Source organism: Vulpes lagopus, chromosome 11 (assembly GCF_018345385.1).
Source record: "Vulpes lagopus strain Blue_001 chromosome 11, ASM1834538v1, whole genome shotgun sequence".
Classification (NCBI taxonomy): Eukaryota; Metazoa; Chordata; class Mammalia; order Carnivora; family Canidae; genus Vulpes; species Vulpes lagopus.
The window spans coordinates 78,238,955-78,501,238 of NC_054834.1; the positions used below are offsets into that span (position 1 = coordinate 78,238,955).

Here is a 262,284-nt window from a genome sequence, read left to right on the forward strand (position 1 = left end):
TGACGCGGGCGCGCCCCCCCCCCCCCGCCCGCCGGACTCGGCCCCGCGGCGGCCCCGCACGGTCCGCGCCCTCCACGTGGGCGCAGTCCTGCAGCCTCCCGGGAGAGCCCCCGGCCCCGGATTCGTCCGGGCTGCGACCCCGTCCTCAGACCCTCCCAGGAAAGAACTGGGGGACCCCTGCTCTGCCGCTCTGCGCGAGGCCCCGCCGCGGGGGGGAGCGCGGGGGGCGCGTGCTGGCCCCTACTCGGGCGGCGCACAGGGCAGCGAGTCCCTGGACGGGAGCGCCCCAGAGACTCCAGGAAAGAAAAGACGGAGGAGTCCAAAGGGAGGCGGGAGACGCAGGCCCCCGGACTCGAGCGGATGCAGATTGCTTAGGGTCGGTGCCCTGGGACCTGGATCCCGGAGTGGACTGAGGATAGATGGGATGTAAGGATGAACAGAAGGAAGTGGGGGGTGAGGACAGCCTTGGGAACCAGGAGTTCATCAGCCGCCCTCACATTTCCATGGGGTGATTTCTAGGTTCCTGGTTGCTGGCACACTCCCCTCGTTAGCTTCTCAGCCAACCCGGTGAGGTGACCGTGTAGCAGGACTAGCTCCATCTTGAAGCCAGTTCGCCTCGAACACTTCTCCCTCCCCTGTTACTCCACCGTAGACCTGTTTGCACGCTGTAAGCCCGCTGGGGAACTAGCTAACCTTTAGGTTCTCATAGGAACACTGAATTAAGACAGAACACCCGGCACAAAATAAACTAACGGGCGTATTCTTGCAGATCACCCCATAAGCACGTGATAAGCTTATATGATTCTGTTTAAAGTTTCCTAGGGAGCTTGAACCTGATGCGTGTTCACTGAAGACCTCTGATGGATTGCTCAAGCCCCTGTGGCACCTTAGCCAGTTTTTGTTTCCTGTTTCCCTCCCCCTTTCAAAGCCCCTCTTTGTGCCCGTAGGAAGATGGTTTCTTGGGACATCAGTCGATCATCTTTTTTGTTAGATGGCTTTCTGGAATAAAGTTGCTTTCATTGCTGCAACACCTGTGTCTTAACTTACTGGCCTGTGTTTGGTGGCAAACCGGACCCACATTGTTATATCAAACTACAACGTGGAGACACTGAAGTTTAAGAAAGATGAAATAGGCAGGTGCTTGCCGCTAGCAACTAGCACTGCCAGGCAGTCTCCAGACATCACCCTGCCTCTCCCCTAATGAGGTCAGTGGAAAGGATTCATTGTAGAAACTTGGCTGGGGAGCAACCTGATGCCGGGCGGGTAGGAAGATCATGCTAGCCAACTGGTGGGGGGCAGGGCAGGGGAGGCCCCACAGGGTCCCCTTCATGCCATGGCCACAGTGGTCAGCCTCCCGCATGTCACGCTGGTATCAGTCCCGAGCAGGCTTCATTCATGTCTCAAACTTTGACAGGAGGAGAAACAAGGCCTCTCTCTGGCTTTAAAGAGTAGCAATAGGCATTTGAACCAAAGCCCTTGCTCACAGGATGAGAAAGGATGAAGCAAGCTCCCCAGGAGGATACACTGATTTTTATGCGTGTTAAAGGTATACTGAAACAGTAAGCAAAACTGATTTTTTTTTTTCGGAAGGGGGATTATCACAAATACATAAATTAATGAAAAAATTCAAAAGGCCAGGAGCTCAGGAAAAGTGATAGTCTAAAAGGGGGAACCAGGACTCTGTCATGGAGGAGTCCCGTGGGCTCAGAACAGCACCAGAAGGCACCAAGGTGTAAAAGGTAGAGAGTGCAGCTGAGGATGGGCACATAGTGGAAACCCACCAGGGTGTGGGGTGCCCAACAGGTCCCAGCTTACTGCCACCCAGAGTAGTCTCAGAAAGACGGTTGCTGAAGATGTGAATGAGTGTGTGAAGAATGCAAAAGAACAGAGAGGAATGGCTCCAGGGACAGTGCTGGTAAGACCTGCCACAGCCAGGGTTCAAATGGGGAAAGCCTCGAGAGCTTTGCCAAGGATGGAGGACTTTATTCTGGAGGAGGTGAGGAGATTCTTAAAGTGGGAGTGTTGGCTATGACCAGATCCACAAGAGACCTTGGGAGGGATCCAGGGCTGGGACTGGATGTGGAACGCAGGCGGTACCCTGCAGCGCTCCAGAAGAGAATGGAGAAGGGCTGAAGTGGGAGGGAACTTCAGAAGGCTGGAGCCCAGGGCAGCAGACACTGCCTTGCCCCCATCTGCCCTGCTCCTGCTCCATTATTTATTGTTGTCACTACTCGGAGGGGCTGATAAGACTGTTCTCTTAGAGAAAACCCCACAGCACCCAGATGACCCCAGAGTTGCTTAGGAAAAGGGGTGATCTCAGAGAGGGTCGAGGTTCCCATGGTTTCCCCCTGGCCCACAGAATCCCTCCTCCCAAGAACAGCAGCTTCCTGGGGATCTTGCCAGGACCTCACAAGTGTGATCACTGCACTTTATCAGGAACAAAAGAAAAGAGCCTGGGTGGCATGGTGCCCAGGTCCTCCCAGCCAGCCAAGTGAGTGAAAGGCTGGGCAGAGTGGGGGAGTGCCCGTGCAGCCAGGCCCCACAGAATGGCTGAGGGGGGCCTTTGGGTCTGTGCTCACAGAAGGGGTCTCTCAGGTATGCTGGTGGATGGGGCAAGGTCACACGAGTGAAGAGACAGGTTAATCAGAGGGAGGGTGAATGTGGAAAACACCTTTGGGAAACAGCAGGGGTTTGGGGTAGGGAATGCGGGGGAACACAGTTCTGACACAGAGCCCCTCAGAGGCAGAGGGCCAGTAGCTGAAGCAGCATGCTCCTCCTGGCTCCTTCTGGCTCTTCCTTTCATTGGTTGATAAAGATGGCCAAGACACCACTAATCTGTAAGAGACTGTCACTGGTGACTTTCTGTCAAGCCATGGCTCCTGGCTTTCACAGTTCATGCGTTGTCAGGTTTTGTGAATGAACAGTTAACCGTCTCTGGGTATCCTTCCTGTCTCCCATTCATTCCTCTGATCGTTACCAGCTTCTCCAATTTTAATAATGGTGATAATGATCCCTCGTGTTGACCTATTGCATTAGGGTATCCAAAGGACTCTCAGAGGGTAGACAAAAGCTTTTGGCACAATGCCCAGGACAAAGGAGGCATCAAAGTGGCTCTTGTCCTTCCTCCTCTGGATCTCATTTCTCACAGCAAGGCTGAGAATAGGTACTCTTACTCTGTCTTTGCAGATGTGAACATGAACACTCAGTGTAACGACAGGTCTGGCCCCTCAACCAGCAGATAGTAGACTGAGTCCTAGAATGCAAACCCTAGATTCCATCAAATCTTCTAGAATCCTCTCTGAAAGGTCATCAGCAAATCTGACTGCCTTTCTCAGACCTCTCAGAGACTTCTGGCAGGCTGACATCCTTTCCTCTTGCCATGTGATCCTCTCTTGGTTCCTTGGCAATCCACGATCCCAATTCTACCACTGAACCACCCCCTTTGTGGTCTCCATTTGCTTGTCTTCCTCCTCCTTCCCTCTAAATGTTCTTGGCTCTTGGCTCACCCAGTATTTCCTTCTTCAGGGGCCACATCTGGGATGTGACCGCCTCAGAGATGACTCTGGATCTCAAATCTACATCCACTTCCTACACAGGCAAAGCTGGATGTCCCACTAGCACTGCAGACTCAACATAACCTCCCAGAGTCAAGAATTAGGTCTCAGCAGATGTATCCTTTGGACCTAGTCAGGTCTCACCTTCACTGTTTTTGATGCAAAGAATGAATTTGATGCTTCCCTTCCAGAAGACAGCCCTTCCTTTTAACTTCCTCATTTCTATTAATGACACCACTTTGCTTCCTGTCACTTGGGTTCAGAATCTCAGAATGCCTTTTACTTCTCTTCTCTTGCCTCTGACCTTTGTAAAGAAAAGTCGTTGTGCTCAACAGATTCTACCTCTCCCAGTGGTTCCCATATGCCCCTTTTATTCCGTTGCCACTGCCACTGTTAGGGCAGAGGGTGTCTGACACTCAGCCATCGCTGCACACACTATGGCAGTGTCATTCTGTTGAGTAGGACTCCTGCCCATGGGTTCTCGCTGCCTAGGGAGTTAAGCAGGGGTGAGGTAAGGAAGGAATGCGTGTAAATACTAATAATGTTCCCTGAAGGCATTGGCTTTGTCTGCAGTTCCAACCCAAATGGCTAAAAAAGTATAGGAGAGAAAGGAGGATGGGGTAAGTGGGTGATGGGCATTAAGGAGGGCATGTGATGTCATGAGCACTGGGTGTTATGTAAGACTGATGAGTTACTGACTTCTACCTCTGAAATCAATAAGACATTATATGTTGATTAATTGAATTTAAATATTTTTTTTTAAGTATAGGAGAGGATGCTAGGAGAATGTTACCTTATTTTTGTACAAAATCATAGTAGGAATGCTCCGCATCGTTCTGATCATGAAGCCAACCAATGACTAAGGAGATGGATGTTGTAAGTGCAAAAGGACGCTCCCCTGTTAGTCTGCAGATTGAACGAAGTGAGAAAGGATAAACTGGGGGAAATCAGACTTGTTCACTAAGTCCTAGAATACCAGAATAAGAGGTGCCTCCTTGAGATCTGAGAAGAGCTAACACAATGATGCATCTCACAAGAAGGCTTACTTTATATAGTTGGAAACCAGGGTAAGAATGAACGGGTAGGTAATGCCTGCTGTGGAATACTTGAGTAACCCAGGCTGGGTGCAGTGTGTCTACTCTGTGATTCTCACCACAGATAAGATCATCATGCACTTTTATGGCGTGTCTCTCTTTGTCCCTGTCAGGGAAGGAGAGTAGCCTGATGGACCATGAGCCAGATCCTGGAGAATCCAGGTATTAGAAGGGCCTGGGAAAAAAAAAAAAAAAAGAAGGGCCTGGATTCAGGGCACCCAGCCAGCTCAGTTGGTGGAGCGTAAGACTCTTGATCTTGGGATCATGAGTTCAAGCCCCATGTCGGGCATAAAGATGACTTTAGAAAAAAAAGAAGAAAAAAAAAAAAAAAAAGAGGGAGGCTTGGATTCTAGTCCAAGCTCTGGCCCCTACTGGCTATGTGACCTTCCTTGACCAAGTTACTATTTCTCTGAGCCTCAGTCTCCTCATCTGTCAAATGAAATTAATACCTACCTCACAGGATGATAAAGATGAAAATCAGGCAAATATAATAAAAACTAAAAACACTTGACGGGTTATGAAGTGACATACCTGATATAAGGGATTTATTCTTATTATTTTATCAGAAGTGGCAGGTTTTTGGTATCACTGTCCGTATCTGTTTCTCTGGCTACCAATACTGATAATTAACATTTCTTGAGCATTTGCTATGCACTAAGCACTATGTTAAATCCCTTAAATCCTTATCTATTTTAATTCTCATAGCAATCCTGCAAGCACCACCAAAGACATGCAGGCTCAGAGAGGTTAAGTAACTTGCCCAAGGTCCCACAGCTTATAAGCAGAGATGGAATTTGTCTTATTTTGTGGCTCTTGCTCTTTGCACCAAAGTGCACTACCTTGATGAGAGTAGTGTCCAAATGGTAAATGGTAAAACACAAAACCATTGATTCCTTCATGCAACAGCTATTTTTTGAGTGCCCCCTCCTGCTGGGCTCAGAGTAAGCAAGCAAATAGTGTCAGCGAGCCAAACAGTCCTCCTCCAGGAGGAAAAGTGGCACCTGAGCCCTTAGGTTCTGCTTTCAAGTTAGTAAGTTCAAGTGCATTTGTTCATTTTGTAACCTCATAGTCTTTAGAGCTACAAGGACCTCATTACACCCATAAAATGGCTAAGGCCTAGAAAGGATGAGGGGCTTGGCCAAGGCCACGTAGCAAATTAGTGGCTGAACAAGGACTGGAAATTCAGATTTTCTAGGGCACCTGGGTGGCTTAGTGGTTGAGTGTCTGCCTTTGGCTCAGGTGGTGATCCCGGAGTCTTGGGACCAAGTTCCCCATCAGGCTCCCTGCAGGGAGCCTGTCTCCCTCTGCCTATGTCTGTCTCTGCCTCTCTCCGTGTCTCTCATGAATAAATAAACAAAATCTTAAAAAAAGAAAAATGAAATTCAGGTTTTCTAACTCAACAGTCAGTGTCTTTCATATATGATCTTATTGTCAGCACTACCCATGACAAATTCGTACAGTGAGACGTGATATGCCGCCACAAATCATGCACACACATTTGAGCATGATGCTCATGGAATCCAGGAGCTCCGAAGTGTCCGAGCCTGGACCCTGAGGGTTCCTCCTGCCCATTGCTGAATCTGGTCTCTATCCCCTCACCCTGCAGAGACCCAGGGTTGGAGGCGCCAATGTGCTTGGTGCTAGGGCTTGTGGAGCCTCAGCAGACTAGCGCCCAGGCCCCATCCCCAGCTTCCAGCTTGCCCCACAGCTGGCTCTTACTGCCGGCTCACAAACATGAGGTGACTTCAAAGAGGGAACACTCAGAGAGTGGGTGTGACCTTACTGTCCCTATCTTATGGTTGAAGAAATCGATAATCAGTGAAGTTTAGTAACTGGCAAAACTAGGATTTGATTTTTAGGTTTAATTCCAAAGTACAAACTCTTTGCAAACTAGTATCACTTCACGCAACTCGTTTAACTGCCGTTGTGACAGTTGCTCAATATAATGGATAGAAAAGTACTTCGAAATTGTTTTAAATAGCGGTTAAATAATGCAGGTGCACATCTATATATAGGTATAACATTTACATACATCTATGTAACGTTGGAGCTGGAGGCAACTTAGCATCTAAGCTAGTCATGTGATGTCACCATGGGTGGTTGCAGAGCCCTGGGACTGGAGTTTTTGTCTTTGGGTTTCTATTTCAGGGCTCTTGTACCAGGGGCTGTCAGGAGTCAATAGAGCTGGACAGAAACGTTGTCACTGTGTTTCGGTGGCTTTCCACCCACATTCATTGTCAGGCAGGTCAGAGTTTGGCCCGTGTATGAGTGGCAGAGGAAGCGGTGTCAGGAGAAAGGGCAGAGGGGGAGGCCCAGGAGCTGAAACTCTGGAGGAGCGCAGTCACAGGGGGCTCAGGCAGAGTGTCACCAGGGTACACAGCTCGAGACGTAGGCCAAGATGGGACAGGGTGGCAGGAATGCCGTAACTTGGGGTGGAGAGGAACCTTGCAATGATCCGTTCTCACCTTTGAGACAGAGGCACGGAGGCCCAGAGATTGGCTTATCCAAAATCATCTGGAAGTTAGGAAATCTGAGGGGTTCCCATTTCTAATATGAGTTGTTTAGGCACCTGGATCCACCCTCAAGGACGTGCAACAAAAATCTTGGATCAAATGCAGTAGCCAATGATTGCCCTCTGCCCTACAAAGGCTTGTCAGTCCTTGGGGGACCTGTCCCTGTGCTGACAGAGCAGCATCCCTCACGCTGAGGCCAGGCTCCAGGAAAATGACATCCTGCTCTGGCATCACCTTTTAAGGTCCTCAGCATCTCTATCGGGAGGCCAAACGAGGCAGTGGACCACCAGATTGGTAGATGTGCTATACAGGTGTGCTGTACAGATGTGCTGTAGTGAGAACACCAAATGGGGGCACAACAGACCCATGTTCATGGCCCTTACTCAGCACCTCTTGGCTCTCTCCTTTCTCATAAAGGAAATAGTTCCTTAAGTCACAGAACTTGTGATTCAATTTTTCTCCAAGAGCAGTAGGTGGCTTCAAAGTCAAAGCCCCACATTCCCTCATTTTAAGGTGGAATTGGGACAGTACGAGCAGGGGCCAGCCCATCCCTGGAGCTGGCTTATGGGAGGAATGGTCTTGCCAGGTTTCTGAGTCATCTGTGGGCCTTGTCTAGACTGGTTCTGGTAGACTAGGAAGTGTTCTTTAAAAAAAAAAAAAGATTTTACTTATTTATTCATGAGAGATGCTGGCTCAGAGCTGAACCCTGGGCACAGGGCACATACTGGGTGTGTTCATGGTGCATTTGTACCAGCTCCAGGTAGAGCTTCGAGGAGAGACGTCTGAGCAGTGCAGTGGGGTGTTCTGCCCTGTGGCCCCATCACAGAGCTAAGCAGCCAGGACCTCTCCACAAGTAACTGTAGCACGGTGGAAAGTCGTGCTTTGTGCTAGAAGGCCACCATTCACATTCCAGCTTCACATCTCAGTTGCTTTCTCTGTGCCCTTGGGCAATCACTTCAACCTTTCATTAAGCATTTATAGGCATGGTGGTGGCTGAACTGCATTTCTCGGAATTCCCTTCTTTCTAGGGTCCTGGCCATATTGGCATTGGCCACAGGAGAAATGTGCGCAAGCACAGCTGTGGTGTTACGCTCTGAAAGTGATGTGGACCAGTCCCACCAGCACGGGAGCTCTGACCCCTTATTCTCTATGGCTTACAGAGCTTCTGCTTCTCTGATCAGACCTTGCCAGATACTCTGTGGCAGGCATCCTTCCGAGGCATGGGAGACAGAAAAATAAACAAATTATCCTTCTTCTGGTCTTGGATTCCCCACCTATATGACGGGGAGGAGGGACGATAAAATGAAATAAGATTCCCAATGGCTCTGTCAAATGTCTGACTGGACGAGCCCCCAGTGAAAGGCACATGGAACCACCCATTGCAAAGCCTGCAGGTTTAGGGAGGCATTCCCGTGGAATGGGCTCTGTGAGACCAGGAGCCCCCAGGGGCCAGGCTTCTGTGACCCTGAGATGTGTCTGCTCAGGGCTGAAAGAGGGACCTTTGGGCTCAGTCCACCAGTTAGTCCAGACAAACAGCCATATGTTACTTCTCTTTCTATAATCCTGAGGTCAAAGACCTTCCACGCTGTGTGTGGGAGGCAGGAGGCACACAGCCTCTACACCGTGCTTGTGCTTCTCCAACTATTGGTGGTGAAGGACCAGCTTTAAAAAAAAAAAAAAAAATCCCACCCATTACAGATGGACACTTTTGTAAAATCCGATAAAAATAAATCATTAGAAAAAAATGAAAGAAAAAAAAAAAAAAAAAAAAAAAAAAAAAAAAAGAAAAAAATGAAAGAACAAAACAGATTATGCAATATCCAAGGCTAGACTTCTTTTTATTAGCAGAGTTAGTAGGTATAAAACCTCTCCGCAGAAGTACTATAAACATCTCCAAAAGCTTATTCTCAGTTTCTGTACTTACTTCAGCACCACTGGATAATGATTTGCAGGCAGGTGCTGACATGGGAAGAGCACTTTGGGGAGGTCTGTGGCCCTCGAGAGACCAGAGGCGCAGCACCAGTGCCCTGATGCGTCTGCCATGCTGCTGAGGCTCCTTGCTCTTCTGATGTAGAACGAAGAAAACAGGCCTTGGAGCCACTCACTCTGTGACCTTGCTTCTAGCCTTATCCTCTCTAGATGCTGGTTTCTCATCCGTAAAACGGGGTGCTGTCGGAACGATACAGTGACGCCTGTGAGGGCACAGTAGAAACTCTCCAGTGTGTGGGGAAGACGGCGGCTGCTGATCAGCAGGTGGGGAAAGGGCTCTAGAAGGAGCATGCTTCGGGAGTCCTGGGGCAGACACGGAGATGCTGAGAGTGGTGCCTCCACTGAAGGATTGTCTTCTTTTTCTTTTTTAAGATTTATTTATTTATTTGAGAGAGAGGGATGGAGAGCACAGAGGAAGAGGGAGAAGCAGGCTCCCCACTGAGCAGGAAGTCCCACGCAGGGCTCGATCCCAGAACCCTGAGATCATGACCTGAGCCAAAGGCAGATACCTAACTGACTGAGCCACCCAGGAGCCCCTGAAGGATTGTTTTCATGAGCTCTCTCTGAAACTAAGGGTCCATGGGCCGCCAGGCCCAGAAACACAGCAGGGTATGGATAGAAGGTCACATACCATCTTTCTGAGACACCAGCAGAGTGTGTGATGGTGAAGTCTGCAGGGAACCCTGTGGGTTTAGCCCTTAAGGCTTCTTAAGAGCTTCTCTTCCCAGAGAGTCTGGGAAGGTGATCCTGGGAAGCACAAGGTTTCCTGCAGTACTTGTTTAGCTGGGGCAGCGGCAGATTCTTCGAGGAAGAAAAAGTGGACACATGTGGGTAAGTCGCATGAAACACCCTATGTGGACCCTGTAAGAACTGGAAGAGATTGATTTATGGCTCACTTTCTCAATGAGGCAGGATCACACCCAGGGGGGGAAATGCTTCTTGGAGGGCAAAAAAAAATCTCGCTCTTCTTATATATAAGCACAAATGTACATACAGTAGGTACACAGCTACCTGTGGCATTCCACTTTTAAGAGGGGTTATGATTAGGGTGGGGGGATGTCTAAACTGGCTCATAAGGGGTACAGTGATGAAGAAAGGATTTGAGTCCAACATCCTGCTCTTATGTAGAAAGATGCAATAAGACCATGAAATTCACTCACCGAGGTTGTGTTATTGGAAACAACAAACCCCAAAGTCCTGAGCACCCTGCAGAAGGGACATCACAGACCCATGCAGCCCTTCTAATGCTCGCCATGCTTCAGCATCAGGCTACTCTCTTCCAAAGCCCTGATCTGTCCACATGTCACCCCCAGCTGTCTCTTGCCAGCTTCAGAGGTCTGGTGCAGGCTGGTTAGCGCTAACAACCCAAGTGCCTGCTTCTATACGAGTTTCTGAAATGGTGCACAAGCCCGTGGCTGCTCCGGATGCATTAGCTAAATGGTGATCTCTTCCCTCTTCATCCCGTGTCCCGCCCCACACAGAGCTCATCTGCATGGCATCATTTCCAAACTGCCTCTCCCTCCTGGCACAGAGCCTCCTGACTCTCCTGACCCATTCTGACTGAGCAATCTTAAAATATTCATTGAATCTTGGCACTCCCCTGCTTACAACCTTTCCCATGGTACTTAGAATAGCCTGAATGCCTCACTGCTTTCTGGTTTTACAAAGTCAAGTTCTTTCTCATGTCATGGCCTTGGTCCACAGTGATGGACCAAGGAAAATTGGCCTTCCCTAAAAATGTTCCTCCTCTCCCCCTGCCCTTGTCTGGCTCAAAGGTCATCCCTCAGAGAAATTTTCCATGACCACCCATGTCCTCCTTGTTCTCTAGCACTTGGTTTTCTTTTCTTCAGATCTGTTGTCACACTTTGTTGACTGGTTTATTGTCTTTCTTCCCATTAGACTGGAAACTTCCTGATGGCAGGGACCAGGGGTCCATTTGCCCACTGCTGGATGCTCAAGCCCTAGCAGAGTGTCCGGCACACAGCAGACTTCTGTGATTGCTTATTGAGGGTGAGGATGCATGTGTGAGCAAACACCCTGCTGTTAAAGGAGCCAGCTGGTATGAATGCATATGGAAATGACAGGGACCTGGACAATTGTTTCCCAGTGGGCCTCCTACCCCACACTCAAGCCTCAGCAGTGCTATTAAGGATTCACTGGGGCAAGTGACAAGAAGGGGCTGAGGCCAGAAAGATTGCTGCCCAATATTGCCCAGGGCATAAGCCCTGAATGACCCTAGAAGATGTCTCATTCTTGATCATCCCCAGAGTCTATTGGTAATTAACTCAGCAGATAAGTTTCAGTCTTACCTCCTCCCTGGGATGCCCGCTTAGTGAGCTGGTAGGAAGGGTAATTGCTTTTTGACCTGCTGTAGTGACTCTGTCCCCAAGGTTGGACAGGAAGGAAAAGGAGGCTTGGTCACCACTCCTACACAAACTCACATTTGTTTATGATTTATGGTGATGGAAAATTTCTTCCCAGTTAAATGGCATTTTATAATACTATGTGTGTAGTGTTTTACGGTGTTAAAAATACTCCCATACCATCTTCCATTTGATCCCATCAGAAAGAAAGTGTACTTCAGCCAGTACTCTGGCTGCAATAAACCATGTTTATGAAGTGTCCCAGTGCCCGCACGTGCAGTGTTTCTGTGGAATGTTAAGGGTATGCACTTGTACTTTATGTAAAGTGGTCCTTGTTCTCCATAAATGTGACATGAAATAATTGTGCTGTTACTGCACACCGGGAGTTAACGGGTGGGGAAGAGATGAGTTTGGCTCCTGTGAGGTCCCACTAGTGGTATTACAAGTGGTTATAACTGAGCTGTTGGTGCCCACTTAACAGTATGTAAACTTGGTTTGTAATTAAAATTTTTTTCCTTTTCAAAAAAAAATGTACTTCAGTACATTAGCAACACCCATGCCTGCAAGCACGCTCTTTCCTTTTCAAGGCACTGTCATGACTTCTACCCCATTTCCAAGAAAAGCATCCCTCCCCCCATTGCCACCCACCAACACGATCCAGCCATGCTAATTCATTGTGCTGTTAGTTACACCAGGGAGTTTCCATTTTTAAGGAATTTTCAGGTCTTTGATCTCTCTGATCCAGCCAACTAACTGCTGTGATTAGCCAACCTGGTCATCTATGCCACGCTCTGGAGAAGGGACGAGAGCAGCAGATATCTGGCATATACTAGAACCATGCTTGGTGCTTGCCATCCATTATCTCACAGAGAAGTCACTACCTGAGAGGGAGCTTGTATCATACCCACTTTACAGAAGGGGAAATGTAAACTAAAGGACAACAAACCGTGTATCCAGAAACACCGAGGTTATCATCAACCGAAAAGCCATTAAAAAAGTTGTCTTCAGCAGAACAGGTTTTAAAGTCCCAGGGAACTGTGATAAAAGATTGATGCTTGGCTTATATTTAGACACCCAGTAGATGATCCTTGACCAGGCAAGTGTTCATTCGACAGGATTTGATATGACTAAAGGGAAGTAGCATCTATTTCTCAGCCAGCATACGTGCATTGTGGGGGTCCTGGCTGGGGTGAAGTGAGATTAGGGAGGTTTCAGTGGCATGGAATCAAAACCTTGCTGGACCAAATCCTGGCTCCAGTCTCATTTTGCACACACCATGCACCTGTAAGCCGGTCCCTTCACCTTTCTGGGCGTCAGTGAAACCGAGAGGGAGAACTGTATGTCACCTACCGAGCCCATTCTAGCTCCGATATCCTGTAAGTGAATCACTCATTGTGTCTAAGACTCACCTTGCCTTCCTGGATACACCAGCTCCTTTCCTGAATTATTTCTTGGCAGGTGTTACCCTATTTTCTCGCTCCAAGTCACAAAAGTTCAAGATCCCCATTGCCTTCTCTATCTCCCTCACCCCAATATTCTTTTTCTCGTGTCATTCAGATTTCACTGATTCTTGTCCCTGCCACCCCCATCCTGCTGCAGGTTATGGTGGCTTTCCACCTGCTACCTTTCTCAGCCCCCATCTCTCTGGTCCAGCTCCCAGATGCTACCTCGTGGGTCTCAAGAGGCCACAACTCTGGTCTCAACCCTTCAGTGACACCCCCAAAGCTTTGGCCCTGACTTCCAAGCCCTCCAAGGCTTAGTCCCAGCCTCTTTTTTTTTTTTTTAAATTTTATTTATTCATTCATGAGAGGCATAGAGAGAGAGGCAGAGACATAAGCAGAAGAACAGGCTCCCTGCGGGGAGCCCGATGTGGGACTTGATCCCAGGACCCTGGGATCACAACCTGAGCCAAAAACCCTCAACCACTGAGCCACCCACGTCCCCAGACTTTTTGCCTCTTAATGAATCCCGTGGGCACATCCCTTCTTGTGGCCTCTCTCCTCATCTATAAAATGCAGAGATTGGGTAAGGTCCCACTCAGAGCCCTTTTCAGATCAAAAATACCCTCACTCCTCTAGAGCCAGACTGCTGTATTTGCTGCCTTCTGGGTTCTCCCGGCCCCGGGCTGCCCACTCTTATTCTGTCCAGATGCCTCAGGAGTCCCTGAAAGTCTGACTGGTGGAGGGAAGGGGAGGCTGCAGCATGTTGTTTCACTCTCTGAGCCCGTTCAGCTGCACAATCAGAAAAGTCATTCTGTTCCTGCCTCCCTTATAGCTTTTTTTTTTTTGAGAATATCAAGTAAAGATATGACTCTGGAAACAACCCTTCCTCCCTCCCTCCCTCAAATAATAATCCTACAGGCCATACACTTACCTAGGCATTGGGTACATTGTGGTAAACCAGATGGATTTGGTCCTTCCACAGGGGAGATCGCACAGGGTAGATAAGCACTGTCTAATGGCACCATCTGGATTGATGGAACTTTGGTAGCCACTAAACATGTGTAGCTACTGACTACTTGAAACATAGCTAGTGTGACCAAAGATCTCAGTCTTGAACTTTATTTAATATTAACCAATTTTTAAAAATTCTTTAAAAAGATTTTATTTATTATTCATGAGAGACACAGAGAGATAGAGAGAGAGGCAGAGACACAGGCAGAGGGAGAAGCAGGCTCCATGCAGAGAGCCTGACGTGGGACTCGATCCCTGGTCTCTAGGATCCCACCCTGGGCTGAAGGCGGCACCAAACCACTGAGCCACCTGGGCTGCCCAAGATTAACCAATTTAAATTTAAACAACCACACATAGGACCCGTGGCTACTGTTGGACGGCACAGCTATCGACAGCTAGGGGTAAGGGGAAAGAAGACATCAAAAACAAATCAACAGTTCCTCAGGAAATTAACCATAGACCACAGATAACCGTAGATCATAACATGATCCGGCAATTCACTCCTGGGTATATGCCCAAAAGAATTGAAAATAAGTATTCAAACAAATAGTTGCACATGAATGTTCATAGCAGTGAAAGGTGGAAGCAACCCAAATGTTTGTGAATGGATGACAGAACACAGTATGTCCACACAATGGGATATTATCCAGTCAGAAAGGAAAATTCACAGAGGCAGAAAGTAGAGTCCTGGTTGCCTGAGGCTAAAGAGAAGCAGGGGTAGCAGGGATGGGGGGTGACTACTTATTTGGGGACAGGGTTTCCTTTTGGGAAGATGAAAATGTTTTGGAAATAGAGAGATAATGATAGCACAATATTGTAAATGTACTAAATGACACGAAATTGTACACTTTACAGTGGTTAGTAGCATGTCTTGTGAATGAGACCTGACGGTGAGGAAGGGCCTCCATGGGAGGAACAGGGAGCAAGGTACTCTAGAGAAAGGCACCAGCTAAACAAGCCAGTCCGGAGTGGGGGGCACAGCCCACTGCACGTGGCACTGGCCAGGCAAGGTATAACCTGCAGGGATATGCAGTCTGAGGGAGAACGTGGCTAATGCCCCTGGGCCTATAAGTGCCCTGGAGAAAGGTGTGTTGGCCATTTCTCTACCAGTTCCAGATATTGGCCCTTTGCTCTCCCCAAACCAAATCCTGAAGGTTTTAGCAGGTCTTGCTGTAGGTTGAAGTTGGATGAGGGGCTGTGCCTCCCATCTGCTCTCCTTTGTTCCTTAGTCTCTAGACTTCAGAGCATGTCCTGGGACCTCCACCCCCTCCTCTTCTTTCTCTCCCTTCCCCAAACAAGTCTCTGTCCCCCACCACCCAAATACTCCCATTGGGTGGCCCTGTCCACTTCCTCTCCAAGCTCCAAGCTTTGACCTGAGATATCCCTAAAGAGCACTGAAGTCCCAGTCACTAGGATTTGTTCTCCTGAGAGGGCGGTGGGGGGTGTCCTCTGGAAATCAGTGACTCTGCTCAGCTCACTTCCAGCATGCCCAGTGCAGGGAAAAGTAAGCCATGGCTTCACAATCTACTAGCATGAATGTCCAGGTTGCTGGTTCCTGTGGCTGCCTTGATGGGAGACTCCATTCCTCGGTGGAGAAGACTAGAGCAACAGAATTAGGAGGAATGCATGAGCTCAGTTTTGACATATTAGAGTTGAGAGCCCCATACCCCTGTCTTATTTTCTCAGTGTTGTCCAGTGCTCCATGCAGAGGGTCAACAGGAGCTAAGGCCTGGGAGGCCTGGCAGAGGTGCCAGGGCAGGGAGGGGTAGACTATGATTGGCAGAAGCCAGAAATGAGGGCAGAGGGGTTTCCTGCCATGAGAAGAGTGCTTCACATCTTATAACACATTTGCACTGAGTTCACACCACCTGTGGGTTAGCCAGGCCAGCTGGCTTCCTCCTTGTTTTATAGGATGAGCCCGAGACTGACTTGTTTCAAGGTCATCTAGTGAGGGTTGAGACCCAGGTCTCTGGACTCCCTAGTTTCAAGATCTTTCTCTGTTCTCCAATGCCTCCTGGTTACCCCCTAACGAGAAAGGCCCTTCTCTTTCAGAGTGTTTTCCATGAGTGCTAGGGTGGTGGTGGACAGGCAGGAGGAATGACCATCTTCAGTTCTGGGAGTTTCCTACATGAACAAGACTATCCTTGGCCTTGGAAGGACAAGATGTCAAAGTCCTCTGGGCACAGATGCATCCTAAACTGTTCTTTCTGAGTCATCAGCCAGGCAGTGACCAGGCCTGCCTCATGGCCCCCAGCTAACACAGTCCTGTCACCAACGTGCCCACCAAGGATCTTGACAAGGCCAGAGATGCTTGATTCTGCTGAAAGGTCTAGGGGCTGCTGCAGAGACCCAAACTATCCACTGTCACTCCTACTGTAGAGCTGCAGACAGAGCAAGCAAGGGGTTCTGCTAAGGTCACTGGGGTCCCAGGAGGCAGTGCAGAGGGCAGCAAAATGGTGCCCTGGAAACAAACACAGTCTTTGACCTGAGATACCCCAGGCTTAGCCAGGACCCCTTGGAGCAAACCCAAAGCTGGGCCTTCCTCCCTGGCCTTACCTGGCACAGAAAATGCCAATCTGGAAAGAGTGTCACCCATCCCCACTGTTTGCCTGTCTGAATGTTCATTAAATTTACCTTGTGGAGCGAAAGGGATCAGAGATGAAAAGTCATGGCTTCATTTGGTGAGAGGGTACAAAGCCCTCAAATATTGGGTCCATTTCCCCGCTGCTGTGGGGCCTCCAAGGGAAAATGTTCACCTCTCCCAAGCCCTAACTTGTCTGACCCTCAGCCAGACTTGAGTTCACTGTGGAGGTGGTTTCCTGCAACCAGGCTCTGACATTAATTTGCCATATGGCCTCCAGCAAGCCTTTCCTTCTGAGAACCTCCAGGTCCTATCTGAGTAATGAGGCCCCTAAAACCCTCCTCACCGCTAGAATCCTGCAGCTCAGTGTTTCAGGAAGAGTCAGCATCAGGCCATCTGCCAGGCTTACAGGCCTGGGAAGTATGTCAGCATCCTGCACCCTGAAGGAATGTTGTGCCTATGCCTGGGCATTCATACTGCTGCCTTTTTCTAGGCAGGACCACCATGGTAGGGAGTAGACATGTTACTGGCCAGGTCTTGGTCCCAGATGCCCATGCCCTCTCCAATGACATTGGCACAGTCCACCTGGTTTGGGCCACCAAGCCACTCTTACCCCACCATGCCCCCTATGAATCATAAATACATGCAGATCTCCCCTGAAGCTTCATTATTAGCGCAGGCAAGGGCTCTCTAGCTCCTGGGTCCAACTACCAGGGCAAGTAGGGCCAATAAATCCTTCCACCTACATGATCCCATTTAATCCCTCCATCAAAGCAGTTGGAGGAGGTGTTACAGTCTTAATTTGAACAAGTAAAGACCTCCTGGTGATATATAGGCAGGTTTGGGAAAAGACTGCTCTACTCCTCCAGCCTGTGTCTTGTGGCATAGCTCCGATTGCCATTTATCTGCCCCCTCCAATGTGTCTTCATTGGAGACACATTGCCCCAGCCCCCTCTGTATCCCAATTCCTGAAGCCTGGGACCTTTCTGGGGGTGGACAGCTTCATTTCCTCTGTTTTCCCATATGTCTAGTTGCACAGCACAATCCTTCAGGCTGATGGCCCTGGCCTCCCCTGTCCCCAGCAGGAAGAAGGAGGCCGTGCTGGGTCAAAAAGCCTCTCTCAAGTGGGGGAATTAATCCTAGTATTAGCTCACTCCTTGAAGCTCCACTGACAGGTCTCTTCCCCTCACCTCCCAGATCTGCTTAGTCATCCTTCCCAAGAGCCTGAGTGCTGGCAGGAGCAGCTGGATGCAGCCACCACACTCATCTGGAACCCCCAGGGTGTGGCTGAGAAGGGGCTCCTGGAGGGCTATGGCCCCGTCCAAGAGAACAAAGAGAGAAGACCCAGGGAGATAAGAGTTAGGGTCAGAGGACCCAGGGAGATAAGCGTTAGGGTGATCCTGCTGCTACTGGCTCTAGGCCTGGGCTCTGTGAGGCTACATCCTGGGACGCTGTGCAGCCAGAAGGGAAGCAGAATATCTTGAAATCCCTTGGACACAATGCTTCCTTTGTATTGGATCCCACTGACCTCACCTCCTCCTGTCTGCAAACAGCCAGCAGGTGCACTTGGGGGATCAGCGATGAGGAAGAGGTGACTGTGCTCCTCAGGATCCACAGTCTAGTGGAAAAGATAAAGTGCTTTCGATTTTGGTAAGTGAGAGAGTGCCCCAAAGCCTCAGGGGCTCAGGAGAAGCCCAGGTCCCAGACGAGGGTGAGAGAGGCGTCAGAGGAGATGGCATTGGAGTTGGCTTTCTGAGAAGGATTTGTCAGCTAGACAGGTGGAAGAAAAGAGTGCATTCCAGATAGTGGGCATGTCATGAGTGAGGTGCAGAAAACATCGTGGGGCCCCAAAGCTGCCCATGTACAGGAGCCTGATGGAAGGAAAACATGAAATCCATCTGAAATTATTTTGCTCATCCAAGAATCATATCCTGAGCTTCTCTGCATGGACAGCTGTACAGTGGGTTCTGGGGGCAAAAAAGAACAAATTAGTCTCCACCCTAAAGGACATCCAGTCTGGCAGGGAAACAAGGAAAATAAAATAATTGAGGATTATAGAATTTCAGCTGTTGGTGGTAACTTCCAGAGGACCCCGTACCCATTTCCTTTTCCTAAAGATGCAGGAAGAATATGAGGCTTGACTCACCCAGGACAAAAAGCCAGCTGGAGAGAAAGCCTGGATCAGACTCGGATCCTTAGATTCCATTCCATGTTTTTTTCCCTGCACCAGGCAAGACACACACCACTGCAGGAAGCTTTGGATGGGCCAGGGAACCAGGAGGAGAGTGTGAGGACTTCTGGCTGGGATGGGGTGCTGGTGAGGTGCCCCAGGTGAGCCTTAATAGCCAGGATGGCACAGAGTGTGTGCTTAGGAAACAGGAGCATCCAGAGGTCCTGACACAGTGGGGACAGACGGGGCTCCCCAGAGCCAAGGCTGGGAAGGAAGGGTGGATCAGACCTTGCACTGACCTAAGAAGTCTATACTTTATTTCTGAGCATGAGGAAATGAAAAGGCAATGAAAGTGCTGTGATATCTGGGCTGAGAGGGTGCCAGATGATGGAGAGAGGGCAGAGGCCAGAAGGAGGGAGCCTACTCTGGCCACTCCCTGCTGCAGCTCTAAGGTATTCCCAGCCATGCCCAGCATGGTCTTTCGGGCATTTCTAAATTGTTTACTTCCCCCACACACAGAGGGTAAGCTCCCAGAAACCAGGGATTATTCAAGATGACAAGTGTGCTGGTCACTGAAGGGGATACAGAAATGATTGTCTCTGCCCAGAGGATGTGACTATCTCGCCCTGAGGACACAAGTGACTCGGGAGGCAAAGCACCAGGGGTAGGGGAAGCATGTGGTAGGCCCATACACCTAGGAGATTAGGATGACTATTACTATCAAAAAAACCCAATCCCACCCCAAAACCCCCAAAATAAACCAAAACAGAAAATCACAAATGTTGGCAAGGATGTGGAGAAATGGAAACACTTGGTGGGAACGTAAAATGGTGTCATTACTGTAGAAGATAATAGAGCAGTTTCTCAAAAAACTAAAAATAGGGAACTTTCTAGAACGCTCAGTGAGACATGGAGGAGCGGCGGCTCCCGGAGCTGCGCCCAGCAATGCAGTCCTTCCCCCTCCCCCGCACCGGCCTTGGCCCTCTCACCAGCTGTAGAAAATGGTGAAAGAAACCACTTACTATGATGTTTTGGGGGTCAAACCCAATGCCACCCAGGAGGAATTGAAAAAGGCTTACAGGAAACTGGCCTTGAAGTACCACCCTGATAAGAATCCAAATGAAGGAGGGAAGTTTAAACAGATTTCTCAAGCTCATGAAGTACTCTCTGATGCTAAGAAAAGGGAATTATATGACAAAGGAGGAGAACAGGCAATTAAAGAAGGTGGAGCTGGTGGTGGTTTTGGCTCCTCCAACTGATATGGTTTTTGGAGGAGGAGGCAGGATGCAGAGAGAACGGAGAGGTAAAAATGTTGTACATCAGCTCTCAGTAACCTTAGGAGATTTATATAATGGCGCAACAAGAAAACAAGCTCTGCAAAAGAATGTGATTTGCGATAAATGTGAAGGCCGAGGTGGTAAGAAAGGAGCAGTCGAATGTTGTCCCAATTGCCAAGGTACTGGAATGCAAATAAGAATTCATCAGATAGGGATCCCTGGGTGGCGCAGCGGTTTGGCGCCTGCCTTTGGCCCAAGGCCCGATCCTGGAATCCCACGTCGGGCTCCCGGTGCATGGAGCCTGCTTCTCCCTCTGCCTATGTCTCTGCCTCTCTCTCTCTCTGTGACTATCATAAAAAAAAAAAAAAAAAAAAAAAAAAAGAATTCATCAGATAGGACCTGGAATTGTTCAGCAAATTCAATCTGTGTGCATGGAGTGCCAGGGCCATGGGGAACGGATTAGTCCTAAAGATAGATGTAAAAGCTGCAACAGAAGGAAGATAGTTCGAGAGAAGTAGATTCTAGAAGTGCATATTGACAAAGGCATGAAAGATGGCCAGAAGATAACATTCCATGGTGAGGGAGACCAGGACTGGAACCAGGAGATATTATCATTGTTTTAGATGAGAAGGACCATGCTGTTTTTACTCGACGAGGAGAAGATCTTTTCATGTGTATGGATATACAGCTGGTTGAAGCCCCGTGTGGCTTTCAAAAGCCAATATCTACTCTTGACAACCGAACCATCGTCATCACCTCTCATCCAGGTCAGATTGTCAAGCATGGGGATATCAAGCGTGTGCTAAATGAAGGCATGCCAATTTATCGTAGACCATATGAGAAGGGTCGCCTAATCATCAAATCTGAGGTAAACTTCCCCGAGAATGGCTCTCTCTCTCCTGATAAACCTTCTTTGCTGGAAAAACTCCTATCTGAGAGGAAGGAAATAGAAGAGACAGATGAAATAGACCAGGTAGAACTGGTAGACTTTGATCCCAATTAGGAAAGCTGGTGCCATTACAGTGGGGAAGCATATGAGGATGATGAACATCATCCTAGGGGTGGTGTTCAGTGTCAGACCTCTTAACGGGGCCGGTGAATAACACTGCTGCTGGCATTTTACATGCAGTAGTGGATGAGTGAAGGACTATAATCATAGCTCACTACGTGCTATTGTTTTTGTTTTAATATTCAACTATAGTAGTGTTTTAAAAGTTAAATGAAGAATAAACTCAAATATAAAAGCTCTGACTTTGCCCTGTATGTATGATGACTTCAGTGTGCAAGATAAGTTTAATACTGTAAAAACTACTTTTAAAAAATCTCCCCTAAAAAAAAAAAAAATCTCCCCTAGCGTTTGTTAGGCCATACCTTGTAATTGTTTGCAGCTCTATGTATATGGAACAGTTCAGACTGAAATGCTACTAGGTGTATGTATTGACTTCAGTGTATGACCCTCAATTGTTAAACTATGAAGTTAAAACTTGTATTTAATTGGCAATCAGACAGAGAATTTATTAATTTGTAGAGAAGTGTTGGTCTGTAGTTACGTTAAGTGGGATTCATTGTGATGCCTCTGCATTTTATTGTCTCAACTGTTACTTGAAGATGGCATGCTATGTAATTTGGCCTGTGGTATCAGTGATAGAAAGGATACCTCTCTAAAGAAGGGGTTTATCATATGCTGCTGCTTGAGGGCTTGCACTTGTAGAAATGCATTCCCTTCTGCTGTGCCATCTTTAAAAAAAAAAAAAATATATATATATATATATATATATATATATATATATCAGTCCTGGTTACACTTTTTTTCCTTCTCTTTGGACCATGATAAACTTCAGAGTAGTGACTTCGGGAGCAGGCTAACTTAGAGTGAAGAGACATTTACATGGAGAAGTTAATTTGCATGTATGAGACAGGAAGGTGTCTTCTAGGTATGTGACAGGCTTACTTTAAACCTTTTAACTTATGCTCCGAAGTAACTGTAATTTCATGTTGGTAGTATAGCAAATTATGATGAATAGCTTTAATTGTATGTTTAAAAAGCATGTTCACAAGCTTAAATCTGGAATCAGAATTGAGCAATAGAAATGTATGAATGTCTCCTTAATATACTGATTACAAAGCATTTCCAATGTGTCACTACAGGCTCCCCACCACCCCCGTAGGTTAAAAGCACTGGTTTTTCACTAAGGTTAAAAAATAAAACAAAACACTAAACTAAAAATAGAATACCATATGATCCAGCAAATGCACTTCTGGGTTAACGCAAAAGAACTGAAAGCAGGATCTCAAAAATATATTTTATAGCCATGTTTATAGCGGCATTATTCATGATGCTAAAACATGGAAACTACGCAAGCATCCACTGATAGATGAATAGAAAACAAACTGTAGTCTGTCCACGCAATGGAATATTATTCAACCTTTTACAGGGACACCTGGGTGACTAATGGTTAAGCATCCACCTTCGGCTCAGGGTGTGATCCCGGAGTTCCGAAATTGAATCCTGCATCGGGCTCCCTGCATGGAACCTGTTTCTCCCTCTGCCTGTGTCTCTGCCTCTCTGTGTGTGTTTCTCATGAATAGATAAATAAAATCTTTTAAAAAAAAAAGAATATTATTCAGCCGTACAAAGGGAGGAAAACCTGACACACTTTATATTGAGGACATTATGCTAAGAGCAATAAGCTAGTCACAGGCTCAGTTGGTTAAGCGTCTGCCTTTGGCTCAGGTCATGATCCTGGGGTCCTGGAATTGAGCCCCACTTTGGGCTTCCCTCTCAGTGAGCAGCCTGCTTCTTTCTCTCCCTCTGCCTTTCCTCCTGCTTGTGCGTGCTCGCTCTCTCTCTCAAATAAATAAATAGAATCTTAAGAAAAAATACCATAGAACCGTACAATTAGAAATGGTTAAGATGATAAATGTTATATCATGTTCATTTTACCACAATAAAAAAAAATTTGAAAAAGAAAAACATCCAATGAGAGATTAGAGGTCAGCAAACTTTTCCTGTAAAGGGTCAGGCATTAAATATTTTCAACTTTGCAGGTCATACAATTTTTGTCACAAAAGTGCTCAACTCTGCCGGTTTGGTGCAGAAGCCACCATAGATAATGAATACACAACTGAGCATGGTGGGTTCCATGAAAACTTTACCAGGTTTGGCCCTACGATTATAGCTGGGAGACTCCTGATCTCAAGATGCACACGTGTATCTGACTTTCTGTTGAGAATCGATGGAAGGCCTAGAATCTAGGTCTGTGAAGTTTCGTGTTGACTTGTCTAGCCTCTTGTCAGGCAGAGTGCAAATGATTTCCCTCAGGGAGAAAAGATAATTCCAAAGGTTAAGGATTTCTGCCCTGGAGGGCAATACCGGGTTTGTATCTGAACCACCAAACCTATTCTAACAATGCCTGTAAGTATCTTGTTCTTCAAATTCTCCTGGGAGCTATCTTGGCTGTCCTGCTGGTTCCCCTCACGAATGAGTTAAATAAATCTCTGACGCATGTTCTTTCCTTACACACAACACAAAACAAAAACTGTAAGAGATCAAAAAAGGAGCGATTCAAATTGCTGGGGAGATCAGGGAAGGCTTCTTGGAGGTGGCAGCATTTGAGAAGATCCTAGAAGGTTGGGAAGGCTGGTTGGTTTGGGGAATTGGTACCAATCTGTGGAAGGCTAGGGAAGCGTCACGGGGTGGGAAGGGTGGAGCCAGCACGCTGGCTGAGAAGGTCTTTCAGTGGGTGATGGCTCAGGGATCACAGACCAGTTCCCTAGGCTCCATATGGCCTCCTGCCTGAGTCAGTCTGTATCAGGGTCGGGATCGGGATCGGGATCGGGATCAGGATCAGGATCAGGATTGTGATCGATTCTGCTCAGGAGACACCCTGGAAAGGGGTACTTAGAGTGGAAGCCTGGCTCCCACACTGCTAAAGACCATGCAATCCTGATTTCATTTCTTAACCTCTAGCCATCAGTTTTTTCATCTACAAACAAAGATAATAATAATTATGGGTGCGGTAACCCTCTGACTCAAGGCCCTGGCGGGGACATGGCCTCCTGTCTGGCTCCTCACAACTCTGATCACATCTGTCCTCAGGGTCACTCCCTCCTCCCATGGGCTCGGGCTGTGCCATCTACTCTAGGCCTGGGATGGGGGAGGTGACAATGAGGCCCAAGGCAGGGACCTGTCCTGGCTGGGCCACCCTCAGCAGATGCCACTTCAATGATCATTCCCTCATTACGACCATAAACAATGACTGATATCATAGTTTATATTTATAGAGCGAGATCTAGTCCTTCTGATGAATAACAATGATTAGGTGATTCTCAAAACAACTCTAGGTGTACACAAGAACCAGTACTGTTAGCCCATCGTACCCCTGACCAAACTGTGGTCCCAGAGGGAAGTTGCTGGTTGGCCTGGGGCTTAGGCTCCGTGCTCTGGCTGATGGTGATTCTGGGCCCGCTGCCAGAACACCAGGGTTTGTATGAACACCAGGGGCTGCATAGCAGGCCCAGAGGCTGCCCTGGGTGCTCTCAGACTGACGCCTCTAAGTAAAATGGTCTCTTAAACCCATCTCCAGGCAGACTCCAATGACACTAGGGTGAGTCTGGTTGTATAAAGTACGTGCTAGGGGACAGGTTCAGCTGGAAGCCTGCAGTGTCCCAGACTGAGCCGGGCCAACTGGGAGGTGCTAGGCATGCAAGGCTATCTTCATCTGCTTTCTCTGGAGATCACTGCCTCGTTTGCTTTCAGACTCTGATTTGCTGGCCCTAGTGGTACCACAAGCTGAACTGAGCAGGAGCTCTGGTCATGCTGTGACTGGGTCTGTTGATTTGTTCTCTGGCCTCCTGCTGATCAGGGCTAATTCCTGAAAACTCAAAGTCCCTCTACAGGCAGGAACAGACCCTGGCCTGAACCAAGCAAGTCTGTCTGCAGCTCTGAGAATGTGAACTTAACCCCCCACCCCAAATACTCATTGAGCTTACAAGGTGGAGTCACAAGGCACAGATAAACAGCCAGGGAAGTCAGTGAATCTCTGGCCTTGGAATGGGCCACTCAGCCTCACTCCTGGTGGTGGGGATTGGGCAAGATGACCCCTCTGGGTCCTGGCCCTCTTAGGTCAACCTCCAGCTGCTGCCCCTTCCAGAGGGGGATGACCTTGTCAGGCACATTTCTCCCCCTTCCACAGTCTTCCTGCAGCTCCTTCTGGGGCCTCAGCATTCATGGCCAGGGCAAATCCGTCTGAGCATTTCCTTAAGGAACAAATCATGAGGGAGGAATTCCACTCCTAGGTAGATCCACCACAGAAACGAGCATGTGGGCCCATCAGAACACACATACAAGAACAAGCAGGGCAGCTTTATGCATCACAGCCCCCAACTGAAATACAACAAATGTCTGTCAGTAGTAGGAAGTATAAGCAAACTGTGACATAGGCCCACAGCAATAAGAAGAATAGGCACTGCTATATCAATGACTTAGACGAATTTCACAGACATAATCATGATCAAAAGAAGGAAGACATAAAATACTACATGCTGTGAGAGTCCATTTAGATGGAATCCAAGAACAGCCAACATGAATAGAGATGGTGATACAAGTCAGAATAGTGGTTACCTTGGGATGGAGGGACTGCCTGCTAACGGGCCTAGCGAAATTCCAGGGCATTAGAAATGTTCTTTGTCTGGGTGGTACTTGCTTAGGAGTGTGTGTGTGTGTGTGTGTGTGTGTGTGTGTGTGTGCGCACGCATACGTGCACGCACACGAGTCCATGTGTGTAAAAATCTTTAGGTTGTATGCTTAAGATTTGTGTATTTTACTATTTGTACTTTGTACCTCAATTATAACAATTAAATGACCAAATGCATTCAAAATTTGTCCTTATGGTCTGCATTCTGGCTCTTTCCCCACCAATGGAAGCATCACAGCCACACTTGCTCTCTTTGTCAGCTGGGTGTTGGGTTGGCCAGCCCCAGAAATGGCTCTTCAGAGGTTTCCTGCTCTGAAGCGTGTGATGCTTGGATTTCTGCCTCCATGACCAGCCCACAGAAGCAACTGCTTCTCTTTGTCTCCTGTCCCCTTAGCCTCTGTCTTCCCATATAAAGTGCCAAGGGGGGGAAATAGCAGGACATTATGGGGCCTGGTACATCGGAAGGCTGCCAAAAGGGATGAAAATTTGAGCAGGGCTGTGGCAGAAAAGAAGTCTGGGAGGATGTATGCTACCCAGGTAATTGTGGTTAACTCTGCAGAGAGAATGGCACAGGGAACATTCGCATTTTACTTCACGTATTTCTGTAATGGTCAAATATTTTAAAAGAACATGAATTACTTCTATATTTTAAGATTTTAATTATTTAGTGAAAGGGAATATAAAGGAAGGGAGAAGAAATGTGTGGGAAATATCAGGAAGGGAGACAGAACATAAAGACTCCTAACTCTGGGAAACGAACTAGGGGTGGTGGAAGGGGAGGAGGGCGGGGGGTGGGGGGGAATGGGTGACGGGCACTGAGGGGGACACTTGACGGGATGAGCACTGGGTGTTTTTCTGTATGTTGGTAAATTGAACACCAATAAAAATTAATTTATTAAAAAAAAGATTTTATTTTTTTTATTTATTTTTTTTTTAAAAAAAAGATTTTAATTATTTATTTGAGAGAGAGAGAGAGAGCATGAGCAGGAGGAGGGGCAGAGAGAGAAGCAAACACCCCTCTGAGCAGGGAGCCCTAGGTGGGGCTCGATCCTAGGACTCCAGGATCATGACCTGAGTCAAAGGCGGATACTTAACCGACGGAGCCATCCATCTGCCCTAATTCTATATTTTAAAATACTAATAGCACCACGTATTCACAGAAGTCATATAGTCCAACTTCTCAGTTTGAGCAGGAGTGAAGGTAGGGGCAGAGGTGGCAGTGTTTTGCCCAAGGCTACATGACTACCTTATGGTAGGCCACGGCTGGCCATCGGTCCCTCTGGTTACCTGTGTCTTGCTCTTTGGAACTTGGGTGTCTTGCTTGCAGATGGGACTGCCCTTCTTGCTGTGTCTTCCATGGTAATTCCTGGGTGCAAAGAGAGAGAGAGAGAGGGAGTTCAAGCTTTCTGGTGTCTCTTCTTAGCAGACCAGGTACCCACCCTCATGATCTGATTACCTCCCAAGAACCTCATTACAAATACTGTAACAGGGACGTCTGGGGAGCTCAGTGGTTGAGCATCTCTATCTTTGTCTCAGGGTGTGATCCTGGAGTTCCGAGATCGAGTCCCACGTTGGGCTTCCTGCAGGGAGCCTGCTTCTCCCTCTGTCTGTGTCTCTGCCTCTCTCTGTGTCTCTTGTGAATAAATAAATAAAATATTTTTAAAAAGAGCAAATACTGTAACATTGGGGTTAGGGCTTCAACATATGAATGCAGGGGGACACAAATATTAAATCTATCATACATAATAATTCCTCCTACATGACATGATTTTTAAAAAGATTTTATTTATTTATTTCAGAAAGAGAGAGGGTGCAAGCAGGGAGAGGGCAGAGGGAGAGGCAGGAGCAAACTCCTCACTGAGCGGGGAGCCTGATGCAGGGCTGAATCCTAGGACCCCAGGATCATCACTTGAGCAGAGGGCAGACACTAAACCGATTGAGTCACACAGGAGCCCCTACATGACATGATTTGAATCCCTCTTCCATCTCTGTTTTTTTTCCTGAATTTTATTTTATCAGCAAATATTTATTGAGCACTTATTGTGTTCTAAGCTCTTAGGATGCATCAGTGAAAAAAGGACAAAGATCTCTGCTTTCATGGGTTCTTTTTTAATGTTGGTGGGCCCCAGGGCTTAGTCCTTGGTTCCCCTTATCTTGTTTTAATCTACTTTCACTTTCTTGGTGATTCATGCAGTTTCACAGCTGGCTGTAGACAACATCTGTATGACAGGCTCCCACCTTTCTATTTCCAACTCTAGCTATCTCTCCTAACTCCACCTGCCTATTCAACATCCCCACTTGGTTAACTAATATCTGTAGTGGATGCTGTGGGATGCTATCTGGATTTTTTCCCCCTCCGGGTCCAACGCATTCATTCCCCCAGCTGTAGGGAATGTTGTATGCTCATAGCTGAATCCTTCCCAAGGAACCGCCCTCAGCTGCAGGGAGCTGCCTCACCCAATCAAGTCACTGGTAGCAAGATAAAGGATCGTCCTCTTGCTTCAATTCAAGTCAACTCTGGGGAGTCTTTCCCATTCAGGCACATGGTATATGGTCATTGATATGACAGAGAAGTTCTTTTATGTCCTATCTGGAAGGAAGACAGGAAGCTGTTCACATTTACGAGGGATGAACAACAGCATCCATTATGGTCTTGCCCCAGGGCTGTGTTCTTTCTTTTGTCATGAAATAGACTAAAAGGATTTGGAAAATCTGGACATCCTGCAGAATATCTTATTGATCCACTGTGTCAATGAACAAAAGTGGAAAGTACATTCCACTTTTGACATTTGACTCTTGACAAGATATATTTGTTTCAAAGGATGAAAGATAAATCCTATGAAGAATCAAAGTCCCAGTCGAAGACTTATGTCTACACACACACACACACACACACACACACACATACATACAAACCAGGCACACAGATGTTTATAGCAACTTATTTCGTAATTGCCCAAGCTTGGAAGCAACAGGATATTTTTCAGCAGGTGAATGGATAAATAAACATCCAGACAATGAAATACTCTTCACTGCTAAAAAGAAATGAGCTATAAGCCATGAAAAGACATGGAGGAATCTTAAATGCATATTACTGAGTAAAAGAAGCCAATCTGAAAATGTGGCCTTTTGTGTGACTCCAACTATATGACAGTTCGAAAAGGCAAAACTATGGGGATGGTAAAAAAAATCAGTAGTTGCCAGATCTTGGTAGGAAGGGAGGGATGTATAGGTGCAGCACAGAGGGTTTTTAGAGCAGGGAAACTACTCTGTATGATACTACAATGGTGAATGCCTGTCATTATACATTTGTTCAAACCCATCAAATGTATAACACCAAGAGTGGACCTTAATGTAAACTATGGACTTTGGATGATTATCGTGTGTCAATATGGGTTCCTCAACTGTAATAAATGTCCCACTCTGGTGGGGGATGTTGATAACGGGAGAGGGTGTGCATATGTGAGGCCAGGGGTACATGGGAAATTTCTGTACCTTCTGCTCAATTTTGCTGTGAACCTAAAACTTCTCTGAAAAATAAGATCTATTTCTTAAAAAGAGAATTAAAGGCACACTATATCAGTAAAATTTTCAGGGATCTTGGAGCATTTGAGGACATCCTTTTCCAAGTAAAGAACAAAGGAAAGGATAAATTGCATCCCTCATCAAACAGGAAGCATAATGCCTGGTAGGACTCTTCAGGTTCTGGAAGCTGCACATTCTACACCTGAGAATACTACTCTGACACATTTGCAGTGTGGCATAGAAGGCAGACTAGTTTTAAGTGGGGTTCAGTAGAAGGAAAGGCTTCTACAATAGGTCCAGGCTGAAGTACAGGAAGCCATGCTGCTTGGGCTAAAAACTGGCAGATCTCTACCATAATATTAGTGTTATCTGTGCTCTGAAAAGAGATGTCGAGTTTATGTCAAATCCCAAAAGGAGAATCCCATCATAAACCTTAGACCTCTGAAATAAAGCTTTGCTGTCTGCAACAAAGAATTTGAAAACCAGCTCCTGGCATGCTCTGGCTCATGGTAGAAATGGAGTGACAGACCATGGGACATCAAATAATTATGTGGCCAGATTGCCCATCATGAGCTGGCTCTTGTCAGAGCCACTGGGACACAAGGTCAAATGAGTCCAGCAGCAATGCACTGTAAGACAAACCAGAGGACAAGTAAGCTGGAATCAGCCAAATGCCCAGGTTCCTGTGTCATCTGGGATTATTATATCAGTATCTCTCCTTAGCTTGCATGTATGGCTACATGCTCAGTGCATTATGACCAGCTGATGGAGAAGAAAAATGGCCTACTTAGTGCACATATTGGTCAGCTTGATATGTGGGTACAAAGCGAAAATGGACTTCTGATGTATAGCTGCTCCAGACAGTGGTAAGGGGAAGTCCTCCCAATGGGCATAATGTCGTGTTGTGTGGAAAGGGAAGTGGCCTTGGTTAAGAATTATGTAAGCTCATAGACAGTGGTGATGACTTGGCTGGTTGGTCATGGGGTCTGGAGGGTAGAAATACTGGCAGATCAGGGGCAAAGACGAATGTGAGAAAGCCTGTGGTATTAAGTACAAAGTGTGAATATCTTTGTATCACATGTTATCTCCTAGCAGAGAGCATCCACTATGGAAGAGGCACCAGATGCTCACGTGGTCAGAGCAATCCAGCCAGTTCATGGCAGTCAGCCTCTGTCAGACATTCCAGTGCTGAGACCGTTGTACATGAACAGAGTGGCCATGGTGGCCACGACGGAGGTTACATATGAGTTCAACAGTGTGGGCTCTCCTCTTACCCTCTACTGTCACTGTTAAATATCCAACCTGGTTTGGGAGAGTCAACTGTTTACTTTTCAGGAATTTTGGGAATCAGTGACACCATGTTGAAATTGGCTGTGGTTGGAGTACTTACAACACAGAAATCAGCAGATTCTACGAATCAGCCCCCACCTTGCCCCTGCTCAGATTAGAGGTTGTTAAATGTTAACCCAGCATACTACTCAACAGAGACCAAAGCTGAGCCCCTGTTATGGTACTATCCCTTCAACTGCCCCTTGGTGGCAAGTTGATTACATTGGACTTCTTCCAACTTGAAACAGTTAGCGATTTATCTTGACTGTAATTGATACACGTATCAAGGCCCTTTCTGCCAACAGAGTCTCACCCAGCAATATTATCCGAGGGCTTACAGGTTCAATTCACGACCACAAGACCTCATATTATCTGGTATGGGACTAAGGAACATATGTTAGAGCAAAGGAGGTATGGCAGGGGCACATGATTATGGAATCCAGTGGCTCCATCACATAGGACAACCCCTAGAACCTGGTAGCCTGACAGAATGATGAAACAGCATTTTGAAGGCACAGCTGAATTATCACCTTGTAGACAACAACTTACAAAGATGGGGTACCATTCTCCAAGCAGCAATATATACCCTAAACTGATAACCTTTATAAAATGCTATGTTCCCAATAGATAGAATACATGAGTCCAAGAATCAAGAGGTAGAAGTATGAGAGGCCTTGTTTACCACCAGTCCTTGTGACCCAACTTGGGGTATTTGCGGGTCCAAATCCTGGAACTCTAAGCAACATCGTGAGTTTAGAGGTCCTGGTTCGTGGAAGTAAAACACCACATTCAGCACGAGTCCCATTAAACTGCAAGCTATGGTTTGTTCCTGATCACTTTGGGATCCTCATGCCAATAGACAAGCAAGAAAATAAGTCATCATCTTGACAGGGCTAACTGCCCTCATTCATCACAAAGAGACAGAACTTTGTTTATTTGGGAGAGAGAATGAGAGAGAGAGAGAGAGAGAGAGAGCAAGCAGGGGGAGCTGCCAGGAGAGGCAGAGGGAGAAGGAGAAGCAGGCTCCCCACTGAGCAGGGTGCCCCATGCAGGGCTCCATCCCAGGACCCCAGGATCATGCCCCAAGCTGAAGGCAGACGCTTAACCAACTGAACCACCCAGGTGTCCCTAAAGGTCACTATTTTTAAGTGGACAGTTTTATGTTTTGACAAATACATATAGTAATGTAACCACTGGCATAATCATACTATGAAACATTTCCACAACTTCCCAAAAAGTTTCCCCATATCCCTTTGCAGTCAAATCTCTCGTCCTACCCCTTGGCCTCTGGCAACAACCATGTGCTTTCTATCACCATTGTTCTGTCTTTCCTAAAATTTCCTATAAACGCAAACATACAGGATGTAGTTTTTTGCGTGTGACTTCTTTCATTTAGTGTAACACTTTTGAGATTCACCCAACCGTACTGTCGTCCAGTAGTAGTAGTTGGTTCCTTTTTGTTGCTGAGCAGTATTACTCTGTGCGGCTAGCTCACACTTAGTTTCTCCACTCACCAGGAGCTAGACATTTGGACTGTTTCCAGTTTGGGGCTTTCGTCAATAACAGTTCTATGAACATTCTATACAAGCCTTATATGGACAAATACTTTCTTTTCTCTTGGGCAAATGCCTAAGAGTGCAATTGCTGGGTCATATAGTAAATCTACGCTCAACTTGATAAGAACCTCCTAAACTGTTTTCTGAAGTGGCTGGGTCATTTTGCATTTGCACTGGCCGTGCATAAGAGTTCAGGTTGCTCCACATCCTGCCAGCACTTGGTACTTTTAGTCTTCAATTTTAGTCATCTCATTGTGGTTTTATTTTTTTTTTTTCATTGTGGTTTTAATTTGTATTTTTCCCAATAACTGAGGATGCTATTTGTCACGTATCTATAACCTTTGGTGAAGTGTCTTACGTGCCACCCATCTATATTATTTGATCAAGTGTCTGTTGGAATACTTGGCCAACTTTTTAAAAAAGATTTTATTTATTTATTTGACAGAGGGAGGTCAGCAGGGCGGAGAGGGAGAAATAGGCTCCTCGTTGAGCAGGGAGCCCGATGTGGGGCTCCATCCCAGGACCCGGGGATCACGACCTGAGCTGAAGGTGGACACTTCACTAACTGAGCCACCCGGGTGCCCCTATTCTGCCAACTTTTTATTGGGGTTTTGTCTTCCTATAATTGAGTTGTAAGAGTTCTTTGCATATTATATGTATGGATAGATGTTATACAAACATGTTCCTTGGTCTGTGACTCCACATCTCATTTTATGATCTATGTATGTCATTTGAAGAGTAAACATTTTTTAAAAGATTCATTTATTTATTTGAGAGAGAGAGCATGAATGGGGAGAGGGGCAGAGGGAGAGAAAGAATCACAAGCAGACTTCCTGTTAAGTGCAGAGCCTGACATGGGGCTCCTGACCTGGAGATCACAACCTGAGCCAAAAACCTAAGAGTCAGATGCTCGACCCTCTGAGGCACCCAGGTGCCTCTGAAGAGAAAACATTTTTAATGTTAATGAAGTCCAATTTGTTAATTGTTTTCTTTTAGAGTTCATGGCATCTTGTGCAATCAAGATATATTTTAACTCAGTCACCAGGATTTTCTCCCGTGTTTGTTCTAGATTTTTATCATTTCAACTCTTACATTTAGGTTCCTGATTCTTTTACAGTTCTTTTTTTTTTTTTTTTTCCCCATGGGAAGCTTTTCCTAATCTTCTATTTTCTGGAAGATTTTGTGTAGAATTGACAGTTTTGTTTTGTTTTTTCCTAGATGTTAGGTAGAATTTACTGGTGAAGTCATTTAGGCTTAGAGTTTTGTTTTGGTTTTGGTTTGTTTTTTGTTTTGTGGGAAAGCTTTAAAACAAACAAAACAAAAGAAAGCAACAACAAAAAATTAATCTAAACTGAAATCCATACTTTATTCAGAGCTCCTAGTTTTAACCAAATGCCCTTTTTCTGTTCAATAATCTTGTCCAGGTGACCGCATTATATTTAGTCATCGTGTCTCCTTAGGCTCTTGGCATTGACAATTTCTCAGACTTTCCTTGTTTTTTGATGACTTTGATAGTTTTGAGAAATATATATATATATTTTAATTAAGTTGGCTCTTGGCTGTGACAATTTCTCAGACTTTCCTTGTTTTTGATGACCTTGACAGTTTTAAGAAAAAAAATATACATACACATATATATATGTGTGTGTGTGTGTGTGTGTGTGTATGTATATATATATTTTTAATTAAGTAGGTTCCATGCTGAGCATGGAACCCAACCTGGGGCTTGAACTCACAATCCTAAGATGGAAACCTCAGCCAAGACCAAGAATCAGGCCCAAGTGAGCCACCCAGGCAACCCCTAGTCAGGTATTTTATAGAATGTCCCTCAATTGTGATTTATCTGATGTTTTTCTTATGACCAGATTGGGGTTATGGATTTTTGAGGAGGTAGACCACATATAAATCAGCTATGGCAATAATTATCCATGATTTAAGTTCCTCTTATAAAAATACAAAGATTCAAAATATGAAAAAAAAAAATGGGAGTCAAACTATAGGTTGCTCACAGGAGACTCACCTAAAATGAAATTATCTCAAAAGGTTAAAAATCAACAAGATGGCAAATGCAAATTAAAAATGAAAAAGGCAGTATTAATATCACACAAAGCAGAAACCCTCATTCAATGTCAAAGCCACTATCCTTTAGGTGTACTGAAAACTCACCTCTCAGCATCTCTGAGGCCAGAGCTTTTGGGGGAGGGAAGGATCTCGGGAGAGCCTGGTAGAAAGGCATCAGGCAGGATTGCCAGGGACCCAGGTCACCAGAGTGGCTAGGATAGATCTCACCTTTCCTATTTCCCAAGCCACAGATGATTAGATTGGCATCTTACCAACTTTGAGGAAAGTGAACACTGAGGAGATCTTCCCCCATTCTCTGACTTCAATTCACCTCTCTTGGCCCAGAGAGAGCCAGCTGGGTCAGAGGCTGGAGAGACTCAGTGGGGAGGCCCTGTCAGGCAAGCTCACCATGCTCTTCAGCGAAGTCACTTCTCTCTAGACCTCAGTCTTCTTAACTAAAAAAGGAGTTTGGATTTTCTGACTGCCAAGCTTCACGTTAGCACTAAATGTCAAGGTTCTTCCTCTCTTTTTTCTTTCCCTTCTTTTGTTATTGTTGTTTTTAAAATTTGTGGTGTTACTGGTTGTGTACTGAATCTACCAGGCATGGAAGGTGTGAGCAACCTAAGTCTGAGTCCCTGTCCTGGGGACACTGTGAGCCCATCTGGTCAGCAGAAGGCACTGCAGGTGATGTCCTAGAGGACTACCCCTACCCTTCCCATTCTCCCCAGGGTGGCACTAAGTGGGGAGAGCTGGGGTGCCTTTTTCCATGCTGGCCTACCCCACCCTCAACAGGAGATCCCCTTCCAACTCTAGCTCTACCTGAACTTCCTAGAGCCATGAACAAGGGGCTCAACCACTTCAGTCCTCAGTTTCTATATCTGAAAAATAACCCTTACTTTTCCCTACCTTAGTTCTATAGATAAAGAAAATGTCAGATAAAGTTATTTTGAGAGTTGAAGACATAAAACAACTTTTTAAAAATTTTTATTTATTTATGATAGTCACAGAGAGAGAGAGAGAGGCAGAGACACAGGCAGAGGGAGAAGCAGGCTCCATGCACCGGGAGCCCGACGTGGGACTCGATCCCGGGTCTCCAGGATCGCGCCCTGGGCCAAAGGCAGGCGCCAAGTCGCTGCGCCACCCAGGGACCCCAACATAAAGCAACTTAAAAAAATTTTTTTTTGCAAAGAAAATCCTTTTGTAAATATGACCCATGTTATTAATTTGAAGCAAATGCTCCTCTTTCTTTTCTTTTTTTTTTTTTTTTTTTTTTTTTTTTTTTTTTTTTTTTTTTTTAAATGCTCCTCTTTCTATGTGTAAGTAACTGTTGAGGTTTGGGAAAGTTAACTGTCTTACCTGAGATCCCGCACAGCAAATTAGAATTAAAAAAAAAAAAAAACACCTTATCCTATGTTCCATCCACTTGAACACTGCCATATCTTACTGATAATGTTTATTTAGGTGTGCAATAATGGTCTTTTTTTTTATGTGTAAGAGATACATAATGAAATATTTACATATGATGACATTTTATAATGTCTGAGATTTGCTTCAGATGGACCTCTAAGGGTTCATTATCTTATTGTGTCTACTACTGTAGAGGCTTGACAATAAGGTAAACTATCCTTTCCCTCCTCTTCCACATGCTAATCTCCTACACCTTTTCCCTTCAACACATTTGATCACGTTTTCTGATAACATCTAATCTTAATCTGTAATCCAAACACTGAGGTCATGAAAAGACTGGGGGAAGGACAGAGACAGGAAAGCACTTGAGAATTGCAAAGAGACACTCATCACCTCCTGAGTCCTGGGAGAAAGAAAACAATGAACCCAATGGTTCCTTATGTTCTTTTTCTCATGCAGTGTAGGAGGCAGGACCCAAGGTGGCAGGGACTTCCCAGGGCCTGTTGAGCACAGGTTGGGGGTTCATCTATACTTAGGAACTTTGCTCCTGGGACCTTGCCCTGATGACCCAATCGCACAAGTTTTGGTCAGTCTACCACAAAGAACTTGTCTGGCCAAGTCCAAGGAAAGCAAACTCACAGTGCCTGCTTGCCCCAGAAAAGGTTCAAAGACTTCCGAAGGAAATAGCACAAAAAATGAGATGGCTTTCTTCCCATCTGAAAAATCTGTGGACCCCAGTGAGGCTTAGGGAAGAAGACAAGTATAGGTCAAGAGAAGAAGAGAAAAAAACAATGAAATGTGATGAAACTCTTGCCAGCCAGAAGGAGAGGTTGCCAAGACACTGTCAGGGCTGACAAGAGCAGCAGGTTCTAGACCAGGGTAAGAGAACAAAAGAACTGCCCACAAAATGATTTACAACTTTGGTATAGAAAAGTATAAGATGAGTTAACTGACCTACAACAAATTTACAGGTAAAAATATGTTACAACTGGGGCAACTGGGTGGCTCAGTGGTTGAACGTCTGCCTTTGGCTCAGGTCGTGGTCCTGGGATCTTGGGATCAAGTCCCTCATCAGGCTTCCCAAAAGGAGCCTGCTTCTCCCTATGTCTTCTTGCCTATGTCTCTGCCTCTCTGTGTGTCTCTCATGAATAAATAAACAAAATCTTTTAAAAATGACAATATCTTTAGTAGAGAGTTCTTACAAATGAATGAGAAAAAAGACTGTAGTCTTGATAGAAAAATGGACGATGGACATGAACAGGTTATTTCGGAAATAAAAAATCATCAGTAACATAGGAAAAAATGCTCAACCTCATTAGTAACCAAAGAAATGCAATATAAAATAGCAACAAGAAATTTTTTGATCAATCATAATGGCAAAGATCTTAAAAATAGATAATATTCAAAGTTTGTGAGGATGTCATTACCGATAAATAGTTGTCTAAATCAGTTCAGTTTGTAGACGGCAATTTGATAATATATAATGAAATTTAAAACATGGGGTGCTTGGGTGGCTTAGTCGATAAAGCATCTGCCTTCAGCTCAGGCCATGATCCTGGGGTCCTGGGATAGAGCCTTGCATTGGCCTCAGGGCTCAGTGGGGAGCCTGCTTCTCCTTCTCCTCCCCACTCATGTTCATGTCTCACTATCAGAGCTATCTCTGTCACTATCTCTGCCTCTCTCTCTCAAATAAATTTTTAAAAAATCTTTTAAAAAATGTACATAGGTTTTGGCCCAATTGTTACCGTTCTAGGATTTTATTCAACTGGACAAAGGCACAAGAATGTGCATATAAGGCTGTCTGTCCTGTTACCAGAGCACTACTGGAAACACTCAAATGTCCTCAATGGGGAATGGTCCATCTCCTGCTCTCTCTTTGGTCCTTTCCATAAACATACAAATGTGCTGAATTCTCTCAAGTCTGTAACCTCACCCCTCAAATCCATGCCCCCAAAAGAAGCCCTGTTGCTTTCACTTCGCAGACCAACTTTCTAAAGGCCCTCTGTGCTTTTCTCCACTCCTTACCTTCCAGCTTACTACATCTGCATCCATCTGTGCCATGCTGCTGCTCTCACTAAGATTATCCCATATTGCAAAAGGTAATGGACTGTTCACAGCCTCTCGGAAGGTTCTAGTACTGTTGCCGTCTTTCTCCTTTTGGAAATATGCTGTTGCCCTGGCTGCCATGACCCCAGGCTCTCCTGCTTTTCCTCCTTCCTTCCTGGCTGCCCCTTCTCAGCTTCCTCTGCTGCCTCCCCTTCCTCAGCCCAGCATCTTGCTCGTAGGCCTGCCTCAAGGCTCCATCCCAGGATCTCCCATTCACTTGCCACAGGCTCCCTGGGGCAGCTTAGCTGCTCCTTGGCATCCCTTACCACCTATGTCTCTAACAGGACCTCTCTCTCCAACTGCTGACAGGACAGCCTTGCCTGGGTATCAGAATATCCAAACGTAAACTCATTTTAGCCCCTCAGCCTGTTCCTGCACCCCTATCTTCCTTCTGCTAGCCAATGGCACCACTGTTTTCCCAAAGCAAAAAGTCACTATTGGTTTCTCTCTGCCTGGCCAAGGTCATCAACATTAAGGAGTGCCCATCCATTCTGTTCCACTCCACCACCATCACCCCATTCAGACTGCTGGCCATTCTCACACTGCAGCCCAGAGTGGGTCTGGTCCTCCATGGCAAGTTAAGAAAAAAGTACAAATTTCTGGCCATGGCTTACCGACCATTACTGATCTGTATGACTAACTTCTTTCTTATCACTCCCATCTTGCCTCCAGCTGTTTTTACTGAACTTCCTGTCCCAGAGTGGGCAGGCTTCCTTTCTAGGTTCTTAGTGATCCTCCCCTTCTCCCACCCACATGGTACTGTGTGCCTTCCTTCACTGCCTCCTTGCTTCTGTTCCTCTCGGAAGATGGGTCTCATTACACAAAGCTTCAGGGGAAACTACCAGAACAAATGTCAAGGCTGACCTATCCCTAGATGAATAAAAATGCTGCACATTTCTCCAAAAGTCCATTGACAGGGGGAAAGAAGAAGAAGAAGAAGAAGAAGAAGAAGAATCAGCAGCCCATGTGCTGGCTTTCTACTCCTTCCTGGCCATCATAATGTTCCAGGGGAAGAGTCTCAGAGGCAGAGAACTCTGAAAGGGTAGTGGTGCTTGCTAATCATAAAAGGAGGGCAGAAGGAGAGGGAGAGAAAGAGAATCTTAAGCAGGCTCCATGCTCAGCACAAAGCCCAACACAGGGCTCAATCTCACAACACTGAGTCCATGACTTGAGCCAAAATCTAGATTTAGGTGCTTAACTGACTGAGCTACTCAGGCATCCCAGGAAAAAATACTCTTAATGTCAGCCCTGGCACTTAGAAATCCTGTGCAAGGGGTGCCTAGGTGCATCAGTCAGTTAAGTGTCTGTTTTTGGCTCAAGTCGTGATCTCAGGGTACTGGGCTATAACCCGATGTCAGGCTCCCTGCTCAGCTGGGACCCGGCTTCTCCCTCTGCCTCTCCCTCTGTTTGCTGTTCCCTTGGCTTGTGTTCTGTCTGTCAAACAAATAATAAAATAAAATAAAATAAAATAAAATAAAATAAAATAAAATAAAAAGAAATCCTGTGCAAAATAGGGTTTATCTCAAGGGCTTGGGATAGGATGGGGGATGGCAAGTGGCTGCTTCATAGGTAGGTAGGCAATTTCCTTCTGGGATGATGAAGACAGTTTGTAATTAGAGATGGTAGTTGCACAACCTTAGGAATGTACCAATACCACTGCATTGTATGCATTAAAGTGGTTAATTTTAAGTTATGTGAATTTTACCTCTATTTAAAAAAGAAATAAAGAAAATAAAAGGGCTTTCCTTGCATAGGCTGAGCATGGTGGGTGGATCCTCTCCCCCTCCCTCTTTTTTTTAAGATTTTATTTATTTATTTATTTATTTATTTATTTATTTATTTATTCATGAGACACACAGAGAGAGAGAGAGAGAGATGCAGAGATACAGGCTGAGGGAGAAGCAGGCTCCATGCAGGGAGCCCAACATAGGACTTGATCCTGGGATCAAGGATCACACCCTGGGCTGAGGGCGGCTCTAAACTGCTGAGCCACCCAGGCTGTCCTCCTCCCTCCCTTTTTATCAAGTCACTTATGCCCTCGAAAAGACAGTGAGAGATTTAGGCTTCTAGGACAGATGACTCCTCTGCTAATTTTTCTTAAAAATCTAGAAGTTTCTGACACATCAATCTGAAACCTTGGGCCCTAAAAAAAAAAAAAAAAAAAAAAAAAAATGAAACCTTGGGCCCTAAGTTTTGCTGTTCCAGAGTATGTGGTGTGGTCCTACCTCATATTGTTGGCTCTACCATTGCTACAGAAAAAAAGTGAGGAAACAAATAAAACTCCTCTGGAGAGGTTTGTTTTAAAAATATGATGTTTGGATAGCCTCAGGTTACTGAATTCCTTGGATTTTGGTCAGGGCAAATCATAAAATCAGATCCTCTTGTGTTGTTACAGAAGCAAAGGACCTCACGGCAAAAGTCAGGTTATGGGTTTTGGTTCAGGGAATGATTCCAGGATGGAGCTGCAGAGGAGACCCCTCAGACAGGGATTACCTCATATGCCATTTTCTGTTGTTTTACCTAAGCAATATAATTCCCAGTTTATTATTTACTTTTTTAAAGATTTTATTTATTTATTCATGAGAGATACAGAGAGAGAGACAGAGGCAGAGACATAGGCAGAGGGAGAAGCAGGCTCCATGCAGGTAGCCCGACGCGGGACTTGATCCCGAGACTCCGGGATCGTGCCCTGGGCCGAAGGCAGGCGCCAAACCACGGAGCCACCCAGGGACCCCCCGTAATTCCAGGTTTAAAAAAAAAACTTTCATGTGCCATGATATCTTGTTCCTGGAAACTCATACCTTGTTGAAATAGGAAAGTGAGTAGAGGATCATGGATAGCAAGAGCTATGTGCCAGGGAGCCAGGTCAAGGTCTCTGAATAACAGACGGGAACCCATACCATGGTTTCTATCCTGAACTCATCTGGACTAAGTCACAAGAAAATCCCAAAGTAGGTAGGAGGACTACATAGGGAACTGCAGAGAATCTCTTCCAGTCTCTGACTGAGTGTTCAGCAGAACACACAATAGAGGAAGCCACCTGTCCAGGGAAGGAACCACCAGAAAGTGCTGTAAGCCACATAATTCCTGAAGCACACACACAGTGCTGGGAATGGTTCCAGCAGCTGAAAGGGGACACTTCACGATGCCCAGAGCAGCACCTTAGTGTGTAAATGAATTAGCCCTCAATTGAAGGCTGCTATGGACCTGCCCCAACAAGGCTTAAAAGCAAGCCTTTAAAGGACCAAACTGATTCCAGGTAACTAACAGCATGCTAGAGCAAAGCTCAGTGCTATATAAGTACAGCAAAATCCATCATGCATCAATGCAAACTTGACAATGTCTGGCAACAGATCAAATATTACCAGGCATGTGAAAGAGCAGCAAATGTGGCCCATATCCTGGAGGAAAACAGATCCAGTATTGATGGAGATAATGGGATTAGCAGACAAGGATATGAAGGAGCTATCATAAATTCCATATGTTTAAGAAGCTATAGGGGGACAGGAACAAGATGAGGAGAGAAATGAAAGACATAGAAAAGACCCATCTATCTTTGAAAGAATTAATAAGATAGATAAACCATTGCCAGCCTTATTAAAAAGAAGAGAGAAAAGACTCAAATTAATAAAATCATGAATGAGAAAGGAGAGATCACCACCAATAACAAGGAAATACAAACGATTTTAAAAACTTATTATGAGCAGCTATATGCCATTAAATTAGGCAATCTAGAAGAAATGGATACATTTCTGGAAAACCACAAACTACCAAAACTGGAACAAGAAGAAATATAAAACCTGAACAGGCGGATAACCAGGGAGGAAATTGAAGCAGTCATCAAAAACCTCCCAAGACACAAAAGTCCAGGACCAAATGGCTTCCCTGGGGAATTCTATCAAACGTTTAAAGAAGAAACCATACCTATCCTACTAAAGCTGTTCGGAAAGATAGGAAGAGATGGAATACTTTCAAACTCGTTCTATGAGGCCAGCATCACCTTAATTCCAAAACCAGACAAAGACCCCACCAAAAAGGAGAATTATAGACCAATATCCCTGATGAATATGGATGCAAAAATTTTTGCAAGATACTAGGCAATAGGATCCAGCAATACATTAAGATTATTCACCATGACCAAGTGGGATTTATCCCCGGGATGCAAGGCTGGTTCAACACTCGTAAAGCCATCAATGTGATAGATCATATCAACAAGAGAAAAAATAAGAACAATATGATCCTCTCAATAGATGCAGAGAAAGCATTTGACAAAATACAGCATCCATTCCTGATCAAAACTCCTCAGAGTGTAGGGATAGAGGGAACATTCCTCAGCATCTTAAAGGCCATCTATGAAAAGCCCACAGCAAATATCATTCTCAATGGGGAAACACTGGGAGCCTTTCCCCTAAGATCAGGAACAAGACAGGGATGTCCACTCTCACCACGGCTATTCAACATAGTACTGGAAGTCCTAGACTCAGCAATCAGGCAACAAAAAGACATTAAAGGCATTCAAATTGGCAAAGAAGAAGTCAAACTCTCCCTCTTCACAGATGACATGATACTGTACATAGAAAACCCAAAAGGCTCCACCCCAAGATTGCTAGAACTCATACAGCAATTCGGCAGTGTGGCAGGATACAAAATCAATGCCCAGAAATCAGTGCATTTCTGTACACTAACAATAAGACTGAAGAAAGAGAAATTAAGGAGTCAGTCCTATTTACAATTGCACCCAAAAGCATAAGATACCTGGGAATAAACCTAACCAAAGAGATAAAGTATCTATACCCTAAAAACTACAGAACACTTCTGAAAGAAATTGAGGAAGACACAAAGAGATGGAAAAATATTCCATGCTCATGGATTGGAAGAATTAATATTGTGAAAATGTCAATGTTACCCAGGGCAATTTATACATTTTTTAAAAGATTTTATTTATTTATTCATGAGAGACACAGATAGAGAGAGAGGCAGAGACACAGGCAGAGGGAGAAGCAGGCTCCATGCAGGGACCCCGATGTGGGACTCGATCCTGGGACTCCAGGATCAGGCCCTGGGCTGAAGGCAGGTGCCAAACCACTGAGCCACCCAGGGATCCCCAATTTACACATTTAATGCAATCCCTATCAAAATACCATGGACTTTCTTCAAAGAGTTGGAACAAATCATCTTAAGATTTGTGTGGAATCAGAAAAGACCCAGGGGAATATTAAGAAAGAAAACCAGAGCTGGGGGCATCACAATGCCAGATTTCAGGTTGTACTACAAAGCTGTGGTCATCAAGACAGTGTGGTACTGGCACAAAAACAGACACAGATCAATGGAACAGAATAGAGAATCCAGAAGTGGACCCTCAACTTCATGGCCAACTAATATTTGACAAAGCAGGAAAAACTATCCACTGGGAAAAAAGTCTCTTCAATAAATGGTGCTGGAAAAATTGGACATCCACATGCAGAAGAATGAAACTAGACCACTCTCTTGCACCAGACACAAAGATAAACTCAAAATGGATAAAAGATCTAAATGTGAGACAAGAATCCATTAAAATCCTAGAGGAGAACACAGGCAACACCCTTTTTGAACTTGGCCACAGCAACTTCTTGCAAGATACATCCATGAAGGCAAGAGAAACACAAGTAAACATGAATTATTGGGAGTTCATCAAGATAAAAAGTTTCTGCACAGCCAAAGAAACAGTCAACAAACTAAGACAACCTACAGAATGGAAGAAGCTATTTGCAAATGACCTATCAGATTAAAGGGCTAGTATCCACAATCTATAAAGAACTTATTAAACTCAACACCAAAGAAACAAACAATCCAATCATGAAATGGGCAAAAGACATGAACAGAAATCTCACAGAGGAAGACACAGACATGGCCAACAAGCACATGAGAAAATGCTCCGAATTACTGGCCCCAGGGAAATACAAATCAAACCCACAATGAGATACCACCTCACACCAGTGAGAATGGGGAAAATAAACAAGGCAGGAAACCACAAATGTTGGAGAGGATGTGAGGAAGGGGGAACCCTCTTGCACTGTTGGTGGGAATGTGAACTGGCGCAGCCACTCTGGAAAACTGTGTGGAGGTTCCTCAAAGAGTTAAAAATAGACCCGCCCTACGACCCAGCAATTGCACTGTTGGGGATTTACCCCAAAGATTCAGATGCAATGAAACGCCGGGACACCTGCACCCCGATGTTTCTAGCAGCAACGTCCACAATAGCCCAACTGTGGAAGGAGCCTCGGTGTCCATCGACAGATGAATGGATCAAGAAGGTGTGGTCTATGTATACAATGGAATATTACTCAGCCATTAGAAACGACAAATACCCACCATTTGCTTTGACGTGGATGGAACTGGAAGGTATGATGCTGAGTGAAGTAAGTCAATTGGAGAAGGACAAACATTCTATGGTCTCATTCATTTGGGGAATATAAAGATTAGTGAAATGGAATAAAGGGAAAGGAGAGAAAATGAGTGAAAATATCAGTGAGGGTGACAAAACATGAGAGACTCCTAACTCTGGGAAATGAACAAGGGGTAGTGTAAGGGGAGGTGGGCGGGGGGTTGGGGTGACTGGGTGATGGGCACTGAGGGGGGCACTTGGCAGGATGAGCACTGGGTGTTATGCTATATGTTGGCAAATTGAACTCCAATAAACAATTTTTTTAAAAAAAGAAAAGACCCATCTAGAGATGACAACAACAATATCTAAGTCAAAAACCACACTGGGTGGGATAAACAGTCGATCAGACACTGCAGAAGAGATCAGTGAACTCGAAGACATAGCCATAGAAACTGTCCCAAATGAGGAACAGAGAGAAAAATGAAACATGAGCAGAGTTCCTGTGACCTGTGGAAATACCAACCATTCTCACATACATGTTATTGGAGTTGAGGAAGGAGAGAGAGAAAAGGTAGGTGAAGACATGATCAGGCCATTCTCCCAGTGAACACGGCGTGATAATTTTTCATGTACCTTAAAATAGTGCCCACATTCCTTAGGTTGCCTTCCAAGATTCTACCCACCTCCCCCGCTCACCTCTCCGATGCTGGTGCCATCTCTCCTTCACCCACTTTCCCAGCCATGCTGGACTTCTTAATTCTGCAAACTTCTTCCCAGCCCAGGCTTTTCCACATGCTGTTCCCTCTGCCTGGAAGGCTCTCCCCATTCCCAAATGACTTCCTCCCCTCCTTTGGATGTTAGCTAAATATCTAGTCTGCAGGGAAACCCCCTCCGGCTTCCCAAATGGTCACAGTCCCCTCAGCACCCTGAGCACCACAGCACTCCTTGGAAGCATTTTGCACACTTATGATGAATCAGTTATGACTGTAATCTTTAATGTCTTCCTCCTTAGAGTCTTGCTCATCATGACATTCCCAGTGCTCAGGCTGGTGCCCGAGGCATTGAGCTGGAAAGGGCAGAGATGAGGCTTTAGTGCTTACGTTCATCTTGCTCTCACACTATCTCTGTTATTACAAGAAATTCCCTGGCTTGATTGCTGCTTCTTTGGCAGAGAATAACTCTCAACTTAGTCCATGGTTGCCTCTCTGGTATCTACCGACAGATACCCATCCTTTCCATGAGTAAAATGTGCCAGGAGAGCCCTTGGAGAGGGCCAGAGATACCCACTGGATGATCAGAACTCTCCAAAGAAACAGAACAGAATGGGTGTATATATACATATATAGAAAGAGATTATTTTGAAGGTTTAATTTATTTATTCATGAGAGACACAGAGAGCGAGGCAGAGATATAGGCAGAGGTAGAAGCAAGATCCCTGTGGGAAGCCTGATGTGGGACTCGACCCCAGGATCATGCCCTGAGCCAAAAGCAGATGCTCAACCACTGAGCCACCCAGGCATCCCTAGGAAGAGATTATTTAAAAGAATTGTCTCATGTGAGGTTGGCAACCCATAAATCTGCAGGGTGGGCAGACTGGAGACCCACAGCAGGGCCAATGTGCAGTTCAAGTCTGAAGGCCATCTGTGAGCAGAATTCCCTTTTGCTCAGGGGAAGTCAGTTTTTTGTTTTATTAAGGCCTTCAACTGATTGGATGAGGCCCACCCACAATACAGAGTGCAATGTGCCTCACTTCAAGTCCACTGATTTAAATGTTAATCTCACCCCAAAAACACCCTCACAGAGACATCCAGAATAGTGTTTAACCAAATATTTGGGCACCATGGTACAGCCAAATTAACACATAAAATTAACCGTCTAAGAACCTCTCAAACACACCCTCTGTGAAGCTCTCACCTATCTCTACAAGTAGAGGGTTGATCTTACTTTATCTCCATGTCCTCTGAGAGCAGATGTATGTGCTTAGTAAGTGTTTCCTCTCTTTCCTTTATTTCCTCTTTCCCTGGTGTCCGTCTTCTTTCCCCTTCTAAGAAGTCTGTCCCAGAACTCAGTGAATGACCAACTTCAGCTCTCTGTACAGGGATGGTTTATTTTTCTTTTCCATGCTCCTGATCTTTATCCTTGGTTGGCATTTTACATTTATTAATAAGGCAAAGCTGATTATCCTAGTAGCTAGTGGGCATTTCCTCTTCCCCCACAAAGCCCTTCTCCTAACTGGCCCATCTATGTACCTTGGTAGGACTTGTTGATTTGCAGGTGTTGCTTTGGGATGAATGGTTATGCTTTCTTTGAGTTACGGGAAACCTTAAATGGCAGAATGGAGAGGGCTCTTCTCTGGGGCTCCAGCGCTCACTTTAGCTGCAGTTCATTCAGCTTCTTTGCAAAACATCCTCCCGGATTTTTGGCTAAGGCTAAATGGCTGACCATCTACCAGCACAGAGAATAGGGATGGAGGGAGAGGGAAGAGGGTTAGGGAATGTGAGTGGCTGGCTGATGGGTTTTCATTAATCTCTATGTGGCCTTCCCATCTTGTTCCCACCCTCTTTCTGGAGGTTTCTACTCTCAAGAATTTTGCTCAGCAGGTTGGCTGCATTCTCCAGTGCTTTTTCTTGGCCCCATTTAATCCATCAAGCCATTCTAGCTATTCTATATCTTCCAGAACTTTACTGAAATCCCTTGTCTGCTGAAAGCCCATCCTATTCTCCTCAGTTTTATGTGTTTAGCTTTCTGTTTATTTTGTTAATTATTTCAAAGAACCATATCCAAAGGTGAACCTTCTTCTTTTTACAAAGTTTTAATCCACATCAAAGTTCAAATGTCCCAGGAGAAGTACTATTTATTGCTGTTAGAAACACTTATGCCCTGGATGTATGTGAAGGCCATGAGCACATCTTCTGATTGACAGAGCAAGGGAGGTCTGTCTGGATGTCAACATTCATCCAGGCCAGTATTGGCCATATAGAACTTGTTTCCTCCACCTGAAAATCTAATAGTGGGAAGTACTAAAAACCTCCATCTTAAATACAAGCCAATTAGGACTTGGAAAGGCAACAAACATTTGGAAATAGTCACTGTTTTCACTTATTCAATAAATCAAGGGTGTTCTGTGTGTCACTTTTCTTAGGGCCAGGGATACAGGAGTAAACAAGAGAAAGTCCCTGCCCTCCTAGATAGGAGCAGGGGGCTGGCAAACTGATGAAAGTATGTATAGTATGTACATGGAAGAATAAAGCCAGGAAGGGAGAGGAGCCAGGAGTGTAGAATACTCCTTTACAGCAGGTGGGAAGGCCTTCTGAAAAAGGTGTCATTTGAGACCCGCAAAACAATGCAAGCCGCTTCTTGGATAAAGGATAACTTAAAAAAATGAGTTTTGTTTCAAGAGGGAATCAGCTCTAATGAACTGGACACTATGAAGGAAATCTTTGGACCAAAAAGTACTTTGATTATTCAGACACTGTGGGTACTTCTGTGAGAAGATGACTTTCCATTCCAATCTCAGAGAACTGTAACAGGATCCTTGATTAGTGGACGAATCAGCTTAGGCAAAAGTGGCATATAAAACCACAGCTCCATCTGTTTGGTCTTCTGCTATAGGTTACAGATCCTTCCGTTTGTGCTTCCTCTCATTTGACATAAGAGAGAACAACTCTCCTGTCAAACTGGGTTTTTTTTCTTTAAAGTTAGTTTGTTTATGTAATCTCTACATCCGACGAGGGGCTCAAACTCGTGACCCCGAGATTAGGAGTCACACATTCTTCCGACTGAGCCAGCCAGGTGCCTCTCTTGTCCAATTGTCTGACTCTACAATCTGGCTTTACCACCTAAAATGTAAACTTTTGTTCTGATAGACAACAGATTGTAAAACAGGTTTTATTTGTAAAAAGCTGTAAGTCAGTATACTACCATTATGTAAAAAATAGTAAAAAGTGTATATATATATATATACACATACACACACATATATCCACTCATATTCACAAACATACCTATGGTACACTGCAAAAAGCTGCCACTCACTCTTCTCATACCTGAATGTATGCCCTTTTGCAATGTGACTTTATGACTCATACCTCCAAGATGTGGAGTCTACTTTTTCAGACCCCTTAAATCCAGTCTTGGCCATTTTCTTTTGTTTAATTTTCTTTGGTCAAAGTTTCATTAGCCATTTGCAAGCAAGATGGAAACAGACGCTTTAAAAATGTATGTGCATTGGCGCTTACCCTCTCTCACCACTGGGAGCTCTTCTATCATCACATGAGTGCCTGCATGATAAGAAGTATGTGGCTGTCATGCCAGCTGACAGTGAGCCAGCTTACAGATATGTGAAGATTCCCTCATCCAAATAGCCTGCCAACTTCCAGGCATGTGACCAGGGTCGTTCTAGACCATTCACCCCACTGAGCAAGCCTGGGCGAGAGCTGTCCCTTTGGTCCATAGAATCTTTTCCTTTTTGAAAGATATGCTTTAAATTCAAGTTAATTAACATATAGTGCATTATTAATTCCAGGGGTAGAATTTAGTGATTTATCTGTTGCATATAACACCCAGTGCTCATTACCTCAAGTGCCCTCCTTAATGTCCATCACCCAATTACCCCATCCCTCCTCCACCTCCCCTTCGGCAACCCTCAATTCGTTTCCTATAGTTTAGAGTCTTATGGTTTGCCTCCCTCTCTGTTTTTGTCTTATTTTATTTTTCCTTCCTTTCAAGATCATGCCCTGAGCTGAAGGCAGACACTTACCCAAATGAGCCAGCCAGGCACTCCTCATTGTATTTGCATTTCCCTGATGACGAGTGATGTTGAGTATTTTCTCACATGTCTATTGGCCATTTGTATGTCTTCTTTGGAAAGAATGTTTGTTCATGTCTTCTGCCTGTTTCTTAACTGGAATTTTTTGTTTTTTGGGGTATTGAGTTTGATAAGTTCTTTATAGATTTTGGATATTACCCCTTTATCTGATAAGTAGGTCATTTGCAAATATTTTCTCCCATTCTGCAGGTTGCCTTTTAGTTTTGTTGATTGTTTCCTTTGCTGTGCAGAAGCTTTTTATCTTGATGAAGTCCCAATAGTTCATTTTTGCTTTTGTTTCCCTTGCTTCTGGAGACATGTCTAGTAAGAAGTTGTTGTGGCCAAGGTAATAGAGGTTGCTACCTGTGTTCTCCTCCAAGATTTTGATGGATTCCTGTCTAACATTTAGGTCTTTCATCCATTTTGAATTTATTTTTGTGTATGGTGTAAGAAAGTAATCCAATTTCATTTTTCTTCATGTGGCTGTCCAATTTTCCCAACGCCATTTATTGAAGACACTGTCTTTTTTTCCATTGGATATTCTTTCCTGCTTTGTAGAAAGTTAGTTGACTATAGACTCATGGGTCCATTTCTGGGTTCTCTATTCTGTTCCATTGATCGGTATGTCTGTTTTTGGGCCAGTATCATACTGTCTTGATGATTACAGTTTTGTAATACAGCTTGAAGTCTGGAACTGTGATGCCTCCAGTTTCAGTTTTCTTTTTCAACATTACTTTGGCTATTTGGGATCTTTTCTAGGTCCATACAAATTTTAGGATTGTTTGTTCCAGCTTTGTGAAAAATACTGGTGTTATTTTGAAAATGATTGCATTGCATGTGTTGATTACTTTGAGTAGTGTAGACATTTTAACAGTATTTGTCCTTCCAACCCATGAGCATGGAATGTTTTTCCATTTCTTTGTGTACGCCTCAATTTCTTTCATAAGTGTTCTATAGTTTTCAAAGTATAAATCTCTTATCTCTTTGGTTAGGTTTATTTCTGGGTATCTTACGGTTTTTTCCCAACTGTAAATGGGGTTGATTCTTTGATTTCTCATTCAACTGCTTCATTATTGGTGTATAGAAATGCAACAGACTTCTGTGCATTGATTTTATACCTTGCAACTTTGCTGAATTCCTATATATGTTCTAGCAATTTTTGATGAAATCTTTCGGGTTTTCTACATAGAGTATCATGTTGTCTGAGAAGAGTGAAAGTTTGACTTCTTCCTTGATAATTTGGATGCCTTTTACTTCTTTTTGTTTTCTGATTGGTAAGGCTAGGACTTCCAGTACTGTACTGAACAACAGTGGTGAGCCTGAACATCCCTGTTGTGTTCCTGACCTTAGGGGAAAATATCTCAGTTTTTCCCCAAGGAGGAAGATATTTGCTATGGGCCTTTCACATATTGCCTTTATGATGTTGAGGTATATTCCTTCTAGCCCTACTTCTTGAGGGTTCTTTATCAAGAAAGGACACTGTATTTTGTCAAATGCTTTTTCTGCATCTATTGTCAGGATCATATGATTCTTATCCTTGCTTTTATTAGTGTGGCATATCATGTTGATTGATTTGGGTATTTTGAACCACCCCTGCAGCCCAGGAATAAATCCCACCTGGTCGTGGTGAATAATCCTTTTAATATACTTTTGGATCCAATTAGCTAGTATCTTGATGAGAAGTTTTGCATTCATGTTCATCAGGGATATCGGTCTGTTATTCTCTTTTTTATTGGGGGTCTTTGTCTGGTTTGAGGATCAAGATAATGCTGGCCTCATAGAATGAGTTTGGAAGTGTTTCTTCCATTTTTATTTTTTGGAACATTTTCAGAAGCATTAGGTATTAATTCGTCTTTACATGTTTGGTAGAATTCCCCTGGGAAGGCACCTAGCCCTGGACTCTTGTTTGTTGGGAGATTTTGGATTACTGACTTAATTTCTTTGCTGGTTATGAGTCTGTTCAGATTTTCTATTTCTTCTTGTTTCAGTTTTGGTAGTTTATATGTTTCTAGGAACGCATCCATTTCTTCCAGATTGCCTAATTTTTTGGCATATAATTGCTCATAATATTCTTTTATAATTATTTGTATTTCTTCAGTGTGGGTTGTGATCTCTCCTCTTTCATTCATGATTTTATTTATTTGGTTCCTTTCTCTTTTCTTTTTATAAGTTTAGCTAGGAGTTTATCAATTTTATTAATTCTTTCAAAGAACCAGATCCTAGTTTTGTTGATCTGTTCTACTGGTTTTTTAAAATTTCTGTATCATTGATTTCTGCTCTAATATTCATTATTTCCCTCTTCCTGCTGGATTTAGGCTTTATTCTTTTCCCAATCTTTTGGTTATAAGGTTAAGTTGTATATTTGAGAGTTTTCTTGCTTCTTGAGGAAGGCCTGTATTGCTATACACTTCCCTCTTACAACTGCCTTTGCTGCATGTCAAAGGTTTTGGACTGTCATGTTTTCATTTTAATTTTCTTCCACATATTTTTTAATTCATTAATTTCCTATTTGACCCATTCATTCTTTAGTAAGATGTTCTTTAATCTCCATGTATTTGTGGTCTTTCCAAATTTTTTCTTGTAGTTGACTTCAAATTTCACAACATTGTGGTCTGAAAATATGAATGGTATGATCTCAATCTTTCTGTACTGATGAAGGCCCGGTCTATGACCCAGTATGTGATCTATTCTGGAGAATGTTCCATATGCACTCAAAAAAGAATTTGTATCTTGCTGCTTTAAGATATAATGCTCTAACTATATCTGTTAAATCCATCTGGCTGAGTGAGTAATTTAAAGCCCTTGTTTTTTTGTTGATCTTCTGCTTAGATGATCTGCCCATTGCTGTGAGTGGTATTTTAAAGTCCCCTACAATTATTGTATTATTATCAATGAGCTTCTTTAACTTCATTACTTTTTTAAAAGATTTTATTTATTTATTCATGAGAGACACAGAGAGAGAGAGGCAGAGACACAGGCAGAGAGAGAAGCAGGCTCCATGCAGGGACCCCGATATGGGACCCAGGACTCCAGGATCATGCCCTGTGCCGAAGGAAGGAGCTCAACCACTGAGCCACCTAGGCATCCCTCTTTAAGTTCATTATTAACTGATTTATATATTTCATTGCTTCCAACAATAAATATTTACAATTGTTAGATCTTCTTGTTTGGATAGACCCTTTTATTATGATGTAGTGTCCCTCCTCATCTTTGGTTTAAAATCTAATTTGTCTGATATAAGGATAGTTACTCCAGCTTTCTTTTGATGTCCATTAGCATGATAAGTGGTTCTCCATCCCCTCACTTTCAATCTGGAGGTGTCTTTGGGTAAAAAAGAATCTCTTGTAAGCAGTGTATTGATCGGTCTTATTTTTTAATCCATTTTGATACCCTATTACTTTTGATTGGAGCATTTAGTCCATTTACATTTAGAGCAATTATTGATAGACGTGAATTGGTGCCATTGTATTACCTGTAAAGTCACTGTTCCTATAGATTGTCTCTGTTCCTTCTTGGTCTCTGTTCCTTCTGGTCTCTTTCCTACCCAAAAGATCTTCTTTAATATTTCTTGCAGAGCTGGTTTAGTGTTCACAAACTCCTTTAGTTTTTGTCTTGGAAAATCTTTATCTCTCTTTCTATCCTGAATGCCAGCCTTGCTGGGTAAAGTCTTCTTGGCTGCCCATTTTTCCAATTTAGCACATTTAATATATCATGCTTGTCCTTTCTGGCCTTCTAGGTCTCTATAGACAGATCTGCTTCTAGCCTTATGTATCTACTCTTGAAGGTTAAGGGCTTTTTTCTCTCTAGCTGCTTTTAGAATTCTTTATCTTTGTATTTTGCAAATTTCATTATATGTCATGGTGTTGACCTGTTTTTGTTGATTTTGAGAAGAGTTCTCTGTGCCTCTTGGATTGCATGCCTGTTTCCTTCCTCAGATTAGGGAAGTTCTCAGCTATAATTTGTTCAAATAAACTTCTTTTTAAAAATTTTAAAAATGTTATTTATTTATTCATGAGAGACACACACAGAGAGGCAGAGACACAGAGGGAGAAGCAGGCTCCATGCAGGAAACCCAATGTGGGACTTGATCCCAGGACCAGGATCACACCCTGAGCCAAAGGCAGATGCTCAACCACCGAGCCACCCAGGCATCTCTCAAATAAATCTTCTGCCCCCTTTTCCCACTCTCCTTCTTCTGAGACTCCTATGATATGGAATTATTTTGCTTTATGGAATCATTGAGTTCCGTAAGTCTACCTTTGTGATCTCATAGTTTTCTTTCCCTCTTCTTTTCAGCTTCATTATTTTCCATAATTTTCCTTCTAATCACCTATTGTCTCTGCTTCTTCAGTTTTTGTTGTGATTATATCCAGTCAGTTTTGCATCTCAGTTATGGCATTTTAGAATTTCAGCCTGGTTAGTTCTTTTATCTCTGCAGCAAGGGTTTCTCTGGCATTTTCTATGGTTTTTTTTTCAAGTCCATCTAGTAATCTTATGACTGTTCATCTAAGTTCTCATTCAGATATCTTGCTTATATCTGTTTTGAGCAAGTCTCTGTCTGTGATATCTTCCTGACCTTTCTTGGGAGAATTCCTCTGTCTTGTCGTTAGGCTAAGTTTCTATCTTTTGTGTGTTATGAAAGCTTGTTATGTTTCCTGCATCTCAGAGTAATACTATATTAAAAAGGGGTCATATATTGTCCAGTGGCCCATAGAATCTTGAGTGAATACAAATTCTTGTTATTTTAAGCTATTAAGTTTTGGAGTGACTCTTTTGATGCATATACAGCAACATATGCATGCAGAGGGTATCTTTGCAAAGATTACTGGTTGTCTGGGGGATAGGGAGGACCTGGTCAGGGACAGGAATGAGAGAGAAGTTTCACTGTATTCCTTTTGAAAACTTTTGAATTTTGCACCATATGTTTGTGCATAATATGTTCTTTAAAAACAAATGCAATTGGGTAACCTGGGTGACTCAGTCAGTTAGGTGTCTGCCTTCAGCTCGGGTCATGATCTCAGGGTCCTGGGATCAGGCCCCACATCGGACACCCTGCTCAGCAGGGAGTCTGCTTCTCCTTCTCCCACTGCCAATCTCCCTGCTCCCCGCTTTGCACTCTCTCTCTCTCTCAAATAAATAGATAAATAAAATATTATTTAAAAGATAAATGCAATTGTAAAATGTTAGAATTATAAAATATGACTGCTGGAGAAGAAAGTGTCATTTCATAAAATGTTCTTTTTGTTATTAGTTCAAAAGAAACTGAGCTGAAAATGAACATATGGGCCTTGTTTTGTTTTCCTTTTTCAAATAGATCTAAGACCTTTGTCCTTTATCACAAAAGCCTGAATGTACAACTGGTGTTTGAGACAACAGCCCAGTCTCTTGTCCTTTCTGTGCTGGCTTTAATATAAGTGCATCAAACAGTTTCCAAAGTTTTCACACCATGAAACATTGTTTTGTCCTCATCTTGCCAAGGATCTTTCTCTGAAGTTCACACTCTTTCTATTATAATATAGAGTTTGCCTCCTTCCTGGGACAGAAGAATGAGAGCTCTTGGATCTATGCTATATTGATTATGTGTGACAAACCTTGAGGAGAAAAAGGAGGAATGTGTTGCCTCACTAAATTCAAGGAATGGTGGAACTATCTAACTGTGGCAAGATGGTGATAGAAGGTGGCCTCAAGAACAAATGGATCTAGGGACTTAAAGTTTCCAGGATTCTTCCTCCTGTTTCTTGTTTGTGTCATATCATTCTCTCTCTTTGCAGACCAGTTTCTGGTGGATAGACTGCTGAAAACCTCCAGATCTTAGATCTTATGGTTTGCTGCATTGGACTGTAATGCCTTCTAATCTCTTAAGATGTAAACAAACACATGAGGAAGGGCTCTGGCAGGCACTCCCTCCTGGGATCAAGTTCCAAGGAATCATGCATGATTCCTGCATGAATCTTGCATGAATCAACTATGGCCTAGAGTTCGATCTCAAGTAATCCACGTGTTGGAATGATGGAAGGAGCCATTTTTAAAAGTGGTATTGCAAAAAATAAAAAAATAAAAATAAATAAATAAACAAACAAACAAATAAATAATAAATGTGGTATTGCCTCCGCTACCATGTGATTCTGAGCAAGTTACTTTTTTTAAGCCTCAGTTTTATCATCTATAATATCTACCCTATAGGATTGTTTAAAAAGTTTTAAACAAGTTTAAAAGTTATGTCCAAAAAACAAAAAACAAAAAAAAGTTATGTCCAAAAAAAATAATGTCTTAATCTTTTGTACTAAAGTTTTTTTAATAATAAAATGGTAACAGTAGATGGAGTTTAAAAAATATATTTATTTGACAAAATTAAAAGTTGATAACCCTGCACTGATTTCTATTTTTAATTTACTCCTTCATGAAAAACACAAAAGCACAAGAACAACAGATCTCGGTCAACTCTTCATTTTCAAGTAGAACCAAAATCAAGCACTCAAGTGGTCCCATGACTTATTCAAAAGTCCTAAAGTTAGAAAGTGGGTACTATAGGAGTGCCTGAGTGGCTCTGTTGGTTAAGCATCTGACTCTTGATTTTGGTTCAGGTCATGATCCCAGGGTTATGGGATTGGGATTGGGCCCCCTGTCAGGCTCACAGCTGGGCATGGAGTCTGCTTGATTCTCTCCCTCTCCCTCTCCTTCTGCCCCTCCTCCCACTCGCACTGGGGAACAAACCAAAAGAGACACTTAACTATAGAGAACAACTCAGGGTTGATGGAGGGAGGTGGGCAGGGGATGGGCTAAATGGGTGATGGGGATTATGGAGGACACTGTTTTGATGAGCACTGGGTGTTGTATGAAAGTGATAAATCAAAAAAAAAAAAAAAAAGAAAGTGATAAATCACTGAGTTCTACTCATGAAACCAATATTGCACCAACTAGAAATTAAATAAAAAATTGAAAAGAAAAAAAAAAAGAAAGTAGATACTACAGAGATGGTCCAGCACTGACTCAAGGCGTGATTACCTCTGCTACAGAACAAATAGTTTTTTATTTTTAATTTCTCTCTCTCTCTCTCAATAAACTTTATTCTTCAGAGCAGTTTTAGGCTCACAGCAAAATTGAGTGGAAAGTACAGAGAGTTCACACGTAACCCCTGTCCCTACACACATGCAGCCTCCTCCACTATCAACATCCTCCACCAGCAGTACATTTGTTATAACTGATTAACCTGTATTGACACATCATTATACCCAAAGTCCATAGTTTAGGTTCACTCATAGGGTTGTACATTCTATGGGTTTGGACAAATGTGTAATGACATGTATCTACCATTACAGTATCATACAGAATAGTTTTTTTACTCTTTGAAAATCCTCTGTGATCCACCTATTTATCCCTCCCTGCCCCACTAAGCCCTGGCAACCACTGACCTTTTTACTGTCTCCATAGTTTTGCCTTTTCCAGAATGCCATATAATTGGAATCATACACCATGCAATGGACTGAATCTGTGTCTCCCTCAAAATTCATTATGTTGGACCTAATCCCCAATGCAATGGTATTTGGAAATGGGGCCTTTGGGAGATGACTAGGTCATAAGGATGGAGCCCTCATCAATGGATAGAAAAATGAATGGGCTCTTATAAGAGAAACCCTCCACCCTACTGCCATGGAGATAAAGGCAAGAGAACAGCCATCTAGGAAGTGGATCCCCTCACTAGACATTTTGTCAGCACCTTGATCTTAGACTTTCCAGCCTCCAGAACTATGAGAAATAAATTTCTATTGTTTAAAAGATACCCAGTCTGTGGTATTTCTGTTATATTAGCCTGAAGGGACTAAGGTGGTTTCTTTCACTTAGCAATATACATTTAAATTTCCTCCATGTCTTTTTGTGGCTTGATACCTCATTTCTTTTAGTACTAAAAAAAAAAAAAAATCCATTGTCTATATTGACTACAGGTTATTTGTCCATTCACCTGCTGAAGGACATCTTGGTTGCTTCCAGGTTTTGGTAATTATGAATAAAGCCAAACACTGGTTTTAGCACTGTAAACACTGGTTGCGGATTTCTGTGTGGACATAAGTTTTCAACTCAGCTGAGTAAATACCTATGAGTGCAATGCCTGGATCATGTGGTAATTCTATGTTTAGTTTTGTAAGAAACTGCCAAACTGTCTTTCAAAGTGGCTGTAACATTTTGCATTTCCACAGAGCAATGAATAAGAATTCCTGTGGCCTTACATCATTGCCAGCATTTGGTATTATCAGTGTTTTGGATTTTTGCCATTCTAATAGGTGTGTAATGATATCTCATTGTTGTTTTATTTTTTTAAAGATTTTATTTATTTATTTGACAGAGAGCACAAGCAGGGAGATGGAAAAGGAGGCTCCCTGCTGAGCAAGGAGCCCGATGTGATGTGGTGATCCATCCCAGAACCCTGGGGTCATGACCTGAGCTGAAGGCAGATGCTTAACCAACTGAGCCACCTAGGCGCCCCTCGTTGTTGTTTTAATTTGCAATTCTCTAACTACATATGATGTTGAGCATCTTTTCATATGCTTACTTGCCATCTGTATATCTTCTCTGGTGTCTGGTCAAATCTTTTGCCCATTTTTTAAAAAAAGATTTTATTTATTTATTCATGAGAGACAGAGAGAGATAGAGATAGATAGAGAGAGAGAGAGAGGCAGAGACACAGGCAGAGGGAGAAGTGGGTTCCACTCAGGGAGCCCGACGTGGGACTCGATCCTGGGTCTCCAGGATCACAGCCTGGCTGAATGCGGCGCTAAACCGCTGAGCCACCCGGGCTGCCCTCTTTTGCCCATTTTTTTTAAAGATTTATTTATTTTTATTTATTTATGATAGACATAGAGAGAGAGAGAGAGGGAGGCAGACACAAAGGAGGAGGGAGAAGCAGGCTCCATGCCGGGAGCCCGACGCGGGACTCGATCCCGGGACTCCAGGATCGAGGCCCGCCCAAAGGCAGGCGCCAAACCGCTGAGCCACCCAGGGATCCCCTCTTTTGCCCATTTTTGAATCAGGTTGTTTTCTTTTTTTTTTTTTTTTCAGCTTTATGGGGTATGTTTGACATATACTATTGTACAAGTTCAAGATGTACAACATGATGATTTGATATATATGTATACTACAAAAAGATTACCACAATAAGGTTGGTTAACACACCCATTACCCCATATAGTAACCTTTGTGTGTGTGTATGGTGAGAATGTTTAAGATCTACCTTCTTAACAAATGTCATTTTTTTCTTAGCAAATTTCAGATATACAATACAGTATTGTTGACCATAGTCACTATACTGTACATTAGATCCCCAAAACTTATTCATTTTACAACTGGATGAATTTCTTACCTTTGACAACCATTACCCATTTTCCCTATCCTCCCACCAATCTATGTTTCTATCAGTTTGGTTTTCTTAGATTCCACATATAAGTGAGATCGTGCAGCATTTGTCTTTCTCTATCTGACTTATTTCACTTAGAATAATGCCCTCAAGTTCCATCCATATTGTTGTAAATGGCAAGATTTCCTTCTTTTTTGTGGCCACATATTTTATTGTATGTACGACATTTTTTTAAACCATGCATCCATCAATATACATTTAGGCTATTTCCATGTCTTGGCTATTGTAAATAATGCTGCAATGAACATTGGCGTGCAGATTCTTCAAGATAGTGATTTCATTTCCTCTGAACATATACCCAAAGCGCGATTGCTGGATCATATGATAGTTCTATTTTTAATTTTTTGAGAAACCTCCATATTGTTTCCACTAGTGACTGTACCAACTAACATTCCCACCAACAGTGCACAAGGTTTCTTCTTTCTCCACATCCTTACAACACTTGTTATGTCTTGTCTTTTTTATAACAGATATCCCAATAGGTGAAGTAATATCTCATTGTGGTTTTGATTTGCATTTCCCTGATGATTGGTGATGTTGAGCACCTGTTCATGTACCTGTTAACCATTTGTATATCTTCTTTGGAAAAATGTCTATTCATGTCCTTTGCCCACTTTCAAACTGGATTATGTGGGGTTTTTTGCTATTGAGCTGTATGAATTTCTTACATATTTTGGATAATAACCCATTATCATATATATGGTTACAAATATTTCTCTCATTCATTTTTTTATTTTTGAGTTTTAAGAGAGGTACATTTTATTTTCTTTGAAGGTTTTATTTATTTATTTATTTATTCATTTATTTTAGAGATGAGAGAGAGAGTGTGTGTGCATGAGCAGGAGCAGGAGCAGGAGCAGAGGAAGAGGGACAGGCAGATTCTGAGTGTGGAGCCTGATGCAGGGCTCCATTCCTGATATCATGACCTGAACCAAAATCAAGTTCTCCCAGTCTGTGGCTTGTCTTCTCATTTTCTTGACAGTGTCTTCTACACTTATTTATTCGTGAGAGACACACAGAGACAGGCAGAGACATAGGCAGAGGGAGAAGCAGGCTCCCTGTAGGGAGCCCAGTGTGGGACTCGATCCCAGAAATCATGACCCAAGCCAAAGGCAGATGCTCAACCACTGAGCCACCCAGGTGCCCCATAAGTTTTTAATTTTAATAAAGTCCAGTATATCAGTTGTTTCTTTCTTTTTTCTTTTTTTAAAGACTTTATTATTTATTTATTTTTTTAAAAATTTATTCTTGAGAGACACACAGAGAGAGAGAGAGAGAGAGAGAGAGGCAGAGACACAGGCAGAGAGAGAAGCAGGCTCCATGCAGGGAGCCCAATGTAGGACTCGATCCCCGGTCCCCAGTATCACACCCTGGGCTGCAGGTGGCACTAAACCGCTGTGCCACTGAAGCTGCCCTATCAGTTATTTCTTTTATGGATCATGACTTTGGTGATATAAATGCCATCACCAAACCAAAATCATCTATATTTTCTCCTTTGTTATTTTCTAGGAGTTTATGGTTTTGTATTTCACACTTAAGTCTATAATTCATTTTAAGTTAATTTTTGTGAAGGGTTAAAGTCTGTGTTTCGATTTGTTTTTTGGTATATAGATGTCTAGTGGTATCAAGACCATTTGTTGAGAACTATCTTTTTTCCATTGCATGCCTTTGCTCCTCTATCAAAAACAAGTGACTATTTGTGTGGGTCCATTTCTATACTCTACTGTGTTCCATTGATCTAATTTGTCTATTATTTTGCCAATACTATACTGCTATAATTACTGTGGTTTTATAGTTAAGTCCTGAAATTGTGTTATTATTTTTATTAGTAGTATAACAAGAAATGTTCATTTTGAGAATCAGAAAATACAGATAAGCATTTTAAAACATTGAAAAAATTATCTTGTTCACCTAGAAACAACCTCCTTTACTAGCACTGTAAGCATTCTTCAAGACTCATGTATGTGTGTATAAACATATGTATAATTAAATGGAATATCCCTAGTCTCATGGAGATTCCAGGATGAAGGAGACACAGACACTACACAATAGTTACAAGATAGTGAGTTAAAGCTGAGCGTTAAGAAGAGATACAGGTTCTAGAGTGACCTGAGAGCCAAGAAAGTTGTGTGGAGTTAAGTGAAAAGGGACTGAGGAGTGATAGCAAAATGTTTCTGGAAGTGAGAGGAGACCGTTAAAGGCGCAGAAGTGAGAGAGAACTTGGCAATTTTGAGGATCTGAAAGAAGTTCAGTAGGTCTGGAGCACAGAGACAGTAAAGGGTTGGAGGAATGGAAGGGAGAATTTCAGGCAAGAAGAGTGAGAGATGGTGCTGGAGGGGCAAGAAGGCATTTCTCACAAAAGGGCTTTGCAAGTTATGTTAAGGAATTAGGTTTTATTTCAAGGCAGTGAACAGCCAGGAAGTTGACTGGCCATGGGAAAAAGGGAATTAGAGAGTGGCAAGACTGGATGTAGAAGGTAACCACTCATTCATTCCACAAATACTTACTGAATACCTACTCTATGGCAGGCACTGTTCTGTGTGTTGGAAGTATAGCTGTATACAAGGAAAAAAAAGTCTCGCTCTTGTGGTCTTTATATTTTAGTGGAGAAGACAGATAACAAACAAATAACTAGCTGCAGAGAGAAATAAGTGTTATGAAGAACAAAAGCCAGGTAATAGAGAGCAACTGACAGAGGGTAGTAAGAGAGAGGGTGCCACAGGGAGACAGGTTATGTGTAGTGTTAGAGGGCTGGAAGCAGAGATGTGGTTGGTTCATCCCTTAGATGAAGATGCAGTCTTGCTGGTACAGAGTATGGTTAAGAACTAGCAGACCCAGTGCTTATAAAGATGCCCTTAAATGGAAACACACAGATTGTTAGTGTAGTCTTCCCACTTAGTGATGTAAGCCTGAGTTTTAAAAAGCAGTGATTGGGCAGCCCGGGTGGCTCAGTGGTTTAGCGCCGCCTTCAGTCCAGCGCTTGATCCTGGAAACCTGGGATCGAGTCCCATGTCAGGCTCCCTGCATGGAGCCTGCTTCTCCCTCTGCCTGTGTCTCTGCCTCTCTCTCTCTCTCTGTGTGTCTCTCATGAATAAATAAAATCTTTAAATAAATAAATAAATAAATAAATAAATAAATAAATAAATAAATAAAGCAGTGATCTGGCAAGAATCTGGTTTCCTTCTCAATTCTGGCAGGACCTCCTTGTGCAAAGGGGTCAGGAAGCAAGTGAAAAGTTGAGACAGATGGACACCTCCACTCTATTAGCTATACCACTTTCTACAATCCTGTATCATAGACTAAATAAATTAAGCATTTAAAGTAGAAGTGTATGTCTCTGCACATGTGTGTGCATGTGTGTTCTCTTCTTGCCCATCTTTATCTAATCTGGAACATTGCAGGAAGGCCTTTTTGACATAAGCACATTTATTTAAGCTAAGAATTGAATAAGAAAGAGCCACACTTATAAAATGTTCAGGGGAGAACATTCCAAGAGAAGAGAACAAAAGGGTAGTTAATTTGGAGTATCTGAACTGCAAAAGAGAACCATGTGGATGGAATATATATAGACTGCATGGGAACCAGTTGTAAATGGAGTTTGAGAGGGAAGCAGTGCCCACAACACTCAAGATCTTAAAAGTATTGGCCAGTGTTTATATTTCAAGTACACTGAGAAACCATTGAAGGGTTTCAAGCAGGGAATAGGAATGATCTGACTTTTTTTTTTTTTTTAAGACTACTTCGGTCTATGTGTAAAGAATGGATTGTAAAGTGGCAAGATTAGAAACATGGAGCCCAATTAGGAGACTACTGGAGAACTCCAGGCAGAAGATAGAAGTGGCTTTATAAAGGGCAGAAGTGATGGAGATGTAGAGAAGCGGATAAATTCAAAATCTTCTGAAGGTACAGTTAAGACATATGAATGAATTGGAAGTACTGGGGAGAGGTGGTGGTGGTGATGAAAGAATAAAAGAAATTGAAAAAGACTCCTGGCCTTTGGCTTGAGAACTAGGTAGATAATGATACTATTTACCAAGATGGGGGAGAGGAGTGGATGCCGGTTTGAAAAATAAAAAATTACATTTTTTAAGAAGATTTATTTATTTATTTTGGCAGGGAAGGGCAGAGGAGAGAAAGAAAGAGAATCTCAAATAGATTCCCCACTGAGTGCTGAGCCCAACACGGGGCTCAACTTGGGGCTTGAACTCATGACCCTGAGATCATAACATGGGCTGAGTCAGATGCTCAACAGACTAAGCCACCCAGGTGCCCCCCAAATTCCATTTTTAATATTTGATTTGAAATACCTACTAGACATTCACATGGAGCTGTCAAATAGCTTTCATTATAAAGACTTTGTATACTTCTTCTTAAAATATATCCCTAAATATTTCACATATTTGCTGTTACTGTAAATAGTACTTTTAAATTTGTTTCCATTTTTCCATTGCTAGTATATAGAAATATAACTGATTTTTAAAAAAGATTATTTGAGAGAGAGAGAGCACGAGTGGGAGCAGGGGCAGAGGAACAAGCAGACTCCCTGCTGAGTGGGAGCTCAACATGAGGCTCTGATCCCAAGACCTTGACATTATGACCTGAGCCAAAGTCAGATTCTTGACTGACTGAGTCACCCAGGCACCCCAGAATACAATTGATTTTTATATATTGACCTTGTTGAATTATTAGTTCCAGTGGCAGGTTTTTTCAGTTTTGTTTCTGCAGATTCCATACAGTTTCCTACACACACGTCACCTTGTCTGTGAATAATAAGTTTCACCCTTTCCTTTTCAATCTGTATATCTTTCATTTATTTTTCTTGCCTATACAACCGGCTAGGCTGTCCAGTACAATGTTGAGGATAGACTAAGTCCTTTCTTTTGTATCTTAGAATATTTAGTCTTTCACTTTTAAGTATAATGTTAGATGGGACGCCTGGGTGGCTCAGTGGTTGAGTATCTGCCTTTGGCTCAGGGCATGATCCTGGGGGGTCCCAGGATTGAGTTCCGCATCAGGCTTCCTGCATGGAGCCTGCTTCTCCCTCTGCCTATGTCTCGGCCTCTCTTTTTCTCTCATGAATAAATAAATAAATAAAATCTTTTTTAAAAAAGTATGATGTTAGCTTTAGGTTTTTTCATAGATGTCCTTTATCAGATTGAGGGGGTTCACTTCTATTTCAAGGTTTTGGGTGTTTCTATCATGAAGGGTGTCAAATTTTGTCAAATGCTTTTACTAGTATCTATTGTATAATTATCACTTGTTTTTTTTCTCCTTTATTCTGATAATGTATTGCATTACATTGATTTTCAAATTTTTTTTTTTTATTTTCAAATTTTAAGCCACCTTTGTATCCTTGGGACAAACTTCACTTGTTTATATCCTTTTTATATATTACTGATTTGATTTCCTAATATTTTAATAGAAAATTTTATGCCTATGTTTGTGAGAGATATTGGTCTGAAATTTCAACTTCTTGTAATGTCTTTGTCAGATTTTGGTCAGGGTTATACTGGCTTCATAAAATGACATTTCCTTCTCTATTATTTGAGAACAATCATGTAGGATTGCTATTATTTTTTCCTTAAACATTTGCTAGACTTAACCAATGAAGAATCTGGGCTTAGAGTTTTATGAGAGGATTACAAATTTGATTTCTTTGATGTGGGGGATATTTAGATTTTAAATTTTCTGATGTCTATTTTATTAAGTTGTGTATTTGATGGAATTTGACCATTTCACCTAAGTTATTCATTTATTAACAAAGTTATTTATAGTATTCCCTTACTATTTTTTAAAGTCTATAAAATCTGTAGTAATGTCTCCTTCATTTTTAATTTTGGTAATTTGTGTTTTCTCTTTTCCTTCATCATTCTTCGTTGATCGAAACGATCAATTTCATTTCTTTTTTTAAAAAAAACTAATTTTTATTGTATTGGTTTTCTCTGCTTGTATTTTTACTGTATTGTATTTCTCTGCTTGTATTCTCTGCTTGTATTTCTCTGTTTTGTATTGATTTTGTACATTTTCCCCAAAAAATAACCATTTAAAGCTATAAATTTTTCTCTAAGCACTGCTTTAGGTGTATCCCACAAATTTCAAAATTTTGGGTTTTCTCTATCATTCAGCTCAAGATATTTTCTAATTCCTTGTGATTTCGTTGACTTATGGGTTATCTGGTAATATGTTACTTCCACATTTTGGGGGGTTTTCTGGACAAATTATTGTAATTGACTTCTAATTTAACACTGTTGTGCTAAAAAAAATGTATTCTAAGATTTCAGTCCATTAACAATTAGTGATATATATTTATTTTGTGGCACAGCATATAGTCTATCTTGGAGAATGTTCAATGTACTGAAAAGGATGTGTATGTAGTAGTTGTTTGATGCAGTGTTTGATAGATGTCAATAGGTCAAAGTGATTGATGGAATTGGTCAAATATTCTGTCTTTACTAGTTTTTTTGTGTTCTATAAATTACTAAGGAAGTATTAAAACCTCAATTATTATGGGTTTGCCTACTTCTCCCTTTAGTTCTATCAATTTTTGCTTCATGTCTTTTACAGCTCTGTTATTAAGTGCATATAAATTTTGGATTTTTATTTATTCTGCATAAATTTATTCTGGATTTATTGTTTATTCATTAAGAAAATCTCTTGGACAATAGTCCTAATTTCATAGTCTATTTTATCTGATATCAATTAATATAGCCACTCCAGCTTTCTTATTATTAGAATTTGAATGGTTTATCTCTTTCCATTCTTTTACTTATCTGGGTCAGTATAATCAAAATACAACCCTTAGAGTGCCTGGCTAGTTTAGTCAATTGAGCATCTGCCTTCTGCTCAGGTCATGATCCTAGGGTTCTGGGATCAAATCCCGCATCGGGCTCCCTACTCAGTGGGGACCTTACTCTCCCTCTCCCTTTTCTGCTCCCCCTGCTTATGCACGCACATTCTCTCTCAAATAAATAAATAAAATCTTTTTTAAAAATGCAACTTTTATGCATAACTGAATCTTGCTCTTTTCTTCAGTTTGACAATCTGGAATATATGGTCCATTTACATGCAGTGTAATTATTGATGTGACTGATTTAAATCTATCATTTTGCATTTTTTCTCTTTGTATCTTCTTTATTTTGTTCCTTTACCCCTCTTCTCTTGCTTTTTTTTTTTCTTTCGTATTTCATTTTATCCCCTCCACTAGCTTTTTAGATATACTTCTTTGTTTTAAAGGTTGTTTCAAGGGACGCCTGGGTGGCTCATCAGGTAAATGTCTGCCTTTGGCTCAGAGAGTGATACAGGACTCCCAGGATCGAGTCCCAGGATCAAGTCCCAAATCAGGCTCCCTGCATGGAGCCTGATTCTTCCTCTACCTACGTCTCTGCCTCTCTCTCTCTCTCTCTGTGTCCCTCATGAATTAATAAAATCTTCCAAAAAAATAAAGTTTGCTTCAAGAAACAGTATACATTCATAACTTAGCACAGTCTATTATGAATTATTATTATAACACTTCACATGTAACGCAAGAATCTTACATTACAAACCTTACAATATAGTATTATATATACATATTTTTTCTTTAAACAGTTATCTTTTAAAAGAAACTTAATAAATGAGAAAACATTTTATTTACCCACCCATGTGCCATTTTTGGTGCTTTACATTCCCTGATATAAACCCCAGTTTCCATATTGCATCCTTTTATTTTTCAACCTGAAGAATGTGCTTTACCATTTCATTTCTTGAAATGCAGGCCACTAGTGAATTCTCTCAGCCTTTTTGTTTGGAAATATTTTTATTTTGCTTTCATTTTTTCATAGACTATTTATGGAGTAGTTTTAGGTTCACAGCAAAATTGAGTGAAAAGTAGACAGTTCCCATATATCCCGTAAACACTCCACAAACACCACCACTATTGGTCTTCGTTATTCAAAAACATTTTCACTGGATATAGATTCCTAGGTTGACAATATTTTTGACATTATCCTCTGGGTAGCATTATTTCTGGTGAAAAGTCTGTGATAATTCTTATTGTTGTTTTCCTATGTAATGTATATTTTTTCCTCTAGGTACTTTCAGGATTTTATTTTTTACTTTTAGCAATTTGACTATGTTGTTGCCTGAGTGAGATTTTTTTCATACTTTTTCCTGCTTTGTGTTCATTGAGCTTGTAGGATCTGTGAATTGTTATTTTTCTTCAAATTTGGAAACACTTTGGCCATTATTTCTTTAAATATTTTCTTCTACCTCCATCTTTTTCTTCTCTTATTCTAGGACTGCAATTATATATGTTAGACGGTTTGATACTGCCCAATGGTTATTGTTCTTTTTCCTTTTTTTCCCCCATCTATTTTTCCCCTCTGTGATTATCACTCTAGATAATTCCTATGTTCCTACCTTTAATTTCATTGATTTTTCCTTCTGTAGTTTCCAATCTGATATTAATTCTACCCATTGAACCTATATTTCAGATGCTATATTTCTCAGTCCCCAAATTTCTTTTCTTTTTTTTTTTTTTTAATTTATGGATAGTCACACAGAGAGAGAGAGAGAGGCAGAGACACAGGCAAAGGGAGAAGCAGGCTCCATGCACCGGGAGCCCGATGTGGGACTCGATCCCGGGTCTCCAGGATCGCGCCCTGGGCCAAAGGCAGGCGCCAAACCTCTGTGCCACCCAGGGATCCCCAGTCCCCAAATTTCTATTTCTTTTTTTTTTTTTTTAATTGTTTCACTTCTTTAAGCTTTTCCATCTGTTTACCCAATATGGAAATCTTTTCCTTTAAGTCCTTAAGTATATTTATAGTAGCTATTTAAAAGTTCTTGTTGGGGGCAGCCCGGGGGGCGCAGCGGCTTAGCACGGCCTTCAGCCCAGGGCGTGATCCTGAAGAACCCGGATCAAATCCCATGTCGGGCTCCCTGCGTGGAGCCTACTTCTCCCTCTGCCCGTGTCTCTGCCCCTCTCTCTCTCTGCGTGTGACTATCATAAATAAATAAATAAATAAATAAATTAAATAAACATAAATAAATAAAAATTAAAAAAAAATTCTTGTCAGGGTGTCTGGGTGGCTCAGTCAGTTAAGCGTCTGCCTTCAGCTCAGGTCATGATCTCAGGTGGCAGATCATGGGATTGAGCCCTTCATTGGGCTCCTTGCTTGGTGGAGAGCCTGCTTCTCCCTCTCCCTCTGCCTGCTGCTCTCCTTACTTGTGCTCTTTCTCTGTCAAATAAATAAATAAAATATTTTAATAACAAAATAAAATAAAATAAAAGCTCTTGTCTTCTGTTTACAACATTTGTCATCTATGAGTCAATTTCTATTACCCCTTTTTTAAAAAAAATCTGGTTATGGGTCACATTTCTCTGATTTTTTTCATGTCCAGAAATTTAACATTTTATGCTGGACATTGTAGATGCTAAATTTTTTGAGTGTCAGGATTTAGTTGGCTTCCTTTAAAAATTGTTGTGTATTGCTCTTTTTTTAGGTTTTTTTTTTAAAGTAGGCCCCATGCCCAATGTGGGCTTGAACTCATGACCCTGATCAGATCAAGAGTCACATACTCTACTGACAGTCAGCCAGGCAACCCGGTGTGTCTTTTCCCAATCAACAGTGAACTTACTGGTGGCTAAGCCTGATTCTCTTTAAGCTTATTTTAAAACTTTATTGGAAAGCTGTAGAATGACGTATAGTCTAGGGCTACACTGGCCCTACCCCTAATCTATAGCCTTTCTGGGTCCTCGGCTAAATGCAAGGAGCATTTAGGGAAGTCTCCTGATTCTGGCTAGTAGGAACTCTTGTCTCCCAGTACTGTGAGACCCAGTAGCAGTTCTCTGCCAGACTTGTGAAGTCTTATTAAGTCTGCAAATTAAATCTTTAGTATTTGCCTAAAAATGTCAGAATATCCATATGCAGATTTCTGGAAGTCCTTTTCTGTACACCCTTCTAATACCATTACCCACAGATCCCAGCTGCCTCAACTTTCACACATTAAAATAAACCTCTGCTGTGTTCTGCTTAGATTCTACCTCACTACAGCATCAGAAAGTTTCATCAGGCAGAAAGCCACAGAGACAGTGGGGTTCACTTTGTATATCTCCTTTCACTTGGGGATCACAATCTTGCATTGCCTATCGTATAATATTCAAAATCACTTCATATATTTTGTCCAATATAATGATTCTTTATGGTGGGAGGGCCATACAGTGTGGAATTTCAAATACCATATTTATGTAATTTGTTCCCTACTTTGATAGACATTTAGGTTGTTGGAAATGATAATTGTACCAGTAATGATTAAATGTGCAGCTCTGGATTAAATTCCTAGTCATGCCATTACCATCTGGGGGTCCTTGGGGGTCCTTGGAGGAATTTACCAGCTCATTTCCCCACATACAAATGGGAAGTGGTAACAACCACTTCATAGAGTTATATGAGATACTATACTTGAGATGCTTAGAACAATTCCTGGAACACAGTGAGTACTCAAAAATGTCAGTTATATATAGTATTATATAGTTATATATATATGATTATAATATAGTTCTTACTCTGATAAAAAAACTACAATGAATACTCTGTAACATTTATTTGCAAGTCTATCTCTGTTATTCCTGGGTCAATAGATATATGCTTTTATGATTTGATAGATATTGCCAAATGCTTTCTAAAAACACTGCACTAATTTACCATCTCACGATCTGTTTTTTTCAAACTCTTGCCAAGTCTAAGAAATATGCCAAACCTCTAAATTTTGCCAATCTGATACATGAAAAGTGCACCCCCTTTTTAAATTATGGGACAGAGTTTGAGCATCCTTTCATGCTTTTTGGCTCTCTATACATTTTTTCTTATGACCTCCTGTTGGTGTCATTTTGGTTTATTTTTTCCTTATTGATTTTAGTCATTTATCCAGCTAATTGTATTGAGAACATATTAGGGATACCACAGTGAACAAGACAAAGCCTCTCCCTTATGAAGTTTATAATCCAGTCAGGGAGACAGAAAATTGGCAAAGAAAGCAAAGAAAGAATAAAAATAATTACAAATCCAGAGCATTTGGGTGTCTCAATTGGTTGAGTCCAACTCTTGATTTCAGCTCAGGTCTTGGCCTCAGGATCATGAGTTCAAGCCCAACACTGAAATAAATTTTTAAAATTTTAAAAAGATTTTATTTATTCATTTGACAGAGAGAGAAAGAGAGAATGAGCATGAGCAGAGGGGAGGGGCAGAGGGAGCAGGAGAGCTGACTCCCCGCTCAGCAAGGAGCCCAACGTGGGGCTTGATCCCAGGACCTTGAGTTCATGACCCGAACTGAAGGCAGATGTTTAACCAACTGAGCCACCCAGGCACCCCCAAAATTGTTTTAATTAAAAAAATTAAATTTAAAATAAAAAATAAATTTTAAAAATTACAAGTCCTGTGAAAAGAAAACAGATGATGTTAAAATCACAAGAAAGCAGCAGAAGGCAGAATGGGGGACCATCTCCTTTAGAAAGAGTGGTAGTCATGGAAGGAACATTTAGAAAAATGAAATTTATGTTGGGAACAGATGGTTGAGACAATCGTGTGAGGAACAGGGGGTCACATTTCAGGCAGAAAATAGCCATATGCAAAAGCTCTAATTCAGAAATGAGCTCAGTGTGTTTCAGAAAGAGAAAGGCCACTGTGGCTGTAGAGTACTTGGTGAGGGAAGAAAGCCAGGAGACTGGAGAGGTAGGAGGGGGCCACAGGAGTAGGGATTTTATTTCAAGTACAATGGGAAACCAGTGGCAAGTTTTAAGCAGGAAACAGACATGATCTTAAATTCTTAAAAATCACTCAAGCTGTTTCGTGAATAGACAGGAGGGAGTCAAATGTGGATAAAGCAGGAAAGATAGTTAGGAGAGTATTGCAGGAATCCAAGCAAGTGACAATAGCTTGGATAAAGTGGAGACCCTGGAGACTGAAGAAAGGGAGGAAATTTATGATATTTCTGGGGGTACGGCTGGCAGGACTTGGGATGGATCAACCATGGGGGCTCACAAGGAGTAAAATGAGTCCCAGTTCTATAACTTTTTCACTAAGTGAACAGAGCATTTACAACAATGGGGAAGACAGGTTTGAGGGTGATGTGGGAGATGGAAAGTTTGGGCTTGGATATCTTACTTTGGATGTGATGGGTGTGACATCCCAGCGAAAGTGGCAAGAAGGCATTGTATATGTGAGTTAGGAGCTCCAAAGAGTGGTCTGGACTAGACATTGAACTTTAATGAGGAATGCTCTTCATGTTTTCAGCATAAAGCCTGAAGGTAATTAAATTTAATGATGTGAACATTTAGAGTTTTGCAAGCTAAAATGATTTAGCTGTTAACTAGATTTACTGTGCTCAGCAATACATACAAATATCAAATCATTATATTGTACTTGATGCTAATAAAAATGTTATATATCAATTATGCCTCAATAAAAAGAAGTGCAATCACAGTGGGTTAGACATTTCTACAAAATGATTTAGCAATGGAAGGATCTTGCACTTATATGGGGCCTTTCTTTCAAAATCACAAGTTGAGTCAGAACGGCTGATAAGAATGAAGTCTCACACTTGAGAAGAGGCTGGGGAAGGACTGGCTCTAACAGTGTGGAAGGGTATGCCAAGTCTGGAGCCCTCCACCACAGGGAGGTCTCTTCCTCTGCCAGGGCTGAATCACTTGGCCACATTTTTATAAAAACTCCAACTCAGTTCTTTAGAAAAAAAGATAGTTCAGATGCCATAGTACTTGGTGAAGGGATCTCTCTTTTCTGGGTTTCCATAATTAGCCTTTCTGGATGAAAACTTCTGTTTTTGGTCCAGTAAATAAAATGAAGTGTTAAGCACATTGCAAGTGTTCAACGCAATTACTAACAGCTATTATTAACATTAGGAAAAAGGACCCTGGCCTGAAAGCCAGAGGTTCTGTGTTCATTTCTTTATTCCTTATACTAATATATAAAGAAAAAAAAAGAAATGTATTTGGCTCACTGAGCCTGGAAGGCTAACCAGATAGGTTAGAACTAAGAACTAAACAGCTCCGGAAACCAGGGCTTCTGGAAGCAGTAATTCGACACTTTCTAATGTCTCTGCTTTTTTTCCCCTTGTTAGCTGGATTCTCTCTTACTGCAGAAAGGTCTTCTCCGTGTGACAGAAAACTCGGCTATGCCTGCTGAGCAACCATAGGAGGAAGAATGCTCTCTATTCCCTGCTTCTATGAATTAATCCTCTGGAATGTCTCTCATGGGCTGGAAGTTGCATGTCCACCCCTTGGGCCAATTACTGCTGTCAGAGGAATGAGACAGTTGGCTAGGCCTAGGTCTACAAATCCAGCTGTGGATCTGGGCTGTGGGGGAACAGGGTCTGTTCCTTCTGGTGGGAGGTCACAAGTCAAAAGCAATCATAGAGCACGTTAGTATCCTATTCTGTCACTTTACTGTGGGTTGCTGGATCTCCCAGCTTCTCTGACTCATGGTTTTCTCATGATAAAATGATCTGCCTAATTTTTTTTTTTAATAATGAGGGCCAGAGGACACATTGTGTGTAAAAATGCCATACACCTCTTATCTTAGTGAACAGTGTAAGTCAGGCCAAACTACTTTAACCAAGCTCACTGGGATAGCAATTTATTAGCTTGTGGTAAAAGTCATAACTGTTTTTTAAAATATTTAGTACTTTCGACAACGAAAATGGTATAATAAAAATAAAGCTGTCAAATTTAGTTGCTTTATGTGACAGGCTAGGGACTTCATCTGAGAAACGGACTTATTATCAAAGGCATTGCCTTTAGGGGAATACCAGAGACAGGATGTCTTGAGTAAAACTTTCATCAAAAAAAAAAAAAAAAAAAAAATGTAGACTGGGCAGCCCGGGGGGCTTAGCGGTTTAGGGCCGCCTTCAGCCCAGGGCCTGATGCTGGAGACCCTGGATTGAGTCCTACATCAGGCTCCCTGCATGGAGCCTGCTTCTCCCTCTGCCTGTGTTTCTGCCTCTCTCTCTGTGTTTCTCATGAATAAATAAATAAAATATATTTTTTTAAAATGTAGACTGCTAGAGATGGAAGGCATTTGGCTTCTTCATTTTGGACAAGGAATCTTGAGACCAGAGAGGTTGACATGATATCCAACAACACATAGCAGTAGGTGGAGTAGAGGACAAGATCCAAGGCCTTTCAAATACCAATATTTATCCTTTCTATTCTACCATTGTCTCCCTTCCTGGCTACGTCCTATTGGAACTTGTCTAATTCAGAAATACATTTAGAACTGAATTTTATTGCAGTTTAATATTACAATTATCTGGACACATGGTGAGGGGACTGAGAGACTCTTGGGAGAGACCAGAGTGGTGGTGCTTCATTCCTGTACGTCCGGAGTTCACAGAATTGGTGGGGAGGCAGCTGGTGAGAGTGATTCCTTTCTTGTTCTGTGGATGGTAGCTGCAGTGGAACTAAAGAACACATAGTAAGTTCTCGATAGACCTTGCTGACAATCTGACAATAAGAAGAGCCTTAAAATGTTCTTTATCATTTGATCTACTAATTGCGTATCTAGAACTTATCCTAATATTCATAAATTAAAACCTTAAGTTTTTTTTGTTTAAGTTCATCACTGGAATAGTTATATAAGCAAAACTTCTTTTATTATTTTTTTTTAAGATTTTATTTGCTCAGGAGAGACACACAGAGAGAAGCAGAGACATAGGCAGAGGGAGAAGCAGGCTCCTCACAGGGAGCCTAGTGTGGGACTCGATCCCAGGACCCCGGGATCATGCCCTGAACCAAAGGCAGACACTCAACTGCTGAGCCACCCAGGTGTCCCAGAAGGGGGGATGCTCTGGGTCCTACTGGTTTAGACTTGCCTTCTCCTGTTTCACAACAGCAAGTCTGAAGGCCTTCGAGGAAGAAGGTGCCCCAGAGAAACCAGGACAACCACACTGAGGCTGCCACTTCCTCTCTGAACCAGGGTGGCCTTATGTCAGACACATTTATTGAACCTACCATTTAGGAACTGAAGTTATAATTGGGTCTCAGAGTGAATTCCAGCTCCAGATCTCATACTTTTCACATGTGGCTCTAGCCCTTTGGGTCCCAGTCACCTTATATATAAAACAGTCGGTTTAACATACCGTCTGTAAGGTGCTTATACTCTAGCCAGTCATAAGCTCCTACTAAGAAAATTCCATGAGTTCATCCACCATGAGCCCCATGCCCCCCAACTTCTGTGTTCTTAGAATGTGGTAAACCGAAAGAATACTGTTTCTAGCCATCTCTGTGCCTCTAGTAAGTCTGATCTTGAGGCTCTTTCTCTTTATTTATTTTGGGGTGGTTTTTTTTTACGTTTTTTTTTTTTTTAAGATTTTATTATTTGACAGAGAGAGAGAGAGAGAGAGCATAAGCAGGGGGAGCAGCAGGTAGAGGGAGAAGCAGGCTCCCCGCAGAGCAGAGAGCCCAACTCAGGGCTCAATCCCAGGATCCTGAGGTAATGACCTCAGCTGAAGGCAGATGCCTAACCAACTAAGCCACCCAGGTGTGCCAAAACTCTTTCTTTTTAGTTCAACCACCGTACATCATATTTTCTAAATAGTATAATACTTGACATAACTTAGAGAGGTATTACAAATGATACTTCTTCTTAACCCAAGGATTGATTCTGTTAACATTATTAGAGTCTGCTGTAAGGTACTCACTGTGTTCCCACAGATTACCTAATTTCTCAGAAACCCAGGTACTATGAAAATGGCTCTGATCTTTAATGGTCTGATGCACTGTCAGTTGAGAAAAGGCTGCAACAGGAGCCAAGCACAACCAACACTCTCCCTCCTACCCTTATGATTTGTAAAGGATCCAGTAAAGTGTCTGTGATGTTTATGATTCATTTCCTGGAAAAGGCAAGTTAATGGGATCAGCAGAACCCACAGGGCAAAGGATTTGTCCAGTTGGCCCCTGGGTTAGGCCTGGAAATGGATTTTTTACAATCTACATGATCATGTACGTAGGACCACAGGCACATAAGCAGGCACTAGAGCATCTGCCTAGTGGCCAATATGCCTGCTAACCTGTATTTTCTTCAGGCTGAAAACATCAGTTATTTCAAAAAATTTATTGATTCCATACAGAACCCCAAACTGGGCTACTTTGAATATACCAAGCAGAACTAAACAGAATTTATAGTCCCTGCCCCCAATTAACATCTAGTTAAGGAGATAGGCAAAACACATAAAACTGGCATAAGAACACTTGCAAAGGAAAAAAACATAAATGCAAATCCATGTCACACAAACTTCTTAAATGTTGAGAATTAGAAAAAGGAGTAATTTGCATCTATCCTTTTGACCAATAATCACTAATTTGTCTTTCTTCTCCGGTGTTCTTTTTTTTTTTTTTTTTAAGATTTTATTTATTTATTCATGAGAGACACACGGAGAGAGGCAGAGACACAGGCAGAGGGAGAAGCAGGCTCCATGCAGGGAGCCCGACGTGGGACTCGATCCCAGGTCTCCAGGATCACACGGTGGGCTGAAGGTGGCGCTAAACCGCTTGAGCCCCCGGGCTGCCCACATCTTGGTCATTTTTAATCGTTCTGTAATTCCTCCTTGTGCTAATATATCTCAGTGAGCATGAGGGTTTTTATTGTCAGGATTTGTAGTTGTTTCCAGTCTTTACTATTAAACTAGCAATAAGAACCTTTGTAGTTTCCCATTTTCCAACAGTGAAATTACTTGATTGAAGAGTACAAATCATTTTATACCTCTGGTTACAAACTGCCAAGTTGTTGGGCAAGGTTTATTTTTTAAAAAGGAAAATTGGCAGGGCACCTGAGTGGCTCAGTTGGTTAAGCCACCGACTCTTGGTTTTGGCTCAGGTCATGATCTCAGGGTCCAGGGATTGAGCCCTGAGGGGTAGCTTTCTGCTCAGTAGAGAGTCTGCTTCTCCCATTCCCTTTGTGTTCTCTCTTTCTCTCAAAAATAAATAAATAAATAAATAAATAAATAAATAAATAAATAAATAAATAAAATTTTTTTTAAAAAACTATATATATATGAAAATTGGCATACAGAGGAGCAGCTATGGTTCCTGAACAAGATGCAGGGCCAGGTGAACCAGATGCCAGGACACTTGAGCTTCCTTACGGGCATTTGCAAAGTCCCATCTCCCGTTCCGAAACTCAATTCTCTTATCTGTAAAATGAGATATTTGAACAGATTAAGGTCCTTCTCTACCAGAAATCCAGCTGTACTTTGTACCCAGTCTGTACTGTATGACCCTCTCCTGACTCCTAGGGGCTCAGGCTCTAGCTCAGGGCTTGGGGCGAGGCTCTGCTTCCTTTGCCTTGGTTTACAGTCCCATCAAACAAAGCGCCCAAATACTAGTGTCCTCAGAGGAGAGACAGCAGAAACGCCTGTTCAAAGCACAGGCTGGTTTGAATCTCCTCCCTGCCACTTACTGGCTGTGTGACAGAACACCTCAGGTCCCCTCTGTCCCTAAGATTAATACTAGTTCCTGCTTCAGCGGGTTCTGAGAATTAAATGAGTTAGTTTGTAAGACACTAAAAACCGTGCCTGGCACACAGTAGGTGCTTTATTCCGTGCTTGCTGAATAAGTAAGAGAAAATTCAGCAATAAATTCTGGGTCTCTTCGCACCACAACAGCGTCCTGACTGGCACACCCGGCCTCTGGGCGCTTCCTCACCCCTTCCTAGGGCCCAGCTGACTCCGGGGCCGCCTCAGCCTCAAGGCCCAGGCTCTCCACACGGAACCTCCCCGAGGCCAGGAGACGCTGAAGACCACTTCCTCTCATTCAAGGACCCCAGTTAATTCAGAAGAGACCGAACGTTAAAACAAAAAGGTAACCAGGGTCACAAAGACTGTGGGGCATTTGTAGCGTTATTTCGGGCAAAGTAAAGCAGGAGCGCGGTCCACACTCCATGATGATCACGCAGTTCGCAAGGTGGCCGCCAAGCGTTCTCACCGGGTTGTCTCAGGCCGCACAGCCGCGGAGCGACGTGGCGAGGGGGCCGCGGCGGGTGGGCGCCCTGAGACGGGCGAGGGCGCCTGGGGCGAAGGGCCGGTGGCCTGGGGCGCCTGGCCCCGGGAGGGGCGCTCCGCCGCCGAGCCGTCCGCAGAAGCCTCGATCCGGGCCGCGCGGCCCCCGGGCCCTGGTCGCGAGCCCTCCCGCGAGCCCGCGAGGGGGCGCGCCCGCCCCGGCCCTTCCGCGCGGGCCCGGGCGGGAAGGCGGGGGCCCGCTCCCCGCGCCACGCGGCTCGGCCAATGAGAGCGCGCGTAGGAGGGCTCGGCGGTCCGCGCCGCGGGTGCTGAAAACCCGGCGCGCGCCAGCGGGTCGGCTCCCCTCGCCCTCGGAGCCGGCGCGCTCCCCCGTGGGCCCCGAGCGCGCGCCTGACCGCCTCGGCCCGGATGGCCTCCGAGACCCCTACCCGGGCGCCGGCCAAGCGCTACTTCACGTGGGACGAGGTGGCGAAGCGCTCCGGGCGCGAGAAGGAGCGGTGGCTCGTGATCGACCGGAAGGTGTACAACATCAGCGAGTTCACGCGCCGGCACCCCGGGGGCTCCCGCGTCATCAGCCACTACGCGGGGCAGGATGCTACGGTGAGCGCCGCCTGGCCGCGGCCCGGGAGGGGGCGGGACCGGGCGGCTGCGGCGGGAGGCTCGGGGCCGAGGCAGGGCGTGAGGCACCCGGCGAACTCCCAGCCAGCTCGGGGGAGACCCAGAGGCGCCGAGCACAGCCGCTGCCCGCCACTTAGCATAGCACGGGAAGCAAGGGCGGGAGAATGGCCGCGGAAGCTGCAATCAGGAGATGGATGGAGGCCGGCGGCGTGCCCACCCACACAAAGGACTGCGCCGCCGGTGCCTGCTCTGTCTGCGGCCCCGTCCTCGGTCGCCAAGCTAGGCAGGCCCGGGGCAGGACAGGCCGGGAGGAAAGCCAGGATGAGGGGCGCGCTGAGGCCGAGGGAGGAGGAGCCAGGGGCAGGAGAGGCGTCTCGACCTTCCTCGGTGGGTGGGAAGGGACGCCGGGAGCGTCTAGGCTGCTCGCGCAAACCTGAGAGCAGGAGCAGGAGACGGAAGCATCCCCGGGGGCCCGCTGTCGGGGAACCCCGGCACGGGGTGACGGAGGCGGCTCACCCACCGGAGAGTACTGACTAATGGAGCGGCGTGCAGCAGGTGGGGCGGCCTGTGTCATCTGACACTCACAGAACCCCCGAGCCGACCTCGAACCGTGCTGGGAGGTCACTCGGCCGAAGGCCGGCGGGGTCTGCAGCTGTTCGCCGCGGCACACAGCTGTTCGCACCCCCGGGCTGCGGTTCGCATCCTTTCTGGCCTCGCTCTGGGGGTCAGCGCGCCTTCCCGCCCCAGCCTTGCTCTTCCCTTTCTGGATCACCTGCTCCCGGAGGTAAGGCGACTGGCGCCTCCTGCCGTGGTTGGCGGCGGCCGTCACCCCGTGCGACCCTGTAGAGACTGCTTCGCCGCGTCCCCTCCCCCTACATCGTTCCCCAGTCCGCGCCCAGCGGCATCACCCCTTCCGCTGCCCCCACCCTCTGCCCTTTCCATCTGGGAGGGAGCCTGGGCCCCCTAGAATTCCCATTATGTCGCGGCGGAGCATGGACGTGTTGGGCTGAGGCCCTGCCCTTCCCTGCGAGGCGGCCGGCGGGAGCTTGCAGGGGTCGCCCGGAGCGACCACTGGGAAGCCCAGGCCGCCGAGGAAGGCGCGGACGTAGGCTAGCGCATGCGCAGACGAGGCAGGCACCGACGCAGGGTCTTCCCGCGGTGTGATTTGGGGCCGGGGCTGGGGCCGGCCGTGACGGGGATGGCGATTGGTCCATATGTGTGGTGCCACCGGCCGCCGGCTCCGCCCGCCCCTAGCGCCGGCTCCCGCCTCTAGGGCCGATTCCCCAGAAGGCCTGGGGCCGCCTGACCAACCCCACCTGGCAAAACCAAAGTTAGCCGCCCTGGAGCAAGGGCGTTCAGAGTCTTAGGGGAACTATGGAACCCGACCGGGAACAGCAGCAGAGAAAAGGGGGAGAAGTGCAAAAAGTTCCCAGTCCAGAGATCGGGAGTCTTCCTAATCACATTTTAAAAAGAACGCTGGCTCAGAGAGGGTCTGTTAAAAGTCCCACAGGGAAAAAAACAGAAGTCTCCTAGCCCCACCCACTAGTTCTGGTTGTTTCTCACCTGTATGTTAAATTCTTGTGCAAAAACTGTCCCCAGACACGGCTGGAGACGGGCAGCCCAGAGACGTCTTTCTGTGGCCCCCCTACCCACACTACCTATTCCTTGTCGTGGTGCCCTTTTCATTAGAACATATGCAGGATGTTCCTGAGCTGTGCACACCCGAGAACGGCCCAAGCACCCTCAAAGGGCAGCTGACTGGAGGGAAGTTGTGTCTCTTTGAACTTAGACACGGCCTCCTTGCTGGGTCAGGAGAGTGGCCTCTGGTGTGAGCCCTCCTGGAGGCCAGGGGGCCCTGGGCTGGCTTCCTAACCGCTCTGTCTTCTCCCTGTCCTTGCAGGATCCCTTTGTGGCGTTCCACATCGACAAGGGCCTTGTGAGGAAGTATATGAACTCTCTCCTGATTGGAGAACTGTCTCCAGAGCAGCCCAGCTTTGAGCCCACTAAAAATGTGAGACTCTGTTGTTTGGAGATACTGTGGCTGTCTCCCCGCTAAAGGGCAGGGGGGAGAAGGGAGGCCCAGATGAGATCACAGTTGATCACCGTCAGTAGTTCTTGCGAAGTCTTGAGATCCCTGTTTCTCCCAGTCACTGGAACACAGGCTTTGAAACCTTTGGCTCTCACAAGGCTACCACTACCACCACCACCACCACCACCCTCATCAGGACCTATCTGTTAAGCACTTACTATGTGTCCATCATAACCTCATATAACCCTCACACATTTACAGATGAGCAAACAAGACTCAGGGAGGGTGAGCAATGTGACCAAGAATCACACTACTGGTAAATGGCAGGGCAGGCAGGGACTGGAATCAAATCTGTTTAACCCCAAAGACCACATATTCTTAGACATGATCCCATAGCACCTGTCCTCTTTCCTCAGTGCTGTGGTTTATTTATCTAGGATTGTGTACTCTCCACTGGTGTCTGGGGGTGGGAGGTCCTGGAGCCCAAGAGAGCCCTCTGTTTCCGACAGGGTTGGGTTACAGTTGGGAAAAATAAAGAGCCCCTCCCTCTTTACTCTTCCACAGAAAGAGCTGATGGATGAATTCCGAGAGCTGCGGGCCACAGTGGAGCGGATGGGGCTCATGAAGGCCAACCATGTCTTCTTCCTGTTGTACCTACTTCACATCCTGCTGCTGGACGTTGCTGCCTGGCTCACTCTTTGGTTCTTTGGGACATCCTTTGTGCCCTTTCTCCTCTGTGCTGTGCTGCTCAGCACAGTTCAAGTGAGAGCTCTTGGCTAGTCGAGGCCATAACAGTATTCAGCATCCTTGAATCTTTGGGGAAAGCTCTTTGTATGCCTCAGAAGGCCAAGGAGCTCTGCCCTGTGACCAGGGCAGCATCGAGGGTGTGGGGGAAGAGTTTATCATCTGTGGCTTTTACCTGCTCGGTAGCCACATGTGCACCATCATTTTGCTCACCGCCTCTCCAGCTGCTCCTCCAAGGGTTCCCTTCTTTCTGTGGAATTTCTCCCCTGAAACTTCACATTCAGGTTTTGCCATAGCCTGAGTGTGCCAAGAACCAAGGTTCTGATTTCTCAGCAAAGCTTGGCTTTCTTCTCACACATTGCCCAATGTGCTCATAAGGCTTGGGCCTTATCGGGACCCATTTGCCAAGCCTGCTACTTGCCTCTGAGTTTGTCACTCTGTCCTTTTTTGTAGTCTGGATATTCACTCCATCGTAAGTCCTAAAACTCCAGAGAGTTCTATGGGGAGGCTTCTAGGGAAACTGAAGAACAGGGAAAGGATAGTGATTTGTCTCAACTCTCATGTGAGTTAGTGGCAGAGCCAGTTAGGATCTAGGCTTCCTGACTGCTTTCCTGATGTGCTCAAGCGACTGTGGCAATTGCAGGGCTAGGCAGATGAAGGAAGGGGTGAGGCAGAGGAGCCACAGAGGTGAGTGAGAGGGAGCCTGGGCCTGTGAGCCACTCTTAGCGTTAACCTTTCTCACCCAGGCCCAGGCTGGCTGGCTGCAGCATGACTTTGGGCACCTGTCTGTCTTCAGCACCTCTACCTGGAACCACCTGCTACATCATTTCGTGATTGGCCACCTGAAGGTCAATGGGACGGGGAGGGACTCTTGAAACTCATCAATGAAGGGTTTACTTGGGGGGGATGGGGAACATTAGACTTTCATACTCATGTCCCTGCTTTTCTGTAGGGGGCCCCTGCCAGTTGGTGGAACCACTTGCACTTCCAGCACCATGCCAAGCCCAACTGTTTCCGCAAAGACCCAGACATCAACATGCACCCCTTCTTCTTTGCCTTGGGGAAGATCCTCTCTGTGGAGGTGAGCAGAAATGTTAGTGGAAAGGTCTTGGAGAATGGGAGCCAGCCAGAACAGAGGGCTCTGGGGGGAAATGATCACAATGCTATCCATGTGGATAAGACACTGGGACCAGGCTGGCTTGCTGGCAGTTGTGGGAGGCAGTAAATAAGCTGCCCAGGACAGAATCACCTATTCTCCCTAGTGAGTTCGAGGCAACAGTTATTGCATAAAGGTACTTCATGCTGCAAAGGAGCTGAAAGATGACCAGATTACCACGCAAATCTCTGTAAACCAAATGGATGGTCCTTCTTGGGAATGCTTTTTACATGTTCCTACCCCAGGCAGTCACCACCCCTCCCAACTTTGGAATACTGCTGTGCAGTCTCCCCCATCAAGGGCTGGACCAACTGTTTTACTCTTCTTTGATGCTCGGTACCTGGAACATTGATTTGCTGAGTAATTCTTCGCACCCATCTGACTTCCAGGGTGGTCAGTGTTGAGTTTGAGTTACCACGTGAGGTTATGAGTAAAAATTGTAATGCTGCTGCTAAAGGATGAATGCCTGAGGGTGGAGATCTGGAGAGCTTTCAGTGAACATAAGGCAATAGGAGGCTTTGAATGGGCGGAAGAGTTGCTTATAAAGTTACTTTAAAACCCCTTGTGCTGAGGCTCCAGGTTGTAGTCGCAGTCCTGCCAGATCCCCCTCCTCCCACTGTATGATACGTCAGCATGCCAAGAATTCAGCTGTTCAAGACCTTTCCATTCAAGGCATGAGTGACTGCAAGGCAGCCTGGCTCTCCCCCTCTGGCTAGGAGGATTCTGGAAAGGCTTTACTGCATTGGCTGTCCTGGTGCCAGGAGCCCCTAGTTTGAAGCTTATGCCCCACCCTAAATTTCCTACCTCCCAAGCAAGGACTTGGTTTGCTACACGTCCAACACTGTGTTATGGTCAACAGTATTTGGCAATCAATCAGCCCTGGCCCCACCTGGTTCAGGTGGTTGTTTCAAGCCTGGTGTGGGCAATTTGTTAGGCAGAGTATATTGGTAGCATTTCTACTATCACTATAGAGGGTTAAAAAAAAAAAGGTGGGAGTTTAAGTGGGAGAGAACCTGCTCACACCACTACCTTATTGCTTTTTGATACTAGGGTTTTCAAAAACTCCTACCTGCAGACATTAAAAATTGAAAGTGATCTAGGACTAGTAGACATATTTCTGCTGGAGGATGGGTTGCCTATTAGTAAATGTCTTGGCTACAGGCTGCTTGGCCTTTGCTTCAGCTTCTCTGGGTAGTAATTCCAGGGCATACATCTTGGTACCTTTCGAGTCTCCTGGAAAACAAGAAAACCCAGGGGACACCTCACCCTAAATACAAACTTTCTCTGTCCTTGAGTTGAAACATCATAGGGCAGTTATTAGCATCCTAATAGCATCTGATTGCCATTCAAGGAGGCAGCAGTGACTAGGGATCCCTTCCATTAACAGTTCCAAAATAGGAGGCCAGTGTTCTTTACTCTCACCCCCACCAAACAAGACAGGTGCTCCTTTTCTGGTTTTCCCCTCAAAGTTTCTGGAGATGGGGTGAACTTCACCCAACATCTAGTCTATCAGCAAGCTTTGTTAATACGGTCTCCAAAACATCCCAAGTCATTGACTTCACCATCTCCACTGCTTCCCATGCATCTCAGAGCCTGATTACTGCTCCAGCCTCTTCACTGGTCTCCCTGCAACTATACCTCCCCCTACAGTTCATTCTCTCCTCCTCCAGGCAGAGTGTGCCTTTCAAAGCACAAAGCCCTCCAGTGGCTTTCCATCATCATGGGAATAAAACCCTTGCTCCCAAGGTCTTACTGGGGCTCTCTAAGGTCCAGTGTGAATTGGCCATCCCTAGTTTTCCAGCCTTATCAACCATTCTCCCCCATTGTTTACTATTCCCGTCCGTACTGCCCCTTCTGTCCCTTAAACTTCCTGAGCTTTGTACCAGGTGTTCCCTCTGTATTAAATGCTCTTCCTCTGAATGTCTGCTTTATTGGCTCCTTATTCAGTTCTCAGATGTCAACACTCAGAGCGACCATATCTGACCAACCTAACCAAAATGCTGCCTCCCTCACTTTGTCTTATTTTCCTATTTTAAATCTATAATTACCTTTTTTTTTTTTTTTTAATTCATGAGAAACAGAGAAAGATGGCAGAGACATAGGCAGAGAGAAGCAGGCTCCCTGTGGGAGAACCTGATGAGAGACTTAATCCCAGGACCCTGGGAACACGCCCTGAGCCTCAGGCAGATGCTCGACTGCTGAGCCACCCAGGCATCCCTTACTTTGAATTCTGTTCACAAGTTTATCACCAGCTTCCTCTCCTCAGACTATAAGCTCTGTGAGGGTAGGAACTTTGTTTTGTTCACCTCTGTATCTTCAGCACATAGAGCATTGCCTGGAATATCATAGGTGCTCGATAAATACTTAAGATTACTCAGTTTATAGAAAAGAATGCTTCATTTAGCAGAAATACCTTACACAGAATAAACTCTCAATAAAGAAGAAGAAATGTTATTATGAAAAACAGTGGGTGGATGCACAAAAGAAAGATGAGCTATCATTCTACTTGAGTAGAGTGCCTCCTGTGCTCTGGGGTCATCTGGTTATCAGAACTGACTGGGGCAAGAGGAACAGGACCCATCCAGTAAGACAGCAGAGCTTTGCTGCCATGATTTTGTGTACCCATGCTAGGTGTTTGGGCTGACTGACTTGGCAGCACCAGCCTCTCTCTTCAGCAGCTAGGCTTACAAAATAATCACTACCCACTGGGAAAAGCCTTATCAGAACCTTTGGACTGCCAAGTTGTTCTTGGTATCCTTTCCACAAATATTTGCCAAACTTGACTTAAAATTCAAGGAATTTTCTAAAGTTCATGTGGTAGTCCAAAAGACAAGACCAAAAGAGGGTCTAGTTGGATGGATGTCAAGGGAATACTGACCTGTGTAGGGGTATAAATGGTTGTCTGTGGAGATTCTGAGGTCAAAAAAGCACCAGATGGGTGGGGTGCCTGAGTGGCTCAGTTGATTGAGCGTCCGTCTTGTTTTCAGCTCAGGTCCTAATCTGGGGATCCTGGGATGGAGCCCCACTTCAAGCTCCATGCTCAGGGGGAAGTCTGCTTGGTATTCTCTCCCCCCTCTGCCTGTCCCCTTCCCCCCACCCACTCGTTCTCTAAAATAAATCTTAAAAACTACCAGATGGGGGAAAAGGGATGTGGAGAGGCCTGGGAACCTTATGACAAATGTGTCTTTGGATGAACATGAGGAGTCCTGAGGACCTGTAGACCCTGTTGTGCTCATGCCTCAGGTGGGCCCTCATGCACTAGGTGCTGAGGTAAGGCCCGGGCTGTTGGAACATTCTAATAACAGCACCAAAAAGCTAAGCTGACAGCTGCTGGAGTAGGCCTAAGCTGAGCAGGGAATAGCCAAGATCACAGGGGGAGGGGAATGGGGTGATTAGTCTGTGGGCACTGATTTGTGTTGCTTTTCTTCACAGCTTGGGAAACAGAAGAAAAAGTACATGCCATACAATCACCAGCACAAATACTTCTTCCTGAGTGAGTGTCCTCATCCCACATAGGGAGACTCTCTTGGGATGGGGGTGCTGAAGGGATGTGAGGAAGAAATAACTTTCTGAAGGATTATGGTATTTAAGTAGAGGCTGGAGGAAGTACCCTGGCCCCAATTGGTTACTCCCTGCTCAGGAACAGACTACCATCTCAGTTGAGCGAGGTTAACCGGCTAATTCCCTGTCAGGGGTCATTTGTATCAAGGTAAAGTTCTACCCTGGCTTCCACAAGAGCATTGAGTCCAGCCATCCTGATTAAACTTTAGCCTTGTAAAACGGGATGGCATTAGGGCGGCACCATTTTTTCAACTCCTAATTTTAAGAGAAGCCCTCTGCCCCTTCCCATACCTGCCCTCCAGGGCTTCAGGTTGGGTGGTGCAAGCTCATTTACCTGATCTGAAGAAGTGAGCTTTCTGCCTGTAAAGCATCAGGAGGGTCCCCCACCCCCAGCCCCAACCCAGCACACACACACTGTCCTGCTCCTGTCCCTTCACCTTAATGGCAGAACAGCCAGGAACACAGGGCAGGTGACTGCAAGGACGGGCAGGGGCAGGCCTGTGGCCAAGGAACATGGGGAGAATTCACAGTGCCCCAGCTGCTTCCTTTCACTGGAAGAGAATGCCACTCCCACCCTTACCCTCCTGGCATTCTCTTGGGAGGTTCTGCCTTCTTCAGACTTGCATTCATGCCTACCTTCAGCACCTGCCAGTTCCAAGGGATCGAGGAATGCCAAGGCAGCTGGAAGGGGCCACAGGAAGGGATGGCAGGGGGGCAACACCATTCCAGAGGCTGTCCCTTAGGCACTGACCCCCCCTTGTGCTGCTCACATCTCCCTCCTGCCTCCATTTCCTTCCCAGTTGGGCCCCCAGCCTTGCTGCCTCTCTACTTCCAGTGGTATATTTTCTATTTTGTTATCCAGCGGAAGAAGTGGGTGGTGAGTATCCACAGCCCCCGAGTTGTACATCCTTTGTCTTCAGAACTTTGAGGGGAATGGGGGTTCTCCAGAGGAAAGCCCACTGAGATCTACTCCAGGCCTAATTTAGAGCAAAGTTCATAGAACTTGAGTATAGACCTTCCTTGTCTCTAGATGGGATGATCTGGATTTACCAGACAGCCTGACCCCAATGCCATATTTCATTTTTTAAAACATTTTCAAAAATTCATACATTTTGAGAGAGTGCACACGAGAGGGAGATTCTCTTAGACTTGGCACTGAGCAGAGAAGACCAGGCTTGATCCCACCACTTTGATCGTGACCTGAGCCAAAACCAAGAGTCGGATGCTCCACTGACTGAGCCACCCAGGCGCCCCCAATGGCCTATTTCATTCAGCCTGTATCTCCTGAGGCTTTTGTGCTTGGCATAAAGCCAGGAGCCAGGCTTGGGAAGAGATAGAAGAAGGTGGTTCTGGGATTCCAAAAGGGCCCTGCTTGCCTCTGGCTTGAAGAGAGGCATCAGAAAAGGTTTTGTGAAATTACTTTTCTAGCTGGCCTTGGAGGGCAGGCAGGGGTGGGCTAGGGAGAGGACTCTGACCAGAGAAGCTGGGAAGTGAGGGGCAATTTTAGCCACTGGACATGTTGTGGACTCATGTCAGGGGAGAATTGTGGTACAGAAGAGTGCCTGGAGGTTTGATCAGGGGACTGGCACAGACAGCCGCTGTCCTGGAAGATTTGTTTGGCAGCGTAATGAAGGCATAAAGAACTTAGATGGGGGCAGCCTGGGTGGCTCAGCGGTTTAGCGCTGCCTTCAGCCCAACGCGTGATCCTGGAGACCCAGGATCGAGTCCCACGTTGGGCTCCCTGCATGGAGCCTGCTTCTCCCTCTGCCTGTGTCTCTGCCTCTCTCTCTCTCTGTGTCTCTCATGAATAAATAAAATACTAAAAAAAAAAAAAGAACTTAGGTGGGTTGGGAGGAGCTGGAGGCAGAGAGGCCCTGCAGGCTTTGCCACCTGTGAAGGGAACAGGGAAGGAGGACTGGGGGCTACCACCAGGAACGTAAGTGGTGGCACTAGATATTGCAGATCGGGCAATGAAGAAAAGCGGACAGTGATGGAGGCTTCAGTCTGGGTCCCTGGCAGAATGGCCATACCATGCAAATAAGCGAAGTGAAAGGAAGAGGAGGAAGTGCTTTGTGCCAGCCTGCCTCTCTGCCTCTCAATGCAGGACTTGGCCTGGATGATCACCTTCTATGCTCGCATCTTCCTCACCTACGTGCCGTTGTTGGGACTGAAAGGCGTCCTGGGCCTTTTCTTCATGGTCAGGTAGTATTTGACAGGGCAGGAGGGATGGCGAAGAAAAGCAGGTGTTTGGGAGTCCCGAATCTGGTCTGGGGGCTGTGCTGGGGATTTCGGCAGCAGGGGATGTTTCAGCTGTTAGCTTAGGAAGATGGCCAGGCTAGAGAGCTTTTATCTGTACTGTTTTTGTCTGTGTGCCATATCCACCAGGTTCCTGGAAAGCAACTGGTTTGTATGGGTAACACAGATGAACCATATCCCCATGCACATTGATTACGACCGGAATATGGACTGGGTCTCCACCCAGGTAAGGGACGGTCACCTGGAAGACCTAGGGATAATAAAAATGGTGGGTGGGCACAGGGGCAGACTAAGGGGCAAGGGCAGTAACATAAAAGCCCCCAAACAGCACCACCTTATTAGCCTGAGGCTTCTCCTGCTACCCTGTGGAGAAGGGAGTGACCAGGGACAGTCCCACACCCCTCCTCTTAGCCGGCTTGGCCTTTCCATCTGGCACCCAGATGCATCCCCTCCCCGGCCTTCTTCCTCCAGCTCCAGGCAACATGCAACGTCCACAGGTCTGCCTTCAACGACTGGTTCAGTGGACATCTCAACTTCCAGATTGAGCACCAGTGAGTAGGGGGACCTGAGAAGCAGGGTCCTTGGGAGGGTCCCTGTGGGGCAAGCAGGGATGTGGAAACCGGAGTAGGAGCCACTCCACTGACTGTCCCATTCTCCTTGAAGTCTTTTCCCCACAATGCCTAGACACAATTACCATAAAGTGGCTCCCCTGGTGCAGTCCCTGTGTGCCAAGCATGGCATAGAGTACCAGTCCAAGCCCCTGCTCTCAGCCTTCGCCGACATTGTCTAGTGAGTACCTGAGCCTGGGAAGATGGTTGGGGGGGTTAGGGGGGGCAAGCCATGGGGTTGGTGATGTGTGGGGTGGGAGCAAAAGGCAGGTTTCCCAATCCTCTGGAATGGAGGCCACCAAGACAGGCAGGTGCTGTATTGGTCCTGCGGTTGTGGCCCAACCTACTTCTCAGAAGCAAAGGGGAGAAAGAGGGCCATATGCCATGGAGATCGGTCTCCATTCCTCTCTGAGAGCCTCACTACTCCATGTCTGTAGGGTGGTTTGGCTTTTGGGCTTGGCTATGCTCTCTCACTTCCTGCTCCTATCTTGCCCCCACAGCTCACTGAAGGAGTCTGGACAGCTCTGGCTAGATGCCTATCTTCACCAGTAACAACAGCCCCTACCCCCATCTGTAAGAGATGCCTATCTTCACCTGTAACACCAGCCTGTCTGGAAGACGCGTTTCTGGCACCAAAACAGAGGGGAGTTTGAGGGACAATGCCACTGCAATTCTAATATTCAGAGGTGGGGGTGGGTTTGAGGAGGTAAAAGCTCAACTCAAACCCTTCCCCTTTATCTTCTAGGCACAGATCTAAGACCCAAGGGGCTAGGGGGGGACACAGCCCCCTAGAGGGGGAGGGATGGAACTACTGGGGCAGAGATGTGCGAGTTTAGTTTCCTTTTTCTAGTTTGGCAGATGCAGATGGTTGGTGAGGAAAGGGAGGGGATCCACCTAGCCCAAAAATCAGTGAGAGATTTAGCATTAAAATTCCAGCCAGGAAAGGGGTGAGCCCATCTCACTGGTCTGCTTCTCAGTGCCTTCTACATCCTCCACTATCTGAGGAGATAGAGTGGCTGAACCTTCTGAGTAAGATTTCTATTCTATTTGAAGCCTGGCATAGTACACTGCCTGGGAGGCTCAGCTCACTCTAGGGCTAGGTGGGACCTAGGACTGCCTCTAGCTCCTGGAGAAGCAATTTTCCCACTTCTAGTAGCAGTTAAGAGTAAAGCCAGGATGCAGTGCTAGAGACCTCTGACTTTGAAGGATCTTGGCACTACCGATTTTGAACTTATGTTCCATCCAGGGCACCGGGAGAGCATTTAGGTCCTAGGTCTTGCAAAAATAGCAAGAAGAGTGGCTGGCTTTGGGTCACCTCTTGTAAGCACCACCCAAGGAATAAGACATTCATAGGATGAGGAGTCCACTTCTTGATCCATAAGTGAACAGATGGGGTAACTTCATCTCTTCCCTGGAAAAAAAGGGGGTTCCCAGTGGTTTCCCTTTGTCATCTTCCCTGTAATTCCAAGTTTAACAAAGTAGTTAGTTGGCACAAGTGACCATGTTGGGAGACCCTGAATTACCAGTCATGAGGAAAACAAATTTAATTCCTAAAGAGTATAGGGGTTGTTAAGAGATTTTCTACAACCTAAATTATTTTAGGTATTACTTCTGAGTAGGAACAGTGAATTATAATCACTTCACAGTTCTAAACCAGAGATAGGAAGATAAAAACAGAAGTTTGTGAGCTATCAACTCTGTTCAAGCATCTTCTCGGCTGGACACCAGGTAGGAATTTAGAATAATCTCTTTAAAAAGCGTATCAGTCTAATACTGAAATAGTTTTTAAAAAAATTTCCAGGTTTTTAAGCCCTCCCATGCAGGTGAGGGAGCTCTTTCCCTGTTCATCAGCATCTACTGTAAGAATATTGAGCATTTTGGATACAGAGAGGAGAAAACTCAAACCTAGAAGGCAAAAAAGAGAGCCGTAGAAGAGTCCATATTTAGTTTTAGGAGAGAATAAAGGTCATCTGAAAAGCTGTGATGGGGTCAGAGGTACCACCCGTGGAAAGGCTGTTGGGATTACTTACAGATTTGTCAGAACAAACATTAAAGGGATAACAACAGGGGCAGGACCGGTTACGAAAGAGTTCAGATCTCCATCTGGGCAGAACATGGTTTGAAACAAATTAGGAGTGGAATTGGAAAGGTCTATTTTCATTGGCTTCCTCACCCCAGAACAGGTGCTGACCTGCCCCAACCCCTACCCCCTGTTAACTAAGGTTTAGGGGTCACCAGCCTGTAAAGCCAGTAAGGCTCACTGAGCCAAGTCCAGGCCCTCAAAGTACTTTAACCACTGTGGCCTTCTCTCCTTCACCTAGACCAAAGTGGTCTCCTATGGCCACAGAGGGATGCACCAATGATGTAAAAGGCTGAGACTGTTTTAACAGTCAGGGCAGTGATCTCAAATCCAAGCCGTTATGTGAGAAAACAGGCTTACGGAGGACAGGTCACAGACTGTGGCAAAGCTTACATTTGAACTCAGTGTTTTAGAATTCCAACCTACATGTTTATCTTTGTTACTTTCATCTTCGCACCCCTTTACCAAAAGCATTTTCTTTAATTATGCCCTACATCTGTATCCTTTCTGGGTGTGCCAGTTTTGTTACCACATCCACATGAGGTAAAGCTGAAAAATAAAGTTAATTTTGACCAAATGAAGGCTATTCACTTGTAATCCATGATGTTCTTGTGTACATGTCAACGACCACCCCCACCCCCCACACTGTAAGTTACTACCTACCTCTATGGCTGGAACTTTTTGATCAGGAGTTCCCAGACTCTCCCCTTTGCACAAGGCCTTTGGGCAGAGGAATAACAGGATTGTCCAAAAGAACATCAAGGCACAGGGAGACTATGGCAAGGAAAAGGAAAGCCAGCCCCTTCTTGTGACCCCTAGAAAGCCAGATGCTATCACCTACTACCATGAGGCAATACCCTCACCCTTTTGACCTTGTTTCTAGCCTCAGTACAAGTAGTCCCCTAAAAGTCTCCTTTTTGCTTGAACCTTTGCAGGTTCAGTGCTTCAGAGATGGACTGCAAAGCAATGCCTTTTAAACCTTGATCCAACTAGAACAGCTCCCTTTGAGCAAGAACATTAAAATGAGCTAGGAAAAAATTTGCAGAAGTGGTTTTCCCTGCAGTGTGCAGTGGCAATAAACTAGGAAAGACCAGACAACTTAGCATGAAAAGTCAAAAGGAAAACCACTCTGCACGTCTGACTCCCACAGGGTATAAGCCCTTAACTAGAGCCACAACACTGAGGCCATCACTCCCTAAGACCTCTTTCCACTTCTGGGCCCTGTCATCATTACCACAGGCTTAGAAATACTACTTGGCGCTCTCAAAAGTTATGTGGCTCGATCCAGTTGGAGAAATCCGTTTCATTGAACTGCTGGATATAGCAGTGAACAAAACCAAGATCCCTGCCCTCAGAATAGAACTTTGTCTACACCAATGGTTTTTCAGAGTCCCCTAATTATAAGAGCGATGCTGGGGAGACTGTCCCACTCTTGCTTCAACCAGAGCAGCTCTTATATCCTGAGATTCCACGTAAGATTTCACTTAAAATACAGATTGCTCCCTTAGAAATTTTAAAAACCACCAGCTTCAGTCTTTTACCCACTTAATCTGTTAGAACACTGGCAGCTTAAACTTCGAGATGGCTTCAGGGTCTCTGTTAACCTCAAACGGCAGTGATAGGAATGCTAAAAAATCAGACTCCCCACAAGTTTTACCAGGATAAAAGAACTTTTAAAACATTCCATCTCTATGGGAAACAGCAACCTGGATTTGATGTCACAAAAGGAACACAAAAGTGACTTTTGAAGTGTAATTTTTTCACGATTTATAAATTAGTAAGGTAAATGCTTGAATGACGTAGATCAAAATTGTGAAGCTTTTCTCAAAGTAGCTTCTTTATCTCACCCAGTGGGCTGGAAACTAGAAACCCATTCAATTTATTAAAAATTCTTTTCTAGTAAGTTAAACTAGGCAGGCATCCTCCTCCTCCAAATGGCTTAAAGCACGGCCAAAGCTGCTTTGGCCAGTCTATGGAGTGTGGCGCCATCTTGTGGCCACTCTCAAACCTCTTGTAACTACAATTCCAGGGTGTTCTCTTCAGTGTGGAAAGAACATTACATATCGCCTGAATGAAGCCTGGAGGCACTTGGGATGTTTTCAAATGTTCTCAGAGAATATGACATGCTGGTTACTTTTACAGTTTTATTGACTCTTTTCTCATACCTTTAAAACAAAACAGCACATGAAAACAGCATCTTAATCTCAAAGTCTCAACTCAGCTGACTGCCTCAGAGAGGACACTAGAATTTCGCCGTCTTTTATGTTTAAGTAACCATTGTGAAGACTCAAGTTACAGAGCAAGTTCAAGTTTCTGCCCACCACAGGACACACAGCCAGTAATTAGACCCTTGTTGCCAACTCCAGGGACGCCAGCTCGTTCTACCTGTCTTAGCTCTCAGCAGCTCCCCTCATCTGGCAAAGACTGGGTCTTTGATGGCTGTCCTATGGGGTGGATCAAGGCTGAGCCAGAAAGAAGTACATTCTGGTTCCAACACCCCCTCCCATCTGCCAGTCGGCCAGCCAAGAAATCATTTTTTGTCCAGTCTGCTGTCTCTACCATTTATCTCCCACTCCCTCTTCAAAACTTGTTGCTATCACTTTTATTTAACAATAGATTCAGTGTCCGTTAAATTGCCTGAGAGGTGTTTTGAGCCTGACATGCTTTCCTGAGCTAAAAAGGAAGAAAACAAAGTTGCTCTGTAGCATTCCTGTTGTAAAATCAAGTACAAAAGGGAAAAGCACTACTTTTCAGCACTACTGAAATGGGTAGAGTTAGAGAAGCAATGCAATCCCTCCTTGCCCCCAGAGGTTTCTCTAGTGCTAGCTCTTGAGGGTACCATAAGGCAGATACTCTGGGGTCAAGGAAGTATGAGGGGAAACTCCTTTATTTTCCCCTTTTGAACTTCCCCGCTACCCCAGTCTTTGCCTTCTTCTTAGCAGATCCCTTGGGCTCTGGCTCCTTGCGCTTAGCTGAAGAGAGAGAGCCAGTCACCTTGAAGAAATCATCCAGGCGGCCCTGGGTGCTGCCTTGGCGGCTCTTGCTCAGCCGCCTGACCCCACTGCGGATTCGCTCCTCCGAGAACTGCTTTTCCCCACACATGAACTTGACAAGCTCCTCTTCATTGGGCTCACTCCACTTCAGCTCCACAGACTCTGGGTCAAGCACCTCGGGCTCCAGGAAGAGCTGCTGGGCCTCCTTGTGGAGCCAATTTTCTGGCACAGGGTACTTGTTGGGGTCAAGCTGACGCACAATCTCCTCAATGCTCTTGTGCTTCTGGATGAGGTCCACAGCCCGCTTGGGCCCAATGCCCCGAATGCTCTCACAGTAGTCACTGCCCAGCAGGATGCACAGATCTACAAATTGCTCCTGGTTCAGGCCCAGCTCCTGCAGAATCCGGTTCAGGTGGAATTCCTGGATGGGCAGCTTCTTGGCCTCACTGGCAGTCAGGTGCCGCATCAGCACAGGGCTGCCAAAGGTCAGGCAATCCATGTCCTCAGTGGCCGCAGCATAGACTTTGCCAGCCTTCACTAGGGCAGCACAGCTAGCCTCAGCCTCACTGGGCGCATCAAGGTAGGGGATGCCCATGAGGCTCAGTAGGTGCTTGCACTCATCGTTGTGTTGCTTGGTGACCTTCACCAGCCTCTTAGTAAACTTTTCCACCTCCTCCTCGGCCCCAGCAGCCTGAGCCTGCTGCAGCTGCTTCTCTGCCTCAGCCCGCCGCTCACTGCGTTTGGCCAGCTCACCTGACTTGAGCTGTGGTGGCTTGCCATCAAAGACATACACGGGCTTAATGCCATTCTCCATCATGCGGATGGTGCGGTAGAACATGCCCATCAGGTGACTGGTAGTCTCACCCTCCTCATTCTGCAGCACATCCCCACCCTGGCGAACAGCAATCAGGAACTGATAAATGCTCATAGAGGCATCAATAGCCACCTTGCGGCCAAAGTAGCTCTTGATGTCATTCTCCCGGATGGCACTGGGGGCCACATCAGCAATCAGTTTCGCCAGGCCTTGAATTCCCATAGCAATACAGAGGAGGGGCAGCTAAAAAAGAAAGGAGTAAAGTAAGAAGGGGAGGCGCTTAAAGGTTGCAAAGGATCAAGGGTTATAACTGGTGCCATCTCAACAACTTCATGCCTTCAACTGAACAAACTTGAGTACGACAAAAAGGATGCCAATTTGGGACCGCAGAAGATGAAAAGATGAATGAGACAAGGTCACCTTCCGCAAAAATACTTATAGTCTAGCAAGGAAGCCCTTGCTAGGGTAACTCAATTAATACTAAGGCTTCCTGAGTATGGGGGGGCGGTGGGGAGAACTGGGTGTTAAGAGGAATAAGATACTACTGATATCAAGAGACTCATGGTTTCGTGGCTAAGGCAGCAACAGGGCTAGTGTGCAGTAAGGGCTACCACTGGCTTGGGCATCAAGGACACTGCAGGTCCAGAGGAGGGTGCCCAGCCCGGCCTGAGGCGCCCAGGGATCATAATGACAGAACCAAGCCCTGAAGAACAAGCAAATACTGGCTGAACAAAGATGACAACTCAAGCACAAAAGCAACCATGATACAAGGCTGAATGTGCACAATAGTAAAATAAATACGAGTATCTACTTGCCAATTTGCTGACAACTCATACATTCCTCCTCTGTACCTTTCTGCCAGTCATTGAACATCCCCAACTAATGCCTCTGGCTCCCTGCCACTTCACAGCTGTGACAGTTTTATGTCCCAACTAGGCTAGGCTAAGGCATGTAGTTATTTACTCAAAACACTAATCCAGTTGTTGCTGTGATGGTATTTTGGGACATCTATCATCAGTTGACTTTAAGCAAAGGAGATCATCCTTCATTATACGGCTGGGCCTCATTCACTCAGCTGTAAGGCCTTGGGAGCAAAAGCTGAGATTTCCCAAAGAAATTCAGCCTGAAGACTGCAGCATCAACTCTTGCATGAGTTTCTAGCCTGAGGTCCTGCCTGATCATCTTCAACCTTGCCAACCTCTACAATTACCTGAGCCACTTCCTTAAGATAAATCTCCTTATATATGTCCACATCCTATATCTTACTATTCCTCTGGAGAACCCCGACTCACAGAGTAGCCTTGAAGGAGGACTGGCAAAGAACATCATATCTGGACAGGAGTTATGTGGCTTTCTCACAAGCTCCCTTCAGTATCCCCTCAACACGGTGATTGGTTTCTACTTCTACTATGATGTTGCTAGGAGTTTTAAGGCTTTCCCTTTGTATTTTCTCTCCACCACTAAGTCTGAAATGTGAACTCATGGCTCCTACTAGACCCTAGGTCCCAATCTAGGAACCCGGCAAGCTGTAGTGGCTGAGTCCCGTACTGCACTTCTGTGGTTCAGGCCCCTAGACAAATTATTTCCTAGGGTAGTGTTTCCCGAAATTCGGTCACACCCAAATCACCCTCACAATTTCTTGCCATTTCCATGTAAAACCTGTACTTTCATTCACCTAATATATTTTTTTAAATGGACACCGTGGTTTTAAAAACGAAAGTAAGGGACACCTGGGTGGCTCAGCGGTTGAGCACCTGCCTTTGGCTCAGGGTGTGATCCTGCGGTCTCAGGATTGAGTCCCACATCAGGCTTCCTGCCTGGAGCCTGCTTCTCCCTCTGCCTACATCTCTGCCTCTCTCTTCTGTGTCTCTCATGAATAAATAAATAAAATCTTAAAAAAAAAAAAAAAAAAAAAACGAAGGTAAGTTGAAAAAGAGAACTCAAGCAGTATGTCTGTGCTGTATCAGTTACATTTTAATGCGTTAAACGTATAACTATTCAAAAGGATTTTGAAAAAAAATAAATAAATAAAAATAAAAAGGATTTTTCGGGTGCCACTTAAAGTCATCGCGTGCCCATTGGTGTTATGTGTCCAATACTCCCAAGAAATATTACACTAGATCTTTTCGTTGCTCCCACTTTTCAAAGGGCTCTTTCTAAAGCATAAGTGACCTTGCTACATACCCCCTTCTACCTAAGTCCAAACACCTCAACCCGGCATCGAGATCTCCCGTGCTCTGCTTCCCAACCTACCTTCACAGTCTGGGGGCCAACACAAAGGATGGGATAAGACCTGCCCTTTCTCACCGTTGGCTCAGCCGTGCCCTTCCTCCCGCCATCCTCTAACTCCTGCCATGGGTGCTCGGATCCATATATTCGATCCTCTGGGTCTAGGTTCAGGCTGGCTGTTCTGCTAGAAGGCGTCCCGAGGGGTCCGTACCTGCTGGCCGGCTCGCCTCCCACGGCCCTCCAACACTGGGAGGCGGGAAAGGGGTCTAAGCCAGTGAAGTCTCCAAAATGTTCCTCGTCCAGAGTCTCGGTCAAAATACACAACGGCCCCATAAAGTGGAAGCTATTTCCCTCCTTCCACAAGTGAAGCAAGAGGCTCAGAAGTTAAGCGAGCGACCCAAGTCGCACAGCGGGAGGGTGGCGAGCCCGCGCTCTGGCCTCCGCCCCGCGCGCGACGGACGGTCCCCCACAGCACCCAGCGCGAGGCGGACCCGCCGCCCTCGGAGGCGCTGCCCATGGGGCCTCACCTGGCCTTTGCGGCGCGAGGCCTCCACAGCTACTGCTCAGTCCGGTGCCGCCCAGGACAGCGCTCAGGCCCTCACCGGCTTCAACTCCGCCGCAGACCCAGTCCCGCTCCGCCGCCTTCCAAAGCCCGCGCTCCCGTCACGTGACCCGCCGCCGCGCATAGCCTCCTGGGAAGTGTAGTGCACGCCCCGACCCCTCGGCCAGTTCCCCTTGTGGCAAACAGTCCCGCCGGGGCGAATGAACCCTCTCAGGGGATCTACCCTACCGTTCTCCATCGCTTGCCCCAGCTCTACATCAGGCGCCCACAGGCGCTAGCCCCTGCTACGCCCGAGGCTACCCACAGGACTACAGATCCCACAATGCCACTCGCGTGGGTGCACTTCCTCTTCCGGCTGCACGGAGCGCCTGCTCCTGCCGACGTGTTATTCCGGTGGCGGAGCGGTGGATGACCCTACACCTGGCGAGATGGTGAGAGAGTTGAGGGGCGTCCCGGACGGGGCTGTGAGGACCCCTCGGGGCCCGTCCCACATTCCGTTTCTCTCGCAAAGGCCTCAAACGGCCGAGATCCAGATAGCGGGAGGCTCCTGTATCTTCCGGCTCAGGCTGAGGGGCGGGAAGGGAAGCCCCTTGCCATGGACTCGTTAGGCTGAGGTTTCGAGCTCGCGACTTTTAAGGGTGAGCCGTGTGGGGTGCATTTTAGTACCTTGAGCTTTTATCTGTTAGCTGTGATTAAGCTCTTATATCTGTTTGGAAGGTTCTTCCTCTTGCTGAACTCGTACTCATCCTACAAGGCCCAGGGCAGATGTCGCCTTCTTGGTGAAGCACGGCCAGCTCTCCCAGGCACTTGGCCGCTCTCTCCTGGGAGCTCCCACAACCTCTGTACAGACTTCTTGCCGCATGCCATGGACTTCTTTGTTATCTGCCACGCCTCCGAGTGACCAGCATCTGACGTGCCTCTAGCTCTGGGACGATGTCTATTCATCTTTGTATTCCCCAGTGCCAAACACGGGGCCTGCAACTGGAGGCCCAGTAAATGGCAGCGATTGTCTTTATCATGTTTAGGGAGGCATAAATGTTTACTGAATTGAATTCCAGTGTCTCTTAGGACAATGGGGTCAGTTTATTTCTCTAGAGTTGTTATGTTCTGGATTTTAGGAGCATTGGCTGGTGAGTGACAATGGAAGTTAACATTTGTACAGAACTTTACGTTTACAGCCCTCCTTCACAAGCATTATCTCATAAGGAAACAAACACCTTTTGAGCAACTACTCTATGCCAGGAAGTGAGCTAGATGCTTTGACACTTTGACATTGGTCATCTTTCTTAAATCATACATCAGCCCTATGAGTGCTGTTATTATGACCACTTTACTGAGATGCATGTTACTCAGTAGAGCCAGATTATTAACTGAAGTCTTTTGCCGATAGATCCTGAGATTCCATAATAGCACAGGGTGAAGAATGCAGATGTAGCAGTTGAGGTTGGGTCCTGGCCCAGGCTCGGAATTACAGCAGGATTCTGAGCTTGGTGTCCACAGACAAGGGTCCATACAGCTCCTAAAATGAGAGACAAACTTCTTGCTTCTGGTTTACCCTGGGCAGAGTCCATACCTTTTCTCACATGTTTTTTAATAGTCTTCAGTGGTCTCAAAAAATGTTAGGAACCACTGGTTGATAGCTAATCGATCACCTTCTGTGTCAGCATCTGACCCTCAGCTGCCCTTCTTGTCTTATATTGAAAAAGCAAAGTATCACCTTAGTTTTAAGATGTCATTGTTGTCATTTCCAAATGGGATTGCTTGACGTTGGTTCCGAGGGACTTCCATATTTCCCAGGCTGAAACAGACCTATAACAGTCCTAGCAGGAGGAGGCTCCTTGATGACCTCACATTCCCCATTCCCAGGTTGAAGTCTTGGGATTCTTTGATAGCTCTGATCTCATACCCTCCCTTAGGAGCTCGAGGCCATGAGCAGATACACCAGCCCAGTGAACCCTGCCGTCTTCCCCCATCTGACCGTGGTGCTATTGGCAATTGGCATGTTCTTTACCGCCTGGTTCTTCGTGTATCCTTTTACTGAGCAGCCAGTGGGCCTGAATTAGCGAAGTGGGAAACCACCCTGCCAGTTTTGCGCTGGTGTGGGGGTAAAGGGAAGGGAAGGAGTTGAAGGAAAGCTGCTGAGGTTCAAGGTCAGGTGGTGGCCTGATTTCCCAAACTCAGGTGAACTCAATTTGCTCTTCAGATTCCCAGGATGGTGACAGAAGGCTTGGCTGGACTGGAGGTGGGGGATAGGGGATCTGAAATCGGGAAAGTGGTAAGAGAAGGGTGTGCTCAGGCAGTGGGAAATCCGAGGGCTAGTGTCAGTCCACACTGGCTATGTGACCTGGGGCAAGTGACCTAACCCCTCCGGACCTGATTTTTTTCATGGTGGTTGAGAGCTGGTATGAAGCAACAGAATTACAAGTTGTCTCTCAGGTCCCTCTTCCTGGCTACACTGAGCCAGGCAAGCCTTCTAGAAAGCCCTCAGCCCATACCTTTTTCCTAGAGCTGCACTGGGCAGCTTCCTGTCCTATGCAGTCCATCCCTTTGCTTCTCCTTAATCACCCTGCCAGTTATGAGGTCACCTCCACCAAGTACACTCGGGATATCTACAAAGAGCTCCTCATCTCCTTGGTGGCCTCACTCTTCATGGGCTTTGGAGTCCTCTTCCTGCTGCTCTGGGTTGGCATCTACGTATGAGCTCCCAAGGGTAAGAGCTGTGACAGGGTGGGCACTAGAGAACTTTCCCATATCCGTGTTGGCGGGGTCCTCAGGCCTGTGTGACACTTTGGTGACAGACCCAGCAGAGTGGATAGGGACACCAGATGTGTGTGCCTCTTGGCTTGTCCCTAATGGGGATCTGTGACCTCGTCTTATTCTAAGTTCTGCATGTTGCCCAGGGCCTTGAGTTGGCTTTGGGATACACTTCACAGGGCCATGGGCACAGGCTTCCCAAGTGAGCCATTTGCATTCTTACACATCATACACCATTGATCGGCAAGGCTGCTTGGGAATGGGTTAGAAGGGAGTCAGAATCTTGGACTTACAGCTTGCTGCAAGGAGTACTATTGTGGTTAGTTTGAATGTTTTCAGGCATTAATTGAAATCTTGACTAAGTGATTAAAAAAAAAACCCAAACCCTTGGTGCAGATAATCCACTAAACAGGTCACTGAGAATCGGCTTTGGTGGCTCAGCTTCAGAGTACATGCCCATCAGCCCTAGCGCCGGGAGCACAGGGTTTGGTGAGAAAAGGAGGTGGAAAGAAGGGTCATTGGTCTCATTTTGATACCCCTCTCCTCTTTCAGGTTCCAACAAGGTGGCTTCACTGAACTCCTGCTTTTGTAAATTAATTTTTTTACTATTGCTGGAAGTGTCCCACCTGCTGCTCCCAATAAAGGCAGATGTGTGACCGTCCTGGCCTGTCTTATGCCCATTCCGCAGGAGTGGGGTGGCCTTTCAGGATGGTTCCTGCTGCTGGACCTGTGTGGAGTGAGTCGGGTATGGGAGGGGTTCCTGTCTTTGGAATCGAAAACTCTGTGGATAGGAAGGGGGTCAGGCCTATCCTCTTCTGTTGTTTTTAGAGCAGACTTCTTTGGGAATCCGCATCAATTGCGTCTGCCTTGGGCCAATCCCATTCTCTAAATGTAGCCAGCCTTCTGTGTGCTGGGGACCTTCACAAGGCTCAGCTTGTCCCCAAAGGAGATTTACCCTCGGATGGCTACTCTGATCCCGGTGGGGCAGCAGTAGGTCCATGGGATATGGCTAAGGGAGGGGGCTGCTGAGTCCTGTTCCCAAGCTGAGCGTGAAGCCAAGAAGGGTAATGGAATACAAGGCATCCATCTGGCCAGTTGGTCTGAGCCCTACAGGCAACTCCCATCTCCTACCCACAATACTCTCAAGAAGAGATGAGGAGGCAAGGTCAGATACAAAGCCATATTTTTACATTTATTTATATACGTATATTTACTTCAGAAGAAAAGAACAGGGACAGGAAAAAGCAGGCCCAGGGCTGCTTCCCTCTGCCCACTCCAGAGTCAGAGCTGGTACATGATAAATAGGAGTCAGCACTCAGAGACAGGAACTGGGAGTTAACTGGGAGGGAGGGGTGCTCTATGCACATGCAGGCTTTTATCGGGGGAGGGTATAATACAGGCAGAGGGACTTGTGCCTGAAAGGCCCTATGTACAGCTTGAAGCTTTGGGGAGATGAGCCCAGTGGCTACAGGAGTAAATGCCAGAGGGGAGAGAGGGAGGAAGGAATGGCTGCTAGACCCCACATAGGGAATGGAGCCAAGACACCCACTTACCAGTGCCAGCGGGGCAGCTGTCAGCCCCAAGCAGGTGACCCCGCTCCTCTTCCCTGTAGCCCTTTTACTTTGGTCCAAGGTTGACCCCCTGCTCAAGCAGCTTGGAGCCCAGCCTGGCCCCAATCCTTGCACTGAGGATCCCTCCTCAGGCATAGAAACAGCCAGCTGCTTACCAGATTGGGGCTATGCTGTTTCCAGAAGGGCTCCAGGGGGCAGTGGAGGGTCACTTTCCAGTTAAGGACGGAGGGGCCACAGTCCAAGGACAGGCACCCTCACTGAGGAAGCCCCAGAATCCTATTACGAAAGGTGGGGCTCAGCAGTTTTAAGGCGTTTTGGAAGGGTTCCCCCACCCCTGTGAGAGAGAACAGAGTAGTCATAAGTAAGGCCTGGCCCCCTGCACGGTGTCGGGAGCCACATAATTCCTATGTCAGGATGAGGGAGTGGAGCCACACTGGGAAGAGAACTGGGAGGCAGGGTAGCCCTAACCCCCAGTTCCTCTGAGGATAAGTGCTTTGAGACCCATGGCAGAAGGGGGCGCACACCTCACAGGTTTCTTCAAATCTCAGTTCCCCACAGAAAGGCCTCCCATTCAAAGCTGAAAGCGAGATGTTGGGGAAGGGGAAGGCCTGGTTCCCAAAGGCAGAATACCACGGGGCAGGGATGGCAATTCCTGTTCCCCTTTCTGAGCCCATGTAGACGCGGCTAAAAGACTTCTGTACTCCTTCCGTGAGCCTGGATGCGGCCTTAGAACGCTCCAGGCTAACATTAGCACTCGAGTTAAGACTTCAGTGACACAAGCCCACTGCTCCACCTCTGGGACGGGAGAGGGGGACCGAGCCTGCTGCCAAGCATGGCTTGTGGAGCCGAGCACAGGAGCCCTTGACTGGGGGAGACACGGTTACCAGCAGACAAGAGGAGGGAGAAGCCAGAGTCTTAGTGGCCGGGAGGGGGAGGGATGTCTCCAGCCTCCCTGGGATGGATCAGAGCCAGGGCCCTGTCTTTGTGTCTCCCCAGGGCTCTGCACTTCTCTGGGCTTTCCATCTCCATCTTTCCACTCCTGCTCTGGCTTAAGTGCATTTCAGTAACTACTCCATTAATTACAGCAAAAGCTATTTTTTCCACGCACCAGCCAAGGCCAGCCTGCTGCCTTGCAGGGATTCCCGCTCCTCTGCTCAGAGAAAATGATAGGTCACTGATTACCACCTGCAAGCTCTGGCAGCTCCCAGGAGCCTGGGCCAGGGGGCCACAACACTCATCTGGGGGCTCACCAGGAACTTCCCTTCCTGGACACTCCAGGTTCAAGGCTTACCTGGTGCGCTAGCGCCCCCACCGGTTCAGCCAGGCACTAAGTACATAAGGCACATGATCAGTCTTTCCAGCCCTCCCAGGGAGAAGAAACTTCCTGGGTCACACTTAAAGCTTAAAAGTTCCAAGTCCAGCGTAACAGTCAAACCCTAAGAAGTCGACCACCTCGCCACCCCCCAGGGAGCAGCCTCGAAGGTGAGGGCTGCATACTCTCCAGTGACTCATGGATGCAGCCAAGTCTTGTAGGGATCCAGCCAAGTCCCCAGCTGTTAACCAAAGGCAACAGGTCCCCATTTCAAAAGAGGGATGGCTCGCAGTCTGAAAAGGGGAGAGTGGGAGGATAGGCTCTGGATGGTCACAGGCTTCAGCCACGGACCTGAAGCCAGCCTTCCAACCACAATATGCAGATTGATACATATCAGTCCTGTCCTGGCCCCAGGTCTCTGGCTTCCTCTGTGGTATGTGAGGGGCAGCCAGCAGGAACAGCAACTCCAGTGTGAGGACTTCCAGTTTGACCAGTCGTGGGGGAGGGCCAAGCCCAGTTCAGTCTCCCAGGGAGTGCCAGTGAACAGCAGAGAGCTGGCGGGTGGCAGGCTCCAGTATAACACCACTGCATCCAGTGTGGAAGGGGCGCCCAGGGCTCCAGGCCCCAGAATGCTGCCACCTTGGAGAAGGCAGCTCAGTCACACAGCCGGTAGAAATGGAAGTAGTAGTCTGTGGCTGGCCGGATAGGGGCCTCTGCACTGCAGTTGGCCTGATCCTGGTGGGGGAGGGCAGCGGGAGGTGGCTCTGGGGGTACAGGACAAGAACACCCCCCACACACACAGCACCTCACACTGTGCCCCAAGTCTTGCCGTGTACTCTCTGAACCCCCATATCCTTTCCCCAAGCCCCACGCTTGAAATGCAGGTGCCTGGACTCACCAGCAGTGCCACCCGGAAGTGGTAGGTGAATTCTCGGAAAGACAGGATAGTTATTGGCCACTGATGGGAAGTGCCCTGGAGAGAGAAGGGAAGAGAAGGGTGAAGACAGCCCCTACCCCTATCCCAACCAACATCCTTCACCACAGTCACTGCAGCCCTGGGCTCTAAGGCAAGTTTTAGGAAGGGTCAAGTCAGAGCTGAGAAGAGAGAAGGAAGGGAGCACATTCTGCTTGGGGAGGCAATGGCAGCCCCACTTTTCGCAGACTCTGTGCCAGTACCATAGCGGCCCTCCCCTGGTCCCTGCCTTGTCCCTTGCCGCCTTTGCCGCCTTCCCTCCCCTTATGCTCCAGGCACATCAAGAGTATTTCTTTAATCCCATCCCCACTACAACCCAATAAAGTGATGCTGCTTATAGATGAGGAAACTTAAAGTCACACAGCACCAGCATCTGTGGCAGAGCTGGGATGGACACAGGTCTATCCTGCTCTGTCCCTTACAGAGGAGCCTAAGGCCCTGCTTCAGACAGCTTGCCTGTGTCCTAGCTGAGGCTCTGGCTTGGCCTCCCCAGACATGGATTCATGGATTCGGGCCTGAACTCCACATCCTGTGAGCGGCTGCCTAGGCTCTCCCTCTACTTCTGGGCGCTCTCTTCTCTGCCTGAGCTTCTTTTGAGCTTCTCACCCACTTTCCTCTACTCAAATTACTTTCTGCACCTCTTTTCTCCCCAGCCAGAGAATACATTCTTCAGGGCAAGACCAGGATCCGCCCCCCACTGTCTCCCCAAGGCTAGGCCCAGCACAGGGCCAGGGACATGGCCCCAAATGCATTTTTGTTGAATAAACATGAGTTGGTGAGAAAAGATTCCCTTCACTTGTGCTGAGAGTCACAATTTGGGGTCACGCGGGGGTCACGCGGGGGTCACATGGCCAGTGAGGAGCTGGAAAGGAAAGGGTCTTGGTCATTTCGTTCTCAGAATAAGAGGCAGGCCTCCACAGGGCAGCCTGAGGGATCTCCCAAAATGGCAGACTGAACCAGGCCGCTGCCCAGTCTGAGCTTCAGGACCAGCCTCCTTCCTGTTTCCAGATTCCTAGCCTTTTGCCACAGCTCTGCCTGAAGGCCACACATTCCCTGGCCTCCAGACCTCTGCACATGCTATTCTCCTGAGACACAGCCTTCTCTTCTTCTTCCAGCTGGCCCCAAATCATGCTTCAGGTTTTGTCTTAAACATGACTTTGGGGGTGGCTGTTCTGACCCTGAGGACAGACAAGGCTAGCTGTCCCTGCCAAGGACCCCTAGAATGCCCTCCCCACCCCCACACTGCATCCATCCCAGATTAGTCCTGGCAGAACTGTTTTCTTCCCAGGGGCTGTGTCAGGGCAGGGACGGGACAGGGCAAGGACAGGGCCAGGAGATGCTCCACAGTGAGCAGTGCATGTGTGCCCCCACCCCAAGGCTTAAAGTGCCCCTTGTGTGGCGCTCTGACTCCTGGCTCCTTCCCTTCCCCTGTCTGGGGGCTCAGCTGGACCAGGGGAGATGAAGCTCTGGGGCTTGGCTGGCCTGCAGCTTCCCAGTTGCCTCCTACCTGGGTGTCTTGGTAGGTGTGCAGGCTCTGGGGGAAGCCCCCCTCCTCACACGGCTCCTCCTTTGACGTCAGGCTGCACAGCACCACAGACACGGGAAACGAAGAGCTGGGGGAAGGCCCAGTTAGCGGGGAAATGGGGTTCTGAGTTCCTCAACCCCACCTCACTCCCAGCCAGCCCTCCATGCCACCTCCCCTGCCCCGCTGACACACGCCACGAATCCTCACACAGCCTGAAAATAATGCCTACTAGTCAGGCCTTAGACAGCCCTTCCCTGTCCACCGTTTCCACATGGTCTTCACACCCCTGTGAGGCAACAACAGTTTACAGATGAGGAGCTGAAGCCCAGAGACCGCCAGGGTCACACAGCCAGTCAAGCACAGAGCAGGCGGTAAGTTAGCTTCCCTCCTCGGATCCCTTCCCCAAGTTGCTGTGACCCCTGTGTCTCCTCGCTCCCCATGCTGGCACTCACTTCATCTGCAGAGTCAGGCTGAGGTGCAGTGGGGTGCTGCTGCTGACAGGGATGTGGTAGGTGAAGTTTCCAGGCCTGAAAGGGCAAACCTGGCTCCTTATTCCAAGGCTACCCTGCTGAGGCCCCCTGCCTGGACTCCCCAGCCCCTGATCTGTACCAGAGCCCATGGAAAGGGGCTGCCCCCCCCCCCTTGTGGGGAAAGGGGGACGACATCTGGGCACCTGTACTGCCTGGGCTCATATCACTTGAGGGAATCTATCCTTGGGGCAACGGGAGGGAGCCAAGCCTACCTGCAGGCATCTCCTGGAGCGCAGTACTGGGAAGTGATGGGCATCGAAGTCTCCAGCACCTGGATGGAGGTCAGGGAGGGCACTGGGTCTGCAAGGAGAGAGACTGTTGGGGTGGGGCAGAGGGTGACAAGGCAGGATACAAATGAGAAACTATCATGCCTTTCCTTGCCAGGCTTGCATTCAGTCACTCACACCTTAGTATAGATAAGTTCCAGGTTATTCTTTTCCAGTCCCCCCACAATGCCCAAGGTCACAGCACCATCTTCCCTAGCAGCACTACAAAGAGCCACTTCCCATGAGCCTGAGATCTGCCTCCTTGATATAACCTGAACATGAGGAGCAGGGATGAGTCTTCCATATCCTTTGCCAGGGACGTATAGGAGCCCGCTAGCAGAACCATGTTTCTGACTACACACATTTCTACATTCAGTTCAGTGGCATCAAGCTGGTTGCTTGAAGTCAGCCATAGTAGGAATATTCGCCACCAATCAGGGCTTTTTTTCCGAAGAGCCAACTGTTAAACACCTACCAGCACACTACTTGTGAAGGCTGTGGCCTATGTGGATGAACCCCCGCACCAACTGGTAGGACTGAAGTGCGACATGATGGGTGGGGGAGACAGGCTTTCTTGGTCATCTGGCTGCTGCCTGACCATCCCACTAGGAAGGGGAAGCTGGGGTCACCAAACATCTGCTAGACCTGGTATGTTTTCAGCTCTATGAGGACTAACCCAGGTACCCAAGGACCCCTGCAGGACCCAGCATGCCTGCAGGTTCATGAACAGATACCAGAAGGTACCCATCTCATTTCCCTTCCAGGCAAACTCCTGTGGTCCTTCAGGGACTCAGCTCCAATGTCACCTCCTCCAGGGAGACCTTCCCTGATCACCTCCCCACCTCAGCCTGGATGAAGTGCCCCCGCCCCCCAGCCCTACATGTCCCCTCAGAGCCCCGTCACTCTACTACATGACTGTTTTCATGTCTCTGAGCATGAAATCCGGGGTCAGGGCATACCTGTCTTCATCACCCCAGTACCCTGTAGGGAGTCAGCCACGGAACAGAAAAGGCTGGCTGGTGAGCAGCTAACCTGTGGGGTTTCGCCATCACTCTGAACTTCAATCTTAGCAAGTCACAGTTTCTAAACCTTTTTTTTTTTTTTCTTTAAGCCACAAAACCCATCAAATGAAAGCTGATAAGGAGGCCCAATACCCAGAGCAGAGCCACCTGGCTGAAGCCTGGAAGGCCCCTGGCTTTTTCTGTGGCCTTGGCATCAGGCAGACTTGGTCAGTCTGTGGTTCTGCTGCTGACAGGCCACATGATCTGTCTCCGCTTCCCCATCTGAACTACGGGGATGTGTGTGAGGATTGAATGAGGTGATCTACATAAGGTTCCTGGCCCGACTGGTGGTACTCGGTAACACCCAGCAAATGTCTGTGGACTGGCAGTCCTGCACCAGGCCTTCAGGTGGCTGGGCTGAGAAGATGGGGGATGGGGAGGGCAAGTACCTGGCTGGCCCCGGGCCTGAGTTGGCTGAGCAGGGCTCAGGCCAGGCTGGGAGGCCCCTCGGCGGGTCCGACCATGGAGACTAAGGCTGGGGCTGTTCTTGGCTTTGCCCTGCCCTCCAGAGAAGGGGACTGCAGGGCTGGCCAGAGGCTCTGAGCTCTTTGGATGCTTGGAGTGGCCAATGCCATTGGCTGATAGGCTCCAGGATTTGGCTTTGATGTTTGTGACTGGCAGCAGGGCCATCTGGCTGGGGCCTATGGACAGAATGAGGAATAGGCTGAGAAGAGGGAACCGGCTGCCTCTGGTCCAGCTTTCTCTAGGACTTCACAGACTCTGGGTGACCTGCATCTGTCTCTTCGTCCCTTCTGGGAGACCCACCAATCTCTCTCCAGAGCCTCATTCTGGGCTCTGGATACACTCCCTCTAATGAGTCTTTAGGGCCTTTCTCTGGACTCACATAAAACCCCCTCAACCCAAACCCTGGACCCGAGGTAGCCATACCTGAGCGGTTGCCGGAGGGACTGGGACTGGGGTTGAGGCCACGGCCAGGGTTAAAGCTGGGGCCAAGACTAGGGGCAGTGGTCAGGCTGGGGGTAGACAACGAGCAGCAGACAACCGGGCAGGGGTGGCTGGAGCACAGGTCCAAGGTGGGGACGACCGGACCTGGGGCTGAGCGGGTCAGGCCAGTGGTAACTGAGGAAGCCAGAGGCTATGTGAGCTGGGCAGCTGGGCCCCCACCTAGAACATGGCCACCTCTCCCCCGTCCCCACCCTCCAAACCCAGTGCTACACGCACCCAGCAGCAAAGAGGGCTGTGTGCCTGGCAGCCCGGTGGTCACAGGGGACTGTCGGAGCTGAGTGGTCCCAAAGCTCTGGCTTAACCTGCTGGGGAAGGGTGGGCTGAGCTCAGAGCGACTGCAAGAGCCTCAACAGGGAGGCCTGGGAGTCCCGGAGGAACAGGAGGGACAGGAAGAGGTGGACAAGGATGGTGGAAAAGAGTCAGGAACCAGAGGTAGGAGGGAGGGGACTTGTTCCAGACACATACCATGGGCACAGGGCCTCACTCCCCCCAGCGAGCTGGGGCCGGAGCAGGGCCAGAAGGCAGGAAGTGGACACGGCAAAAGAGCTAACGGGCAGCAGAGAAGAAGAGGAGGGGAGACAAGTGCAGGGGAGGAGAGAAAAGACACAGTCAGAGGTAGCCCCAGAGCTGAGGTGACAGTGGGCAAACAGCCCAGGGTCCCACCCTGGTCCTCCTTACCTTCCAACCCCCATCCCAGTCTGTGCCCCTCAGATGCCCCAGACTGTCAGAGGCCCAGCTACCTCAAGGAGCAGAGTAGACCACAGAGAAACACTGGTTTGGGCAGGGACGGGGAACTGGTCGCCTCTCCTCCAGGGAGACCTCCCCACCCACTCCTGCAGGCCCCAGCAGGCTGAGAGCCTGAGGTGCGGTCCCCATGGGAAGAAACAGCTTCCATAGCAACTCTGCCCCTGGGTGGCCCACCAAAGCCCCACCTGTCCTGGCAGCTTGGCCAGCAGCCAGGCCTCCAGGGACATACCCATCAGTTTCTACCAGGTCCTCCTCGGTGCGCAGGCTCAGCACATACAGTGTGGACATGGACACCACGCTGGGAGCCACAAGAAAGGGCCACTGTTAGAGCTGCAGCCACTGTCCCAGTCTGCTCTCTAGGGCAGGGTCTGCAGGCCTTGGCTCCAGGGGATGGGCTTGCGAATGAATGATGCCTGTAAAGGCGTCTTCCCAGCCCCAGGGGCAGGCCCTAGAGAGGGGGGTGGCCGCTACCTCCCCCAAGACCTCAGCCAGGGCTTGATCTCCCAGCCACGGCTTCCTCTTCCTCCAGGCAGGCAAGGGCAACGGCAAGGGCCACTCACCTCCCTCCAACCCCCCCGCCCCCGCAGGCCACCCCTGGAGCCCGGGGAGAGGACAAGTCACCTGAAGGCCATGACCACTACCAGGGCAATAATGGTTCCCTGTAGGAAGCGCTGGTTGATGCAGGCCTGGTCTGGGACCACAGAGGATGACTGAGGATCGAGGGGGAAGAAGCAGAAAAGGTTCAGGCTTAGGGAGCCTGTGGTGTCATTGGCGGGCTTGGGCTCTGCTGGATGTGGGGGTGCTACAGTCTACTCATTCCTATGGGTGTTGGGATGGGGGTGGGGGTGGGGTGCAGCACAGAGGGAGAGGAAGGGGAACTGGGGCCAGAGAGCTAGAGAGCTGAGAAGAGAGAGGAGCTCTTGCAGTCCGAGAGGCTGCAGAGGGAGGGCCCGGTCCAAACTGCCTCCCGTCCATGCTGCCCTCACCTTGCTGGCCACCTTGGGGGGCCTCTTCTTGTGGGGCACACTGCCCGCCCGGCTGAACTGGCTCCCTGCATGGCTGCAGCAAGAAGTCCAGGGTCAGAGGAGCCTCTAGGAAGGGGGTCTTGCCCTGCCTGGCCCACGCCCCCACCTGAAGGCGCCCGAGCTGCCGGTGGACTTGAGGCTGTCCAGCCGCCGCAGTTTGGCCAGCCTGTGGCTCCAACGCTCCAGCTCATCGATGCGCGTCTCCAGGTTGTCCGTCAGCTTGCACAGCTCCTTCACGGCACCCACATTCTCCATAAAGATGCGCTCCTGCCACAGGCAAGGAGCGCCATCAGCCCCCAGGAGCCTGGGCGATGGAGGGCAGGATGGCAGCCCCATAACCCGTGGCCATGTGGAGGCCCTCAAAGCCTCCCTGCCCTGGCCAGCCTGGGCTCCCCCACCCCTTGTGCCTGCCTCCAAAATGCACCCCCACCTCCACTGGGCCAGCCCTTTCCACCCCGTCAGAACACCACGGGCTCTCAGAGGCTCCCAGCCTCTCTGACGACAGTGGTGTCTCAGGCTTTGGCTCCCAACTATTCAGCCAAAACAGCACTTGGTCCCCACAATGAGTGGTGTTTCAGCTGACAGCCACCTGAGAAGGACTTGGCAGTGATTATCTTCAGCCTCCTTTTGAAGGAGAAGAAAACCAGACCCCATGAGCTCGCTCTCCCTGCTGAGCACACACCCATAGTGTTGCCAAGGCCCCTGCTAGCCATGGAGTGCTCACCCCCTTCCCTGGAGGGTGGGGCTGGGGCTCTGGGCACAGTATGAGAGGAGGCTGGGCGGCCTCGCCCCCTGCACCTCAGGGTTCCTGGTCTCTGAGTGGGAGATGAATGCCCTCCCGCTGGCCCCCCGCCCTGCCCGTCGGATCCCTCAGCCCTCCCCACCACAGACCTTGTTCACCACCAAGAAATTCTCTACGGTTTGTCCATTGGCAAAGACCATGTCTCCAGTGTCCTTCACGGCTTCAGGCAGGATCTCCTTCACTTCCTGCGCGATGACACCTGCGGAGTTGTGGGGGAGCCACTGGAGGAGGGCGAAATTCTGGGAGCTAGAGATTTGCGATCCAAGGAGCCCCGGAGCAGGGGGTTCCCATGGACAAGTGTTCAGAAGGTTGCAGTCCGGGCTCAGGTTGTAGGGTTCCCCAGCCTGACATAAGGCTGGATTCCTGGGAGTAAGGATCCAGGGGAAGTGGGCAGAGATAAAGGCAGGATTCACCTAAGACCGCGATGCCAGGACTTCCAGTGTCAAGAGGTGAGCTACTGGGCACCTGAGGAGGCCCCGTTTTCCAAGGGCTGAGGGGCAGGACTTCTAGAGGGTAGGATGTTCCAGTAGTTGAGGAGAGGGGCTCCTGGGAGTGGGGTTTCCAGGGGGCACGGTTACTGAGCCCCGAGGTGGCTGGGTTCCCAGACCCCAGCCCCAGTCCGCGCAGGCCGGTCCCTACCTGTCTCTGGCGCCGTGGCCTCGATGCCTGCAGTGGCTGCAAACTCCGGCTTGTATCTGTAGTGCACCAGCCGCATGCGCGAGATCCTCTTCAGCTGCTCCGTGGTGTCCACCTGAACGGGACCCAGGGCCCAGATTGAACCCCTCCCCTCCCGGCCCATCCGAAGTGGGCCCTGGAGCTCAAGACTGCGGCAACAACACAGGCCCTGCAGAGTGGCGCGGAGTCCTTACAACACCAGGGTCCCAGGATGGAGGGATGGAGAATTCGAGAGTTGCCTGCCTCCCCCAAGTCCTTCCGCAGCCCCGTAGTACCTCAGCCCCCGGCCCCTCCCGAGGGTAACTCGGCTCGCCCGGCCCCACGGCCCTGTCCTTCGCCCTCAGCCCGCCCCCACCTCCTGCACGTGCTCCTTGGCCCGCAGATCCGAGGGGTGCATGAGCGAGCCCATGACCTTGACGTTGCCGTGCACCACCAGCGCCTCATCAGGCCGGTCCGTGTTGATGCCCACGCGGCCATGGTGGAAGACGGTGTCAGGCACCTGCGCCCGCTGCCACAGCACGTCGCTGTCACTCTCAAACTGGCCTGGGTTGGAGGCCTAGCACAAGTGGGGGGGGGTGGGGAGCTGGGTCAGTCCCAGGGGAGGTGGGACGTGCAGTGCCCTGGGAAAAGGGGAAACCCTGCAGCCACCCCTCCGGCTCTAGCCAGAAAGTCTCATCCCACCACGCCCAACTTAACCTGTCCCTCCCATTGTGGCACCTTTCAAGTCACTCGTGGGATGGCAGAAGGCTATCCAGGTCTTATCCACCTCCACTCTTGTGAAGGAGACACTGTGGCTCTGAGGGTGGAAACTTGCCCGAAGCCACACAGCTAGTGCCTACCAGGGTCAGCACTTGAGCTCCCGACTCCCCAGTACCCCAGTATTTTTCCTGCGTGCTGTTTCTCCCCGCGCTGGGGACGACTCTTGATCCCCTGGGAGGAGGGAGCCCTCACCCTCACGATGATGCGCTCTGAGATCTGGGCAGCCAGCGTGTAGTTCTGGTTCTGTGCGTGGGCCTGGAGGGCCACCACCAGCATGAAGTACCTGGGGTGCACAGGGGTTTAGAGGCCCCCCGGGGTCTTGCCCCACTGGCCCCTGCCCGCCAGTCCCCCTTCCCATGTCTGATGTACAGTGCCCTGGCTCCAGCTCCAGCATCCCAGGGGCCGAAGGGCATTAACACCTCAGCCTACAGAGGAGGAACCTGAGTCTCCACTAGGGGGCAGAGATTCCCCAGGGCCTAGAGCTAAGGAACCACTGAGCTGTTCCTCCAGAGCCAGGCTTCTGCTTCCTCATCCTTAAATCCATTAGCCTTAGGTTTGAGTCTCAGGTCTCTTGCATAAAATGGGTCCGTCTGTGGGACACTGCCCCATGGGGTGGTGCCTTCCTGCCCCTCCTCCTCAGAAATAAGAGGGCCCGCCAGGGCAGGGCTCCAGCCTGCTCACCTCTGGTCAGGGTTGGGTTTGCCCTTCTTGCGCATGTTGTTGGCAGTGGTCTCACTGAAGTGCAAGCGCCCCACGGTCACCTTCGTGACCTGCTCAGGGGGCAGATTGACCCTGCAGAAGAGCGGCAGGGGACTCAGGAGGCAGGGAGGGCACAGATACTGTGGGTGCTCCCCAGCCCTTCCAGGCACCACCCCCTAGAGGGTCAGATACTCACGTGACAGGATTAAAGGGCCGCTTGCTCCGGTCAGACTGCGACTGTTCAATGTTGATGGACTGGTTCAGGGCCTCCAGCTGGGGGAGAAGCAGAGGCCGATACACATCAGGGCCGGGGTCCCTCCCTGGTTCTGTCTCCCTTTAGCCGCTCAGTCCAGGCCTGGCCCAGCCAGAGCTCCCCAGGAGGCGGAGGCATGGCCCTCCCCTCCATGAGGGCACCATCACATCACTGTCTCACCTCCATGTGCACGCACTCATGCATTCCACAGACACACGGCCCCCATGTCCACACCCCACATGCCTCCACCTTCGCTCACATAACCCTAGCCGACCTCCATGAACACCCACTCCCATCCAAACCCACACACCCCCCAGACCCTCTCCCACACCCACATCGCCTCAACCTCTCCATGCCATGCCAAGGTGCCAGGCCTGGCTCCCCACACGGGAGGAAACACACCTGGCCGTGCCCCCAGGAAGCTCAAGGGCTCCAAGTCAAGCACTCCTGGGGTGGGGCTAGAGGTTCCACAGGGAAGGAGCCTCAGGGCAGGTGTCCCTAAGGACCCAGGCCAGTAGCAGAGTGAATGGGAAGGTCAAGGAATCGTCTCCCAGGAGAGGAGGGATGGGCATTCTCAAGGCATCCCAGAGAGAGGGAGCTGCCTCAGGAAAGCAGGGGCTGTGTGAATGGCCACAACGGGTCTGGGACTGGAGTGAAGGGCTAGGTCCCAAAAGCCTTTGTGGCCTAAGCTTAGAAGTCAAGGCTTTGCTGGGAGGGCACCAGGTGCTTTGGAAGAATGGCTAGTATCATGCCCACCAGTGTCTCAGGGGGAACATGAGTTGCAGCCAAAGTGGATGCTGCTGTGGTCATTTAGATGAGGTGGGGGTTATGGTCTGGTCTGGGGAGAGCCAGAGAGAAGACAGGGGAAGGGGCCAGGGTGGGCAATGCTCTAGAGGAACAGCCAGGCCTGGTGCATGATGACGTGAGGGCAAGTGGGCCCCTGGAGCCCCACTCCCTGAGTGGGGAGCCCCGAGGGAGGGGTAAGATGACAGGGAGTTCATCTGGGGCTGGGGACTAAGGCAGCAGCCAGCTTAGGGCAGGGTCTCAGCTGAGGGCACAGACTTGGGGTCAAGGTAGAGAAGGAATCAGGAAGCATGGCTGAGAATGAGGAGCCTGACAGTTCGGGTGCAGGTACACTCACTTTGCCTGGAGGTCTTTCAATCTCAGGCGTTCCTGGCTCCCACCCTCCCCTCCTTGCTGAGCCCCAAAACCTGCCTTCACTCCATGCAGTTTCAGGTAGAAGCAGTCAAGAGGCTTGAGGCCTTCAGGTGTCTTGACATACTTGGGCTCACCCAGCATCCCGATGTACACTGTCACCTGGAAGTGGTTTTTCTTCTGGCACACGAAGGCGTCGTCGCCCACCGAGAAGTTGAAGCCCTTGTCAGCGTCCACACGGTAAGTGAGCATTGGCCTAGGGGCAGGTGAGGGTACTCGCTGGAGGCCCCCCCAAAGCCCGGCCTGGAATGTCCCTCCCACATGCCTACATTCCAAAGCAACTTCCTCTCTTGGTATCCCCAATCCTCAAACCACTCATGAGGCTGCCCCCGCCCCCCCGCACCACCACTGCTTCTCAGAAATGGAAACTGAGTCCCTGGAAGGATCTGAGCTCAGGGCTGCAAACTCTTCAGCCAATATTCTCTCCTCTGTGTAGCTTGGAGCAGCCCACCCTGGTGATGAGAGAATCAGGGCCAGAACCCCGAGGCCCCACCAGATGGGAGAGAGCTCCTGAGGAGGGGGCTTGATGGCCCCTCCTCACACTTGGCTCCTTCCCAGAACGCTGCCTGAAGACCGCTCCTCATGGGAGATGGGGTGAGAGAGGGTGAGAGGGGATGTGTCTGCAGAGCCTCACTGGCCTGACAGCTGGTTGCCATGGAAACGGTGGAACCAGGCGCCGGCTCTGCACTGGCCCAGCCCCTGTCCACTGGCTTGCTCAAGCCCCCAGAGTCCTCATTCTGACTCCTCCATCTGCCCAGGTGGGGAGAGGGGCACTCTGTGCAGCCCAGACCCAGTCTCAGTTTACCCATCTATTGCTGGGCAAGTATTCCAAGTATGGATCCTTTAGGGGACCTCTAGGTGGCAGGAAAGAGGGCAACTGTTAGCCCATCCTCACCCAGGTCCCCAGGCACAAGCGGTGCCCCTGATGCCCAGGAAGATGGACAGAAAATGACTCCAAACTTGAGGGAAGAGGCTTTGGGGCCTGGCTACCATCTATATAGGAAGGCCTGGGGTTCCACCCACCTGCCCACCCCAGGGGAACACCCACCCAGGAAGTATGCAGGCCACACCGGGGTTTCAGCTGCCAGCTTCCTGGCCTTAGGGCCTGAGATGGCAGGGCTGACCCCGAAAATATGGTAATAAGAGCAGGGGGGTCCTCACCAGGCCATAAGGGTGGGATCCCCGAAGACCTCCTCCCCCCAGGCCTGGCAGGGCCTCAAGGGATCCTTCAGCAACTTACAGCAGGCCGGATCCCCCCAACCCTGAGGGCTTCTGGCTAAGAATCCCACACAGCTGGGGAGCCCACCTCCAGGAGGCCACCCTGTCCAGGCCTGGCAGTGTCCAAAGGGAATCAGTGAGCCACACTCTCAGCCCCACTGGACTTCTGCGGGAGTGAGGGGAGTGGTCCCAGAGTGCTCTTGGCCTGGTCCCAGGAAGTGAATCTGCATGGGTGGGTGCTGAGGGAGAGCTAGGAATGCCCGGACAGCCTGTCCTCCCCCACCCCTTTGTCCCTCCCTCCAGGGAGGGGGCTGCTGCCAACACAACTTCCTGCTACCTTCCTGGAATGCAGGAGTGGGGGAGGAGGAGCCAGAAAATATCCATCCACCCACTTCTCTCTGACTTGACTCCCACTGGCCCCACCCTAAAGACACTGCCTTCTTGGGGAGGCCTCGGGCTGGCCCAGAAACTGGGAACCCTCAGTGCCAATCCTAGTTCCGCCCTGAGCCTGCTGTGCTTCTCTAAACCAGGAAGATGCTGCACCCTGTGTGCTCCCAGGCCCTGCTCTGGGACCCTGATGCCAGGGCTGGGGGTCCCCAGAGATGGTAACAGGAGGGGCGGGGTGTGGCAGGAGTCACTCACAGCTCTTTGTAGTTTGCATCGTACAGCGTGGCCCACTTGTTCTGCTGATGCGGTTGCCACTTGATGGACTGATAGTTGGGGTCCAGGTAGGAGCCGCTGAGGCTGTCATTGTCCTGCAGGAGACCTGGGAGGAGCAAGCACCTGTGTGGGCCCTGAGCCCCACTTCCCAACCCTGTGCCCCACACCCAACGTCAAGGGTCAGCTCCCTGTGAGGTTCAGCAGGCCAAGCACATACCTGGTGAGGGGGCACCTGGCGGGTGCCAAGGTGGCGTCTGGACCCGGGCGATGCTGAGGGGCAAGGAGCTGGGGCCAGGTGACAGTGGGCCCTGGGGAGGCCAGGGGGGTGATGGGGCGCGAGCTGGGTGTGGGGGCAGACTCGTGGTGGTCCCGGGCTCCTGTTTGATCATTCCATTCAGCATCTGGGTATTGAGGGTGTTGGGAGGTGATTCGGAGTGCTTCCTCTTCTTGGAGGGGTGTGTGGGGAGCCTGGGGGTGACACAGGCATGTGCCATGTGGGGGCTGGCCCTTTCTGAGCCCCCCTCCCCTCTTCACCCTGTCTCAGCAGGATATGCCCAATCCAGAGGACACCTCCTCCAAAAAGCCCTGGGCTTTACCTCTGTGCTCCCCCATTGCTCTGTAATGTCATTCTCTGTTTCTGTCACTCCTCTCTACCCCCCAGATTATTGAACCTGACTTGTCTGTGTGTCCCCATCCTGCCCAGCAATGGGCCTGGTGCACAGAGTGCTCAGAACTGTCTGTGGAATGAACAAGTCGGTCCTTTCCCTGTGGGGACATTCCCAGAGCCACCCTTCATAGTGGGGGCTCCAGGGAGAGCAGCCTCCATAGCTGCAAACAAGCCCCAGAGGGCACAGGCCACCGAGTCTGGGAAGGAGAGTTTCTTGGGAAGGAGGCTGTGGAATCTGGCCTTGAACTAAAGCTTTCATGACATCTCAGTGTGTAAAATAAACAGATAAAAGTATGATTTTAGGGGAGCCTGGGTGACTCAGTCAGCTGGATGTCTATCTTCAGTTCGGGTCGTGATCTCAGGGTCCTGGGATGGAGCCCCGCATCAGGCTGTCTGCTCAGCAGGGAGTCTGCTTCTCCCTCTCCGTCTCTCAAATAAATAAATAAAATCTTAAAAAAGATAATTCTACTGGTTGGAGTCTGAGTGGAAGCTTGGGTCCATGGCTAGAACTTCCTCCAGAGCCCCTGGACTCCATGAAAAAGGTTGGAAAGTCACTGGTGTCTGGGTGAGGGCACAGCTCGAGGTTCAAGTCCTGGCTCTGTCCCTTCCTAGTTCCATGACCAGGACAAACATTTCCTCCCCTGGGAACCCCAGTTTACCTCTCTGGACAGTGGGGCAGGCCATGCTCACCAAATCAGGTAGTCAGAGCACTTGGCTGTGGCTATATATCTGCAGCTGGCTGCTGGGTAGGCACATTCGTCACCTGGGGTCAGGGCCTTCTGCCCTCCTGGTTCACCCCTGTCCTGACGTCCCCCTCTGTCCTGCCTACTGCTGCCCTGGCCCCCCACCCCCAAGCCCACCTGCCCTGGTCTTACTCAGCTCCATGCTGCTGTAGCAGCTGGTGTAGCATCTGGGACTGCTGCGTATGGTGGAGATCGCTGGGCACGAGCCCCTGCCCCATGGCAGCATAGGGGGGCATCGGGGGCTCGGCCTTCATGTACAGGTCCCGCTGCAGGACGGGGTAGTGAGGCGGGGGTGGTGGGGGGCCCGGCAGGTGGGCCGGAGGTGGAGGTGGGTGCTCTAGGCGGGAGGGCACTCCCACGTGGCACAGGGTCTCGGGGGTTATGGTACGCAGAAGATGGGGGTCTGCGGGAGAGATGGTGGGGAGCCGGGAATCAGAGCCCCATGTCACTCAGGTTCCCAGGCACCAGCTCGGCCCCTGGCAGGGTCTCTTGATCTCCACCTCCTGAGCCGAGCCCCGGGGGCTGCCCTCCCATCAACCCCGTGTGGGAGGAGGGCTGGGCAGCCTGAGGTTGGCCACTAGAGGCTCTGGCAGGGAGACCAGCCCCCGTCCAGGGGGTGGGCAGCTTTCTCCTTCCCCGCAGGCCCGGCCGCCCAGCTCCCTGGCGAGGGCCCGCGGCCCAGCGGCCTTCCCGGGCCCCTTTGAGGCCTGAGCCTCCTCTGGGCCTGAGGACGGAGCCTCTAGGGACCCCCAGCACAGGCCAGCAGCCCCTCAGGCCAGCCCCCCAGCTCCCTTTGTTCCCCAGGAGGCATTCCAGAAATGTTTTTGGTAAGATAAACAGAACTCTTGACCCTTCTCTGAGCCGTGGGGAGACAGCCGCCCGGATCCTTCTGCTTTTGGCCACCTGGGGGCCGCTGCAGCCCTGCCCCCCACCCGGCCAAGGGGAGGTGGGCCCAGGAGGCCAGCGGGGCCTGTATGCAGGCTGCACCCACGGCCCCCCCAGCCGTCCACTTACCGCCAAAGGGCGCGTCCATGATGGCGCAGGCGGGCAGGCGGGTGGCATCACCAGCAGGGACACTTGCTCAGAGGCAGGGCCAGGCTCCCCACCCGCCCGGGGGGAAACAATAGCCAGCGCCGGGGAGTATTTGACCAGCGATAATCTCAGCCTGTTGGGCAGCCGCTGGCCCCCTCCCTCCCGCGCTCCCTCCCTCCCGATAAGGCCGCCCCAACCACTTGCCCAAACCCCAGAGGGGGAGGGCGGTGCCCGCTGGACTCACCATTCACCTGCTGGGGGGAGTAGGCCTCGGAGCCTGAGTCTGGGGGAGAATCCGGCAATGTGCTGCAGGGGCGGGAGGAAGGGGCTACTGGGCAGGCCGCTCTTCTGTGGGGCAGGGTCCCTGGGACCCCCAACGCTGGAGGCCCTGAGGTTCCCTCACTCCCACCCTTGGGGCATTGTGAGCCACCTGGGAGTGCCAGGCAGGGCCTGGGGCTGAGGTGTGGGTGTGGGGCCTTGGGCAGCCCCTCAGACCTACTGGGCACTTGGGGACCAGAAACCAGTGTTTCTGATGACGGCACAGGGATTCACGGAGCAGGGGCCAGGTCTGCTTCTGCCTTCCCACACCCACTGAAGCCCCACTTTCTAGAAAGTCTAGAGGGGCTCTAGGGGGCTCTAGAGGGCTGGGCTGTCCCACCATGGGCAGGTATGGGCTGGGCAGGCAGCCAGCTCCACCAGGCCTGGGTTTATTTTTTTCTTTCAGGTTTTGTTTTATCAGCGGTTCAGGCAAAAGAACAAACTCAACCCTGAGAGATCAACAAGTCCTGGGTGAACCTGCATGCACCCGGTGAGGGAGGCTGCAGCCAAGCGGGGACCCAGCTCTTTGGCCGTCCTGGTCCTCACGTCTGGAGAGACTGCCCAGGCACCATCTTCTGCCTGCTCCCTGTACAGGGCCGGTGGGTTTGCTGGTGTGTCAAGATCCCTTCCCCTTCTGTGGGACCTCATGTTCTTTCCCCATGACTCCTCATGCTCCTCGATTTGGTGATTTATTAATAACTCCCCAACCCTGCCCCAGCCAGCCTGCAGGATCCACAGCAGGAGGGATGTGTGTTCATCTTGTTTGGCACCTAGAACTCGTCCAGGCAGGGGCAGGGGCAGGAAAGGGCTCTGGGTCCTGCCCAGGGAGCAGCCCGGGCCCTGTGGTCTCTGTGTGGTTCTGGGCAAGCCCTTTCTCTCCCTGAGCAACGGCCTCAGTGTGCCGTTTGAAGCCTGCTGAGGGTCAGCCCAACTTTACTTGCAGGCCAGCTGGTTTTGGGGTCCCCTGGGAGCTGTTGCTGGAGAGGGCTGATAAGCTTACACAACGAGAGCCACGGGGCAACAGCAGCAGGTACCTAGCAGGTGCTCATAACTTGTTAATTCTCTTCCCTCTGTCTTTGCCCTTCGGGGTCTGGGCTTAGGGACAGACTCTCACCGGACGTCTGTCTCCTGTGGCAAAAGTTCACCCCTAACACCCCAACTCGCCTCTGCGAATAAGCCAGGAGAAGCTATGGTACCCCCGACCCACACTTGCTGTGGGCCTCCTCCCCTTATTTCCACCATCCTGGAGGGAGACACGTTTTGAGGTCACTCTACAGCTGCGGATGCTGAAGCCCTGACTGGGGCTGTGGGTTCCCAAGCCAGAAGGTTGCAAATGGTGGAGCTGGAGGTGGGGCCAGGCTGTGGAGACAAGTGTCATGCCTCCCACACTCTATTATTCTTCTACCCAAAGACAGGGTCCCCTGTTCCTGCCCCAGGCTGAACCCAGAACTTTCTCGAGCCCCTCTGCAGAACCCAGCAGTCCCATGTTCCTGCCTATCCTTATGAGCACGTGTCTGTGGCTGGGATGGTGGCCGCCTGCTTCCTTTGGTCACAGCCAGACCCAGGCTGAGCCCCTGGGTCAGGCCACTGGTGTGGACCCCTTGGAGAGAGGATTGAAGGGCCTGGAGGCTGGCTTGGGTGGGGGAAGCTTCAGGTACCGTATCTGTGCCATTGGCGGCCAAAGCAAATAGCAGCTAAATGCACGAGCGGATGGGCCTGGGGCAGTGAGGGGACCCCGTGTGCCCTCTGTATGTACGCATGTATGTACATGCACGTATCAGGACAGGTACTTAGCTGAGTCTCCAGCTATGTACTCTCCCATCCCCTCTTTACAGAGCTGTCAGAATTTCCTAGCACTTACACCAGCCCTCATCAACCCGCTGCTGCTCAGAATCCTCTGTGGCTGCCCAAGGCCTCAAAACAAAGTCATGAGTCCCTCCTCAGCCACTTTACCTAACCAGTCACCACGGCCAGGCCAGGCCGCTGCCAGCACCTCCCAGACCCACGCCCGACCCCCTCATTCCAGGCCCTCACTCACCCTGGGGCATAGGGAGCCTTGGGCTCTGCCTTGATGGGGGGCCCAGAGGCCCCCAGGAAGGGCTTAGGAGCGCCACTCATAGCATTATTGTTGCAGTTGAGCGGGGTGCTGTAGCTTGGGGCTGGGAGGGAGCCATGGCGCCCTGGGGAGGGTCCACCCCCAGGGGGGCTCAGGTGGTGGCCCCCGCTGGAGCCTGGGATGGCTGGAGGCCCGTGGGGGTAGGAGGCTGCACTGGCTGGAGCAGAGATGTCAGGAAAGCAGCTGTGGAAAAAGGAAAAAGCTCAGTGTCCACCAGGACCCCCGCCCCTCCCAGACTCCCCCTCTGCAGGGCAGCTCAAGGAGACAGCAGAGGAGTCAGCAGATGGGAATAGAGGGGGAGGAGCTTGCAGACTGGGGCTCCATCACCTGTCTGGTGAAAGGTGGAGGCCAGAGGGGGTGGGGGTGGGGCCACTCACAGGTCAGAGGCATCCTCCTTGCTGATGTACTCCTCCAGGATGCTGGTGTCTATGTTGGAGGGCTCCAGGGCACCGTTGATGTCGTGGCCTATAGGGAAGGGGCAGGCATGAGCTAGGCTCCCCAAGACCCCTAGGCCTCTGGGCTCTGCCCCACAGCTCTCCCCAGGGTGGGCCCTCCAAAACCCATGCCCCCAAGCTCCTCCCCACCTGTGTATCCATGTGGGGGGAGAGTCCTTCAGGGCCCAGCACCTGATGCCCCTCCAGGAGGAGGGGAGGAGCCCAGAGTGCAGATCTGGGACAGACAAGCCATTTCCTGGGACGTAAGTCCTTCCTGTCTGTAAAATGGGGTAATCGGGGACACCTGGGGGGCTCAGTGGTTGAGCGTGTGCCTTTGGCTCAGGTCGTGATCCCGGAGCCCTGGGATTGAGTCCCACATCAGGCTCCCCATGGAGAGCCTGCTTCTCCCTCTGCCTGTGTCTGCCTGTCTCTGTGTCTCTCGTGAATAAGTAAATAAAAATCTTTAAAAAGTGTGTGGGGGGGTAGTCATCCCAAGGTCTTATGGGGTGCTGTGAAGAGTCAATGAGATACTTCCTTGAAATGAGTGCCCAGTGGATGCCCACCACCCTTGAATGCTGGACCCAGACTCAATGACCCTGTCCTGCCCTGCCTCCTTCCAGATGGCCCACCTGGTGGGCACCAAGGAACCCAAGGCCTGGCTGGGCTGAATCACATGTCCTGAAGGTCCCATGGGCCAGGGGAGCCTCCTGCACCCCAGGCCCCAGTCGCAGATACCCAGGGAGTGGGGCCTGGACTCAGCCTACTGCCTAGCTCATCACCCCCACGACAGGGGCCAGGGGGCCTAGCCCTTGTGTTCCAGAGAGGTGAAGGCTTGCCTGGCCTCACAGCAAGGAATGATGGCGGCCAGAGCCCTGCTCCTCCACAGCCCTCTCCTGGGCCCTCCCTGCTGGCCCTAGCCCCACAAAGGGGAGGGACTCACAGAAAAGGCGCCCAGTGCTCTTGGGCATAAGCAGGGGAGGAGAGGGGAGGTGCTGGCCTTTCCCCTCCCAGGGTCACCTTGCAGGGGGGGAGTGGGAAGGCGGGGTGATAAGGCGGTGACGTAGGAGATGTGTCAACCCCGATAATGGAGGACGGCCCCACCCACACTGCTGACTCAGGCTGGCCAGCCCCACTGAGGCAGAGCTGCCCCTCCCACAGGCCCCTGGGGCAGTGAGCCTGGGGTCTGCACCTCACGCTGCCTCGCGCCTCCTCCCTGAGGAGCCCTGGGAACAGCTCAAGAAGATCCAGGAACAAATCCTGACTTGCTTAATGCCCACTGTGTGACCTTGAGCAGGTCACATACCCTCTCTGAGCCTCAGTCTCCTCATTAGTAAAATGGGGACATGAACAGCTCACGCTTTACAGGGCTGAATATGAAACAAGTTAAGGTACATACGGTGCCCAGCACCGGTGTTCAGCAAACGGAGTGGCTGTCCTTGCTTCACAGTCCCAGAGCCCTGGGGTCCGCAGGAGCCCCTGGCCCAGGCCCCTCCCTGGCCCCAGCTGGCATTTCAAGAATGCTGAGCCCCGCTTAGGTGATTAATGAGTGGCTAAGCCCTCCTAGGAGTCACGCGCTGCCTGGGACAGGCCCTCCTGCTGGCCCCCACCCCTGGCTCACCCAGCCAGGAGCCAGGGACACCCTCCGAACAGTGCCAATGGCCCGCCAGGGCCCTGTGTGGCTGGGGAGAGGAATGACCAGTCTGCACATCAAGGTTCTAGGATTCCCATCTACACTCTGGCCCCCACCCCATCCTTCCCTGTTAACCGAAGATCCCGTTTATTCGATGCCTACTATATGCCTGGCCCTTTTGGAAACAAAGACTTTAATGATCATAGGAATTTCTTATACAGAAAGTGTGTTCTTCACGTGCAGTGTGACACTCCTCGTCCCCGTCTGGAATGGTGATGATAACACGGGGACAGTGCTAGTGACAGCGGCCCCTGCGGACTGAGCACCTACCAGGCCCCAGCACTATTCTAAGTGCTTTAGGAGTTTATCTCCCAATCGCCCCCGAGATTTAGTGTTATTAGCATCCCCTTATTCAGAGAGGTCAAGCCTCATGCCCAAGGCAACACAGCAAGGATTCAAACCCAGGCACAGGGGCCTGACTCCACCGGGGAAGGTGTGGCTGGTGACAGATGACTTTCTGGCCATTCCAGGGCTGTCCCATCTTATGGGCTGGGAGTGGCCCCGGGGATGGAGATGAAGATGGGAATGGGGAAGGAGGGAGCACCGGAGCATCACCCCTGCCCTGGCTCCTGAAGCTTCAGGTTTTTTGAGACTGAACTTGGAATCTACAGTGAATGATGGGGTGATAGAGTCAGGGTGTTGCTATTTATAATAGGCCAGGCCCCCTCCTCTGCTCCTCCCCCTCCTCTGGCCAGGAGCACTCCTAATCACCCCTAATCCTCCTGCCCACCTCCCTTGGGATAGGGGGGCCTCAAGCAGAGGCATCCTGGGAGACCCTAATGAGAACCAGATGTGGCTGAGGGGAAGAGAGACCCTCCCGTGCCAGGGGCCGGGAGGACGGGAGGACAGAGGAGGGAGGAGGGAACGGAACTGGGAGGGAGGGTGGAGGTGGGCCACCGGGAGGGAGAGAAGTTTGAGGTTTGGGGGGTTGGTGGGCCTCCTGAAGAACAGCGAGCCCACCTCTTCTCCTTCTCTGGGACCCCACAAGGCCTGCCTGATGTTCTCCCCACATGGCTCAGCCACGTGCCCCCAGGCTGCCCCAGAAACCATATCGGACATTTCTCATTAAACCTTTGGGAGGGCAGGGTGGGGGTGGTGGCTTGCTGGAGCCCAGAGATTACTGAGGCAGGGGCAGAGTCCCCAGAAGCCCAGGAGGAAGGTGCAGCACACTCTTGGGGGTCCCCTCTCACTGACTGCTCCCAGAAAACCCCTGAAACATCCTTGAGCCAACAACAGATCCCTCCTAGGCAGGACACTAAGCATGTCTCCTGCTGATCCTCGAGACCACCCTGGGAGGTGGGAAGGCTGCCCAAGGTCCCAGCATCAGAAAGTGGCACCACCAGGTCACAAACCAGCATCCCAGCCCTCCCCCTCAGGATACCCAGAGCCCACCTTGAGATCCAAGGCACCTGCCCTGACTACACGCCCTGCCTACCCACTACAGCCTCCTCTCCCAACCAGCTCCCTCCCGGCAACTCTCCACAGCCCCTGTCTCTCTCTCTCTCTCTCTCTCTCTCTCTCTCTATCTATCTATCTATCTATCTATCTCTATCTCTATCTCTGCCCTGGGGCCTTTGCACATGCTCTTCCCTCTGCTGGACAAAGCCCATTCCTATTCACTCTTGAGGTTTGGGCTTCAATGTAAGTTTCTCCAAGAGGTGCCCTCTGACTCCCTGTCTCCTTGGCTGGCAGCCTCCTTTCTCCTATCTCCTGGGCTCCTCACTCTGCGGCCTGGCACAGACCGCACAGGTGGGCGGAGGCTCTGTCCGCTGCCCACCCGCTCCCACGGCCCATGCACCGAGTGCTCACTCTGTACCCACACTTCAGATGGCTCAGATTTAACTCCCCTAACAACTCAATAGGACAGGCGGTTTTCCACTTTACAGATGGGGGACCTGGGATAGGAGCCCAGCCCTGCTCTGCCTCTCTGGGATATAAGCATCTAGGCATACAGTAGGTACTCAATAAATGTTCATGGAATGAATGAGCAAAGTGGCACGCAGGACACCAGAACCAGCCTGCCTGGGCCTGGGGACCTCTACCCAGCCGTGTTATGGAAGGGTCCGGGGCCACACAGGGCCCCCCCAGGTACTGCACCAGCTGCTCCTCATTAATTAGGGCCTTTATTACCTGCTTTTAACAGGAGCCAGACACTGCCCAGGCAGGCTGGGATAGGGGCTACGGGGAGGAAGCACCCTCCCCTCTTCCCTCCTCCTCGTACGTATTGAGGCCACCCAGCTGGGCAGAAGAAGAACTGACAGGATACCAGCCAGGTGCGGGATGAGGGCGAGTGGGGGCCCAGGTGGTCCTCCACCCTGGACCCCTCCCTTCCCCCCCTCACGCTCATGACTACCCCCACACACACACCAGCTGTGGCCGCTGGCTGAGTCTGGGCCATTGTCCCAGGGAACGGGGGAGGGTGGGGACCCGGCACAGTGGGAGGCTTGTGCCCTGCCCACACCTCCCCCCCACCCGTCAATGGGGCACTTGTCAATTCATGTCCCAAACATGGCGGAAATCCCGTTGGCCACGTGGCTATAGGCAGGGGCAGCAGGGCCCAAGTATGCTGGCCAGGCCTAGGTGATCAGAACCCTAGGGCCCGAGACTGTCCCCCAACTCTGCCCTGAGTGTCCACCCCCAGCATCTGAATCTGAGGGCATCCTGGCTCCAGGCAATGGCTGGGAGCCAGGGTGGTGGGGGTCAGGGCACTGTCCAGCCTAGCACCCCCACAATGCCCTCAGGGACTCCCAGGGTCAAAGAGGCCTAACTGCTAGGATGCCCCCCCCCCCCCCCGCCTTGCTGTGTGACCCTTGGCAAGTGCTCTGACCTCTCTGAGGCTCGGCTTGCTTCTCTATCAAGTGCATCCCAGAGCAGCGTGAGTCTTCAGCGAGATGGTAGGGAAGCTCCTGGGCCGTCCCTCCAATAGCACTCATTGCTGTTTCCATGTCTGCGGGGCTCCCCTCTCGCCCATGCCTTTCCACCTCATTGCATTTCCACTCCAGAGAGCCTCTGGGGGGCCTCTGACCTCCTCCTGAGTCCCTCTGACACACGACCTGGACGGTGCTATTATTCTGGCACATACACAGCAAAGTCCAGCCTTCAGGCCTCAGCTAGAGCCCCTCGCCCCCTATCATGGCAGGTCAGCCTTCTCTGCCTGCCTGCCTCTGGCAGCCCCTCCTCAATCTTCTCAATCCCAGAGGGCTCCCAGGCTATCGCTCATTTCCCAATGTTGCCTGAGCTAATCAATGAGCTCCAAACCAATTCACTCTGGGACAGGGCTCTCGCCTCCTTTGGCTTGAACTCTCATATCTTTATTGATATGATCTGTGATTAATGTAATAACTGCTAGCCATCCCTGCTTCAAGCTTCAATTTGTGACCAGATCTCACTCAAAACGCCTTCAGGTCAGATGCTTGATTTTGCAAGCTATCCTTTACGTCTCTGCGTCAAGTCCCCAGTTAGCTTGGGACTTAATGATGAGGATGTACCTCCTAAGTTATTGCCATCGGGTCCTTAAACCTGAGCCACGAGGGCAGCCCGGGTGGCTCAGCAGTTTAGCGCCGCCTTCAGCCCAGGGCGTGATCCTGGAGACCCGGGATCGAGTCCCACGTCAGGCTCCCTGCATGGAGCCTGCTTCTCCCTCTGCCTGTGTCTCTGCCTCTCTTTCTCTGTCTCATGAATAAATAAATAAAATTAAAAAAAAATAAAAAAAAATCTGAGCCACGATTGCCTTTATTACCTCTCAATTTCTTGCCAAAAATGCATAGGAGACCCACTGCCTCCAGGAAACCTGGAGTCTTTGACCACCCCAGGACTATAGCCATGTCCTCCCCCAGACCCCGCATAGCTACCACAGGGCTGAACTCACAGCTCAAGATGCTCCCCAGCCAAGTCCAACAGAACTGAGCCCGGAAGCTGCAATGTGTTCTATAGGAACCCACACTGGTCCCTAGGGTTCTTCAGCACCCCCAGCCCTGAGTCTACAGGGCCAAGTTAGCTCCCACCTGACAGCCCCATCCCTCTCCCACTGGGACTGGGTAGGTAGGCTGGGGAAGGCCCTCCCCACAGAGGTAGATACCCTGTAGCTTGGGGTGGGGGCAAGTCTCTACCAGGGTCACCCATGTCCATCTGGAGTCACAAAGCAGCATGTACCACACATGTGTGTTCACAGGGACAACTCCCACCGACATGCACATAATCGTCTACACACAAACATACACACATGCCCTTCCTTCCCTGCTGACACACACACGCGCACACGGGCATGCTCCATGAGGGCTCACTGATCCATTCATTCAAACAACTGCCGAGCATATACTATGTATCAGGCACAATGCTTGGCTCTGGGGCTATGGTAAGGAACACAACCAAACCTCCTGCCCATGACGAGCTGACGTTCTGGAAACAGAGTCAGAGGACAAGACACATGGGAAAAAATCCACAGCATTTCAGAAGGTGACAAATACAACGGAAAAAACAGAGCAGAGAGCAGAGGCTGGGGTGGCAGGAGAACAGGGTGGCAGTTTTAAACAGGGCACCTGGGTGGCTCAGGGAGTTAAGCATCTGTCTTCGGCTCAGGTCATGGTCCTGGGGTCCTGGGATCGAGCCCCGCATCGGACTCCCTGCTCAGTGGGGAGCCTGCTTCTCCCTCTCCTTCTGCCTGCCACTCTGCCTGCTTGTGCTCTTGCTCTTTCTCTCAAATAATTAAATAAAATCTTTAAAAATAAATAAATAAATAGGACAGTCAGGGAGGGCCTCACTGAAAAGAGATAAGAAGGTGGTGAGCCACATGGATATCTGAGAGGAGCATTTCAGGCAGTGGGGAGCCAGTGCAAAGGCCCTGAGTCATGAGCAGGCCCACGCGTGTTCACATATCAGCACACCTCCCAGACTTGAAAGCTCGTGTACACAGTGCTCACTGACCTGATGGCAGGCCCAGGCTGACAGCCCTCCCGATTGGGTCTGGCTAGAGCCAGATCCAAAAGAGCCAACTCAGTGCCGCAGACACCCCAGCTACCCCCACCCCAGGCCGCAGACCCAACAAGGGAGAACCACAGAGGGTTAAGAGAGCTCAGGGACTGAGATGGTGAAGAGGAGAGGGAAGGGAGCAAGGGTCCCCAAATTCCACAGAGGGACAGAGGCTATAGGTGCACATTAGGAGGGCTGGGGGGACCTAGGGCAGATGCAGGCCTGGAGACAGGTGGACAGGATGCCCTGTGGCCTCCATAGGCCAGGCCAGGGGAGGCTCTGGACCCAAATGCCCCCCATGCCAGGCTTTGCCCTCTGCTCTCTCCATCCAGGCCTTGGCACTTTATGGGTCTCACTGCCTGCATCATACGGCACACAGCTTTGACCCTCTGAGTGATGGCTCTGAGGCCCAGAGAGGTCAAGGGGCTGAATGGAAGTCACCCAGTCCAGCCCTCAGTGGTGGATCAGGACCCTCAGCACTGGAGGGCTCCCTTCCTGCCCCACTCTAGGCTGGCACCCAACTGTGATCGGGGAGCCCCAGGATCCCACTCTGGCTCTGCTGCAGCTGCCCTCAGTGCTCCTGGCACATCACCTTCCCCTCCTGCCTCTGCACCTCCCTCCTGGAAATGAGAAATACCACCTGCACTTCCACACAGCCCCAGGACTCCCACTGGATGACTTATGCAAAACCTCCCACCCTCACCCCTCCCACCCCCCACCCAGGCCTGCGGGGGGGGGGGGGGGGGGGGGGAGGGGGAGCAGGTGAAGACAAAGGACAGCCAGCCCCTTCCCCCTTGCTGCCAGCCAGAGGCCAGGTCCCCACGCTGAGGGGCAGAGTGGCAGGGTGAGGCCACAGCAGGAGGCAGCAGGAACCTAAAGCAGGCATCAGGACGAAGGCAGGGGGTGCAGACCTGTGTGAAGCTGGGTCCCTGCCTGCAGAGCACATCCAATAAGGCTGTTGGGATTAATCCTCAGAATAAGTGGCCCAGAGAGGGTGAGTGGCTTTCCCAAAGCACACAGTGCCAGCCACGGGCCCCAGCCCCAGGTGGGGTGCTGAGCCCGTGGATCAATAAATCTCCAGAGTAGGGAGCGTAATGCCTGCCGAAATCCTGGTGAACTAGACTGTGCAGGCCCCCGTGGGACAATGATCACACTCCAGGCTAAGCTTTCTGGAGCATTACCGCACCAGGTACCGCAGCAGGCCTCCTGAACACCGTTTCCCTCCCTCCCCACAAACACCCTGAGAAGTGGGCACCAGGGCTACAGCTGTATTCCCATTTTAGGGATGGGAAAGTGGGGGCACAAAGCAGTGCGGCAATGTGCCTGGAGGAGGGCTGCAGGCAAGCAGCCAGCAGCAGACCCTGGCAGCCTGCTCTGGGGAGGGCATGAGGCCCCAACACCATCCATCGCCAGCCCCCTGCCCGGGGCTCCCGACACCCAGCAGCAGCAGGGGCTGGGGACATTAATGGGAGAAGAGCCCCCCTACAGCCACCCTCCACACATCCAGGCTGTGAGGGAAACTAAGGCTCAAAAGGGTAGCGTGAGGAGGGAGAAGGCGGGAAGGGAGGGCAGGCAGCCTGGGGAGGGCAGGGCCGCCTCGGTTAATGATTTCTGCTCCCCGTTCTTATCAGAGGGCAAAGTCCAAGGGGAGCAGCCAATCAGCAGCCCTGCCGGCTGCTACCCAGCAGCCTCAGCTGCCAGGGCCCCCCAGGCCTGGGAGCCCTTGAGAGTCAGAGCACGGGGGCTGGGTCCCCAAGAGGAGGCCATTCTGCTCACGGTGACCTACCTGTCTCCCCCACAATGCCCTGCTTGGCTCTGCCCAAGGGGCACGGCGCCAAGGGCCCCAGACTCAGGAGAGGCCCTGAGGCCAGGAGGTCGGAAACAGCTTGCTCCCCACCCCGCCCCACTGGCCCCCTGCACTGACCCCAGGCCTCCCAGAGAGTTGGCTTCCTGGGGTGCACCCCCCACCCCACCTTTGTTCACATAGCCATTTTCTCTCCAATGACCCTGAGAAGATTTCCTTCCCCCTCAGCCTATGCCACCCTGTGCCCTGTGCTGGGTGTTGGGGACACGGGGATGAGTCAGACCTCCCACTGCTACTTCCCCTCCAGCTGGACTCAGGACCTGGGGAGGAAGGACAGGGACAGGACTCCCCCAGAAGGCACCCCATCTCATCTTCTTGACAGTCAGGGGTCCAGCTGCCTCCCCCTTCCACCTACTCCTTGGTGTACTATAGACAGATGGACGGACAGACATGCCAACACGGAGCACAGTGCCATGAGATCCACACCCCAACTCAGCCCCAGACTCCTGTCCAGAGTGGGCATCCGTTTCCAAAAGTCTTCAGGTAGTCTCCCTCTACGGCCTCCTCCTGCCCTCTGGGTCCTCCCCCTGGAAGGCCACCCTTCCTTCCCCAAGGCCATGGTGGTACAGGAGAGAGTTGGGGGCTTCTTGGTGTCAGCTCTGGCCCAGGTGACTAACACCCTTCTCTTGGGAGTCTTGGCCCCTGGGAAAGGGGGCCAGTGCCAGCCCCTCCCTCAAGTGGCTCTCAAATCAGGATCCCAGTGCCCCGGAGGGCAGTGGAGAGCCCAGCTGTACTGGGAGGCCCTGAGCGTGCCTTTCTTTGGTAGCTAAAGAAAACCTCATTGGAAGCCACAGCTCTGGTCCAACCCCCCTGCTTGCCCCAGGAGGGGACATGAAGCCAAAGAAGGGAAATCACTGGCCCAAGCCACCCATCCGGGCTGGAGGGAGTGAACACCAGCCTCCCACCTCCAGCCCTGGCAGGGCTCTAGAGGCCAAGTGGAGGTCCCCCAACCTTTCAGTGGCCTTTGCAGCACCTACTGGAAGCCCAGTTCTCCTAGGTCTCTCAGGGTTCCTCCACAGCACCTGCTTTCTTGGAGTGGGGGTGCTACTCACTCAAACTCCTTGTGCCCCTGGAACCAGGAGTCAATACCCTCCACCTCTGTGCTCTAGAACACTCCTCCTTCCCAGGGCTGGGAGATAAGGCTCATCTGAAGGCATCATCAAGACCTTCTCTGCAACCCCCTCCCGTCTTACAGGTAAGGAAAATGGGCCCAGAGAGGGCGAAAGCTCAGCACAGGGTCACAGCCCTGAGCAGCAGGGGCCTAAGCCTGCAGGGGAACCTCTAAGGTTCCATGGGGCTCCTCTGATGCCATCCTGCCCCTGTCCCTGACCAGGCTCTGGGGATCCAAGGCCCCAGCCAGTCAAGATGCTGAGGAGTGTACCTGCCATGAGGACCCTGTTACCTGCTGAGAGCCAGTGCATCCTGCCCGGAGGGTCCCCTCTCCACGGACCGTGTGCCTGCTGATGCAGAAGGCCGTAGCCTCCTTCTAGGGGATTAGCAGGGCGGTCACGGGGGCCCGGCTGTACCAGCCTCGAGGGGGCTGCCCTGTCCCAGCCTCCCACCCGACGCCCAAAGCGCCTTAGCCCCCAGCCCACCACCCTGGGGTGGGGCGCAGCCTGGTCCACTGCACATGGTAGGACCCAGGACATAGGCCTGGTGTTCCTAGAGAGTGGGCCATGTCAAAAGAGGGGTCTCAATCCACCCCTGCTCTTCAGCAAAGCCTGTCTCTGTCTCCAGCCCCGAGCTGAAAGCACAGAGCCTGCCCCCTGTCCCCACGGTCCACAGGGAGTGACCAAGGCCAAGTGCCAAGCAAGGGACAGAATGAGAACTCAGGTTCCAGCCCCAAGTGTGAGAGTGTAGAACAGCGTACCCGACGCACGACACTCACTTGCTTTAATCCTTCCACTCACGAGTGCACACAAAGGCTTGGCCCTGAGGTCCCCCACGCACCCCTGCACCCTGATCCCCACCAGCCTTGCCCCTCCCAAGTGGTCCTGGGAACTCCTAGCCCTCAGCACCGGCCCACCTTCCCTCCTGTCTCAGGCTCCGGGAACACTTCTCCAGGTCCCTGGCTCCCTCCACCCACCTCAGCAGGCAGCCCCACACCCCTCTCCCTGCTCCCCACAGACATTCTTGAGTCTCCTCTTATCTCTCTGGAGGGAGCAGCGCAGCCTCCCCAGCCAGGCCAGCCGCATGGCTGAGCTGTGGCGTCAGCCCCCACCCCCCACCCACGGCCAGGAGGGAGAGTTTGGCTCTGGAGATGGGGAACCTGGGCCAGCCGAGCCCACTCCTCTGCCTGGGGTGCCAGGTCCTGGGAGAGGACGCATGGGGACATCTGCAGGAAGCAAGGGGACCTGGCCCGTGGGTCATCCTGGGTATCTAGTGGGCTCGGGGCATCCCCCCAAAAATACCCTTGAGCAAGGAATCATGTCCCTTCCTTCTTCCCCAGGGGCCCCCAGCCCTCACAAGGCTCTTTGGGGGTTCATAAAGGTTGGGCAGTGTCTAGGGAAAATAGAGCCCCTGGAACTGATGGGAAGACTGCTGAGGACCCTCAAATAGCCCACCTACCTCAGGATCAACCATGTAATCCTGTCCAAGTCTGATTTCTGGGGCTCTGGGTGTGCTAGGGTGGCCAGACTCCTGAAGTTAGGAAGCCCGAAGCTAGGGGATGCCCTTACCTACTCAGCAAGCAGGAGTGGACAAAAGCTGCTACACCTCCCACCCCCCCACCCTCCCACACTCCCCCACATACACCAAACACATAAAGGGAGACGCTGAGACACGTCCTCTCTCCCTCCCAAACTCCTAAGGCATCTGGGTCCTAGCCTTGAAACTCGGGCCGGGCTGCAGCTCAACAGCCCTTGCACAGCGGTACCCCAAGGACCACCCCCTTCCCAGGGGCAGGTTCACACTGAGGAGTAGGATATGGGCTTAGGGGCTGGGGAGGGAGGGTGGGGGCAGAGACCTGGCTCCCCAAACTGGTGGAGAGAGCACAAGAGGGGCCCAAGGGCCTGGCTAGATGCTCCAGTGAGGGTCTCAGAAGCAGAGTGGGCTGGGAGATGTCAGCCTGCACCTCTGCCCCCGCTTCCCACACTCCATCCAGAATCCAGCACCCTGGAGGAGGGGGGAGACCTGGAGGAGGGGCAGAGGCTACGTAGGCAAAGGGGAAGGGAGTCTGGTTAGATGTAGGAACGAACCTCCAAAACCACAGTGTGTGTGTTGGGGGGTGAGGGGCAGGAGCAGAAGAAAATAGTGTAGATTGTGTGTTGGTGTTAGACCCCAACCTTGGGGAGGGTCCTATCAAGGGTGAGGTCACTCCTGGGGTGGGGGTGGGGGCAACAGCCAGAGGAGGCAGAGCTCAAGGGACAGGTGTGAGTGGAACAGCCCTGAGGAGCCTCAGTGGACAGGCAGGATGCAGTTCAGCACTTTGGGAGGGTCTCAGGGTGTGGAGATGGCTGGCAGAAGGGATGCTGACTTTGAGAAGGTTCTCGCCCAGGGAGGGCGGTTCAGGGTGAGGGGGAAGTCTAGCTCATGGAGAAATGCTGGGGAGGGGTTCCAAGCCCTGAGTAAGGGAGGGGTGGCTGATTCCAGGGGAACTTCAGCCTTGGGGAAGGGAGCAGCCTTGCAGAAGGTAGATGACAGTCTTGAAGGGGATCCTACTCTCAGGGAAGCACAGAGGGCAGGTCTCAGCTCCTAGGAGTCAGGCTGGGGGGAGGGTGTCCACCTGAAAAGCACACAGGGGGTCTTTGGGCAGGGGGTCCCACCTCTGCAAGGCATGCTGGGGGCTGGGTGCCAGTCTAAGAGGCATAGAAGACCCAGAAGGCATGCCCGGTGGGCCCCTCACAGGGGGTCTGGGAGTCCGGGTCTGCATGCGGTTCCAGGGAAGCACAGCAGAGTCCCCAAACTCGGGAGGTGCAATCGGGGTGGGAGGGATCAGATTGTAGGGGTCCTGGGAGGCAGGAAGAAGGACCAAGCACGGAAGCTGTGTGCTGGGACGCCGGGGCGGGGGGAGGCGCAGCCCGCAGGAGCCACCCGGGCAGCTCCCGCGCGGTCCAGGCCCCGGGCACAGGCGCTGGGGCTCCCAGCGCGAGGGGTCGCCGCTCCCCCCCCCCCCGCCCCGCCGCCGGCCCGCGGCTCCTCACCTTCGAAGAAGCGCTGCAGCGCCTCCGTCTCGTCCACCACCTCCATGGCCCGCCCTCCCGGCGCGCGCTCCGCCGCCACCGCTACAGCCCGGCCCGGGGGCGCGGCATCGCCGGTGCGGCCGGCGCGACAGTCCCGGCTCGGCTCCCGCGGCCCGCGCCGCCCCGCCCGCCCGCCGCGCGCTCCCCCTCGCGCCGCCCCGGCCCGGCCCCCGCCCGCCCCCGCCCGCCCCCGCCCCGCCCCGCCCCGCCCGCGCGCCCGGCGCCCCCTGCCGGCCCGGCCCGCGCTGCAGCCCCGCGGGGCCCGGAGGTGGGGCTGGGGCGCCAAGCGGGCTGGGCGGGGGTCCTCGCCCTCCCCCGGTCCTCCGAGCCTTAGCTCCTCGGGCGGAACCTCGGGAGACCTTTCCCCGCGCCCGCCGACCTCAGCAGGAACAGCGACGCACACCTGCTGAGCAGACTCGCCCCGGGGCTTCCAGGGCGACGTCACCTCGCCCCCGCAGGTGTCCCACCGGGACGCACTATTCTGTGCATCTTGCAGGCGAGGAAACAGGCTCAGGCTGAGAGATGAGCAGCGCCGCGAGAGGACTGCCCTCCTGTGCAAGCCCCGCCCGGGAGATGGCCTCTGGAGGGGCAGCAGGGCGGCCACCACCCTATCCAGCACCCGAACAGTGGCTAGTGGACTGAGGAACGGACTTTTCAGTCTTAGTGAATTTTCAGGAATCCAAGTGTAAGTAGCCGTGTGTGGCTCGGGTCTTGGACGGCACAGGCCCAAGGCTTTCAAGGTAATTGCGGTCAAAGCCTGTGTTCAGAGCCAGATCCCGGCTGACCTGGAAAAGCAGCCTCTTGGTCACTATTTCCTTGTGTGGTAGTGCAAGGTCCGCGGGTTCAGCCTCCTAGCGTGTCCAGGATAAACCCACCAGCCCCGGCCTCTTCTCTGCCTGGGAGCACCTCCTCATCTCTGTTCTGTCCAACGGCGATGCCTCTGTCCTCAGCGATGGCCTCTAGAACTTCCCAAATCACTTTTTTTTTTTTTTTTTAAGATTTTATTTATTTCTTTGAGAGAGAAAGAAAGCATGAGCTGAAGGGGAGAGACAGAGGGAAAGGGAGATGCAGACTCTCCACTGAGCTCGGAGCTGCCCCATGGGACTCGATCCCAGGATCCTGAGGATCATGACCTAAGCTGAAGGCAGACGCTTAACCCGCTAAACCCCCCAGGCGCCCCTCAAATCACTTTTTTAAAAAATGTCAATCAGATCATGTCATTCCTTTGCTAAAACCAGTAGTTTCCTGTCCAGTTCAAAACAACATCTAAACATCTCGCCCTGGTTTCCGAGGCCTACTAGGATCTGCCCTTTCCCGTACCACTGACCTCAGCTCCTCCTTTTCTCTCCATTGTTCACTATGTCCCAGCCACCAAGGCCTCCTTGCCCTCACTCCAACATGCCAGGCATACATCAGCCATGTGCTGCTCCACCTGTCTACAATGCTTGCCCCCGCATAGCTGATTCCTTATCACCTCTCTAATGCTTTACCTGAAGCAATTCCCCCTACCTGCCCTTCTTTCTCACCATGTAAACAATTTATTAAAAAAGATTTTATTTATTTATTCATGAGAGACAAAGAGAGAGGCAGAGACACAGGCAGAGGGAGAAGCAGGCTCCCCAAGGAGAGCCCGATGTGGGACTCAGTCCCGGGACTCCGGGATCGTACCCTGAGCCAAAGGCAGAGGCTCAACCGCTGAGCCACCCAGGTGCCCCACATAAATGATTTTTATTGAGTTTTTGTGAGTATCCTCCCTCCAGAGTGGAAGCTCTGTGAGGGTTAGGTACTTTTCAGGCTTGGTCACTGCCTTGACTTCAACACCAAGAACACCAGCTGGGACACAGTACATTCCCGGTAAACATACATGGAATGAATGGACAATGGCATCTTCACAGGACAGGATCCTACATCTCTGAAACTTTGGAGGTGGAGAATTCTGGAATTTCGGACCAGCGAATCATGTCACTGTGGAGTGGTGCTGCTTGCACGGCCTCTCCGGATCCTCAGATGCAGCAGGTCAGATCTAGACAACTGATCCCACCTGAGCACTGTTCGACGGTTGATGGGACTGACTGAGACGGAGGTCCAGGGGCCGGAGGGCTGCCAGCAGATCCGGATGCCAGACCTGCTAGCCCAGAGGGTGCCATGCCGCCTGCCAGGAGCTGGGCTGGTGGGGGCCAAGCCTGGCTGCTCGATGGGCATGGGAATGAGGGGGTGAGAGCCTGCGAAGCACCCCCCACCCAGGCAGCCCTCCCTTCCCTCAGTGGCCAGTCATGGGGGAGGGGCAGCTGGGCCGGGCCCCAGATGTGGCCCAGTCAGCAGGCCCGTGGTGGCCCACCAAGGAGGGTCAATGCCACGACAGTTCTGGGGCTGGGGGAGGGGGTGCCCAGGCTGGCGGGCGCTTCACAATGAGGTTTTGTCCCTCCAGGGGCCGCTCTCCGAGCCGTTGCTCTTAGATATATAGAATGGGATCTTGCTGGAGGCCCCAGCTGTGTGTGCTAACTGGTGCTCCCCCCACAGGGGCTGGGCTGAGAAGGGGGGCAAGGGCCACACTAAGACGCCTATTCTTTTCCAGCTGATACACCCCAGAGATTTTTCGCCCTCTGCAGCCTCCCTTAAGACAATTGTTATTCTCTGCCCTGCCCCTCCCCCACCAGCCAGGCCCGCCTGCCTGTGGTAGATAGAGTAGACACCCGCTCACGCCATGTGATTTTTTTTTAAATGAATTTATTTTAGGAGTTGCCTGGGACCAGCTGAAAAGCAAGCTCCCACCTACCCACAGGTCTTTTCACCATATTCCACATGGGGCTGAAATGTATACCCACTCTTCGAGGGCCATGATGATGAGCTAAGCGTTGTCCTTGTATTGGTCACCGAAGGAATGGGAGATGCCTATTTGGTCCCCAACACCCCAACTCCTCAGGTTGGATCACTAAGCCTCTGGGCTTAGTGCCTTGAGCTTCAATGGGGTGGGAGGGAGCTTCCTGTTAATCCTGCAGGAACTGGCCTGGCTAAGGGGGTGTGGCCCTACCATCTACCCTATTCCAGGAGGCCACTGAGCAAAGGAACAACTGCCCCGGGGGTTCCCATCTCTGGGCTGGGGGAGAGGAGTGGTTCAAGTGCCAGACTCCGGAGCTCAGCCACAAGTCAATGCTGCCACCCCCAAAGTCCATCATGAAGCTGGGGCGCAAGCTGTCTGGGAGAGGGCGGTGGCTAAGGCTGGTGAAGGAGCCCAAGGGAACGTTGCATAACCAGGACTTTGAGGGAGCCGTCCATAGAGAAGAGCCCTGTCTGCACCCCATCCCCACCCAGCTGTAATGAGTGACCAACTGAGACTTCATTCCTGGCCTAGCAGGGGCAGCTGTGGCCTCTCAGCCATCGTCCAGGGCCTGCCCTCTGGTCCTTGGAGGACTCATCTGGAAATCAGCCTATTATTCCCACCTCTCAGGGTAGCTAAAATGTCAGGGAAGTGATCAATAAGTGCTGCTTTCTTCTATTCCAGAACAGTTCCAGGTGCTCAGTACTGGCCCTTGAGTGACAGCAGGGCCAGCGGGAGACAGTGCCTGGGGAGAGGGAGGCAGGCACTGAGGGTAACTGGGGGAACAGAGTACCGGGCTGGAGGCCAGCCCAGGAGAGGGTGGGGCTCACCAGCTAGCCAGATGGGCAGGTGACCCTGCTGTAGGGCTCCTGACCCCCCATGGGCTCATGCAGCCCTGGCACCTGCCCATTATGTAGAGAAAGGGAGGTGGGCGCAAGGAGTAGTGAGTGGGAACCCAGCGTCAATGAGGCTGGGGGTGTGGCTTCCCTGGACCCCTGGTGAGACAGGTGGGGCGGGGGGGAAGCCCTGCAGGACAAACTCTCTCCCACCTCCTCCCCAGCTGAAGTGGATGGGCCATCCACACGGCCTGCAAGGGGATGGGAAGCACAGGTTGCTCCAGCCCTTCCCCACACAGCCTGACTGTGTGACCTTGGGCAAGTCACAGAACTTCTCTGGCCCTCAGTATCTTCTGCTTCTGCTCCACCAATTGGACAGGATAGTTTGCAAACACAGTGAGACTGAATTTCTGAGGAAGAACCTCGCAAAACCATAAAGTGAGGGTGGAGGCCAGAGTCCTCAGCCAGGAGGCCTGGATTCTGGTCCAACAACTGTCCCCACAGGTTGAGTCACCTTACACAGGTCCTTGCTGTCATTGGGCTTCTTCTGTTCAAGAGGCTGGGGGTGAAGCCAAGGCACTGTTCTATCACCTTCCCCTAGAATTTCACAAGTAGGGTCACTCTGGACTCAGGAGGGGAAGGGAAAGGAGAGGGTCAAGGTCAGGTCAAAGTTGAGCTGGTCAGTGCCCATTCTACCATCCCTCTGGACTGGCTGGGGGAACAGCGCCACCTGCTGTGTGGAGGCGCAGGTGCAACAGCAAGCTGCCTGCTGGCCCTGAACGCTGCTCCCCAGGCCTCGCTGTTCCGCAGCCCTGGAGCCCTCGGGTGGGCCCTTGGCTGCCCTGGGTGGGCCTGGCCAGCTATTTTGCACCCTCCTAAAGAAGCACTCAGCAAAGGTTTCCAGTGGCCCTTGCATTTCAGTGCTACCCTGCTGGGGGGGGGGGGCGGTTTAGTGGAGTCCTTCCCCCTCTGCTCTAGTTCTGTCTTGGGGTTAAGGGGTGGGAACCATCAGACCAGCCCGGTACCCCACATGCTAGCTCTGTGGTCTTGGGAAGCTTACTTACCCTCTCTGCGCCCCAGACCCCCTCAGGAAGGAGAAGGGCTGACGAGTCCCATCTTTCAAGGCCCTGATGAGGTCCTGAACATGGATGCCCTGGGTCATCTTTCACATGAGCAGAGCTCAACAAGGGACTGCCCCCATTCGTGTGGGGCTTTGAGGGTCTTCTGGTCCCTCACTGTGACTCGAAATGTGGTCCTAGATCAGGGCTTGACAGCAGTGAGAGCCAGTCTCAAGGTCCCTACCCACCACTGACATCAGCAGGAAGCCCCCCAGCCCATCCCCACCTGCCAGGAAGAGAGGTTACTCAAGGCAGCCAGCACGTTCCTACATCCAGTTTATACACAGCTCTATACAATATACAGAAACCTTTATATACAGATATATTTATAGAATAAGCTATATTAATTAGTCTCTCCTTTTTACAGCAATATTAGTTTAGATCTTTCATACAGTAAGTACAAAAAGTCATAGGGGAATGGCACGTACAGTGCCTGAGTGTCTGTGCGGCCCAGCTGCTCACCACCGATTGCATATAGAGGTCACCCAGGCCCCTTAGGAGAACAGGCCAGCTCACGGCTGGGGAAGTTTGTGCTGCAGTCTGGGGGATAGAGTGGGCGTGGGTCTGAGCCTTGCTGGGCTGAGGGGGGTGGCTCAGACTCCCCCAAGTGTGGTGTGGGGAAGGAGAGGGGTGGATGAGGCCTATCATCAGGAGTGTGGCGGGCAGGGGGTGGGTTTGGGATGGGCTGACCCTGGGGCATCCAGGGCTGAGTCCGAGCCTGCCTGAGCCCCAAGTCTATAACCCTGGGTGGCTGCGGTGGGGAGTCTGTCCCTGATGGCTCAGTTCTGGGCGTGGGTGGGTACCACGCCCCCTTAGAGGTGCCAGGGCCCACCCTGGCAGAAGAGGAATTAAAAGGCCAGACACTGAATCTCTCCCTATAATTGGCTGAGGTGCTTGTTGGAACTTTACTCTGATTTATGATTTTTTTTTTTTTTTTAAACTCTGAGAGCCACTGATTCCATCTTCTGCTGGGCCCAGGCTCTGCCAGCAGCAGGCCCCTCAGCAGGGGCATCCTAGAGTCTCGTGAGGGGTGGGCGTCAGAGAGGGAGGCCCAGACCCCAGGTCTCTGCCTCCATCTGTCAGGGTGGGCAGGGGTCCCAGAGCAGCGTCCAAGCTGTGTGGGACAGGGATGGGGGTGGTCAGGACAGGCCAAGACACCAGTGTTCATGAGATTGGGGGGCACCCCGGAGAAGCCGTGGAGGGGCCAGCATGGGGGAGTATGCCTCCGAGGAGACGAAGGCACAAGCGGGCAGTTAGCGCCTGAGCACACACGTTTTCCAAACCCGGGGTCAGAGCCACAAGTAGGACAAGGGGGATGGCGATGTCTGAAACTGAGCTCATCCTATGGCCCCCTGTGCACAGGCCCCCATCCTAGTTTATTTTCTTGGTGGGCTGGGGAGGGGTAGCAAGCAGGCAGGGCAGGTGGGGTGCAGTGGGTGGGTGCCCCCAGCAGCCCCTTCCTCAGGAGTGGCGCACACTCATGCACATGCACAGACATGCCCCACGCATGCACAACCTTCTACCCACGGCTTCTGGGGACAGGCCACTCTCCAACTCCCCTTGCCCCCCCCCCCAAACTAGCAGGGAAGGAACCCACCTCAAGCAGGGGCTGTGGAGGCTTCCAGCTAAACCAGGAAAGCCCCAGAGCCTCTGGCCCTCCTGCTCCCCCTTTAGCCAAGTCCCACAACTCCCCACTCTTGGCCCCATTTCCTGCCAACAGGACTTCAAGGGTGGGAGGGAAGAAAGCCCTACCACCAGGAGAGAGCTCAGGCCAGTGAGGAGGAGCTGAGGCATGTGTGGTTTTAGATCCCAGGGCCTGAGGCTGCTTGGGTGGGGAAAGAGGGGTGATATAAAGGGGCATGGGGCCCTCAGAGGAAGGGGGATTTGGGTGCCCTCCTTCTTCCCAGGGCACTGACTCTGCAGCCAGGAGTGGTCACACCTGTGCCTTCCGCCCTTTGAGTGGCCAGGATCCCTGGAGGATAGAAGGCAAGCTAGGAAGTAACAGGCAGATGGGGCAAGCCAGGGTGCCCAGGACCTGCTGCCAGAAGGATCGACATGACGGGCACCAAGCAGAGGAGGGGTAGTCTTGACCTCACCCTCCTCCAGGCCCCGTGGCTGCCTTGGGCTCTGTGCAGTCAGGCTGCTTCCCCTCCCTGCTCAAAACACAGGAAGAGGCTGGGGTGAGGGGGTGGCGGGAGGGGGCTTGCAAGCCGAGGATACATCCTGAGCCCAGCCCAGCAGCATCTGTAAACATACACAGCACTGCGGGCCACCTTGGTGTGGGGTTATCCCAGGGGGCTGGCCAGCAGGCACCAGATCTAGGGGAGGTGGCCAGGGCAGATGCCAGCCTGGGCTACAAATGTGAAGATGTGGGGAGAGGGCTGCTCTCCATCTCGGCCCTGTGAGAGCAGCAGAGGGCAGTGATGGGGAGTCAGCATGCCCATTGGCCATCCTGTGGAGTAGTCAGGCTGAGGGGCCAGTGCTGCCCTGCCCACTTGGCAGGCTGCCCCAGGCTTCTCCCTGCTTCACCTTCTCCCCAATCTGGAGGACCTAGATCCGGGCCACCTGGTGGTCCTAAGCTGAGGTAGGGATGCGGACCCCCAGCTCAGCAGTAGTGCCCCATGCCTGAGGCTAAACTGGCTCCTAGGGGCCTCTCCACAAAGCAGCCTGGCCCTGGGGGCAGCCACCAGGAGCCTGAGGGGCCACCTGCTCTGGCCTGGGCCTCGGCCGGCAGCCACTCCTGGGGTGCTAGCGTGCTGAGATAACCAGGTCGTCTGGCTTGGCGGGGCTGGGCCCGTGGCCGGTGGGGGTGGAAGTCCGGATCTTGTCCACTGCCAGGCACTCCTGGCTGCTGAGACCTGTGGGTGTCAGGTCCATGAGCTCACCCGAGGAGCTGAGCGGGAAGGAGGGAGAGAGTGAGATGCCCGAGGAGGGGTCAGCTGAGCCAGCGAAGAGCCTCGGGGGCTTGGGCACCAGGTTGGGCTCAAACTGGGCACGGAGCAGGATCTCTTGCTGGCTGGGGGACTTGGGGCCCTCAGCATAGTCGCTGGTGGGGCTCTCGGGCACCACCATGCAGTAGAGGTCCTGCAAGGAACTGCTTTTACTGTCTAGGTTGAAGAGGCTGTCGATGAACTCGGCGAACTCTAGCACCTGAGGGCTGGGCGAGTCCCCCAGGCGCCCGTTGTGCAGTGCCAACTCTCCCCCGGGGGCCACCCCACTGCCCCCGCCCTCCTCCTCCTCCTGGTCATTGGCCACCACGCTGGGGGGCCGCTGGGGGGTGACGCCCCCGCTGCCCAGGGCTGCCTCCAGGGGTTGCGTGTCCTGTGAGTGCTTGGACAGGCTGTCGGCCGCCAGCAGCTCCGTGCGCGAGCTCAGGGACGGGTTCTCCTCAGGGATGGTGGGGTCGATGTAGAAGAGGTGGCCCTCGTCGCGCTCCAGCACAGCATGGAGGCTAGGTGAGCCGCGGATGCTGCGGAAGCCTGAGGAGCGGCGGGAGTCGAAGCTGTACAGGGACTCTGTGTCTGACAGGCTCTCCATGGTGGCCAGGGGTGCCCGCCGGGCCTGCAGCTCCGCTGCCAGCCGCTCCTGGGTAGACAGTAGCAGCAGCTCCACGGGGTCCTGGCGGGTCACCGCTGCCACCACTGGGGACAGGAGCCGCCCCTCCGAAAAGCCCTCCAGGCTCATCTCAGACTGGGACTTGCTCCTATGGGGGGTTGGGGGGAGGTGTGTGAGCAGGGAGAGACTCAGGAAAGGCAGAGACACAGACCCCCCTCCCCCTCCTGGGCTGCAGGGAGCTTGGGGATGGGAGGAGGGGAGAGTTAACTTAGTGGTCATTCAAGTGTTGGGCAGAGACCCTTATATTTTTAAAAAGCAACTGGCAAGAACCCAGGACAGAAGGCAAAAGGGCTGATGCTGTGGGTGGGGGGCACTGAAGGCCTAAGGAGCCTGGAGCCCAGAGACAGCGGCTGCCCCAGGTCACTCAGGAGGTGATGGGGGGAGGGGGGAGGGGAATGGGAATGAGCACTGCCCAGAGCTGCCCCCACTGGTTCTCTCAGGGCCAGCACCCCTTGGTGCCTCTCTGGGGGCTGAGCTGGCTTTCTTCCTCACACTGCAGTCCCTCCCAGCTGGGCCATGGGTTAGAACCCCGGCTGGAAGAACAGGGAAATGGGAAGTGTGTGTGGGGAGGAATGCAACAATTACTGCCGGTGCACACTGGTTCCCTCCTGTGGGCATGCGCTGGAAATGCACGAACGGCAAGGAGAGATGTCCAGGTGTCCCCACCAAGAGCCTGGATCTGGGGACCACCCTGAGGAGCAGCCTCCTGGCCAAATCTGTGACCTGGTCTGGAAGGGTCCCAGAGAAGCAGGAAGATTTCCACCCCCCAGGAGCCACCCTTTAAGAGATAACCCCAGTAAGAGTGTGTGTGAATACGGAATGTGTGTGGGTCTGGGAGCAAGGGCGCATGGCTCTGTGTCATGTGTAGAGTGTGCAAACCAGGCGTCGGTATGTCAGGTGGCCCAAATATGCGTCTGTGTGGCTCCATGTGGGTACAGGTGCACTCCTGCACTCCGGTGCATGGCCGCCAACCTAGCATGCCGTGTGTGTGTCTCAGCCTCTGACTTGCTGGATGTCCTACCCAGGAGCATGCCTGCGTGGGGCTCTCTGTGCTGAGAGCTACCGTTTATGAACACATATGTACGTGCATGTGTAAGTGTCACTACAAATACACGTGTGTGTGTATATAAGCACACGGGCATCCACCTGTTTGGGGCTACACGGCCATGAGGGAACCTATGTGCTTGTGGCTCCAGGTCTGTGCATCCCTAGAAGGCCACTATCCCACGTGGGCTTCAGTGAAGGCAAGCTGTGGGCAACGGGAGCAGACCCGGCGATTGCAAGCAGAGGGGCACCGTCAAGTCCTCCTGCACATGAGTGCAGAGCTATGCGAACACCAGTGGGGCTAGCACGTGCATGTATATGTGTACAAAGAGCATTCAAGCTTGGAACACACAGGGTGGGGCTGTGCAACAGGGCTCACCTGACGCTGCTATTTCGGTGGTCCGTGGTGGGAAGCTCCAGGGCCAGGCCGGTGGGCAAGGGAGGCCCTGTTGGCAGCGGCTGCTGTTGGAAGATGAGCTCAGGAGTCAGGTCCACCTCAGTGGGGCTCACCATGACCTTAGCAGCAGAAAGCAGGGCTGTCTTCCCCTTGTTGTAGTTCTCCAGCACCTGGGGACAGGTCGGGCAAGCTGGTGGTGGTGGTGGAGGGGTGACAATCACATGTGGGGGCAGGGCAACTGGCCAGACTCACATGTGGTGGGCTGAGCCCCATGCCTGCTGTGGAGCCCAGGTCCCTGCTCCACCAGGAAGGCCCGGGACTGGCCCTGTAATCATGCCTGGCCCACAGATGGGCTGAGTTGGCCTTCTTCCCTACGGCCAGGCTTTCTGCAGCCAGGTGATGTCTGTGGATGCCCCCTGCTTGGCTGTGCATCTGTCAAGGGCCAGGTCCCTGGGGGTCTCCCAGACAGACCCCTCCCCACTGTGGGGCTCACCTGGTGGTGTGGACAGCAGGGGTGCGGGGACCAGAACACAAGTTCTGACCACTTCCCAGAGCGTCCGCACCCTTGCCTGTCACACGTGGACGGAGGTCCGGCCAGCAGAGCGCTGCAGGGTTCTAATGAGGCATCAGTGCCCAGGCTGCCCAGGGGCTCACCTTGTTGAGCCCCTCCATGACCACATAGGGGAGGTGCTCATGCAGCATGGCCGGCGAGATGATCACTTCATTGAAGGCCTTGTTGTCGCCCCAGATGGCGAAGTATGTGGGCTCCTCCTGCTCACAGCAGCTGGAGGGCAGAGGGACCAGAGGGAAGCTGAGGGTGGGTGGTCCCTGGGCTCCCTGCTCCTGCCTCACCCTGAGCCCTTACCCCTACCCCCACGGGAGCCAGGAACATTTTTTTTTAAGATTTTATTTATTTATTAGTGAGAGACCCATAGAGATAGAGAGAGAGAGAGAGAGAGAGAGGCAGAGACACAGGCAGAGGGAGAAGCAGGCTCCATGCAGGGAGCCCGATGTGGGACTCGATCCCGGGTCTCCAGGATCACGCCCTCGGCTGAAGGTGGCGCTAAACCGCTTAGCCACCTGGGCTGCCCAGGAACATTTATGTCAAATGAGCCTCAGCCATAGTCCCTACACACCCTACACCTGCCTGTGCCTGGGAGAGGCCCGGCCCACAAGCCTTCTGTCACTGGGCCAGAGGGTCCAAGCCCCACCCTCTGAAAGAGTATGAAGTGGGAGAGGCCTATGTACTACTGGCCCACATCTCTCTCCTACCACCCTCCCTCCACCCCCACTGCCAACTAATCCCAGAGGGGATGCCAAGTGACCACTGAGGTCTCAGGGTGACCCCTCCAGGGCATCTGCTTTGAAATGGACCATAAGTGGGGACACCAGGGAAGGCCTGACACTGGGGAAAAAGGCTGGGGCTGTCAAGAGAAGAGCCTGGGGTCCTGCTCTGGACTGGTCTTTTATTTCATTTCCAGGCCCAAAGGAGACACCCCCGTCCCCGCGTCCTAGGCCATCATCTCCCAGCCTCTGCCCTCAGTCCCAGGGGGAGACAAAGCAGGACAACAGCCCCATCCCCTACACCCCAGCTGCCCAGGATCGCATGCAGCACCTACCAGCACTGCTCTGCTGGGTGGTTATGGACCACGTGAATGATGCGGCCGGGTGGGTAGAGAGGGGTGCTGGCTGACAGGGCGATGGTCAGGTCGCTGGGGTGGGTCCAGAGCCGTGTACTAGAGAGGGTGGCCACCTCAACCTCCTCGGGCAGCTCCGACTTGGGGATACATTTGGTGGCCCCCACAATAATTCGCCACTGTGCAGGGCAAGGTGGGGAGATGAGGACAGAGCTGAGCAGGGCTGGCTGGGTGGGCAGCAGCAGAAGGGTCCTCAGAAGGGGGTTCGGAGGTAACAGGTGGGAGCTGGGATGGCCGTGGGACATGGGAAGAACAGTGCCCTCCTGAAGAGGCACTGGCTAAGGCATATGGTGGCCATGATGGCTGAAAAGATGCCAAGGACAGGTGACATGACAGTGTTGAATTTTAGGGCTAGAACAGGGCTGGAAGACCAGTCAAGGCCTTATCTGGAGGATGGGGAAACAGCCCAGCAAAGGGAAAGGATTTGTTCTAGGTCATTTCGCTGGAGACAGAGCAGAGCCCGAAGTTTAGTCCAGCTGTACCTATGCGGCCTGGCCACGTCTGGGTTGGCTCCCAGCCCCCTGGCCTCCTGGGCCTGACGAGTGCACAGGCCTGGGGCTGACAGGAGCAGTTCTACCTTCCGGAACCAGACTCCTGCAGGCAGGCCTGGCCCCCTAAGGCTTTGTTGCCCTGCCCACCCTGCCAACTGGTGCCTGGCCTGTGGCCCTGCCTGCTGGAAGGTCATGGGCACCAAGACTAGGAACAGTCCAAACTGGGCAGAGATGATGGTTAATGGGGCAGGGGCCAGCCTGGGGCTCACAGAGGACATGCTGGTCCAAGTTAGTCCCTTCCCGTCTGCCTTGGGGCCCCTGGCCACAGAACCCTTGCCTGCCTGGCACACTGAGGCCAGCTTGCCACAGGAAGAGGCCCCTGTGTCCTCGGAGACCTGATAAGGGTTGAGGCATGGCTGAGCCTCTCCTTAGCCACAGTGGAACATCACAACAAACTGCACCCAGACCCCCTCCAGTGGGAGCATCCAGGCTTGTGGAGTCTGGGGAACTGCAGTGGGCTCAGCAGAGTGACTTGCTATCATAAGCTTGAAGCACCGAGCCTCGGGCCTGCTTTTCCCTGACTTTAGGCAGCTCTGGGTGATGGGGCCAAGACTCAGGAGCCCTTGGTCCCAGTCCTGACAGTGTGTGTGAGTAAAAGCAAGTCCCTTGCCCACTCTGGGCCTCGGTTTCCCCCTGTGTACAAGGACAGGTCGGTAGGGGAGGTGAGACGAGCCTGGAGGTGTTGGGAATTTGATGGCTTGGGGTTCCTGGGACACCAGCCACACCCAGCCTGGCCTCTCATGGCTGGGCCCTCTTGTGCTTTGTGCCAAGGGATAGGCAAGGCATGAGACAGATGAGGTGCCCAAGGCCCAGCATGCCCAAGCAGGACAGAGGGGCAGGGGCTCACTTTGGGCTTGGTGCTTCGCTGGAGGACGTCCAGGAGCTGTCTGCGGAAGCCTTCCAGCTGGGAGAGGCCGATCCTGGGGAAGGAAGCAAGCGGGGTATCAACCTGGCCCGGCCAGGGACCAGGAGAGGTATGGGGTGTGGGGGCAGAGGGGCAGGCACACGGCAGCCATGGAATCGAGAAGACCATGCCACCAGGGTCACAGGGTAGGAGGGACAGGTAGGGGTGAGTCTGCAGCTTAGCAGGACCTAGCCAGGGAAGGGAGGTCAAGCAGGGTGGGGCCACCTGTCCTCTCGATCTGGAGGCTCTGGGATCCCCCTGGGAGATGGGAATCCGAGGAAGAGGCCCTGAGGAAGGAGGAACAGCTGGCCAGGACATGGTGAGAGGGAGCCACTTGTGACTTGCGACTCGCCTGGGGACAAGATCTTTGCCCAGAACCACAGCCGTCACAAATTCCTTGGAGTACTCCATGGCGTCCTCACTGCAAAGGAAGCCAGGGGGTGCTCAGGCAGGGGTGGTGACGGGGCCCTGCTCCAGCACTCCTGTAGTGAGTGTTTTGATTCAAGGCCCTCTGGGGAGCTCACAGCTGCCAGGCTGGGCTGCCTGTTCCCTGTTGCACCTTTCCTACCAGTGAGGTTTTACTGGGTGTAGATCTGGAGTCTGCCTGGCATTTGACAGAGCACCCTCCCTCCACTTACCAGGCCATTCCCAGGCCCCCAGACCAGAAGCCAGACTGCCCAGACCAGCTCCCAAGTCTTTTGCCCCTCCTGTTACCCAAGCCAACCCTCAGGCCCCAGGCTACTCACCTCAGCAGGCCCCCTGGCGGGGAGTACGCAAAGCACTTGAGGGTAGGATACTGGGGGCGCAGCAAGAAGGAGAGGATAGCAGCGGTGCCTGCACCCAGGGAGTGGCCCACCACAATCAGGCCGTAGTGTTTGGTTCCTCGGCCCTGAAAACCAAGAGAAGGCTGAGAGCCCTGCCTCGCTGAGTGGAGGGCTGACAGCAGTCAGGTTCTTTCCAGAGTCCTGACACTGTGCTGTGTGGCTGCCAGGGCAGAGGGAGAGCCAACCTAGACTCACAGGAGTAACTTCTTGGGGAGACCCTTCTAATAGAGTCCTATCATCCTTCCAAATCTTGTTCAGAGGATCACCCTGGAGAAGCACTTTCAGATTTTCCAGGAGAGGCTCGCAGCATCTACACTGGTGGAAGACCTTCACGTATGGTGATTACGCTTCACTGTGATAAATGTACATTCTAGGGAGAGTTTCTTCTATTATAATCATTTGCTCGCATGCCCCAATTTCTGTGCCCCAACAACCAGACTGGGGCCTCCTGAGGCCAGGGACTACTTGGCTTTGGGAAGGGCAGTTGGCAGCACCTTGGGGATTGCCTGCCCAGGGAGCAGGTGGTGGGTAGGATCCAGATTGCCCCCACCAAACCAACACCCTTCCTGTGGGTTCTGTAATTACTTTTCTTTGTTGCCTGCTAGGTATTTTGAAGCCCCTGGCCAGAACCATTTTTGTTCCAGTTCTGGCATGGAGTAGGTGCTCATAACCAGGTGGGGCTGGACAGGGGAGCCCAAGGAATGCTTGTACAAAAGAGGAAGGGGTCAGAGGGAGTGGGGGAAGCTCCACCATGTAGGCACCCTGCCCCCCAGTGTTGCCTTGCGGGAGGCAGAGCTGGCATGGCCAGGGCTCCCTGGCAGGGAAAATGCCTCACCAGGTCTCGCCCAAAGGCCTGGGACAGGACCATCTCCTGCTCCAGCTTCTTCTTGATGTACTCAGCCGAGAGGACCATTCCCTGGGCGTCAGGGGGAGGGCAGAGGGAGGGAGAGAGAGAGTCTTAAGCAGATTCTGTGCTGAGCGAGGAGACTGACACAGGGCTGGGTCTCATGACCCTTAGCTCATGACCTGAGCCGAAACCAAGAATCAGACGCTTCAATGAATGCGCCACCAGGTGCCCTGGGAGGGAGGTCTTTTAGAGACCAGCAAAACCAGCGACTGGAGACTCACCAATCCTGTCCCAACTGTTTCCCCTTTGGCCCTCCTAACAACCTGGCTGTGGGGGCTGGTGGACACTTTACCACATCATTTCCATTTCACAGGTGATAAAGCTGAGGCTCAAAAGAGTTGTGTGTATAACATAAGTCAGTCTCTTCCCAGCTGCCTCTTCAGGCTCCTCTGGGACAGGATCTGGGCTGGGCAGGACTGTGGGGGGGGGGGGGCACAGTGGACCTTCTAGATGAATCCAGACTCCTCTGATCCATCTCTCCCGGGGGAACCCCCATCCCAACAACAGGATGGGTCTGAGTGCTGGCAGGGGAGGAGAGAAGGCAAGGGGCTTCAGGGGCTCAGAAGGCGGAGTACCTTGTGTCCCAGCCAGGTCCCATGGTGCCCCTCCACAGGGAGGCGCTCGGCATCACCAGTCAGGTCTGTCAAGGCATCCTTGTGGAAAGAGGACAGGTGAGGGGTGGGGTGAGGAGGACAGAAAGGGAGAGGCACACCCCTTGGGCACTGGGAGGGGTGGGCTGGGAGCCATGGGCAGCATACCTTCGGGGAAAGGGTTCCCCGGATACTGATCACCACCTTCTTCTTGTCATGGTCCACTGCCACATAGAAGGGGGTCTCATAGACCTAGGATGAGGGTGGCTTGTGAGCCAAATGGCCCTGGGATGGGGCCAGGCTTGGGCAGTGACCTAAGCAGGTCTCCTGGCCAAGGAATCCCTCCCCACCTGGCACACAGCCGACCCGGCATTCTCAGCTCCCCTCTTCCCTGATGGCTGCTGTCCTGCCTGCAGAGTCTACAGAGACTGCACCCCCCGCCCATCCCCAGTGCTTCACTGCTTAGTCCCTCCATCCCGTCCCCTAGAAGGCTGGGCTGAGAAGCCCTGGGGCTGGGTGTAGGGTCCGGGACCACTTCCTAGCCCCAGAGGGGGAGCAGGCCAGGCTGTGGGGAAGGGAGGGGGGCCAGGCCCCAGCCCCACCTGCCCCTGTGGCCACAGAGGACAAAGGCTGGGGAGGATGTGTGGCCCCTCACCGCGTCATGGCAGGAGGTGTATACTATGTCCACTGCAGTCATGTTCTCATCCAGGAAATGACGCCGGATGGCAATGGCATTGCAGCCACAGCAGTTGTCCTCCTCGATGGTGACTCCTGGGGCAAAGCGGGGCCGCGCGGGACACAGGCAGCACCTGGCAAGGGGTGGCAGGGGGCTCAGAGGCCCCGGGGACAACTGTCCCCACCAGCCTCTCTCGAACCTCCCTCGAGGAGTCCCACAGTCCTCACTCTACTTGGCCTCCTGGCAGCAGGGGACCTGGTGGGTCCCTCTTCCCACCTCACCCCTGGATTGCTCTTCCTTCACTGGTGGCCTCCCTGGCTCATCCCTGGCCACAGTGACACTGTCTCTGGCATTAAGCACCGCCTCTGAGCTACAGAACCACCTGCCCTGCTCCCAGCCTCCAGATGCCCCCATGCCATCTTTCCAGGTCCCAGTCCCCACCAGCCCCCGCCCCCCGCATGCTCCGTGAGCCCTCCATGCCTGGCTGCTCATTGCCTAGCCCCGTACTTGGAGCTGGCTTCAGGTCCTCGTCCCACCTCCCATCCCACAGCCTGTCACCAGCTCATTCTGCCTTCAAATTCAGAACAGACTCCAACCACTTTCCCTCATGCCCACCCCTTCCACCATTATCTCTGCCTTGGAGTGCTGTGGTGACCTCCTGGCTGGTCTCCCTCATCTACTCTTGCCCTCAGCATTCTCTCTCTCTCTTTTTTAAGATTTTATTTATTTATTTATTCGTGAGGGACACAAAGAAAGAGGCAGATAGAGAGAGAAGCAGGCTCCTTGCAGAGAGCCTGATGTGGGACTCGATCCCAGGACCAGGATCACGCCCTGAGCTGAAGGCAGACGTTCAGCCACTGAGCCACCCAGGTGTCCTGCCCTTGACATTCTCAATTGGCAGCTGGAGTCACCCTCTGAGATGTAAGTCAAGCCATGTCACTTCACTCAAAACCCGACAGTGATGCCCTTCTCAACCATTGTAAAAGCTGGAGTCCTTGCAAGGGGCAATGGCACTTCCCCCTCTGGCCCCAGTGCTCTGGCTCACTGACCCCGACTTCCCTCCAGCCACACTGGCTCTCCTACCAGCCCCTGGATGCCTCGGCCAGACTGCATGGCAGGACTTCTCCCTTCCTTTGGGCCTCTGCTCAAATGTTGTAGTGAGGTCCACCTGGATACCTTCTCTAGCACAGCCAGCGCCCTGCCAGAGTTCCCCAGCCTGACAACACACCCGGCTTGTTTTTTCCCAAAGCGTCCATGGTTCCTACCGGCTATGTGTCCTTGTCTGTGTACTGTCCATACCTCCCCACCAGGCAATGGCTCCACGGGACAGGGTTTGCTCTGCTTGGTTTATAGCTATAGCCCCAGCCCCAGGCACATAGTAGGTATCCTCCAAATGAACAGCTGAGCATTGGAGGGGGCACCCTGCTGGGGTGCAGCTGCTCCTCCCGCCACCAGGGGGAGTCAGCACCCAGCAGATCGGGCCCTGGAGCCAGAGCAAGAGCATGCCCTTGCAGGCCGCTGTCTTGAGAGGACAGTGGAGATTTTTATTAAGAATCCTGAGTTTTGGTGATGCTGAGAACTTTGTCCTCACCCAAGCAGTACCTAAGGGACTGTTACATACTCCCCAAAAAAGAGAGGCCTCACTGAGAAAACTCCAGCCCCTGGAAGCTACCGGGCCTGGGGTGGGTGACCACTTCAACACTCACTGGGGGTGCTCCCACAGACTTGGGCCAAGTTGGGGCTGGCCTAGGTCTGGGAGCAACTCCTTTTCTCAGGCAGCTGCCTCCTCTCTCCAGCCTCAGTTGGTATGTGGCCACCACTGGTGTCTTCAGGGACAGACACCACGACTTGAGGATGGTCTTCTTTCTCCTCAAAGCCCTGAGAAGCTGATGGACAGCAGTATCCCAGCTTACCAGCCATTCCCTGGCTTCTGAAATACCACACGGGCAGGCGGGACAGACACTGCCTGCATAGATGTTGTCCCCACCGTCCCAGTGGTAACGGAGCAGGGCCTATCAGAGCCCAGGTCTCCAGACTCCTGGTCTGGTGTTCACTTTGAGAAGCTCCTCAGCAGTGGCAGGGATGCCCAAGGACACTGGGAGGAATGCCAGCTGTGGAAAGGCATGGGGAGGGTGGTCCACTCACTCTGTGAGTCACTGGGGGATGGGAAGAACAATGTCCCAAGAGCCACCCAGCTCTCCACAGAAATGAAGAGCACTGCAGGAAGGGTGTGGCTGCCCCAATGGCAGCAGGGGTGTCACAGATGGGGTGTCACCCTTTCTAGACCAGGAAGCCAGGGAGCCTTCCTTCTGTCTGGGCTGGGCTGAGAGTGGAGACGCCAAGCCCAGTTCCCCTCCTGGAACTGTGCCCTTCTCTGGCCCACTTAGGAAAGCAGAGGGTCCACCCGGCCCCCAGAGATGGGGCTTGTGGGCAGGTCTGGGGCAGGTGCCTTGCCAATTTCCTGTGAAGAGCTTCAAAGTCTTTCACTAAAGGGCCTTCTCGATGCCCTCTAGAGGCCTCCATGGACTGTGAAAGGCAGAGCACAGGTCAGGAACAGCAGAAAGAAGGATGTAGGTAGAGGGGAGTGGCTGAGTGGGGCAGATAGGGACAGGAGGGAACTAGCAGAGCCAGAGGCTGGGTGACTCTCATGGAATCCTCTTAAAACAACTCCAGGAGGTATGTATTGCCAGCCCCATTTTACAGATCTAGAAACTGAGCCTTGCAGAGGTAGGGTGACTTGCCCAAGGTGGTAAGTGACAAAATCTGGATTCAAGCCAAATACTATGTGATCCCAAAGCCTGAGCTCTTCCCCACCTAAGGAGAATGCAGAACTAGAAAGGTCAAGGCCCAGAGGTGGAGGGGAAGAGAAGCAATGCAGGCCTCAGACCACAGGGGAGGTGGGGGCAGGCACAGTCTGTCTAGGGAGACTCTCACACAGGCTGGCCCAGCCTCAGGACCTCTGCTCCTCTACACATGCTGGCCAGCTGGAAGGATGGGACAGGGGTACTCACGAGCAGGACCGTGCCAGCTGACAGAGGCCACAGGCAGGCTTCCGCATCAGGTACATGGGCCACCCATAAGCAGCCAGGGCAAAGAGCATGTAGTAGCAGACCTCTTTATAGCGGAGCATCTCTTGCTGGAAGAAAGGAGGCAAAGGCGGTCACCTCTTGCCCTTCCTGCCTACGGCCTGTAGGCCGAATGGCTCCCCTGGGTGGAGGAGGGAGTGGCCCTTCTAGCCTCCCCAAGGACTGCAGGCCTGACCCTGCTCCTGCTTTGGAGGAAGGGCTGCTCCTCCAGATGATAATTGCATTTCCCTAATTATCTCCATGCAACCAGAGCACGAAGCCTCCTGGGACCTGTACTGATGCTCCAACCTCAGAATTAATGATTTGGGGACAGAAAAACACTCGGAGCACTGGATCGATTTCCTTGCCTGTTTTCTAGAGAAGGGGTGAGTGGTAATCATCCCTCCTCCACAATCAAGCCTGGCAAGGGAAGTTTAGCCTTGAGAGGCCCTGGGCCCTCCAGCTGCGGGATATCTGACCCTGTAGACACTGGGTGATGGGATAAGTCATCAACCCTATCTCAGCCTGCAGGTTCTTTGTCTGCAAAGCTGGGGAGATTCATTTGGTTCCCCAGGGACATCTGGAGCAGACTGGGATCTCTGCCGAGAAAGGCGCCAGTTTGAAACCTAGTGTCTGAGGCCTTGGCTCCTGTCATCAGCCCAAAGGAGGCAGGAGGCACAGGTGTCCTGGGCGTGCCAGGCACTGGAGGGCTCCTGCACTTAGGGGGGATTAGTCACCTTGTAAAAGTTAAAACAGGTGATTAGTCATCTTCTGAAGTACAATAAGTAGCACCTTAATAAGGGCCCAGAGGGCTGGAAGCTTCCCCGGGCCAGCTCTGTCTGCTCTTTAGGAACAAGCTGGAGAAGGCAATTATCCTCCCTGCAGGTCGGAGCTGCTACGGCTGGAGGGTGGGGTGCTGGCCCATCTGCCCAAGTGGCAGGCAGGGACTCCAGCACCTCAGGGCTCTGAGGCCCGCCTCCGGCCCCTCCCCCTTCAGGTGGGGAGAGAGCCCAGGGTGACCCACGGGAGCTGGACTGGGCCATCTGCAGCGGGGATACACACACCTGCCTTGGGTGGTGGGAACAGGCAAAGACTGGAGGCTTTTCTAGGAGATTTGGATACAAGGGAGGAATCCTTCCTATTAAGTCCCGATGGAGATAGTAGACTCAGAATGGCTCAGGTCCTCCCCACTAGAGCTCTGGGTGGAAGGTGTGCCCAGCACCATGACCCATGCAGGAATGGGCTCAGAGGGGATGGAGGACTTGCTCAAGGTCACAGTGACGGTGGCGGAGCTGATGCATCCCTGAATCAGTTTGCTCCTAAGGCCACTGGCCAGTATCAGCCCAGGCCACACAGTGCCTCCCTGGGCCAGAAGACCGGCCCCACCTTTCCCTGGGAAACACTGGGTTTCTAGTACAGATGCCTGAGAAGAGGTTCCGTTGCTCAGATGAGCTCGAAGCCAATGAGTTATGTCATGCTGCCTTTTAGGATGACAGCAGCAGCAACTCTATAAGCAGCTCACCCCTTTGAGGCACTTTAGAGTCTCAAGGGGCCAGAACCAAACATGCTGAGTGTGGGGAAGCCAATTCCAGGGCTCTGACCATGGAAGCCACGTGATGGGGGCAGTCCTCAGGGGGAAGGGGTGTGAACTGAGGAGACAGGCTCCATGGAGAGCTGCAGGAGGCTTCACGGAGGAGCAGATGTAGCCTGCACTGTCAGGGGATTGGGCAGGTGTTCTCCTCAGGCCACCCCAGCACAGGGAGAGGGGCCCCGGGCTGTTTTGACTAACCGAGTTCTTGAGGTCGAGATACTTGGTGTTTCTGGTCACTGGCATCCCAGACAGGAAGGTCAAAATGTCGTTGTTCGCCTGTAAAACCATGCGTGGAGGTGGCTGCTCCGGGTCCAGGTGCATGGCTGGGAAAGGTGCTCCAGGCCCCCCAGGCTCTGCCTGCTTCCCAAGGGCCTGAACACCCAAAGGAGGGTGTGGTTTCTAGTTCTTCCCAAATATGAGGTCTCCTCACATTTCCAGTTGCTCCCCTTCCACCATAAGCATCAATTCCCCCCCTCCCCTGCTTCTGGGGCATTTCTGACCAGGCTGAAGGTCACATGGTTTGTAGGGCATGCCAGGAGACCTCATCTAGGATTGGGGTATTGGGGTGGGGGTGGAGGCAGGTGCAGAAGGGCGAAGCACTGAGCATCATTCAGGAGGGCCCTGTGGTTAGAAGCTTCCTGTGACTGGCCCAGCAGAGGGAAGTTGCTCAAGCCAAGGCCAGGAGTGGTTGCTGAGGGGATGAGCCAGGGGGAGAGGAAGGGGAGCTGATATCAGGGGGCAACCTGAGGGACCCTGAGGAGCAGGAGCAGTGGCAGCAGGGCAGTGGGGAGAGGCCTGGAGGAGGGTGGGCACTCACCTCATCCAGCACGGCATTGCGCTTGGCCCGCTGCCGCTGCCGGAGCAGCACCAGGCCTGCGATGATGTCGGATGGCACGATGTCAAGATCTCGGAAAAACTCGGCAAAGAGGTAGGCGATTTCTGAGTAGGCGTCCTGTGAGGTCCGGGGCCGGGGGGGTGGGGGGATGGGGGGGTGGGAAGCAGGGACAGGGGAGCGGAAAGAGGGCGAGAGATGGGGCGTGAATCCCTCCATGCTGGGGGTCTGCCGTGGGCTCAGTGCCAGTTTGCCCCTGGCAGCTGCACGGCACAAGCCAGGCCCAACCCCACATGGCCTTCCACAGCCGTAACCCCGAGGGCCCTAGCCTGGGCTCCTGGCCTCCGCAGACCTGGCCAGAGCTGTCTGGGACAGCCACCAACCTTGTCCGTCCTCCACCTCCCGGCCCTCTTCTGTCCTCAGAGCTTCTACAGCACTCACCATCACCTCCTACCACGCACAGATGCCAACGTGAGCCATTTCCTGTTCTTTCCCAAGCCACTAGGAATCAAGGCCTGCTCGGCCTGGCTTGTTTCTCCTCCGCCTTTCTCTCTAGCAGAGAAGCCGAAACTGAGCTCCTGGCTGCTGCCTCCCCACGCTGAGTTTCTTCCCACCTCCCACTGGCTGTGACCTTGAAAAGCCTCCTGAGGGCTGAGCCTCCGGGTATCAGGCCCTCTCCCCCAGCTCCCCATAGCTACAGGCTCAGGGACCCTCATGATGTGACTGGAGGAGGCTGTGAAGCTGGGTCAGTGGCCCCTCTGGCTTCCCCATAAGCCTGGTCCTCGGGCCAGCCTGAGCCCAGGGCAAGATGCAGGAGGCACATAGGCAGAGGCAGCCAGGCCCGTCCATGTGCTCAGCATCCTTCCCACCTGAGTCCAAGTGCAAGTCTGGAGCCTCTTCCCTAACCTGTCAGGGGAGGCTGTCATGGGAGTAAACTCATGGCAAGTGGTTCTCTTGCTGGGTTTCGCTCTTGAGTGCCTGGCACTTGTAAGAGAAGAAAAATCAGGGGTTGCAAACTCAAAGGCCTAATGAGGCCAAATGGAGCTAGCTACTACTCGCTCCGGCTGACTGCCCCGCAAGGGGCCCACACTGCCAGATCCAGAAAAATGAAACTGTATATGAATGCCCTGATTTTTCATGCTGGCACTCAATTCCAATTTTAAGCAACACAGCACAGAATGATCAAAACATGCTCTGGGCTGGACCTGATCCCCAGGCCAGTGTTTGACAGGACCCAGATCCTGAGCCATCCCTCCCCACAATGTCCTGCCTTTTCTCCAAGCTCTACTAACATCAGCCTTAACTCTGCCATGTGCCCTGGAGGGGGGATGTATCCCCCTAGACCCCCCCTCTCCACCCACCAAGGAGCCTTCAGGGAGAGGGGGGATTTCTTATACCTGATTACTCACTCTAGAGATCACCAGGGGCTGCTGATGGGAAGGAGCCACTCAGGCTTCCGATGGCTTCATGGAGGGCACTTGCTGTCTTGGCTTAGAGGAGCTGTCTCTTGACCTCCCTGGCTCTGCCACTAACTAGCTGTGGGACTCTGAACAAGTCAACCACCTCTCTGGGCTTAGCTGTCTGATCTGCAAAACGAGGGGCAGGTGAAGGTAGGGACTAGGTGGTCTCTAAGGGCCCTGCCAGTACCAGTGGCTCTGCCTCAAGGACCCCAAGGGCCCTACCTCCCCTCCAGGAGCCACCCTTGGCTGAGCCTGCCTTCCTTTGGAGAACTTGGCACTGACAGACCGGGCCCCTCTGGCTCCTCCTCTGAGCACCAGGTATGAAGTGCCAGCTGTGTGTGTCTGGGGCTCAGCACCTGACAGCTGCGACAGATCTTCCAGAGGCATTTGCAGCTGGTGACATGCTGCTTTGCTTTGCATATGGGTCACCCTGATTTTTTAGTATCTGCTCTCCTAAACTAGGCTCTAGGTTCCCAGGGGGTGGATGAAAAGTCTTGGCACTTGTCCGTCCCCCTGCCAAAGCAAGGGTTGGCTGTTTCACATGCTGGAGGGAGTCGGTCAATGGATAACAGGTTGTCACCTTGCTCCTGCTTAAAACCTAGTAGCCCTGCCCACCCCCTTCTAGTAGCCCTGCCCCCCCCCCCCCCAGCTCTGCCAAGGAGTGAGGGCTCCTAAGTGGCTGACAGCAGGATGTGAGCCTGGGGATGCGACTTACTGACTGGGAGTCCTTCGTCCGAGTACAGCAGAGGAACACTTTGAGCCGGCGTGACCAGCTGGTGGCCTGACCCTCCTCTAAGCGGTGCCTGCAAATGGAGAGAGAGTTGGTATGTGTGAGGTCAGAGGGCGGGACCAGAAGAGCCATGCCCTAGATGTGATGGGAACAGGGCAGCCTGTTCCCAGGATCACACCAATGGTGCCCCAGCAGAGGGTCTAGGAGAAAACAGGCCTGGCCTGGCCAAAGCTGGGTGGCCAGTGAGCAGGTGACACGTCAGCCAGCATGGCACTCCCTGAGGGGACCCCTGTTGGCCTAGGATGGCACATGGTCAGCGATGCTCCCAACCTTTGGTGGATTGAACACCTGCATTCCCTGGGGGCTTCAGAGGTGGTAGCCCAAATCGGGGGCTGCCCTGTGGTGCAGGTGTCCAACGGCTTAACCCAAGCCCTGGGATACCCCAGCAGGGTGCTGGGCCTCTTGGCCAGTTCGCTGGAGCAGAGCTGTTGGACAGGCATGCTCTCCTTGAAAGGATTTCAGATACCTAATCCTTTCTGTATTCGGGAAAAGTTTAAGAGGCACAGGGGGCTCTGCCATCTTCCAACTCCTTAGATCTGTGACATCAGAGGGGACAAGGCCACCTCTGGGGGCCCCTTTCACCTGCATGGCTGGTGCCTGTCCATTCCTGCACTCCAGCCCCAAAGTGTCTAGCTGCTCTGACAGGGAGTCAGGTGTCCAAGAGTCTGCATCCAAAGGCAGAGCAGCTGGCCAATTCTCCACAGAAGCCCTTCCCATGCTGGGTGCCCAGAAGCCCATGTGTTTTGAGCATAAGTTTAAGAAACCCAACATTAAATACTTAAGTTTCCAGATTGAACAAGAAGAGACTGGTTTGCTTTTGGCATGTGCCCTCTCCTCCCTCCAGTCCCTTCAGATGCTGATGCTTGGTGGTCAGTAGGGGAAGGCACGGGTGGCCCAGAATGCCTGCAAGGCACTTAGTATCCGTCAGGAGTGAGAGGCCAGGCCCTCCTTCCCAAGCCTGTTGCCGTCTTTCTGCAGCTAAGGGCTGCTTCACACAGCCCTGGTTCCATAAGGCAGTGGGCCTTAAGGACAGGGAAGGCCACAGAGTTTCTAGGGCTAGAGGAGGGGTTAGGAAACGGTAGGAGGGTACAAGGGAATTTCTGCTTCTGCAATCTACCAGCTCTAAGGGATTCGGGCAGCCTTACATCATAAACCAACATCCCACCTGCCAAGAGCTTGATGAAGGAAAAACATGCTGGCAAGCCGGCATCCCAGAGCATCACACTCTTTAACCCTTCCTAATCGAATGGACTTTTAAACTTTTGGAGAGTATTTCCTGCTAGGCCTCTCTTGCTGATGCAAGTGCTGACTGTGCACTTTCCTGCACCACCTCTTCCTTACACCCACCAGGAGGCAGATGGAGCCAGTGACAGGTTTGGCCTGATGCATCAGTTAGGCTACAGAGAACACAGGCAGAGAGATACTGAAGCTGGACAGCAAGCTCGTGGACCCAGCACCCCTCTTCCCTGGGGCTCACTAAAGCAAAGGCATGGCAGACACCCCTGCAAAGATCATGGTCAAGGCTCCCAGGAAGTAAAGCTGGGAGGAACCCATCTCCCAAACCCTACCAGATTTCACTGGAAGGGGAGAGGGACCAGGACTTAAGCAGCTTTCTGACTTCCAGATGATAAAATAACCTGTCGGTGTGGCACGATGAGGCTTGTGCATGTCCCCAAACCTGGAAGAGGATGAAGGGTGGGCAGGCAGGCTTAAAAATGTCCTTGTTAGAAAAACTATTGGTTTCTAAGCCAAGGGAAGACCAGTTGAGACCAGCCTGAGAGGTGATCACCCTCACCAGGCTTCAGACTAGGCTGTCCTCCCAACCCTTGCGGGGAGCTGAAGAAAACACAACAGGTGGGAGCTGTGAGCTCTGAGGCCTCTTAGCCTCACAGGGCCTGAAACCACAGGAAAACTTTCTTATTAAAATGACAGCCCCTCAACTGCAAAGGCATTGGCTTCCCTGGGCCCCAAAGGCAATTACCCAGAGTCAGGGAGGGGAGATTTTTTGTCCCAGGGCCCCAGGAGCCCAGAAACCAGGTCAGGTGGGGGCGTATGCTCAGAATGAGCAAAATGGGATGAATGCTGATGGCCTGCTCCACCGGGAGGGAAAATGAGCTCTGGGGCCTTGGCTCCAAGATCTGGTATTTTGGGCTGGGAGGTGGCCAGCCCAGGAGCGGGTATGGCTCTGGCTGCAATGCCAAGCTGACGTGGAGGCCCTGAGGGGAGCTGAAAGCAGAGCCGCAGGAGGGTGGGGTGAACAGAGTTCCCACTGGGCCCTGGCTGAGGGCCCTGGACTGCCCTGCCCTGGAGATGGAGGGCCAGGTCTGCACCCAACATCTGTGGAGCTTGGACCCTTCATCAGTAGAAGAGTCTCTTGAGGGCACCAGTGTCAGCAAAAAGATCCAATGGATTGATGGTGGGAAAGGGCTCATGACAGGACCTAAGTCATAGTAGAAACTCAATTAACAAGAGTCACCATGCACCCCCTGGAAGCACTCCCCCCCCCAGTCTTTTTCTTTCACTAAACAAGAATTACTGTGACCCTGTAAGTCTCATTTTCTTTACCATGGCACAGTGTTCTCCTTTCTTCAAAACACTGTGCAAAACCTAGCCTGTCCAGGAAGCCTTCCTTGATTAATCTTCTCCAGCCCCCTTAATCCTAGAGGCAGCCTAGCCTAGTGGTTAGGAGCAAGCGTCCTAAAGCCAGACAGCCCGGGCTTAAGCCTAGCCCTATTGTATACCAGCTGTGTCACTCAGGCAAGTCACATAATGTCTCCATGTCCCAGCTCTGTCTGTATCATGGGGATGATGCTGACAGCCTCATCCTAGAACTGCTGTCACTTAGTACACATGGTGCTTGGCTTGGTTCAGGCATGCTTCCTGCTACAATGACTGCTGTGGCTAAGAGCACTGAAGATGGTGCCAAGGGTCACAATGGCACCATTTAATGAACACGTACTTTATTTCAATCTCATGGTAGCAGTGTGAGACAGGAGCTGTCACTATTCCCACTTTCCAGACTGGGAAACAGAGGCAGGGAGTGGCTAAGACCGTAACTGATGCCCATGGCCCACACAACTCGCTAGGTGGTGTGGGAAGCCCGGGGCCAGCTCCACCCACCCGCCCGCACCTCTCTCATGGGGCACCCGCCTGCTAGCAGGCCAACTGACCGAAGGTTGTAGGTGCGGAGGTTGCGTTGTCGCCTCTTGGTGGCTCTCAGCTTGACAAAGGTGCGACCCGTGGGGTCGAAGACGCAGAGGACAGTAATGCAGACACTGAGGATGACCACCCAGTTGCAGACAACCATCCCTGCGGGGGAAGCAGTGGGAAGCAAGAGGCAGGGGTGCTGGGGTGACCTCCCGGGCTCAAGATGGAAACCTCCCCATCATCATCAGCTCCTGAGGACCAACAGGGCTCCAAAGCCCCTGGCCCCAGCCTCTGGCCACCTGGTTGGCCCATGCTGAGCCATGACCCCCCAGGCCCAGCCTTGGTACACATATGCAGGCAGCTCTGGGGGTTTCTGGTGAGGAGTTGAGGGGCCCTCCACTCTTGCCCTGGGCTGCTGTGTCTGCTCTTGCCCCCCCTCCCCCACATACTCCGTTCCCCTGTGGAAGGATGGCAGACCACAGGATGAAGCCCATAGCCTCAGCCACCATCCTGCCCAGCATTCTCACAGACGCTGCACCCTGTAGGTGCCTGAGCTTCCTCTTCTCTAAACTGACCTGTCCCTTCTACCCCTGGGCTGGCGGGACATACCGAGGGTGACATTCTTGGCAGTGAGGTCATTACAGGAGGTGTAGTACTGAGTGAGCCAGACGATGCCCACGATGGCATAGATGAACTCAATCACCAGGATGGCTGCAAGGAGAGCAGGGCCCTGGCTGAAGGACGGCCATGGTTGGCCTGCCAGGGAAGGGTCCTGGGACCTCCACCTGGCTCCTCCTGCCGCAGGGCCTCCAGCCAGCTCTGTGGCAGGGGCCTCAGACCCCGACCCCCCACCCCTACCCCCACCCGTGGCACAGACCTCATGGTGGATGGGGCCCAGGGAGTGTGGCTGCCCCACCACCTTTCTGTTCTGCTAGCTTACGTGCCCTCAGGGCCCCCAACGCCTCCCTGAGAGGGTGACTGGTAAAGCAGATGACAGAGAGGCATTTCTCTGTTCTTTCAGGATTTTAGAATTATGTTCATGAACTCTGGTGGTATCAGACATATCTTAGGCAAGTTACCTAATCTCCCTGGGCCTCCGCTTCCTCATCTGTAAAATGGGGTGACAATGTCTGCGTTACAGGACTGCAGAGAATTGAGAGTGTTCATCTCATGGAGACTGCTATTTCCCAGAAGGAGGCTCCAGCCCTCGGGGCAGGAGGAGGTAGGAGCCCTGCTTAGGCCAGTGGGGTAGGGGCATGGGACAGCCTTAGGGACCCAGCTCCAGAGGCAGCGCCTGTGGTGGCTGAGAGTCCAGGCTTTGGAGACAGACATCTTGGGTTCGAATCTCAGCTCTGACACACACACACACTAGCCATGTAACCTTGAAGGAGCTAATTAACCTCCCTGAGCCCAGATTCCTCATCCATAAAGGCGACCCATAATGCTCCTCCCTCAGTTAATAAGGGGGAAAGGCTTAGCACAGTTCCTAGAAGTGGACAAAAGTGTTGCTAGGAAAGACTGGGAGGGGCAGCTGGAACCCAAGCCCGGAAAGTAGACATGGACTGGCCCTCCAGGGAGCTGATCTGGCCCCCTGATGGGCTTCCAGAGAAAGGGGGCTCTTTGGGGAAGAAGTTCAAAGTAGCAGAAGAGAAGCACAGAGGCCAACAAATTCTTCCTGTAAAGGCCGGAGTAAATATTTTAGACTTTGTGGGTCCTATGCTCTGGCACAACTACTCAGCTCTCTGCAGTCACGCATGAGCAGCCAGAGACAAGTGAGTATATCAATGAATGAGTGTGGCTGGTTTCCAATAATACTTTATTTACAAAAATAGATGGAAAGCTTGATGTGGCCCTCAGGTCACAGTCTTCCTACCCCTGGTCTAGAACACAAGCCCAGTATGTCTGCTGGTTTGCTGCTGGACCCTGGTGCCAGCCCAGGGCCTGGCCTATCGCACATGCCCCACAAATGTTGGCTGAGTGAATGATGGAGCCCAAGAGGAGCAGGAGGTGGGGGTGGTCTGGAGCAGCCCCCATTCATGGTGGGTGGCCCTTACCCAGGCGCACGTAGAGCACATACTGCATGGACTCGCGGGGCTCCGTGTAGAGGATGCCCCCGCGCATGCTCAGCCAGATGATAGCCATCTCGGCGATCATGCAGCTCAGCAGGATGCCTAGGTAGCCGCGGCCGTGGTCCACCAGGTTCAGGGAGCAGGCCTCATTTGGGTTGTAGACCAGGCCGAAGAGCACCACAGACAGGATCACAAACCTGGGGAGATGCACACATGAGGGGGGCCGGGCAGTCTGGGCACCTCCCACAGTCCCTGGCCAGCTGGGAGGACTCCGCAGGGGGAGGGCTTCAACTGCTTCAGGCTCAGAACCACCATCCACCTGGTATCTGGTGCCTCTGGGGACACTGGCAGCCAGGGACAGGGAAGTGAGAGTAGGGAGCTCAGCTGCGAGCTTTGGGGAGAGGGCAGTGGCAGCCCTGTCCAGTGATGGTGCCAGGTCCAGTGGTGGTCAGGCAGGGTCTCTGGGCTCCACGCAGGTATCTCCCTAATCGGTGTGTGTTCCAGACACCAACTCCTAGGAGCCAGGAGCATGGCAGGGTCAGGACAAATGGCCAGAAAGCCTTCTTCCAGGCCTGTGGGACAGCCCTAAGACTCACCAAGTGGTATGCAGGAGGAAGAGGAAGATGGCTGGCAGGACGAGGTCATCACTGCCCACAGACCAGCGCCGCCGGAACACCACAATCCCGGGCATGGCTGGCAGCTCTGCAGAGGCTCAGCGGGCCTGGTGCTCACCTCCTGAAAGATAGCAGAGGACCCTGTGGCTGCCTGGGCTGCTGTGGCATCCAGGGCCACCACAGTCCTAGCCAGGTGTGCCTAGTATACAAGCATCTCTCAGGCCCCATAGCCCAGGTGCTTCCAGGCTATTGGAAATGCTGATCCATGCCTGGGCAAGACCCACCTCCCACCCCGTCTGCCCCCCAGAGCCAATATAAAGAACCTTAGCAGCCAGAGACGGGCTTTCCCTGAGGACTTAACCCTGAGGGACTCTTGCCCCCAAAGACTGGCACCAGCCCTTTGGGATCGGCTCTCCCTGGGGTTACTGCAACAGTAACTGCTCAGTTCCATTAAAGACCTGGGCTCACCTTCTGCCTTCTACATGGATCAGGGGAGCCCCCAGCTCCGCTGTTGCCTTTTCTTAAGGAGACCCAGCCCAGGTGCATGTAGTCCTTGGGGGTAGGGTGGGGGCTTCCCACACCAAGCATGAGCCAGTCCCTCAGCACAAACCGAATAAGACAGGTAGAAGGCGGAAGACCCTGGGAAAGAGGAGGGTAAGGGCATGCATGGATCTAGCAAATATGGAGGCAGGAGAGTGCCCAGCACATAGCAAGTGCTCAGTAAAGATCTGTTGAATGAGGTCCAGTTTCTTGCTTTGCTGGACCCCAGGAAGTATGCTCTATGACTTGATTTCACACTCATCAGACAGATGCCCAACCACAGCTATGCCTCTTGGTAGGGAGGGACACAGTTGGGATCCATGGTCAGGGTTGTGACTGGGGCCACCCAGCCCCTCTGCTGGAAGGGCAGTGAATGAGTCCTGCAGGATATCCCATCCTCCTGGCAACATACCTCCCATGCCCACCTTGAGCCACTCAGCCTTTGCTGCCCAGTTCAAAACTCTCTGAAGCTGCTGAATTCAAATTAGCCACAGGCCAGCTCAGAAGGAGCACTCAGGAATCCAGGGCCCCCATGCCCTAGAGCCCTAGGAACAAGGGCAGCACTACAGACCAGAAGGCTCCCCCCGGGGAGGCTGGTCTAGGAGATATTGACGAGGGGCTCCAGTTCACCTGGGCTGAACTGTGCAGAGGAACCCCTGCTGTGGGGGTGGGCACCCCACTGGTGGGCACCTGCCCCCAGGCCCAGAGGCTTACATGGCACCTGGTTCAGAGGCGGGCGGCAAGTCCTTCTCTCCCCGGTGGCAGCTCCGGGGAAAGCAAGTGTCCTCAGAGACCAGCATCACTCGGGAAGCAAGTGACCAAGTGTCCCCCTGCCAGTTGGCAGGGCCCTCAGGTTGGATGAGGGGCCGTGGGGCCGGGTGGCCCGCCGGCATGTCCAGGCCGGGCCGCCTCTGTCTCTGTCTCCCTGGTGCAGCCACTTTAGCCAGCCGCTGCCAGGCTGCTCCCTGCAAGCTGGCGGGCGGGCTAGCCTGGCGGGGTCGTGCCTACTCCTCCCCCCCTCAGGAAGTGACATCATCCCACTCTCTCCAAGGAGGAGTCAAAGCACGGATTCTGGGAAGTGGGGAAGAGGATCAAGAGCATGGGAGGGAGCTGCGTGGTGGGGTGGCTGGGCGGGGGCGGGGGTCTGGGGCTCCAACAGGGGATGTGAGTCCCTCACAAGGGGCTGACGGGCCTGGGACGGGAGGGGCAGGGACACTGTGGGTCCGTAGCCAGGCTGGGGTGGGACAACCAACAGCTGGTGTGGCAGCCGCTGCTTCTCTACAGCCCCTCCCTGTCTCCAGGTGGCTCCTCTTAAAAATACTGGGCTGAGGGGGCCCCCTCACATGAACAAGATTACTGGGAGGTCAGCTGGTGGGGTCCCAGCAGGTGCCGCAGCTCCAATCCCCATCTAAGTACTAATCCAACCCCACCCCTGCGGTAGCAACTGAAGGGGAGTGCCCTCCCAGAGGGGGAAGGTCAGGCCTCTGCCAGCAGCCCAGAACATCGTGCTCTCAGGTGCCCCCCCAAGGCCCTCCCCCACCGCCTGGAGGAGCACCCGCCTCTCATCCCCACCCTTCACTTCTGGGAGTCTAGACAGGCTAACACTCAACTCACACCTGCAAACTCAGACACACAGCCTCGCGTGTGCACACAGCACTGCCCTTCCTGCTCTCAGGCGGAAAGGTAGGGAGAGCCTGGCTCCCCACCCTGCAGAGGGAGCCGAAGATGTGTCAAGACACCTGAGAAGTATGGCCAGTGACGGCCTCTGGCCAGGTTCAAGGGGTGACCAGCCTGAGGCCAGCAGCTGTGGTCAGTGCCAGTGACCACCTACATCACATGGCAGGGCTCCTTCGGGCTGACCCCACTGGGTACCCTGGTATAGGCCTGGGCACCACACCCTCATCCTCCAGCCTGTACCTAGGGCCAGCGCAACACTGCAGAATCCAAGGGTGGGTGCCCAGGCTGCCTGGCTTCAAACCTGGACCCTACCACTCACTCACTGTGACTTCCTAGCTGCGCCTCAGTTTCCTCATCTGTAAAATGTCGCTTGACGCCACCTGCTAAAGTTCTGGTGAGGACCACGGGAGAGGAAGTCTGCAGAGGCCCCAGGAGTGCTGGATAATGTCAGGGATGGGCCCAGTGAGTGGGTGAGGCAGAGGAAGAGCTTGAGAGCCCCGGTGGACCAGCCGTCCCTCCCCTGCCTGGGCTAGTGAATACTCCAGCTGGTCAACGACAGATCACAACAGGTCACGGGTATGTGGGGTGGGGGTGACAGGGCCGGTGCTGCTGGGAGCAGACGGGCCACTCCATTCCATGAGGATTCATTAACATCAGGGCTGCTATTCTTAAGGGCCTGAAAGGCACCCTTTCTCTGAGACCCCAGCCCTTCACAATGGGGGCCTGTTCCCCTGCTGGGATGTGATTTCATTTGGAGGAAATGTCTCAGGAGGGGGGAGGGCAGAGGCTACTTCTTGGTCTGGGGTGGCCACAAAGCACCGCCTCTGGCTCTCCTCCCTTGGGGAACAGGGTCGATGCCCTCCAACAACTGCATTAGTGGGACATACAGCCTCCTCTCCTTCCTTACCCCAGATTGAGTGGCACTTCCAGGGTGGGAATGGTGCCCCCTCCAGCAGCAGAGAACCAAGGCACTACTGGGGGCTCCCTATATCCCCTGGCTAGGCCCCCAGCTTAGGCAGGTCTGAATGGGGTCCCAAGACCCTCTTCATGTAGATCGTCTGACTCGAGTGGCCCTTGGGAGCCCCTTTCTTCCCCCATCCACAAAGCCCCATTTCCCTGCTGGTGATGCAGGACCCCCAAGTTAGGTATTAACCATTTTTGGGAGTTCCTCTTTCTAAAGATACAAAACTCTTTTAAAAAAATGCACATGCTATCCCCTACTTTAGAAACCCTCTACAGCTCCCCATGCCTGCAGGATAAAGTCCAAGCCCCTCAGGCAGTGGTTAAGGGTCTTAGTCTCTGGCTGGCAGGCTGTACAATCTTGTGAGGGTGCCTTCCCCTCTCTGAATCCTGGACCAGAAAGATACTGTCCAACCCCTGGAGATCCAGGGCATAGTCTGATATAAGCACAGAACCCGCCTTCAGCCAGCCAGTTCCTTCTGGCTGGGGAGGAACTCCATCCCCTTCTCACACTGCCCCACCTTCCTTTCCTAACTCCCCCCAAAACTTGCTGTCTCCCTAAAACACCTCATGGGAAGATTCCATGCTTTGCTTACTCTAGTTCCTCTGCCAGGCAAAATCCTACTCATCTTTCCAGAGGAGCCAAAAGTCATGGCCTCTTTGAAAACCATCCCTGACAGCACCCACCCCCTAATCCCACTCTTCCCAGGCAGAACAGGCTACTCTCTGATGGGATCTCGAGACCTCTCACTCCAGCGTAGCCCTGGGCACAGTGTCGTATGGTAAACTTGCCAATTCCTCGAGGCCTGTCCCTGCTCTGGTTCAGCTGAGTCCCCTAAGGGCCTGGGTTTTACAGAGCCGCCCATCTTCCCACCCACTTTGTGCCCCTAGGGTGCAAACACATCTCACCTCAAATCCTCTCCTCCTGAGCAGCCTCAGTGGCCTGAACCACAGCTCCATCTCCCCGAAACAAGTTCCCCTTCAGCCAGGAGGGCCAGAGGGCCAGAGGTGGCTCCTTTCCCTTTTAGCTCTCACATCCTTGGCTTTTTGGTTAATGTCCCACCCCAGTGCCTCCCCTGACCACTGAAGGAGAACCATCTTCTGCCCCCCTCTGGCTCTCTTACAATCTAGGGCTTTAGTTTCTGTGGCTGCAAACCCAGGATAAGGCCACCCCTGAGGGCTATAGCAGGAAATGGTTGGGATGGTGTCATTGAGGGCTAGCACAGGCCCCGCAGATGGGGCCATCATAACCAAGCTCCTGCGGGGCTCACTGGGGCCTTTGTGGCAGGGTGATCTGTGACTGGGTGCTGGGGTCTGGGCCAGTGCAGCTGCCACCCATGGTTGGCTCCAGCTGGGCAGAAGGGGCTGGACTAAACAGGTATAAGCCTGGATAGGCTCACCTGCCCTTGCCGTGGGCCTTGGGGGGTTGCTGGTTAAAGGTCTCCTTGGGCTTGGCCCTGGGAGCAGGTTTTAGGGAGAAGAGCCCCTCCACGGTGGGTGCTAACCAGCAAGGTGCCAAGAGCCCCCAGGTGAGGGAGGAGGAGGAGGCCGTGGCTGTTGTGTCTATTCTCTGGAAGACCCAGGGCTGCAGGGAGATGGGAGTGGGGCCAGGTCACTGGAGCCAGGCTGAGCCCAGCACCCTCAGGAGACAGGACGACATGCTGCGGGAGGGCTGTGGCGGGCCATCTCCAGCTTCCAGGTCAGCCCACGGGACCTCCCACTTGGCTTGAGGTGGCCCCAGGCATACAGGATGGGCTGGAGTTGAGCTGGAACAGAGGGATAACCGGCAGGTCCAGGCCACAGGTCCTGCCATCAGGTGAGCACCTCCTGTGCCCCCAAGTTCTAGACTAGTTACCTTCCACCCTCACAGGTGGGAGGGGATGCAGGGTGACAGCTGCACTTGGTGCACAGGTTATAAAAACAGACCGTGCGTAAGAGCTGGCTATGCACGTACTGGCCGTGTGCCCTTGGACAGGTTACTTACCTCTCCATGCCTCAGTTCCTCCTTTCTCAGATGGGCTGAGAACAGTACCTACCTCAGAACTGTCACGGGGTCAGATGAGCCACACACTGTAGTGGCCAGCCAGTGCCCCTCCAACAGCACTGCTCCCAAAGGAGGTACTGAGGCTCAGGCATCACCCGACTCCTTCCGAGGAACAGGAGCTCTGCAGCAGGAGACACAGGCCATACCTGCTGCCACCCAAGACTCACACCTACTGTGCAATGGTGGCAAGAAGGGGCTCAGAAACAGTACCATCACCCTCCTTCGTGGGTGAGGATATGGGTCCAGAAAGGTGCCAGGGACTCCGGGCTTCCCCATGCATCCAGCTCTGCGGTGTCACCACCCCGGTGCTGGACACACTGTCCCAGAGTCCTGGGGCTGGCCCCTGCCCTGCTTCCTCATGTGCACCCCACTCGAACTCCTTACAAGAGATCTGTCTTTCACACTCCTGATGCATAGACGGGAAAGCTGGCCAGTCCACATGAGGTCCACCCACAAGAAGGTATCAACTACTTGTACAGTTTCCAACAGAGTCATCCATGGCTGGCTCTCCACCTCCCAGGGCAGGGTCCTCATTACTCTGCAGTTCGGCTGGCGAAAGACAGGAGACCTCAGACCTGAGCCCACCCTCCCTGCTAAGGCTGGAAATGGAGCCAGGTCTAGCCACATCTTAGAGCTGCCAGTCCTGGACCAAAAGCAGTGTCCCCAGGCCAGAGTGTCACTGCCCCTCCAGACCTTGGTTTCTTCTTCTGGAGAATGAGGAGCCTGGCCTACTGACAAGAGGCTCGTGTTTTTGTACTCAGATTAGTATTTACTCGATTTCACAACAAATGGCTCCATGTGCCTTACAGGAACCAGAAACAATAGAGGTGGAGAATAAATTTGAGAACAAAGTTCAGCAACAAAAACTAAGGAAATTAAAACAGAAAGTGAGGGGAATCCATTGCACACATGTAAGGAGACATAAAGGCTCTCACAGGAACTACATGTAACGTAAAGGCTCTCACAGGAACTATTATTAGACTCTGTGCTTCCTGGCAGCCAAAGAGAAAAAGGAAACTGGGTAGTCTGTAAGGTGCCTTTTAGCTCTGCAGGGTACTTTGATCATTAGTCCTCTGAGGGGAGGGCCAGGGACTCCCCCCTACCCACAATGAATGGGATTCCCCACTTGAAAGGGCTGTGCAGGGACACCTGGGTGGCTCAGTGGTTGAGCATCTGCCTTCAGCTCAGGTCGTGATTCTGGGGTCCTGGGATCGAGTCCTGCACTGGACTCCCTGCGGGCAGCCTGCTTCTCTGTCTGCCTATGTCTCTCATGAATAAATAAATAAAACCTTTAAAAAAAATGTTAAGAAAAAAAAAAAAGAAAGAAAGAAAGGGCTGTGCAATGGGAAGGTACTCCAAACAAGGTGAGAGGGACAGACCCCTGCTACCTGCTTGGCTCTCTTGGTCTGATTCTGATTGTGTCTGTGTTGGAGGCCTGAGCTGGTCTAGTCTGGGTGGGGAAAGGCTTCTGACCTGGGGGGATGACTACAGGGTGGCTGGGCCCCAGGGAGGCCCGAAGGGTGAGTGGTGGCCAGAGGCTCCATCCTAGCTGGGATGGGCTCACCACTGGGACACCCTCTTCCCTAACCATGTGGGCAGATCACTCTGCCCTCTTTATCAGGGTCCCAACCCCTCCATGGGGTTCATGGCTCAGCTTCATGGCTAGTTAGGGAGCTAGTTAACCTCCTGCTCACTCGTGTGGCTTCCACGAGAGCACCTGTAGAGGGAGGGGATCAACACATAGTAACCTGGTTCTGATTTCCTGAAACTGCAGGGCGGTTCCAGGGTGTCAGGATGATGGGGAGGAGATAGCTCACCTGTAAGGAAGGGTCCCAGTCATTTCCCTTCCTCTGGCATTTGTCAGTTGCCTACCACATCTTGGGCCTGGTCTAAGCCCTTTGTAAACCTAACTCAGTCCTCAGAACAACTCTAGGAGGTCGGTACTGCTATTACCTGTATTTTACAGATAAGGAGATGTGATCTGCCCAGTGACACATGGCCTAGTTCCGGAGCCAGTGTCTTTGCCACCACACGCTGCTTCTGAGGAGCAGGCCTCAACTAAATGCCCGCTTCTGAACCCAGAAGCTGGCTTCAAACCCCGTCAGAGAGTGAGTAGGTGGGGGCCCTGGAAGCCAGAAAGAAGGCTCTGGGACTCCACCTGGCTGCAGACTCCTGGTCACACCACCACGTGGGAGAGGGTGGCTACTGGCCTATTGTGCAAATGGGGAACGCTAAGCCCAGGCAAGTCCCTTGTCCTGTCTGGAGGTGGGCAGGCTGTGCAGCCAGGAGAGATCACAGAGTTAACGCTGTAAGTGTGGTCTCAGTCCAGCCTCATCAAGCTGTTACGCCAGCTTTACAGATGAAGAAACCACGGCTCAGGGAGGTGCAATGTCTGCCCAAAGATCCCGCAACAAGGAGCTGGGATCAGGAGCAGTCTCCTTGAGTTGCTTGAAAGGGAAAAGAAAGAAAAAGAAAAAAGTCTGTGCCTCCTTCCACCAGAGTCCTCATTCCTACACATAGACACAAAGACCCACCTGTTCCTGCCACCTCGAATGCCCCTTCTCCCTCTCAGGTCTGCGGCCCCACAGAGAGGCTGGGCTCTGGAAGGCTCAGGGAGGAAAGAGCCGACAGAGGCAACAGAGTGAAAGCACATGGGGGCTGGGGGCTGCGTGTGCCACCAGCCTGTGCCCAGGTGTGTGCTACCCAAGTTAGGGCCCCAAAAGCTGTTGCTTTTCATGCCTCAGCTGTGCCCAAGCAGAAGGCAGAGCCGAGCCTGCCCAGGGCTGCGGCCAGATTCAGCACGAGACGGGCCCTTACATGCTCAGGCCTGGGGACTGACATCGTCAGCCTGGGGTGGCAGGGAGTGGGATGGACACCACTGCCACTTGTCCCTGTTGCCCCCAGAGCCCTAGACTAACAAACCCATCTCCTCCCTCCCCCTCCCTCCAGGCTGGTACAGCAGTGAAGGGGAGGCACCTCCTCCACCCCTCCCTATGGCCCTGGGAGTGGGGATGACTGTTCTCAGTGGAGACTGAGGCTCCAGGAGGTTGAACCATCTTCTCACACCAGTGTGCTTGCTGGACAGGGCCCTTGGCCCAGAGTTCAGAGAATAAAAGGAGGAGCCCAACTGCCAGAGGTCCCGACTGCTAGCCATTCTGGTCTGGGCCTAGAAATCACCACAACAATGATCTTAACACCCAGTCGGGTTTTTTAAAAAGATTTATTTATTTGAAAAAAAGATTGATTTATTTGAGAGAGAGAAAGTGTGCACATGCACATGAGCAGAGGAAGGGGCAGAGAGAGAGACCGAGAGAGAAAATCTGAAGCCGACTCCCTGCTGAGCATGGAGCCTGATGTGGGGCTTGATCTCACCAATCCTGAGATCATGACCTGAGCTGAAACCGAGAGTCTGACACTTAACCGACTGAGTCACCCAGACGCTCCAACACCTGTTTACTTTCTTAAAAATTGTTAAATAGCACTTATTACATGCCAGGTGCCTTAGCAAGGAGTTCACAAATATCCCCTCCTTTAATTTAACCTTAACCCAGTGAGGTAAGTGCTAATCTTACTCCATTATAAGGTTGAGGGAACTCAGGCCCAGAGAAGTTAAGTAATTAGCCCAAGGTCACTTAGTAGGCAGCAGAGCCAGGCTGTGAAGCCCCAGGCTGCCCTCACAGGCCTCTTGAGAAGCCTTCATCAGGGCTCCATTTATCACAGAGGCTCCAGCTTCTCACGATGCTAATTATTTTCCACTCTTCTACAACAAACAGGATTTGCCATCTGCCACCAGCCTGGCCTGTCACTGACACCAGCCAGCTCCCTGGGAATCAATTGGGGCCTTTGGTCTCCTGCTAGTTGCTCTGGGAGGGCAACTGGCTGCTGGGGAGTGAGGAGGGAGGGCTTGGGGCCTCCTCCCACTCCACAGCCCTCCCCTGCTCCTCTCTCTGTTGGAAGGTTCACACTAGGACCCACTCAGTCCTGGGCCCAAAGGCCCTGTTTCCAACAGTAGAAAGGGGTTCCCCAGGTTCTGTTTCTGAATTCCTCCTCAGGCTGTTTATTTTCCTGAAATTAGGAAAGGGCCCTTGCCCCACATCCATTCTTACACCTGGGGTAAAGGTACCCTGGGGTGGCTGCATCCAAGCCCCAGGCCAGGTCCTCCTGCCTGTCTGGTAGTGGTGGTGGGGGGGTTGTTTCCATTCAGGGGAGTCCCTTCCCTACAGTGCCCATGGTCCTTCCACGTGCTCTAATGAGCCTTTCCCCAGCTCTCCTCTGGAACCTTTCCTCCCTCATACGCAAGGGACCTGGAGGGAGTAGACAACCAGTGAGCCCACCACCACTGCCTCCCCTCGAGCCCTGGAGTGAATCCCGATTCCATCCCTTCTAGTTGTCTGTGACATTCACCTCTCTGAGCCTCGGAGTCCTCATCTGCAAAATGGGATAGTGAGGGTACCTGCTTTAAAGAGAGTCACCAGGAGTAAAAGAAGTAATACATACAATGCACTCAGCTCATAAAAAGTACTAGTTGCCACTGTTGTTCTTTATTAATCATGTCTTCTGAGTGGTCAGAAGACACTTTCCCTCACTGCACCAAGCCCCTGCCCTCACTGGGGTGTGGCAGGGGTGCTAACTTCTCTGTGACCTAAGACAACCCTCCTAAACTGGGAAGGCCCAGCTCTCTATCCCTGGCCACCAGGCCAACACACACCTACCCTCACCCTTGCCAACCTACATGCTGCCCTGCCTGCCCTCTCCTGGGAGCCCCACCTGCTTGTGCTGAGGCTTCACTAGCGGCCTCCTTTAATCCATAATGCGCCAATGAGGTGGAAATCACCATCCCATGGGTTAGCTTGTAGCACAGAGCTCCACCCAAGGCCACGCTTCTCCTCTTGCTAGAATTCCCTGCATCTGTGTCTGAGTTTCAGGATGTCCCACTGCTCAAACTCAGGATGCCCCAAGCCCATCCGTCCAGTCCAGCATCCTATTCACTGTACCTCCTGCTCCTCTTTGTCCAGCCTCCTGCAGGGGCCTGTGTGAAAGCCAAGACACCCACGGCCCCCACGGCCCCCTCTACCAGGCTGCAATGCCCTGGTCTAGCTTCTCAGAGCTTCCCGGAGAGGAGAATCCCTGTCCCAGGTGCATTGACAACACCTCTGAGAGGAATTAGCACTTTCTACTTCATTAGAGGTCCTCGGTGAGGCTGTTAACGAGAATGTTAAGGGGGCATACCCAGCCTGACACCTCGCCCCACACCCAGCATACCCTACGCTGGCATGGTCCTGTTGCACCTTCTCAGGCTGCAGACTGCATCTCGGCATCTGGCCTGCACTGGGGAAAATGCCTCCCAGAGTCTGCATGGGCCACGGATCCATGAAGGGGCCGCCTCCGTGGGTGGCATGGTCATCTAGGGCACAGAGCAGCTGCTTGGGCTATCAGCTTTCACTTCTACCATTCCCTGGGCATCAAGGAAGCAGGCAGGCATCAAGTGACAATGTAACACTAGCTCTTTCCCAGGGGAGATGTGCAGAGTTCCCAAATGTAACAGCAAGAAGCCAACATCCTCTGCCCCCACCAAACGTGGATGGAGGTAGCATGTGGGGCTTTGAATTGTACCTAGGCCTGGGCCCAGGCCCTGTGCCTATGTGGCCCTCCTCTCCTGTGTCCAAGGACTCTCCCAAGTGGGGTTCTGGAAACCCTCGGGGACCCCCAGATCAGGGGAAGCAGCCATAGAAGACAGGGCTGGGGCTGCATGGGGCTTGCATGCTACATCAGAATTGATGTTAGCTGTTTTACATATTGGGGTTCCTTGTAATATTTTATTAAAACGAAAACGGTCTCAGTGTTAAAAAACATTTGAGAGGCACTGGACAGGATGACCTCTCAGGTCCACTAGGCTTGACTTGTAGAATTCTACTTGGCTTTGGTGTATAACGGCCAAGGAGAGCACCTCAGGGCCCCAGGCAGGAGCCCGAACTAGTTTCCTGGCCTGAGCCCTGAGGGCAAAAGGGGTCACAGAAAACCCTGCTGTGAGGCAGCTCTGGCTGAGGCCTGTGGCTGACTCTGCTGTCCTTCAGACAGCCCTCCCCTGCAACCATTCCACTCCCCACCGCCCCCAGGCGCGACAAAGCTGAGCCCAAGCACCAGTTACCCCAGGCCTCCAAGGAGGGGCAGGGGTCAGAAGGTCCTCTGCCACCGGATGGAGGGCAGGGCTAGACCTGCTTTTGCCCTGATGCCTCTCCTCACTCAGATGTCCCACTGAGCCACAACCTTCGGAGCACAGTGCAGGAACAACTTTCCAGGGCAAATCAACTACAGAACCAACCACTTCCTCATTTGTAAACCGGGATGGTGATGACAGCACCTCCCTCATGGGGCTGCTGTGAGGACAAAGTGAGTTCAAAGCTGTAAAGTGCTGAGAGCAGGGAGATGCTCGGTAGCATTAGCTACACATACATACAGTTTAGAGTTTTAATTAAATCACCCCCCTCCTCAAAAGCATATTTTGGCTCTGAGATGCCCTTTAAATAAGATTAAAACTGTCAACTATTGGCTATAAGCTCTCCACCAACCACTGCCCCTTCTGTCCCTGCCCACTGGACAAACTCATTTCCTGCTCCTGACTTGGCTCTCATCTCAGAACTGAGCAAGCCCAGGGGTTTCCTCCTCTCCAGATGGCCCACTTACTTCAGGGGCCCTTCCCTAGTGAGACTCAGGTCCTGTCCCCAATTGGCCATAAGCGTTTGGCCTGCTTGATCAGCCTCTGATGGGCCAGTGGAACCAAGGCCTGCATTCCTGCAGGCTCCTGGTGCGTCTGCTTCACCTTCTCCATTGTGTGGGTGCTCCCAGAGAGAAATCTGAGCCTTCCCCTGCCTCTCTTCTGGCCTGGGGGCTCTGAGCAACAGTCTGGAAATGGGGTAAGCCTGGGAGAGGAGCCCAAGCCCCCATTGTGGGGGTAGCCACATCAGTTACCTTCTCTGCTCAGACCTGGGCAGGACCAAAGGGCCCACTTTGTATCTGGGTAGGTAAAGGCTCTAAGAGAGCAGGGGCCTGGCAGGCTTGACCTCAGACTCCAGAGTCTGGCATCACTTTCTTTCCCAGAAGACTCACTCTGAGGGCCTAGGGCCCTAACCTTGTCACACTGTCACTTTTGTGGCCCCTGCTTCCCTGCCTGCTCCCTGAGTGTGGTGGGAGGTGGAGCTGGGGCTGCCTACCTGGTGCAGTCCTGGTGATCCCAGGCTGGGACTGCTGCCCTCCTGGCTCACTTCACACAGACACAGCAGGGAGGTAACAGGCATCTGGTAGGGCCTCTTCTCAGTCATCGGAGCGGGGGGGGGGGGGGGGGGGGCAGGTGTCCACGGCCCCATTAACTGCCTGCTACCAGTAGAAATGAGGCAGGCTTTTCACTGACCCATGCTGGCCCCAGGAAGGTTGGCAAAGATCCTGGGAACTCCAGGGATGAACCTTTCAACACAGAGCTGACAGCATGGAGAGACACCAGCAGGGCCAGGCACCACGTGCTAACAGGATGCCCACCTAGGGCCATGGGGACAGACAAGGTCCTGGCCAGACTGGCAGAAGCCAAGGCTCCTGCCAGGCAGAAAGTGGCACCTCATCTCCTCCAGGGCTTGAGGATGGCAGTGTGGCAATGCCTGCTCTCTTGGCAGGCCCAGCCCTTCACCACTCATCCCAGAAAGGCTCTGGAGTGGGGGGTGGTAGTGAGGGAATCAGGGAGAGCTAGGGGACCTGAATGGGGGGTGGCCTGCGTCACAGCTCCTGCTGACTTCCCCACCCTTGGTGGCCGGTGATTGCTATAAATACCACTCTTACCTCTGGATGTTGCAGAGGTGACCTAGAATCGTGGGCTCTGGGGCCTCCTGGGTGCCCCTTCCCTGCCAGTGTTAGACTGAGCCTGTCTGACTAGAACATCCTCACAGCCTGGGAGCCCACCAATACTGGCCAGGAACGGGAAAGCCCCAGCACTGAGGGAGACAGCTATGGCTTCCAGCCCCGAGCCTCCCAGCACCAGCATTCTACCATTTTATGGCCAGTGCTGAGAATACCAGGTCCCTGGAGAACAAAGGCCTGGCCAGCCTGTAAAGGAGACACGGTGCCCAAGGCTGCACACTTGGCCCCAAGATCACCCACCTGTGGCCTCCAGCTCAGGGGAGAAGGCTCCAAAACCATCTGACCCTGGGCTCCCTCTCCCACTTCCTTGGTCCCACTGTGAGGCCAAGATTCTACCTGGTTTCCTACTTTCTCGTCACCCTAGAAGCCTCCCCAAGTGGCCTGATGGTCTCTATTAGAATGTGGGGCAGTTGTTTGTTCTTTCAGCCGCGAGCATGCTTTGAGAGCACCCATTTCTCCATGATAATCCTGTGACAGGCTCAGGTCCCCAGCCCCCAGCTTGGCTGACCAAGGGGCACAGGGCAGGAGGTGGCCCCTAGGTGGGCAAAATCTCAGAGCTGACGCCAACCCCACAAAGGAGGGAAAACAGAGGCTCAGAGACATTTGTCTGCTGGTCAACTCCCCCCCCAACCATCTCCAGTCTCTTCACTTAGAAAATGCTCCCCTTCTTCCACTGGCCTTCCTGCCATCACCTCCTCCTAGGCCGCCCTCACTGATCATTCCCCAGTGCTCAGGCCTTCTCTCTGTCCCTCACACGGCCAATTGTGCCCAGGCCCTCCAGCTTCCCCTTGCCTGGACATGCTCCCCACCCCTGATAATCTCTGCATGACTGGCTCTGTCCTGTCAGTCAGTCCCCAGCTCAAACCTTGCTCCTCTGACCTGCCTGCCCAGTCTCAGGTGTGCTCATCCTTGTTCCTCTCCATCACCTCAGTGTCCCTCCCGCATTCTCCTCTGGGCATTCACCGGTATCTAGCACTCTCAGGTTTACTGTCAGCCTGTTTACTGTCTTCCCCTTGCCAGGATGCTGCTCCTGAGGCAGGGGCCCTGCAGGAGGCGGGAACCCACGGAGTCCCTGCTACCCCAGGAGGAGCTGTGTTCAGCACAGGCGGTGGGAGCCCATGGAGACTCCAGCCGAGAACCCAGGGCTTCTGCCTTCCAGCCCCATGGCCCACTCCACACCATCCACTGGCCCCACCTGCTGGATCCAGGCTCTATCCTGAACCACCCTCCCAGCAACAAGTGCAGGGGGCCTCCCTGGTGCCCGACCACCACGCCATGGGTGAGGCAGGGAGGAAATGTGGCATCTTCATTTCACTGATGCAGAAAACCACGGCAGGGGGATGCCTGGGTGGTTCAGCAGCTGAGCATCTGCCTTTGGCTCAGGTCATGACCCTGGGATCTGGGATCGAGTCCCACAGTAGGCTCCCTAGAGGGCGCCTGCTTCTGCCTCTTCTTATATCTCTGCCTCTCTCTGGGTCTCTCATGAATAAATAAAATCTTAAAAAAAGAAAAAAGAAAACTGGCAGGAAAGGGGTGCTGGGTGATTTGCCTGAGTGACATAGACAACATCAGAGCAAGCTCATGACCCGTTTATCAGGGAGGTCCTGTTGCCTGAGGGGCTCCTCTTCACCTCAGAGCCCCATCCTCCCTGCACACCTGCAGGAGGGTGACCGGTGGCGCTACTCTCTGCAAAGCATGTGGTGTGTTGGGGAGGAAGGGAGCACCTCTGCAGGATGGTGCTGAAGAAGGTCACTCAAGCCCTCTCCCAGTGCCAGGGCTCCCCGGGGGCCTAACCCTAACCCTCGTCGCCCACAGCCCAGATCTAGCCTGCCTGGTTGTCAGCGAGACTGGAAGGAGGATATGGCTTTCCCTCCTAGAGCCTCAGCATCTTCATCTGAAAACAAGGTGAGTGACCAGGTCACTTCTAGTTTCCCCAGGACTCGCTTGGTTATTCCCCTGAATGCTCGACTTCTGAGGCTCTTCCATCTGGCTTAGGAACATGATCCCTCGGAAGTGTCAGAAAGTACTGACAGTAGCACCTCATGGCTGCCCTGGGAGGTAGACAGGCCTGAGCCACATGAGAGCCCAGTGGTTTAAGAGCACCAGCCTATGAGGTAAGCCGGAACCAAGTTCAAAACCTAACCAGTCATTGGCTTGCCCGTGACCTAGTGACCACAGATAATCTCTGAGCTTGGGCTCCTCCTCATACAATGCAGACATGAATAGGGCTGCCTCCAGGGCCACTGGAGGAGCAGATGGCTTAAAGGACTTGTCCTACAGGTCCTCATTCTGCCTTCCTCCCCATGACCCTCATCTGCTCTCTGCCAACTTCTTAGGAGCGTGAGAACAAACAGGAAGGAACAGGGGCTTCATGGAAATAAAATTCTATAAAAAGCCTTGGCAATGGGATGACTTCCCCTGAAGACAAGAGCACCGGGCTTCTACATCCTTGCCTCCGTGGGCCTTATGCTAGGTTCTCTCCTCCTGGCTCATGCAGGCACAGCCCCAGAGGGCCCTAAGGCAGGAGGCCGTGGTGTGTGGCAGGGGCAGCCAGGATGGTGAGGGGGCTGGTTTCTTGACCTGAGGCCTCCTGTGCTGGCTCTTCCATCCCCCTTTCCACAGAACCTCCTTTCACCTCTTCTGGGCCTCTGGAAGATGCATGAGATCACGTCTGGGAAGCACTCAGAGCTCCCCAGAGAGAAAAGAACAGAGGGATCCAAGGTGGGATTAATTATGTATCAATGTGCTCGTTTATTAGCACTTCGATTTACTGCAGGGAGCAGAGTGGGAGACATGTGGGGCCTGGTGTCAGAGAATCCAGGCTTGGTCCTGGGCCCAGCCACTAATACATGTGGGACAGCCACAGTCCTTTGGACCCTAGTTTCTGAGTTTTGTGAGTAAAAGTAGGACATAGACAGGAGCTTCTTTCCCTGCAAACGGGGGAGGGGGAGTCGCCAGCTTCCAGACCCATAGCATCAGGGTGAGGGGTGACAGCCGGGTGCCACACACAATACACGTTACTGCTGCTGCAGGAGTGGCATGTGGGGTACAAGTCCTGAGGACTAGACTATCCTGGGGTGGGCACCCATCCCTGATCAGCAGCAGGAGGGAAGGCTGTGCAGTGCCAGGCGGCCACAGAGACTTCAGTTACAGGAGACCAACAATGCCCTTCCTCTGCATCTGTCCACCTCCCCGGCTAAGAGGCAGAGGGACCTGAGCCTCCCATGGCCAAGAGCCAGACACACTGAGCCAGCTCACCAAGGGCCAGGATGGGAGTGGCCAGGCAACGTCCTGCAAGTTGTGCCCACCTGGGAAGGGTGTCCCCAAGCCTGAGTGAGGACACTCTCTGGGCTGCCATCTGTTTACAGAGCTCTTTGCCCATGGAGGGCACAACATGGCCTCTTGGTGACAGCCTACTTGTCCCCACAGCTTGTCTGCCAGGTACCAAGTAGTAGAGAGACCATGGGCGAGGGCAGTGGGTTTGCTGAAGGCCCCAGTGCAAAGCAAGGTGGACATCCCATGGCATGCTAAAGTCCCTCACCCTCAGGGGACCAGAGCCACTCTCTAGGCTGGCCATAGGCAGGACTGCAAGGAAGGAGATACAGACTTCCTACTCAGCTAATATAGGCCTCTCCCTGGGATCCCAGCTGCAGTGGAGAGAGGGCTCCCTCTTCCCTGGGCTGCCAGATACACCCTGCCTCTGTCTTCCTAATCCATTCCTGTCGGTTTTGAGGACCAGGCCCATGGCCTCAAAGAGGCACCAGCATATTCCTGGTCAGTGACTGCCCATGTAGCAGACAGCTGTCAGACCAGGGAGAGGAGGCTGGAAGCCTGCTGTCAGGAGAGCAGGCAAGAGGCAGGCCCAGGGCCCAAGAAGAAGTCATCAAGTTCCTGGGGCTGATTCATCGGAAAAGGGGTGAAGGGCAGGGTGGGGTGGGGATTGGCTGAGTCTAGGCAAGCTCTCCTCACTGGGAGGAAGGGTGGGGGCTGCAGACAGCAGCAGCACCAGGAAGGAAGGAGGCAAATGTGCCTATGCGAGACACTCCTGGCTTGGATCCTGTGCTCCTGCCCCAGTCACACAGAAGTCCCACTGATGCCACCTCTCACCCCCACACTCCCACACCAGGGCCCAACATAAGGGCTCTGGGGACCTCTTCTGCTGCTTGCCGACTGTCCAGCTGCCACTGCCACTGCTGCCCTGGCATGCCAGGCATGCCAGACCCAGCACTGCAAAGTCACATGCTCCATACGGGCAAAGCCAGGCGCTGCTGGGGACAGCAGAGGGCCTGGAGGGCGTGGCACTTAGGGACAGTGCAGACCTCCTGGGTTGTGCAGAAAAGCTGGAAGCCCAGAAGAGGCAGGCCACCTGCCTGCCACCCTCACTTCACCTCACCTTCCTGAAGGGCAAATCCCTGGGCAAACAGTGAGCCAGGTGTAAGCAACACAGCAAATACAGGGCTGGGAAAAGCAAACACTCCAGGCCACCACTCTGCAGGGCCTGCTGCCCTACAGGATGGCACTCGGCTGCTCACAGTGGCCATGCCTGCAGCTGCTGCTGAGGCCCCCGGGAGGATCCTGAGCATGAGGTGAGGAGGAGGCAGCAGCAGGGGCCAATGCACAGGGCACAAGTTGTCAGGGAGCTGGGCTTCCCATGCTTCGTGCCCCCCACCCAGGCTCCATGAGCCTTCTCTAAGGTACAGGGTATGTACCCCAGCAGGAGCTATGCTGAGCAAGGTGAGGCTGACCTGGGCCTGGAGGCTCTGCCTGGCTGTGTCCTGGCTGGGTGACTCTGAACAAGTCTCAGGACCAACAATGCCCACATGAGTGACCCTTGGGAAGGTAAAATGGGACCAGGCCCGTGGGGGAAACACTTCGAGCACAGTTTGGCACAGACAAGGGTCTCACTACACAGATGCTCTGCCCAGGGTCACATGGATGTAGGGTAGAGGCAGGGCAGGTCACAGAACATGGGGCAGCACTCTGGAAACCTGGGCACCTCATCCTCCAAGGGCATATTCAGCTACTACGTGACTTCCTGGCTCCAGCCTCTACTTCTCCAGGGGAGGCCGCTCCAGTAGGGGCTGCTCCACCAGCCCACAAGTAGCGCAGGGAGCAAGGTTTCCCCTTGCAGACCCCACCCTGAGGTTGAACAGCACATGCTGATGAGGCAGCTTGCCCTTCATCGGCTCTGCTTTTTTTGCCACAGCCAAGTGTTCTGCAGGGTCAGAGCCCTTCATGCCTCTGTGCCTTTGCACAGAATGCCTTTTCAAATCCTGCTCGCCTGGAAACTCCTCCGCCTTCCAGAGCTTAGCCCAAATACTGGAGCTCCTGTGAAGCCTCCAGAAGCCTGCCTAACCCGGAAGCAGACCTGATCAGTGTCCTTCCATTCCTCTCCTGAGTATCTTGGCTCCTTGCTATGCTGGCAGCTCCTAGAGGACAGGACTACACCTTCTGCCTGTGTTCTTGGCACCCAGCTCAGGGCCTGGTGCTTAGGAGCTGATCAAAAAATGTCAGGCTAGGCCCTGGGCCTGCTCCCCTGTTCCTCTGAGATCATGCTGCTGCTGCTCGTTTGACCAGAGACTCAGCATGCAGGAACCAGGGCAAGACTAAGCTTTCCCAGCCAGTGGATGGGTGCTTGAGATTTCCTTTCCTTTGGAAACTGTCCCTGCTCTGAGCACCTAACCTCACCCACAGTCACAGGTGGCTTTGGGGGCTTGCAGGCTGCCACCCCCCCACCACACCCCAGCTTGGAGAACAGAAACCAGCGTTAACAGGAGGGCTGAGCAAAGGGAAGGGAAATGCAACTGGCACTGCAGGGAGAAAGGGAGCTGCGGCTGCCATCTGCTGTGAACAAGATGTTTGGGGACACGCACTCCTCAGTTCTGAGGTCTCCTCGCCAACTCATGGAGGGTGGGCCGCCCCTCTGCAGATGGGAGCCAGTGGCTTGGCCAAGCCTGAGAGGTGCCAGAGCCCTCTCCTGCTCACTCGGACCCCCTAGCTATGTACCCCCTCTGACCTCTTGCAACTCAACCTGACCACGGGGCCAGGAAGGCAGCCCAGGACACGAGCCATACTGTCTCTTCCAGGGAGCCCCCCTACAGGCTCTAAGGAGCCAACTCCACAATAATGGTGATAATAAGCGTACAATTCCAGCCTGACTACCTGCTGGAAGGCCCAGTCCTGGGAACTCTGGGCCATCATCTCACCTGTCCCATCACCCTGGAAAGGGAAGAGGGTAGAGGAGACAGAGTCCAAGGGAGGCAAAGCCCTGTCTTGCTCCTCACTGCAGAAGTACCTGGCCACCTAGGCATCAGAAGAAGGTCCTGTTCTCTAATGCTGGGGACTGAGTAGACAACAGGAGAACATCTAGGTATGCAGGAACCTTCAGGGCCACTGAGTCATATATAATCATTTTAGGGAGGAAGGTGAGGGCCAAAGATGCAGATCCCAGCCTCAGGCAACACTGAGGTCAGCTGTAGGCTGGGAGCAGAACCTGGAACCCTGCCCTGCTGTCCAGCTCCTGTACCCTTGGCAGGCTGCCAGGCAGGGCCATCCTCTGTCTTTTACAAAGTGCTGCCCTTCGAGGGCTGAAGTGTGCTGGCTCTGCCTTAAGGGCTCATCATGGTTTAGGCCAGGCCTCCCCTGCACCCTCCCTGTCCATGCTGCCTGCTCAGGCCACAGCCAGGCAGCCTTGGTGCTTCCTTGCCCTCCTGGCTGTGCCCCTAGCCCTGTCACTCAAGAGGCTGGGCCCACAGGACACATTCCTTTCCTGGGCTCTGCCCTATGCCGGCTCGTGGAGGGATTAGTGTGGCCAAAGCGGTTTAAGTGGCCTGTTCATCAGATACACTGGGGCTGCCCATGGCACCCAGCCAGCAGAAATGGCTCCATTTCTCACCAGGCCAGGCAGTGGGTAGAGGGCTGAGAAGTCTGTCCGCTGAGACTGAGCTGTGCCAGGGTTCCAAATGTCACCCTGTGAACCTCAGCCCTGGCAACCTGGCCCCTGGGGGCTGTCAGCCCCCGCTACTCCAGCCTGGAGAGGTTGGGGGGTAACCCTTCATCCCATCAACAAAAGGGAGGCAAGGACTCTGGGGCAATCATTCAGAACTGTACATCCCATCCCACCTCCAACCCAGCCCGCCCCACGCAGCTCTGCTGCCACCGCCCCCACAGGCCTGCTCACAAGGCGCACACTCCACATTTCTATCCGCATTGCCCTCCCCCGGTACCCCCACACACACACTGTAAGTATGACACCTCCACCCCACTGCCAGCTCTCCACTGAGGGCGGCACCAGCAGCTGGGGCCGAGGAGGGCCCCAAGATGTGCTCTAGGGCATTTGTGGGCCTGGAAATCTCACACAGACTTATGTGAATTCTTCTGGTGGTAGGGGGGAACAGCCTACAGTTTTTTCCCTTTCTTCAAGGGTCCTTGGCCCCTGGCTGGGTCACTGTGCTGGCCCCACTTCCTGCCTCCCACAGCCCCCCCACCCTGCGCCTGTCTATGAAGTGCCTGGGGATCAGGGGAATCAATGGCTTCTCTATTCTCTGAAGGGAAGGCATTTCATCCTGGGGAGTTGGGGGGTACTCTTGCAGGGAGGCAGGGAGCAGCCCTGCTGGTGCTCAGCTCCCTAAATGTCTCACCACTCCTCCTGCATTAGGATGTACAGTTGCTGTGCTTAGAGAACATAGGGTCTCCCGCTCTGTGGAGGGCCTGCTTCCCCCATTCCTGGGACTCCCTCTGTGTGAGCTGCGGTGGCAGCTACTCAGACACCTTCACAAGTAACTCCCGCCTAGACTGTGGCACAGCCAGGCCGGGGGTGAGTCAGCCAGGGAAATCCCAGCCCAGCACCCGCCACCCACCGCTGGGTGACAGTTCTGCTGACACCTACGGAGTGGGGCGCCCAGCCCGTTCCAGCAGAGAACGAGAGGAACACCCGGGTTCCCCTACCCCCAATTCCCTTTCCCTGAGAGGGGAGCCTGACGGTAGTGGTGGCAGCAGGGAGGAGTCACAGTGCCAAGGAGCCCTGCCACAAGGCTCTGTGGCTTCTCAGGCCTCTAGTCCCTTATCTGTGGCATGGCAGTAGGAGAGGAGTTGGGAGAATGATCTCCATGACCCCTGCCAGCTCTTGCCTGGTACGTGTCCCCCCAACCACTGGGTATCCTGCTGCCAGGGCCTCAGCACCCCCGGGATCTCACCAGGTGAGGGTCATGGACACCCGCACCTCATTCCTGGGAGGCTCTGATTTCTAGGTCCTGCTGGGCACCCCCGCCACATGCTGCCCTGCACCTCAAGAAGGGCAGGGTCAAAGCCCTCCCGGAGAAGTGAAAAAGGTAATGAGAACAAGGCCAGGAGAGGACCAGCGTGAGAGCCTGAAAGGAGAAGGACAGAAAGGACAGGCACAAAGGCTGCTCCCAGCAGGACATCCTGTCCCTCAAGAAACTGGGCCAGATCCCCACAAACCAGCTAGACCGGTTGGTGTTAGTGGCCACTTCGTTGCTGCAGGCTGCCTGAGGGTGCAGGGGATAGGGTGTGTGAGATCCCTCCCCTGGGGCAGCTGCAGCCTGGATCTGTCCTGTGAGACATCCTGGCCAGTGCCTCCCTGTCTATCACCACCCACCCTATCTATCGCCCCATTCCCTTCCAGCCTGACTCCTGCCCAAGGGGGGCTGCCTTCTCAGCCTAGGAGAGGAGAGTGAAAGAACGGTAATGTTCTGAGCATGCCCCGATCCCTGCCTCAGTGGGCTCCAAGACCAGGGCAGACCAAACTCAGGGCCTGAGAATACCAGCTGGGGCTTCAGATGCACCAAAGAGAACCTCTTAAGGAGCTTCTTGGGGGGCAACTGGGTAGCTCAGTCGGTTGGGAGTCCAATTCTTAGTTTTGGGGTCGTGATGATGTCATGATCTCGAGGGTCATGGAATGGAGCCCCATCTTGGGCTCTGTGCTCAGTGAAGGGTCTGCATGTCCCTCTCCCTCTGCTCCTCCCCCCACTCATGTACACGCTCTCATGCTTGCTCTCTCAAATAAATAAATTAAAAATCTTAAAAAAAAAAAAAAAAAAGGAGCCTCTGGGGATCAGAAAGTGGAGGTGGCAAGCCCTATCCCCAAGGAACTCACAGTGCAGAAGGAATCCCATATGCAGGCCAGAGGCTACAGAGCTGTGAGACTAGAGACCCTATGGTGGAGACACCTGTCAGCCCACGGTGGATAGAGAAGGCTTCCCAGAGGTGCTGGAGGCTGAACAGATCACTATCAGGAAGAAAAAGCCAGGGAAGTAAGGCTTGCTTATTCTCTGCTGTCCCTAGAAAGCCTCCCAGGACCCCTGAGGCAAATGCACCTTGTTGCAGACCCCAGAGACAATGCCTCCCTCACCTTTGCTCTGGCAGGGCTGTGTGTTGAGCACCACTATTAGCTCCCAACTTCCTGCCTCCAGAATGCTGGCAAAGCTGATTTCTACAGGCTCCCTGGGCCAGGAGAAACACATTCTGGGGGGCTGAACAAAGGACAGGACCCCCCTCCACAGGTGGGGACATGAAACTCAAGCTCCAATTGCCCCCCTTCACCCCCCACCACTGTCACCCTCCCACCCTGGCAGTGCTTCCCCTTCTGCAGGATTCTATCTAAAGCCTGGGCTTCGTGCACTTGCTAGGCAGGAAAGCTGGTGGTGGGACAGGCCCAGAAACCCATCCATTTCTTTGAAAGAAGACTGAAAAAATGTGGCCACACAAATCCCAGGAGTTTACTTAAATGTCTTTAAAAAACAAATGGCCTGAATGGATTTCTCCCACCATCCCTCCGCCCTGAGTCACTCACTGGAAACAAGCAGCTGAAAGGGCCAGAGACTTGGGGGTGCTGGGGCTGCCGGAAGCAGGGTCTTGGCCACCATGCCAGGCAGGGGGCACTGGGATAAAGGCAGCTCTGCCCAGGAGCAGCTGGAAAGCAGACACCTGACACACAGGCACCAGGGGCTACCCAGGGGCTGCAAGAGACCAGTAGCAGATTCACGACTGTCTGGTGCCCTCTGGCACTGGAGGCTACACTGTTTCCCAGCACCATGGGTCCCCTCCCTCCTGCCGCCCTTGCCTGGAGGTCCGGCCCTGAACAGCTGCTTCCGCAAGCTGGGACACTAGGCAGCTGGGACAGACAGGTGGGGTCTTCTTGGACAGCATGAATTGCTTTAGAAAACCAAGCAAGGGGACAGGAGTGGGAAGGCACGTGACTCTCCACAGGTTGGAACTGGAAGGGCTTTGGGGGGGGGGGGGGGCGGGGCGGGAAGCGGATGCGGAATCAGAGCTCAAGTCTCTGAGAATCTTAGAGATGGAAACCCTAAGCCCAGGGAAGCACCCTGGCGTGCCCAAGGTCAGCCCAGCTATGCATCTTGTCCAGGGTGTCCAGGGCAGGAGGCTGCATCCAGACCTCCATGCAACCATGACTTCCCAAGCACATCCTATGTGCCAGACTCTGGGACTGAGGTTTAGGCATCCAGGTAAGCCCTTGATGAAAAGTGAACTCTGCCAGAGGCTTGCAGGCTGGGGGGGGGGGGGGGGGGGGTTACCCACCCCTCAGCTTTCCCCTCCCTGTACCCCTTGCTTGAATTGGAGAGCTGCCCTTGCCACTGACAGGGAAGACTCAAAGCAGAAAGGAAGTAAGAAAAAAGAGAGGGGGGGCAAAACAGTGTGAAAGTGTGAAGGACTGGGGGTGAGGTCACGGCCTGGGGGTAGAGGGGAACTGTTGTGAAGGTCAGCCCAATAGGTAGGTCAAGCACTGTCCTGGGAGTCCGGGCCTCTCACTGGCAAAGGTCACCTGATGATCCTGGGCCACACATGCTTATCTGTGTCTACTTTCTTCTTTCTTTCTTTTTTTAAAGATTTTATCTATTTGTTCATGATAGACATAGAGAGAGATTGAGAGAGAGAGAGAGAGAGAGGCAGAGACACAGGTGGAAGGAGAAGCAGGCTCCATGCTGGGATCCCAGGACTCCAGGATCACGCCCTGGGCCAAAGGCAGGCGTTGAACCACAGAGCCACCCAGGGATCCCCTACTTTTTTCCTTCTTATCACCAAATACATGTTCTCTGTAGAAAACAGAAACAAAAAATAGAGAGAAATAGAAGTCACCATGATCCTCCTAGGAAAATGATTAACTATTAACATCCGTCTAGCTTTTCCTCTGTCCAAATATGGGATCATTCTGTACCCACAACTTTTTTCCACTGAGTAGAGAAGGTGAACGTTTCTCCTCATTAAACATTGTTCCGGCCCAATCTTCCCTCGTCGTTGAGGAGGAGGCCCCATGCGTACGTATACTTGAGTTCATTTGACCAGTTCCCCACTGGGGGCTGTTTTCCTCTTCTGGATGTGAGAACCCCACCCCCCTGCAGCTGGGGCCAAGGCAGAGCAGCTCTAGCCACTCCAGGACTGTGCTGGAGCCTAGGGCTAGCACATCTAGCACTCCTTCCCCCCTGCACAAGGTGGGGAGGGCTGGGGAGTGGGGGCCCTGCTCTTCTCCACAGCTCTCGAGCAGCGAGTGAGTCCCACTGCCTCTCAATGGGAATGGCAGTGAGGAGGTGGATAAATGCAGATCCCCAGGCCCCATCCAGAAATTCTGAATCCAGTGGTCTGAGGTAGGGCCTGGGACCTGTATTTGGAGCAAACCCCACCATGGCCAGCCACAGGAGCTTCTGAGGCTCGGACTGACCACCACTCAGAGAAGCCCTGTTCTGGAAGGCGAATCCCAGCAGTGCTTCCCTGACTGCAGGAGGCAAAAGAAGCACCTTGGAACTGCTTAAACTGCAGGTTCCTGGGCCCCATCCCCAGAGATTCTGAGTTGGGGGTGTGGGGACATGGATTTTATACCACTAACCTGTTCCTAGGTGATGCTGCTGCTGGCACATGGGCCATACTCCAGAGCACTCATATAAACCAAGAGGGCACTTTGCCTGCAGGGATGACTACAGCTAGCTCTACAGGTCAAACACCTCGTTCTGGCCACGCGAGGTGTGGTCTGTGAGCCATATCAGGAGAAACAGATCTGGGACCCCATCCAGCCTCCAAGGGAAAGCTGCATTTGCAAGCTCCCCAGGTGATCTGTGTGCCCATTAAAGAAGCACCATGCTGAGTGTTAACAAGCCAGCATCCCACACCATCCTCCTGACTCTCCTCAGAAGTAGTTCAATGATTTCCCTGATTCTACAGGTGCAGCTGAGAGGTTAATGACTCGGTTAAGTTCTTATACCACAAGGAGGAGATGTGGCAGGAAGTGGATGGCCCAACCTCAGAGCCTGAGCTCTTAACACTGCATCCCAACACTCCCTGTGGCTCCCCAGTTGAAAACCCACCACCCAGGTGGGCTCAAGCTCTCCACTTCCCGGGCAGGGACCTCAGACCCACAGCTCTCCAGCTCTCCCCAGGAAACGGTGAGCCTGGGGCCCACCCCATGTGCTGTGTCTACACCCGTGTTCACCCCCTCCCAGTTCACAGTGCATTCTGTCTGCAGCTGAGTCAGAGCTCAGTGCCTGGGTGGGGGTCCAGCCTTCAAAACCCCGCTGGCTCTGGAGACAGTCAGGGGCAGGAAATGGGAAGTGAGGCGGAGGAACCAGGAACTCAGTTTGGTCTGAGGCCGGTCTTTTTTCACAGCCAGACTGTTCTGTGTGCCTTTTGAAAGGAAGTAGAGAACAGCTGTGCTCAGCCCAATGAGGTCGGCCTCTTTCAACCTTCCAGTTGCTGCCATTTCCAATTACAACTTCAGAGGGCTCCTGTAATTTATACATCCCAGGATGCACTGTTCCAGCTGCTTTATGATGGGCGTTTGTTACACCATTAAGGTTAAACTTTTATAAAGTACTGAGCAGGTGGTGGGCTGGGTGCCCGGCTTAGTTACCGCTGCCGGAAGCCTGCTGAATGGGGTTCACCTGGGGAAGGGAGGGGGCCTGACGCTCTAAAGAGGCCAAGATGTGGAGAAGGTGGCTCCAGAGAACAGGGGCCCTCCATTAGCCTGTTCATCAAACTATACAGTAGAGCAAGAGCAGGAGCAGGCAGGCAGCATGGAGAAGGATCTGCAAGAGCTCAACACTACTGGCAGGGGCATGTGGGGTGAGAGGAACAATCCTGTGTGTGCCTGAAAGCTGCCTGCCAAAGCCAGCAAGGCGTGGGGTCTGAGGAGGTAGGTGGCTGCAAACCTACAAACGGCCTACATGTGGGGAAGGACAGGCCTTCCTGGCAGTGGGGGAGGCTGCGCTCTCAGCAATAGGGTGGCCTGCTTTTGTAGGAACCTGCTCTTCCCACGGTTCAGAGGGTCCCCAAACCTGATGTGAGGTGGGAAAGCAAGAAGGGACAGTCCAAGAGCAGAGGCTGGACAGGTAAGGGTCTGAGTCCAATCTGCTAGCTGTGAATTTATGTCCTGTAGCAGGTCCTCTCAATTCTCTAAGGAAGCTGAGGTCCTGGACCTGCCCCTCTGCTGTAAAATAAGAGGGCCTCCCTCCCTCTGCCCCGAGGGCAGAGCCTCGTGCTGGGCGAGCCCGTCATCACTGTTCTTTCCATTAAATCAACTACTCTACACAAAGAACTCAGTACTGTGCCCCATAGAGAGGACTAGCCACATTGCTCCTATTCCATCTGTAAAGTCTGTTATAGGTTGGTCCCTTGCCTGGGAACTCCAGGAGGACGAGGTGGGAATTTTCTCTTATTCTTCTCAGCCCCAGTTACAAGCTTAGCCTGCAGCAGGTGCTTGACAAACAGCCCAGAAAGAACCGAGTGGACAGAGGTGGAAAGCTGTCCTCTATAGCCTGGCCCCTGTCCCAGGGAAGGAGGTGGAGGAGGACCGAGTTCTTTTCAAAGGTATGAAACTGGAGGAAACTCTTGACAAATTCCTTGACTTCCCAAAAGGAAAGAGATTCCAGCTGTGGCTGGTTTTCTAGCTCCAGGAAACTGGGGTTGACACTGGCCTTCTCCTTCTGCATGTCCTTGAACCGAAGAGGATTTGCTGTGACTGGAACCTCAAGCCTCAGTTGGGGCTTTGGGGCTCCATACAGTGGGCTCCCCTCAGCAGCTGTGGCCACCTCCTGCAGTCCCTAGAGTGCCTGTCTGCCCGGCAGGCTTCTGGGGCTGGACGTGTACACTATGGGACTCTGGATTTGTCAAGGTTGCCAGCGTTCTTGGCTGAGAGGCCAAGTTGTGGCCCCCACCCTCAGGATGCACAATATGACCCCCAAGCCAGCTCCCCACAGCTGAGTGGAACTGGAGGGGCTGAGAAGCCACCACTTTGCACAGGATGGTCAGAGGATCTCCGAGGAAAGACACCGGCTTCCCCCCAAAGGCCTTGGGGGAGGAAAAGATGTACTAAGAAAAGCAGCCAGAAGGACGAGGTGCCAAGGGGAAGGAAACCAACCCAGGAGAGGAACCAAAAGGAAAGGGGATGGGGGGCGGGGGGAGGAGCCAGCTGAAAAGAGGGTTGGGGCAGGAACAGGGTAAGATGCCAGAGGGAAGATGGGTCACTGCCAGCCCTAAGAAGTGGCCCAGAAGTGGGAGGGGAGTAGGGGAAGCCCAAGGGGCTGGCCTGCATCTCAGGAGCGATGCTAGGGTTGCCTGGCTGCAGAGGAGAGAGGGAGCGGCCTCAGCATAGGGAGGGTCCTCTGAGCTTAGTGCCCACCTCAATTGACCAAGGAGAGCTGAAATAATCAAGATAACCAATAACAGCACAAAACATTTATTGAGGATCTACGATGTTCTTGGCACTGGGCAAAACTTGCAGGGTGGTATCTCATTGGATGCTGACAGCAGCCCCATGTGCCATATTCCATTAGAGCCCCCATTTTCGAGATGAAGAAAGTGAGGATCAGAGGTCAAGTGACCTGCCCAAGCAGTAGTGGATTCAAATAAAGCTCCATCTTTATGTTAAGGTCCATGCTCACAGGCCTATGCCATGCTAAGTTTAAAGAGAGAAAGAACGAATCAGAGGTGGATAATCAAAGGAACTGAAGGGTGGCAAGGTCTTGGAGACCAGTGGTCCTGAGGGGTGACAGGTGTGGACTGGGAGACCAGCCCTGCAGGGTGACTGGGTGCCCATTGCTGAGCCGGGACGGTCCCCTCTGCTGCTGGGCCCAGGGCAGCCTGCTTGAAGCTGCCGCAGGCCAACTGTCCCAGGGCAGCATATGCGCAGGGGCGAGGTGGGAGTTGGATAAAGGGCAAGCTTGGGGAGCCTGATGTAATCCTGGTTGCAGAAGGCCCAAATGAAAAGTGCAATAGTACAGTCACCTAACAGCAGCCCTGCCACAGTCTCCAGCAGCAACACCAGGCCTGCCTTGCCCAGACCCACTGTCTCAGACCTCTGCCTGCCTCTCCAGGCCTGGGGACCCTGACAGACTGCACCGTGTTACCCAGGCTGATGAGAAAATAGCGGACTCCTAGCCAACGCCCTGGGAACCCTGCCACGGGGAGGCTGACAGTCTCACAGCTTTCCGGAACAGACGCAGGGCTCACCTCTTCACCAGGCTTTCCGCATATTTTGAGGGGTGAGGGGAGGTCCAGGCAGCTGCCTGGCAAGCTAATCTCTTTCCACACTGAATCTAGCCCAAATCAACCTAGTCAGGCTGCCCAGATGAGAGGGGTAGTGGGGCCCAGAACTGCCAGGAGGACCCCTTGCACTTGCATACAACCCAAGGACCCAGGGACGACTCAGCCAACAGAGACACCAGACTACGCCCTGGTACCCACTCTAGGGACCTCCTACCTGGCTCTTGGCCAAGTAAGCAGGGTCATTGAGCCAGTCCTTGCCAGCCAGCAAGTCATGAAGTTCATCTGCCCACCCAGGGCAGCTCAGAAGGTAGGTACAGATCCCCTGGCCTGGGTTTATGTGTCTAGCCTTAAGCATTCCTGGCCTTCATGCCAGCTCTTAGATCTTCTACACAAGCAATCGAACCCTTGATTAGCACAGTGTCTTTCCTATCTCTCATTACCTTCAACCATGGGCACAGCCAGTGAAGGAGAAAACAAATATCTCTATGGCTGATATACAAACAGGGGAACTGAGGCTCAGAGAAGCTCAATGACTCATATGAAGTTGCCCAGCTGAGTCAGGAGCAGAATCCAGACCTGGTACCCTCCACATGCCTTGCTGTCTCCCTAAAATCACCCATCCCATGGGAGAGGGCACTCCTGGTCCCCAAAGCAAAGGAGGGGGCCTCAGTGCAGGCTGACACTTCAGGCCAGACATGAGGAGGAGGATGTGGCCACTGGATAAACATACAGACGTCTGATAAACAGGCCCAAGGAGATGAAGAAAATGGGGGATGCAGGGAGAGAACTAGTAAGCACCTGCATCTCAAGGTTCCTAGGGGCCAAATCCTGGTTCTGCCACCTATTAGCTGAGTGCCCAGAGCACTTTTTTTTTTAAGCATGTACTTTCCCAGGCCTACTCCCTCAAGTTTTGTTGTTGTTGTTTTAAGATTTATTTATTTATTTATTCATGAGAGACAGAGAGAGAGGCAGGGACACAGGCAGAGGGAGAAGCAGGCTCCATGCAGGGAGCCCAATGTGGGACTTGATCCCGGGTCTCCAGGATCACATCTTGGGCCCAAGGCAAGTGTGAAACCACTAAGCCACCCAAGGATCCCCCAGAGCACATTTCTAAACCTCATCTATAGAATGGGTTAACATTACCTGCCCCTTGGGGTGGTCATGAGGATTAAATGAGCTAATGTACGAAAAGCGGTTAGCACAGTGCCTGGCATCTTTGCTCAGGAAGTGCTATTTGGCCTTTAATGTTAGTCTTCAATGAGGCAATGGATTAGTGAGGGGGACAAGCCACCAACATTTAACAAAACCTTCTCTCAGGGGTGCCAACGCTACATGACCTAATGTTAGCCAGGCCAGCACTGGAGTTCAGGACAGCAGAAGAAAGGCTTCAAAGTGAAAGGGCCCATGTGGGCTCTGAAGGAGAGGCAAGGGTCTTGGGCTCACTCCTGGCTCTCCATCTATTTGCCATGGGTCCTCAGATGAGTCACTTGGCATCCCTTAGTCTCCTGTAAGATGGGGGTTGGAGAGATGAAGGAGTAGAGGAAATGCCTGGCACAAATGCCATGTGCTGGGTTAGTTCCCCCATGTTCACAAAATGGAAACGATCATTATTACTGTTACATTGTGGCTGAGAAAAGCCTCTTCAAGACAGAAACCCTGGAGTCAGCTTGGACTCCCAAACCCAAGAGAGTCTGACAAAAGCCGAGTGCAGGGCTCTGTCCCCAGGGGTGAGGGGGGTGAGGACCAGAGAAGCAACCTCACAGTGCTCACCCCACTGTGTGGCCTGCCTGGCAGGTGCAGCCATGTGCTCAACAGTACAGGGTGAATTGTATATAATGAAGGCATATCAATAATAAATGAACCTCAAGTAAGTCCAGGAACATCAATCATAAATTAATTAAATGGCTCCAGGAGAGGCAACGACAAGGAGCTTTTTTGGGATGAACGAGAAGTGGTGTCCTGCCTCTCCTTACACAGCCTCGGCCAGCCCTTGCCCAGCTGTCCCCCCCCCCACCACAGGCTCCATGGCCAGGAGCATCTCCAGGTATGGAATTGGCGGCCCCCAAAACACAGGTGAGGACTAGCCCTGTTCTCCTCCCACCTGCCCCCCCAGCTCAGAGAACTCTCAAAAGCTGCAAGGGTTTTGATGAAACTTCCCAGAATAGTAACTTCCTGGGCTGAACTCAGGCAGGCAAAATTTCAAGGGGTAATTTGGTGAGAAAATGATCAAATGCCTAGAAATAAATGCCAGGAACACTGGAACCCCCTCGATGGGTCCTCAGGGGATGAGAACAGCCTTGCAGGCATAACAACCAGCCTCATGGGGGTCCCTGAAAGCCTCTCCTCAAACTCCCAGGCTGGAACAGACAGGAATCAAGACAACAGAAAGGCACGTGTGGGAAATACATCCCGGGCCAAGACTCTGGGGCCCACCTCTGATCCTGGGCCTGACCTCCCTGCCCTTCCCCGGGCCCACCCCTTACTGACCAAACTGACAGATCTCCTGGTTTCTACCTCCCCTCTGTGATCAGGCAGGCTGGTCCCTTTCCTCCCCAGGGCCCTCTGTACCTGGGAACTGCCCTAGCCACTTGCTGCCAGAAGCCTGTGGTGGGAGGCGGCACCTGGCCTTTCCCTCTTGCACAGAACATTTCAGTGGCTGCTCATGTTTTCCAAAGACCCAACCTGCAGCCCCGCTGTCACACTTCCAGGGACCCAGCTCCAAGTCACTTCGTCAACCCTAGCTTTCATTTCCATTTCGTGTGCCCTGCACCCAAGCCAGAGCACAACCTGTCAGCGTCTTGAGTTCCCGGCCACATCTCCCCTTGCTGCCACTTCCTCTACCATCACCTGGATGGCCCTGATTAAGGGCCATTACCACCCAAGTCTCTGCTGATCTCCCTTAAGTTCCTCAATCTCCTTTGACCTCCAGTGGCCCCCTCTCCTGGAGTGTGGCACAGACCTTTATGTCCATCACATATCTTCTCGATAGACTTCAAACTCCTGGAGGGCAGAGTCTACCTTATAGGCCCTGGTACACCCAATTCATCTCTGTGGTCTCACCAAGCCCAAACCACTGCAAGGGTTCAAGAAAGGAGTACTGACGGAATTCTGTCCCTAGGGGTCAAGACATTATTCCTGTATATGATTCTGTTGCCAGATAAGTGAGATTCCATCCATGCCAAGGGCAGGGTGGAGCTATCTTCTTATCAAGAAAAGCGTCATGACCTATTACATCTTCCTTGGTACTAATATATACAGATCATGATATAACCGCTTTTCTGTAGAAAAGATTCTGACTATAAGAACAAAAATGTGTGTGTGTGTGTGTGTGTGTGTGTTCTTGCTTTTGTCATGATCTTTCCACTCACCAGACATTACTAGGTCATGGAATTCTTACAACCACCCTGGTTGCAGGTTTTACTGTTCCTATCTTACAGATGGTAAAACTGAGGTGTACAGAGGCACCAGGATTCAAATCCGGGTCTGTCTGACCGCAGAGCCCCAAGTCTTTTTTTTTTTTTTTTTTTTTTTTTTTTTAATTTTTTTTTTATTTTTATTTATGATAGTCACAGAGAGAGAGAGAGAGAGAGGCAGAGACACAGGCGGAGGGAGAAGCAGGCTCCATGCACCGGGAGCCTGATGTGGGATTCGATCCCGGGTCTCCAGGATCGCGCCCTGGGCCAAAGGCAGGCGCCAAACCGCTGCGCCACCCAGGGATCCCAAGCCCCAAGTCTTAATGCCCGTGGCCACCATGCTCCCTTCTGTCATCCAAGTGGACTATCCCTGGCTGACTTCCAGGGGGCTCGAGGAGGAGCACGGCGGCAGGCATAAGTGAGTACATATGGGTGTTGGAGAGCCACACCTCCAGCCTGGGCTTCCTTCTAAGGAATACCAAGAAAGCAGAAAGGCTCCTTCCGTAGCAATCACAAACGGAGACGTTAAACACCCCCTCCAGCTGGAAGACACCCCCCACCCCGCCCTGTTCCTACTGTTCTCTCCTGCTCCATGGAGCCCAGCAACGCCCTGCTCCTCACACCCACTGACACCAGGCCAGCCAGACACAGGAGCCCACAAGTTCCCACACCACCAGGCGCTCCACACCCCCTCAGCCCTCACTTCCCGCAGCAAGCTACAGGCACACGCGGCTACACACACGTGCAGTCCCCGGGTGGCCCTGCCTTGGCAACAGCCCCACCCCTGCCCAGCTCAACCACCAACGTGGGGAGGGCTGGGGCGTTCCTGCCAAACACCCTCACCTGGGGCCACGTCTCTCCCCTCCCTGCCTCATCTCCTGGACCGCTCCCTCTGCCCAGGGGTGCCAGGATGGGTTGGGGGGGTGCCTCCAGAGTCTTCCTCACCTACACATGCACTGCCCCCACCTGCCCCAGAGAGATCCAGCCCAGCCAGAGTTGGCAGCAGAGAGCAAAAAGGAAAATCAAGATAAAGAGTTTTCAGCCTTGCCCGCTGGGAAGGTAACCACATCCTGTAATGTCCCAGGCTCCGCGGTTCTAAAAGATTTATCTTCCTCTGACCACATGCTCATTGATGTTTCCCCCAGTGCTACTTGCCCGGTCCACTAGCACGTAATGCAAAGCGATCCCAGTGAGAGAAGATGAACTCAGGTGTAGCACCGGGTCAACAGATGATTACACTCTGAGGTCCCCCTCTCGTCCCTGGCAGAAGGGCTGGGGGAGGAATGGCTTCCAGTGATAGGCTGTGCCTTCAGCTGTGGCCGGCTGGCCTGGCACTGCCAGCAATGGTCCAGAATCCTCTGTCCAGAGATGCCCGATTCCCTGGCACCCCTGAGGCAGAGCAGTCGGGCACCATGATTTATGAGGCAGCTGAGGAACGAAGGTTGCCGGGAGCTGACTTAAGCAACTTTTGGAGAAACACGGACAAAGCAACGGGAACAGGACTGAGGACCAGGACTGAAAACATCTCGGCTCCAGAGAGCTGCTTGCTCTTGACATCCAGTCCTATGTGACCAGCCCCCTGCCCCAGCTGGAATCTGCTCAAAAGTGCATCTGTGCCCAAGGTCAAGGGGTGGCAACCTGGCTGTGCTCTCTACTGGCTCAAACCCTGAAGACTCAGAAGAAAGCTCAGCTCTGTTTTTGGGGAATGGAGGCCAACTCCTCCTCAGCAGCTCCTATCTGCCCCACCTGCCACCCAGCTCTGCTATGCAGAGTCCCAGCCTCCCAAGCAGATGGCAAGGGGCTGCTGCAAAGGGGTCCCGAAGCCCGAGCCCATAAGGCTGAGCTGCAAATCAGAACAAACGGGCCAAGGTGTGGAGGGTAAGCTGAGGGGACATGAATGCTGAATATTCACAACAGGGAGGCTGCGGGCTGCATGCCTCTTATGGGGCTTACACTGTGGAGAGCTCTCCAAGCAGGAGCTGAAATGCGGGGCAACTTCCAGGGGAGGCGGGGAAGAGCGCTGCAGTGAGTGTGTGGGACAGGCCTCAGACCCTGGCACCAACCTGGGAAGGAACCGTCCAGGAAGCACTTGCAATGTCCAGGCAGCAGCCACTGAGGCAGGGTGAGTCCCACGGCACAGGAAAGTCAGTTCACCACCCGGGTCTGGCAAAGCTGTGTCCTTCCACCCACAGGGCTTGACACTACAGCCTGCATGTGGGGCAAAACCCTTCTGCCTCGGGGACCCAGCCTGTAGAATGGGCTGCTGACTAAAACAGATGCATGGAATGCTTGAGAAGTGGACCTGAGCACACAGGGTCTGTAATTCAGCCTGCTGTCAGGATCTAGGTCCCTGGAGGCAGGAAGCAAAGCAATCTGGAGCTGTCCTCATCTTCCCCATGTGAGAAGGCCCTTCTTCAGTCAGAAGTGGGGCCATGGCAGGTGAGACACCCTGCAGAATTTGTGCCACACCCATCCACTCCCAGAGGACCCCTCTGAGGGTGCCCCTCGCCCCATCTCCTTGTCCTTGCGTCCACTGGCCTCCCCCACCGCCCCCAGACCTCCTGTCATGCAGCCACAACCTCGCTGGCAAGAACATCCAGCCCTGCATCTACTCTGGTGGCTCTGACCCACTTTGCTTTCCTCAGGCCATGGCCCCAAAAACACTGATGCGACTGCACCTCACCCCCATCCTCAGAACCCAGAGCCAAAGGAAATTCTCAAGAGAAAACACACACTTCCAAGTCTCCCTGCCACACAGGTCCTTTAGATCTGTTGGCCACAGACACCTCCCAGCCCTGTGTGACCACGAGGCATGTCTCACTCTGGCCGCTCCTGCAGGACTCCACAGTTGCTGTGGCCATGTGCCCGGGACCGTCCTCGGGAGACCTGAGGCCTGGTTCCAGCTCAGCAGCTGACTCACAGTGTCGACAGATCCCACTTTTTCCCCACCAGGAGCCTTTACACTCAGGGCCTCTAATTCCCTGTGACAGGCTCTCAACCTCCGGCTGCCATCCTCCCCAGTTACATTCCAGGCCTCCACCTCTATTGCCTTTGGTCTCACCCTGGTCTCTCTACCTGGAGAGAATCCCTGACCTTCGTACAGCCTTTCACTGTTTACAGAGGGTTTCCATGTGCACCATCTCTTTTCCTCCTCCATGACCACTTGCTGACACGGATCTGACAGGTAAAGTCACCTGCCCAAGATCACACAGCTAAGACTGGACTTTAAGTCTTCTGGCTCCAAGTGCACAGGACGACACGCCAACTTTAAGGAATTTCAGCGTCATCTCCAAGCACCCACCTTGGCAGCCGCCGCCGCCGCCGCCGCCGCCGCCGCCGCCGCCGCCGCCGCCGCCGCCGCCGCCGCCGCCGCCGCCGCCGCCGCCGCCGCCGCCGCCGCCGCCGCCGCCGCCGCCGCCGCCGCCGCCGCCGCCGCCGCCGCCGCCGCCGCCGCCGCCGCCGCCGCCGCCGCCGCCGCCGCCGCCGCCGCCGCCGCCGCCGCCGCCGCCGCCGCCGCCGCCGCCGCCGCCGCCGCCGCCGCCGCCGCCGCCGCCGCCGCCGCCGCCGCCGCCGCCGCCGCCGCCGCCGCCGCCGCCGCCGCCGCCGCCGCCGCCGCCGCCGCCGCCGCCGCCGCCGCCGCCGCCGCCGCCGCCGCCGCCGCCGCCGCCGCCGCCGCCGCCGCCGCCGCCGCCGCCGCCGCCGCCGCCGCCGCCGCCGCCGCCGCCGCCGCCGCCGCCGCCGCCGCCGCCGCCGCCGCCGCCGCCGCCGCCGCCGCCGCCGCCGCCGCCGCCGCCGCCGCCGCCGCCGCAGAGGGGTGGTGCACCACCTCCCCAGTGCTCTGACATGGGTCATCTCTGCGCGATCCTGAACATTTCTCGCCACACATGTTCAAGGATAGTGATCGCGGCTGAGAACCCCCGCCCCCTTTCCTCCTTGTCCAAAGCTGGATGATGACATGAGCCCAGGACGGTGCTGGGAAGTGCTCAGATTTCCATCTGGGTCACCGTCGCGTTCCTCGTGGTAGAAGCATCTCCTGGCATCTCTCTTTCATGTCCGTTAAAGGACAGCAGCCTCCTCCCCGCCTTTCTTCTTCCTCGGTGGTGTACCCAACAGGCACCTAAAAGTGAGCCCCGGCGACAGAGGCGATGCCCCTCAGCGCCGCCAGAGTGGGCGGGTGGACGTGGCCCCTCCACGCCCCGGGGTCTGGGAGCCACAGATTCTCCCTCCCGGGGCGGCGGCCGCGCAGACCCCGCACCAGCCCCGCTGTCAAGGCCGCTTGTCGCACTCGTACCAGGAACTCCCGTCGGGCCGAGGACACCCATGCTTGAGTCCAGGTGCCATCATCCCAGACCCTGCCAGGCCAGAGCCATCCAGCAGCCTGGCAGCGGCCGCACTTCCTCACACCCGCGCCAGGGACCGCCACGCGCCTGCCAACCCGGAACCAACCGCCTACCTGCCGGGGGCTGCACCTGCGCGGCACCTGCGCGGCCACCGCCACGCCAGGGCGGGGGCGCGACTCCCGACCCCCGCGCCCGCGCCCGCCCGCCCGCCCGCGGGGGCCACCACCCGCACACGGGTGCGCCGAGCTGCCCGGGTCTCGCACCTGCCACGGGCGCTCGAGGCAGCCGCAACTCAGCCTCGAGCCCGCCACCCGCGCGCCCTGGGCACTGCCCAGCCCGCCGCCCGCTCGCACCGCGCCCGCCGCCCGCCCGCGCCGGGGCCCGCCCGCAGCGCCCCTCACCTCCCGCCCGCCGCAGGGCTCGGCCCGCCGCCGCCGCCGCCGCCGCCGCGACCGCCACCTCCATCCTGGGCTCCCCGAGGCCCCGATTCACCAACGCCGCTTCCGCAGGGCGCCGGCGCCGGCGCGAAGGCCGCCTCCGCCCCCCGGGGGACGCTGCGTCCTTTACGTAAAGCCCACTCCGCCGCCTGCGGTGGCCATGGTGACGGGCGTGGGGCGGCAGCGCCCCCTGGTGCCAGGGAGGGGAGCCGCGCCGAGGCCGGGCCCGCCAGGCTTCTGCAGGCGGCGGGCGCGGGCGGCGGGCCGCGGGCGCGGGCGCGGGCGCGGGGCTCGGCCGTGGCCCCGGCTCCGAAGCCCGCAGCTGGCCGGGAGGGGCGGAACCCGCCGCGCGGCGGGCGGGGAAGGGAGCGCCTGGGTCCACCTCCTTCAGGCCCCGCGTGACCGGGCTTGGCGTGGGAGAGGTAAGAGAGCAAGCAGGATCACTGGCGAGAGAAGGGGTTAATTTAGGGAGGAGGAAAGAGACGGGTTCCACCCCCGGGGGTGGCTGAGTGGTCCTTGAGGGGCTGCAACCCCTCACCATTTGTGTCCCGCCCCATTCCCCATCTTCCCAGTGCCCAGCACCGCGCCTGGCATCCAGGGGGGCCCTGGGTCAATTGTGATTTCCCGGTAAATGAAGAGAATCTCCCTTCCTATGCGGCCTCATGCACACACACGCACACACGCGCATACACACGCCCATTCATTCAAGCTGTAAATCACTTAACACAGCTTCCCCGAGAGCTGCTCTTGAGCACTACGGTGGTCCCCATGCACTGGGCTTGTAAGTGTGGGGAAAGGGGACAGTGCGTGGGCCCAGAGAAGCAGAAGCCAGGCCCCGCCCTCAGGGAGCTCAGTCTACAGGGGAGGGGACAATCGGACAACCGTGGTGTGGGAGCTAAGCGCACAGGGCTCCTACAAGGGGCACTTGTAAGCAAGCCCTGGAGGAGGGAGTTGGGTTGGCAGGACTGGATGACCCAAGTGGGTCTCAAGGGTCCGGTGGAAATTCTTCAGAGGCAAAAATCGTGAGTGGTGTGTTTCTGCAGGGGAAAGCCCACTGAAATGTTTCCTGGGCTCTATTGTCATCACAGGAAAGCAGGGTGAATGGCCATGGCTCAGTGCAAATGGGAGCCACAGTGGAGCACAAGAAGCTTTGTGCAAGAGGGTCTGAGGTGAGCGTCAGCTGAAAAATCACCTGGACGCTCACGTTTGAAGTGAGACTGAGTCCAGAGAAGACTGCCTCTCTGCTGAAGCAGGTGGAAGCTACTTCTCGAAGGAATTCTGTGTTGTGTTATGTTGAAGGCAAATTCCAGCTTAGTTAAAAAAAAAAAAAAAAAGAAGAAGAAAGAAAGAAAAAATGAAAGAAAACGGAATGAGTAGGGGAACAAATAGTGAGTGGGATACTGAGAGGGTTTAAAGGAAATGCTGCACCTCAGAAAGGGCAGGAATCAAGGCTTTAAGGACTGAATATAGTGCTGGCAGTTTACAGGCCTTTACCAGATCATTGCAATTAATCAGAACCAAAATTGCCAAATCTAATGTCTCTCGGTTCCAAGTTCTAGATCCCCAGGAGAAAGAATCTTATTGGTTCGGTTTGGGCCATGGCCAATTGTAGTAGCTACATTCCACCCATTAGCTGCCCTGTGCACAGAAAATGACACATAACACATACACACACACACACACACACACCCTCCTTCCATTCATCTAAATGAGTTCCAGTATTCTATGGTCAGGCCACTCCAGACTTGATGTCATGGTTAAGATCCAAGCCTAAGATCTTCAAGGTGATGTCCATTTCTTCTCAAGTCTACTCTCCTCAAGTGAGTCCATCTGGGCATCTCACAGCTGAATTAAAGGGAACATTTAACCACCACCAACGTGTCTTTTAGTTTCCCTACTTGAAGTGTGTCATTGACACCATTGGGAGTGTGTTAGAAATGCAGAATCTCAGGCCCAGAGGTCTAAGCAGGTTAAGACCCCAGGTGATTTGTGTGCACAGTAACATTTGATATAAATATAACTTTGACTTAACTGCTCTTATAAAAATTGGGTATAAGGAAAAGGAAAGATGTGAAAAATGTTTTTTAATTGCAATCATTCCTATTTAAAAAGAAAAGAAGAGAGGGGTTAGTGATTTCATCTTTAGCAACTCCAGTAACCAGCAAGAAAACATAGGTGGGGGCTGAACTCTTTATTTTTGCAACTGGTTGCAAACTCCTAAATGGTGTTTATGACTTCATTTCCCTGACTATTTCATGTTCCACTTGCCTCCCACTGCATCTCCTCTGGTCAGGATTCTTTGCCTGGTGGACTGACCCATCTTCATCCTTGTGGGCCTGAGCCACTGGTCATCCCAGCTGTAAGGCATGACATCTACATTTACCATTGGGCAGGATGATGTAGGAGGTACTCCTTGGGGACCCTCAGTTCCACCCCACATACCCTCTGTGAGCCTGTGCGCACGTGTATTTTGTGTTTGTGTGTGTGATGAAGATCCCCAATTGGCCAGGTGGCAATCCGAATTTCCAATCCAATGGAACCATTACTGTGCTTCCCGGTGGAAATGCCCCTTCCTTCAGTCCTAAAGAAAATCAAACCCCAGAACTGTCTGAACAAAAAGCAGACAGAAGACATTCTGATGATGGTGGGAGTCACCACCATCATTTCCGCCCCCCACTTCTGAGACCTTTTGGAAGAAGCATGCCGTAACAGGTATCTGGTTCAGAGCACATACTCCCTAGCGTCCGGCTACCAAGCTGAACTTTCTCTGCTCCAATGCCATGCTTCCTCTTTCCCATGAGACCCTTTGGGCCCCAATTCTGATAGTTTGGCCAGGTGTCTTTGGAGACAGCCACCAGTGCTACGAGCAGCCTGAAGCTGGGGAGGAGGACAGCAGTATGACTGCCAGAAGAGGCCGTAAGTCACAGACTGGTCCTGGTCCAGCTGCCAAGCTGTGCTGTATCAGCTCAGTGCCAAATTCTCACTCTGGCCTCAGTTTCCCTCTGGGTCCCAGTGGGAATAATAACATGGCTCCTCCTCCCAGTGGGGCCGTGCAGATTAACTAATTAATGAGTGTGACATCGTCTGCTTCCACAAAGGGGCTGATTAAATGCTGAGTGTTGTTATTAGAGCCACGGAGGGTGTGTGACAGGCAGAGTCGACTGGAGACGGATCTGCTCCCCTCGCCTCCTTCCCACCCCCTTCCTCTGTCTGCCCCATGCTCTACAAGCTGAACATTTTGCAAGACAAAAACCAAGATGATTTTTGGCACCCCAGAGACAGTGTATAACTTTTGCACATTTCCCCTGTACCAGAATGTGAGTCATGGCCGAGCTTCATAGCGTAATCTGTTTCTGACAGCTGGCACAGCTGTGCCCTGCCCTAGACTCTCAGCTCCCAGCAGCTGCAGAATGGGATGGCTTGGCCAGTTATTGCATCAGGGTAGAGCTGCCTGCAGAAAGGCAACTGCAGAATTCCTGAGGTGGGCACCAACCCCCTGACTGCGCTGCCCCGTGCCCCAGGGGATTGAGTGACCACTTTTTCCCACAGCCCGAGGAAGGGAGAGCTAACATGGCACATGGGCTTACGATTGGGGGAAGTCAAAGCATGCACGGTTTTAAAATATAGAGTATCTGCTCATGGCTGTGGAAGATCCAATGACTCTATTTTAGCCTAGATGCAGGGTATAGGATAACTGAATGAAATCACAGCGCTGGGCCATGGTGACTTTAGCTCTAGCTTGTTCCCAGGTGCAAAAGGCCAGAGAGACCCCTGAGCGAAGTAATGAATGTCACTGTCCCAGTTGTTGTGAGATGCTGAGTCCCCTTCCCTAAGCATTGTTGGGTGCTGGCTCTCTGCCCCACCCCCAAGTCTTGCTATCTGTGTTGGGGTAGGAAGAAATCAGTCAGTCCCATCACCAGGTAAGTAAGCCTGCCTCTGACAATCAAGGGAATATTGTTTACCCAAATACCACAGACTCAGCCTGCCCGGGGAGGCAAGAGAAAAGCTCTCAGGAGGCCGAGCTGTCAGACTCCTACAGGGAGAGAAATGAGCCAGTTGTGAGGACTAGGGAATGCACAGGAATTGGGATTTGGGGCACCTGGAGCCAGCTTTGGATCATCTAGAGCACCTGCCGGCAGCATTTCAGCCCTTGTTCCCTCTGAAAACTGCTGCCCACCCCCCTTCTTGTTCCTTCCGCTATGAGAAACAGGAATGGGTCATGGGGGCAAATAGTAAGTGGGGGCTGGACCCCCCACAGGATTAAAAGGTCAGCCACCACTGGGATATGCTGAGGTTCTGTGCAAGAAGCAAGTTGTAAAAGAAGGAAAGGAAGGAAGGAAGGAAGGAAGGAAGGAAGGAAGGAAGGAAGGGAGGAAAGGAGGAAAGGAGAGAAAGATAAAGAGTGAAAGAGCAGCAATTTGCTCCCACCCCACACAGGGGAGCCTATAAGCCCACACATTTTACCTGAGCAAGTGCAATTTGCAGAGTCTCAACAAATCCATAGAGTGGTGGGATGATCATAGGGTGGAGCTGAAGGAGGTGATGTGCAGGTGGTTTGGGTGGCAGTGATGATAGGGTGGGAAAGGAGGACCAGTGGCTCCCAAGGGGAAGTACTGGGAGGCTTTCCTATTCCCACCTCATCCTCCATTCACTTGGGTATCGCCAGCACTTTGACTATAATGCCCAGAAGATTGGGGAATCCTTGCATCTCATTAAACCAGCCTATTTGTAAGTGCCTGCTCCCTGATGGGTATTGTAGTAACTAGTTTTTCTCCTTGGGACATTGGGGAACTACGGGAGTGTAAACACAGATATCTCAGAGGAAAGCTTGCATGCTTACTGACTAGTGCAACTCATCTGCACTTTCTGGACATAAATAACAAGGTAGAGTCTGTGCTCTTGAGAAGGTTCATCCTCACACCCATCCACCCAGCCACTCATTCCCCCACCTGCCTCTTTGCCCATCCATCCTGCCACCCACCTATTCATCCACTCTTCTACCCTTCTACCCATTCTGTCCATTACCCACCTACATACCCATCCATTCACCTGCTCTTCTATCCATCCCACTCATCCACACATTTGTCCATTAACTCTTTCACACATCACCCATCCATTTATCCAACTATATCCTAAATCATGTCTTTTTTATTCTTTCTTCTAAATGTCTTTAAAACCACCCACTTCTATCCATTTCTACCAGTACCATCCAATCCAGGGCACCTTTGTCTCTTTTTCAAGGCAACTACAACAGATTCCTCTCTGCTATGACTGCTCATCTATTTTCTATCCAATAGATAGAGTGACCTTTTATAAATGGACATCAGATTATGTCACGTCATTGCTTAAAATCTTGCTGTGGTTTCCTATTGCTCTTAAAATACAGATTCCAATTTTTCTGAGTATACAGTATAGCATACAGCTTGCAGAAGATATAGAAAATTCCCAATTCCTGGTGCAGTCAATATCCACCCCACCCCCAAAAAAGTAATCACCATTCAGAGTTCTATGTCATAGATAAGTTTTGTCTGTTCCTGAACTTCTTACAAATGGAATAATTTCTTTAGAAGATTTATTTCTTTGAGGGAGGGTGGGGAGAGAGGCAGAAGTAGAATTTCAAGGAGACTGTGAGCCGAGTGCAGAGCCCAATGTGGGGCTTGATCTTACTAAGCTGAGGCCGCAGCCCAAGCCAAAACCAAGTGTTGGATGTCCAACCAACTATAGCACCAGGATACCCCCCTACAAATGGAATCATATACAGTTGGTCCCCGGCTTACCATGGTTCAAATTAAGATTATTCAACTTTACAATGGTGCCAAAGTAATACACATTCAGTAGAAACCATACTTCAAATTTTGAATTTTGATCTTTTCCTGCTAGCAACATGCAATGTGATCCTCTCCTGTGAGGAAGCTGGGGCTCCCAGTCATACACAAAGTCATGAGGGTCAGCTACGGATATATTCATGATCCTTTTTTCACTGTTGGTATAGTATTTAATAAATTACATGAGAAAGGCAACATTTTATTACAAAATAGACTTCAGTGAGATGGTTTTGCCTAACCGGGGGATAATGTAAGTGTTTGGAGCACCATTGAGGGAGGCAAGGCTAAACTATGATGTTCAGAAGGTTATATGTATTATGCATCTTCGACTTAATGATATTTTCAATTTATGATGGGTTTATCGGGACGTAACCCCAGTGTAAGTCAAGGAAGATCTATAGTAGGTACTCTTTTGCATATGGCTTCTTTTGCTCAACATTAAGTCTGTGAGATTAAGCTATGTTATTGTGTATCAGAAGCTCATTCTTTTTTTTATTATTATTATTACAATGTAATAATTCATTAGGTGAATACACTATGATTTGTTTGTCTCTTCTACTTTTGATGGTTATGTGGTCTTTTCCAGTTTGGGGTTCTAATGAATAAGGCTGCTGTCAATATTCTTGTATGAGTCTTTCGGTGGACTTTATGATTATTTCTCTTGGATAGTGTGATAGGTTGAATTATGGCCCTCCAGTGATGTCACATCCTAATCCCCAGAGCCTGTGAATGTGTTACATTACACAGGGAAGGGGGGAATTAAGGCTACCGATGGAATTAAGCTTGCCAATCAGCTGACCTTGAGATGGGGGAGATTATGCTGGATTATCTGGGTGGGCCTACTGTAATCACAAGGGTGTCCTTGTAAGTAAGAAAGGAAAGCCCAGTGAGCGAAACCAGCGAGATGGCAGCAAAAGAAAGACTCAAACAGCCATTGCTGGCTTTGAAGATGAACCAAGGAATGAGAACAGCCTTTAAGAGGTGGAAAAGGCAAGGAAATAGATAATCCCCTATAGCCTCTAGAACGAATGCAGCCCTGCCAGCACCTTGATTTTAGCCCAGTGAGACCCATTTTGGACTTCTGACCTTTAGAACTATAAGATAACAGATTCAATTTCATTTTAAGCCACCAAGTGTGTGGCAATGTGTTGTAGCAGCAACAGGAAATGAGTATAGGTAAATGGGTAGGAATGGAATTGCAAAGTCATCAGATGGGCTAACGACTCAAATTCCTCTCACTGGTCCCCACCACCTAGTGTGTCTGGCCCTCTGTTCTGTCCCCTGCATTCTGGCCACATGAGCTACACCTCGCTGTTCCGGAGAGGTCTCTGCATATGCCATTTCTGCTGCTGGGCACACCCCCTCCCCCACTCTTTAGATACCAGTTCCCAGGATACATCCCCAAGGAGGGAGATAAGTTTCTCTAATCTTTTTCTCCAGGGGCCCATCAAGGTTTGCCATTAGCATGTTTCTTTAAGTGGTCGAGTCTTGCCTGCCCCCCCAAACCCCGAGTGGGCAGACTCTGGGTCACCACTGTGTCTACAGTACATCTTTCCAGGGCCTGGTACAGAGTAGGCCCACAGCAGCCACCTGCTCAATGTTGAATGAACTATTTCCGCTTGAGGGGTAGGGGAAGTGGATGCAGTAGGGAAGCCAGGAAGAGGAGAAAGGGAGGAACACAGGAGGAGGGCGAGGAGATGAAACAGAGACCACCTGGCCCCCAGTGTGCCCTCTGCTACAGTCTCCACTAGCCAGCATCCCCGGGGGGCAGAAAGACTCTTGAAAAACTTTTCAAGCGGATCAGACCCCCAGGAGGGAAATGATCTCTTAGTGAGAAAGACCCAGTATTCCTTTACAGAACCGCTTGATGCCTTTCCAGGGACCTGTGACTCATACTTTCCTGCTTTGGAAACAGTTGGCCTGGCCCCTTGAGGAAGGAGGGATTTATAAGGTGACCAAGACTCAGAGAGGAACAGTGAGTTGCCCAAGCCTGCCCCTACCCTATGTTAGAATGAGAGCTGAGACAGGGCTCTCAAACAGGTCAGTGGTGGGGTGGGGTGGGGTTGTCAGATTTATCAAATGGAAAACCAGATGCCCAATTACATTTGAATATCAGGTGAACAAATAATTTTTATTTTTATTTATTTTCTAAAGATTTTATTTATTTATTCATGAGAGACACACAGAGAGAGGCAGAGACACAGGCAGAGGGAGAAACAGGTTCCCTGTGGGGAGCCTGATGCGGGACTCTATCCCAGGACCCCAGGATCACACCCTGAGTCGAAGGCAGATGCTCAACCGCTGAGCCACCCAAGTGTGCCAACAACAAATAATTTTTAAAGACAGGTATGTACCAAATATTGCATGGACATACTTATACTAAAGAATTTTTGCCGTTTATCAAATTTAATGCTATTAAATTCAAATTTAACTGGGCATCCTATATTTTATCTGGCAATCATAGGTGCGGGTCAGGTTAGGGTGGGGCTGAGGGTGAGGTGGGGACTAACCCCTGCTCCACCACCAGGCAGGCCTTTCTGGGTGCCCAATTGCCCACACTGTTCAGAACACACAGCCTGCCTGTCCCCTGGACACCCTCCGACTTCTTTGGCCTCCTCGAATCACCATCCTCCTTCTGCCAGGTCACTGGTCCTCAGTTCATTAGGCTCATCTGCCAGGGCTGCCCCTCCAGGCTGATTATAGCAGAATCTCTGGCTGAGATTCAACATCAGGAATTTTCGATGCTCTCAGCAGGCAGTGGTGTTTGAGATCCACTGTGCTAGCAGGACCTGCATTTGCTCTGCACGGCCTCCAGGAAGAGCCCTGGGACTTCTCCACTCCCTGCTGCTCCCTTTTGCAAAAGCCACTCTGTGCCAGGTGCTTTTTTTTTTTTTTAAGATTTTATTTATTTATTCATAGAGACACATGGGGCGGGGGGGGGGGGGGGGGGAGAGGCAGAGGGAGAAGCAGGCCCCATGCAGGGAGCCCGATGTGGGACTCTGATCCTGGGTCTCCAGGATCACACCCCAGGCTGCAGGCAGCGCTAAACTGCGCAACGGGGGCTGCCTGTGCCAGGTGCTTCTGCCCTCACTCTTCTCAGCCCTTTCTGGTCAATTGTGAGGAGTTTCAGTTTCTGAGAAAGATGGTTTCTCTCTATCCCCAGGCTCATCAGGAAAGCAAGAGGAGGGGGCGCCTGAGTGGCTCAGTTGGGTGGGCATCTGCTTTCGGCTCAGGTCATGATCTCAGGGTCTTGGGATTGAGTCAGGCTCCCTGCTCAGCGGGAAGCCTGCTTCGCCTTCTCCCATTCCTGTCTCCCTGCTCGTGTTTTATCTCTCTCTCTCTCTCTGTCAAATAAATAAAATCTCCAAAAAAAAGAAAGCAAGCAAGCAAGGCTAGGAGTCCTTCATTTGGGATCCCTGTGCCCCTGACGTGCTTGCCCCTAGGCAATGGGGTCCGGAGCACGGCAGAATAAAGGCTAGGCAGAAAGCAGGTTGTTTTTTGAGCTGACTCTTTGTTATTTGAGTCCAGTCCTTGAGGTGGGGTTGGATCTATTGGCTGTGGGTCTCTGTAGCCCCCTGTGTCTCTCCTCCGTGGCACACAGTATGCTTGTGATTACTTACCAGTGTCTATCTTCCCGACTAGACCCAACCTAAAGAGGATAGGGGACCCATCTGTCTTCTGTGTCCCCACAGCTTAGCTGGTGGCTAGTCCAGGGTCTCAATTCATCTTAGGGTAATTGATGAATGAGCCCTTAGCAATCATGAACTTCAAACTCACCCTCATACAGATGAGGAAACAGAGACACAGGAAGGGTTGGGGACCCGCCCCAGTTGCACAGCCTAATGGAGGCTATTAGGACTAAAATTGGAGGCTCTAATTTCCATTCCAGGGCTTTGTCCACTTGGTACCAGAAGGCGCTCCTCCCAACCCCCTCCCTCATGCCCCACCCCCCTCAGCCTGCTTTGAGCAACATCAGCTTCTCCTTCATTCAGGATTACTTTCCACCCCCTTCCACTCCCCCCACATGCACTCTCTCTCTTCCCCAAGCTTTCCTTTCTGGGAAGGGTTGAGCTGACCCTGGCAGTGAGAGAGGAGACAGGCAAAGAGTTCTATTCTGTGGGAGACACTGGAAGTCCCTCGGGCCAGAAGCCTTCTCTACCAGACCCATTTCAGGTTGAAGAAGCCCTGCAGGGTGTGGGAGAGCTGGGACTTCTATTCTGATAGGCCTCCAAGTGTGGACTTTGCCCTCTCCTGCATCCTCTGAGAAAGCCCTCTTTGGCTGCTAAGCTCCCAGAACCTATTTCTCCCAGGAATGGAGACTGGAAGGTCAGCAAGCAGGCTTTGGTGCCAAGTAAAGCTGGCTCTAAAGTCCAACTTCCGCCCACACTTTTCTGGCTGTGAGACCCTCTCTGAGGCTCAGTTTCCTAGTCAGGAAACTACGTTTCATCCATCGGTGGGCATTTAGGTTGTTTCTACCTTTTGGCAGTAATAAGAATGACATAACATGAGTGTACAAATATCTGGTTAAGACCCTGCTTGCTTCTTTGGGATATATATTTGTGGTAAAGACAAACTCAGGCATGTTAAAATTTTTAAGGGTTTGGGGTACCTGGGTGGCTCAGTGGTTAAGCACCTGCCTTTGGCTCAGGTCATGATCCTGGGGTTCTGTGATGGAGTCCTGGATGGGGTTCCCCACCGGGAGCCTGCTTTTCCTTCTGCCTATGTCTATGTCTCTCTCTGTTTCTTATGAATAAATAAAATATTTTAAAAATCTTTAAGGGTTTTTTTTTAATTTTTATTTATTTATGATAGTCAAAGAGAGAGAGAGAGAGAGAGGCAGAGACACAGGCAGAGGGAGAAGCAGGCTCCATGCACCGGGAGCCTGATGTGGGATTCGATCCCGGTCTCCAGGATCGCGCCCTGGGCCAAAGGCAGGCGCCAAACCGCTGCGCCATCCAGGGATCCCCACATTTTAAGGGTTTGAACAAAAAATGATTTGAATCAGGCAGCATCCAATTTAGCAGATAGAGAGGAGCTCTGAGGAGTGAGAGCAAGGAAAAGTCAGTTGGTTGTTGTTAATTACTTTCCTTTAAGGAATGGCAGGGGGTCATCAAGCAGATTATTAACAAGTTTGGCCAGGTAATCCCTTCTTCTTTTTTTTTTTTTAATGTAATTTAAGTTAGTTAACGTACAATGTAGCACTGGCTTCCGGAGCAGAATCCAGTGATCCATCACCCACCAGGTGATTCTGATGGACTGGTTTAAGATTTTATTTCTGAAAGAGCCAAAAGCACCATGAAGTAAAGCCTCGGTTTTGTGGTTGAGTTTAGCATAAGCTATTCCATTTTTGGTCTATTGTCTTGTTTTTAATACTCAGAAGTGGCATTGCTAAATCCTGTGATAATTTCATGTTTAAATTTTTTTCAGGAACTGCTACACTATTTTCCGTAGTGGCTGCACATATGGCGTTCCCACCAGTAATACACTTCTAATTTCTCCACATCCTCGCCAATACTTGTTATTTTCCAATTGTTTGTCTTTTATAATGGCCTTCCTAATGGATGAAAAATGATATCTCCTTGTGATTTTGATTTGCATTTCCTGATGATTAGTGATGTTGAGCATCTTTTCAAGTGCTTATTGGCCATTTTTAAGGTGGTTTTTGGTTTTGTTTTTACTTTTTCATTGAGATAAAAGTTACATGCTAATCTTCAGTCTGTAACTTGATTAATTCATTAATCACCTGGGTAACCGTTGTCTATATTCAAATTTAGAACATTCCAGCATTCAGTAAGAGTCCTCAACGCCCCCTCCCAGACAGTACTCCCTGAAGGAAACCACCATTCTGATTTCTATTCCCATGGATAATGCTACCTGTTCTAGAACTTCAAATAAATGGAACCGTAGATTATGTTTATTTTTGTGATTGGCTTCTTTCACTCATTGTTATATCTGTGAGATGCATCATTTCAGATAGCAGTGGTTTATTCTTTTTCATTGCTCTGTAGTATTGCATGGCATAAATATGCCAAATCTGCGAGAAATAATAAAATGAAATTGCTAATCTTCAACTTTTCTATCTATTAAAAATAAGGCCATTTCATAAGGTTCAACCTACTATTTATTCATTCTATAGTTGATGGATATTTGCTGCCATAGACTTTGTGTATATGTCTTGGTGAGCATATGCATGCACACATTGCTGTTGAGTATATTCTTAATGATAGATTGCTGGGTTAGGGTATATGTATGTTGGTTTGGTCAATTCTTCCAGTTTTACAAAATGATTTTACCAATTTACACTCTCATTCACTGAGTATGAGAGTTCCAGTTGCTCCACATCTTTTCCAACATTTGGTATGGCCGCTCCTTTCAGTTTTAGTCAATTTTCCAGCCACCTTTTGAGGAATGGGTCTCCAATTTGTTCCCTTCCCCATCCACTGCAGTGGCTCTCTTGATCAGAGCTGATTGTGCTGGCCTTGCCCCCCCGGGGGCTGAGGGCAGCTCTGTATGGGCTGTACAGGTCAGCTAATCCCCATGGGAGCTGGTCTAAGCTCCACCCCACTGCATTGCTCCATACTGAGGGTGTGGTGTTGTGATTCATAAGAAATATATGTTTTTCATTCAAATTCAAAATTTGTTTCTCATAGATATTTAGTCTTCGTCCATGGTTCCTAGTTCACAGCTCTTTGGAACTTCCTAAGCAAAAGAGCATTGGGAACATCTTTTGTTATATTTGGCCTCTTGTCCTTAGTTCCTGAAATCCCTTCAGAGACATAAAGGTGAAATGAATGTCTTATTATTCATTATAAGCCCCTTTCCACCATACCTGCACTTATGTTAATGAGGTGACTTTCAGAAAGCACCTAAGAATGGGTGTAGGTTTCCAGAGGAGCCAACCATACCCACTCCCTAATTTCCAGAGAGGGAGAGGGGCTGACGGTCAAATCAATCACCAATAGCCAATGCATTGATCAGTCATGCCTGTGTAAAGAGGCCTCCATAAAAACCCAAAAGCAAGGTTTCAAGAGCTTTAAGGTTGGGGAACCAGAATGCTTCCATGTGCCATGATACTGGTCCCAAATTCAATGAGGATGGAATGGGCCCTGTGTCGCCTCATCTGACTGTTTTGTATCTTTCAAATCCCTTGTAATGAACTGGTAATCTAGTGATGGGTTTCCTGAATTCTGTGAGCCACTCTAACAAATTATTTGAACCCAAGGAGGGGGTTGTGGGAACCTCTGATATAATAGCCAGTTGGTCAGAAACATAGGTAACAACTCGCACTTGCAATTGGCACCTGAATTAGAGCACAATCTTATGGGACTGAGCCCTTCACCAGTGGAATCTGACACTACATCTAGGTAGATGGTGTTAGAATTGAGTGGAATTCTTGAATACCCTGTAGGAGAATTGCTTGTTTATGGGGAACCCCCCCGCATCCTTCCCCCACACACTGGAATTGGGCCCAGGAACCCAAAGTTGTGTGGCATTAGGACCACCCAATCAAAGCGTTTCTTCTGGATATGTACCAGCAGGGAGGAGGTGACATACCATGCATCAGGACTGTTGTAGTGACGCAGAGCCTCACCAGTGTGTGCTCTGGGGCCCAAGGGATCAAGTGCTTAACATGTCAACTGCCTTTCCCAGTTCCTACCAGTACCTATAACAAGAGTTAAATACATTTATTATGATTGTCTGTAGGTTTCCCAAGCATGGCAGATGGAAAGCGTTTGGCTTCCACATATGTTTCCACATATGTAATGTTTTTCAAATGCAGGTGGATGCCATTGTGATTAATAATGTTCAAAGTCACTAAAAAGTTTTAGTGGTAGTCTTTTCTGTTATGTTTCCTCAGCCAATGAATACATAAATACAGTTTTTAACAAATGGGGTGGGAATAGTTAAAACGGCAGCCTTGTAAGTGTGTAGAAAACAAAGTGTTCACATAGGCCCTGGGTGTAAGCTCATGCTGCCGTTTTGGGGTTCTCAAAATGGAGTTGGGGAGGGTGTGAAGGAAAGCTTGGTTCTTCCACCTCCCTGGAGTCAGCCCTCCCTGAAAGACCCAGTGGAATGGCTTACATCCCTCTTCTTATACCTGGAGGAAATTGTGTTCGCTTCAGCAGCACATATACTAAAATTGAACCGGAGGAAGTCTAGCATACTTCTCTGTGTCTCCAAGAATCTGAGGGATGCTTGTCATCAGTCTACTGTTACCTTTCCGTGCAGCTCTCTGCTCCCCTCCCCCAGCTCTGCACCTGCCTCTGCCGTTTCCTCCACGGTGCTTCATCACTGGGACACAGCTCTGGCTTTTGCTGATGAGGTGGTCAGGCAGGACAACAAGTGCCAGACTGCAGGGTTCAAAGTCCAGCTCTGCCACTGACAGGCTGGCTAACCTTGGGCAAGGCATTGTCTCTGGCTTGGGTTTTCTCATTCATTATAAAACAGGGACAACGGACGCCTGGGTGGCTCAGTGGTTGAGTGTCTGCCTTTGGCTCAGGTCATGATCCCAGAGACCTGGGATCGAGTCCCAAATTGGGCTTCCGGTAGGAAGCCTGCTTCTCCCTCTGCCTGTCTCTACCTGTCTCTGTGTGTCTCTCATGAATAAATAAATAAAATCTTAAAAAAACAAAACAAAACAGGGACAAATGGGGCCTATCCTTTTTGGGCTGACTGAAGACCACAGGAATTGATGTGGTAAAGCATCCAGTGCCTGGCAATTAGGGCACATGAGCCCTTATTTTTTAAAAAGATTTTATTTTATTTATTTATTTATTTATTTATTTATTTGGAAGAGAGGGAGAGGGAGGGAGAATCTTGAACAGATTACAGATTCCTCAATGAATACAGAGCCCAACATGGGGCTCAATCCTACAACCTTGAGATCACAACCTGAGCCAAAACCAGGAGTTGAATGCTCAACTCACTGAGCCACCCAGGCTCCCCAGCTCTCATTTTTTACTTATGCTCCATTAATCACTACTGTGTGCAACTGATTTTATGAAAGGTTTGGGGGCGAAGAGGGGAATTACAGTATCCGAACCACTTATAACTGAGCCACAGATCTTGCCCCCATCCATCCTATCACAGAAAACGTCTCACCAGCCAGCTGTGTCCTCTGGCTCAGGCCTGATGCCATTTCTCAGGACCTGCTCACAGCCTCCTCTCTAGACCTTCCTCACAACCTGCACCCCACCCCGCCCCATCAGCCACCAGGAGTAGATGCAAAGTTGATTTTGCAGAGCATCTACATTTTGGTCTCAATTGCTATCATTATGGGAGAGGCTCTAAGACAATGATGCTCAAGGAGGCCAAGACAGTCCCTTTAGGAGGAGTCTGGGAAATCTGTAAGGGCATTTTCTTTCTTTTTTTTTTTTTTAAAGATTTAATTTATTTATTCATGAGAATACACAGAGAGGAGAGAGAGGAGAGAGGCAGAGACACAGGCAGAGGGAGAAGCAGGCTCCATGCAGGGAGCCTGACATGGGATTCCATCCCTGGTCTTCAGGATCAGGCCCTGGGCTGTAGGCGGCGCTAAACCGCTGAGCCACCAGGGCTGCCCTGTAAGGGCATTTTCTTTGTCACAATGTGTGTGTATGTAACGTGTTTATATATACACACAAAGAAATTTTTGCATGCTTTTAATACACACAGAATCTTCTAGGAATGTGACTATTATGTATATGGTGAGAGAAGATCGTCCTTTGTTTTGTTCAGAGTTTTGCCAAGACTTATTGCCCATTTCACATCACCAGCAACAACACTGCTCGCAGTGTCTGAGTCACCATTGGAACCACCTGGGTCCATTGCCTCTGTGGCTGTGATGTTCCCTGTGATCCCACCTCTAGGAGCAAGTGTGGGGCTACATCATCTCATCTCCTGCTGCCATCAGCTTGTGCCTTTTCATCCTGAAATTATTTGATTATAAATTACTCTTTTTTTATTTCTCCCTCATATAATGGTTAGGATATTACATTGATTTTTTAAAGCATGTGTGATTATTTATGAATTTCATTTCAGTATGGTAAAGGGTACATTACAAAATATTGTCATCCAAAGGGAGCTTGAGTCTGACAGGGTTGAGAGACCCTTGCCCCCCTTTTGCATAATTTAAGAAACTCACTTTTGAGCCTTTGCCAATCAGGAGTGATTTGTTCCAGAGACAAAGTTCTCAGTTCACCTGAATATGGAGGCTGCTGCCGTGTACTCTTTTAAATGGCTCTTTTTCCCTTTCTCTGTAAGTGTTTAGAGTTAACGATCCTACTGCTGGTCTCCCTGCTCCTAGATCTGTCCTCACAGAGTGGCCCTAAGAAAGGATCCAAATATACGAAGGTGATAGTGTTACATCTTGACCTGGCCCCACGTGCCCCGTGGTTCAAGTCAGACCCTCTTGGCCTTGACCACAGACCCCATGGGTCATGTACAAGCACAACCACATCTCAGCAGTACATCCCCTCCCACTGTGCCACCAGCCTCTGCCTTTGCCTGTCTAGTTTCCTCTGCCTGGATGCCCAGTCCTCACCATCTGTACCTCCACTTCTGGCTGTACCCAGGGACTCCCTATTCTTCTTCTCTTCAGTAGAAACTCAATCCTGAGGTTCCATCACCAAAAGATACCTCTAAAAGATCGGCTTTGGGGCACCTGGGGGTGACTCAGCAGTTGAGCATCTGCCTTTGGCTCAGGTTGTGATCCTGGGATCCCAGGATCGAGTTCTGCCGGGCTTCCTGCATAAAGCCTGCTTCTCCCTCTGCTTGTGTCTCTGCCTCTCTGTGTGTCTCTCATGAATAAATAAATAAAATCTTAAAAAAAAAATCAGTTTCCACCAGGACCTGGGGTGCTGCAGGGGTAGCCGTGGCCAGGGGAGGAGAGCCACATGTTGGGTTTTAGAGAATCCAGTAAAGGACACTTCACTTCCCCATCCAAGTTTGGAACCAACTGTGTGTCTACACAACAGCTAGACAGATAGAGACCAAGATGTTTCCTTATGGCTGGGAATTAAGATTTATGGACAAGGGGCTTCTTACCATCTCAACCTTGAACTTGACATTCACTCACCAAAATCAGGCAGTCCCTGGCCCAAGTGGGAGGTGCAGGAGTCTCCTGACTGCCCACCAGGAGCAGGCCAGTAACAGCTTCCAAAGAGTTCCTGTGGGACGCCTGGGTGGCTCAGTCAGTTAAGTGTCTGCCTCCGGCTCAGGTCATGATCCCCAGGGCCTAGGATAGGGCCCTGTGTCAGTCTCCCTGCTCGGTAGGGAGCCTGCTTCTTCCTTTCCCTCTGCTGCTCTCCCCGCTTGTGCTCTCTCTCTGTCAAATAAATAAATAAATAAACAAACAAACAAAATCTTAAAAAAAAAGAGAGTTCCTTTCTGCTGGGGCCATCAGATAAACTTCTTTGCAAGGGAGAAGGAGGGAGAGGGACCAGAGGGCCACAGTAATTCAGTGGACACTCCTCTACCAGGAGACAAGAGGGGAAGGAGGGCAGGAGGCTGTGGAAGAGACATCAGCACTCAGGTCATGCTGATGGTGTCACAGATGGGGCAGGAGCTGGGAGACATGGCTGAGGCCAGAGGAAACCAACAGAGTGAGGAACTATGCAGAAAACTTCTCTAACTTAAAATAACATTTGATAATCACCAAAGCTATATGCGTGTATTATAGGAGGTTGGAGCACAATGACAAGCAAACATAAGAAAACACGACCTCTATTTCTACCATCTGGGCAGTATCACTGCAAATACCATATTGTCTGTCCTCCCAGATCTTTTTATGCATATATAACTTTTTAAAAAAGATTTTATTTATTTATTCATGAGAGACACACAGAGAGGCAGAGACACAGGCAGAGGGAGAAGCAGGCTCCTTGCAGGGAGCCCGATGCGGGACTCGATCCCTGGACTCCAAGATCATGCCCTGAGCCAAAGGCAGGCGCCAAACCGCTGAGCCACCCAGGTGTCCCGCATATATAACTTTTTTTTTTTTTAAATCAAAAGGAGATCATAGTGTCTGTGTTGCATTACAATCAGTTTTTTGGTTTTCTTCAGTTAGGGATCTTGACCTCTCCCTGTCAATACGTTTTCATTTGTCTGTGCCCAGCCATATTCAGATTCCCTCATTGTTCCCTAACTGTCCTTTATGCCGACTGGTGTGAACCAAGATGTAGTCAGGACCCTCTGGTTGGATGCCCTTTGGTCTCCTTTTGTCTGGCAGATCCCTTTCTTACATGTCACAATGACATGTGAAGACTGGACCAGCTGTCTTGCACAATGTGCCACCTTCAGGATTTGTCTCCTTGATTCTCTCTTGTCTTGTTATGTGCATTCCTTCCTCATCTGTATTTCCAGGGAAATTGCTGGACTCAGGTGATTAGGCATTTGAGTGAGGACAAGTCATGGGTGATGCTGGTACTTCATGGTACATCACACCAGAAGCTACATGACATGAGTGATGCTGAGTTGGGTGATGATTTCTTTCAAAGCTGGACTGAACTACTTCCCTGCTTGAAGAACCCTTTGAGCTCCTTGCTCTCATTTCAGACATGGAAAGTGAGGACAAGGGAACAGTCTCCTGGAGCACCAGCCCTGGCAGTTACAGAGGGTCTTCTCCCTCTGATGCCCAAGTGACCTCCTTTGGAGCTTTTACACAGCTTTGAGATGTAGGAATTATGAATCCATTTCAAAGAAACTGAGGCTCTGTGGGGCTAAGTAGCCGGAGCAGGGATTGCTTTGTGTCTTTAGGTCCTTTCTCTTGCCCTATGCCCAGCCACAGGGTTCTGCTTGCCCTTCCCCAGCAGGAGAGGCCTGGGCAGATCTGGCCCAGGAGCCCCCTGGGCCCAGCCTGTGAGTAAATCCCAGGACATGCTGCTGCCCCGAGGAGGCTTGGCATCTGTCCTTGCCTTTTGGATGGATAGGTCTTCACTCTGGACTGGGAGGCAGGGGTGGGGTGACAGAGATCTGGGCCCCAGAATGTGCCAGCTCAGCCAGGCTCAGGTTTCTCTCTGGAAGGGAGGGAGCCTTTTTGCAGGTGGCAGAGGACAGAGGTGAAGCTCTGGGGCTCTGAAGGCAGTCCTGGCTTTTCTGTCCTGCTGCTTTCTGGCTCTCCTTTCTGCAGGACCCTGTTTTGACTTGGGAATAAACTGAGTCTCAGAGAGTTTGGAATGTAGCTGGCTCTGGGACACACAGCTGGATGTGCAAAGTCAGGACTTGAATACAGGGCCTTGCTTCCTTACCCAGGGCAGCTGGCCATTGTCCTCCACTCCCCACAAACCATCCCAGTGGGGGTCCCCACTCACCAGCCAGTCTCCAGCCCAATTAAAAGCCAGGGAAAGTAAAAAGAGCACTGGATAAGGAATCCTAGTCACAGTCCAGCCTGCTTTCCACCTAGCTATGTTGTTCATTCATTCATTGACATTTATTGCTGCCTGATGTGCACCAAATTTGCACTAAATGAGGGGGATACGGAGACAAAAAATGTTTTTGAATCAGATGAAATCGTTTTCATACCTTGACTCAGTGACTCACATACTGTGTAACCTTGGACAAGTTAGCTGACCTCTCTTAACCTCAGTTTCTTTTCTTTTCTTTTTTTTTTTAAGATTTTATTTATTTATTCATGAGAGACACAGATAGAGAGAGGCGGAGACACAGGCAGAGGGAGAAGGAGGCTCCATGCAGGGAGCCCGATGCGGGACTGGATCCCAGGTCTCAGGATCAGGCCCTGGGCCGAAGGTGGCACCAAACCGCTGAGCCACAGGGCTGCCCTTAACCTCAGTTTCTGACCCACAAAACAATGATAAGCCTCTCTGATTGCTTTGTTGAGATAATGAAAAGCAGGAGAGTGCTTAATAATAAGAGCTCACACTTGTATAGTATTTACTACTATGTGCCAGGCATGCTGTATGCATTTTATACAAGCTAATTTGCTTAATCTGCATGACAGAGGTAGGGACTATTATTCTCACCCTCATTTTATAGATGAGGTGCCCCAGACCCAGAGAAATTTAGTGACCTATTCAAGGTCACACAGCATATACATGGTGGAGCTGGGTTTCAAACCCAGTGGACAGTCTGCCTTCAATATAACCTATGCTTGTAATCATTATGCTTCGACCAAGGCCTTGCCACAACCCTCATAAATGCTAGATGCTATCCTTTGGTCCCAGGAGGGGAACATTCTTAGTTTAGATACTCTCTACCATTGTGCTGTGCCCCTAGTGTCCCCTGACGCCAAAAGAGCTTGGGGCTGGTATGTCTCCCCACACCAGTATGCAAAAGCGTAGTATGCAAAGCATTCTGCAATAATATTGCATAACAAAACAACCCAAAACTCAGAGGCTTAACAAGACAATCACATACTCTCCTCACTTGTGGGTCTGCAGCTTGGTTGGGCTTGGCTAAGTGGTTCTTCTGCAGGCAGCAGGTCCAGCTCAACCCAGATGCATGGCTCATCCTACGCCCAGACTGAAGGGACAGCAGCCACCTGGGACATATTTTTCCAGCGGCTTTGGCAAAAGGAAAAAGGAGCAAGCTCAGCCATTAAAGCACATTTCAAGCCCCTGCTTAGCTTATAGCTCACTGGTCAAAGCAAGTCACATGAGCAAGCCCAATGTCAAGAGCAGGGAGTGCATCCAGACACCTTGAGGCCAGGGTAAAGCGCTAATCCATAATACAACTGCAGGACAATGAAGAGCTGGGGTCAGAAACACAAATTTCCACCCTGGGAAGGGTCCAGAACTGGGCAAGGTGGCCTATGGCTGGATATTGGGTGGAGAATCTCTCAAACAGAGAGGGGCTTGGGCCAATTCCAGTTTTGGAGGCTCCCAGCTTGTATGAAAAAAACCAAGACAGGCTAACATGGCTTACAATAATCGTAACATATTTTAGATGTTTACATTGAACAAATTAATGCTTTTAGCACACACACAAATTGCCAAGGAATGTAATTATGCTATTCACAAGAAAATTATAGGACTTATTAAAATTATTAATTGCTGGTGTACTACAAGCAGCAGGCAGCAGGGTCCAGTGATGGGCCACAGGCAGGAAATTTCCTGGTTCAGTTAGGCTAGCTCTCTGTCACTGGACAGATGACTTCCTTGGGAGACAATGTCACAAGCCTAACCCTGAGGCTCTTACCATGCACTAGAAATACCTGAGAAGCTTTTGTAAAATGCTGATCCTTGGGCCTCACCCACAAAGTTTCTGACTTTACAGGACTGGGGTAATGTTTGGGCACCAGGTGGTTTTTCAAAAACCCCGGTGTGATCATGATGTGCGCCCAGGGTTGAGAACCACTGGATTATGGGATGGACAGGTCTAAGTCAATTTATGTTAATGAGATGTGAGGTGTGGCTCACTTGCAGCTTTCAGGAAAGAATCTTCCTGATTCTTGAGACAGAGCCCTGGGAAGCTTACTTAGTCTCTCTTCAGGACACAGACAAGGAAATATACTGGCCCTGCTGCTCTGGTGGCTATATCTCAGCCACAAGGGAAGGCAGCATGAACATAAAGAGGATACAGAGGAAGATGGAGAGGTAGCCAGAGCCTTGATCTCACCATACCTGAAGCCTACAAACCTTGAGTTGTACAGGCCAATAAAATCTTTTGCTTAAGCGAGTTTGAGTCAGGTTCATGCCCCTTGTGCCTACAGGCTGCGAGTAACAGAAGCACTTTTGCACATAGGGCTATTGTGAAGACCAGGAGAGATGCTGCATGCCAAAGAGTGCTCAGCATAGAGCTGTACATGTGTGAGTGGTCCATAAATGTGAGCTACAGCAAATGACCCCTGCAGAGGGACTGCAGAGAATGGGATGCCCTAGGAGAGGAAGCCCAACGGTGTGCTGCCTTGCCATATCTAGGCCGGGGGCCTGTACATGGCAGGCATGTGATAAATGTCTACCAATGGGATGGAAACTTTAGGCTTTCATTTCTCTTTCTGTCATGCCCTGATCTTGGCCAAATGCAAGGGAAGGGAGTAATCTGATTATCTGATTAAAGTAATATGGCCTCACGTACCAGCAAGTCAACGGGCTTAAGCGGCTGGGGCAGATTTGTGTAAGAGGCTTACCACCCTGAGGGTAAAATAATCAGGCTGGTGAGGGAGCAATTCACTAAGCAAACTTGTAAAGAGCCTACTGTGTGCCAGCACCGTGCCAAGCCAAGGCAGCTGACGAAGTCCCAGGCTCTTGGTACCCAATAGAAAGCTTGAGGGGTCCTTGAGGGAAGGAAAACCCCTGCTCTCACAACTGTGTCACCTTCTGCATACCTGGGTCAGTACAATGAAGGTGACACCCCAGAGACGGTCCGAGGCTTCACCTCTGAGCTGAAGTGCCAGACAGACTTTATCACCCCAAGGGGTTGTCCCCAACACCCAGAATTCACCACAATCCACCAAGCCTCCTCTTCTTCAAGCTTTCCCCATGCCCTGGGGGTGGGGGGTATGGTATTTTTCAAAATTATCTTTTTTTTTTTTTGGCCAGCAATACAATCCTATGGCTCAAACATTAAAACAATCTAAAAAGGCAGAGGCTGGGAAGTCTGGTCCCCACCCATGTCCTGCTCACCCCATTTTCCTGTCTCTACAGGCACCCACTTCTTCAGTTTCTTGGCTAGTGGTCTCTTCTTGGTGGTTACAGGGCCAGTGGTAGTCTGTTCCATCCTGGACTGGATGTTAAATATTTTGATTATTGTTCTGCCTTCCAGCACCTCTTTGATAAAGTACAAGCAGATACAAAATATTTTTTCTCCCTTTGCTTCTTTCTTACACAGAAGTAACATTATGAATATTCTGTTCTGAATCGTGCCCTTTTCTTTTCAAGATTTTATTTATTTATTCATGAGAGACAGAGAGAGAGAGGCAGAGGGAGAAGCAGGCTCCATGCAGGGAGCCTGACATGGGACTGGATCCCGGGTCTCCAGGCTCACGCCCTGGGCTGAAGGCAGTGCGAAACCGCTGAGCCACCCGGGCTGTCTGAATCATGCCCTTTTCGATAAAGATTATTTCAGTGCTCTTCCCCTAGCAGTATAGAATGCTTCCTTGCTCTTTTTTTTTTTCAACAGTTGCATATTATTCCTTTCAGAGTTTATTTAACCAAATACTTATAAAATGCATGCTTAGGTGGTTTCTGCTCTTTTTTTTTTTTTAATTTTTTTTTTAATTTTATTTATTTATGATAGTCATACAGAGAGAAAGAGAGAGGCAGAGACACAGGCAGAGGGAGAAGCAGGCTCCATGCGCCGGGAGCCTGACGTGGGATTCGATCCCGGGTCTCCAGGATCGCGCCCTGGGCCAAAGGCAGGCGCCAAACCGCTGCGCCACCCAGGGATCCCGGTTTCTGCTCTTTTGCTGTCATAAACAATGCTGCAGTGAGTAACCTCATATAATATGAGCACAGCTCGACTTATAGGATTCAATGTAGACTCAGGATTGCTGAGTCAAAAGACAAATACATCTGCAGCCTTGAGAAATACTGCAAAATTGCCCTCCACTGCGGGTACCCCAGGTTGATCCCCACCAGCGAAGCATGAAAGTCATTTACTTTTAAAAAGTGAACCAAGTAGAAGACTTCTCTTCCCGAAAACAGAAACATACTCCTTGTAGAAAATTGGGAAAATACAATCATGAGGCAGAAAGGAAAAATTAGACCTACTGCAAGTGTGCAGAGTGCTTCCCTATTTGCAGTTGGGCATATTTCTTTCATGTCTTGATTCGTAGTGGGCATCCCCCACCATAACCCGATTCCTTCACCGAGCCAGTATTCTGTGAATGGTTTCTCACATCAGTAAGTAGTTTTCCTGCCTTCAGAGAGGTAAGAGGACAGAGGCATGAAGCAAGTGGATCCTGATTCAAATCTCAGCGCCACCACCTTCTAGCTGCAGGATGTTGAGCAATTTCCTTAGCCGCTCCATGCTTCTGTATCCTTATCTAAAATGGGAATCAGAAGGGCATCTATCTCATGGGCTGCTCTGAAGGTTGAGTGAGTCAGCAAGTGTGACATACACACACGGGGCTTGGCATTGTAAGCATAATAAAAGTGGGCTGTTAGTGTGTCATGTTTGACTCCCTAGTATTCTCTTGGACTGACATGACAGTTTATTAAACAAATTCTTTACTGTCAGACCTTGAAGTTAACTCTGTTTGTCACTGTTTGGCAATGCCCTAACGATGCCACTTTGGGGATCCAGCTTTGCCTGGGTCCCCGCTTATTCTCATTGAAAGGCGTGGGAGGAAAGGGGTGCTCAGGATCTGCCCACTGTGCCCCTGGGAAGTCTTCAGGGTTGATTTGCACAACCGTGCTCCACTGGGTTTTCCTTCATGCAGGCTCCGGAGGCAGTGCCCCAACTCCCTGGTGCCTCTCTGGGCCCCCGCTGCCTGGGTAAGTCAGGGCACCTCTTTTGGCCAAGAGAATGTGAGAGCCTCAAAACTGATGAATGGATTTTCAAACGTGGTACCTCCATATGATAGCCTATTATTTATCAACAAAATGGAATAAATTACCAGGACATGCTACAACATGGATGAACCTTGAAAATACGGTGTGGTGCCCGTAGCTGGCTCAAGCGGAAGAGCACGGGACTCTTGATCTCGGGGTCATGAGTTTGAGCTCTATGTTGGGCATAGAGATTACTTAAAAAAAAGAAAGAAAGAAAAGTATGGTAAACAAAAGAAGCTGAACACAAAAGGCCATGTGTGATTGCATGATTCCATCTTCGGGAACTGTCCAGAACAGGCAAATCTGTAGGGGCAGAAAGTAGATTAGTGATTGCAAGGGGCTGGAGGGAGGAGTAATGAGAAGTAATTGCTAGTGGGTGCAGGGTTGCTTTTTAGGGTGATTTAAATGTGGTGGGGATGGTTGCATAGGCTTGTGAATATACCATAGGCCACTGAACCATACACTTTTTTAAAGGGGCAAATCTTGGGGCACCTGAGTGGTTCAGTTGGTTATGCATCTATCTGCCTTTGGCTCAGCTCATGATCTCAGGGTCCTGGGATCGAGTCCTACTTTGGGCTCCCTGCTCCACAGGAAGGCTGCTTCTCCCTCTGCCTCTGCTCCTCCCCTGCCCTGCTCATGTTCTCTCTCTTTCAAATAAATAAATAAAATTTTTTAAAAAATAAAGGAGCTAATATTATCTAATAAATCCAGAATGAAAGGTAATTAAGAAGACTTGAGCCCAGGGGGAAGGAGGGAAACTCCACAGGCTTAATACCTAGCAAAATAAAGTCTAATCACCGTACCAGGGCCTAGAAGGTCCTTCTCAACCTTCAGTGCACATGAGGGCGACCTGGGAAGTTTACAAATTCCAATGCCTGAGGATGTACTCCAAGCAAGTGAATCCAGCGAAGCCACCGTACAGCCGGGGCTGGGAACCAGCCAGTGTCCACAACAAACAAAACTGAACCATCTGGCCTGACCAAGGAGAGCACTGAAGCCCAGAGAGGTGAGTAAATTCTAGTGGCTTCCTTCTCCGCAGGGGCTGGAGGCCAGTGAGATGCCACATGCAAAGGGCTTCTTCCAGTACCTGGCACATCATGGGCACAGTTTCGAGCAAGTATCTAGCAATTTGCAATGTGCTTAGAGAAAGCAAAAGGGGTGTGACCCCTGGCTCAATGCATCTGCCCTTTTGTACTTTTAATATCATAATGTTTGCTCCTGCTCATTCCAGGGGCTCTGTGGGACAGCGCTCTCATGAGGCACATGTGCAGAGTAAGACACCGGATCCAGGCTGTCTTGCCAGAAGTCTCCACTGATTGCGCAGTTCTTAGTGGGGGCACATGGAGTGGAGTGGAGTAGCCCAGCCTCTGCAACTCTCGTGTTGGTGGGCTCCTCTGGGGGGTAGGAATCACTTACTCTCTACCACCGCAGCACCTATAGCACGAGGCCTGTCACTTAGCAGGGCCTCAAGAAACGTTTGCTGAGACGCAGAGGGATGTCCGAGGTGGGGAGCGCAGCCCCGCTCCTTGCGGGAGGCTTCAGGCGGGGAGTGCAGTCCCCCACGAGGCCACTGGGGGTCTCCAAGCTCCGCCAAAAGGCTGCTGGGGGCCCTCCAAGGGCTCTGGGCTGGCAGCTGCTAATTAGGAGGGGAGGGGGGAGAGGGGAGGGAGAGGGAGGGGGAGGGAAGGAAAGGGGGAGGACGAGGAGGGCCCTCCCTCCTGCCTCCCCCTGCCCCCAGCCTTGGCTGAATGGAGACAGGCCAGAATGCCCAGCCCTAGCCTGCGGATGCCATGCGCTCCCCCGCCCCCCCCCACCGGGGTCAGGTCACACACCTCAGGGAGGACCTGCTTCTGAAACTGTCAGGCACTACTCGGTGTTGGGGGGGCTCCGAGAGGTTGAACACCTACTATGTGCTACCTCTGTGTGAGCTTCTTTTCTTTAATCCCCACAGCTACAGGCTGTAAAGAAGATATTGTTTCCTCTGTTTTATTAAAGAAGAAACTAGCTCTAGCATGGCAAGGAGACAGGGCCATTGGCAGGCCTGGGGCTCCACCTTAGGACTGTTTCTAGAGGGGCTGATGGTCCCCCCACCTCCACACACACACATCACACCATGTACACACACTGGCATGTGCACCTGCGCGCGTGCACACACGTGCCCGCGGCCCCCATCCAGAATCTCAGAGCCCCTCCTCCACTGCAAAGCAGGGTTTGCTGGGAGGACTTATTACAACCTTGGTTGTTCTAATCTAACCATCTGTATTCTTTTTTTAAAAATTATGTATTTATTTATTCCTGAGAGACACAGAGAGAGAGAGAGGCAGAGACACAGGCAGAGGGAGAGCAGGCTCCATGCAGGGAGGGAGCCCGACGTAGGACTCAATCCCGGGTCTCCAGGTTCACACCCCGGCTGCAGGCTGCGCTAAACCACTGCGCCACCGCCACCGGGGCTGCCCTAACCATTTGTATTCTTAATTTTCTTCCCTCTGAATACAGTTTGTATCAAAGGCTTGTCTTCTTGGCTCCTGGGAGAACACTGCTTTTCCTTAAATGAAGATTCCGTTATGATTTTTTTCCCCTGTTATTACAAAAGCAATTTGTACAAAAGCAACTGCAGAAAACACAGAGAAGCCAAGAGAACAGAAACTCCCTCGTGCCCACCTCTATGGGCAGTGCAGGCTGACCTAGGGGCCAATGTCCTTTACGAGTCCACCTTTCTCCCACCACAGGACCTAGAATCCCCTGCTGTGTCTGAGCCAGTTTTGAGACAGAACTTCTAGGCTGGGGGGTCAGAGATGGGGTCTTTGTCTTGCCTGCCACTGGGTCCCATGCTTCCTTGGGCAGGACCTGCTTGTCTTGGAGACAGGGGATGGGCATGAAGATGATCTCGAGGCGCCCTAGGTCTCAAGGATTCTGAGGCTGTTGGGGAGGGTCCAAAGTCCAGGAAGGGTTCAAGTGTTTCTATCATGCAGGATAAATGAATCTGGGGTTGGGCTCTTGAGAGGGGGCTGTCAAGAGCTCCCTGAAACAAGGTGGCTCCTGGAATCATCTGGAGACCAGGGGAGGCAGTAGTGGAGAAACTTCCACCCAGCTCCAGTGCTGAGCAGAAGGGCAGACAGCTGTGCAGCTATAAGGACCCCCGTGTCCTGTGCCCTAGTCACGGCCAGCTTCCCAGTGCAACACTGCAGTCACACAGGGTGCATGCTTGGTTCACTGCTCTGCTCTTGCCACCATCTTAAGATTCTTTTTCTTTTTTTTTTCATCTTAAGATTCTTAAAAATTGCTTTAACCCCACCCCACCCCACCCCCCGCCTGCCTCCCAGGGCTTCTGGGTGGCTCAGTGGGTTAAGTGTCTGCCTATGGCTCATCTGCCTTTAGCTCAGTTTATGACCCCAGGGTCCTGGGATTGATCCCCACACCGGGCTCCCTGCTCCACAGGGAGTCTGCTTCTCTTTCTGCCACTCCCCCGTTCATGCCTGTGCTCTCTCTCTCTCTCTCTCTCTCTCTCTCTCTCTATATATATATATATATATATATATATATATATATATCTGAAATGGATGAATGAAATTAAAAGTAAATAACTAAGTAAAAGGGCCCCCATTTTTATTTTGTACTGGGCTCTGCCAGTTATATAGCCAGCCCTGCTTTTGATAATGATACCTGTTACTGACAGGGAGCTTGCTGTATGCCAGGCCTCCCTGCTTTTCCTATTTATAATTTGTCCCCTCTAAGCAGCCAGGTGCAAATTGCCTCCCTTAGACTCGGTCAGCCCACATGATGATGTTTACCGGATGCTTGGCATCTTATGCCAGTCTTGAGGCTCTTGGCAATACCAAGTGTGCTATTATAGTCCACATTTTATAAATGAGGAGCTGAGGCCCAGAGAGGTTAAGCAGCTCACCCAGTGAGGGGTCAAGCTGCTGTTTGGATCATGCCGTGGCCCTTACATGGCCTGCCCTCTTATAGGGAGCCAGGTCGAAGCCCGTGCCCTTCCCGCCTGGCCAGCTGGGGGTGGTTCCAGGAGCGCCCTCAGCACTGCCCCTTGCCAGCCTCCACCCCAACTGCCGTGGGTGCCCAGGGGTTCCCAGGGGGGCAGGATGAGCTGTCAGTTTCCATCCCTGCTGCCTCCTGATCCTCTGACAGCTGCTGGGCTCTACCACCTTGGGTGCCCAGGTGTGTGATCTGCTCCCCTGTGTGATGCTAGCCCGGAGGCTGGGACATGTCACTTTCCATTTCTCCACACGGTGCTGAGCTTCCCACACATTCTGGGCTGCAGCTGGGGCTCCAGGCACCCTGGTCCATCAGTATCATTACCACTAAGATGACAGCCCCGGTGGAAGGGACCTGATGCCAGGGGGGAGCATTGGCAGCTGGAAATGGGGTAAACAGACCAGCACTCGGGAGAGTCACACACGCTCAGGCCAACTGGCTCAGCTTTGAGTCTCAGCAACCACGTCTGTAAAGATGGGAAGAAGGAAGCGGGCTCACCTGTTAGGAATTCAGAGCCTGCCACACACAGCCTTAAGTTCAAGTCCCTGGTCCAGCACTTAGCAGATAAGACCTCAGACAGTTGTAAAACTGAATTCCAGTGTCCCCACTATAAAAGGACAGCACGGAATTCAGATCCCAACGCCAGCACTTAGTAGTTATGGGACACTGCACAAACCATTTCACCTTCCTGAGGCTCCATGACCTCGCCTGCCAAATGTAAAACATCCCCATGGCATCCTCACGGGGTCCTGGGAGGACCCAGCCTTTTGCCAGTACCTGCTGCTTCATAAGTGCTCAGGAAGCCATCATACAAGTACGCCCCTCTCGGGGTCTTGTGAGGACCAGAGGGGGCTGCTGGTGTGTCACAAGAGCTGTTGCCCTGCTGGAAGCGTCTACATCAGGCCAAATATAGGGCACTCTCCCCAGCCAGGCTGCAAAGGACACAATGTTTTCCAAGCAGCTAAGACTTGGGAGAACTGACCAGGAGGCAGGTGACCGAGGGCCAGGGGCTAAGCCACCAGGGGCTGCTTGGGTGCAGACAGCCTTTGACAGGTGTATAGGACGGCTTCATTCAAAGGTGCTGGCAGTGGAGTGGCACAGACAAAACCAAGCGCACTTCAATCTGGGCCACCTCCCTAGCCTGTCAACTACTGCTCCTGGGAGGAAGGGTCTCTGAAGTCCAGCCTCCTGCCCCCAGCCCCCAGCCCCCAGCAGACCTCATTCTGTAAACCCTGTGGCTGGGCTTCTCGAACTTTATTATACAAACAAATCCCTGAGGAGCTTGATTCCGATTCAACAGGCAAGAGGGCCCTCAGGGTCTGTATTTTTCACCAGCTCCCAGGGCTGCTGCTGCTGCTAGTTTAGAACTAGACTTGAGTAGCCAGGATCCAAAACACCATATAAATGTAGGTCATGAAAATTAATAATCATTTGGAGTGTTGACTTAATAGCTGTTCTGACTTCAGAAGACTACAGGGGCCTGTATAGGAGAAAATTCGCCCCAGCAGTCATGGGGAACATCTACTCAAGGTCAGAGGTCTTAGGATCTAATTTTTGTTGCTAAGAGCAGAGGGAGAGGGAGAGGACACTTTCCATCTTGAAGAACATGGACAGTGGTTTCTAAACTCCGGGCCACACAACCAGCTGCATCAGAACTACTAGCAGAGTTTTTTTTTTTTTTTTTTTTTTTTTTTAAAAAAAAGGATACTGAGTCACAAAAGGACAAATACTGATTAATTCCACTTTTATGAGGAATCTAAAGAGGTGAAATTCCTAGAACCAGGAAGGAGGATGGAGGTTGCCAGGAACTGGGAGGCAACCCAGAAGAGAGTTTTTTTAAGAGCTGTAGAGCTGCAGGCTTGCAAGATGGAAAGAGTTCTGGGTCTTGGCTTTGCAACAGGGTGAACGTGCTTAACACTGCTGAATTGTATATAAAAGTGGTCAAGATTTTTATGTTGTTTTTTACTACTATAAAAAAATACAGGGGATCCCTGGATGGCTCAGCGGTTTGGTGCCTGCCTTCTGCCCAGGGTGTGTCCTGGAGTCCTGGGATCAGGTCCCACGTCGGGCTCCCTGCATGGAGCCTGCTTCTCTCTCTGCCTGTGTCTCTGCCTCTCTCTCTGTGTGTCTCTCATGAATAAATAAATAAAATCTTAAAAAAAAAATACAGGGACACCTGGGTGGCTCAGTTGTTGAGCATCTCTTTGGCTCAGGGGATGATCCCGGGGTCCTGGGATGGAATCTTGCATCAGGTTCCCCACTGGCAGCCTCTTTCTCCCTCTGCCTATGTCTCTACCTCTGTCTCTCTGTCTCTCTTGAATAAATAAATAAAATCTTTTAAAAAAATGCAGTTTCTGGCCCTGGCCTGAGACCGTAGATAGGTATATCTGGGGTACAGCTTAGGAATTCTTCTTTTTTTTATTTCCCCCAAGGGATCCAGAGCACAGCCAGGTGTGGAGAACACCAGTTGTGGGGAGATTTGTACCCTGAATACCTTCACCCTGCCAACCTCCCCACGTGTGCACTCCTCCCATGCCCCCCTCTCCCTGCCTCCTGCTACTGTCATGAAGCTGCCTCTGTGACCTTTCTAAATCACACATCCTATCTTGCATAGCTCCGTTAAAGTGTTGCATGGCTTCCTGTTGCCCTTGGTACAAAACAGAAAAAGCACATCCTTCTCAGCAGGGTCAGGGAGTTAGGTGCGTTCCCAGAGCATTACATCAGGAAGCCTTCAGAGCTAAGGCAGAGGTCGGAGCAAGAGCCTGGGGGCACTAGGAGGCAGAGATTAATTTTGTCTCGGAGAGGGGTGGCAGGAAAGCTTCTCAGCGGAGGCATGAAGTTGGGCGTTGGAGGATGAACTGGCATTTTTCATGGACAGGGGTAAAGGCAAAGAGGGGAGCAGGAGTAGGAGGGGGCAGGCCAGAGACAAGTAGGAAAAGGCAAGGAGAGTATTGTTCCAAAGGCAGGAGAGGAAGGAAGTGAAGGGGAGGTGAGGGAAAGGGAAGGGAGGGCAAGGGAGGAGAAGGGAGGGAGGGAGGGAAGGGAGGGGAGGGGTGGGGTAGGGAAGGGAGAGGAGGGAAAGGGAGGGGGAAAGGGAGGGGGAAGGGAGAGCTGGGATCTCAGAGCTGGCAGCCAGAGAGGCTGGGGTGGGGCAGCAGGGAGAAGGTGAAGGCCCATCCCGCTGGGGTAGCAGGGGGAGGTGGAGACTAGGGCCTCCAGGGCCACCTCCACGCTGGCCTCCTGGAGCCATCCCAACCCCCATGTGTCTGTCCAGGCTTTGGTTCAGGTCGCGGGCCTCGGGCCCAGTCTGCTGGCTCATGGCAAGGATTTGGACAAGGTGATGTGGCTGGGGGGCCTTCCCCAACAATCTGCCCAGATGGTCCCCCTCCCCAAGGGCCTGCGCACCCCTTAGACTGTCCTCCTTTCCCTTCGCCCGTGTGTGTTTGTGTCTGTGTGTCTGTGTGAGGCTTTTCCAGGTTGTGTCACCACACGGTCCCCGTCCTTGCCTTGCATCTGTGTGTTCGAGGGAAGTTTCCTAGAAGCCAGATGTGCCACAGCAGGTAAAGGCTTGTGAGTGTGGCCCCTTCAGACTCTAGTGAAGCCCTGGGGCCTCCCTGGGATATAAGAAGGGGTGCTGGGGTGGCATCAAGGGGCACCCAGCATGAGGGAGCTGGGAGAGCTCTTATCACCCTGGATGTGCCCACAGTTTCTATGCAACCACAGCATCTGGCTGGCCCCACTCCCCACCAGCCCGTGGCTCCCTGCCATCCCCACACCACCAAGAGGAAGCAGAATCTGGGAGTGGCTGTAACCCAGGCCCCTTTCACTCCATTACAGATCAAATAATCTGGCCCTTTGTGGCTGGAGCACTAGGATCCCCTTTTGCATCTTCCTTCTCCCCTGAGAAGATCTCTTTCTTCTACCTCCCACAATACACATATATACTCACATATACATGTTTACACACACACACACACACACACACACAAACACACACACACAGCTCCTGACCTGGCACAGTAGCAAGATCCCATCACCAGGGCCACTGTTGGCAGGGAGATTAATTGGATGTGGTCATGAGCTGGTTCCTGGGACAGGTGTGTTAATAGTGCTAAAACATCTGAAAACGCCCAGAGTCACATGGAGGAATTAATAGGAATTAATAATGACCAGATAGTTCAAGGTCACTGGACCAGGAGTCTGAGCCCCTGGCCCCTCACCCTGGCTCAGCCACCAGCTCACTGCAGCCCTTGAATTCGATCCAGCCTCTCCAGACCTTGAAAACCATGACAGTCTGCAAGGCAAGGTTTCCTGGCCAGCTGGCTGGAGCCTCACTGTGGTCCTGTGTGGTGTGTGATCATCATCTGTGTTTTGTGGAGGTTTCCCGCTGGGGAGTGGCTTTTGCCATAGCTGGCCGTGATGGGTGGGTACTGGACCCCAAGTCTAAGCTGAGAGCCTTATTTAAGGGGCTGCACCAGAAGCCCTTAATTATCCTCTGCCTCCTCTGCCACGGTAGACATTTTCCTGGTGTCCACTAGGCGGCGCCCTAGACTGTTTCTCCTTCTTGGCACCAGCACCTGCAGGTCTCTGCCAGGTGGTGTCTAAGCTAGGCAGAGGCCACCGTTGGGGAGAGCTCCAAAGGCACACTAGGCCTCCTTCGCCCTTCTAACCCACTCCCATGGAGGAAGGAGTCTCCTGCCCTGATATTCGCAGGGTGAGGGAGGGAAGGGGGGGTTCAAACCCATAGGGAGGTGAGGGTCTATTGGTCCCTTGGGAGCCCCATGTGCCAGACTGGAATCAGAGGCTCAGAGACGGTTTGTATTTGCCAGAGGTCACACAGCCAGGTCTGTCTGATTCTAAAGGCTGGATCCCAGTCCTGGTTCGGGTGAGGCTCAGGGCAGGTACACTGGACTCAGCCTGCTGCGTGGCCCATAGCAAGCAGGAAGATCCTGGTCAGCTGGGGTTGTGAACCTCAGTGGGGACAAAGAGTGTCCACGGGGTGTCTGTGGACGGGGTGTCTGTCTGGTCACTTCCACTTCCACGGGGTGTCTGTCTGGTCACTCAAGAGTCAAGGGCTCAGTCCAGGAGGTCAGGGCCAGGTATAGGGGCTTATGAAAGGACAGAGGGGAGCCCTAGGCTGGCAGCCAGGGCACATCCTTGGCATGGGTATCACCGTCTTTATCTGAACGTCGGTGTGTAGGTGGGAGGTGGGGGCAGGGGCGTCACTGACTCAGAATTCCAATTCATCAGGATTTGGGAGGAATGAGGGTGGAGCCACTGGGCAACTGGGGTGGAAAGAGGCCTTTAAGTGAGGAATGTGGGGACGGGGATGAGTGATGGCTTGGGTAGGTTGAAGAATCCAGCGTGAGCAGGTGTCAAGCTAAGAGGCGCTGTGGAGGGATGCCTGGGTGGCTCAGGGGTTGGGCATCTGCCTTCGGCTCAGGGCCGTGATCCCAGAGTCCTGGGATCGAGTCCCACATCGGGCTTCCTGCGGGGAGCCTGCTTCTCCCTCTGCCTGTGTCTCTGCCTCTTTCTGTGTCTCTCATGAATAAGTAAATGAAATCTAAAAAAATGGGGGGAAAGGCACTGTGGAATCCCAGAGGGGCTGGGCCGGCTGAGAAGAGATGACGATGACGTTGAGTGAGGGGTTGCAGGGCACTTCTCTCCCAGCTGAGCTTCCTGGAGGGTGGATGCTTCTCCACCATCCATGGCAGGTGGTCTGGACCTGCCAGGGAAGCGGGAGGGAAGCTGAGTGTCCACGGAGAGCATCCCCTTGACTCCATTAAGTTAGAGCCAGCCCTGCCCTCTTACTTAGGCAGATCCTTTCTGGCTAGGACACTCCGGGAGCAGAGAGCCTCTCTATTCCCTCTCCAGCATGCAGATCTCTAACCCCACCCGCATTACTCAGGTCAGTACACAGAGATGGAGGCGGGGTCAGGCCTGGACCTGGGATAGGGCTTGGGAGTCAGAGATGGGTACACCTAGGCCCCAGGTGTAGGGAGTCAGAGGCTGGGGCTTGGGCATCAGAGATGGGCACACCTAGGCTCCATGGCCACCCCCACCCATCCCCATAAGCAATGGTGAGATTGCTCCAGGTGTGGGGCCTCAGGAGACAGACAGATGAAAGGACTTCAGGCCAGAGGAGTTGTCCTGGAAAATCCAGCCCTTCCCCAGACAGGTCACAGAACCTGCTCTCCCAGCCTGGGGAGTGATGTGTCCAGGAGCACCTGACTTGAACAGGCTATAAATAGAGGGATGACGGAAGGCTCTGGAAGCCCAAGGGAGAGTTGGAGAAAGGGATTCTGGTCCTCCTGAGAAGGGCCTGGTGAGGCTGCCCCCATAAAGTAGTAACATTTCTATGATGAGTCTTTGGGCTTGAGTCCCCTAGCAGAGGAGGTCCAGACGGGGGCATTCAGGCAGAGGGCGCAATCTGGTGAAGCAAGAAAAGGAGCAGGCAGGTAGCTCAGAGTGGTTGGGCAACGGCTGCCAGGGCTTGTGGCAGGTAAGGAAACCCCAAGGCCAAGCGCCCTGTATGCCCAAATAAGCTTTGTTCTTGGGGCCTGGGTGTTGCTTTGAGGGTAGTTCTGGTTTTGTGATAGGGAGTTAAGAATAACAGTAACAGGGCAGCCCGGTGGCTCAGCAGTTTAGCGCCGCCTTCAGCCCAGGGCGTGATCCTGGAGACCTGGGATCGAGTCCCACGTGGGGCTCCCTGCATGGGGCCTGCTTCTCCCTCTGCCCGTGTCTCTGCCTCTCAATCCCTCTCTCTCTCTCTCATGAATAAATAAATAAAATATCAAAAAATATTTAAAAATTAAAAAAAAAAAGAGTAACAGTAACAAGTAAAGGGTAAGCCCGGGCATAGTGACAGAAAGTGCATGGCCATACTTCCCCAGTGGATTGTACCCTTTATGCCTCTTCTTCCTTTCAGCTGGCTGGAATGTGCATGCAATTGCTGGAGCTGGAGCAGCCGTCTTGGATCACAAGGTAGATGCTACAGGTAAAGGATGACTGAGCAACCAAGAACTGATCTGGGTTCTGATATTTGTGGAGCTGCCACAGCAGTCTTGGACTCAATTCTGCCAAATGTTGCTTACATAGGAGAAAAATTAGCTTCTATATTGTTTGATGCACTATTTCTTTGGGCTTTTTTTTTTTAATCTCCTTCAGCTGCATATATGCCTAAACAACATCCGAGGTCAGCAGTGAACCCCGAGAGCCCTCATAACCCATTGTTCTGACGCTGAAACCAAATTTAAAAAGGAAAACTCCAGGGGTATTTACACCTCTTCAGCCATAACAACAGGCATGTTACAATTCCACAGCAGGTATGTGCTGTGGACATACCTGCTCATTGGACCCTTTCCAGAGTCTTCCTTCCTTGCAGTTTCAACAGAATGTTTAGAGATGTGCTCTTTAAAAAAAGAAGGAAAGAAAGAAAGAAAGAAAGAAAGAAAGAAAGAAAGAAAGAAAGAAAGAAAGAAAGAAAGAGGGCATCTGGGTGGCACAGTGGTTTAGCACCTGCCTTCAGCCCAGGGCGTAATCCTGGAGTCCTGGGATCGAGTCCCACATCAGGCTCCCTGCACGGAGCCTGCTTCTCTCTCTGCCTGTGTCTCTGCCTCTCTCTCTCTCTGTGTCTCTCATGAATAAATAAATGAACATTTAAAAAAATTCTTTAAAGGAAAGAAAGAAAGAAGAAAGAAAGAAAGAAAGGAAGGAAGGAAGGAAGGAAGGAAGGAAGGAAGGAAGGAAGAAAAAGAAAGAAAGAAAGAAAGAAAGAAAGAAAGAAAGAAAGAAAGAAAGAAAGAAAGAAAGAAAATGTGTTCTTGGTTGCAGATAATTTGCAACATTGTGAGAGAGCTCGGCTCCCTCTGCCAGCACACCCCCACCCCCCACCCCCATCCAGACATGCCTCATTTTCTGGATGCCATGACCCAGGGCTTCCATCTCCCAGTCTGAAACCCATGGGCTCACAGAGGTACCAGAGATTTAAGCCACTCGCTGTTTGAGGAATAGACAGTGTTCACAAGAGAAACTTCCATTAACCCCCTTGGCATTCCCGGGTGGGTCTTTCCCCAGTACACAGGGCCTCCCTGCCATGCTGACATAATAATAATACTGATAAAGTTGCCATTTAATAAAGACCCTATAGTGTTCACTCCATGACAGGCCTAGACAAACGCCCCTCTCTTCCACTCGGCGGCGGAGCTGGAGACAGAGCAGAAGAGAGCCTTTGGGGAAGGATTTACGGGAGCCCTTTCCGGGAACAAGCCTCTCGGGTAAGGGAGGGGGCAGTCCTTCAAGGCCCAGGCTGCTCTGTGTGCTCAGGCCACTTACTGGATCCAGGGCAGCAGCGCTGCTAGGAAAACATCTCCTCCTGCTCACAGGGCTCCATCAGCCGTCCCCCCTGAGCTGTGTGTTTGTTTGCCTTCAGTAGAGGCTTCTGGGGCTCCCAGAGCTAGTTGGCCAGACCACCCCTGCAGAGGGAGGACGAGGTGGGGGGCACAACCAGGGCGTCTGCTAGGACCATCCTGGGCTGCCACAGCCACTCCTCCTCCTCCTCCTGGGCGGGCCTCCTGGTGGTGGGGGACAGGGCTCCGCAGCACGGGGGAGGGGTGGGGGGGGGTGGATAGGGCAGGACCTGTGCCCGGGTGCGGTGTGCTGGTGTGCTGCGGATGGATGCTGGGACCTGCCTGCCTGGCTTTGATCCCAGCTCTGGGGGTCACCAGAGAAGTTAACCTCTCTGAGCCTCGGTTTCCTCATCTGAGCAAGGAAACTCACAGCCCCTCCCTCTTAGGGCTGCCATGCAGGTGAGATGACTTAACACATATCAAGTTTTAGGATGGGCACCTGGTGCATAAAAGGGGCTGGAAGAATATTAGCTGCTAGCTGTATTATTATTATTATTATTATTATTATTATTATTATTATTATTATGAGGTATTACAGGGGAGAAGCCCCAAGTCAACGAGCCCCGTCAGTTAGGGAAACCTCCAGCAAAGAATTGAACTTTATCGGAGGTGCTACCTCAGATAAGCCGTCTCTAGCACACACCCTGAAGCGCCTCCTGCGTTGTGAAGCTGTCTCATGACTCCAGCCCTGTGACTCTCATCAGGGGAGGCAGAGGAGGGTAGTGGTTTCCAGCACAGACGCTGGGGCCAGACTGCCTGGGTTGGAAACCAAGTTTTGTCCTTCTGGAACATTCCTTAACCTCTCTGTGCCCGAGTTGCCTCACTTGTGGCATGGGACGATGGTAGGGCCTTATCAGTGAGGTAACGGGAGCTGGTGAGGCCTGATGACAAGCCTAGCACGGGTGATGTGAGGAGACCACATCGGCATGGCTTCCCCCCCACACACCCCCAGCCGGCACCTCTGAGGGATTGTGCATGCAAGGTCCAGCGTGGCCAAGATGTGCAGACACTGTGTGTGTGTGTGTGTGTGTGTGTGTGTGTGTGAAAGAGAGAGAGAGAGAGAGAGAGAGAGAGAGCTGTATCTGAGGAAGCTGCCCAAGCTGCCTCTGGTGAAATGGGAGATTCAGGCTCTGTCTAGCTTTGCCACTGAGCTGAAGGACACGAGGAGCATAGGACTAGGGGGCACAGGACAGGACACATTCCCACCTCTTCATCCGGTCTCCACCCTTAGGAGGCCTGCATTTACTGCCCCATTCTACAGAGGAGACACTGAGACCCAGAGACTCAGAAGTGAGGACACCATCTAGGCTTAATTGACCCTGACCCCAGCCCTGACCAGGACTGCCTGGCCTCCCAGCTCTGAGGTGAAGCCCCTGTCACCCATCCCTGGGGTGCAGAGTGGGCCAGGCTTACTTTCCCACACCTGACACCCCCTCCAGGTCCAACCTTCTTTAAAAAAAAAAAGAAAAAATGTTTTATTTACTTATTTGAAAGAGAGAGAGAGCACACGAGCAGGGGGATGAGCAGAGGGAGAGGGAGAAGTAGGTTCCCCATTGAGCAGGGAGCCTGACTCAGGGCTCGATCCCAGGACCTTAAGATCATGACCTGAACCAAAGGCAGATGCTTAACCAACTGAACCACCCAGGTGACCCGCAGGTCCAACCTTCTGTCCCAACTCAATTTCTATTCCCACCTGCTGATTCCCCTTTTGTCTATTTACCCCAAAGAGCGGTGACTTGTAGTTCACACTGACTGTCCTCCAACCTCAAAGACTCAGGGAAGCAACAAGCAAGCCCTCCTCTTCCAGACTTTGTCCTGAATCCTGGGAATGGCTCATGATCTCCAGCAGACACACTCTGCCCCTAGAGAACAAGGAGAGGGCTGCATTAGAGCCAGCCAGGAGGGCTTCCTGGAAGGAGTGGGTCTTGAGACAACTTAGAAGAGCTGAGACCCCTCTGCCAAAGCAATGCACAGAAGGGCATAGCTGCTGAGGACTCTGGTGCCTGCAGGCCCAGGATCGATTCCCAGCCTTGTAGTCAACTAGCTGGGCTTGATCTAGGGCCTGTTAACTAACTTCTCCCTGCCTCAGTGTCCTCATCTGAAGTAGAGGCATACAGAGTTAGTTACCAGTGAAGGAGGAGTACATGTCCAGGGGTGTGGGTGGCCACTCCACACACCAAGCCCTTGGATCCCAGCAGTGGCTGGTCTGTTTGATGCTCCGTGCTTTATTTGTATCATCTCATTTAAATTTCCTGACCACCTTATGTGGGAGATCCCGCGATTGTCTCCACTTTTCAGATGAGGAAACACACCCAGAGAGGTTTGCTGACCTGTCCCGTGTTGGCAGGTGGTAGAGTGAAAACTGAGAACCCAGGGCCATCTGACTTGGAACCCTGTGTACCTAACATTCTGGCCACTTTCTCTGACCCCTGCCCCACCTCGGGGTTCCCCATCATGACAAAGAGCAGGGGGGTGGGCAAGTAGCATTCTTCTACATCATACCTCGCAGCCCCAGTTGGTAGCTGCAGAAGGAAGGGTACCTGCTGGAGTCTAGCATCCCCACCAGGCCTCTCAGAGATGTCCCTGCAACCCCCCCACCCAGGGCGGTAAGGAACAGGTGCTGGGGGTGAAGCCCTGTCCTAGGGACTCATTTTCCTGCCTCTGCTGAGGGTGGGGGGGTTGGTGGAGGAAGGAGCTGGGTCCCCAGTGCCCAGGCTCTGCTGGCTAAATTTAGTCACTGGGACATTGAAGGAACAAAGGTAATTAAGGGGTGTTGTACCACTTTCCAGCTGCTTCTCACATCCCCTGGGCAGTCACATGCCACTCGAGAAGAAAGGAGGAAGTGTAAATGACAAAGAAGGGAGAAGAGGGGAGGAGTGGGTGGACACTCAGGGCTGGAGGGGGTGGGGGGAGCCCACAGCCTTCACCCCAGACTCGAGAGTTCAAGGAGCAAGGTCTGCCTGGACCTGAATACTACTACCCTGGTGGCCCCAGGGACCCTGGGAGGCGATTTTCAGCCCAACATCCCAAGGGCCTGTTGCAGTGAACATCATCCAAAAGTGAAAAGTCTTGCCCAGAAAGTAGAAGCGCTCTGCCCCAGGGTGGGGAGGAGGGGAATCCACCACGTACTAATTGTGCATGTATGTCGTAGGCTTTACATGGATAGTGTCAGCAAGGCCTTCCAAGAACTCTCTAAGGAAGGCATTATCATTCCCATTTTAGAGAGGAGGAAATTGAAAAGTTAGTAGCTCAGGTCTGCACAGCTGAGGCCAGGTAGCCTGGCTCCCAGGCCCACGTCCTGTAGCTGACTCGGTGCACTGCAGCAAGGCCAGTCATCGCTCTGTGACTGAACAAGGATTACCAAGAAGGCTAGGCTTTGCTGAAGAGGTGAAAAGAGAAGACATCCTAGGTGATAGGAACTGCCTTTGCAAAGACTAAAATGTGAAGTCTGCCCACCCCAAAGTGCGTAGGCTGATGGAGAAGCAAGCGTGAGGCTTCTGTGTTGGGGTGGTCATGATTGTTGCCATATCCCTATACAGATTAAAACCAGACCTGAACCACCCAATTAAAAAGTGGGCATGGATGTGAATAAGCATTTCTCCAGGGTGCCTGGGTGGCTCAGCGGTTGAGCATCTGCCCTCAGCTCAGGACATGATTCTGGGGTCCTGGGATCAAGTCCCACATCAGCTCCTGGCAAGGAGCCTGCTTCTCCCTCTCCCTCTGCCTATGTCTCTGCCTCTCTCTCTCTCTGTGTGTGTGTGTGTGTGTGTGTGTCTCTCATGAATAAATAAATAAAATCTGTAAAAAAAAAAAAAAGTGTTTCTCCAAAGGAGATATGCAAATGGCCAATAAGTACATGAAAAATGCTCAACATTGTTAGTCATCAGAAAATGCAAATCAAAACCACCATGAGCTACCACTTCACTTCACACCCACGAGGATGGTTATAATCAAAAAGGCAGACAATAGCAAGTGCTGACAAGGATGTGAAGAAATCAGACCCCTCATGCGGTGCTAGTGGGAATGCAAAATGGTGCAGCTGCTTCACAAAACATTTTGACAGTTCCTCGAAAAGTTAAACATGGAGTTACCATATGGCCCAACAATTCTACTCCTAGGTATATGACCAGGCGAACTGAAAACATATGCCCACAAAAAAAAATTATACACAAATGTTCACAGCAGAACTATTATGAGAGCCAAAAAGCACAAACAATCTAAATGCCCATCGGTTGATGGATGGGTAAACAAGAGATGGTCTATCCATAAAATGGGGAATATTATTCAGCTTTTGAAAGAGGTGCAGCCTTAACCCTTGCTACACCATGGATGAAACTTGTAGACATTATGGCAAATGAAATGAGCCAGATACAAAAGGCCACCGATTGTAGGACTCCATTCATTTATTTATTTTAAGATTTTATTTATTTATTCACGAGAGACACAGAAAGGCAGAGACACAGGCAGAGGGAGAAGCAGGCTCCCTGCAAGGACCCCGATGTGGGACTCTATCCCAGGACTCCAGGATCATGACCTGAGCCGAAGGCAGACGCTCAACCACTGAGCCACTCAGGCGTCCCTGTAGGACTCCGTTTGATCAAGTATCCAGAATCTGCAAATTTATAGCAACAGAAAGATACTCATGGTTTCCAGGGGCTGGGAAGAGGGTAGGGTGGGAAGTGGCAGCTAATAGGTGAAGGGCTTCATAGGTGTGTGTGTGTGATGTGAATGTTCTGGAATTATGTGGTGGTAATAGATGTATGATTTATAAATACACTAAAACCCACTGAGTTGTCCACTTTAAAAGGGTGATCTTGGGGATCCCTGGGTGGCTCAGCGGTTTGGCGCCTGCCTTCGGCCTGGGGTGTGATCCTGGAGTCCCGGGATCAAGTCCTACATCGGGCTCCCTGCATGGAGCCTGCTTCTCCCTCAACCTGTGTCTCTGCCTCCCTGTGTCTCTCATGAATAAATAAATAAAATCTTAAAAAAAAATAAAATAAAAGGGTGAGCTTTATGGTATATGAACTATAGATCAATAAAGCTGTTATTTAAAAAAAAACCCAGATCTGCCCCTAATATTTGCAGGAGCACAAATGGAGACCCACATACCATATGCCTAAATATTTATTTATTTTTTTAAAAAAGATTTTATTTATTTATTTATTCATGAGAGACACACACAGAGAGAGGATCCAGGACTCCAGGATCATGCCCTGGGCCAAAGGCGGCACTAAACTGCTGAGCCACTGGGCTGCCCCATATGCCTAAATATTTAAAAATCAAGCAAACAAGCTGGGGAATAAAATATGTTCCCATTTCCTACCTTGACAAATATACCTCCATAGTGGCGAAGTTGAAAAGTATGTATAAAGCTGTGGTTTTTATATATTTGAAAGATGATGTGTTTGGGTGTTCTGCTGATGTACTGGCTGTGTTCGGACAAGTGGTAAAATAAAGATATACATAATTTATAAATTATTATGGTTTAGTTCCACAAAAACATTCATGCCCTCATTTCACCAAAATTCCTGATTTATGTTCCAGGAACAGGCGTAATCTAAGAAGGCTAAAGAGATAAAATATAATTTTCATCCAAAAGATAAATTATGATACATGTAAAAATTTTAAGTATTTTTTAAAAAATGTTTCTCTAAAATAGCCAAAATTATTGATTGAGATGACAAGACAAAGTACAATTATAAGGGATGCCTGGATGGCTCAGCAGTTGAGCATCTGCCTTTGGCTCAGGGCATGATCCTGGGATCCGGGATCGTGTCCCACATCAGGCTCCCCACAGGGAGCCTGATTCTCCCTCTACCCATGTCTCTGGCTCTCTGTGTGTGTCTCTCATGAATAAATAAATGAAATCTTTAAAAAAAAAAGTACAATTATAATCAATGACATTTTAAATCAAATCTGAATTGTTATTAATTCTTTTGAAATTGTATTTAAATGTTCTTAAACATTTTGGAAAAAATAACATTATACTACCATCTAATGGGTAATGTAAAGGATCAGCATCATACTTCATGCGCATAATATCTAGATTTATATATACAAATGTAAGCGTAATACAAATTGTTTAAGCATTGCAAGATAAACGTTCCTCAGCCACCAGGGGCATCATTGTGGGTATTGCATTAATTTCCAAGAATTGCTGGAACCTGAAGAAAGGCAAGAAAGCAGACCCCTGCCATACCCGACCCCATAGTCGGAGGGTAGGACTGGGGGAAATTGCAGAGCTGCCCTGAGTCGCCCATCCCAGGGTGTTAATTCTCAGGGATGTTTTCCTGGGGTAGCCGTCATTTTGCATAGCCTTTTAAGCTCTGGCCTCAGAGACCCAGAAGAGTGAAGCTAGGAAAGACCTGAGGGATGCTCCAAATGCATACCCTTCTGGAGTGAGCAATGGGATCTGTGCAGCCCTGGCCCAGCCCTCCACGACCCCCACTCTTCCATGAAACACCATGAGGCTCCTCAAGCCCCAAGGACCCACTCTGGCTCACCTCTCTCGGCCTCTCCTCCCTTCTCTGCGCCTCAGGTCAGCTCTTCTGAATCACTCTCCCTGCCAAAATGGGGCTCACGCCCTAGAACAAATACTCTTTCCCTTCCTCCTCCTTTGGCCTGGGCTCTTAACCATTCCCTGGCCTTCCTCCTCTGGGATAGGTGGCCATCTGTGCTCTCTCACCTCTCTGGGCTTACTGAGAGTCTAAGCTCATAGAGGGCAAGCACCTGCTGCCTCGCTCTGGCTCCGACTCCAACCCTGTCCCAGAACAGGCCCTTGGCCAAGCTGCCTGAGCATGGGGGTGCCACCATCAGGAGAGGGGTTTGGTCTAGCTTCCTAGGACCACAGCCTTTCCCTCTGTGCTTGGTAGCTTCAAGGAACAAGGGGGGGGCCTTCTTAGAGGAGTCTGGGAACAGTTGGGGCCAGGGGGTGGCACCTCATGGTCCCCTCACCATCTGGATCACCAAGGCCAGAGGGACAGACTCTTCGTTGCCCTCTAACTTTCTCCTCCAAGGTCCCCTCTGTCAGCCTCCCTTGACATTCAGGCCTGGAGCTCAGCAGTTGCACATGACAGCTGAGACTCAGAGAGCCACGGGGCCATCCTGTCTAGCAAGGCCGTCCTCCCTGCCCAGACTGTTCTTTGTCCAAAAGACAAAATGACCAAGCTGGTTCTCTAGACCTGAGGGCATGAAAGGAGGGGAATAAAAGGTGTGTCCCGGAGCCCACATACTGGAGCCAAACTCTAGCCCCATGACCAAACAGCTGTGTGACCCCTTCTGAGCCTCAGTGTTCTTCATGTGTAAAATGGGGGCAGTTCAGACTCCAGTTCATAGTGTCCCTGGGAGGGTTCAATGAGATAATGCTTCATATAGAGAGTAGAGCAGGTCCTTGATCCATGGGGTAACAATACCAACAGGAATAGTAAGACAGTTATTATCATTATTAACTTGTAAAAAGTTGATCTTACCATTCAGCCAGTCAGCCAGTCGGCAGGTATGTAGAGGTGCCCCCCAAGCAAAGTTACAATATCCTAAGGTGGCCGACAGCAACGGAAACATCCCACAGACAGGTACTAATCTGCATCTGCGCGGAATACCTTTGGTCACAAGTCAAAGAAAACCTGAAAATAGTGGCTTAAACATTATAAGGGCATCCTCTCCTCACATAACAAGGAATCTACAGATCAGTTGCCCGGACCGGTTTGCTGGCCTCATGATGTCTTCCACCATCCTTAGATGTTGGCTTTCAATCTTATGGTACCACAGTGGCTGCCACACCTCCAGCATCACGTCTAGGTTCCTGGAAAAAAAGAAGGAAGTTGTGGTCAAAAGGAACACTACCAGCCCAGTCTGCTCCTTATTTTATTTTTTTTATTTTTTAAAATTTATTTATGATAGTCACACAGAGAGAGAGAGAGAGAGAGGCAGAGACACAGGCAGAGGGAGAAGCAGGCTCCATGCACCCGGAGCCCGACATGGGATTCGATCCCGGGTCTCCAGGATCGTGCCCTGGGCCAAAGGCAGGCGCCAAACCGCTGCGCCACCCAGGGATCCCTGCTCCTTATTTAAAAAAAAAATTTTTTTTTAAGCCTCCTGAAACCCCACACAGTCAACTTCTATTTATGCCTCATTCGTCGGCACTTGGAAGCTGCATGATTAGCTGGGACTAGCCCTGACCCATCCATGGGGATAGGGGACAAGGTGATCCCAAACAAAGTTGGAGTGTGGTTAGCAAAGGGGGGATGGGCACTCAGCAGGGTTTGCCAGAGTCATGCGAAGGAGGGGCTTAGAGCTCATCCTTTCTCATTTGTATATTAGGGCATGTTGTATATATAATGCTGTTTATCAGGTTTAGAGAGGGGAATTGACTTGCCCAAGGGCACACGGCAAACAAGGGGTGGACTGGAGCCCAGACCTTCTAATGCCACAGGCAGAACTTTTTCCACTGTCTCTGCAATATGATGGGACTTCTTGATTGACAAGCCCCCTTCCGAGGGACTCAAGAGCCAGGGGACTCCCAAGGCTCCAGCATCCAGAATTCTGCAGGAGAAGGGAGACGTTGATCATAGTGGGAGGTGAAAGAGGCCTTTCCTACTGCCACCAACTCCCAGGGGCAGAGCTGGCTCCACGAAGTGGCTAGTTGGCAGGTGGCTAATTACTCTTGTCACCCACTCTCTTCTGGGAGAGACAGCCATATAATCTGCAGATCAACTGGAGGGAAGAGAGGCCTCTATTCTCTACCTGCCCTCCCCCAGCTGGGGCTGCCACTTGGCAGCAGGACAGCCAGTGAGGGAAGTGTGATGGGGGACAAGTGGTAGGCAAGTGGACAAGTGGGAGAAGACAGTGGGGACCAGAGGCAGAGCAAGGATGCGAGTGCCACAGCGCTGTCAGGATGGGTAAGCTGAGGCAAGACAAAGTTAGACTCCTGCTTCAGGGATAGAGTGAGCTAACGTTTAGGACTTACTTCTCTTGTTGATAGGTCTCCAGCCTCCCTGGGAGGCCCTGATGGGGGACACATAACTCCAGGTGGGGGGTAGAGGGCAGGGCAGAGGATTCTTCAAGTTGGAAGAAGCAAAGAAGGGAAAGAAAGACCTCCCAAGCAGAGCGGACAACGTGAGCAAAGGTATAGGGAGCTGTCAACTTGTCAGGGTCAAATTTGCTGCAAAGTCTAGTGAGGAGCGGTGGGAGGCCCAATGAGGGGCGGTGGGGACCCAGAGTGCAGGGGAGGACCGTTACACAGGGCCTGCTGTGAGTAGCTGCTTTCCACTCTACTTCATGAGCCCCTGCAGCAACCATGGGGTTCTTTTCCCATTCTCACTTCACAGGTGAAGGGGCCTGAGGCTAGTGAGCAGCAGAGCCGGGTTCTTGGACTCTCGCTGGCCCAGGGCAGCCTCCAACCCCCATTAGTGCCCCTGAGCCTCTGTGAGCTTCTGCCTCCTGCAGGTGGAAGGGTGGAAGAGGACCCCAGTACGGAGCCAGGAGGACTCTGAAAACTGGATACGCTGAAGATGCAGGCAAGAGGAGGGTGACCTGGTCCCATTTATATTTAAAAGGATTCTTAGTTCTTTCTGGATGTGCTACCCCACCCCAGCCCCCACTGCCTCCATCCTTTATCTTCCTGTTTGCTTCCTTCATCGGAACCAGAGTAGCAGTTAGGCCTGTGGCAGGTTCAAATTCCCTCCCTGCCACATTCGTGGTGCGTGACCTCGGGCAAGTTGTTCAACCTTCCTGTCCCCACTTCCTTGTCTGTGACACAGACATCAAGAGAGCACCTACGTCCCAGACTCCATGTGTGGATGAAAAGAAGTATATATAAAAAGTCTTGTAACGGTGCCAGGCAGGTAGCAAACACTTAATAAAGGTCAGCTACGATTTCCAGAGTGCCATGTCTTGTGACTCGTTTGTGAACTTGCTTCACAGCTCTCGTCTCCCCTTGCTGCACCGGTAAGCTCTGGCCACCCAGAACTGTGGCACTTGCTTGACTTGTCACAGACTGCCACTGGCTGGGCACCCTACAAGAAAAACGGATGCCCTACAGCTCTGGAGGCCAGAAGTGTGAAATCAAGGGGTCTGCAGGGCGGGCTTCCTCTGAAACCCATAGGGGAGAATCCCCCCTTGCCTCTCCGGAAGCTTGCAATAGTTGCCAGTGATCCTGGATGTTCCCAGACTTGTAAATCCCACTCTCCAGTCCCTGTCTCTGTCATCCCATGGCCCTCTCTTGGCATCTGTGTCTTCACAGGGCCCCCATCTTCCCTCTTCTTATAAGGGACACCAGTTGTATTGGAGTAAGGGCCACCCTACTTCAGAATGACCACGTCTTCACTTGATTACATCTGCAATGACCTCATTTCCAGATCAGGTTGTACTCTGAGGTTCTAGGGGTTACGATGTCAACATATCCTATGGGGGACACGATTCAACCCATAACATTCATCGAAGCATCCCCAGCATCTGGCCCAAGAGATATCCATGGGATAGACAACACAAATTAGTAAATGGGGTCTTGTGAGTCACTTGTGAGTCACTAGGGGCATGACTCAGTGTCCCCATCTCCATGCTCCTGGGACCCGGGGCAGAGCCTGCTTTCCTGAGGAATCTATAGATGGATTTCAATTTGCATGCATCTTAGAGAATTTGCCCAGCCAGCTGGCTGACCAAGCCACCCATGACAAGAGTTCTCTGAGACCTGGAAGGGGTAGGGGTGGGTTGGGAAGAGGTGTCCATCCCTCAAGGGGTAGGCCTGACTGCTGAGCCTAGGAAAGCTGACAGTATGCTCTGCATTGCTGTCACTTGGCAGAGATGGGGCACTCCCTGGGGAGACGTCACGGGCAGCTGGAGGCAACCGATATCTCAATGTCACTGCTAATCTGGGGGCTCAAGCTGTCCATGTGTCAGGCAATGACTCGCACTGGGTGGGTGGAAGGGATCCTGGCTCGGGGAGAGGGACAGCTGATGCTGAGTCAGGGGACAGTGGGCTCCCTCTGCCTGGTGAAGAGGGGAGGGCAAGCTGGTCTCTGCAAGACCCACTTCCAGGCCCCCTGCCCAAAGGCCCCAGGCATCGGCCCCCTCCCCCTCCTGCTGTTCTAAGATGCTCCAGCACCTACCAGAGGCCAGGCTGAGACTGGCACACTAGAAGGGAAAGAAGGACCCAGGCAGCAGCTGTAATGGGCAGCCCCGGTGGTGCAGTGGTTTAGCGCCGCCTGCAGCCTGGGGTGTGATCCTGGGGACCCTGGATCGAGTCCCACATCAGGTTCCCTGCATGGAGCCTGCTTCTCCCTCTGGCTGTGCCTCTGCCCTGCCCCCCCCACCCCGCCCCTCTCTCTCTGTCTCTATGAATAAATAAATAAAATTTTTAGAGAAAAAAAAAGGTCATTGGCCCTTGGGGCCAGAAACATCCCTGATGCAAATGTGGAATTTACATTCCCAGAGTGCCCGCTGGCTAACCTGTCTGCCCATCTATATGCTAGCTAGCAGCCTAGGTGGCGTGGGCACAGCAGAGTCCTGGGCCCTCCCTGGAAGGGTCCCTCTGTGACTCCCCCACTGCTGAGGGCCCCTCCCCAAGGATGGCCCTGAGGTGTGCATGGGGGGAAAGGAGCCTCAGTGGGCACTGGGCAATGCTGCTTTGTCCAGCTGGGTGGGGCCCATCCTGCTGGACCTGGGCTGCCTGCCTGGGATTTCCATCAGCAGCTCTCTTGGCTCCGTGGCAAAAAGATCCCAGGGGCCGGACATGGGAAGAATGACTGGACACCAGTGAGTCCTCTTTCCTGTTTATGTGGCTTCACCTGGGGCCAGTTCCATTCAATGAGACTTGATTGTCCTTCCCCATGCACCCGGGGAGAGGGAAAGGCAAGGCCAAATCATGCAGGCCAGCTACGGGCCAGGGGCTTTCCTTCAATCCCCTAACAATTGCTCTTCTCATCCTGCTGTCCCTGGAGAAGACATCAAGTCTCCGAGTCAAAGTCCTCTGACAAGGCCGTGCACCCAAGGAACGGCAGAGCCAGGACTCAAACCCTTGTCTCCAGCACCTCCTCCATTGCAGGGAGCAGGACTCGAATTTTTACTCAGCCTCATTGTTCCTGGCCGCCTTCCCTCGAATTACCTAGCCTAGCCGACTTGGAAGGATGACCTCCACACTTGACACTAGGCACCGAGAGTCTGTGTGTGTGTGTGTGTGTGTGTGTGTGGATTCACGGCATAGTATATGGTAGTATGCAGGAGTGCCAGGCTCAGGACCAGATTTTCACCTGGCCTGTGGGATGACCTCAAGACCTTCCCCTAGCCTCTCTGAGCCTCAGGCTCATCAGTGATGAAGGGTGTGGATCTTTCTAAGTTGGGGCCTATCTTGCTATCTTGCTCCTCCATGTGTGGGGACCCCCAGGGCCGAGGCGATCTTCATCCCTCCCTGCTCTTCCAGCTCCTACCTGCCCCCAGCAACCAGTACAGAGCTTGACACCCTGTGGGTGCCTAATACAGCTCAACTTTGCCTGAGTGACAAACCTACCATGTGAAGTCCCTGAGGACACCGTCCACAGCCTCCTCAGAAGGCTTCCCAGGGCAGAAGACTTCTTGGTGCTCAATCTTCATTTGCGAACTTACTCTCCCCACCCCCATCTCCAACCCCCTCAATCACATGTGCGCATGCAAACATACACACATGCATGCACACACATGCACGTGCCTTGGCCCTGGGAGCCCTTCCCCACTGTCCATCACATCATGTCATGTCACACTCAGCTCCTGGAGTGTCAGAACCTTTAATCCTATTGACATTCAGTTAATGAATTTCTGCTGCCGTTGACAGAATCTCTCGCCCCACCCATGCTGGACAGGCTGTGATCAGAGTTCAGAGTTGTTGTTGGGCCATTCCGGGCCTGGGGGAGGGGAGCAGGAAAGAGAGGCCTGCAGACCTGAAGGCCTCGAAGTCTCCTTGCGGGGTGGGGGGGGGGGGAGTGGTATAAGGGGGAGCAGCTCCTCCTGGCAGCTGGAGTCTCCCTGGCCTTCCTTGGGGTAGAGGCCAGCCCTAGGAGAGCTGGCAAATCTGGGAGCACTTGGCAGTTTATAGGAGGCCGGGCACTGGGGTGCCTGGGGGAGGCAGAGGCACCTGCCCCAGGGCCACTCAGTGAGGTGGGCTCCTGAGTCTTGGCTCAGCACTCTCCATCCCCAACCTCTGGGCCTGGCAGGGGAGAAGGCAGAGACCAACAACCAACTCAGCAGTTGGTTGTTGTTTGTGCCAGAGGGATCTGGGGGCACAGACTCAGAGACCAGAGGGGCCCAGCGCCAAATGCAAATGGGCCACTGGGGAAGGGAGAGGGTAGGGCTCTGGAAAGGGAGAGGCCTGGGGGAGTAGCCTCTGGAAGTTGCTGCCGAGAAACAAATCTTCATGAGTGCCAAGGGTGCTAGTGTTGGCTCTGGTCTCCGGGAATGCCAACCTGCCTGGTGCTCGGGACTAGTGGGTCCCACCTCCTGCTGCGCCTCAATCCTGGGAGGGTAGAGCTGGGGCTCTGACAGTTCTTCTCAGGGTGGGCCCCACCCCCAGGCAGGGCTGTGAGACTAAGCATGCTCCATCACCCTCTCCTGGGAAGCAACAGCCCTGGGTGGGCCCAGAGCCCCTTTGGGATTGAGGAGGTGCTAGTCCCCAGATCTGGAGAATCTTCAGCAGCCCTTCACTGAAAGGCTGGATGGAGGAAGGAGCATGGGCTCCAGGAAGGTGATCTGGGTTCAAATCTCTGCCCTGCCTCTTCAAGGCTGTGGGACCTTAGGGAAGCACCTAACCCTTCTGGGACTCAGTTTCCTCCTATATAAAATGGCACACCTGCTATCTGCTTCCAATGGTTCCTCATGAGAAGTGAGTATAATGTCACATATAACATGTTTGGCACAGTGCCTTCCCGCTCAGCAAACAGCCACCAATACAATTGCTGTTTTAAAATTTCTAACCATACTGATATACCAATATTCAAAGATCAGATTGGCAAACTTGCAAAGTATGATAAAACACTGTGCCGGCAAAGCTATGAGAGACGGGGCAAAGGCATACCTGGCTGGTGAGGCAACCTGGAGAGGACAATTTGACCCTCTCTACCCCTTTCCAGCAGCACAGCCCAAGTGTTCTACTGTTCTATTCTGCTCCACTCCTGGGACTCTCTCCACAGGTTTGCAAGTCTGCATTTGAAGGCTCATGCATACAAGGTTATTTATTGCAACATTTAATGTAATTGCCAAAGACTGGAAACAAGGTAAATGTGCATCAGGAGAGATTGGGTAAGTGACTCGCGGTACCTCCATACCATGAAGTAATATGCAGCCATAAGATGAGAATGAAGAACACTTTTCCAGCTGACATAAACCAATAACCAAGATATATTTTTAAGGGAAGACAGCCAGGTACACAGCAGGGTGCACATGCATTTTATTTATTTTTTTTTTAATTTTTATTTATTTATGATAGTCAGAGAGAGAGAGGCAGAGACATAGGCAGAGGGAGAAGCAGGCTCCATGCACTGGGAGCCCGATGTGAGATTCGATTCCGCGTCTCCAGGATCACGCCCTGGGCCAAAGGCAGGCGCCAAACCGCTGCGCCACCCAGGGATCCCGGTGTGCATGCATTTTAAAAGGCTCACAAATGAGGGGCGCCTGGCTGGCTCAGTTGGTTGAGTGTTAGACTCTTGGTTTTAGCTCAGGTCATGATCAGGGTTATGAGATCAAGCCCTGTTTCTGGAACTGATGTTAGTGGGGAGTCTGCTTGAGATTCTCTCCCTGTGCTCCCACTAAAAATAAATAAATCTTTCCAAAAAATAAGTAAAAGGCTAACAAATGAGAACAAACATGAAATTGATGGTTTATGTACTAAAGTTTCTAGCAGGGGATCCCTGGGTGGCTCAGTGGTTTAGCACCTGGCTTCGGCCCAGGGTACGATCCTGGAGTCACAGATTGAGTCCCACATCAGGCTCCCTGCATGGAGCCTGCTTCTCCCTCTGCTTGTGTCTCTGCCTCTCTCACTCTCTCTCTCTCTCTCTCTCTCTCTCTCTGTATCTCTCATGAATAAATAAATAAAATATTTTTAAAAAATGAAGTTTCTGGCAGAACACACAAGACTGGCACTAATGCTCTTGTCTGGAGAGGGTGATGGGTGGCCAGGGCTCAGGAGAGGATGACTTTTTCACATCATGTCCTTCTTGAATTTTACACTTTGAATCATGTGAATGCATTATCCATTCAAAATACAAATGTAAATTATTTTTAAGTTTATATTTGTAAATTATTTTTTAAATATTCATTTTTTTCATTAGACCCTCCTGGTTGAGACTGAGCTTCAGATGAGCATTTAGCTTTGTATTTGGGAAGGGAGGGTGAGGTAGATGTGGGAATGGTGACTGAGGATCCTCAGAAGCTGGGCTCAGCATACGGGGCAGTGAGGTGGGACCCCTAGGACTTGGTGAGGGGGGGCAGGCAGGCCTGGGACCTCAAACCCACCCCAACAGGAGAAGGCTGGGACTGAGAAGTTGCATCAGCTCCACCAACCATGGCCCCTTGGTGGTGTGAAGTTCTCAAGGATAGGTCTGCCTTCATTGCCTTTGCCCATGTTCAGTTGAGACTGGCAGGGACTAGGCACATGGAGGGGCAGTGGGTGGGTATGAACAGGGGCAGGAGTGCCCTGCGGTTGAGGTTACCACTGTCCCTCTTTCAGGGAAAGATTGAGCATTTATATCCTCCCAACAGCCCCTGTCAAATGCCTACCCCTGCCCTGGGGATGCTGGCTCTGCTGGCACCCAAAGCGTTCAGCATCCCACCAGGGAAGGTTTTCCCACTCACTGAGTACCTGCTGTGTACCTGTACCAGGTGCTTTCTTTCCCTGTGGCACAACCTGGATGCGGCCAGGACTGCTGTCTCACCTGCCCAAACTCCTTGGGTTGGAGGGGCATGCCATCCTGGTACCTGCCCCCTGACAAGTAGGCACCAGAGCTGGCTGTCTCCAGCCTCACTGGCTGGACCCCCTGCCCTCTCCCAGGATCTAATCAGCCCTGATGCCAGAATGCCCGTGCCCCCAGGCATGGCAGCATCACAGACACCCATGCAGGGTGGGCAGTGGAATCTCTGCTGCCAGGAGACTGTCTCCCTGGATTCTGACTCTCTGAGGCAGCAGCATTGTGGAGGAAGGAGTGTGCCGCCCACCCCTTCCCAGAGCTGGAGGTGGTTGGTGCTAGGCTCCCAGAGATGGAGGGGGTGCATGCTCTGCCAGGACTGGTCACTGGGCACCATTTGGTGTACAGAAACTTTTTCCTGGCTCTGTTATTAGTGATGGGACCAAAGCAAAGAGGTACTGAGGGTAGGTGTCTTCCTCGGGACAAGGGCCTCAGCCAATGGCTTTCCCTCCATTGCTAGCACCAGAGGGTCTTTGCTGGACTTCACAAATGGAAGAGACACTTCCCTACATCTGTCACCTCAGGTGGTGATGGACCTACTGTGTATTGGGACCTTCACATATATGATGGCTGAACATGAGAAGCTAGGATGAGTTTTCCTGAATATCCTTTATGCAGAAACTGAGGCTCAGAGAGATGGTGACTTGTCCTGAGGTCACACACCTGCCCACAGAGTCCCTGCTCTCCTTTCTGCATCCCCTGCCTCCTCCGACTGTGTCTCTGCAGGTGCTTGTATGTCCTGGTCAGCTCAGGCACACAGGCCAGATGACACTGGAGCCAGCAGAACCTATAGGAAAAGGGCACAGCCCATGCATAAGCACGGAGGTGGGACTCTTCTGAAAGCGACCAAGAAGTGTGAGATGTGAGCGTGGAGGATGAGACTAGTGTTAGGAATGGAGGGAGCCTAGAGGCTAGCCAGGAAGGGTGGGGTTCAAATGCCAGAACAGAAGCTTATGTGGTAAGCACCAGAGCTTTCTCAATGGGCGGACAGGCATGATGAGAAGTCTCTTTCCAGAGGCTGATTCCCCCAGGAGCTGAGCCGGGCAGCAGTGGGGCGCAGACTCAGGCAGAGAGGCTCTGGGGCAGTGCTGAATGGAACGTTGTGGTCGAAAGAGAGAGTTGTGGAGTAAGGAGGCAGGATGGAAGCCCAGCTGTACTGCTCACAAGCTGCGTGACCTTGAGACAGTTACTTAACCCCCCTGGGCCTAAATCATCTCATCTAAAAATGGGGCTGAGGATAATATACCTCATGGCACTGTCATGAAGACAAAGTAAACATGTCCTACATTTAGAGCAATGCCTGTTTGGACATCGTAAAGCACTAAGTCTCAGTACCATCACCCTGGTACTCAGTCCTAAGCTATGGGATGTGTTGGTTCTGTGTTTCTGCTCTGGGAAGAAGCTGATAGGAAGACACAAAGCCCAGAGGGAAAGGAGGAACTGTCCTCATTGTGGATCAAGGTGTCTCTGGCGAAGAACTTGGTGGCCCTCACTGTTTTCAGACCCCTGGTAGGTGACCAGACAGCATAGGACTGGCCCTGGTGCCTGGGTCTCTGCCACACCCTGCCCTTGCCCCGGCTCCAGGTGGAGGTAGATGGGGGGGGGGTATTATTTTTAAAAATTTTTTATTAAAGATTTTAAAAAGTTTATTCATGAGAGACACAAAGAGAGAGGCAGAGACACAGACAGAGGGGGAAGCAGGCTCCCTGTGGGGAACTCAATTGAGGATTTGATCCCAGGACTCCAGGATCATGACCTGACCCGAAGGCAGACGCTCAACTGCTGAGCCACCCAGGCATCCCAGACAGGGGGATTTTAGACCAATTTCCTTGGGCAGGGATGACTGGGCTCCTTATCAAGCCTCCTAGCAGGTTCCAGGGTACCCTTGCCAAGCCCAGAAGAAGAGGGCGAGGGTGATGTCTAGGAAGTGTGAGGCGGGTATGCCAGGAGGCTCTAATGAGGCATGTGAAGGCCATAGAAGGTGTTGGGAGTCGAGGTCGCTGGGAGGGCAGGAGCAAGGCGGGACAGCATGTGTGAGCAGCCCTCCCTGGCGCTGGCGGTTGCTCTGGTGAGCAAGTGAGCTCCGAGTCATTCGGCCCGGAATGACTCTAATCTGCTCATTACCACTCTGGGGCTGAAGGGTGACTCAGGCAGGAGCTGTCCTGCCTTTCTCACCCCCACCCCCCCGCCCCCAGCTCACGTCTGTGCAACAGCTGGGATCCAAGGACAGCCACTTCTTGGCAGGCCTGGCACCATCTGCTTCCCCTGGGGGAGTTAGGCACCGCAGAGGGTGTGCCCAGGGTGGCTGGGCCCCCTGGAAGTGCAGGGTGGAGCTAAGATACACCTGGCCTAGTGTCAGGGTACTCTGAGCCTCACTGCTCTCCACAAATGAGGCAGGGGTCCAGGCGGGAGAGCTCTGGAGACTCTGGGTCACCCCCTGGCCCCGATGGATGCTAAATGACTTGTTTCCCTGGCACTTGAGCCTCAGTGTTACCATCTGCATGATGGAATGGTTGTCTGGCTCCCTCCCTGCTTCTCCAGCCAACCAGACCTAGAGCATGAAGGCTTTCCTGTCATGAGGCCTGGGTATGTATTGGAGTGGGGGTGGGGAATCCAGCAGAAGACAGTTAAACTGCTGACTTCTTTGGGGTGTGGTTGGGGTACAGTGGAGAGTGATGAGGGGCAGAGACACCACCTCCCAACACCATTTCCCTTCACCCCACCCCAGGATCCCTACCAATTTTGGGGTCTTTCATCTCCTCTCTCCTACTCTTGCCTGGATCATGGGACTTTTTTCTCGGTGGCTGCCCCTTCCTAGAACTGGGGGGAGCTGTCAGGATCCTTGGGAACAATACCAGCAACCAAAGTTTAGGCAGCACCCACCATGTACTACTGTGTGAAGGCTTCCTCCAGCTGGTCTCACAGGCAGGGTGGTTGTCCTCACCACCAGTCCACAGATAAGGGAGCCAAGGCACAAAAGGTTGGGTAAGACCACATGGCTAGCTAGTGTGAACCACAGTTTGTGTGACTCCGGAGCCTTCCCACAGAGCCACAGAGCCACACAAGACCCCAGTGGAGGATCTGGAATCAAGGGCCCCCCTTTCCCCTTCTACAGAGGGAGCTCATTGAGGCTGGAAAACCTGGCTGTCTCATCTGCCTTTATGCCCACCTGGCATGGAGTGGGTGCTGAGCAGTTAGTTGTTTGGCGCATGAAGGAATCATCAGGCCAGCTGCTCAAAGCAAAACTGCTCAAACTGCTCTGGCCGAAGCAAAGACTGGGGGTGGGTGGGGTGGGGGAGGCTGCAGTGGGTGGAATGGTAATGGGCTTCTCTTCCTGCCTCTCATCTTCGGAGTAAGACTGAAGTCGAGAGAGAGGGAAAAGACACACTCAGGGCCACCCATAAAGTTGGTGGCAGAATCAAGACTAAACCCGTGTTGTGGGACTTCCCCATGGCAGTGAGGAGCTGGCCCCCCGCATCTTTCTCCCCTCCCAGAGGGGAATGATCACTCCCCTCAAGCCAGAGGGTGGGGAGGAGGGCTCAAGGCCCCAGCCTGGACTGCATTCTCTGAGCACCTCCATTAATGGTATATGGAGCTCCAAGGGCCAGTCCCCTGCCTAGGGAAAACCCATGTGTGTGCAGTGCAGGGCCACCTCATCCCCCACTGTTGGCATACCCAACTCCCTTATTCTGTCAGCAAGCACTGGGTTTGGAGAGACAGTCCAATTGGTGCACAGTATCCTGTCCTGGGTTCCCCTCCTTGCCTAAACAGTTAGCCCTTTTTGTCCTGTCTGCCCAGCCACCAGGACCTCACTATCTCCCAGAGCCCTGCCCTGTCAGGAACTCACTCGCTCGTGCTCCCATAGAATCACTGTCAGACCTGGGGAGGCCCATGGAAGACGTTTAGGAAAACCCCTAACCATGTACCCAAGTGCCACCACCTCCTCTTGCTCAGACAAAACACCTGAGAGAGGTGGGCGTGGTCCAAGGTCAAAAAGCAGGAGGGCAGGGCCAGCCTCCAACCTTTCCCTGCTGTTTGAGCTAGGCCTCTGTATCTTTGCCTGGGCTGTTCCTTCCGCCAGGAAGGGCCTTCCCCAGTAAAGTCTCAGCCCACTGGCTAAATGACCACCTCATCTGCACCTCCATATCACCCCGTGGCTGCCTCCATTATAACCCATTCTATCCATTACCCTCTCTAGCAACGTGTAAGCTCCACAAGGCCAAGATCAGGACTGATCCATCTCAGGTCCCCCAGCTCCCAGCCCAGGTCACCCAGAGGGAGGCCTGGATAAAGGGCAGGCAACAAAAGAATCAGCAGGCATGGGCCAGAACAGATGCTCTCAGCCCAGGCCCAGCCATCCTTGGCTCTCAACTCCCCATGCCTGCTCCCCTGGGCCAGGACTATTCTGGAAGGCGCTTTGCTCCTCTGCCCTTGTCCCAGGATCCCTGAGGGCTTTTCAAACCCTGGTCTCCCTTGCTTCCCCATGCCTGGGCCCCGCCTGGGCAGAGCCTTCTCCAGGCTGTCATGCGTGAGTCATGGGCAAACTGTAAACAACTCTACAGAGCACTGACTGTACCACCGAGGCCCTGGCACTCATCCTAGCCGTGCTGGGGGTATCTAAAAGAAGACGTGGCTAGCTCCCACGCACCCACTATGGAAAGGAGAAGGTGGAATAGAAACAGGGGAGGCTTCCAAATTTGCATATCAACATGTGCTTATCAGTCTGCAGTGCAGCCCCTAGGAGGGGACTAAACAGAATAGGTGGATGGGGGACAGTTATTAATTAGGAAGTGGGGAAGTTGGGTGCCTGTTGGGAGTTTAAAAGTCCCAATTAAAGGGATCCCTGGGTGGCGCAGCGGTTTAGCGCCTGCCTTTGGCCCAGGGCGCGATCCTGGAGACCCGGGATCGAATCCCACATCAGGCTCCCGGTGCATGGAGCCTGCTTCTCCCTCTGCCTGTGTCTCTGCCTCTCTCTCTCTCTGTGACTATCATAAATAAATAAAAAATTTAAAAAAAAAAGTCCCAATAAAAAAAAAAAAAAGCCCCAATTTTGGGCAGCCCTGGTGGCTCAGGAGTTTAGCGCAGCCTTCGGCCCAGGGCATGATCCTGGAGACCCAGGATGGAGTCCCACGTTGGGCTCCCTGCATGGAGCCTGCATCTCCCTCTGCCTGTGTCTCTGCCTCTCTCTCTCTCTCTCTCCCTCTTTCTCCCCCTCTCTCTCTTTCTGTGTCTCTTGTGAATAAATAAAATCTTTAAAAAAAAGCCCCAATTTTTACTGAGCACCTACTATGCCTGCAGGCACTATTGCAGCTGCTGGGATACCTCAGTAAACAAAACAAAGACCCCTGAGCTGTGGGAAAACAGGAAAAGCAGAGCAGAGTAAGGGTGGTTGCGGGGCAGTTGCCTTAGTTATCATTTGTAAGATACTGTAGAAGGATAGAAACTTGCAGAGCTTTCCGGCCACCTGACAGATGGGGAAACTGATGTCCAGGAGGGCTTAAGGGTTTGCCTAAGATAGAACAGGGGGATGGTAGAGGCAGGCCCCAAGGCCTGTGTGTAGGCTCAGAGGTTAGGTTGGCCCCAATGTGGCCAGTGTGGGGCATCGTTTTCATGGTCATTTTTATGGCAGGAGCCCTCCCCTCTGCCCCTGGGGCAGGGCACCAGGGCACTCAGCAGCAGCAGAGGCTCGCGGGTAAACCAGGCTCTGAAGTCAATCAGTGGGGAATCTCTGGGTGGCTCAGCGGTTTAGCGCCTGCCTTTGGCCCAGGGGGCGATCCTGGAGTCCTGGGATGGAGTCCCACATCAGGTTCCCGGCATGGAGCCTGCTTCTCCCTCCTCCTGTGTCTCTGCCTCTCTCTCTCTCTATGTCTATCACAAATAAATAAATCTTAAAAAAGAAAAAAAGAAAGAAATGAAGTCAATCAGCGGTGGGTCCCCACAGCCAACCTCTCCATCTGTAACAGGGCAGCTTTGACTCTCTGCTCCTGAATGGCCTCTCCAGGACCAAAAAAAAAAAAAAAAAAAAAGCTTTACTTCCCTGGGTACAGCTGGCTGGGGCTACCAGGATGGGCTGGTGTCTGAAAACTCTCCCATCTATGACCACAACCCCAGTGCAGAGTTTTAGGAATGCAGAGTGACTCTGTTTCCCTTGGTTTCAAAAGCTTTGGCCACGCAGGGTCAGACCACAAGCATTGACATTTCAGAGGCTCATGCTCTGCTAAGTGAACATTAGACACAGATTATTTAGTCTCTGAAATCTGTGGTTGCCTCCTACATGCTGTTTGATAAGCTTTTATTGTTACCTCCCTCTGGTCCTGCATCCCTGGGGCTTGGGGCAACTCGTTTGCCCAGAGCCAGGAGGCTACCAGGTGGGGGGAGTGGGCCAGTGCATGGCACAGAGCCCCGGCAAGGAGCTGCTGTCTGGCTGCATTGCCGTGAGCATGATGCCTGCCCTTTCTGGTCTCCCCTGGAAATGGCTCTCCATAACACTGTGACCCAGCTTCCCTCTCCAGTGAACCCTTCGCCAGTCTACTCCTGAGTGGAGTCCCAGACTTGGATCAAAGCAACCTATTTGGGAGTCCCAAAGCCAGCACCCCCCAAGCTCTCACCATTGATACAAACTATCTGCCTTCTAGACTCCTTTTCCCAGAGCTTCCTAGGATCCTTCCTCCAATGCTGCCCCTCCACCCCCTTCTGTGAGTTCCCAGTACACCTGTCCATGTTCACTCTGGGCAGTGTCCTGGACCATCGTGTATATGGATGCTCCGCAGGATTAGGGCTAGCTCTTATTCACCACTGGATCCCTTCATAGGCCTGGACAGAGTTGATCATTCTAGATGTTCATTCAGCCATTCAATCATTCAACAAACAGCTCTTGGAGTGAACTGTGTACCCTGCACTATGTGGGGTAGTGGGATCCAGATATTAGAGGCTAATCAGTCACAGCCTGACCCTCAAAGAGCTCCCAGTTTAATGAGAAGAAACACTGCTACATAGCAGGTGATTAGGGTTCTGTTCAGGGAAGTCCAGGGAGCACTGGAGCACACAACAGGGCCACTTGACCCCAGGAAAACCAAGGAGAGCTTCCTGGAGGAGGCAACATCGAATTATGATTTGGAGGGTCTGTAAGAGCTAATAAGGAGGAGGAAAGAGTTCTAGGAAGAGAGAACAGCCCAGGCAGAGGTCTGAAGTGTAGAGGAAGCACGGCGAATTCCGGGATCTCTCAACAGTTGGGCTAGCCTCTTTGCTCTTCCCTCTTGCCTGGCTCTTTCCCCTTTCTCCGCTAAAAGAAGGGGAGATCGGGATCCCTGGGTGGCGCAGCGGTTTGGCGCCTGCCTTTGGCCCAGGGCGCGATCCTGGAGACCCGGGATCGAATCCCACGTCGGGCTCCCGGTGCATGGAGCCTGCTTCTCCCTCTGCCTGTGTCTCTGCCTCTCTCTCTCTCTCTCTCTGTGACTATCATAAATAAATTTAAAAAAAAAAAAAATTCTCTAAAAAAAAAAAAAAAAAAAAAAAAAAAGAAGGGGAGATCATTCCCTCCCATTGAGTGAGCTTTCCAAACTCCTATCCCTGCCTGAAGAGGACAGAGAACTCCCAGGAGGCTGGCCACTTCGCCCCATGGCCCTCAGCAGCCAGTCATCTCTCCTCTTTGAGGCTCTGCTGCCTCATCAGGGAAATGGGTGTGGGGTATGGCCCTTGAGCCCACAAGATCTCAAGGAGAGGACTATGGCCTGGGTCTGCAGGGGGGCCGGGAGGTACCCTGGGTGCTAGTGCCTACCTGTCTGAGTCTAGGCCATAGATCTCTGTCTCTTGTCCCAGGAGTCTCTCCTCCTAGGCTGCCTCCCTCCCAGCCACTTTGGATGGGGATAAAAAAAGAAAAGCAATGGTCCTCCCACCAACTGGCAGGCGAGCCGTGATAAGAAATGCCTTTCTGCTGAGCCTGGTCTCCGTGGAGCCCTTGCTACCACCCAGCCCTACCTGTCGTGATCCTCCCACTGCCCACTTCCTTTCTCCTCCACCCCGTGACTGGCTGGAGAAGGAGGTGGAGGAGACATCCCTGACTCAGCCTCAGTGTGGGTGAGGAGGACAGGGTCCTAGGAAGCCCTAAGACTAGTGTGAGACAGGTCATTCTTCCTCCTGGTTTGTGGGAAGAGCGTGGGGCAGGAGTAGATAGAGTTCACAGCCAGCGGACAGGCTGAGTCTGGCTCCCTTCCCAGAAAGGTCTGGGCCCCCCAAAAAGTGCTCAACAGGCCTTTATTTTAAAAAAACTTTTAAAAAGTTTTTATTTATTTATTCATGATACACACACACAGAGGCAGAGACACAAGCAGAGGGAGAAGCAGGCTCTCTACGGGGAGCCCAGTGCAGGACTAGATCCCAGGACCCTAAGATCATACTCTGAGCCAAAGGCAGATGCTCAACCTCTGAGCCACCCAGGTGTCCCTCAACAGGCTTCTAGAATCAGACTGGCAGAGTCGGGGGGCACATCAGAAATGGTTTCATCCAGTCAATGTGGAAACTAGGCCTGAGGGGGCTTCCCCAAGGTTAGGTATCAAGCTAGAGGAGGCAGAGTCAGGGCTGGGACCAGGGGTGAGGATGGAGGAAGAGTCACTTTGAGAACGTGGCAAAGCCAGGTCAGGCTGCTGCGAGCTCAGGGTCCCAGCCTGACCTCGGCTTCTATCCCACCCCTCGGCTACAAAGTTTTGCTCCTGGGCAAGCTGGGGTTCCTGTCCTCCCACCTGGGGTGCAGTGGTGGGGAGAAAAGGATTTCCTGCCTGGATTTTCTGGACAGACAGACTGCTAGGTCTTTTGACATTTCAGAATTGCAGAAATACTGTAACAAACTTTCGGGATCACCTATGGATGAGGGAACAGAGGCCCAGGGAGGGGAAGCCTGTCCCCAGGCTCAGACCCCGGGGAGTGGCCAGTGCACGTCTTCTGCCTCCCAGTTCAGGCTCTTCCTGCTTCAACAGTGGTTAAGAGATCAGGCTTCGGGTGGAGAGTCTGACAGACCTGGGTTCGAATCCCTGCTCTGCCATGCACTGGCCATAGGACCTCACTTCACTCCTTGTCCCTCTGAGACTCAGTTTCTCCACCTGTAAATACTGACTGCATAGGGCGATATAAGGATTGAATGCAGTCATGGAAACCCCAGTAGATTTGGCCTCACCGGCCACTGTGTTGCTAGCCGTCAGAGCATTGCCTGACACAGATCAGGCCCTCAATAAAAGGGAATGGTTCTTATCACTCTGTGCCATGGCTGGTCCTGGCTCAGTGTCACCATCACCTGTAGAAGAAAGGGGTGACCTCTTTAATTCTATAGTCCCCCTGAGGGGCAGTGGGGGGAATCTGATGGTTGCAGAGAGAGGTGGCTAATATCCCAGAAAGAATGGCTGTGCATCCTTAGGCACATCCCAAGCCCACTCTGTTTGGTTTCTCCTGGCTGTACAGGGAGGGCATTGCTAGGTGATGACTGCAGTCCCCCAGCTTTGGGAACTCCTCCTGGGCCCTGTGACACTCTCCTGTCTGGGAGCGCTGACCCTTCCCCTCTGGGGTACCCCTGGGAGGGGCTGGGGGGCAAGGCTAGACATGATGCATGGGAAGGGGGCAGAGCCAGTTTCAGGGAGTCTCCCCACCCCGGACTCTACCCATCAGGCTTCCTGCTTGCAGGACCCATGAATGAGCAGGGCAGCCAGGCCTGAGAACTGAGCTGATGGTGGCCACTGGCTGGTTCATTAAGGGGCTGCATGGAGGGCAGGGCTAGGGCCTCAGCCCCCACCCCCACTCTAGCCTTAATACCACCTGGCACTTAACAGCTCCCTCCCCTCTCCTCGCTGCCAGGCATTTGGGAATAGTAAGGAACACTGCAGATCTCTAACAGCTTACAAAGCCCATTCTGGCCATTAGCTCTTGCTCCTGGCAGGCCCCCTGGAATGGAGTCTTTATTGCTACCTCCAGGTTGTAGGGGTGTGGGGGATGGGTGAAGTTCCAGGAGCAAGAGGCCCCAGCTGGGCATGGCAGAGCAGGTGCCCAGGCCAGGGCTATGAGCCCCCTCCTAGGGATGCCAGGGTCCATCCCAGTCTTTCCATGGTATGTTGCCGGCCCACTGGAGGAATGAAGGCCACATTCACCTTCGTGAATCCTATCTACTCCATACACACATACACACACACTGCACGTCCCTAGTAGAACCCCTGGCATCACAGCCTCCTGGAAGGGGCTAGCCAGCGGACAATTTCCTAGGGAGTATCAAAGGTCCAGATCTGGAAGTTTGCAAATCCAGAAAGCTCTGGGATCTGGGGAGAGAAAGCAACATCCTGTTGGATTCCTTGGAGGAAATGGCCTCCAGGGGCCCAGGAGGAAAACAGGAAGGTCCAGGCTGGGGAGGAAATCCCGAGGGTGG

At 51.4% G+C, this 262,284-nt stretch overlaps 5 protein-coding genes, 3 long non-coding RNA genes and 1 pseudogene across 19 annotated transcripts; 5 read left to right on the plus strand and 4 right to left on the minus strand.

Moving 5' to 3' along the window:
• The first annotated feature begins 19,718 nt into the window (after window positions 1-19,718).
• LOC121472260 lies at window positions 19,719-21,081 on the plus strand (annotated as a pseudogene).
• Window positions 21,082-72,522: 51,441 nt separating this feature from the next.
• LOC121472261 lies at window positions 72,523-78,737 on the minus strand. 3 transcript variants are annotated; one of them, XR_005982838.1, is made up of 3 exons: window positions 77,651-78,737; window positions 75,313-75,435; window positions 72,523-72,705 (listed from the first exon to the last, which is right to left on the minus strand). It is a non-coding gene; the product is annotated as an uncharacterized LOC121472261 (long non-coding RNA). The 3 variants fall into 3 exon arrangements; XR_005982837.1 differs by lacking the exon at window positions 77,651-78,737 and adding an exon at window positions 76,226-76,436 and having other exon boundaries at window positions 72,523-72,694; XR_005982839.1 differs by lacking the exon at window positions 77,651-78,737 and adding an exon at window positions 75,947-76,175.
• Window positions 76,566-89,889, plus strand: FADS1 (fatty acid desaturase 1). Its single transcript, XM_041723496.1, has 12 exons — window positions 76,566-76,860; window positions 78,779-78,889; window positions 79,472-79,669; window positions 80,398-80,499; window positions 80,604-80,732; window positions 84,240-84,300; window positions 85,169-85,245; window positions 86,473-86,570; window positions 86,754-86,850; window positions 87,096-87,175; window positions 87,288-87,413; window positions 87,733-89,889. The coding sequence occupies exons 1-12, from the start codon at window positions 76,669-76,671 to the stop codon at window positions 87,782-87,784; spliced, it is 1,323 nt and encodes a 440-aa protein (XP_041579430.1). The 5' UTR covers window positions 76,566-76,668; the 3' UTR covers window positions 87,785-89,889.
• A 1,553-nt stretch (window positions 89,890-91,442) lies between these two features.
• On the minus strand, window positions 91,443-96,037 carry FEN1 (flap structure-specific endonuclease 1). Its single transcript, XM_041721961.1, has 2 exons — window positions 95,876-96,037; window positions 91,443-93,362 (listed from the first exon to the last, which is right to left on the minus strand). Exon 2 carries the CDS (start codon window positions 93,339-93,341, stop codon window positions 92,199-92,201), a length of 1,143 nt encoding a protein of 380 aa, XP_041577895.1. The 5' UTR covers window positions 93,342-93,362; window positions 95,876-96,037; the 3' UTR covers window positions 91,443-92,198.
• Window positions 96,038-96,248: 211 nt separating this feature from the next.
• On the plus strand, window positions 96,249-99,325 carry TMEM258 (transmembrane protein 258). Its single transcript, XM_041721962.1, has 4 exons — window positions 96,249-96,341; window positions 97,827-97,936; window positions 98,484-98,620; window positions 99,217-99,325. The coding sequence occupies exons 1-3, from the start codon at window positions 96,339-96,341 to the stop codon at window positions 98,608-98,610; spliced, it is 240 nt and encodes a 79-aa protein (XP_041577896.1). The 5' UTR covers window positions 96,249-96,338; the 3' UTR covers window positions 98,611-98,620; window positions 99,217-99,325.
• A 522-nt stretch (window positions 99,326-99,847) lies between these two features.
• MYRF (myelin regulatory factor) lies at window positions 99,848-133,064 on the minus strand. Of its 7 annotated transcripts, none has more exons than XM_041721960.1 (27): window positions 132,896-133,064; window positions 120,175-120,262; window positions 119,720-119,980; window positions 117,608-117,669; window positions 116,464-116,734; window positions 115,139-115,389; window positions 114,904-115,027; window positions 113,044-113,239; window positions 111,772-111,848; window positions 111,558-111,668; window positions 111,069-111,159; window positions 110,473-110,673; window positions 110,082-110,193; window positions 109,532-109,641; window positions 108,747-108,907; window positions 108,602-108,674; window positions 108,237-108,325; window positions 107,845-107,913; window positions 107,334-107,414; window positions 107,085-107,170; window positions 106,791-106,982; window positions 106,292-106,543; window positions 104,788-104,875; window positions 104,498-104,572; window positions 104,028-104,133; window positions 102,446-102,520; window positions 99,848-102,282 (listed from the first exon to the last, which is right to left on the minus strand). In XM_041721960.1, exons 1-27 carry the CDS (start codon window positions 132,939-132,941, stop codon window positions 102,202-102,204), a joined length of 3,429 nt encoding a protein of 1,142 aa, XP_041577894.1. In that variant the 5' UTR covers window positions 132,942-133,064; the 3' UTR covers window positions 99,848-102,201. The 7 variants fall into 7 exon arrangements, with proteins under 7 accessions (XP_041577894.1, XP_041577889.1, XP_041577887.1 ...); XM_041721955.1 differs by having other exon boundaries at window positions 104,788-104,890; XM_041721953.1 differs by having other exon boundaries at window positions 99,848-102,311; window positions 104,788-104,890.
• Window positions 133,065-137,965: 4,901 nt separating this feature from the next.
• Window positions 137,966-199,721, minus strand: DAGLA (diacylglycerol lipase alpha). 3 transcript variants are annotated; one of them, XM_041773768.1, is made up of 21 exons: window positions 199,270-199,721; window positions 162,948-163,118; window positions 162,462-162,600; window positions 161,851-162,062; window positions 160,406-160,507; window positions 159,820-159,958; window positions 156,575-156,662; window positions 154,385-154,519; window positions 153,766-153,843; window positions 151,923-152,047; window positions 148,891-149,044; window positions 148,404-148,487; window positions 148,221-148,298; window positions 147,574-147,654; window positions 146,661-146,803; window positions 146,267-146,335; window positions 145,858-145,930; window positions 144,382-144,578; window positions 143,417-143,546; window positions 142,745-142,932; window positions 137,966-141,409 (listed from the first exon to the last, which is right to left on the minus strand). In XM_041773768.1, the coding sequence occupies exons 3-21, from the start codon at window positions 162,554-162,556 to the stop codon at window positions 140,455-140,457; spliced, it is 3,126 nt and encodes a 1,041-aa protein (XP_041629702.1). In that variant the 5' UTR covers window positions 162,557-162,600; window positions 162,948-163,118; window positions 199,270-199,721; the 3' UTR covers window positions 137,966-140,454. The 3 variants fall into 3 exon arrangements, with proteins under 3 accessions (XP_041629702.1, XP_041629701.1, XP_041629700.1); XM_041773767.1 differs by lacking the exon at window positions 162,948-163,118 and adding an exon at window positions 167,693-167,821; XM_041773766.1 differs by lacking the exon at window positions 162,948-163,118.
• A 7,394-nt stretch (window positions 199,722-207,115) lies between these two features.
• Window positions 207,116-245,804, plus strand: LOC121501582. 2 transcript variants are annotated; one of them, XR_005990643.1, is made up of 4 exons: window positions 207,116-207,170; window positions 224,365-224,564; window positions 234,480-234,548; window positions 245,286-245,804. It is a non-coding gene; the product is annotated as an uncharacterized LOC121501582 (long non-coding RNA). The 2 variants fall into 2 exon arrangements; XR_005990642.1 differs by lacking the exon at window positions 207,116-207,170 and adding an exon at window positions 207,418-207,476.
• Window positions 207,530-211,047, plus strand: LOC121501583. The gene is made up of 2 exons (XR_005990644.1): window positions 207,530-208,007; window positions 210,558-211,047. It is a non-coding gene; the product is annotated as an uncharacterized LOC121501583 (long non-coding RNA).
• Window positions 245,805-262,284: the final 16,480 nt, after the last annotated feature.

Excerpts from the sequence above, each read along its gene's own strand:
- FADS1 (XM_041723496.1), top strand. The coding sequence starts at position 76,669 with ATGGCCTCCGAGACCCCTACCCGGGCGCCGGCCAAGCGCTACTTCACG. Across the intron at positions 78,890-79,471 it reads GCTTTGAGCCCACTAAAAAT|AAAGAGCTGATGGATGAATT; the intron begins GTGAGACTCTGT and ends ACTCTTCCACAG. Across the intron at positions 80,500-80,603 it reads TCGTGATTGGCCACCTGAAG|GGGGCCCCTGCCAGTTGGTG; the intron begins GTCAATGGGACG and ends GCTTTTCTGTAG.
- FEN1 (XM_041721961.1), bottom strand. The coding sequence starts at position 93,341 with ATGGGAATTCAAGGCCTGGCGAAACTGATTGCTGATGTGGCCCCCAGT.
- TMEM258 (XM_041721962.1), top strand. Across the intron at positions 97,937-98,483 it reads TTTACCGCCTGGTTCTTCGT|TTATGAGGTCACCTCCACCA; the intron begins GTATCCTTTTAC and ends TCACCCTGCCAG.
- MYRF (XM_041721953.1), bottom strand. The coding sequence starts at position 132,941 with ATGGAGGTGGTGGACGAGACGGAGGCGCTGCAGCGCTTCTTCGAAG. Across the intron at positions 106,983-107,084 it reads ACAGCCCTCTTTGCTGCTGG|TTACCACTGGCCTGACCCGC; the intron begins GTGCGTGTAGCA and ends TGGCTTCCTCAG. Across the intron at positions 102,521-104,027 it reads ACACCTACCAAGACACCCAG|GGCACTTCCCATCAGTGGCC; the intron begins GTAGGAGGCAAC and ends TTCTCTCTCCAG.
- DAGLA (XM_041773766.1), bottom strand. The coding sequence starts at position 162,556 with ATGCCCGGGATTGTGGTGTTCCGGCGGCGCTGGTCTGTGGGCAGTGAT. Across the intron at positions 148,488-148,890 it reads ACACCTCCTGCCATGACGCG|GTCTATGAGACCCCCTTCTA; the intron begins GTGAGGGGCCAC and ends CCCTCATCCTAG. Across the intron at positions 148,299-148,403 it reads GGGGAACCCTTTCCCCGAAG|GATGCCTTGACAGACCTGAC; the intron begins GTATGCTGCCCA and ends TCTTTCCACAAG.